The 288,358-nt window shown below is 35.2% G+C and overlaps 3 protein-coding genes and 2 non-coding genes across 8 annotated transcripts; 2 read left to right on the top strand and 3 right to left on the bottom strand.

The window, feature by feature from the left end:
- Positions 1–10,393: 10,393 nt before the first annotated feature.
- On the bottom strand, positions 10,394–14,467 carry LOC128198643 (circadian clock-controlled protein daywake-like). Its single transcript, XM_052884978.1, has 5 exons — positions 14,308–14,467; positions 13,557–13,779; positions 12,593–12,726; positions 11,537–11,692; positions 10,394–10,767 (listed from the first exon to the last, which is right to left on the bottom strand). Exons 1-5 carry the CDS (start codon positions 14,456–14,458, stop codon positions 10,616–10,618), a joined length of 816 nt encoding a protein of 271 aa, XP_052740938.1. The 5' UTR covers positions 14,459–14,467; the 3' UTR covers positions 10,394–10,615.
- A 2,886-nt stretch (positions 14,468–17,353) lies between these two features.
- LOC112053091 (uncharacterized) lies at positions 17,354–20,411 on the bottom strand. Its single transcript, XM_024092378.2, has 5 exons — positions 20,306–20,411; positions 19,059–19,278; positions 18,847–18,977; positions 17,961–18,116; positions 17,354–17,586 (listed from the first exon to the last, which is right to left on the bottom strand). The coding sequence occupies exons 1-5, from the start codon at positions 20,373–20,375 to the stop codon at positions 17,435–17,437; spliced, it is 729 nt and encodes a 242-aa protein (XP_023948146.2). The 5' UTR covers positions 20,376–20,411; the 3' UTR covers positions 17,354–17,434.
- Positions 20,412–51,843: 31,432 nt separating this feature from the next.
- Positions 51,844–51,916, top strand: Trnam-cau (transfer RNA methionine (anticodon CAU)). Its single transcript has one exon. It is a non-coding gene; the product is annotated as a tRNA-Met (tRNA).
- A 6,496-nt stretch (positions 51,917–58,412) lies between these two features.
- On the top strand, positions 58,413–58,485 carry Trnaf-gaa (transfer RNA phenylalanine (anticodon GAA)). The gene has a single exon. It is a non-coding gene; the product is annotated as a tRNA-Phe (tRNA).
- A 27,494-nt stretch (positions 58,486–85,979) lies between these two features.
- LOC112055598 (uncharacterized) lies at positions 85,980–240,063 on the bottom strand. Of its 4 annotated transcripts, none has more exons than XM_052884970.1 (6): positions 239,816–240,063; positions 224,459–224,941; positions 128,264–128,309; positions 115,212–115,338; positions 88,485–88,594; positions 85,980–87,922 (listed from the first exon to the last, which is right to left on the bottom strand). In XM_052884970.1, exons 2-6 carry the CDS (start codon positions 224,560–224,562, stop codon positions 87,566–87,568), a joined length of 744 nt encoding a protein of 247 aa, XP_052740930.1. In that variant the 5' UTR covers positions 224,563–224,941; positions 239,816–240,063; the 3' UTR covers positions 85,980–87,565. The 4 variants fall into 4 exon arrangements, with proteins under 4 accessions (XP_052740930.1, XP_052740931.1, XP_052740929.1 ...); XM_052884971.1 differs by having other exon boundaries at positions 239,811–240,063; XM_052884969.1 differs by having other exon boundaries at positions 239,646–240,063.
- Between the last annotated feature and the right edge of the window lie 48,295 nt (positions 240,064–288,358).

A 288,358-nucleotide genomic window follows, 5' to 3' on the forward strand; every position in this document is an offset into this window, starting at 1 on the left:
GTTAGCGATCGTAGAAAGAGAATCGTCGTGCCACTTGGCTACAGGAGAAGGCTACATATCTCAAAGGCGATACAATTTCTCGTAGAGGCGACCCGACGCATCTGCGGGTAGAATAAAACCTCTAACGTATGCGTATTTGCGATTCGGCCCACGGCGTGCACTCTTCGTGATTCCATTTGGGAATTACTGTCGCCACACACTCACAAATCACTACTTTCATTATAACGCTATCTGCCACACTACGCGCTGTGCCTCACTGATACGCTACGAGTACTTTGAGTTTCACCATTTGAAGATTTGTTATAGCCATCCTGATTACAAGCACAAAAAGTAACGCATCTTATATCCACCGGAATGAAATCAAAACCAAACGTGTAAAATTACAAGATGCAAAAGATTGAAGAGAGCATGATGACCGATGAAGGTGATTTTATTTTTTTAATTTCAATTTTTCTCTCTGACACACAGATACATATAAAATATGTAGGTAAATCTTATCGTCTAAAGTTGAATATTTTTAGACGGCCTTTGTAAAGCAGCTATCCTTTTTTCGAATTGGAGATTTTTTTAAGTAATAAGTTTAAATCATTGATGTAGTGGACTCGTCCAGCCAGTATATTATAAATAACACTCTGAACGTACTAATGTAAACCCAACGAATTTGATTAAGCGAACGACTAAATTTTATTGGTCATTGTATAATTTTGCAACAAGTTGCTAGCAAGCTACTACTTCAAGGGAATAAAAAGTAGATAGTTAAAGAAATACTATTAGATAATAATAGATCTTGTTGGAGAAACGTCAACTATTTTTATTTGGCTACCTAAATGGTAGGTAAGTTTTTTTTTAAAGATCTAATAGATCTTTCCAAAAGTCACGTCATCCTAATAAAAGTTGAAACTCCCATGACGAAATAAAAATTCTTAACATGCGGCGTCGAAATAAATAACATTGACAGCGTCCGTAATAGCTTTTTCACATTTCCACCGGTCAAGTGGGGGCACGGAGTTTTATCCTATTATTGTTTCTGAGAAATTGTTACAGTTTTGAGGAGTGACCAGGCCGTTTTTCTTCCGCAGCTAGTCGTACGGAATGAAAATTTTTCAAGTTTCCCTCCCCAAAGTCCCCTGGGTGCCGTAAAATTCTGCCGGACAGTTCGCGGTTGGACCGCCGCCGGACAATTTGTCATATTCATATGTTAACGGGCCCGTCTTTTCTTGCAAAAAGTGGATAACTTAATTCCAGGCGGCCCGTGTTATTCGATTTGTGGACATTCAAATTTTACGTCTTGTTATGGTAATGCAGGTGTTTGTTTAGCCTCGGGCGTGGTTTGGTTTGATTTTATAGAAAGTATTATGATTCTTTGTTTGTGATTAAATTGTCATAGCGCTTCATCATTATCATCCATATTAGGCTCAGTGCTGAGCTCGAGTCTCCTCTCAGAATGAGAGGGGTTAGACCAATAGTCCACCACGCTGGCCCATTGCGGATTGGCAGACTCACACACGCAGAGAATTGAGAAAATTCTCTGGTATGCAAGTTTCCTCACGACGTTTTTGTTCCTTCACCGTTAGTGCATTGATATAAGATTAGAATAAAAAGACTTTGCTCGTATCTAAAGGCCTAATTTAATCTTTACTAATATTAGTATTGTAGGGGGTAGTCTCTGTATCTACTATAGGTATAGATTTTGAAAATTGTTTTACCACTATCTCCATTAGAAAGCTTCTTCACCAAGTAATATAATTATGTCTTAATTTTATGCCGGCATTCTTTCGGAAATGGTAACTACGAGTATATGGCTATACGCAGACAATTTTTGATTTTGATGCATTTCTTATTTTAATTACCTATTGTTTAATTAAAACAATCGATCAGTCTCCTTGTTTCCTTTTAAACACAAACCCGTGGGAAGTATACTCACGACACAACGTCGTGATCTTTGGGATGATAATGTTTCTAAGTAAACACATTCAACACACAAAAACCCATACTTATCTATTTTTTTTATAACTAGATGCTTAAATTTTAGAGTTAATATTTAAATCATATAGCAATTTATTTTAATTCTTATTTATTCGGAAATATTAATAAGAATTAAAAAAAGATTTTGACGGCCTCCGTGGCGCAGTGGTATGCGCGGTGGATTTACAAAACGGAGGTCCTGGGTTCGATCCCCGGCTGGGCAGATTGAGTTTTTCTTAATTAGTCCAGGTCTGGCTGGTGGGAAGCATCGGCCGCGGTTAGTTACCACCCTACCGACAAAGACGTACTGCCAAGCGATTTAGCGTTGCAGTGTAGAAACCGAAAGGGGTGTGGATTTTCATCCTCATCCTAACAAGTTAGCCCGCTTTTACTTAGACTGCCTAACTTGTAAAGAATAAAAAAAAATATAAAAAAAATAAAGGTACTGACCCCTGACAAGCAAAAGTATTATCTCAATAAGTACAGTAGGGTGACCACACGGTTCGCTCGGCGCACGCCAATATCAATAACGGAGCAATTGATGACTTGTCCGATTTGTGCGGTCCACTCGTTTGTCACGCACTTTACGACGGACGGCTTTATTCTCGGGATATTTTATACGGAATATTTCATACTCACTGTTTATTTACAGATACCTGAATTCTAAAGCTCTTAGATATTTCGTTTGTAACGTTATTTATGTTGGATAGATCGAAATTTGTAATAAAAGTATTTTAAAATCTATACTAATATTATAAAGCTGAAAAGTTAGTTTGTTTGTTTGACTGAACGCGCTAATCTCAGGAACTTCTGGACCGATTTAAAAAATTCTTTTAGTGTTAGATAGCCCATTTATCGAGGAAGGCTATAGGATATATATTATCCCCGTATTCGTAGGAGAACGGGAACAACGCGGGTGAAACCGCGCGGCGTCAGCTAGTATCTGTATAAAGATTCAAGAAAGACCTGACAATCCGAGTTGAAAATATATTAATTATCTTCCGACGGCCCGCGGTTTTACTCATTCACTTATATAAATGTATTAGTTTAAAGTTGTTATGTAGTTATGTGTTGTGCTAACAAATAAATTATTTCTATTATATTCCATTCTATTTGTTTACTTAAATCTAAATTATATGCGCCGTGTCAGAAACTCTTCCGTTAGAAGTTAATTATAAAGACAAACATCGATCAATCAATCAATCAATCAATCAATTTATTTATTTGCAGATACATGCATTATATATTCAGGTGGTCGGTAGATGTAGATGGTAAATGTATCTTGCCAATTAGGCATGCAAATTATTTATTAAGTATTTAATGATTCAAATGACAATTTCACCATTTAAAATTTACATCTTTACAATAATTTTATAAGTAAACATTTTATAATTATACATTACATTACATACATTCGACCAGCGGGGCCGCTCTAAAACGCATGATGTACAAATTACTCAATTAATTTTCTCTCATTACCATACTTATCACCACCGTGGTTCAAATTAGATCCCACTGAGTTAGTTTAACGCCCCGGTAAAGTAAACAGAATTTTTGTCACTATATCCAATGAAATTAACTGAAGTAGATGACTGTAACTTATGATGGGACGACACGCGACCGTGTCACGGTAATGACAGAATAATAAATTATGTTGTAATAAGTTATTATAATGTAAACTTCGGCTAATATACCCGCGTGTACGGCTAATGGGTGTGGAGTAAGTGGGCTTAATATAGCAAATTTAGTAAATTAAATGCGAACGACGTTTCGTTATTAAAGGGTTTAATGATTAACTACTTTTAAGATTGTATCATTACTGTGGATTGACACGACATCCGTGAGTGAATGGATTGAAGAACAAGGTGTTTTTCCAAACAAAAACACTGGGCATGGCAGGGCAACTTTATGGTTTAGGGGATTGTTCAAATGCGACTATCGAATTCATAATCACCACACAGTAGGTAAGAACACACATTAAAACCCGTTATTCTAAAGCAAAAGTTCCGTTCCACCATGTATGTACACTGCGAATTAGGTATAACCTGCAAATCGGTACTAAGATTGCTTAAAAATTACGAAGTTCAAAAAAGTACGATAGGTAACGATATTTATCACGTAAGTATAAGGTACCTGCATCTTATCCACCCAATAACACTTTACCTACGAGTACTACTGAGCAAGAATCTGCTCTCAAAATGAGAAGGTAAACGTCGTAGTCAAATCTATTTGAAGCCGTGGTATTTCCACAGTTAAGTGGCCGTACTCGAGAACTTGAGGAGCTAAAGACTAAAGGAAGAAAAACTAAGGGGGGCTACGTACCTAAAAAGGAGAAGCAAGGAACTGTGCATGGAATCGAAACCGCGATTTTCGTCAAACAACTAATACCGTATCTTTGTTAGGTACAGCGGCCGATGGAGCGAGCTATGCTTGGGGTTTCTCTGCGTGATCGAATCAGAAATGAGGAGATCCGCAGAAGAACCAAAGTCACTGACATAGCTCAGCGAGTCGCGAAGCTGAAGTGGCAATGGGCAGGCCACATAGTTCGAAGAGCCGATGGACGTTTTAGTCCCAAGGTGCTGGAATGGCGACCGTGCACCGGAAAGCGCAGTGTTGGTCGACCCTCCACTAGGTGGACCGAAGACATCAAGCGGGTTGCAGGCAGCCGCTGGATGCTCGCGGCTCAAGACCGTTTTGCTTGGAAATCCATGCAAGAGGCCTATGTCCAGCAGTGGACGTCCATCAGCTGTTAATGATGATGATGATGATGATGATTAGGTACTAGGTACTTACATTACGTTCCTGTAATAAGGTAAGAGAAAATAAATGTTTAAAAAACTGCATTAGCATTTTTGAAGGGCTACTCAACACAACCAGCCCCTGTCTTATGGCGTTATAAATTCAAATAGTTTATTTTAGTTCAGTAAACAAATGTGCTTTGTATCTCTCTGCTTAGTATGCACCCTCGGAAGCGAGCACTTTCATAATATAGTTAATTTTTAATTACACTTTTATTAGTCGTTCAACCCATCGAATTATAAAAATGAAGCATGATTAATAATATCTATTTTATAAAATAACACATGTTTTTATCGTAAAGCAGAAAATGATGTAAAAACATAGTGTGCACCTGTTACAATTATATATAGTTATTATTATATAGTTCTGCAACAAAACATAAAAATAAATAAGTAGGTATATATTTACAAAATGGCAGGATGTGTTTAAATATAATATAAAGGACCTATGTAAATGTACCATATTCTGGCAAAATAAAAATTGATTGATTGATTGAAAATAATTATATCGAAAAATCTGCAAGATTTTCGTACCTAGATTATTTCCACTTAATTCCAGAGTTTTTGTTTTTATTTATTACAAGTTAGCAAGTTCTTGACTACAATCACACCCTAAGGTAAGTGATGATGTAATCTAAGATGAAAGCGGGCTTAGGAGTAGGGTGAAAATCCACACCCCTTCCGGTTTCTACACTAATTAAGAAAACCTCAATCGGCCCAGTCGGAGATCGGACCCAGGACCTCAGTCTTGTAAATCCACTGCGCCACGGAAGCCGTCAAAATAACAAATATCTTTAAGGCTAGTATGACCAATATTACCAGACTCATTTTTTCGTATCTTCCTTTGCACATAAGAGAGTAGTAGGTACCTATTCAACAAGTAAGTAAAACCTTCTTACATAAACCCCGAAAACATATAAAAATTAAAAGTAACACGTACCAAAACCACGATCCGTACGCAAAAACCCTTTGAAATTCGAAACGCGGTGTTGCCATCGCATGGAAATCTGAATTCCCCACGCTTTCTCGATACGCATACGATACGAGTTATCTACTAAGGCCACTTGGGATACCGTGAGTGGTGCTTTGTGTACAAAGGCACCTGTTTTTTGTATAAACAGAATCTATTTTCGCTGGTTACGTTGATATATTGATATGGAGCTTTCAACTAGTTGCGCGGGGGAAATTGAAACGAATAACACGAAAGCTACAAAGAATTTACAGTTCGCAGTGAAATGCACATTCTATATGTTCTATCTTTTCTATTTTATTTGATACCCGCGACTTTGTCCGCGTAGAATCCAGTTTTCACAAGTCCCGCGGATACAAATTACAATGGATTTTTTCGGGATGAAAGTAGCCATGTGTGACCAAAAATAAGCGTATAGCCTGTGTTATGGCTACTAACAATGATAATTTTATACTATAGATAGGTTACGTCCCTACAAAATCACCGCAAAAAGTGATCCGAATTTAGCTACACCACTGAGCGCACACATGCACAATTATGTCTTTAACTCTATTTGTATATATCTATGTAATAGATTTTACACTTTCTGAACACACAACTCGACATTGTAGACGATATTTATGTATTATTTGTTTTCCTAACGTTACTTGTTTAATAACCGACTAAATGAAATTAAGTCAATTTTCCACATTTTTCCACAATCTTTAGTATAAGATATCATTGAGTACTAAGTTATCGGACTTCACATAATATATTTAGATAATTAATAATAACATTAACAATAACATCTGATAGTGGGCGTTAATAAATTTAACATTTCATCACCCTAAGCCCGCCTACCCCCATTGGAGCAGTGTAGTGGGCCTAAGCTCCATATCACCACTTCTTTATGGCTGACCCTGTAATGGACCTTTAAAATAGGATGATAATGATTTGAATAAATTGTAAATGGGTGTGTAAAAATCTAAATTCATATTTCTCGCTTTCCGGGCAATGGTAAAAATAAAACAATAATCCATACCGGTCGGTCCCAGAGGACGCGTTTTCGCCCCAATAATACTTTTTATCATATTTATTTACTGATAAATGGTAGCGAATTTTCGAGTGCATTTATATGTTGTTCCTAACCCTGTTATTGTTTTTCGGTTATATTTCACGGTTGGTTGTCAAAAATAATACAATTTATAGGTTTATGTTTTCAGTAATACTTCCAAAATTTTTTCTAATTTATATTTTAACTGGGTGCTTTTGGTGTCAAAATGTTTGCATGTAAGTAAGTACCTACATATTTAGAAAAATATATATTTAGTTATATTTCACGTTCGTTTAAAAATAATGAATATTTTTAGAGTGTAGCCACAAAACCGAACCAAAGATATCTTGTAGGTACAAAACTTTACAACAGCTTTTTTTATTTTAAATATAATAATATCATAGTAGGAAAACTAGAGAGCCGTGATAGCCCAGTGGATATGAGCTCTGCCTTCGATTCGGAAGGCGTAGGTTCGAATCCGGTCCAGGGCTTGCACCTGTAACTTTTCAGTTATGTGCATTTTAAGAAATTAAATATCACGTGTTTCAAACAGTGAAGAAAAACATCGTGAGGAAACCTGCACACCTGAGTTTTTTTTTAATTCTCTACGTATGTGAAACCGCATTGGGCCCAAGTGGTGGATTACTTGGCTAAACTATCTCATTCTGAGTGCTCAACAGTGAGCCCATTATGAGTTGTATGAAAAAAAACTAGATGAAGAAGAAAAAGTATTTAATGGATCAGTTTTTATTTTACTTAGTACAAAAAAGTATAATGCTACACAGCAAACTCTTGCTCTGGTTTCTAGGGGGAAAATTACAAATAGTTAATAACCCAATGAACTTCGCATTACTTAATTTTAAAATTGTCAAATTCCCATATGACATTACCCACCGTTACACCACCTATACTGAAGAAAACAAAAATTAATAAGTACCTCAAAATGATTCAGTCATACGACTTTTAACGAGACTAACGAACAGCAATTCATTTTTATACATATAAAAATTTAACACATTTAAATTATGTTGTTTATATAAAAACTTATTTATGTACAAAGTTAATAAAATCTTTACACGTGTGTCCCCATCTCAAACAAGACTAAATATGAAAGTAATATAGTTATTTAGGATCAATCATAGGCCATTTCATAATCCCCTCGACAGCGAAGACCTTCACTAGTTAATTAACTTGACAAGGGTCCGTCGCTTAATAATAATCATCTATTTTATACATAACTGTAGCGAATTGTTGACTACCTGGTACCTGGTAACTTTTCTGCTTTCCCTGGAAACTTAGTTTAATTACTAAATAATACTTATATCTACTTTAAAATACCATTGCTTTTGACTACGACAAATGAAAAGAATTTTTTTATTAGTTGCAATCACTTGAGAACTAGGTACACTGTGTTTACTGGGTTTTAAAATAATAAAGAGAATTGATAGCCCAGTGGATATTACCACTACTTCCAATTCTGGAGGGTGAAGGTTCGAATCCGGCCCGGGGCATGCACCTCCAACTTTTCAGTTGTGTGCAGTTTTAAGAAATTATCGCGAAGAAATCTGCACACCTCTACATCTCCTCTCACGCACCCGTCGGGGTGTGGGGTTAACGGTTTCGAGTTAAACTCCCTGCCGTGGTATCTGCCGCCAGCCGTTAAAACAGCGATGGGTCGTTGGGTTGGCTTTTAGCCGAAGAGTGTGGGCCTATAGGCTGGTAGGCCGGGAAAAGGTTGCTAATTGCCACCGCCAGGTTGAACCCGCTTGTGGGAGGCCCGGCGGTGACAGAAGTGGCACTATGTCACTGGGTGGGAGGCGGAGCGGGTCGTTGCCCGGGCTGCGTGCGTAGAGCGGGAGTCTATTGGGCGCTGGAGCGCGGCGATCCGGGCGATGCCCTGTACGATGTCCGCGGTAGGGTCGCGGCCTTCCCGGACGGCATTGAGGATCAGTTGCAGCACTTCGAGTGCTGCGACTATCGCGTCGTCGGCGGCTGTCGTTGGCCGCTGGGCTGTCTTGGCGCTGGTTCTGGTGGCGGCGCTGCTGGCCGCGACGTAGTCCGTCGTGGGCGCTGCGCTTGCCGCCTCAGGCTCAGGCGTAGGCTGCTTCTTCTTCCTCCTTGGCTTCTTTTTCTTTTTAGAAGCATCGGGGCCTCCGGGCGCGACCCGCGGTTTGGGGTCGTTCGCTGGAGTCCTGATTGTGGCGCTGGTTTCCTGTGGCGCTTTTGCTCGACGCTTCACCGTAGCCGCCACCGTGCCCGCCTTTTTGTTCCGCGCCTCCCTGCGGAAGACCGGGCAGGCGACGTGGTTGGCTGGGTGGGCGCCGCGGCAGTTAGCGCACGTGGCCGGCTCCTCCAAGGGTCGGGGGCAGCTTTTCGCGCTGTGTCCGCCTCCACAGCGGACGCAGGCTTGCTGGCGATGACAGGCGTATGAGCTATGTCTCCAACCCTGGCAAAAATGACATTGCGCAGGGCCTTTCCTGCCTCTCCAGGTCTCAATTGTGATGCCGGGCATATTGAGCAGTTCTTTGAGCTCATAGATCTGCGGCAGTAGGTTGGGCGTGCGGCGCAGTTCGGCGAAGAAGATGCAGCCCGGTCTGCCGCTCCTTGCTCTGATGGGCCTCACATACTCCGCTTCATACCCCTTCAGTTGCAGGTCTGCGGTGATCTCTTCGGGGGTGGTGTTCACCGGGAGTCCTCGTATGGCGAATTTAACTCGGCGCTCGGCAGGTAGGGAGTAAGAGAACCATTGCAGGTTCTCCTCCTTCTCTATCTTGCCGAGGTATCGCTGTATCACTCTGTACTCGGTGTCGTCACGGGGAATGAATTTAATTCCAGCGCCGAACGGACGGGCGTTGGGATTTGCATTCAAGAGTCTCTTGATCTCCTTGAAATGCCGAGCCCAATTGGGGAATTTCTCCACAATTAATGGCGGGTAACGGCGCGGAGTTTTACCTGGCGGCTTCTGCACACCTGAGAATTTTCTTAATTCTCTGCGTGTGTGAAGTCTGCCAATCCGCATTGGGCCAGCGTGGTGGACTATAATTGGCCTAACCCCTCTCATTCTGAGAGGAGACTCTAGCTCAGCAGTGAGCCGAATATGAAAATTGATAATGGCAAATATGGCTTTAAAATAATCTATACTAATATTTAAAGAGGTAAAGTTTGTGAAGTTGTTGGGGGTAATCACTGAATACACAAAAGAATACAATTTGTAGGTTTTTTATTATTTAAAACGATTATTTTTTTACTAATAGAAAGCCACGCTATTTGTGAGTGTCATAGGCTATATTTTATCCCTTACGAGAACGGAAACTACGCGGGTGAATCTGCGGGGCTTCTGCTAGTTAGCAATAAAAATAGGAACAGCCGAAAATAAGTACAATACCAAAGAAATAAAAATAAAGTTAATTGTAGTATACAAGTATTGAAACTGTAGAATGCAGTAATAGATGAGAGATTAGATTAGTGCAATAGATTAAAAAGTAAACAAAGAGTCTATGAATGCAATCCGTTTCAAAGAGATAATAGAATTCAATATGGCCGCCGGATTGTCAAACACTGTTTAAGTCAGCGTATAACACCGAGCGGGGCCAGAGTTAGTCCTAGTGAACCAGAAATGAAATGAAATGAACTTTATTTGCCTTTATTATTCGCCTTATTAGTATATTATACACTTAAATATAAAAGATGGTCATACAAATATAAAGTCATAGTGTATTGCCATATAAATGGCGCGCAATTTTTACAATATGTTTTACAAAAATGTTTGAATATATATTATTCTACCCACAATCATACAATTGTTTTAATTAAGAAATACAATTTAAATTTTAAACACAAAACATTACATCAATAGTTCACCATGTCCTTTAAATTTTGCGAAGCTAGGAAAATTTTAAGTCCACTGAATATTTTGGCAATGATTTTCGAAAAGTACAGGTCTCCATAAGTATAAAATATTATGCTCCAATTGTCATTTATCATAGCATGAAGCTGGTCACCTGAAACAGAATAACACAAAGGCGATTAAAGATTGTCCACAATCTTGACTGACTGACGATAACAAGCGAGTCGCAGAGTGACGGCTCAGGATCGTGAAGTTTGGAAGTCTCTACAAAAGGCCTATGTTCTGCAGTGTATGTCCATCGGCTGATAATGATGACGATATTGATCATCGATATAAATCGTTAGATGGGCCCCTCCGTATTAAAGAACGCACAATTTTATGTTATTACCCAAAGATGTGCATCTTATCTTAGTGCGTAACAAGCGCATGCTGTGAGTGGACGTGGACTTAAAAAAATATTTACTGTTTTTTTTTTATTTTAATCCCTTAATTATGCCTGCGTCTTCATTTTGGAAGTGTAAAAACACAAGCCACAACATGAATAAAGAGAAATGTGTTACGAGTGATGACGTACTCAATGTGTGAAACCAATGACAATTCCGCGACGCTTTAAGGCCCACCGAAAAACGAAGTTTTTAAGTAAAAATTATTTTTTTTTTCATTCTAAAGCATTCAAATAAAAGCTTGTTTTTATTAATATAGTTTTTAATTTTTATTATGTTTTACTATGGACTGACTGGTTGCAGTCAAGCGCTAGCTTCTCATTATCATCAAATCAGCGGATGGACGTCCGGATCATTATCAGGATCCTGAGCAGCCTGCATTCAGCGCTTCTCTGCGACTCGCTTGATGACGTCAGTGTGAACACTGCACGCTCACTTTAATTTTCTTACACTAGCTTATATCATGATCAGATAACTTACTTTTTTCTTTGTCATTGTTGAAAGCATTTTCATAACATTGATAAACCCCACCGATTAGACTGACACTATAAACGTGGCTTTTTAAGTTAACGACGTCATTTCCATCTTTGTTTTTTTCAATGTCATATAAAAACACTATGTCCATCTTTACGCCATCTGCAATAAACTCATAAATATTATAAAGCTGAAGAGTTTGTTTGATTGATTGAACGCGCTAATCTCGGGAACTACTGGTCCGATTTGAAAAATTCTTTCAGTGATAGATAGCCCATTTATCGAGGAAGGTTATAGGCTATATTTTATCCCCGTATTCCAACGGGAACGGGAACCACGCGGGTGAAACCGCGCGGCGTCTACTAGTAAACTCAATCAACGAATGCATTTAAAACTACCTACTAAAACTATAAGTGCAAAAAACTGTTACTAATGGAAGGAAAATTATTCCACATCTTTCTCGTAAATTCTGAGAATTCTGTGGTTTTCCTTTCTTTTACAAACTAAAATTGCAATTTTTACAACCAAAAAGCTGAGGCCTGACTCAGCTTTTTGATAGTGATAAAACTGATCCGATCCTTAATCGTGACTTATATAATTTTTTTAACAAAAAAAATGAACTGTTTTCAAAGATAGATTTAAATGCGTTGCTTTGCCAAATAGGCTATTACAGTTTATTTTGTCTTTTTTGGTAACGCTGTCAAACCGATTACCGAGAACCGATAGAAAGGAGAGAGTTAAGATGTTATTTTTCGCTTTTTAGAGTAACGCATCTTTGAAGTGGGTTTTTTATTTATCCTCGGATTCCCGTTACAGGAAGTGCACGGGTGCAGGAAGTCTCGGCGAGGAAATTTACACTACCTACACTATAAAGAGGAGAGATTTGTAATTTTGTATGTAACGAATAAACTCAAAAAGTGATTTGAAAATTATTTTACCAATAGAAAGCTACATTATCAGGGATTAACATAACATAGATTCTACACTTATATATGTATTCCAACGGGAATTGAACTACGCGGGTAAAACCGCGAGGTTCTGTTAGTATTTTATGGCACTTACTAAATTTTTTCAGTGATTTGCCATCTCCAAAGACAGGTGATCCAAATAATGAGCCGCTTGCAGTGTAATCTCCAGTTATTACTACTGATTTTACCAATGACGATATTACAATAGCTTTAAAGTTCAAATTGACACTGAAAAGAACAAAACTTTAAGTTAATCTTCGAGTAAACAAAAAAATGGATAAACTTTGCTAGATCGGTAACGTCTTGTACTTACTTTTGATGTATAATTTAGTATTATACATCAAAAGTAAGTTTCAAAAATACCTAAACTTATTAAATAATTCTATCTACGTCTATCCTATGTCATAGTATAAACCTTCGTGTTCTGCGAGATGCTGTCTTGGTGAGTATGTAAAAACCGCATTTTTAGGCTTTACTAATACTCATTGTAAACTGATTTTAAACCAATTTTAGCAAATAGATTAATCTAAGCTTGATCTTTCACTTTTACGGGTTGACTCGTATTTTTTGTTTCGTTGTTTGGTTGATTTTATTAATTTAGTTTCCCTTTTAAGTTAGTTTTGTTGTTTATTACTCTGTTCCTTTTTGTTTCTTTATTCTTATTTATTTTAGTATAAATCATATATGTATATAGTCAGTTAGTTTATAGTTACAACTATAGTGAATAAATATTGTTTTAAGTTATCCATAGTCGTAGACACGTCCACGAACACACAAGGTTTCACCTGAAAACCAGCGTCACAGCTCGCTGTGGCATCGTGCTGAGGGATACCTTTTATGTCCACGACCAGATAGATCTATGTATATTCTGTTTGTTTCTTTTGTTACTTGTGTGTGGACAAATAAAAATATATTCTATTAATCTATTCTTCTATTCTATCTTTCCTCTTTATCTTCGGTAGGAAAGATCAAGGTAGAAGTTGTATAGATATATATAGTTGTTGTAAGATATAGTGTAGACTGACGCGAAAATCTAATTGAACTGAATTTTCACAGACCTGACGTTACTAATAACAGAATTTTGCAATCCTTCCACTTCAAGGTTTTTATCTTCGAATATCAGACCATTTTTGTTTATTTCCACGGGTTCTATCGACATTTTATCCATTTTCTCTATCCCAAGTTCTGCGTCACCTTCCATAAACGTCTTTAATATTGATCTAGCTTGTTCTGTCAAACAAGCAGAGTCTTGAAGGCAACATTTTTTCTGAAATACTATTGCTGAAAAATAAAAATCCAACTTAAGTTATAATCGCGAAATGTATGGATGAATATATGGATGTTTGTTACTCTGTCATGCAAAAACTACTGAATGTATTTAAGTTTTAAATGGAGATAGATACCATGGATTATCAAATAAGGATTAAAAAATCCATGGTTCTCGCGGAATTCGTTATAGGTATAGATTATTATACGCGTACGAAGTCGTCGTATTACTAGCTGATACCGCGCGGTTTCACCCGCGTGATTCCCGTTTCCGTAGAAATACGGGGATAACATCCTGCCTGATATAGCCTGTAGCCTTTCTCGATAAATGGGCTATCTAAAACTAAAAGAATTTTTCAAATCGGACCAGTAGTTCCTGAGATTAGCGCGTTCAATCAAACAAACAAACTCTTCAGCTTTATAATATTAGTATAGATACGCTGTTCCAATTCGGGTTGGGGGTTTTTTTTTATTTACTTCCGTAATGATCGCTTTTAACCTTATAATGTAAATGACAATGAAATTATTTAAGTAGGTACTTACATGAAGAATTACTAAATGAAAAAAATAATAAAAATAATGTACCAACGCCCAAAACTGTTACTTCAGACATTTTTTGGAACGTTGGACGTCTTAACACGTAATGATGTATTGAATAAATTATTTTAGCTTCACCCGCCTTATATAAACACATTCTATTTGAAAAACTTATCTGAACGATAAGAAAATAAAAACTAATTAAGCAACTTAAACAAATTAAGCAGCAGAATAAATTATCCTACTAATATTATAAACGCGAAAGTTTGTATGGGTGTTTGGATGTCTGTTACTCTTTAACGCCGCTACTACTGAAACGATTTGGCTGAAATATGGAATGGAAATAGATTTTACATTTCTTACAGGTACTTATTATATTGAAAAATGTCACATTGCATGTAAGAAAGTTAAAAATGTATGATTTTTTTATCTGATTACGATAAAAGATTTTTAATTGATTTTGATTATAATCTTGTTTATTTTACAAACATTCCAACAATCTTGGTTTTTTATGTATAAATTACTCATTAATTAATGACCTTATTTACCCGAATGTCGGACCAATATATAATTCAAACCTAGTCATCATCCCCATTCAAACCACGTTATCATGTTACCCACTGGCGATCAAGAAATCTCACATGCCTGCAGCTCTAACGGCTTGATGTCCGATGATCGTGTGTTGGACGCGATTGGCATGATGGGCTAATCTTTGCACACACCAGACGTTAGCGCTGCAGGCATGTGAGATAACTTGATCGTCAGTGGCTGACATTAAATAGTCTTGAAAATAAATAAAATAAACTTGGAAAAATACAATCATTGTTTCTGATGAAAAAACAAAAATTAATTACGAGAAACACAGTTTGCAGTCACAGACTGAAACTTCAATTTTATTTATATGTATTGAATTACGAATATAAGATTTATTAAAGAATTAATTGTTAAAATGCTAACAAAACATAATTTATCTGCGATTTTTTGCGACTATCCTCTTTTTTATACTGTCTGATAACTTTTTCTTTATATAGTAAATGAAAATAATTAATTAATTAAATAAAGACATTGTAGTTTTAGCTTTATTCAGTAATTTCGAGAAATATAGAATATGCCTGATGAAATATAAGTAGATAGATATGAACAGCTGTCTCATTAAAAAATCCTTATTATGCCATGCCAATGCGATTCTTTTTTTATATTCTTTAGAAGTTAGCCCTTGACTACAATCTCTTTTTACTTCCTGTGTGAAGGTGGAAGCTGATCCAATGGCCCCCAAGCGCCTTTATCTATAAGGAACTCATCAATGGTGTAGTAACCTGGACTAAGTAAATTTTTTTTACACATTGCTTAAAGCTATGCATTGGCCATCACACTCTTGGGGATCTTGTAATAGAATATTTTTTCTTCATCATCATTAAATGCCTTTTAAAAAAAAGAACTTACTCATCCGATGACGTTAAAGCTATAGGTAAATATGCTGCTTCAAATTCGTGACGTCATATCCATCTTTGTTTTTTACAATATCATAAAAACACAGTACGTCTACCTTGACGTTATCTGTAATAATATACAGTAATTATATTAAAATGTAATAAATACACGAAAATAATTGCAATACCTATACCATATCATGAAAATTATAATTTTGAGGAGGCCTGTACCAGTCAACCTCCTCTATTGCCAATTTTTTCTTCAGATCGGCTGAGGCTCTTTCGAACGATACAAAGTCATGTAAACAACTAAATTAGGTACTTACACGCAGCGTCGGCCCTAAGTAAATTTTAGAATGGAGCGAGATGGAGAAATTAAGGCGCCTCTCCTGTTTGCACCAGGCTCCTAATAATAATTATATGTAACAAGTAAGTATGGAACGCAAAGATCTCGACCATACTCTGCAGTGACCAATTGAAAATCAGGCGCAATACCGTTTACGGTCGACTGGGATTTTAGTAGTAGGTACTATTACCTACCACTAAAATCCCAGTATATATATCCCTGGTAATAGAATATCGATAACTTCTAAAATCATACTCCTGGACACCGGATTGCGATGTAATAGCGCCCGCGCACTCAAAATAAATACAATTGAAATAAAAAAAATCTTTAATTTACCATTTAGGCGCCCTCTAAGATTCGGCGCCTGGAGCCCCTGCTCCGTTCGCCGTATGGACGGGCTGGTCCTGCTTACACGAGGCATCACTCAATGACCAAAATAAGAAAATAATTAGGTACTTTAGACATTTTCAAAATTGTCCTTACCTGAAATCAAAACTTGCAATAGTTTACTTTGTCTGTACCTATATCCTTATATCGGTAAAGTCGGTTTATTGACGATAGTTGAACGTGAACACGTCATAAAAATACTGCATTTTTCAAAAGATAATGATCGTTTTTTTTAAAATACGGTTTAATAATCTTCAATAAAAAAAAACTGGCAACGCTACAACGAGGGAACGACGCATGACGTCACCTTTTTTTTTCGGATCGGCCGGCTCCATCGAATTCTAAGACGTTGTTACATCAAAAATATGTAAAAACTACATTTTTATGTACTTACACAAAGCATTACCCAATGACCAAAACAATAAATTGTTGTATTAAGACTAAAAACAAAAACTTTAGTCATTTTCAAAAATAACTGTCTTTAAGTTGTAATCAAATCTTGCACTAAAATATTTTGTCTGTGCAACCTTTATATAAATAAATTACACCGACAAAATCTATATTTATAATAATAAAGTAAAAACCTAAAAATTAAACAAAATCTCAAATTTAAAGAATCATCCGAATATGTACTTGTATAGTACTGGTAGGTAGTAATATTATGTTGATTCTTTTATTATATTACTTACCTAATTCTAATAGATTTAATATTAAAAATTATAACCTCTTTATGTTTGCATAACTTATTAATAATAATTTTGGTTTTCATAAAAGGCATGTAGCTTATTATGATTATTAAAATGATAATGATAAAAAATAAAAAAGTATCTAAATTGTTTCTATATTTATATCTAAAAGGTGTTTAGAAATCAAAAGACTAAGCTAGTTATTTTCTATTTTCTTTTATTACACTTGCAGCCCAAATTCGAGTTATTTCTGTTACTTATAGGTAGAAGAAACAAACATAAAGTTAGTATATGGCTATGTTCTTTAAATTTTGAGAAGCCAAGTAATTTTTGATCCCAGTGAATATTTTCGCAACAATTTTCGAAATGAAGTGGTCTCCGTATTTATAAATTTTTATCCTCCAATGGCTATTGATTATTGAATGAATCTGATTACCTGAAATAGAATAGGTAGGAAATAAGAAAAATAAATGCAAATCATCTTTATCATCCTATCAGCCTTTAATATGTAATCCCCACTACAGGGCTGATAACAAGATCTAACTATGTTATAATCATCAATTCAGATATTTGTAAATATACATAATATAGTCGTATAGTGAGCAGTTTTCTTTTTCATTCATAATACGTACGTATTACAAAAATCAGGAGTTCCTTCCTGCCTTCGATTTTCCCTACAACTTTTAATCTTTCAAGAGATAGATTGTCAAAAGAGAATAAGGAATAGGCGAATTTTACGTAAAGCACATACCAGCATAGACTGCCTCATCGCTATTCCAAGTCTTTATCAAAAACAATAAAAATACTTACTTTTTTCCTCATCGTCGTTAAAAGCATTTTCAAAGAAATAACTTGCTCCTCCGATGACGTTAAAATCATAATCATAATGCTTTAAATTCATGACGTCATATCCGTCTTTGTTTTTAACAATTTCATAAAAACACAGTAAGTCTATAATCACGTTATCTGTAATAGGGCAAAATAATTAAAAAAACAATCGCATTGACTATAGATACACAAAAAAGAAAATATGATAAAAAACGATGAAGTTACTCATTATTGGAATGGTATACTGAGATACATAATAACCCTACTAACTACGAGTTCAATCCAGTTGCAGTGTAGAGTGCGACAGGGAAGTGTATTATCTCCCAAACATCTTGAAAATTATATCGTAACCTTTATTGATAACGCTTGAACGAATTTTTCTTATATAAAATTGTCATACCGAGTATTATATTATAAAAATAATTTCTTAGGAAGTAAACTCCAAAAACATAATCCCTGTAACTGACGTAGGCAGCTGTGTGTGCCCCGTTACAGTCATCATGTCCGACTGATTAGTTGTAGTAGTTTTTTGAGTATTCGCCATCAAAGTCTTTTCCTATCATTTAACAGGGTGGCCAGGACATTTTCTTCTACAAATCCTTCAACACCTGGCGGTGCATTGGGATAAAACAAACTTTTTCCAGCATAGGGTTAAAACAAACCATTTTCAGACATCTCTACCGAGGACTGATGGACATAAGAATCCTACTAATCTTATAAACGCGAAAGTTTGTATGGATGCTTGTTTGTTTATATGTTTGTTACTCTTTAACGCGGCAACTACTGAAACTATTTGGCTGAAACTTTTCAACTCGGAAACATCCATGGTTCCCGAGTGATTTGTGAAAAAATTAATTTCTTAACTTACTCATTTTTGCTATTGTTCTGCCATTTCCGGAAACAGGTAATCCATATAGCATTCCACTTGACGTGTAATCACCGGTAATTATTAAAGATGTATTGAAAGATATTCCCAAAGCTTTGTAAATCAAATCAACACTGAAAATTAAAAAAAAAATCTTAAATTAACCTATTAAAATATTTTAAATTTAAGCTCGATTAGCAACTACAAAAACAAACCTGACACTGTTAATACTAGAATTTGTTCCTTCCACCACAATGTTATTTTCATTGAATATTAAACCATTATCATTTATTTCCACGGAACCTATCGACATTTTGTCTAATTTTTCTATTCCAAGTTCTGCATCGCCTTCCACGAACGATTTTAATATTAATCGAGATTGTTCTCTCAGACAAGCGGAGTCACGGAGGAAACATTGTTTCTGGAAACGTATTGCTGAAATAAAGTGAATAAGTGAATAAAATCTGCTTAATTTTCATTTATTTTTAACCGACTTCAAAAAAAAGAGGAGGTTCTCAATTCGACGGGTATGTTTAATTGTTTATTTTTTTTTAATATTTGTTACCGCATAACTTCTGAAGAATTTTAAATTTTAATTTTTTGTTAGAAAGAGTATACTTCCAGATTGGTCCCATTTAATTTTCATGAAAATCGGTTGAGTAATTTTGTGTTAAATGAAAATTAACACAAAATTACTGAACTGAACTGATTTTTATGAAAATTACATGCTAGGACACAATAAAAACATAAAAACAAAATCTTTTTGACCAAAAAATTGGTAACTAAAATAACTAAAGAGCGAAAAATAACATCGGATGTGCTACTTTCCGATTACTTTGGAGGCGGTGCCAACACAGTGATGCATTAACTAAAGCCGATTAAATAATTAACTTTTAGGACTTAAACACAGTTCTATCCCGTGATTGTCCCGTGCTTATCCCGTGGTGGTTATTTCAGAAACTTTTCTACAGGACTGTCATCGAGTAAATAAAGAAATGGAACTAACCGTTGATGACGGTTTTTTTTTATTCAAAATAGACTTGTGCGTGACTACAATCATGCCTGGTGGAAGGCAATGATGAGGTCTAGGTTAGAGTGCGCTTGCCTAGAAAATGCCTATTCACTCTTGTCTTGACGGTGCACAAATCATAAGTGCTAGGAAACACAAGCCGGAAGGGCATTCCACATCTTCGCTGTTCTTATTAGAAACGTGGATGCGAAACGTTTTGTGCGAGTCGACTGGACATCGACAACAAAAAGTTGCCAATTTGCGCGGTGTCTCGCTATTCTGTGGTAGAATGGGGATGGAGGGACTAGATTGAAAAGATTCTGTGATCACTCTCAAAAATATATACGGTGATAATTAATCAAAAACATAAAATTAAAGTTATACGAGTACACACACATAATACAATAACTGCACTTCTATATAATGATGTAAAAAACCTATGTAGGTACTTACGCGAAGCATTACCCAGTGACGAAAGAATCAAAATAGTGGTACTAAGACTAAAAACAATTGCATTAGACATTATTATTAACAATTATTAACAATGTTTGTCGCTGAAACCAAACCCTGCACTAAATTATGTTATGTATATACAACCTTTTTATACAAACATACCATTGGCAACAGAACCCATTTAAAAGATAAGAAATCAAAAAATTATATAAAAATCGTGTAGGCATATTTTAATATTTACCTAATTTTTTTTTATAAATCTTAACTGATTACTTGTATTCGTATATGATTTATTAGGTAATTATTATGTTTCGTTACATTACCTACTTATACCTGTAACATGGTTTGCCTTCTTTTATAACATTTAAAATGAAAAAATCGTCAAATGCACCTATCGTTAATGAATAGTAATTCACGTTTTAAAAGGTCTTATAAATGAAAAAAAATCTTGTATTCCTACTCAAAAAGGGTGTATAGTATAGTAGTGTTAGTTAACATTAAACTTAACTAGGGTGTTAGTGAGATACATAAGCCTACTTAAATTTAAATCTATGACAGAATAGACTTGTCAGTACATGCATCATAGAACAGCGATTCAAATACTGACAGTCCAGCCTGTCAGCAAACGCAACAGGGATGTGCACCTCTTGCTCATGGTTGCATAGAAGAAATCCACACGCGCAGTGCGAACATACCTGAAGCACTGCAGAATCGGATAATAAATTAATAATAATATATAGGATAATGCTTAATAATTCAATGATAAATCATTCATAAATCCCGCGGGAACCGTAATTTTTAGGGATAAAAAGTAGCGGATATGTTGCTCAAGAACTTCCTCTATCTTCCAGAGAAAGTCCCATTAAAATCAGCCTAGCCGTTCCAAAGATTAGTCCGGAGTCCAGACAGACAGACAAGCAGACAAAAACTTAAATAAGGGTTCCGTTTTTGTACTACGTTCGGAACCCTAAAAAGATTTCAAATCACAGACAGACAATTCAATTTAATTTATATGTATGGAGTTATGTTATTCAAAGTTTTTCGTAGATAAAATATTTTATAAATAATAATGTATAAAATTCCAAAGAAAGATCATCACAGGAAATATCAACAAAAAAGTTTCATTCTTTTTATAAATTATAATTTAGATTTAGAAGATTAGAACCGTAATAGTACATTATGATACAAGTGCGGTAACTTGAATTACAATCGAGGCGATTTTGCAGCTCGAGCCGAAGGCGAGAGCTATAGTAAGGTAGCAGAGGCTGCAATAATCAAAGTGCACGTATGTCATATGACGTTTTATAACACATTCACTTCGAACACACTTTCTGAAAATGAATGATCTTTGCCTGTTTTCCATAATATTTCATTTTGATACGCTTGTCTTTTAATCACAGATAGCGAAGTGCGTGCGTGCGTTTTTTTTTTAGACAAATGCACTAAAAACAGCCAGTATTACTAATAATGTAAAATTAATCCGTTTTTGTTTCTGATACAGATAAAAGGTTGAGATTTATTGTCAAAATTATTAAAATGAAAAAATTAAATGCTTTTTTTTTATGATATTTTATCTCACAAAGTTAATTTTATTCATAAATTGCAAAGCAATACTTTGCGAGCAAACGTGTTATAAAAGAATACTCGAATTAAAGTGTATTGTCTAAGCTTACATCTATTTTGTAATAACAATAGGTATAATATATTTTTATTACAGCATAAGCTGTGGCTCAAAGTTCATTAAAATAGGCTGATCAAGTATGTAATAATTACGACCAAAAACTTTCATATTGATTCGTCATTTTGTACACTTTTACAAACAAAGATATACAAAGACTACTTATATAGTCTAACCTACGCAACTCAGTCAATGTTAATTGAAAAACACCCTGTCGAATCAGACCGTGACTAAATATTTGACCAACACCGTGTCTCATACAATTTCCCAATAACGACCCGCCCGCCCATGGCTTTGCTAATTTTTCCCGCAAACAAAGCGCCCCAATTGTCGCCAATAGTGGCAATAACGCGTCCATATTTACGTATTGTAAACTGACATGACAGGTGCCCTAATGGGCGGAATAACATGGCGGGCGCGGCATTGCTACCGCGCGCAAAGAATAAAACAACTTTAATCAACACTGCTAAAATGTTACCTAAGTTGGATTCACTAATCATAAATGGAACAACTATCACTGCGATAAAACAAAACATAACTAAATACAGTATGGAATAAAATGGTGTTTTCGATACGCAGTGTGAAAATATAAAATACCGTAGTTATCATCATAGGATCATTGCATTTTACATCCTTATTTACCATGAGGCTGCCAATCTCCATTGGCTCAGCGTGGTGGACTATTGGCCTAACCCCTCTCATTCTGAGAGTACACTCGTGCTCAACAGTGAGACGAATATAGGTTGAAGCGTCTAAGTACGAATATACAAACATTTATAACAGAAAAAGTAACAAAAGAAATCTCAAAGTAAAATTTTGACTCAAGAAAAGTCTAGATAAACTAAACCCTAAACTTAGATGCAAATAATGAGTAACAAAGTAGATACAGTCGGGGTCGTAAGTTCTAACAATAGTGACTGTTCTGTCTGAGCTCAGCAGTGAGCCGAATATGAGTTAAAAACGAAGCGCTTACAAATTTCGATGATCCATTTTTCCATGAATAACCATTCATCTAATATATATTACGTATCTATTATATATAGGTGGTTAGTCGTAGCCCACCACACATGCTAAAACCTTCAAAACATATAAAGATTTTACGGCTTAACTCGTTGAAATGGAATCTCTTGTAAAAAGCTCTTAAAACTGGAATTTAATGGAATTCATTGCAGTTAAGTATTAGAAAATACTTTGTTTATATTAGTTTTAATTAGTACCTAATAGTTTAAACAGTAAATGGGTCGTCTGCGAGTATACTCATCTATGACACAACGTTCAATGGGGACCTCTGGGGAAATCCACTGTTGCGCTAGTTACGTGTAGGTGCCACGGCCAGCCCGGGCGCGGCTACCTATAGCTGTAATTAATTAATTATCAACTTACACAGTTATTTCATTATTATTTTGGTAATAATATCTATAAATACCTAACTGCATCTATAAGACATTTATAATTATGTACACTACAGTAAGAAACCGAACGTCTATACTTTCAATTAAATTATTCGTCAAAAAATTTAATCGGGTGATAAAGCAGCACAATACAAAAATACTATGTTTAAATTCTTGTCTTACTGACTGTTTGCGCAAATCTCTTGAATTTCTCAACAGTTTTTCATGTACTCGTAGATTAGATGCCCGGAGCAATCTAGGATTTTTACATCAGAAAGTACCTATAGAAAAAGGTATCTGGAAAAAAATATTTTCACTCGGACGGAGTCACGGGCGCCTGCATGTAATAATTTTAACGATATACGAATACACTTAACTGACTCATCACAAAAGCATAGTTTTAAGCCTTTATAACCCAGTGGATATGACCTCTGCCTTCGATTCGGATGGTGTAGTTTCAAATCTGGTCCGGTGCATGCACCTTTAACTTTTCAGTTATGAGTATTTTAAGAAATTAAATATTACGTGACTCAATTGTGAAGGAAAAACATCGTAAGGAAACATTCATACCTAAGTATATATATTTTTTTAATTCTCTGAATGTGTGAAATCTGCCAATCCGCATTGGGCAGCGTGGTGGACTATTAGCCTAACCTCTCATTCTGAGAGTACACTCGTGGTCAACAGTAAGACGAATACAGGTTGAAGCGTATAAGTACGTATATACAAATACTCATAACAGAAAAAATAACAAAACAAATCTCAAACACAGAGTAACCAGAGAGAGTCTTTACAAACTGCGCGCTAAAGCCAGTGCAACCCACAAAAAAAAATCAAAAGTCATGCGTCTCTTTGACATCTGCATATAAAAACTTTTTTCATAAGTTGTATTTCAAAATTTAACACTAACAACAATTACGTAAATTAATATTATTATCAATAATAACCAATAAAATAATACCTACTCTATCGTATTTCTGTAGTTTTTTTGAGAACGGTTTTTAAAATATTTAAGAACATAAGACGCCACTTTTCGTGATTATTATTAAAAATTACTGATGCGACGGTTTGTATCGTACTGACAAGATAACGTATTTGTTTTTGAATTTCGTATCCGTGACGGTTACACACCGTCATGTTCCGAACGCTACATCTGTATATTATTGACTAATCTGTGACTCAAAGTAAAATTTCGACCCAAGAAAAGTCTAGGTAAACTAAACCCTAAACTTAGATGCAAATAATGTGTAACAAAGTAGATGTGGGGGTCGTAAGTGCCAACAATAGTGACTGTTCTGTCCCGACGAGCCGATAATGCAGCGTGAACTCTCCAGGCGCCGCGTCTGACTGTCGTCTGAGTACTCTAATGCGAGTTTAGCTGTATTCAATACACAATGTTTGTATTATGAGGAGATGCATATTCATAAATAACGTTTTAGCTAACATACCCACTGTTTATATAGCACATTTTATATAAGATTAGCAACATTCAGGGGAAGATGGTTTCTTTGTGGTAAAAATTATAATGTTCGGCCACCGATCTCCTATAAAAGAGGTCAATGTGTTCGACTCAGTAATGTTTTTACTACTCTCCGCGGCACGTGTTACTTCACTGGCTTCCCAACTTCAGATTTTTTTCCGTAATTTATGGAAAAAATCTCATACTTAACCCAAAATTTTAAACTAGGACCTAATGATATTTATCCAGACATTTTAACCAGTAGACCAACGAGGCAGTAGTTACTTCTAAACATGTTAAATACATAAAGGTATTTCTAAACCTTACTTCAGCATGGCCCGCAAATTCAAATTAAAGATACAGTATCTTTAATACACATGCTCTAAAATAGCATGCTAAAGACGTGCTATTAAGTATGCTCCATACGAGCATGCTTATCATCAGTTTACATTTGCTAGCAATGAGCATGCTATTTTTAAGTATGCTCCTGAATAAGCATGTTCAAAGCAAACATTCCAATTACACATGCTAATTTGTATCTATCGCTCTCTGTCTACATTATAGTGTTAGACAGGGAGAGATGAAGGTGAAAAGAATATAGAATAGCAACGCTGATCGACGAGCATACCCTTCCACTCGCGCAGCAAGCAGCATCCTCATTAATCGCACTGTTGATTCTTGAGCAGGCTCGAAATAAGCATGCTCATTATTAGCAATGTGCGATACACATGCTATTAAGTAGCAACTGCTCAATAGTAGCATATTTTCGTGCTTGAAATGAGCATGTGTAACAGTAGCTTTAGAACACTAACCGCAAGATATCCGTGCGGCAATGCAATAAAAAGGTAACCGAGCAAGCAATATAAACACTAGCAACATAACGATGGGCCGAATGTGCCCTGACGGACATAAGGGGGTTGCGGCCAAATTGTAAATAGTGTTGGCTCCCGTTTAGTTTGCAATATTTGTGCGGTTCGGTGTAAATGGAAAAAGGAGAGAATTACAGATCCGAATTGCTACAGAGCTTGCTAAATGTTTGATATTTTTCTTCTACAAGAATCTCCTCTTCGGAGGCCGTTCTGGGGCCTTAGCCATATAGCCCAAGAGCCCGCGACAGCCAGACCTTCGTTATTTTATAAAAGTTGAAAGTTTCTCTGTAGATGTCTCCTATACAGGTAAGAACGACCAGCGACTATAAAGTTTGGGTTGTGGTTACCTGGGCAGGTGACAGGTAGTAAAGGTGTATAAAATAGTACTTGAAATTCGTTAAAGTATAAAGCTCAATTTTTTAATATTTTCTTCGGGATAACTTTAAAAATTTCGTCATCCATTGCCGGACACTTATGACAGTTGCTACCCCCTGCCAGACACCCCTAAACTTTAATAAATTATAATTATACTTTCGTTATAGTATAAAAGCTAAATTTTATATATGTTACTTGGGGACTTATAAAAAGATGTTACCTCAATAGCCGGACAGTTTTCGTGGTTTTTACATCTTGCCAGACACATCGAAAGTCCACTATAGGTGCGAGCGCGAATGCTTAGTCGATTACTATTTTTTAAGATATCTAATAAAAAATATTTTATTACGTTCATAGCCATGTTGTCTAAAGTAAAAAATGTTTGTTTAATATCATAAAAATATAAAAAAAAGTATAATTACAAGTAAAAAAAAAGATAATTAAACTTATTTATTAGTTTAAACATTGTCGTCGATGTTTTCATTTTCTTCATCACTACTACTCCAGTCGATGGCAGAATCGTCTTCAACATCACCTTCTTCTTCAGTGTATGAAAAAAAAATTTAAGCAAGTTCAAAAATTAAGCAAGTTTATACAATTATAAATAATTCAAAAATTATGTATCATAATTTGTCATAATAATTATATACCTGATTGAGTTTTGAGTGAATCACTAACATAACTCGGCAGTTGATCCCCTTCAAACCATTTGAACTGGTATTTGTCATCTTTTAATACCCAGCCATTATTTTCTGGTTGATATGTGGTTGGATTTTTTAAATGAGCATTATTCCAAATTGTACATATATAATTTGCTCGCAGAAATTGCTGCAGTAGTTCGCTTTTGCAAGGTGGTAGGTTGCTAGCGTCAAAATTTCGCAACTTCTTTCGGTCAAAAGCTTCGTTTACATCGGAGACTGTGTACGAGTCGATGAATATTTGAAATCTAGCGGCATCAACATCAATTACAGGACATTATAGACATTGCATATAAATCTCTGAATAATATAAAAGATATTTTGTTGATGATTTAAATTTTTAATTAATTCGTTGTTGCCGAAGTTCTTGAAAGCTTCCTGGTACTCTGGATCTTTTTTTAATATCTTATATGGTTTTAATTTTCCTTTTCTGAAGAGCGCAGGATTAAAATCACAACTTGTGATGGCATGAAATCCAGGTACGCTCTGACAAGTTAACAGTCCCAACTCTGCATATATTTTGGTTAGGTCCACATACCTTAAATTATTTCCAGTGCCTGTAAGCATCCAAACAACCGAATCATTTTTAAGGTGATGCATGTTACCAAGCATTATAGCCGCAATATCGGTATCAGCACTTCTTATTACTATTTCTGCTGGATAGTTGATGTTACATGCAACTCTTCATCAATCCTTGAGACAACTTTGTTGCAATTATCAACAGTAAAAGAATGAAGAACGCACTCGACTAAGCGCTCTATCTCACACGCACCTACTTGAACAGTTGTTACCCCACACTCGCACCTATAGTGGACTTTCGATGTGTCTGGCAAGATGTAAAAACCACGAAAACTGTCCGGCTATTGAGGTAACATCTTTTTATAAGTCCCCAAGTAACATATATAAAATTTAGCTTTTATACTATAACGAAAGTATAATTATAATTTATTAAAGTTTAGGGGTGTCTGGCAGGGGGTAGCAACTGTCATAAGTGTCCGGCAATGGATGACGAGATTTTTAAAGTTATCCCGAAGAAAATATTAAAAAATTGAGCTTCATACTTTAACGAATTTCAAGTACTATTTTATACACTTTTACTACCTGTCACCTGCCCAGGTAACCACAACCCAAACTTTATAGTCGCTGGTCGTTCTTACCTGTATAGGAGACATCTACAGAGAAACTTTCAACTTTTATAAAATAACGAAGGTCTGGCTGTCGTGGGCTCTTGCTCTAATATGGCAAGTCGATTTTATTTCTAAAAACGCTTCGATAACTAACAAAATGTATAAGAATGACCGATCCGATCGACAACTTGATCACGTGACCTGTCGATAGTAAATGTTTTAATTTTCGAAGCGTTAGCATTTATAGAAAGAGATTCGACGTGCCATATGGACCCTGGCTTTTTAACAACTTTTAAGGATCAGGCATCAACATCAACTTCCTAATCGACAGATGTTTACAGCAGGTCATAGAAGCCTTGCAAAGATTATCAACCACCACAATTTTGAATAGCCTGAATCCATAGCAACAAAGTAGGGATTGAAAAGGGCACTGTTAGTTGACCCCCCATTAGGTGAACCAATAATATCAATCAAGCGGGTATCGGGGATCCGCTAGACGCTGGCGGTTCGAGATCGTGGTGTTTGGATCCCTACAAGAGGCCCGTGTCCAATAGTTGATACGTACTATTGGACACACTATTTACAAATCCCGCGGGAACCATGAATTTTTCTGGGTTCGACTCCAAAATCCAATTTATCTCTATACCAAATTTCACATCGTGAAAAGGTAACAGACAGACTTACTTTCGCATTTATACTAGCGGACGCCCAAAACTTCGTCCGCCTTTAGACTTCCTTACTCCGGCCCTGTCGCAAAATCCGTTCTTAGTATATACCTACTATCTATAAACTACCTCCCTGTCAAATTTCATCTTTGTACGTCAAACAGTTTTCGAGATTTCGTGATGAATGACCTTTTGCATTTATATATTAAGATTAGCGGTCGCCCGCGACTTCGTCCACGTGAAATTTAGTTTTTCACAAATCCCTCGGGAAACATGGATTTTTCCAGGATGAAAGTAACCTATGTGTTAAAATCTATTTCCATTCCAAATTTCAGTAAAATCGATTTAGTAGCTGCAACGTTAAAGAGTAACAAACATCCAAACATCCATACAAACTTTCGCGTTTATAATATTAGTAGGATAATAAATGTTGGGGATACGTAATCTCTGTTTCAAAGTGCACTGTGCATTAAGGGGTACAAGACGATATCGAAAACGCTGATGTGTGTAAGTCGACGGAAATTAGACGTTACGACGGCTGGGAATTGTTCCAGGACTTGCGGCGGGCGTGGATGTACTGAATATGGTATTATGGCCGCTAGCTCCTGTACTTTGTAGATAATATACGAATTAATGAAATGTATATTCAATTTTACATACATGGAATGTGTACTAAACTTTATGCTGTATATATCGAACTAGCGGACGCCCGCGACTTCGTCCGCGTAAATTTCGATGTCAACGTTACTACTACCCCTACCCTACCCTACCCCTACCCTACCACTAACCCAACCCTACCCTACCGAACCCCTTCATCTACCCTACCCGTACCTTACCCTACCCCTACCCCCACCCTACCCCTACCCTACCCCAAACCTACCCCTACCTTACCTACACCCTACCCCCATCCTACCCCTACCCCCATCCTACCTCTACCCTCCCCGTACCTATCCCTTTCCTACCCCTATCCTACCCGTACCCCTTTCTCACGCCTATCCTACCCCTACCCTACCACTTCCCTATCCTACCCGTACCTCTACCCTACCACTACCCTACCTCTACCCCTACCCTACCACTAACCTAAACCCGACCCTACCCCTACGCTTCCCTACCCGTACCCTACCCTACCCTGTAACTTCTCTTAAAGAGGTAAAGTTCGTGTGGTTGTAGGAGGTAATCCCTGGATCTACTGGACCGATTTGGAAAATTCTTTTACCAATAGAAAGCTTCGTTAATTGCAAGTGTCATAGGCTATGTTTGATCCCCATATTCACACGGGAACGGGAACTACGTAAATGAAAGCGCCGGGCGTCATATAGCGGAATTTCTGCGTCTTTTAAAAATTTTGTATTATCTCCGAAACTATTTAAGTAATTAACATACTCTAAAGGGCAAATCTTATCTCCGTAATATCCTTGTGATTATTAAATAATTTATTTTGATAAGGATTTAAGTTAAGAAGCATAAATAATGACGCAAACCTAAGTATATAAAATTTATAATTTTTAAAACACAAAAGGCTATATATACTATATATACTATATCTGCTAATATATAGAAGATAGATATATGGTGTCGCGGACTTTTTTGTAGAACTTTTAAAGATACATAAAGTCTTGGTACATTAATTTCAATTTTACACAATAGTTAATGCAGCACATGCGAATAAGTCTGTTTAAGAGGATTTTCAGTCCGACCTGTATGACAAAAACTGTGATAACTCGGCTAATATATATGATACCAATATAAAATATAGCCTATAGCACTCCCCGATAATGTAGCATTCTACTGGTGAAAGAATTTTCAAAATCGGACCAGTAGTTCCGAAGATTACCCCATTTAAAAAATGTGACAAACTTAGAAACTTACAAACTTTACCTCTTTATAATATTAGTATAAAAGTATAGATATAGATTAATGCATGAATTAATTCATTATCAACCCATATTCGGCTCACTGCTGAGCTCGAGTCTCCTCTCAGAATGAAAAGGGTTAGGCCCAATAGTCCACCACGCTGGCAAAATGAGATCTATACGGATCCACCGCGCATACCACTGCGCCACAGAGGTCGTCAAAATGCTATTTATTATTTTCAGTTAAAAATTTTTGTAGGATTTCTAATTTGTTTTCCATTCTTTTTACCCGACTGCAAGAAGAGTTAGATTTGTTTTAATAACCCAAGTGTTCTTAGATAGGTGAAATTAGACTGTGAGACGCTATACTACCTATAAACTACTACGTATAACTACAGTTAGGAAAACGTTATTTATTAATTTTCTACCAGATAGTCGAGAACTCAAAATATACTTAAACTAGCAGACGTCCCACAGTTTCACGCGCGTAGTTTTTGTTCCCATGGGAATCCGACGATAAAATATGGCCGACGATAAATAACACTCAGAGATAACGTGGCTTTCTATTGGAAAAATGGTTTTCATAATAGGTTTTATAGGTCCCTACAATCTCACGAATCCGCAAACTTTACCTTTATTGATAGTTTATATTAGTAAACGAGCATTTTTGTTGAAATATGTAAGATATTATAACAATAATTAATATAACTGTCTCGCCGTTAACACACGACGGGCCTTTGTCACGTCCTGACTAATCGCGTCACGCGCTGCCGGCGTGTTTGACACGTTTAATTGGACATATGCTGGCGCTTCATTTGCGCTAACTTGATCAGCGAACTGGCTTACAGCTTCACAGATTATATACCTGTATAACTTCACTAATTCCTGTTAATAAATCAACATAAATATGTATGTAACGGTGGCTCATAGAGTTTTTCATTCATCATCATCATCATCATATCAGCCGATGGACGTCCACTGCAGGACATAGGCCTTTTGTAGGGACTTCCAAACATCACGATACTGAGCCAACTGCATCCAGCGAATCCCTGCGACTCGCTTGATGTCGTCAGTCCACCTGGTGGGGGGTCGGCCAACACTGCGCTTACTAGTGCGGGGTCGCCATTCCAGCACTTTGGGACCCCAACGTCCATCGGCTCTTCGCACTATGTGCCCCGCCCATTGCCACTTCAGCTTCGCAACTCGTTGAGCTATGTCGGTGACTTTGGTTCTTCTGCGGATCTCCTCATTTCTGATTCGATCACGCAGAGATACTCCTAACATAGCTCGTTCCATCGCCCGCTGTGTGACTCTGAGCCTTCTTATGAGGCCCATAGTTAGCGACCAAGTCTCGGAACCATAGGTCATCACTGGCAACACGCACTGTTCGAAGACTTTTGTCTTCAGGCACTGAGGAATTTCGGACGAAAAGATGTCGCGAAATTTCCCGAATGCAGCCCAGCCGAGTTGGATTCTTTGTTTTTCATTAATGTATCAAAAATCAATGAACAAACATGTGGACCATGTGGATATGACCATAACTATTTAAATCTAAATACAATGTTTTACCTTTTTTAAGCGCGCAAATTTTAATTTAACTAAATATTACAATAACAAATCTTAATTCTTCTTATAATAAAATCTTATTAATGTAATAGTTATTTTGGATATATATTTCTTGTACAGAATTGACATCTCTACAGATTTATTTTAAATAGGTACAGATGTTTATAATTTACACATAATTATATAGATTATAGATACCTACATGTGATTAGACAGTTTGAACGTCACATAAATTCTACATCGGTCGCCGTCAATCTGTCTATCTGTCTGTGAGTCTCGGCTCAGTGTGCACTAAACACTAAAACGGCATTAGGCACTATAATTTATTGACTAGAACTAACTCGCACTATACCAATTATTTTAAAATTGGGCTTTTACATTTTTGAATGCATTAAAAGTGGCATGTCCTAAATTATTGTTCCACTGTTTCCTCGCCAAAGAAGCGGGTAAATTGTGTGTGTTAAGTTACTCGTACGCATTATTCAATAGTCCAGCGGGCTGGCATTGAAAGGACTTCATTTTGAACCTCCCGAATTACTATTGTCTATCTCCTCATGTTGCAAGATTTTTGCTGAATTTTTATTACAATTCGTAGGGCGATACAAGGCGATTTTCAGGAGAAATTGTAATCAATTCCTGTCTCAAAAAACACCATTCTAACAAAGACTTCACCAATATTTAAATTTTATTTGATAGTTTTATTTATTGACTAGCAGATACCCGAGACAACGTCCTCATTTGCATTCCCTTTCCTTTAGGTTTTATCTACTATTGGTCCGTTACTATGTTACGATTATTAATATAGAAACTAATAGAAGAAAAATACTTTTCGAGTATAATAAAACTCTTCTTATTCGAGTCTCTCTCCGACTAGCGAAGGCTGGCAGTCAGCTTTGCGAATTATTCTTTATTTTGATTCAAATTAAAGCAGATTAAATTGAATATTTCCAAAGATTTCCAAATTACAACCTGTGTAGATACAACCAGCGAGCAATTATCAGAACAAGGAATAATTGAGGGCCGACAAAACGAGGATTAATACGCAAATGAAATAATTTCTCAGATTGATGACGCGGCTCGCGGCTCCCGTTTTTTCGCGTTCGAGTTTTTTAATTATGTTTTATGGACTCGCGAATCGCAATTTTCTAGATTAACTTCGTTTAGATGAAATCGAGCATTTTAATTACTTTATCCCGCGTGTTTCTGTTTGCCTTTTTGCACGGTTGAGGATTTATTCTGTTTTTTGGGAAAATAGGTATTTCAAAAAAGAAAGTGAGACATCTTAATTTCAAGGTATCAGACACATTAGAGAGGGTCGAGCACAGAATCTTTTTTTTTCAAAATTCGGCTGATCATTGAGAAAAAAAATAACCTGTGATAGTTCTACACAAGATATCTCTTATAATTTTTTTTTCGACATATATTATATTCAGCCAACAACAAATAGATACATATTAATAATTAAATTAATTAATAACAATAAGCTCTTTTAAATCATAATAACAATTTTACTTATTTACAATTTTATTATCCTCAGCTCTATTTTTACTAGTTTTTGATTCCATTGGTAAACCAATTTCAATTTAATTACTTATCATCTTAAAATGGGAAATTTACAAAGTACTTGGATTAGATAATAACGCAACGGAAGTTTTTTCGAAAAATAATCGAAAGTAGTCAAGTTTAATTAATTATAATTTATATAGGTACTAGGTAGGTAACAAAGAGAAAGTTTTAGTCTATGGTAGGTACTCTGAGTAAGGGTCGCGCAGCATATTTTAAAATGATGTGCGTTCCATTTATAAACAGAGATGAGGACGAGGCAAACAACCTCCCTCAGGAGCCAAACTTTCCGTCCACCTAGCGACAATATTTGAAAGTTATTTCAGCATTCATAACCCTCATAGGCGCCGTTAAAATTTTCCCTGCCACCTTATTCATAATGTACACAACACCCATCTCTTTTCAACTTACACAAAACACTGCGGGTGTGAATGAAATGGAAATATTTGCAAACTGACATCTCTGAATTAACGGTGGTCGGCTCATGATAATTTACATATTTAGGTGAAATTAACCTCGTTGCGTTAAATTGTATTATGAATATTAATAGCCGTGCGTGTGCGTGTAATGTATTATATTATATTATGGTATGGAAGCTTGGCTTTATGACTCAGATTTTGGTTTCACGGCTCGTGAAGATTGTCTCTGTGTCAATTTCATAAAAGATTAAATGCAGATAGGCAATAATCGTGTTAGTTACTAGGCATTCTTTTCAGTGCGTGTTTTATTTGTGGAAAATGATGGAAAACTGCTATAAAGCCACCTTTGGATACGTAACCGATTGCTTGTAAGTTGTACCTCCATTCATAAGCACGGGAAGACCGCAACGATTTAAATAAATCATTTTTTTTTTCGAATATTACGCGGTATTTCGCGGAGCCCGTTTATGGACCTTTTCTACACACGGAACTGCAATGCGGTGGATTTAGAAAACGGAGGTCCTGGGGTCGATCCCCGGATGGGACGATTGAGTTTTTCTTAATTGGTACATGTGTGGTTGATGGGACGCTTCGGCCGTGGGTAGTTATCACCCTGTATGTAATGGTAGCGGCAAAACATACCACCAAGCGATTTAGCGTTCCGGTACGATGTCGTGTAGAAACCGAAATGGGCTTGGATTTACATCCGATGCGTTACAAGTTAGCCCGCTTTTATCTTAGATTGCATCATCACTTACCATCAGCCATCAGGTGAGATTGTAGTGGAGGGCTAACTTGTAAAAAATAAAAAAAAAGTTGTCCCTGTTACCATCAGGCAGGCCTTCCATCAATAACTTATAACTGTGAAAAAATGTCCGACAAATCTATACTAATATTATAAAGCTGAAGAGTTTGTTTTAACGTGCTAATCTCAGGAACTACTGGTCCGACTTGAAAATTCTTCCAGTGTTAGATAGCCCATTATTTATCAAGGAAGGCGGCTATATATTATCTCCATATTCCTACGGGAACGGGAACCACGCGGGTAAAACCGCGCGGCGTCATCTAGTAAAATATAAAAAGTTCGTAGATCTATGTCAATTGCGGGCGGTAGATTTTGTCAGTATTAAAAAAAATACTTCTATCATTCTTGCCCCTTGCATAATAGAAAAAGATGTCCGTAACGTCCCGGGGCAAATTTTGAAACGGGCGAGGTTTATTTGGTTATCTAATAAAATATTACGAGCTTTGACAAGTGCCTCGCAGCTGCCCCCTGGTGGCCCCTCCTTACCTTATACAGTTATGGCCCCGTAAGCAACTTCCAAAATAAAACGCGCTTTAAAAGAAAATTGGGAGAATTTTGTGCTCAAAGCTTTTACACCTTCGACTTATAAAAAAAATAACAACTACATATATGTATACTGTTTATAGTTTGATTGATTGAACGCGCTAATCTCAGGAACTACTGGTCGGATTTGAAAAATTCTTTCAGCTATATTTTATCTCTGAAATCCAACTGGAACGGGAACCAAGCGGGTGAAACCGCGCGGCGTCTACTAGTACTCAAAAAATCTTTTTAACATAAAAATGGAACCGACTTGAAAACCGTATTTCAGTTAATTGGTTTTCAAACAAAATTACTAATTTTCAAAATTGGTTAATAAATGACGAAGGTAGGTAACAAATATTAAAAAAATATGCGTCAAATTGATAAAAACCAAAAGCGTCAATAGGTCCATGGTCAAGGGACACACCGAGGTCGTAGGTTCGGTCCCTGCCCGTTGGAATAAACAGCAGATGCTATATTCATGTGCTGAGTACCTACTCAAGCACAAAATAGAGGTATGTCTTTCAAGAGTCGAAAGCTTTTTATTAATTATGTCGCTTATGTCATCATTGCTCATCTATTTTGTCATACGTCTGATATTTAATAATAATAATCATTTATTTCAGATTTTAAATCCATAGATTAGTATATTATTGTAAGAGGCGTCCATAACTTAGAGGTGTCGAATTAAAGTCCAACTTCTCATGTATACATTTTAATTCCATCTTCACCATAGGTACAGTAAATCTCGACATTGACAATATCATGAAATCTCGTAAACATTAACTGTCGTACATTTTCATTGACATTTCATTTACACTCAATGATTAGTAATTTAGTAATTAAATCGATAATCAATTTTCGTCGTCCACCATTTTATAACTCCCGCCGCCGCCAGGCGTCATCCTTTCTCTTTTCTTTTTTTGTATGCCAAAAGGCAAAGGCATCACCGTACAGCCATAGAATACTTTATTTATTTAAATTAAATACTCGGCCATACTGCCGGACGTGTTAATATTGTTTTTATGAATTCCATTTTAAATAAAAATGTAATATTCCATATAAATTTATCTAGAAAAACCACATTTTAGACAATAATATTTACGAAACCTTACATTATTATTATTATTATTATTAAATTAGTATAGTTAGTAACATTGGAAATTTATTATATTTTAAACAATTAATCATAATCATAAACGCCCTATTCAGGCCTAGCAGCCTTTCATATTTATATTCAACAATTTCTCTAAATAGATTAGATCCACAAATCACCAATAAGTATAGATAGGGAAGAAAATTGCCTAAAATTTCTGTATCACTTTAAATAAGCTTCATTAAGTTTGTGTGTAGACAACGGGACACGGAATTTGAAATATAGATATAAGAATTATGTCGGTACATATTATCATACAAAAGTCCCTAATATTCTACGCGTTTTAACAAGCAAGGCCTCAAGGAATCTGACCTAAGGAAATTAAATAATACACCGACAAAAAAGTTATAACTTATTGCGTCAAATAATTTGAAGGGCGGTAAAAATGTGAGGGGATTTAAATTTAATTTTCGAACTGGAACGACGTGAAATATCCCTCGTGGCGTTGTTCCAAGTTCAAATGTCGAAGAAAAAAAAATTAAAATTGGAACGTTAAATGCGTTTTTGGAGTTCATACCGTTGTGGGAATTTGATATATATCTGTAGGTACCTTTATTATTTAAGTAAACTTTTGTACTTTACTCGAAACGAATTAAGTACGAGTAAATTGCAGATCATGACGACAATATTTTATTTAATTTAACGATATTTTTTGTTTTATTTGCTTATAAGACAATAATTAACGTTATCTATGTATAAATGCTATTGTCTCTTACTTTTATAACTAACTTTATTATAACTAAATTTATAACTAACTTTATACTAACTTTATTCCAATATAATGACAAATAAAAAAATATTATTCAAAGCAGGAATCTATGGAGAGCACACGCTCACTCATCTATCATCTTCAGCCTTTCTTGATGAATACTGTTTACCAACAAATTAATTAGAAAAAAACTGTTATTTACGTAGGTAGGTAATTACGTTGAAATATTAATGTTAGATGATGGTTAAAACAAAAAATAACTGACATTTGTTGAAAAATGGCGTAGTCAAGTTCATTTCGTAGAATTAGGTAAATTAGATGATAACAAAAACGAAAAAAATATGAAAAACGATGTAGTGACTCATTGTTTGAATGGTACCCTGAGTACTTGTACATATGTTTTCTGTGCCCTGAGATACATAATAAGGCCGCTATTGGTAAGTGATGATGCAATCTAAGATGGAAGCGGGCTAACTTGTTAGGGGAAGGATGAAAATCCACAATCCTTTAGGTTTCTACACGACATCGTACCGGAACGCTAAATCGCTTGGTGGTACGTCTTTGTTGGTAGATAGATAGATAGATAGATATACTTTATTTGCACACCACAAAGACAAATACAAGTGAAATAAAAACATATTAAGAAGAGATCAGCATACAAAAGGCGGCCTTATCGCTAAGTAGCGATTTCTTCCCGGCAATCTGGTAGGGTGGCAACTAGCCACCAGCCTAACTAAAATAAACGTTCTTTCTAAGATATATTATCGACTTGATAATAGGCAACTTTAAGTTATGCCTATTTTTTAAATTATATATTTTTGTATAATTTCAAATATCAGTGTGTAAGATAAACAAAACATTAAAAGGTTTCCCTCAACGGACGCGGCGACTTGTACTTTGTAATTAACAGGGTCTCCCCGAGGAGCTCCGGGTCCAGCCAGCGATATATTATATTCCAGATGACATTCCGAGGGCGCAGGGTTGAAGGATCGTAATCACTACCCCGAATGTTCAGACATTGTTGGAAATTTTTGGGTCAAAACAACCATGTATTACTAAAGATACGTTACATGAACTGGATTCGGTAATTATACATATATAAGCAATTATACATAAAATAAAATATATTCGGTAATTATACATAAAATAAAATATACTCCTGATGTTTGAAAGTTCCTACAAAAGGTCTGTCTTGCATTGGATGTCCGTCGAATGATATGATAATGATGATGATGATGATGATGATGACGATGGTGATGATGATGACATAGAAGCAGCTTACGGCACTCAGAGACAAAGCGAATAGATATTTATGAGCTAATGCTACATGTATCATTGGTCTCCGCGATACAGATCAATCTAGTGTGGATACCACTGGCAATCAAATACTTGGTTTTTGTATCTATTGGTTTGGTTTGGTTAATAAAGATTATATTTACTTATTTATTTTTTATTTATTTATTACTACTTGCTAAGTTACAATGTGTCAATGATCGCCTTTATGTAAAGTTCCCGCTCTTCACTAGTCCTATTCATGTTTTATAGCGCTTTAAATACCGGAAATATAATACAAAAGTATTAGAACTTAGAATATTCCAAAACCTATGTTAGGTACCTAGACACTAGAAGAGAGTCTTGAGACTATAAACAGCTTAAGTACTGAAATACCTAAACGAAATTGAATTAAATGAAACTGAATTTTTGAACTGAGTTTTTCTTTTTAGCAGCTCTAAGGTAAATACGTTAAATCATCTACCTAAAAATATTGCCATGCAATATCGCTAAAGGTAAGGGGAAGGCGTGTTGCAAACACTTGATTACAAGAGAAATGTATATTGCCGCTACAATCTGTAGGTAATTTAATTTTCATAGTTTACGGCGCACAAAGTTTTTACGATGAGCGATATTCTTTAAGTCCGTCGACGAAAGTACAGGCGGCCACGGATTTCTGTTTATTATATTCATATATGACTGACAAGAGTATTTTAAGTAAGTCCTTGGAAGCTTGACTACAAAGTTGGATTCCGTATCTATCTGAAAACCCCATTTAAAATAGAAACGTCATTGCCTTTTCTGGTAACTATTTAACTAACAAAAAGATTTTAGTTACAATATATAAATGGCGACAAACCTAAAACTCCCAATGGTCAATTCAAATTTAAATTCATTTATTTGTTGAGAATACACAGATTAATTAATAATATAATTATGCATTCAACCATTTCTGTCATCTGTAAATCCACGAGTTATTAAAAAGCCAATGAGAATAATAGAGCAAGAACGCGCAGAACAAGCTGACCACGTGGAACTATGAATCCGTTTGAGGCGTTGGTGAAAAGCCATGCACATGAGCTTTTAATTACAGCGATATTTCGATAGTGATTCATATGATTGAGCGCAGAAATGAGCGGTTTTCCCTCCTCAGACGAGCTCTACCACAAAGACCTGTAGTTACTAGGTACTACTACAAAAGCGCACACAGTTGAAATAGCATAATTTCAGCTACAGATATTTTTTTTTTAAACGTTGTCACGAAAGTTTTGAAGCGAACTGTACTGTAGAGGGCGATTAATTCTTTAATGTTGAATGAGGCGTAAAGTCTTTTGTAACGTCTTTGTAGGAGGACGAAGAGGAGGGAGAGACGTAGTCGCCTCCGGTGATACTTTACCAAATTATGAACTTAGGCTCCATACATACCTAGCAACTCGTATTAAGGTATTTATTGATGCAAACTTGAAAACTATATTTTAAAATTATGATATTGTTGGTCATTGGTTATTAAATTTTTTATTGAGACAGAATTACAAAAAGAAACTTAACCTAACTTATTCCAATGACTATACAAATCATACCCACGTGGAACGATGGCAAGAATACTGGCTACATTTCCGCGCTGGACAGCCAGGCTGATAGTCCTTTAGTCACCAGTCGAAGTCACTAGCCGCGGTAAAATGGTTCGGAGAAATTTTTTGGTACTGCGACTCCATGGCCTATGGGTTTCCACGGCAAAAGGAATAAATATGTAACTCTTACTTCATTGACATAATATGCAACACACCAGTTGTTCGTAAATAAGCCTATCCCAATTATTTCTTTTCGAGTTCATTAATCTAGGTAGGTAGATTAAACACCAATTTGAGGGTAGTTATGAAAAATCCATTTTACTGATTTAATTTGATTTAATCTCGGTGCGGAAAAGACAATAACTTGTATTACTACTACTAAAACGCCGCGGCCGCGGCTACTAAAATGGCTTTAGTACTACTAAAAGACAATTATTTAAAAAATAATATATTTGTTGTATATGAAATCTCTATATTTTATTAGCAAGTATATTTGTAACATTGAGGATAAGTTCTAAGTAAATCTTCACCGGACATTTTTATAAGCGCTACTTCACCCCTATTGCTTAGTCTGAATTACGAATGTCATGATAACGACAGCAAAATAAAACACTAGTCTTTTAATTTTGTTTAAGTCTTTTAACTTCTATCTCGGCAAAATACCTACGTCTAGTCCAATTATCGTATTTCTTTTCAGTTTTTTGACATACAAAAATTTTGAAAAACAAAATAAATAATAAAATACAATTAAGTATTCTCTAATTCAAAGTTCTAAGAAATTGTTCATTTTTGTGATAAAATTAAATAAAAATTGTGAAGATGGATGGTGGATATTCATTTTAATCATATTCATTCTTTGATCACTCGGTATTCAATACGCTTTCTTACCTTCTTGCTAAAATCAATTTTGCTACCTTGCATACCTACTTAACAAATAACTATTTTGTTTACTTCAATACTGAAACTGAAAAGTAAAATAATGAACACCTGCATCCTACCTACTTTAACTTATGGCTGCCAGACTTGGAAATTTACCAAGAAGGCTAAAACAATGATTAGGACTTGCCAAAGAGCTATAGAACGAAGCATAACTAATATCAAAAAATTCACAAAATCCGTCACTCCATCATCAGGCAGAAAACAAAAATAATCGACGCCCTAACCTTCGCACTTAAAGCCAAATGGAAATGGGCCGGACATGTCGCTCGACTCACAGATGACCGTTGGACTGTCAGGATAACGAAATGGTCGGGACCTAAAGGATCACGAGGCAGAGGCAGACCACGTTATCGGTGGGTCGACGACATCATGAATGTTACCGGCAAAAACTGGCTACTGAAGGCAAAAGACCGATCAAAATGGCAGCACCTGTCCTGTCAAGCGAGTCGCAGGCATTCGCTGGATGCAGACGCCTCAGTATCGTGATGTTTTGAGGTCCCTACAAAAGGATTATGTCCTGCAGTGGACTTGCATCGGCTGGTATGATGATGTTGAAATAATTAAATATATTGACGACCTCAGTGGCGCAGTGGCGCGGTGGATTTACAAAATGGAGGTCCTGGGTTGGATCTGGGCTGATTGAGGTTTTCTTAATTGGTCCTGGATGGTGGGAGGCTTCGGCCGTGGTGATTTAGCCCTCTGATACGATCTCGTGTAGAAACCGAAAGAGGGTGTGGATTTTCAGCTTATTTGTCATAAGTTAGCCAGCATCCATCTTATAGATCATCATGCATCATCGCTTACCATCAGGTGAGATTGTAGTCAAGCGTTATAAAGAAAAAAAGTGTGTGTCAGCTCAGTGTGAATGAAGTTTACTATTTCACATCGACTGTCTAAATAGGTGTATGTTGCCCTGCAACACACACTATGTACGTCTCAATAATAAGCTTGAAAAGTGAAAGGTGCGCACAAAAAACGTAACGCTGTCATTCGTTCATCAAACTGCCCATATTTTTTTCATACCGGGGGCCCTATAGGAAAAATAGATTCATAAGGAGTAAACTCCAAAAAATTTAAACGGTACCGCATTATTTGGCAGTTGCGAATTACCTTTTCTGCTGTCTCTACGCTCGCTCATCCGGGATGTAACTAGTGTTTTTCACACAAGTTTTATGTGCTATTATTTGTTACGAGATATAAAAGTAATCCGGTCCGGTTTATGACGCCGGCCCGGCTCATCCGGAGGATATAAACCGGTGCAACCGGCAACCCCTTTATGTTGTGTCCAGTAGTAAAATCTCCGCTTATGTATTGTTTATTTACACGAGCACTTCGTGATTTATTTTATGCGAGTCATACAAGGGGGCAATAAGACGTTATATTATGTTGGCGGAAGGTGTTTCTTACTGACTCTCAAAATAAGCATGTTCATGTTTCTCTCGTAGTTATTTTACGAATGGGTGATGCAGGACTACCTATCGTGAATGTTTTTTTTTTTTTTTTTTTCTCCTTTCTCTTATACTGTTACTCGGCAATCTGTCATTCGACATTGAGCCGTTCGTCTGTTGGTTAGAGGTTATGGGTCATCAGAAGGAGTAAGTCCATTAACAAATCTCCTATTATGCTGTATTCTAGCTATTTTTCTTGGCTAGATTTTGAACACTGTTGCGTTTCAGTCTGCAAAAAAAGCAGGCTGCCGTCTCCTTCTAGATTGTTTGCCAAGTCATTGACATGCATTGCTAGTCGCTCCTGATATTTGATACTGTAGCACTGTATTTCCTGTCTGACTGTCTTAACATTAAGATCACTTTGGATATTCTTGTTACTTATGTATGGCGGGATGTTAAAAAGACATCTTAAAGCCTTGTTTTGAAATCTTTCCAGTATCTCAATGTTACTTGTACTGGCTGTTCCCCAAAGTTGTATACCATAAGTCCAGATCGGCTTCAATATAGCTTTGTATACTGCTAACTTGCTGGTACTATTCAGCTGAGACTTTTTGCCGGTCAGCCAGTACAGGTTTCTTAATTTTGTGTCAAGCTGTTTGCGCTTAGTCCAAATATGCTTACGCCATGTAAGCCGTCTGTCAAGATGCATGCCAAGATACTTAGCGTCATCTGCCTGAGGAAGCTCTTCATTAAAGAGTTTTACGGGTGGACATGTTTTTCTGCGAAGTGTAAATGTAACATGTGTGGATTTACTTTGGTTTGCTTTTATACGCCATTTTGTTAGCCAATCTTCAATCTCATTTAGATGGATTTGCAGGTTCAGTGAAGCTGCTTCCGGATTTTCGTGTACTGACAGAACAGCGGTATCATCGGCGTATGTTGCAGTTGTAGTGTTTTCTTTTATAGGCAAGTCAGCAGTAAACAGAAGATATAGTACGGGGCCCAAAATGCTTCCCTGTGGGACACCAGATTCAATATTGTATAGCGGCGATACTTCATCTTGGCATTTAACTTGGTAGCATCTATTATGCAAATAAGAATCTAGAAGGCAGTGGAATGAGTGTGGTAGGAGCTTTTTTGTTTTATATAGGAGCCCTTTATGCCAAACTTTATCAAAAGCCTGACCTATATCTATAAAGACAGCAGAACAATACTGTTTGTTTTCTAGGGTTCTGCTAATGATGTCTACTAGACGGTGAATCTGTTCTACAGTGCCGTGGTGAGAACGAAAACCAAATTGATGGGTTGGAATTATGTCCTGTAAGTAAGGTAGAAGTCGGTTGAGTAGGACTCTCTCAAATAATTTTCCTAGTATTGGAAGAAGACTTATTGGTCTGTATGATGACGTCTCCTGGGGTGGTTTACCAGGCTTTGGGACCATGACCACTTGTGCGATTTTCCACTGGCTAGGGAAATGACCTAGTCGAATACAGGCATTAAAAATAATAACTAGGAGCATGATTCCTTTGTGTGGCAGTTTTTTTAACAACATATCATCTATTTGGTCATATCCTGGAGCTTTTTTGCCTTTGAGATATGTAATGGCTCGAGTAACTTCTTTTGGAGAACAGCTATTCAGCGGCAGGCACATTTGGAATGGAGTTTGAAGATATGTATGTACTTCGCTTTCATGAATTTGATCTAAGCTCTGATGGGGTGTAAATACACCATTTAAATATTCTGCATATTCTGTAGCTTTTTCTATATTAGATCTAGCCCAAGTTCCATTTCGCTTTTTAATTGGTGGTACATGAGTGTTAGGTCGCTTCATCTTCCTGGTGGCTTTCCATAGAGAGTAGTCTGTACTTGGTGTAGGTGTTAGTCTCATCAAGTAATTTTGTAGGTTATCATTGTTGTATGTTTTAATAAGATTTTTTAGTTCCTCCGAGGCTTCATTAAACGCCTTTTTGTTACTTGGGTATCTTCTATGGTGCCAAGATTTTCTAAGGTTTCGTCGTACCCTAACTTGATCTTTTATGGCTTTTGGGTAAATTTGAGCCATGATTTCAGATTCTTTGAGAAATGGGGTAGACTCTTGAGCTGCTGTGTGTAAAAGGATGTTTAATTCTTCAATATTTTGTTCAACGTCTTGTTCTGTTTTCAATGGTACTTTTAGATTTATCTTAGAGGAGATTACTTGTTGGTATAGTTTCCAATTTGTTTTTCGATTGTACAATCTTGGGACAGGTCTACTATATAATATTTTGCTGCTATAATTTAGAATTACAGGAGTATGGTCTGAAGATAAATCTATGCAGGATTCTACTTTTAGGTAATTGCAGCTAATCCCCTTCAAAACATAAAAATCTAGAAGGTCTGGAATTTTATTAGGGTCACTCGGCCAGTATGTTGGAGTGCGCGTTGATGCATATTCTAAACAAGAGCTTTTCAATGTTTTATACAACTGACGTCCTCTAGTTGTTGTTAGTCTCGATCCCCAGTACGTATGTTTGGAATTCCAATCCCCTCCACATATGAATCTAGGGCCAAGAGTAGAGAAATATGTGTTAAAATCGTCAGAAGTTACAGTATGCCTGGGAGGGCAATATACAGCTGAGATAATGATGTCTGTCTTATTGTTTTGTATTTTAACTGAGGTGGCTTGAATTTTTTCTTTACAGAAAGCTTCCATTTCAAAATGCTTTATGTTTTTTCTTATAATTATTGCTGTTCCTCCATGAGTGTTTCCTGATGGGTGGTTTGTCATGTATGTTACATAATTTTTTATTGCTATGTAAGTTTTAGCTGTTGTTCTTGTTTCACTTATTAGTGCTATATCAATGCCTTCAGTATTTAAAAATACCTCAAGTTCAAGCTGACGTTCTCTCATCCCATTGGCGTTCCATGTAACTATTCGCAGATTACCTATTTTACTTGGTTGGTTACAAGAGCCTTGAAAAGTTGGACCATTCGATCCATCATGTTGTCCATCATTTTAGTCATGACTTGCTGAAATTTGTTAAACATAGTGTCTAACATTTTTCCTAGGCTGTCTGTTTCATATGAAACAGTATTGGTTGGTCTTGCATTTGGTTTTCTTGTGAATTCGTGATCCCGTTTTACAGCTTCAGCATAGCTGTCGGGGTTAGTAGAGGTATTGTAATAGTTTGGAGAAGCTGGTCTTTCTTTTCGATTTTCTTGTTGTAGTGGTTTTATTTTGGCTTTTACATTAAATATTTTATCCCTATACTGTTTATATTGGATACAGCCTCTGTAACTTGCAGGATGCTTTTCTTGACAGTTTGCACATGTGGCTTCTATTTCTGGGCTTTCGTGCTTCGGCTATCGTGAATGTGATTCGACATTTATGTCTATACTGGGGTACGCTCGCTACTTTGTTCACGTGGAAATCGGTGTATGTATGTAATTTCGGGTTCATTCCCTTCTATTTATATTTTCGCATGTTTCATATATTAACGTTAGCTTTTTGCACTTTCTGGTTTGAGATGTTAACCCCTCCACTAATTATTTGACATAAATTTATCCGTATATACCGTATTACGGTCTCAAATCGTATAAAGTTTAATTTGAATTCATTAAGTAGTTTCGGCGTGATGCCAGGTCAACAAAAATAAACAACCAACATTGCGCTTACTAGCATAAATAGGTAGGCATAAGATGCATTTTCAAATTATAAACTTTAGATAGATAGATAGATATACTTTATTTGCACACCACAAAGACAAAATGGAATAAAAACATAATATTACGAAGAGATCAGCATACAAAAGTCGGCCTTATCGCTAAGTAGCGATTTCTTCCAGGCAACCTTCGGTTTAGGAAAACTTTGACACTTTCTTGCAAAATTTTGACTTTAGTCAAGAAATCCTTGTAACGTATCTACGATATCACCCTCAATGTAGAATCATACTCACGCCATACTCCTTTCGCATACTCGTATAGTCACGGCAATCTAAAACCCATTTTCCATCATAAATAAAACAGGTCTCGAGCGCCCCATACCTTTCAATTTCTACATAGTACAAACAATATTCCCGGGCCAATACTAAACAACTGTCATTTTATTTTATCACCAGGCTTTCGCGTAAACTCACCCGCCAGTGATAAATTTTAATGTTACACACGAAATATTGTCGCGTGGTAAAGGTGCAATGGAAGATGCTACGACCTTAAGTCTTAACCTAAAATGTACGGCTGTAAATTGAAAGTCAGTATTTTTTTAAAGTAAATTTTATATTTAAAAATGTTTCTTTGTAAATTGAAAGCCAGTATTTCTTAGTTGTGTGCATTTTAAGAAATTAAATATCACGTGTCTCAAACGGTGAAGGAAAAACATCGTGAGGAAATCTGCATACCAGAGAATTTTCTTAATTCTCTGCGTGTGTGAAGTCTGCCAATCCGCATTGGGCCAGCGTGGTGGACTATAATTGGCCTAACCCCTCTCTGAGAGGAGACTCGAGCTCAGCAGTGAGCCGAATATGGATTGATAATGATGATTTCTTTGAAAGACTGAACATTAGTAAGTTTAAATAAAGCTGTCTTTTTATATAACATCTAACTGTTTTGATTTACTAGATTATTTATTTCATATGCTGTTGGATGTTGTGAAACCAATCTAGGTAGTACTGCGGTGTTTTTTCTGAATCCTACTAATATTATGAACGCGAAGTTTTGTATGGATGTTTGGATGTTTGTTACTCTTTATCACCGCTACTACTGAAGCGGTTTGGCTGACATTTGGAATGGAAATAGATTTTACTCTGGATTAACACATAGGCTTATAACACATCTGGATAAACACTTTTTATCCCGAAAAAAATCCCCGGTTTCCCGATTTTTGCGAAAACCGATGATTTTGATGATATGAATGTTTGTTACTCTTTCACGCCTCGACTACTGAACCGAATTGGCTGAAGTTTGGTATATTACAGCCTGGGTTAACACATACGCTACTTTTTATTCCGGAAAAATCCAAGGTTCCCGAGGGATTTGTGAAAAACAAATTCCACGCGGTAAATTCCACATGGACGAAGCGTCCGCTAGTAGTTTAAATATGCGGTTTTAAGAGGGCCGGATAAACAGATCCTTCAAAGGGTGACAATTTATTATTATCAATTTGGTGTTACAAATGTCTTTACTCGGCCAGATGAAATATTTTTGTGGGTGTATGGAATCTTCGCTTGATAACAATAGATGGAATGAGTTATAACAAAATACATAATTTATATAGATATTAATATTTAATTTAAGCCTCAATAGCTCAATAGTAAGAGTGATCGGACTCATCACCGAGGGGTGGTGGTTCGATCCCCGCCCCGTTGGTCTATTGTCGTACCCACTCCTAATACAGTCTTTCTCGACTAGTTGGAGGGGAATGGAAATATTGGTCATATTTAAAAGATATGGGAAATATTCTTTATAAAAAAATATATATATAAAATCAGTAGATAAGTAAATTTTTCTTTTTGATATAAAATTCAACAAAGCCTCAGGGAAGTCATAAAATTATGCATGCCGCGATTCCGGCGTTGTGCAAGCTTAACCCATTGTAAAAGTGTCCTTTAACAAACTCTTACAACTTTTAAACTCCGCCTGTTTCAAATCTCGAATCGGTCTCGGGGGATTCCCGTAAAAAATTAACGTACAAAAAGTCGAAAAATAAAGTTAGCAATGTCCCCTTCGCGAGTAAACATTTTAGCCGCTTGGAACTACGGGATTTAAATTAAAAATGTTATAAAAACATGCCTCTCTGTTTTATTCTCTTCTAGAATGAAACTTCTTCTCCTTGGGTTATTGAGATAAATCTAACGATATCCTAATTACGTAAATCGGTTCAGTGGTTTGGAAGATATGAGGTAATAAAGAATATTACATACATACATACATACATACTTAGATACAAGATACGCGCGAAAAACATAACCCTTCTTGCAGTCGGGTAATAAATGGGTCCTAATTATTATTAAACACTTTAAAGTTTCTTTGGTTTTCTATAAACTTTGCATAAAATTAACAGATTTCAGTCATCCATTCCTATAATGTATAACAATAAAAAAAATATGTAGATACATAATAGAAATTAGCCGACGACTTCGTCCGTGTAGTATTCAGTTATTCAAAAATCCCGCGGGAACCATGGATTTTTCTGGGATGAAAGTAACGTATGTGTTAATTTATCTCCGTTTTAAATTTCATCCAAATCAGATCAGTAGTTGCGGTGTTAAAGAATAACAAACATCCAAACAAACTTTCACGTTTATATTATTAGTAAGATAGAATGACTTCAGGTCTGAAATATTTCAAACTTGTAAAATCTACGTATTTTTTATCAGCTGGTGTATTCTGAACGGTCTCCGCAATTTAGCAAGCAACAGCCGCGGTTAATTCATGTTGAATTCATTAACTTTGAAAAGGTGCCGTAAAATAGGTGTCTTGATAATTTAATCCTTGCAGGATTGCCCAATTAGAATGTTCCCAACGACTTTTTAAATATTCACAACGGGGAAGGGTTAAAACAAGCCTAAAAACGAGGAAAATTTATAGCTCCTGAGAGAATTTATGGCGATATAATGACATTTTAGGTGTCGATTAGTGAAAGTTTGCTCGAAAACTTTTGGCAGGCGCTTTAACAGATTTAACCTGTTTTCGTTAGATTCTGACATAAATCTATAATAATGATTTATATCGTATCTTGTAGATTGTATATTAATAACTAAGGAATGAGAAAATTATTAATTTTGAATAATTTACTTATTAATTCAGCATATTTATTAAATAACAGCATTAGTAGTATAATAACACAACGTATGCTCTGCTATTTTATTAGAGTAGGTATTTGTAAAAACTAGAGGACGAGTTATGAGATCTGGCTATCGACGACCCTGAGTAGCCTGCTAAGTTTCGGGAGCCACCTCTACCGGATGGAGAAATCCAGAAGGGTCCTATCCCGAAGGATCCACGTAAAACCTGGCCATGTGCCTTTTCCACATGGCAAGGTTCAGGCCACATAGCCACACTATTCAACCCGGAGAAATCTATGGTTCCCACGAGATTTGTGAAAAACTGAGTTCCACGCGGACAAAGTCGCGGGCGTACGCTTGTTTGCAATAAAACTCATGGACATGCTTGGATCTCTTTTGATTTTTGATTTAGCTCTTTCGATTTAGCTTCGCAAAGCTGTTGTCGCCTATGATGTCGTTTGGTCTAAAGCCACATTGCAACGAAGGGTTTTCTTATTAGGTAAGTACTTACAGTTTTATCTTGCATAAAGCCAATGATAATTTTATACTATAGATCGGTTACGACCCAAAATATCCGCAAAAAGTGAATGGGCTACAACACTGGGCGCACACATGCACAATTATTACTTTAATTCCATTATTATATTTATCTATAAGTCCTTGTAGTCTATATTCCTGAAGTCACAACTCGACATTGTAGACGATATTTAGGTACTATTTGTTTAAATAACGTTCGTTGTTGACCATAACTAACATTGAGTTGTGTATAAATTTCCTCTTTTGAGCGCCTAATTTTTCATGCGCTAGTAACACATCTTACATTATTTAATATCATTGGATACAGCTAATTTAGCTGTGATTATTTGTTACAGTAAAATTCTGTGATAGTTTACACTTAATACAAACACTTACTATTTATGCTATCACTAGCGGACGCCCGCGACTTCGTCCGCGTAAATTTCGATGTCAACTTTACTACTACCCCTACTCTACCCTACCCCTACCCTACCACTACCCCAACCCTACCCTACCCCTACCCTACCCTACCCCTACCCTACCACTACCCCAACCCTACCCTACCTAACCCCTACATCTACCCTACCCCTACTCTACCCTACCCCCACCCTACCCCTACCCTACCCCTACCTTACCTACACCCTACCCCTACCCTCCCCGTACCCTATCCCTTTCCTACCCCTATCCCACCCGTACCCTATCTCACGCCTATCCTACCCCTACCCTACCACTTCCCTATCCTACCCGTACCTCTACCCTACCACTACCCTACCTCTACCCCTACCCTACCACTACCCTAAACCCGGCCCTAAACCTACCCTACCCTGTAACTTCTCTATCTTACTCCTACCCTTAGGACCAAAATAAATCGGTCCAGTCCTTCGAAAGTGGTGGTATGACCAAGAGAAATAGAGACTTCTATGCTAATAATATAAAGAGGTAAAGCTCGTGTGGTTGTAGGAGGTAATCTCTGGATCTACTGGACCGATTTGAAAGATTATTTTACTAATAGAAAGCTACGTTATTTGCGAGTGTCATAGGCTATGTTTGATCCCCATATTCACACGGGAACGGGAACTACGTAAATGTAAGCGTCGGGTGTCATATAGCGGAATTTCTGCGTCTTTTAGAAATTTTGTATTATCTCCGAAACTATTTAAGTAATTAACATACTGTAAAGCACAAATCTTATCTCCATAATATCCTTGTAATTATTAAATAATTTATTTTAATAAGGATTAAAGTTTAGTTGTATAAATAATGACGTAAACCTAAGTATATAAAATTAATATTTTTTAAAACACAAAAGGTAATATATTTGCTAATATATAGAAGATAGATATATGGTGTCGCGGACTTTTTTGTAGAACTTTTAAAGATACATAAAGTCTCCATACATTAATTTCAATTTTACACAATAATTAAGGCAGCGCATGCGAATAAGTCTGTTTAAGAGGATTTTCAGTCCGACCTGTATGACAAAAACTGTGATAACTCGGCTAATATATATGATACCAATATAACATATAGCCTATAGCACTCCCCGATATTGTAGCATTCTACTGGTGAAAGCATTTTTAAAATCGGACCAGTAGTTCCGAAGATTACCCCATTTAAAAAATGTGACAAACTTACAAACTTACAAACTTTACCTCTTTATAATATTAGTATAGATATAGATATAGATTAAGACCGATTGACTACCTACTCGTAAAGTAAGGTAGGTACCTCTACCTACTATCGGACGAACTGCGGTGTCAAATGCGTAGTTCCCGCTCCCGTGCGATAAATTATAGCCTATATTATTCGCAGACAATGTGGATTTTCATTGGTGAAAGAATTTTTAAAATCGGTTTTGTGGTTTTGGTATTAAATTGTAACAAATAAAGTATTTCTTTAGATTTGTTTTTGATAAGTAAATTAGGCATTAGGATGTTACAGTAATAACTTTGACATAAACTTGAAAAATTTGTCTGCAAAAACTTATTTCTCGATAATTCAGCGATTATTACCTATTGTATTTTATTTCATAGGAAGCCTCAAAAATTATTGACGCTGTATTATATCTGTATTACAAAATTACAATGAATTACTGTGGTCATTCAAGTTTTATCGCGTGGACTAATATTGCAGGAATATTATCTGTAATCTGTTTTTGTATGGAGATAAAAAATACAATGTTGATAAAAAAAAAATATAAATGTAACTTATTAAAAATTTTAACCTTCTTACGCAAGCCTCGGTGGCGCAGTAGGCAGCGCGTAAGTCTCATAATCTTAAGGTCGTGAGTTCGATCCTCACCCGGGGCATATCGTTTTTGTCTATTTCTGTTTTTTTTTACTGTGTATAGGTACAAAGAATAGAATAAGGACATTTACATAACAGTGCGACGTAAACTACCATCCCGAATTTAGATAAATTATTGTTCTCCCTTATTAGTAGTTTTAACCGACTTCCAAGTAGGAGGATATTCTACGTTCGACTGTATTTTTGTTTTTATTTTGAGATGTATGCACATCTAATTGTAATTAATTTGATATAACAAAAGTAAAAAAAAATAAGAGTTAGGTATTATAAAAATATTAACTTCTTGTTACAAAATCATTAAGTCTAGAATAAATATATATATACATATTTTTATTATTTAAGTATAATATTTTCTAGAAATATTTTTAGCGAATGCTTTCAAATAGTCATTGTGGTGCCATCTTGTTTATTTTTTTTATATTAAGCATAGTTAAGTAAAGCGCCATCTAGCGTAGTGTTGTTAAAATACGCCGTAAATTCACCAGCGCCATCACCGTGCCACGTACTCGAACTAATAAAAGTTTCTGGTAACGTAGTTCATACATGACAAGCTAGATGGCGCTGTATAGCTCTGCATAAACCTTTTTTCACCCGACTGCGCTAGCAAGAGCTAATATTTGTCTTTTTAAAATAAAATTAAATAAGTATTGTGTAAATAATAAATAAAAACAATCCCTCAAGGACCTTGTGGGTGGAGGGCCCATACAAACAAAGAGGTCGTTAAGACTACGAAAACTCTTCACAACTTACAATACGCGTATTGCCTTTTATATCCGACTTTTTCCTGTGGGTAAGTCTCTCTCTATACTTACATGACATCTCCTCTAAATCTTCTTAATTCTGTTTATCTTCTCTTATGAGCTAGGTCTCAGCAACGGAGTAGATACCTACAGAGAATCTATTCAGACTCCCCAAGCAACTAGGGGCGTCTGAATAGGTAGGTAACTACTCTGTAACTATATTATCTACCTACCTATATTGATAAATTACTGGTAAACATCGAAGTGTCATTATTTTATTACCTAATCTATTGTATAATGGAATATAGAAACTAGATTTTGAATAAGACTATAAAAAAATATTTTACTAAGTTTTCCAACATAACGGTAATGCCACATCTGCACCAAAAGCAGTCGACGGCAGTCAACGACAGTCGACGGCAAACAACGACAGTCGACTGTCGTTGACTGCAGTCGCCACCGTGAAGGCTGTAGTCGACGGCGATCGCCGATTGCAGTCGACTGCCGTTGACTGCAGTCGTCGGTAGCAGTCGCTGGTCGTGTAAACGAACCTGCGTAGTACCGCTCATCATTTATCTGTTTCATCAGACGATGCTTCTGCGCTTGCTCAAACAAAACACCCGGTGAAGCCGCTCGGCAACAAACGTACCTAAACAGAAGAAAAATATTTTTAGTCAAATGTGGAGGTTGCCTTATAGGTAGTCGGCAAAACGCGTAGGTACTTACGCCGTGGAGGTTGATGGGGTATTGTTTCGAATTCCATCACGCGTTGCCCTGGACAGGGTTAAGGCCACCGCACGCGAGCCGGGAGCGGCCGGGAGTCGCCGGGAGCCGCCGGGTGCGCTCGGGATACGGGTGATTGGATTTATTGGATTGCGAATTCCACTAGACGGTGACTTACGCAGGAGTGTCAGATGGAACCTAGTTATTGTGCTAACTCGAAAATATTAAACATAAAATATGGCTTATGACATTTATACAATTACAACTTACAATTTACAAATAACTAGGTTTTCTAGTGGTAAAACAACTTACAAAATGGATTTAGTATATCCAGAGATTACCCCCAAACTTTACCTCTTTAATGTATTAATATTGATAATGATTTTATAGGATAGTTGTGAATAGGCGTGCAATGTTTAAATTTGTAAATATCTACAATCTATACTAATATTATAAAGCTGAAAAGATTTTTGTTTGTTTGACTGAACGCGCTAATCTCAGGAAATACTGGTCCGATTTGAAAAATTCTTTCAGAGTTAGAGCCATTTATCGAGAAAGGCAATTGGCCATATTTTATCTCTGTATTCCTACGAAAACGAGAACCACGCGAGTGAAACCGCTTAAGTATAGGCATAGGATCCACGAGGCAATCGAGCCAAAGGCAGCCAAAGCCAAATCTTTTGCAGCAAAAATGTTAAAATAAAAAGATAACTAGTAAAATTTATATTTATTTTCTTTGAAAGACTTGTTGTCTGTTGCCACTTCGGTAGGAGCCGCATTCCCAACTAAACGCCACTTTATTTAACAATAGTAAAAGGGCTACCTTTATTATCTGTATCTTTAGTTCGAAATAATAATCATTTCACCCTTTGAAGGACAAAGGGTGTGTTCTAAATAAATCAAAAACTAAATCGGTTTTTGACAACCATAGACATTGAGGCGCTTTTGTTAAAGAGAGGATCTTTGGATTTAAACCGATGAAAGTCCAATTCGTGACATATGAGTAGGCCTGTTACATGGTCTTTCAAATACCTTGAGCATCAGCGTGTATCCAGCGGCTCACTGTCTACCCGTTTGATATCATTGGACCACCTATAGTGGGAGATTGACCAACGCAACACTTTTAGGTGCGGGGTCATTGTTCCAGGACTTTTGAACCCGATTATCTATAACGGCTCTTCGAACTATGTGCATCTTGCACTGTGCACATTGCTACTTTAGCTTCACGACTCGTTGAGCTATACCTACTGGTAACTTGTTTCTTCTGCAAATCTCCCAATTTCTGGTTCGACCATCCAGATACACTCCAGTGACTCTGAGCCTTCTTATGTGGTACATAGTTAGGGATCAAATCGCGAAACCAAATATTAATTATTATCATTGGCAACGCGACCTTTTTCAACCTTTCGCATTCAGGCACTGACGAATTTTGGACGTACCTACCTAAAGATGTCGTGGAGTTTCTCGAACGTTGCGCAGCCGAGTTGAATTCCGCGATACATCTCTTACTCGAAATTGGACAATTGGCCTATTAACTTTCTGCCTTAGTATCTGCTAACTTGGTCGGAAAAACATGCCAGCCATTAATAAACCAATTAGAAAACAGGGTAAATAAAATGTTTACTTATTTTAACAACATGCTACACTTAACTTTCTGCCTTAGTATTCGCTCACTTGGTCGTAAGACTATGCCACGAATAAACCTAACTATGTATAAGATAAAGCAAATAAAATGTTTACTACTTATTCAAATGTACTATTTTAGACATAAAAAGAGAACGCAATCAAGTGTATTGACTTGTCAATTAATAAAAATAAAAAAATACAATTAATTATGCAGGTTTAGAACTGCCCCTTAACAGTGCATGGTGACGCTGCACCCTTAAAATGGGCCAATTATACCCCTTTTAAAGGGCGCCGCCCTAAAACGCTATTAGTGGTAGATTTATACCAAGTCATTAGACGCATTGATTAGTTACGGATGCCTTTCTGAGATATTTAACGCTGAGCGATTAATGATGTTGGAGAAGTAGTTAAATTAAGTGTGAGGTTCGGGGTTCGATTGGTGTTGATTTCAAATGAATATAGTTTTGACAATTGACAGAATATTATTGATTCTTGGAAGTCAAATTACTTATTATTAAACAGTGAACATGTAACTACCATGTTAAAATGATTTGTCAATAACTTTACTCTTCCACAGCTTTTGGCTCAGTAGCCTGACTGTACCGTTTCGATCACGCTGGACTAATTCGTGCACTTGCATATCTTTTCGTTTATGGGACAATGGATTATTGGTCGTATATAAAAAGACTTAGATGTCTGATATTCCATAAGAAATATAATTATTCATTATCAACCCTTAATTTCCTTACTGCTGAGCTCGAGTCTCATCTCAGAGAGAATTAAGAAAATTCTCTAGTATGCAGGTTACCTCACGATGTTTTTCCTTCACGGTTTGAGACACGTGATATTTAATTTTTTTAAATGCACACGACTGAAAAGGTGCATGCCCCGGACCGTATTCGAACCCACACCCGGAATCTGAGGCAGAGGTCATATCCACTGGGCCATCACTACGCAATTATTAGTAGTATATTAATTATATGAATTGTATTTTGATTTAATCGGTCAAGGTAGACTAATAACTTTCAAGTAGATAGGTCCTTTGCTGGAATGGCTGCTAAGTGCTGGAATGGCGACCCCGCACTAGTAAGCGCAGTGTTGGCCGACCCCCCACCAGGTGGACTGACGACATCAAGCGAGTCGCAGGGATTCGCTGGATGCAGGTGGCTCAGTATCGTGATGTTTGGAAGTCCCTACAAAAGGCCTATGTCCTGCAGTGGACGTCCATCGGCTGATATGATGATGATGATGATGAGATAGGTCCTAGAACCTATGAAGAATATCTTTCTACGGACATAGGGACTCGTACCTAGTTCTATTATAATTGTATGGTAAGACTGTAGTGATCTATCAAACTCTTGTTCACATGTTTATATGTGAACTAGCTGACCGATTTTACCCACGTGGTTCCCATTCCCGTAGGAGTACGGGGATAATATAAGCCTATAGCCTTCCTCGATAAATGGGCTATCTAACACTGAAAGAATTTTTTAAATCGGACCAGTAGTTCCAGAGGTTAGCGCGTTCAGGCAAACAAACAAATAAACTCTTCAGCTTTATAATATTAGTAAACATAAAGTAGTAGGGTAGGTAAGTACTTTATTTACAGTTGTACAGAGAAGAAATTAAAAAAATTAAATAAATCAGTTTACCACCGATTCCGGGAGAATATTAATATCAATCAATTTATGTCAAAAAGTATAATAATTTACAAGTAAGTAATTTTTGTTTTACAGTTTTTGCACATAAATCTCTTATCTGGTACGGGATCGTTGTAGGTAGAGTGATCCGTAACATTTTAACGTGAAATCGCAGTTATTATTCCGATTTTTTCTCTCAAACGACGCCGCCAAAGATTAACGTTTTTTTGACAGAGAATGCAGTGCAGTAGCACGTCATGACTTAAAACAGTCAGAATAGAAGTAAATAAGAGAGTTAAGCCAACTTATTCGCTATTACAAATTATACCCATTTGGAATGGTGGCAAGAATGCCCATCTTTTGACTTCATTTCCGCGTTGGAGAGCCAATTCTCTTCCCAAATCCCAATTATGTTTAAGAAAATTATCCAGTCTTTTGGTCACTAATCGAGCCGCAGCGTAATAATTCATAAAAAACAAAATTGCATTGGAACCATTGCTTAAGGGTCTCCGCGAATAGCTTTGTGTAATGTATAGAAAGAACCGTGATAGTTCAGTGGATATTACCTCTGCCTCCGATTCCGGAGAGTGTAACTTCGAATCCGGTCCAGGGTATGCACCTCTAACTTTTCAGTTATGTGCATTTAAAAAAAATAATTATCACGTGTCTCAAACGGTGAAGAAAACATCGTGAGGAAACCTGTGAAGTCTGCCAATCCGCATTGGGCCAGCGTGGTGGACTATTTGGCCGCACCGCTTTTATTTTGAGAGAAGACTCGAGCTCAGCAGTGAGACAAATATGGGTTGAAAATGATGATGATGAGAAAAATTATGAAAGTATTAAATCTATTGTGCATTTTGTAACGATATTTAGTTAAGTGAAAATAATTATATTGTAATATGATGTAAAAAAAAACATATTAATCTATCCTAATATTATAAAGCTAAAGAGTTTGTTTGCTTGCTTGTTTGCTTGCTTGAACGCGCCAATCTGGTAGCCGCGCCAAGCGCGCGAACTACTGGTCCGATTTGTAAAATTCTTTCAGTGTTAGATAGCCCTTTAGTCGAGGAAGGCTATAGGCTATTAATATTTATCCTTGTATTCCTACGGGAACGGGAACAACGCGGGTGAAATCGGGCGGCGTCAGCTAGTGGAAGAATTACGGGTGCTAGAAATGTTTACTAAATCTGTGTTCCGTCTCTACGCCAGTCTCTGTTCCGAGAAAGCCCTTCCAAATTAAGTTATCAAGGTAGGTGAAATTCATTGTCTTTATGCTTTTGACTTTTTGTGCCGATACATGTTTAATACTCAATTAATGAAGCTACCTGAGCCGGCGGGCGGGACCCAAATTGAAGAGTCGCCAGTCACGGTGGGCTATAGCCGAATTAAACTTTAACGCACATAAGATAAAATTATAAAAAACAGGTAGGTAGTTACATACCCTATTTTTCTTTCTATTTTCGATAATTGAACTCAATTGAATTGAAAAAGAACTGATGTAGTCTGAAATTTAGCGATAAAACAAAAAATGCGTAACTTGTCTCTCGATTATTTCTTACTAAAATCATCACCTGTAAAAAACATAAAAAGAAAAAAAAAGTGATGTCTCTCGATTTTTCCTTACTAAAATCATCACCTATAAAAAAACGTAAAACGAAAAAAAAAATGTGAAAATAATTAATATTGAGTCTATAAAGTATACTTATAACATTTTGTAAATATTTATATACTTAAAGAGTTTTATGTATAATTTCAACATCGTAGTCATCGCCGAAATAGCTCAGTTGGGAGAGCGTTAGACTGAAGATCTAAAGGTCCCCGGTTCAATCCCGGGTTTCGGCAATCACTTATTTTGGTTTTTTATATTTTGTTGTTTTGATTCCTTAAAATTTTTGTTTATAAAATACTTTTTAAGCATCGATAAGTTAACATTTAAGACTTTGAATTCACATGAGAATGAGTGACGATGCAGTAGTAGCGAAGTACAAACCACGCTTGCAGGATTATAATTAATTGTACCACGAACTAATGTCTAAAGAACCTATAAGTGTCATCGTGCCGGAACTCTAAATGACTCGGTGTCTATATATAAAGTTGATGTGTCAGTCTGTGATTTCAAAATACTCGTGAGTGTTAAAAAAACTTGAGAGGTGTCAAGGGACGCCCGGATGGAACGAAATTATCGCTATCGCTGTCGATATCGCTATTGTTATCGTTATCGCTATTGCTATCGCTATCGCTATTGCTATCGCTATCACAATGGCTATCGCGATCGCTATCGCTATCGATATCGCTATGTCTAGCTATCACTATAACTATCGCTATAGCTATAGCTATCGATATCGTTATCGTTATCGCTATTGCTATCACTATCGCTATCTGTATCGCTATCGCAATCGCTATCAATATCATCCCATCCCATTCCAAAATTAATCTTCGCGACACCACACTGTTAAATGCGAAATAGCAATTCGAAACCAAACTAACTGACTTGCTTTCCATGAGAGAGAGAGACAGAAAAACACGCGCACGCCGCACAGCTTACAACTATAGCAAAAAGTGTCGTTACAACTTTTGGTCTTAATTTTTCCGTCTAGCCCCCTATCGCAACGCGCGATAAGGAACTTCGTTCCAATAAAGCTTGACTGTTTTCAGGAGTTCTTATAGTTATTAGGTTAATGCTTATAGTTCACTATACTAAAAACACTATATACTAAAAAAAAACTTTAAAAAAAAATCTGACTGTCTATTTGTCCTACACTAGACTGTCTCTGGAACGGCTGATCAGATTTTAACGGGACATTCACGGCAACATAGAAAAGGCTAATAAGCAACATTATTCCGGAAAAGCCATGGTTAGTACGGAATATTTTGTGAAAAATAGAATTTCATAAAGTACAGAGAACGCGGACGTAGTAGCGGACGTCCGCTAGTCTTACCTACGTGCTAAGTTGAAAGAAAAAAGAAATTCAATAATTTTTCGTACACCATTCTTTAATCACTACCAATAAGAATTGATAAGACAGGCCTTACAGGCTTCCCCTACGAATTACAGCGAGCAATGAATCAAGGCGCTAAATAGGCGCATTCTGTAATTATAGCCTCTTCGCGGGTAGTTATCGTAATTGATTGTAAACGATATCAATTTGAGAACTTCGCGCGCTCTACCATTACGTGTTTTACTGATGCGTAATTTATTTCATTTGATATCTGTACAGATAAACACTCGCCATGTTTAGTATGTAGTAAAAATATATCTGCGTGATCAAAACAGAAATGAGGAAATCCTCAGACGAACCAAAGTCACTGACATAGCTAAGCGAGTCGCGAAACTGAAGTGGCAATGGGCAGGCCACATAGTTCGAAGATGTTGGGGTCCCAAAGTGCTGGAATGGCGACCCCGCACCGGAAAGCGCAATGTTGGTCGACCTCCCTCTAGGTGGACCGAAGACATCAAGCGGGTTGCAGGGAGCCGCTGAATTCTGGCAGCACGAGGCCGTTTGGAAGTCCATGCAAGAGGCCTTTGTCCAGCAGTAGACGTCCGTCGGCTGATAATCATGATGATGATGATGATGATGATGATGAAAAATATATACCTACCTACTTACCTACCCATCCATATCTGACTTAGTAATAACTTGTCGCATGTCGTTCTCCCATTATACGCAATTTTTCCTAATCTCTCACAGAGACTTTGTGCATTGATTTGTCTATAATTGAAAACTGAAACTGCCCACTGAAAACGTTGGAAATCAAGCGAACAATCCGATATGTTGGACATAGACGTTGGATTTTATAAATCTGCACAACAACGGATGCCTGTATATCTTTAACATTGTTGAAATAAATTAAATAACTGTCAGCCATTTTATTTTAATTAACTTTAATTATTTCTCGCTGTAGGTGCACGTGAAAAATACGATTGAATTATTTACAAGGCCCGATCAGGTAATTTATATAAAGCGTAATGATTTAATTATTATAATATAGATGCATTAAACATGTCACTAACAAATGATAACATGCAATCTTCTAAACATTTACTTGCTAGCGACCAGTTCTTAATGCTATTAATTATAATCGAATCTTTTTCATTAGCAGTCCAAGCCAGTTGGAACTATGTCATAGTGGTTGGAAATTAATGACATGGTTACTCAATATGAGTATCAGTGGTAGATTTGGTGTGACAAGGTGTTTGAATTTCCTAATGGTTGAGTGTAGGCGTTTCGGCGCCACCGCATGCAGAGGTTATATTGTATGCTAATTTCCCATGATTTCGTATAATTAATACAGAAAATAATTTGGAAGCGGCTCCTATGAGATAACTGGTTCGCTTATAAAGCAACTGTTCCACTGGGGTTGATCAGCGGCGTCAGCCTTTTTTTACAAAATTAGTAAGTTCAAAATTCAAGCTGTAAAACCACAGAATATAGAACGCTAAAGCTGACGCTTTAGCAAAAACGATGTCACCATTTTTCAATAACGTTAAATACAGCGAAAAAATTACGAAAATTCTACTATCTGTTAACGAGAATTACCACCCGACACTCGTAAATGTTGGAAATACTTATAAAATAAAAAAAAGCAATTTACATTTAGTAGAATACATTATATTGTGTGCTTCAGCAAAAATATTACAAACAATGATATTCAAATTCAAAATTCATTTATTTCAATTAGGCTTATAGCAAACAACAGCAGGGCTGAAGTTACACGTTTTTAAAGTCATAAATGACCATTTTGACCGATGCTTGGTATAAATTCTATAGTTTTTATACGTAGCACAATAAACGCACAGATCATAGCCCTGCTGGCCTATTAAGTAACTTTTGTCTGTTAACCACCTAATATAATTAACATCACATCAATAACAAACGCATTTATCGTATTCCGTAAATCCCATTTTTAACGAAAATCACAATGTCAAACATGCTTAGTATTTGGATCAGTTAGCAATAGACTAATATTGAAACGAAGTCAAGTGACTTAAGAGTCACTATCAAAAACTAGTTGGTGAAATTCGTGTATATCCACTACATTTACTCAAAGTTAGAGAATAGCCTGCTGGTCTAAGCTGGCCTAGTGGACGGCGTTCCTAATGATTCTGCCGAATGTAAGGGCAGTTAATACCTATTATTTTATACCGGTTACCATTTGTCACGGTTGTAAGCGATGCATAAGAGTACCGTTGTTATGTTCTACAGTAACATAATCGTTGAATGCTACAACTGTTAATGTTATGACGCTTTCAACAAACAATACGTTAGACGATGCAAATGAGGACTTTGACATTGCACCAATTTGTGTACTAATTGAGAATTCGTCTGTAGAAAAAGCTGAAACCGATAAGTGGCTCAAGTGTCTCTGACAGAGAGTTACATATTTGTACTTTTTGCCGTGGAGACCCTTGGGTCATGGAGTCGCAGTGCCAAAAAATTTTTCCGTATCATTTCACCGCGGCTAGTTGCCTCGACTGGTGTCAGAAGGGCTGGCTCATTTTTTGCGCAAAGGATCAGTCTGGCTGTCCAGCGCGGAAATGCAGCCAGTATTCTTGCCACCATTCCACGTGGGCATGATTTGTATAGTTAGCTTAAGTTCCTTATTGTATTCTGTCTGTACAATAATTCTTATTTGTTTATTATTTATCTATAAAAAAATCCGAAATGAGAGCCGTGATAGCACGGTGGATATAACCTCTGCCTTCGATTGGGAGGCTATAGGTTCAAATCCGGTCCGGAGCATGCACCTCCAACTTCTCAGTTATGAACGTTTTAAGAAATTAAATATCACGTGTCTCAAACGGTTAAGGAAAAACATTGTGAGGAAACCTGCATACTAAAGAATTTTCTCTACGTGTTTGAAATCTGCCAATCCGCATGGGGCGGGCGTGTTGGATTAGCCCAACCTGTTCCATTCTTAGAGGAAACTCGTGCTCAAAGGTGAGTCGAATATGGGTTGTTGATTTTGTTGTAGTTGACTTTGAAACGAGCTGAAATGTATTGAAATATTGGTTTTTGGTTTGTTTACAATAAAAGTGTAAAGTAATAATTTAGGTAAAAGTGCCTAAATACTAGAAAAATCTAAATAGCAGTTTGAAAACTCAGCAGCAACTTTTCACCATTTTAATCCATATTAGTGGATAGTAGAGGTAACTGAAGGCCGCCTATATTATTTCTAGATTTAACAATTAGATTCAATTGTTTGTTAATACGTCATTGCATTCTTCAATTTATCATTATATAAGTAATGTTTAATCAATAAAGAATCGTAGGTACTTAACATTTTATTAAAATTACGTATAATATTGGCGTCCATTCATAATTTAACTGATATTGCTATATTATCATTATCAGCTGATGATAAAAGTACATATTAATATGCTCCCAACCGATTTTTTTTTTCGGCCACAGCGGCCAATCTCATGGTGAGATTAACCATGTACGTAGGATTAGTAGATAACTTAGAGAAACTTGTTACCACTGGCAAAGTGGAAGGGAAGAGAGAGAGAGGTTGGTCAGATCAAATCCGCACCACTCTCGATACAAAAGTACACGAAGCTCTACAAGCCGAGCCGCATGGCGCGACATCGTGCAGGAAATGTCGTGAATGTGTGACAACCCTCAGTAATGAGGAACACGACGCGGAGAGAGACAGGATTAGTGCATACGTGCGCAAGCACAGGTGTTCCTTTTCCCTCACTCTCATAGTCCGATGGGACAGCAGACCGACACGACCGATGAAGGATCAGACGCAGGATCGATGGCTTTACGTGCTCCCCGAGGCACGGAGGTGTACCAACACCGCTAACTTCCCAACTCCAGGCTGGTATTAAGATTCTTCTAGTAAGAAAAGTCCCAATAACGTATTTTTTTGTTGGCCTGACCCGGGATTTAAACCCATTGAGCTGAAGCAGCTAATTACAGGACTAATGGGGCAGATACAAGGATATAAGGCGGTAGCAAACGTAGCTAAAAATTATTTATAAACTGTTATCGAATACCGGCGACTTTTCTCAAAATTCTGTTTTACACAAATTCCTCGGAAATTATGTATTCTTTGTTAAATGAATTAAATAGCTAAGAAGAAGAAGAAGAAGCTAGCTCATAGAACTCATAAACTATGACTAAAACTCATAGTTTATGAGTTTTAGTCGGTTATATTTTACGAAATAAATATAAAAAAATACAATATCACGATGGCTCCATCAGTCAGGTGAAGTCAAAACAAATATATTATTTTACAACAAAAATAATAAAAGTTATTATTATCACAACAATTTATCTTGAGATCTGTGTTATTTTGGCGATACGATAAAATCACGAACATCGATAAAGAATGACATTCAGTATGAATGAATAATTCATAAATTGTATGGAGAACAAAAAATATTTAAAATTTCGGTGGAACACGAATGATTAATTTCCCTACGACTGTATCAACATTACCTATTTAATTGTATTTTTTTATACCTAACCTACTGGGAGAGAAGACGGGAATGCCAGGCAGGAGGCCTGGCATTCTCATAGGCGATTCTCACAGACTGAAAATATTTACAGAACATTTCTTAGAAGAATAACTCAGTATTTCATAGCCCGAGCTAGGACTCGTACCCAGGTACTTTATGGTCCATAGCCACATAATGACTGGACCAACGGTAAATTTACTTCTTCATGGAATCACAGGCGAAGTTTGTTTTTGTTACCCAGGTGGCGCCGGCGTCGTAAGACTATCGTTCTGTTGTCATATTAATAAAATTATCAGTTTTCATTGATCTGCTGCTGAGCCGGATACGCGCCACTTTATCTTGTCATAAGGTAAATTGATATAGCTCAATGAGGCGCAAAGCTGAAGTGGCAACGCTGGAATGGCGACCCCACACCGGAAAGGGAAAGCGCATGTTGGTCGACCCCTCACTAGGCGAACCGCGGATTTGCGTGTTGCAGGGACGTGCTGGATACCGGTGGCTCAAAGCCGTGTTGTTTGGAAGTCGTATGTTTAGGTGTGGACGTCCATCGGCTGATAATGATGATGATGAAGGTTTTTTGACTAATATGACTTGAAGCCTAGGAAACTTCGATTCATTTTGGTTTACTGATAAAATACCTAGTGTTTGAACTATGAATCACAAAACTTAAATGATTGACTGTGGACTTTGTCATTGACTTTCTTAAGCCTTGGGGTTAGCCGTCACTTAAGTAAATCGACTTTAGTTTTACGGAAGTAATTATTTACGGAGGCAAACGGAAGTCTGACCACCAAAAGAGAGTGCACCTGGATCAGTTCACACTATTCAGCACGGGCGGACATTATTCTCCGCCCTTCTTCTGCTGCGAGTACGACTTACGATATGACAAATAGTCCAAGGGGCGTCGATAGAACCACGACTTCTAAGTAACGAGTCTAGCTCATTTACCGTTGAGCTATTCAGACTTTTTTGAAATCTAGCGTTTATATAATAGGGAAAATACAGAATAACGGGTGGTTGTAAATTTTAACTTTTTTATGTATAAATTATAGAAACTATTCACTGTTTATTATTTAACACCTGTAATATAATTAAATAGTAGTGGTGTATAAATTCTTAAACGACGTAACACCTCATAACTCATGCTATGTCGATGATTTACGATATACGTAGCATAGTTCGCAGAATTATTAACATTGGCGCCGGTATATGACACTCGTAATTCTAATATGTCATATCAAAGTGCCTACTTAGATATTAATCAAGTATGTTTTTGTGTCATATTTCTTTCAGGAAATAAACCTTTAGGTATTTTATCGGAAAAGCGCATTGGTTTGAGATAAAACTGTCTGCAACTAGGTTATTGTCTGATAGTATAACGAGAGCGTGCATGATCAGACCTTCATTCATTTTATGTAAACTTTCTGTTTGTCTGTTTGTCCGTAGAAACTGTCACCCCATCCTTTTTCTTCTTCTTAGGGGGCCTCTCCGACTAGCGAAGGTTTGCAGTCAGTTTCTTGAACTCGTCTCTGTCCTTCGCGAGGCGAAATAATTGTGCGGCGCACGCGATCCCGGTCCACTCTCTGATGTTTCACAGCCAAGACTTCTTCCTGCGACCAACGTCTCTTCTACAACCTCTCCCATCAAGATGAGCTGTAGAAGCTGGTATTTGTCGTGTCGTAGCACGTGCCCTAGATACGCGACATTTCTCGTCTTGACGGTCTACCATGCATTCTACACATTAATCAGAAATGAGGAGATCCGCAGAAGAACCAAAGTCACCGAGATAGCTCAACGAGTTGCGAAGCTGAAGTGGCAATGTGCGGGGCACATAGTTCGAAGAGACGTGGACGTTAGGGCCCTAAAGTGTTAGAATGGCTACCCCGCACTAGTAAGCGCAGTGCTGGCCGACCCCCCACCAGGTGGACTGACGATATCAACCGAGTCGCAGGGATTCCCTGGATGCAGGGGGCTCAGAATCGTGATGTTTGGAAGTCCCTACAAAAGGTCTATGTCCTGCAGTGGACGTCCATCGGCTGATGTGATGATGATGATGATGAGTCCAGGCCTTCTTTTTTAACACATGTGGTATGATAAAATATAGGTATAATTTTAGTTTTGTTTTTGCAAAAAGAGATCAATGTAAGTAGTTCCAAGAATAAGCTGCGGTGTTACTTGTTATAACACGTGTCTAATATAAAATCTTGAAAAAATAATCTGCAATTTTATTTAAGAATTCAGTATGATCGATGTTTATTGCCAATTTAAAGTGGTACACGTCAAAAAACCGCAATCTCTGTACATTGACAATCTCATAAACAACATGAATGCATTGTCATACCTTAGGATGTGTCCATGATCCAATAATATGTGGGAAAAATCCTCACCCAAAACGTTTTTGGAAAATACTTTTCTATAAACAATTTTTAACAAAATATTTTTTTATAAATAATTCTATATTTTAAAATTAAAATAAAATATATACAGATATAAAATATTAACTAATAAGTGTTATTTATTTTACTGCTACCTTTTAGTTTATTTATTGTATTTTTTTTTTATATACAAAAATATCAAGTTTAACTATATTTAATAAAAAAATTCACGTATTCATTAATTTTCGTACATAACTTTTAGTTTGTTTAAATGTTAGTGTAATTGTACCTATATGCATAGTTTTTTTAATAATAAAATCGTTTGTGATTGAACATTACCATTGAATAAACGAATTCTGACCTTTAAATGCACCTAACAATAAAATAGAATGCTATACGAGTATGTATATAATGTACATAATATAGTATCTAAAACATAAAAGGTACGTGTTAATATGTACATAAAATATTCTATAATAAATAGTATATAAATATATACGTATCACAGATACGTAGTAGGTCATAGTGAACAGGGCTTAAGATCCACTTCATATAAATCAATTATGTATAAATAATGTGAGGATATTAAAATAACACTCTCATTAGCAATTTTATGTACAGTTACACGTGGGAAGTAGGACGTGTGGAAAATTGTCAGGATGCCATATATCTTTTATATGAAAAATGTACATTAAACATTGTTTTTATTTACATTTTCAACTGCCTATCTATCTGTAGGATTTTTTTTTGTGTTTATAGTATGTGTTTAACTCCCAAATTCCCTTTCGGCATTTTTGTCACCCATAGTATGAAAACTTTTAAAGCAAGAACATTTTCTGTTGGTTAAAAATTAAAAATGCTTACTGTTCCGTTATTTAAAAAAAAAATAGTAAAACTTTGTCTCAGTCTTGAACAAATAAAGCTCTCTTATAAAACAAAATCATACTACTTAAAATTAAAAAATAAAAGGTTATTATATTTTCAATTATTAATAAAAATTAAAACAAAAACGGTTTTAATAAATAAATAATACGATGTCCATACATGTAGGGTGAGTAATTTAAAAAATATGTGTAATACAATACATTAATGAATCATAATGATCAGACATTAAAATTTATATTGTACCTATTACGCCGCAAAGTACATGTAATCCGTCCAACCTGTGTTTATCGGCGATCAGCAGAAATAATTACACAAAAGAAAAACCCGTATAACGTACATGCTACAACTTATTCTCTACACTAAACCTTATCTATGCTAATAGTCCGGGATCGTGTACAAAGTATTCAGGAAAAAATCGTATCTTACAACCATTAGCGCCTCATATCGTATGCAAATTGCCGACAAGTTGAAACCTACAATTACATTATTCCAGGGTGACCAAAGTTTAATTCTACAAGTCACGATAAAAAACACCATACCTGTACATTTATAACAAAGTACTTTAAAGAAGGGCGTGACAATCGGCATTGGACATGTACATTATGCTCTCTATCGCGTACCCTCCTCTCATTGTTATTAAAATTCTATATTTTCTATGAGTTCAAATTAAAAAGTAAACTTATGCTAGTTAATTTTAAATAGGTAAATAAATGGAAAGGCAGAATAATAACATTTCCAAATTGAAAAATAATAAAAAAAAATATTTATAATCAGATTATATGGAAATGCGTTTATAACATTATTTATTCTATGTCGTAAAATCCGGAGGTTATAGAGATATTTAAACAAACAAATATTAAAAAAAAATTGTCCTAGAAAGTCCTGGAAAAAATCTTTAGTGGGTTATCCTACTTTTTCTGGCGGTGATTTCTCTTAATTTCTCGATTCACATTTCCCTCCCGTTTCTTTATCTGGCTAGTTTATGACCGGAGTACAATGTACGTACAATGAAGGTGATGATTTTGGGTGGTCCATCTTGAATGTAATGATGTTATTATTTATGTGGAGTTATTAATGGTGTTCGCTCCAACTGTCTCATCAAGATAAGTTTGTTTCGAACACTCATTAGTACGTTATCGTATATAAACGATTGACTTTTAGCGGTTATCTACCTTTCGAGATTTTGATTTGATTTTCGAGAGCTGCCGGTGAAATTCCAGGCTTAGGTGCGTCCTCGTAACAGTTTCACTTTATCTCGCATTTGGCTGAGTCATGCGATGGTATTAAGATACTGGGTATATTAAGATGTTTGCCTTCTAACTGCTTCATTGGTCAGATGGCTAGCTTATATCACTATTATTTAATGTTTGTATTTTTTTTGCTACAGAGATTTTACATTTGATGCGCCAAATACTTGATAGGATATTAACGAAAGATTTTCTTCTTTTAGACATTTTACGTACCTTCAAAATCACCGCAAATTGTAGACAATATATAGGTATTATTTGTTTAAATAACTTTCGTTCTTTACAATGCGACTAAATTAAATTAAGACAGTTAGTCACTTTTGGCCGCCTATTTCTCCGTCGTCTAGGTGTCATATCAATATAATAATATACGATTATGGGGCAGGCCTAAACTCCGAGAGGTTGTGGGTTTGATACTCGACCTTTGTAATATTATTGTCGTAGCCACTCCTAACACAACAAAACCTTGCCTTGTAAAAAATGTCAACCTCAGCAATTTAATAATTTACATAAACACCACCATTATATTTTCAGTATATATTTTTTACTGAAAATATAATTGTGAAGTGAAGATGATTAAGCGGGCGATGGAGCGAGCTATGCTTGGAGTTTCTCTGCGTGATCGAATCAGCAATGAGGAGTCTATTGCATAACTCAGCAAGTCGCGAAGCTGAAATGGCAATAGGCAGGCCACATAGTTCGAAAAGCTGATGGACGTTGGGGTCCCATGTTGCTGGAATGGCGACCCCGCACCGGAAAGGGCAGTGATGGTTGACCCCCCACTAGGTGGACCGAGGATATCAAGCGGATTACACGGAGCCGCTGGATAATGGCGGCTCGAGACCGTTGTGCTTGGAGGTCCATGCAAGTGACCTATGTCCAGCAGTGGACGTCCGTCGGCTGATAATGATGATGATGAATTATTTTTATCCTACCATTTATCATAAACAAGTACTTATTTATTATTATTTAGTTATCTATCCCAAGAGTTTTAATATTACAATAATTACTTGACATTCATAGCGCTGACGGCGACCTAATAGAAATTCCTAAAACAATTTGTTGATAAAGTCCTTTTATTAACCTGATACCATTAAATATTCACTTAAGACAGCATAATGTCATCTATCCCATTCTTTCGTCAGGTTGATTAATAGTTACATCTCATTCTTTCAATGTAAGCTATGTGGTAAACATTGGTAGAACAGTACGGATGTGGTAGACTTCTTAGGAATGCCGTATGATTATTCATTCGACTAATTAGAATGATCTTGTGGGGGCATACACTGTAGATTAAGTTAATCGTTACTCTAGGATGAGTTTTATTTAATTTAATTATTATTGTTATCAGTTAGTCACTTTATTTTTTTACTTATACAGAAAACTTTTTCAAATTCCTTGTTTAAGACAACAAGGATGAGTGTGTGTGTCGAAATTTATGAATAATATTATTATGATCCTAATTTCAGATCAGGAACAAAAGTAAAATGGGTTTTCTTCCAATAACTTAACAACTTGATGTTGAAGAGTCTTGTTAGCACTTAGGGTCAAAAATTTTACACTCGGTCGGAGAATTTGGAGCTGAAAACCTCCTCTTTGTAATTTGCACCACGCCGTTCCAATGTTAGTTGGTGAGCTTTGGGTGACAATTTTAGAGCTTGTAAAATTGCTACTGAAAATGTATTTAAAGAAAGCTCAACTTATAATAGGAATAGTATAAAAACTTTTAGCTAACTGCCTCGACTGGTGACAGAAGAGTTGGCTCATTTTTTGCGTAAAGGATGGCACATCTAATCCAGCGCTGAAATGCAGCTAGTATTCTTGTCACCATTCCAAGTAGGCATGATTTCTATAGTTATTAGAATAAGTAAGCTTAAGTTCCTGATTGTACTATTTCTCCATAAAATAATAAATACTTATAATATAATCTCTCTTTCAGTATGTCAGTTTGAACCAAAAACCTCACTATCCAAAGCTACATAGACTAACTGAACCAAAGAGGCATTTCATAGCACTTGAACTTCGCAAATGACTTTATTAAGCTCATATTTTTCATTTAAAGGTTCATAACAGAAGGGTCAAGTCAGAAACGGGTTGCGGCGTGGGAAACCCGTGTATTTGCTCCGCTGCGACTAAACACTCTACGCCTTTTGTCCGAAAAAGTAATGGGGATAGACAAATAAAAACACGAGTGCCATGGCGCTATAAAGATATGTGATTGACGTGGGCTAATATTTAAATAGATCATTCCTTTTTTGCGGTTAATTTTTATAATTACTTATTTTTACAATTAATTATTTTTCAACAATACTTTTCTTCTTCTTCTTTTTCTATTAGGTCTTGGGATACTCTTTAGTTCGCAATGCGAAATAATAACGATTTATTGAAATATCATATTTTACGAATTAATTATAGACCTCAGCCTTTCTGCCAAGTCATTTTCTTTTCTGCGCTTGTCCATTTATTGTCTTATTATTATTTAAATCCTAGTCACCATTCTAGGATTCCTTCAATTTTATTATATAATATGATATGATATACGACTGCAATGAAATGAAAATATGCTTTATTGCACACCACACAGAAAACCAAAACAAGATACAAAATGTTTACAAAAATGCACAATAGGCGGCCTTATCGCTAGCCCTCCTGCCAAGCAATCTAAACAATAATTAAACATAAATAAGGTTAGATGCATTGCTATTATTAAAAAAAAAGTGTATATCAGCACCGACGCACGAATGAAGTTTACTCTTTGAGATCTGTCTAAATAGGTGTATGTTGCCCCGCAGCATTCACCTATTTACGCCTGAAAAGTGAAAGGTGCGCAGGATAGGTTGCGCACAAAAAAGTATCGCTGTCATTCGTTCATCGAATTTTACTGCCCATATTTTTTCATACCGGAGGCTATGTATAAAAAATCGATTAAGGATTAAACTCAAAAAAATAGACAGATCTTAGATAGTTTATTCTGTGTGTCCATGTTTTACAATGTAAAAATAGCACCGCGAGTCTCAGTAATGTGGTAGGTTTTTAAAACGGTCACCTCTGTTCCATTCGAAAGTCTCAGCGCTGGCTTATAACATATCCGCAAGCGAACCTAATGGACTTGTAATACCCGTCGACTTCAAACATACTAGTGGCGTTTAAAGGACGAAGGGCCAACCAACATAATACATTATGCTGAGTGGTACAAGTTGGAAGAAATTAGAGTCATATTATGTTTAATGTTAAAAAATAACTTTGTATTTTGATCTAAGTTTTGTATTTGTGTTATTAGAAAGATGACAATAAGGAACTTAAGCTAACTTACCCTAATAACTATACAAATCGTGCCCACGTGGAATGGTGGCAAGAATACTGGCTGCATTTCCGCGCTGGACAGCTAGGCTGATCCTTTACGCAAAAAATGAGCCAGTCCTTCTGTCACCAGTCGAGGCAACTAGCCGTGGTGAAATGATTCGGTAAAATTTTCTGGCACTGCGGCTCCATGGCCCAAGGGTCTCCACCGCAAAAGGTAGAAATATGTAACTCTCTGTCAGAGAGGCATACTTCAGCCACTTATCGATTTCAGCTTTTTCTGCTGCGGCTCCCGGTCTTGATTCAATTAAGTTAACTTAGAATATTACTTTTTAGTGCTAAGATCTTCAGTATGTTTTTATTTTTAGCTGCTAAGTTTAACTTAAGCATTCTCAAAAATATAATACTTGATCGTATTATAATTCAATATTTGTCTATCAGCACTACCATTTCAGAGTATACCAAAGCGATGAATCAACAGTTCGATTAAAAACGGGACTTAAACAAATGATTAAGAACTATCTGGAGTTCTTAACCATATGTTTATGTCCCGTTAAATGAACAAAAACACAGTTCATACTTATTCTAAAATTCCAATAAATGTTTGAATTTTAAATCCAAGTCTTGATTTTACAAATTCGTATGAGTTGTGTTGTTTACTTCGGAATGTCGTACCTGTTACCTAATGAATTTAATCGTCAAATATTTTTTTTTTATTTTTAAAATGACAAAACGCCACTGCTTCTACTTTGCACCACAGTCTACAGTGGACGCTCAATATTTACCGAGAGTGGAGTATTTTTTGTCAAGCTCGAGTGGTAGGGTTGAATGGCTGAGGGTGTTTGCCGAGACGCGGCAACCTTCACTGAGGAATTTGGAAATTGTACCGCAATATTTGATGTATTGAAAAACAATAGCTGTATTTGAAAATTATTTCTAAATCTCTTATTAGTTTTAAGTATGCTTTCGGTGTAAGAGACCGTAGTAGCTTCACTGCAGGGCTTAGGCAAGTGCAGCACGGCTAAATTCTAACGATGTTTTGTATAATTCGCAAGTGCGAGTTTCGCTATCTTTCTCATTCTATAGTACCGTGTTAAACAGAGAGAGATAGAGGTGAATTAGAAACTCGCACTTGCGAGTTATAAAAATATCGTTACAGAATAGCAGAAGCTCTGTCAATGATAAACTCGAGGACTAGAAGGGATTTTCACATGATGTGAAAACCAAAATCAAATTTATAACATTAAATTAAACATTTTAAAATTAATATTCTGTTAAATTTTTAGTTATAATTTATTTTGAAAAAAGTAGTAGTTAGCGCTTGACTACAATTAAGCCTAATGGTAATTAATACGGTCTAAGCTGGAGCGCGCTTACCTAGAAGATGCCTATTCACTCTTCCTTTGAAGGTGTTCAAATACATCCACAATATATTATGGATGCCACCGTTCGCGACGTCTTGCTGTTTTGTGGTAGAAAAGGAAAGGAGGAATTAGATGACGAAGTTCCTGAGCACCAAAGTATATCCAGTAAAAAACCGACAGACAAGCTACATTGCGACGATGTTGCAAAGTCTGCAATTTTGCCTGTGTCATCGGTTCATTACCAATTATCCTTCTGGCGCGGCGATCTATTTTTTTTTATTATTTAAAGTTTATTTCAAATAGGCTTACTTTACAAGTACTTTTGAAACGCCAAGTTGGACTATTTGTAGGGACTATCACCAGTTCGGAAGGCGGAAGGGTTCTACGGAGAAGAAACGACAAGAAACTTAACAGTTGTTCTTTCAACCTAGGTTGAGGTTATTAGTGTGGTCTTCGCCTAACATAATTATGCAGGTTCGTTCGTTATTAACCCATATTCGGCTCACTGCTGAGCTCGAGTCTCCTCTAAGAATGAGAGGGGCCAGGCCTTAGTCCACCACGCTGGCCCAATGCGAATTGGCAGACTTCATACACGCATGGCATTAAGAAAATTCTTTGGTACACAGGTTTCCTCACGATGTTTTCCTTCACCGTTTGAGACATGTGATATTTAATTTCTTAAAATGTACACAACTGAAAAGTTGGAAGTGCATGCCCGGATTCGAACCCCCACCCTCCGGAATCGGAGACAGAAGTCATATCCACTGGGCTATCACTGCTCAAGGCTCAATTATGCAGGTAGATCATGTAAACGGTTTTCCGTTACAGCTACAAAAGCAGAATTAAATTTGTACGCCAGTTATACGCATCTAATAAGTACTGAAGGACGTTCCGGGGTTACTGATAACATTGGTATTTGTAATTTTGTTGGCTCTTTATGTACATAAGTTTTAAATAGACATTTAATTATTAAACTATTTTCATTTGTATACCATAATAACTTAAACTTGCAAGATTGAAAAATAAAGTTATCAACCCATAGTCGGCTCACTGCTGAGCTCGAGTCTCCTCTCACAATTAGAGGAGTTAGGCCAATAGTCCACCACGCTGGCCCAATGCGGGTTGGCAGACACACATACACGCAGAGAATTGAGAAAATTCTCTGGTATGCAGGTTTCCTCACGATGTTTTTCCTTCACCGTTTGAGGTAAGATAATTTCTTAAAATGCACACAACTGTAAAGTTGGAGGTGCATGCCCCGGATCGGACCCACACCCTCCGGAATCAGAGGCAGAGGTCATATCCATTGGACTATCACAGCTCAAAAAAAAAAACTTATTATAGACTAAGATATACATAAGGTGGACATATTACCGTCTACTAGCAGCTATCAAATAAAAAAAAACAGATGGACATCCGAATGTTCGCTAGTGATATTACAAGGGTTCCGTTTTATACTACGTACGTTTGGAACCCTGAAATTAAATCATCCGCAGTTCAGATAATAAGAGTGCAAGCCATCCTCCTCGAGTGATTATTTCAGGGGGCAAAAAAAATCACAATAGGTTACGAAAAGGTCACATATTATTATAATATCTTTACGTCTTGTAAAACAGCAACCAAATAGACGAAATCTCCACGTAATAACCCGCCCCTCGTTGGCCGCCTATTACAATCGGAATGAAGAGTTTGGCAAACATTATATTCGCCAAAGCCCCTCGAACCTCGCGACAAGTATTTGCGAATATTACTTTCGATTTAGTGTTCAGTCTACGAATTCTTTAGATTCTGGGGAAACGTTACAAAAGATCACGTTTTACGTACCACTGTAGCAGATGCCCCGCCGTTTTATCCGTGTACCTACGTACCGTTCCCGTGAGAATGGGGATGATGACTAGGTTTGAATATATTGATTTTTATGATACATTCGGGTAAATAAGGTCAATGTTAACTTATTTATACATAAAAAGCAAAGATTGCCTGGATATTTGCAAAATAAATAAGATTATAAAATTTCAAAATCTATTATTTTTTTTATCGTAATTAGATGAAAATTCATACAGTTTTAGCTTCCTTACATTAAATGTCACATTTTTCAATAAATGAACTATAAACATAAACGCACAAATAACAAAGATATAAGTAATTTTGTTTGAACGCTCATACAAACCTAACGATCAGCGAGCCAACGACGTCACTAAATCGTGCCATTTTGTATGGGGCGTTTTTCAGGGATCCGCGGCAGCGCCGCAAATCTGTCCCGAAAGTAATGATCGCAGATACCCTGTTACTTTTACAAAATTGCTTTGCTATTAGTATACTCTTAATTTATATACAATTTAAAAAACTGTCATCATCCCTATTATAGTCATAGTCATAGTCATATTTTATTCACAAATGATCATATTAATCGTCTCAAAATCATTATTACTAAACTTAATTATTATTATAAATTATCTTTCTCAATAAATTATAAAAATATTTTTAAAATAATTATACATTATAGTACTAACACTATACTTATTTAACAAACTAAATGTCACAAAATTTTATTTTCTAGAAATTTGTTGTAGCTATAAAAAGCCTTCTCGACAAACCAAGCTTTCTTTTTTTTTTAAAGGATTAATATTGGTTATATTTTTTATACTTTGTCGAATCCCATTAAAAACTTCCGGACCCATCCCTGTTACTGTCTTCGACGCTTTTTTTAGTCTGTGATATTTGCTTAGAAGTCTATTGGGGTATCGCATTCGCAAGTTACAGTCATCATCATCATACATCATTATCAGCTGATAGACGTCCACAGCTAGACATAGGCCTATTGCATGGGCCTCCAAGAACATCAGTCTCGAGCCGCCAGCATCCAGCGGCTCCCTGCAACCCGCTTGATATCCTCGGTCCACCTAGTGGGGGTCGACCAACACTGCGCTTTCCGGTGCCCATTGCCATTTCAGTTTCGCGACTTGCTGAGCTATATTTGCAGATCATTTCAGATTCGATCACGCAGAGAAACTCCAAGCATATAGCTATCGCCCGCTGAGTGACTTTGAGCCTTTTATTAGTTCCCATAGTTAGGCCTTCTTATTTTTCCTTCTGGGCCGTTTCCGCACTTGGCCATGTGATTAGCCATTGTGCGTGATAGTAAGGCATTTTTTAGCTCCGTGGAAATACGGGGATATAATATAGCCAAATAACGTAATAGTCTAATAACGTAGCTTTCTACTGGTAATTAAAAAAAACAAAATTAAAATCCGTCCAGTAAATCCAGAGATATCTCCTAAAACTTCACAAACTTTACCTATTTATAATCTACACTAATATTATGAAGCTGAAGAGTTTGTTTGTTTGATTGAACGCGCTAATCTCAGGCACTACTGGTCCGATTTGAAAATTCTTTCAGTATTAGATAGCCCATTTATCGAGGAAGGCTATATATTATCCCCGTATTCCTACGGGAACGGGAACCACGCGAGTGAAGCCGTGCGGCGTTAGCTAGTTTATAATATTAGTATAAAATAAGCTGTAGGCTTCTTTTGTAAAATACCTTTAAACAGATCGCTTAAAATGCCATCTCGATTCATCACTACCAGGTAGAGGAAGACCGGCTTGTGTTTAAACTAACAGTTAGCGGGAACCTTTACTAGTTAGTTCCAGAATCATGAGTTTCGATTAACAGTTGGTTATGGTGAGTTCTTTAAAGAAAACCAGCTTTAACGTGCGTTACGTATTAAAGAAAAATATTGATTTTCTTCAACGAAACAAGGCAAAAAAAAAATACTTATTATTATATGCCTATTAACGTATGAAAAAAATACGGGCTAAAGTCGTGAAATACAAAAATATTACCACTTACCTATCCTGTAAGAGTAAATAATTGAAATGTATATGTAATTATGTTTAAGAGAGCAAAAAAAAAAAAATAATTTTGGTAAAAAAATTTAGGTTTGTTATTTAATCTTCAAAATAATTGATTTTACGGAATATTCAGTTTTGCGTTGTACTATGTTTATTCCGTGGTTTTGTCTAGATCCTTAGACCATAGATCCCGTATTTATATAGCTATTAGTTCCATCAATATTTGCTAATGTTATGAAGAGGTAAAGTTTGTGGTATTGTAGGGGGTAATCTCTGGTTCTTCTAAACCGATTTTGAAATAAAAATTCTTTTACCATTAAAAAGCCACGTTATTTGTATGAATTGCCCCGTATTTAGGAACTTTTTTTTTTATTCTTTACAAGTTAGCCCTTGACTACAATCTCACCTGATGGTAAGTGATGATGCAGTCTTAGATGGAAGCGGGCTAACTTGTTAGGAGGAGGATGAAAATTCATACTCCTCTTAGTTTCTACACAATCGCACCGGAACGCTAAATCGCTTGACGGTACGTCTTTGGTAACTAGCCACGACCTAGACCAATTAAGAAAACCTCAATCGGTCCAGCCGGGGATCGAACCCAGGACCTCCGTCTTGTAAATCCACCGCGCATACCATTGCGCCACGGAGGCTGTCAACTGTAACTATACTCGGGTAAAACCGCAGGGCGTCGGCTAGTCTATCATAATGATATTACATACATTTTTACACCCCACAAGTGAACAAACACACCTGTACCCACGCTGCCCTATGAGCTTGTTAGCGCACACAGCGCGCGCCAGCGTCGACAAACATAATCACTTCTACCCGCTTCTAACTCTGTGTAGAGTAGAGCTATTAGAACAGAGATATTTTGTTGAGCTTTTTAGCGGACCTAAGAATCTCTTGTAATCTAAGAACTGTAAGTGATGACCAGATAGCGCTGTGGACATGACCTCTGCCTATACCTTGAAAATATATGGGAATGACATTCATTGCCGACAGGTCACGTGATCGAGTTGCCGATGGCATCTGTCATTCCTATACATTTTGTTAGTTTTCGGAGCGTTAGCGTTTGTAGAAAGAGAATCGATGGGCTAAGGCCTTTTAGTATTAATGAAAGCTAAAAGTTTGTCAGCTCTTACTCCTATCATACATTACTACTAGATATTATAAAGAGGTAAAGTTTGTAGTGTTGCAGGGATAATCTCTAGATCTACTGAACCGATTTTAAAAATTCTTTTACCACTCGAAAGCCAAGTTATTTGTTAGTATCATAGGCTATATTTTATCACCATATTCTCTTGGGGACGGAAACTAGGCGGTTGAAATCACGAGTCGACTGTTAGTTTTATAACAATTCTGTAAAGTAAATAATTACCCATGTATTTATTTGGTTACCTATTTATTTTTCATAAATACACTGCGATGTCGTTGTATGAGTTAATTAGCGCATAGCTAACACAATGTATCTACTTAGAGAAATAAATAGATGCTGCATCTATCGCTGCATAGAGTAGACATACCATAGAGACTTATGAGATGACTAGCGGACGCCCGTGACTTCATCCGCGTGGAATTCTGTTTTTCACAAATCCCGCGTTAACCATGGATTAGCCTGCATGGATATAGCATTGATATATATCATGGAAAAGTAGCCTATGTGTTAAACCAGAGTAAATCTATTTTCATTCCAATTTTCAGCCAAATCACCGCAAAATTTACAAAGTTTTTCATCCCCTATTTTATCCCCTTGGGGGGTAGAATTGATAAAAATCCTTTCGTAGCGGATAGCATCATAGCATCTACCCGCATGCTAAATTTCAGCCCGATCTGTCCAGTGGTTTGGGCTGTGCGTTGATAGATCACTATGTCAGTCAGTCACCTTTGAGTTTTATATATTTAAGTAAGTTTTATTCTTCTCATGATAAGACCCGCCACGCTGCTTCAATGGGGGTTGTCGGGCGAGTTTTAATGTTTGATTATTTTCAACTATTAACGAGGTAATGAACGAGGTTGACCGCGTCTATGGCAGACCTCGGAGAGCACGTTGAGCCTTCACCACCTACTTCCCAATTTCGGGCTGAGAATTTTAATGAAAATTTCAAAATTTCGAGATTTTTATTATGCTTTACAAGTATATGATGGTAAGTGATGATACTATCTATCTAAGATGGATGCGGGTTAACTTGATAGGAGTAGGGCGAAAAATCCACACTCTTTCGGTTTCTACACGACATCGTACCGGAACGCTAAATCGCTTGGCGATACGTCTTTGTCGTCAGGGTGGTAATTAGCCACGGCCGAAGCCTACAACCAGCTAGACCTGGATCAATTAAGAAAACCTCCAACCAGCTGGGAATCGAACCCAGGACCTCCGTCTTGTAAATCCACCGCGCATACCACTGCACCACGGAGGTCGTCAAAGTAGTAGTAAAGTAGAATGAAAGCTCTGTACCTTATTGTCTGACCCAGACTCGAACCCAGAGCCGAGATACGAAGCTACATACGTTAACCACTGGAGCAGAAACAAACAATGACATTGTGACAAGGAAAGATATTTAAGCGTATTCTACTTCCTACTAATAATAAAAAAGCGAAAGTTTGTATGGATGTTTGAATGTATGTTTGGATGTTTGTTTGGATGTTTGTTACTCTTAACGCCGCTACTACTGAACCGATTTGGCTGAAATTTGGAATGGAAATAGATTTTGTTCTGGATTAACATATAGGCTACTTTCATGCCGAAAAATCCATGGGTCCCGAGGGATTTGTGAAAAACTAAATTTCACGGACGAAGTCGCGGGCGTCCGCTTGTTCTACATAAATTTTCAGTGCTCTGCATGTTCAGACTAACTTTTAAATACTTGTTAGGTCTAATTTTCAAATGCTTTAGGTACAGAGGAAGAGATTGAAATAGAGAGAGAGAGTAAAGAGAGTAGGGGCTTGTGCCCGCTATATATCGGCTTTTATTCATAAAAGCGAATATATTATTTTCTTGGTTTCTTAGTAAGTTACAGAAAAATAATGTATTGATTACCGTATAATTACAACTTGTTATGCATAGACTTTGTTAGTGTTGTTTGAACAAATAGCTACACTTTGTTTTCTGCTTAATTAAAAATATACCGACAAATAAGCGTAGTAAAACGGCAATGTTAGAACAAGGGCATAATATATACTTATTTATACAAAAAAATATTTATAATCAAGTAACCAAGATAATCCAACAGCTAGCTCTTCAGTAGGCCTTATCGATTTTGAGATGCCTTATAGGTACGACCCAGCGTCAGTTCTGGAAAATAGCAGTGCATTGTTCTACTGGGACCGAACGATTATCACTGACAGGTATATTGTAGCCAATAGACCTGATATAGTGCTAGTCGATCGGTCAGTGCGTCGTGCAATAATTGTTGATATTACTGTTCCACATGACGATAATCTGGTTAAAGCCGAACAGGAAGAAGTATCAAAATATTTGGACCTTGCTCACGAGATTACCGCCATGTGGAATGATGTGTCAACTATTATTGTTCCGATCACAGAACAGACATCGCTAAAAGCTTCGACCAACACCTTAAGAAGCTTTCGCTTAACTGTTGGATCAAGAGTCGGATACAGAAGGCAGTGATTCTTGAGACGGCGCGTATTGTGAGGAGGTTCCTCACTCTGGAGCCCTGACCACCGGTTGCTTGGGCACTCAAATGTCCCGCAGCGGGAGGGTTGATTTGTTTTTTATAAATTTTTAATGAAAATTTCAAAATTTTGTAGTGTTGCATTTCCAATTTTGGGCGTTGGAAATAGACCCTCACTTAACTTATATTTAAGTATATTTGATCGTTTTTTTAACGTGCGTTAAAAATCTCTCATGCGAATGAGGGCTTACTACTACTTACCAAAAAATAACGCGTTTTAGTTAGCGTCTTGATAAACATAATGAACCGGATTTAATACTGAAGGTATCCGTGATAACAATGTCGGTCGGTACACAACAAAACAGATGCGTAACATTAGTAAACTAAGCGTTGAAAAAATGATAAATATGTGCTTACGTCACCGCTATACGGACAAAGAATTTATGCAAATATTAACACAATTTTCTTTTGTACGTTACCTTATTATGTACTTAAATATATTGTAAATATTATCTGGAAGAATACTAACATTTTATTACATAACATTAAATATATAGTGTACCTGGCGATGGAGCGAGCTATGCTTGGAGTTTCTCTGCGTGATCGAATCAGGAATGAGGAGATCCGCAGACGAACCAAAGTCACTGACATAGCTCAGCGAGTCGCGAAGCTGAAGTGGCAATGGGCGGGCCACATAGTTCGAAGAGCCGATGGACGTTGGGGCCCCAAGGTGCTGGAATGGCGACCCCGCACCGGAAAGCGCAGTGTTGGGCGACCCCCCACTAGGTGGACCGAGGATATCAAGCGGGTTGCAGGGAGCCGCTGGATGCTGGCGGCTCGAGATCGTTGTGCTTGGAGGTCCATGCAAGAGGCCTATGTCCAGCAGTGGACGTCTATCGGCTGATAAGGTAGGTAGGTACCTGGCGCTACCATGCGACCAACGTCCACCAATCTCGTGAAGAGAAATTGACAAAATTCTACCAACTGTGACGTGACACGGCCGAAACCTTCCATCAGCCACACCTGGACCAATTAAGAAAACCTCAATCGGCCCACCGACGTATCGACTAAACTAAAAAGCAAAAAATAACATCGTATTACGATTCTACCTAAGAGCCGTGATAGCCCAGTGAATATGACCAATGCTTCCGATTTCGCAGAGCGTAGGATAGAATCCGGTCCGGAGCATGCACCTCCAACTTTACAGTTGTGTGAATTTTAAGAAATTAAATATCACGTGTCTCAAACGGTGAAGGAATTTTATTAATTCTCTGCGTGAGTGAGGTCTGCCGATTCGCATGGGCCAGCGTGGGGGACTATTGGCCTAACCCCTCTCATTCTGAGAGAAGACTCGAGCTCAGCAGTAAGCCAAATATGGGTTGATAATGATGGTTGATACTATTGATCAGTTTAAAGGCGGTGCTAACCCGGTGATGTATTAATTCAATCCATGTCAGGATATCATAATGATTAAGGTTTTTGAGACAGTGTTCTTTCATGTAGCTCTTGAAACGGCTTAAATTAATACGACACCGGTCAGTCATCCCAGCATAAAGAATAATAATTATTAATAATAGGTACACCAACCACGCTGCTACATTGCGGGCTGACGGGCATACCTAATTTATAGATCCAAATGATCTTGAAGATCATTGAATTCAGTATAAATTGTTTGATTCTATTATAACGCTTAGATTTCTCCTTTGGGGACCCTCACAGCTCGTTGGTTACACTCCTCGCTCGTTTAAAATATTCTTGTTTCAAATTTTCGGTATCACTTCCATTTTTATAATTATTGTGAAGTTTTGTTGATTTTAATTTTATAAAAATTGCAATGGTTTTTCAATTCAAATCAATTTCCCTTTCACCTTAAAGTTCTTGCTAAAGTGGATAATATGTTTATCGAATTGAAACTTAAATCATTTGTTACGACACAATATTACGTCGTCAAGGTCCTTGATAAACTTAATGGTATCATCACAAAGACGAAAGACGTTTTACGAGCGGCCGCCTTGGAACGCGAGCCTGTCATAGCTAGACATACTTCGTTTCATGAAGACTGAAAATACCATAACTACAGTAGATAATTATAAAGTTTGAATTGTGGTGAAAGAAGGTAGCAAGTTTCAAGGGTCCTCGATCGAAGTATAAAATATATTTTTTTTATTTACTTTCTACGGTATATTATGAGGAATCATGTCACCGGTTGCCAGACTCTTAGCATTTTAAATAAAAAATTCTTTAAAAAAGAATTCTAAAATGTTTTTCGAAGAGTTGCCGAGAAGCTAGTGACTGGCGACAAAGGAGAATGAATATTATGCAGAGGAAAATATGGAAAAAAACATACATACAGCCGAACATACAACCTGCTCCTTTTTGGAAGTCGGTTAAAAGTACTAAGTTTACTAAGTTTACTATATATTTTAAAAATAAAAAAAAGCGGCGGTTAAAAGTACGCTATACTAGACGGAACCCTTGAAACCTTTACCTTTCAAAGCCAGCACAGTCAAAACTCCATAATTTGTTACTGAACTTACCTGTGGTAGAAGCAAACAGTGATTTTAGCCTTCATAAAATGACGACATCCGTGGCGCATGGTATGCGCGGTGAATTTACAAGACGGAGGTCCTGGGTTCGATCCCCGGCTGGACCGATTTATATTTTTTTAATTGGTCCAGATCTGGCTGGTGGGAGGCTTCGGCCGTGGCTAGTTACCACCCTACCAACACAGACGTACCGCCAAGTGATTTAGCTTTCCGGTACGAAATCGTGTAGAAACCGAAAGGGGTGTTTACTTTCATCCTCCTCCTAACAAGTTAGTCCGCTAACATCTCAAATTGCATCATCACTTACCATCAGGTGAGATTGTAGTCAAGAGCCAACTTGTAAAGAAAAAAGAAGTATGTCTGGCTACCACAGGCCATCAGTCCACCTGGTTTACGATACACATATATATATATAACGTAGGTACAATTTATTTACATGCACCTATTGCACAATGTCAACTGTGGAACAGGAAAATTAACGATTGCGTAACTTTATTAGGATACTAGTCGGCTACCACGACTTCCTCGTGGAAAATACTTACTCTTCGAATTTTAAACAGACTTTCATATAATTTTTCAATCCCCTCCCCTTTTAAAGTAAGCTTAGGTCTCTTAAAAAGTCTACAGTCCGACGAGCATTTTCAAGTAAGGTAGGCAATAAACATACATAAACCAACTGAAAAACTTATTCCATAATCCGGATTACTCTTAATCTATAATTATATAATAAATATGTAGGTCAATTCTGTAAGTACATATTTCCAAAATAACTATCAGTATCGACCACTATGATTAGTGATCGATACTGATGCCAAAAATGCAATCAGTAAAATTTTTGTCTGTCTGCCTGTATGTTCGTTATAGAAACAAAAACTACTCGACGGATTCTAACGAAACTTAGTACAAATTATTCTTCATTCTACGGGGCAGGTTATGGTATACTTTTTATTACGCTACGATCAATAGGAGCAGAGCAGTGAAGGAAAATGTTGGGAAAACGGGAGAAGTTACTCCATTTTAACAGCAATACTACTGTAAGGGCGTCCGCTAGTAACATTATAATTGTCTTCAGAATATGGTTACTAGACCTGTCAGATTTTAGTGACATCTTCGATCATCTTCAATGCGATGCGTCCGATACTACGATGCTTAGATTAATAAACACGATGCGGATCAGTGGACGCCTACCATTAACTGTATAATTCAATTTTGGCATCATTACATAAAGTTCAAATTCGATTAAGACTTCTTATAGGCGAAAAGTTCGTCGACGAGTGTAAAATACAATACACCCCTGCTTCTTACGCGTGGAGTTATTGAGGTATAACTATAAAAAGTTCAGCCCTAAATAAAACTTGAAAAAAAATACTGTGTATCTCTGGAACCAATCTACTCTATGCGTGTAGGTGCTAATCTCAGAAGGCACGCACCGTGGCCTCATGCCTGTTAGTTAACTCAACCCTATTTGTTTTTCGAGTTAAATTTCACCCGTAAACGGCTTCTTCCGGTCAGATTATTGGAATTGCCCATCGGTTAACGGCGGCTACCTACGTCGATGATATAGGATGATTTTCGGCTCCTAATATAGTGACAAAAAATACGGTTCATTTTTCATTTGATTGTAAAAATACCAACATTGGAGGCAAGGCCGTAGATCCTTCTTGTTTTGTATGTAGCGGCTATGCAGGTCTGCAAGTACCTGTATTATCTTTGACTGATTTCGATCTATTGTGATCACAACTTACTAAATTTCCCCTCCTTTGCTGGTTGCCGCCAGGGACGGCATTAGTTTCTTAGCTGGGAATTACATCCTCCGTGCTTACGATGATCAGCCATAGAAAGCCATAGATGATGAAGATGCTGGTATGATAGGGGAGAAAGTTTTAACTTTTAATTTTCTTTATTTTAAATATTTATTTTCTTCTTGTCTTCTGTGTATCGTGTGTGTGTCGAATAAACTTATTCTCTTCCTTTCTTTCATAACTTAGATGTCAAGCCATATGGTAATGAAGCGACTGTTACTGCAAATTTATATTGATAGATACAAAGTACTTTAAACTACTCTACCTACTCCTTCATTAAACATGTCACCATATATTATGTATAGGTAAATTAAGTTTTAATCTGTTGTCCAAATAAATACTTGAAAATGTAAATAGGTACGCCGAGTTTTAAACCAACTAAGTTATTAAGCAAATTTCAACATCAAATTAACTGTAATTTGCTGATGAATCATTTCGAATATAAAAATACGTTACCGGTTCGAGCAGTCATCAAAGAACTTGACTCTATACGAAAAGGCGTCGATTTCAAAGTTATAGGCGTAATCCGACAATAAAATCCAAGCATTTGCCTAATCTTTACAAACATCTTTGGCATAAAATGCGATACATACTGACCCTGTCAAATACATCGACGAGTAAAGTGTGAGGAATTTTGGGGCAACGTACCATTATTGTGGATAAGTTTCTAAAGGTCACTTGTTTGAGTACCTAAAACCTTCATAATTCCATGAATTCAATGGACCAATCAGTAGCCTGTAGGTACTGTTTAAATTCAGAATATGTTAAGTCGCTGCAACAATTTCACTATAAAATTGTCATAATAAAGAATGATAGTCGATGGTATGCAAGTATTATGTTGGTTATAGGAAAAATAATAAAAGGATTATGCGAGTTAAATATGATTTAATTTCGTAATTTTTCTTAGCAATTATATGATTTCGTTTTCAGCATCTGAATAATTATAAATATAGACACGGCGTTACATAAACAGTGTCATATTATAACAAATTTATTGTGTATTTAAGCGTATATATCGTAAACTATTTTTACATTACATTGTTTGGAATGTATTCTATGTCTTTTATACGCATCGTCGACGCGAACATCGTTGACGTGCAATCGAAAGCGAACCTCACTAGTGGTTACAGCAACATCGAAATTTTACAAAATACTGGACTTTAAATAGACACTGGGCTAGATATATTATGTTTTATATTCTGTTATTTGTCTTATGTTTAAACAATTTTATCTACTCATAGTTTACAGACATAAACTTAACACACTAACACAATGCGAACACAAGGTCATACACTGCCACCACACTATGGCACAGATCTTATTTAAATATTAAATATTACATTGTCCTTTATCATTTCAACAATTTCGTCGGTGCAAAACAATACAATGTCTCTACGTTCAGTTTCATATTTGTTTACAAACAGTCTATAATGTCTAGATTTATTTACCAAATAAATAATAAAGACACCGTTTCACATCGAGAAGTTAGAATAAGGACGAGAAGAGATTCGAAACCTATCACTCTCAGGCAAACACTTAAAAATAATATGTACAGAACCGCTCAAAATCATACATTAATCCAATTTAAAGTTTAATCCGTAACAGAAAACAATAATAAGAAAAAGATTTGGTAGAGGCCGAAATGAATCTAGGTCACAAGAACATTGTCGACTGTGGCTAATCACAAGAGAGCAGTTGGTCGGATTAAATACCCATTATTAAATACAAAACACTTTAATACAACTTTACACTAACATCTACGCTTACAAATTTCGATTAACGTTTTTTTTATTTTCGATAAATAAGTAGACACGTTTATTATATTTACAAGCAGATAACAGGATCCGTACTAAATTAACAGTAAAGCATTAAATAATAATACACTGAGAATTGGCGTAAAGGCGTTGTAACTACTCTATGGCGAGCCAGCCGGAGCAATCGAGGATGAACTGAAACGTTCACATGGCACGGCGCGAGGATCGGACGAGTCGCTCGGCACACGCAATACGCGCCAAGGTCCCCCCGTCGCGCACAGGCATCAAAGTTCAGCGGTGGTCTGTCGGAAGACTCGTGACTAGCGAGACTACTATTTGCTCTTTGTACAAAACACTTTTTTCCTTTTAGAGCATTGAGTCCGAGCGCAGGCAGAAGAGCAAACGCCACAATGTTACATGACCGTACGGAATTTCACAACTCCAAACGTCGTCCCGGCACTTTTTCTCCCCATTCAAATGTTTGCTCTCTCTCTCGCTTCAGCTACCATTCATGCGGCGTTTGAAACGCCGCAGCCATCGCGGCCGAGCTAACCTAACGCTATCCAGTCCTCGTCACTGTAATAATACTGCGGTAGTTGACTAATACTCTGCCCACTCACAAGGTCCATCGACAGCTGGCAACGGAACGCGTGAAGCGTTGAAGCGTAAATGAGCTGCAAACGAGGCGCCGAGCCGCCTACGTGCCCTCGCACAGCCGCCGCCTCTGGTGTCGGCCGTGGTGGTGCCTCACGCGGCACGGAGGCTTGATGGAGTTCTGCGACGGCGGCCGGGTTCTGCGCTGCGGGCGCCGGGGCATGTTCCCGGCGAGGATATCATTGTGGTTCTCTATATTGAATTCGTGAGCTATTTTCAAGAATGAAAAGCACTTGTGCTGCCGCTGGGGGATCTGGCTCTTCCCACGTCTCATCTGGCCACCTCTCCTGTTGAATCCTATGTATCGGTCTTCGTTCCTCACCAGGTGGTAACGGTTGTAGCCGTTTACAAACTCTTCTTTGAACAAACAGTTCGGTTGTCTTTCCGCTTGAAATCGTGACTGTTGACAATAGAAATCAATTGTTAATACACATTTTTTCACATAAAGTAAATGCAAATAATTTTAGTAAAACTGTTAAATGGTTATGATGACATCTATCGAATAAACGATTTATTTATCTAATCGAATATCAATAATCAAGTAAAAAATAAATTTATTTGACCGATATACGACCGCCAAGACAAGAATTACATTATAAAATTTACATGTCTCAGAAGGTAGACACTATACTACCTTTCTTAATGAAACTTACCAACAAAGAAATTAGAAATGGAGGTAGAAAACATAACTTATTTATTTTAAATTATGTATGGTTTGTTTATAAAATGTTACATAAAATATTTTAACCATATATAATTGTTATAACTTATTGATCAAATTTATTTTCATTAATTTAAGAACAAGTTAATTATTCAAGAACAAGGTATTTGACGTACAAAGATGAAATTTGGTAGGAAAGTAGTTGATAGATGTCCGCTTAGAACGGATTTTGCAAGACGGCCGGATTAGGGAGGTCTAAGGGCGGATGGAGCTGGTATTAATATAGATAAGAGATTCTTACCAATCGCCTGCCGATCAAGCGCGAACGGTTGAAGCACAGGTACATGTCGTGTATGGGTGAGTGGATGAGCAGGTCCAGACTTAAGCCGCGCGTGCTTAGAGTGAGATTCGCTGTAACAATAACAAATTCTTGGTTCATTCTCCAAAGGAAACAAAATAATCATCATTATCAACCCATATTCGGCTCACTGCCGAGCTCGAGTCTCCTCTCAGAATGAGAGGGGTTAGGCCAATAGTCAAACACGATGGCGAAATACGGATTGGTAGACTTCACACACGCAGATATTTAAGCAAATTCTCTGGTACGCAGGTTTCCTCACGATGTTTTTCCTTCACCGTTTGAGACACGTGATATTTATTTTCATAAAATGCACACAACTGAAAAGTTGGAGGTGCATGCGTCGGACCAGATTCAAACCCACACCCTCCGGAATTGGAGGCAGAGGTCTTATCCACTGGGCTATCGCGGCTCTTCAAACATAATAATAATAAATCTTAATTATAATTAATACTAGATGACGCCCCGCGGTTTTACCCACGTAATTCCCGTTGCCGGTTGTATGATACTCACAAATATTGTGGCTTTCTAGTGGTGGAAGGTTTTTAAATTGGTTGAGTAGTTCCAGAGATTACCCCCTATGCAATACCATAAACTTTACCTCTTTATAATATTAGTAAATAAATGCGACAGTTTGGAAGTTTGTTACTCAATCATGGTTAATAGTTGAACCGGATGTGGATTAAATTTATTGCAGATATAGTTTAATTAAAGAATTGAAGCGTATTAGCAACTTCTATACCAATATTCACAATTTTTCAGTAGCATTATATTCATCTTTATATTTGACACAGACACCAACAAACTAATTAAACATGGTAATGTTAAAATTAAACAGATTAATAAAGTGCATTTGATTCCCAATTTCATAATACTTATTCCAGTAATTTAAAATATGATATGAGAAAAAAATGCCTTAGAATTTATCTCCGATCGCGTGTATTACTCGATTATTAATTCCTAAAATTAATTACAGTGGTTAAAAATCCAAGGAATTTTTAATCACTACTAACAACATAGATAGTTACACTCAGTCTGTGTAAAGCCTCGGGCACACAGATGCTTAAAACTTGCTTCCTTTCTCATACCAAAGACGAAAGTGCATTATCGATACGGTACCTACTGTGATGAGTAAGTAAAATGTAATAAATATAGAAATAATTGTCATCATCATCATCATCATTGTCACAGCAGAAAACAGAGAAAGTTTTTAAAAGTTTCAGTTTAATGGAGAGCCATTAAACCGAAACTTATAAAGGGGAACAATTCTGTCATACATGATTTTTGTGAAACTTTAACCGTTTACGCAACGCACATAGCGTAAGCTTTCAACACAAAAATCCCCCGATTTTGAAACATTCTTCATTGGTGCTCTGCTGCTCTAATCTTAGCGGGATAATATAGCCTTACTCGATAAATGGGCTATCTAACACTGAAAGAATTTTTCAAATCAGACATGACAGATAGTTCCTGAGATTAGAAAGTTAAAAAAACAAACAAACAAAGAAGTTCTCCAGCCTTGTGTGTTCAGCTTTCTTATAATATTAGTGTATTAGATATACTAAAAGGGGTCTTAGGATATTCATGCTTTACCGTTGTTTGACTATGTAAGGTTTACAATAAGATATTAACATAACGCTCGAAAAACACCAAGCACGGGAATCGAATTTTCTAACTTTGGACTCTTAAGAGTAATTTCTAGACAAAAACAGATACACAGACATTTACAGTCATACGAAGACGCAGACCCTCATGATCTGAGGCCACTGGTTAAACCTAGTAGCAATAATAAAGAAGAAGAAGAAATAATGAAAGACCGTACTCATAAACGAGTCAGTGTATACGAGGCTTAACCAATAAGTAACAGTTTGAACCCCGCTGCCTGTGGTCACATAATAAATTCAATTACTAATATGCTCATACAATATCGAGAAAGTCATAGGTGCAACAAACTAATCGTTAATGATATTTGAACACTTACAAAGTACAAAAATATACCGCCTATAAATATTAATCTAATGTTGGACAATGAATACAAGGTAGATAAAGATCGGATTACATAGTTTTTAAAAACAAAATATAACATGAAAAATAAAAATTACTCGGAAATTATCTTTAATGTTGTTTGCTGAATTAAGTAATCATAGTTCAACGTTCATCAAATCTATTGTTTGCATAAATATTATAATAATGACGCAAGTACAAATTCTTAAGATTTTAAAATTAATTTTTGGCATTTTTTAAATTTTTGTGAAACTAAACAACTATTTTCTAGATTGCGGTCCGTGAGAGTTAAAATAACAACAAAAATCAATGTTCTCCACCGTTATGCAATCTATACGACGTATGACTTCTTTGCTCATCAACAAAAATCGTATTAATATCATCACTTCATTCCTGATAAGATTTCGATACAAGAAAGGCCATAAAAGGGAGTTCCCATGTCATCAAAATCAGTGACATGTAAGCCTACCCCGCCATCGATTAGATAACATGGAAGAGGAAAGCTCGAGTATGGAATTCGATGACCAAACGCGATGGGACACTAAAAAAAGAATTAATAAAAATAAAAAGTACAGACGACCGCCTGTGACACCGACCATGTCATTTCAATTAACATTAAAAGAAATAAAACGCTCGGGGCCGGTGCTTCAAGAACATAAATTTGATATAATTTCGATAGTTCCTGTGAGTGCGTGAAAGTGATAACGCGTTTTAACGGTTTAATGGAATGACGTTTCTGATACCTTTTGCCAGATTCTTTGACCTATTTCGCTTTGAGTTTTAATCTGTTTGGTAGCGTTATTTTAGAGCCTGCCAATACGTTTAGCTCTCCAGACGAAGAGTCCTCATAAAGTTGTAGGATCGTCGGCGACTGCGACAGTCTAGCGTATCATATTTATTATTTAACACTTTTCTTTAACGATTAAAACTGTTCTCCACTGTATTATTACTACACTTTGTATTACTTTTATAAAAACCATCGTTCAAAAAAAAATATTTTCGATTTTCGTATTAATACTTTTTCCACATAATTTGTAGACAGTAACTTAGGTAGGTAATTCTAATTACATACATTTTTTAAAACTTTTTTATGTTTATTGTATGAAATATATTATACAATTAAACAATAATTAAGGAAGGTAAGCATAATATAAATATTCCATAGCTACAAGTAACTACGTCTAATCAAAAGCAAGTCACATGAAGCGAGCTAGGTCTCTTGTAAGGAGAGGAAGCACTCAAGTCAAGTGTTGGCATTTTTTCACACTCAGACTGCGTGATACTGCAAACTCTACAATAAACGTATATGATACAGAAATAGTAAACATTTTAACCCAGCGACGTAATGACCGATAGATCTACTTGTAGTGCAGGAATCGTGAACCTTTTAATATAATCTTAGCAGGTTTTGTTTTGTTTATGCATATTTCAAACGCCAAATTTTTGGTCTGAAGGGTGTTGTAGTCTATTTACAAGCTCGATAGGCCTATTACCCATGCCTAAGGCAGAAGGCCATAAGGTAATGCGTTATATGTTACATACATTGTACGGTGTCTTGCTTTTCCTGAAAAGTAGATGTTGGTCTTTTGTAGATGGTAGTCTCCACCTAACATCAGAGGTCATTTGGTTGTACCACTTTTTTAGTTTTGTGGCTGTAAATATTTAGATATTAAATAAAAAGAAAGAATATACAATATGTAGTGTGGATGTTGATAAATCAGCTTTTCCATAATTTTCCTTTGAAATTATTTCAAACTACACCGAGACACGATGTCTGCAACTACTTTAATCAACAACTGTACAATGTACATACAGATGTTTTCATATATTTTTTTGTTTAACTCATTAAAGATGTTTGTTTCATGATAACATAGGTAACACTCCGCGATAACTCCTTGGTTTATTATTTGATCTCTGAAAAAATTTTTAGTTTGTTTATACGTAATGACTGATAAATTAAAAAGACACGCCGACGTTATTCTACTTAGGTATTATTAATTTAAATCTACCGTCAATATATATTTTATTAGGCTTACACATTTTAATTAGTATGTGTACTTATTACTTATGACACAAGAGCCTGTGATTGACATACCTACCTTATTTTAGGAAAGTTTTTTTTAATTCCTTACAAGTTGACTGCAATCTCACCTGATGGTAAGTGATGATGCAATCTACTCGTAAGATGAAAGCGGTCTTAGGCGTAGGATTAAAATCCACACCCATTTAGCGATTTAGCGTTTAACTACGAGAAGAAACCGATTTCTACTCGTACCTAAACGCTAAAAAAACGCGTTGGCGGTACGTCTTTGTGGGTAGGGTGGTTACTAGCCAAGGCCGAAGCCTCCCACCAGCCAGACCTGGACCAATTAAGAAAATCTCAATCGGCCCAGCCGGGGATCGATTCCATGACCTCCGTCTTGTAAATCCACCGAGCATACCACTGCGCCACGGAGGCCGTTAAATTAACCTTATCAACTGGAATCCGTAATTTTAAAACAGACTTCAAAAGAAGGAGGAGGTTTCGCAATCCGACCGTATATATTTTTATATACCTAATGCCTCACTCGACTCGACTGCACTCGACTGTACAATTAGGCATCAAATAATAGGAATAAAAATAGGAAGTACAGTCTCAAACACTGGTCCAGCAGACCAAACACCGTCAGACAAGTGCGACAGATCTTTCGTAACATGAACAACATCAACATATGCTCACTCCCACCTCTGTACTCACGCAGGCCGTATTGTACCGCGTAGGCTAATTTTTAAAAACACGACGTAATCTCAACACGACAAAGTAAACATTTCACTTTGATCGCGCCGCCTCTATAAATTTTCATCTCTACTTTATATTGTGTATTTTGTGCTTCTACCTAGAAGCGTATTGTACCTACTTACTCGTAATACTGTAGTACATACTTCGTTGGTGCAGTGGTTTCCCTTTGCATGAGGCTTAGAAGAAAAACGGGTGTCTGGAAATCATTATTAACTCATTTTCGACTCACTGTTGATCACAAGTCTCCTCTCAGAATGAAGGGGATTAGGCCTTAGTCCCAGACTACACACGTAGAGAATAAAGAAAATTTTCAGGTATGCAGGTTTCCTCACGATATTTTTCCTTCACCATTTGAGATACGTGAAATTTAATTTCTTAAAATGCACATAATTAAAAAGTTGGAGATGCATGCTCCGGAGCGTATTCGAGCCTACACCCTCCGCAATCGGAGGCAGAGGTCTTTACCCACTGGGCTAGCTGGGCTCTTAGATAGGACCCTACGTTGTGATGTTTATCTATAGTATATAAAAAATCACAGATATTTTTGTCTTCTATTGACCATTTTTTTACACAATTATATCCTATTTAAGTAATATAAATCGACAGTTAGCATGAAATCCTTAAGTACAAGATTAAACATTTTAAAAGCTTTGACGTCAATGAGTAAATTTATATGAAGATTTTGAAGAATGAAGATTGATGTATTATTATCCACAAATTTATTTTTGTAGAAACTTGCAAATGTACGCGACTTTGCTCATGTGGGAGCCTCACGTGGGATGGTCACAGTTTTTTTAATGTATATAAATTAGGAGTATGCTAATAGTAAAGCATTTTTTTAAAAGTAACAGGATATCTGCGATCATTACTTTCGGAGCTACAGGGATCTAAAGGGTCAGATTTGCGGCACTGCCACGGATTCCTGAAAAACGCCCCATACAAAATGGCATGATTTAATGACGTCGTTGATTTGCCGATCGTTAAATTTGTATGGGCGTTCAAAAAAAATTACAAATATCTTTTTGTTTTGTGCGTTTATGTTTATGTTTATGTTCATAGTTTATGTATTGAAAAATATTACGTTTCATGTAAGGAAGCTAAAAATGTACAATTTTTTTTCTAATTGAAGGATATTTCTCTTCTTCTCATGTGGGCCTTCTTTTATTCTCTAACTATATTTCTCATGAATCACTCTTTCTATTGGTAAAAATTGCATGAAAATCCGTTGACTAGTTTTTGAGTTAATGGCGAAGAGACGGACGGGCTTTGTTTTGTAATATGTATTTAGACAATGTCAATCTTTGTCGACAACATGCGTTAGTATTTATCTAATTGTTCTACCTTTTGTATAGGGCGTAAACAGTAAGTTCTCTCTTCCTCATGTACATTCATAAGGCGCTACGGTTTCTCCTTATTTCGTAGTACCGCATTCTAGATTCGATACGCGGTTAAAACGTGATTTGTCGCGTTCCAATTCTGTTTTATCAGTCAAACACTCATCAAACGCTACTTGTAAATCACAAACATATACTCTTTGGAATTTATACAAGTATTGACAACAAAGACAAATGCATTTTAACAGTAGAGTCCCGTGGCTAAAACCTGAACTAAAATTGATAACGCCTTACACAAATGACAGAACGCCATTACCAAATGACAATTAGCGACATTAAAACATTAGCGCCGTGTCTGGGGGAGCTTTCATGAAAAAGACTTTACTAGCTAACCCCCCGCGGTCTTAGCCGTGTAGTTCCCGTTCCCGTGAGAATATTGGAATAAAATATAACCTATGACACTCGCATATAACGTGGCTTTCTAGAGGTAAAAGAATTTTCAAAATAGGCTTAGTAAACCTAGAGATTACCCCATACAACACCCACTTTACCCCTATAAAATATTAATATAGATTGTTCTAATTACCTATACACTTTTATGGCAGTTTTGTATAATTTATATAAATTTCTAAGTTTTAGAAATTAGCTAAATCTAAAGTAAAAAAGACTTTAAAAATTATAATTATGGCTCTTATACACTTAAGGATTTATTTTATACAACAAGATTTGAGAATTCACTCTACAATGTTAATGGTACGAGTATATGTCTTACGACTTTTTAAAATCTATTTTATCTAATCTCTGTAATACCCAATTACACGAAATAATGGATTAATTAATTATTATTTGCTGGTGATTATAAAAATATTTTTTAAAATTGTATTCGCTTTTCCATCATATATTACTTTAACTAGCATTTCTGCAATAGATAGGTACGATAAAAATTGCATTATACATAATAGCTATTTATTATTAGTTTAGTGGAAAAAAATAATAAAATATATTTTTTATTGTTTATAGGTTAGCCTTTGGCTACAATCTCACCTGATGGTAAGTGATGATGCAATCTAAGATGGTAGCGGGTTAATTTGTTAGAAGGAGGATGAAAATCCACACTCGTTTTCGTTTCTACACGACATCGTACTGAAACGCTAAATCACTTGCTTGGTACGTCTTTGCCGGTAGGATGGTAACTATCCACAGCCGAAGCCTCCCACCACAAAAATATATAAATAACAACATTAATGTAGATACAACTTCTTTTTTTAATTTAAAGTACTATTTAAATATTAACTTTCTTTCATTATCCCAAAGAATTTAACATTAACAATAATCTACCTTTTAAAAAAAATTAAAGATATGATGTAGATGCTAATAAAACCTAAAAAAATGTTAAATTCTTTGTTTAACATTGACAATAATTTACCTTTTAAAAAAATTTAAAGATATGATGTAGAAACTAATAAAACTTAAAAAATGTTAAATTCTTTGGGACTTAAGTTAATTTCCAATTAATGATTTCCCTGTACAGTCAAGATTTAACCGCAGCTGTTTGTAATGGCCGACGAATCGGCCAACGACCGACTATCGCCCTGATAGTGCTGTATCGATGTAATCTTATTTGTAACCTGCATTTTCTGACAACCAGGCTGTAGTACGACTGGTATTCCATGTTTACTTAAAAGCCTACGGTCTATTGGCATGATTTATATCAGGGGTCCTCAAACATAATAACCATTTGTTTAATAGCTCTTACGACTGCCACTGTCCAAATTACCACATTCGATGAGTCTAATTACAGTATTCAGTAGCCTCAATAGTTCAACGGTAAGGTCGGACTCATCACCGAGGGGTGGTGGTTCGATCCCCGCCCCGTTGGTCTATTGTCGTAGCCACTCCTAACCCAGTCTTTACCGAGTAACTAAAGGGTTATGGGAATATTGGTCATATTTAAAAAGATATGGCAAATATGCTTTAAAATAAATTACAACCTTGTACTTTTCTAAAGGTAGTGGAGATTGCATGTGCCATAATACTGTTATGTGATTTATTAATATAGTACGATTATTAATTCCAGTCAGTAAAATGACAAGTACAACTGTCAATGAGATGTCATTTTACTGACTGGAATTAATAATCGTACATACGATTAATCTTACTTAGGATTATTAGTTCCAGTCAGTAAAATGACATTTCAGTGACAGTTGCACATGTCATTTTACTGACTGGAATTAATAATCGTACTATATATGGTACACGTATTAGTAAGCGAGTTCATGAGCGGTGTGGGTTAATAAGTGACAGTTTCTGCATGTATTTGTCCACTGCTGGACATAGATCTTTCCAAGAACGCACCACCACACACGATCTTCCACTTTCCTCATCCATCCACTTTCGACCACCTTCTCAAGTTGGACCATCCACTTGGCGTCGTTCAGAACAACAACAGAACACGACTGCCTAGCCATCTGTACTGTGGCAGACTTAGCTCACCCACTGCCACTTCAGTTTGTTAATCCTTTGGGCTACGTCGATTAATTTCGTTCTCCCGGATTTAGTATTTCATTGACTCCTAACATAGCCTTCTCGATAGTTCGCTGAGCGAATTTAAAGCGGATAGGGCCTATCGAGTCCACGTCAGTCCAATTAATTATCCTTAAACTAATTAACATCAAAATTAATTATGATCTCATACAAATGAAGATGTTTAATTAAATTATTTTTTATTATCGAAATTGATTAAAACCTCGTAAAAAATGTTATCATTCGACGAGACCTTGGGTGGTATCAAACATATCGAATATTATGTAGTTTACTTTTGCGTAATTCTCGTCATCTCGTGATAACTTTTGATAATGGGGTCAAGACAATGTCGTAGACAATAGTTTCAAAGAAAAATATAAGTAATAAAAAATTATCAATTACTTATATACCATAGTTAAAACATTCCATTATAAAATAGTGAGAACTACTCGTAGCTACTAGGTTGTTGCAAGGGTTCCCAATGTCCTTCGGATCTTCGAACTTAAAGTGGAATTCATAGACGTTGTAGGGGAACCGCCAGGGGATCATTCAGCCGCTGAGTGTCGAATTTAACCTCTATTTGTTTGAGAATTTGACACTCAGCGGGTGATTGATCTTCTGGGGGTGCCCCTACAACGTCTATGAATTCCACTGTTAGAGTCCCGCCCAGCTTAGCGTCTTGTTGTCTCGTATCGGTGACTTTAATTCTTCTACAATTGTTCTATATTTTATACATACTTCTAATTAATTTTATAGCTGGCTCCCGGAATATGCTATTCTGTATGGTAGCCGAAATATTTTTAAAAAAAGAAATATCAAGCGTACAAGTAATTTTTCAACAATATGGCACGACTAAAAACGTATTTTGTAAAAAAATCAATGTAACTTAAAAATCGTAAAATTTTGTCTAATTTATATTTCGTTATTTTTGTAAACCTTGATATTGACAATCTAGTATGTCGTGCTATTTACGGGACTCCCTGTATATATGAGCACGATGATTTACTGACTTGTGGTGAGCCTTCTATTTGTTCTACAACTATTACCTACTAGTAGATATAAAACGCTTATTCCAACAAAGTCTCCGCCAGTGATAAGTCCAAAGCAGTACAAGTCCAATGAAATCTGGTCTAAAAAGTAGTTGCAATACTTTTGAGTGAAACATTATAATATCATTGTCTTAAACACAACGAATAAAAGCTTGAAAGACTTAATTCCATATCATACGCCGTTAAAGATAAACGTACAGTTAAGATAGCATGTACCGTATTCAAACACGGCAAAGTTTAGACTACTCTCAGATTAAAGGGGTTACTCTCAGATTAAAGGGGTTAGCGGCTAATCCTGAGGTTCCACTGCGGTAGGTAGGCATTTGAGAGGAATCTCGACTCAAATTCCTACGCTTCCTTAGTAGCGTTGGGTTTGTTGCCATTGTCACAAGATATTTGTTAATGACGTGCAAGTAGAAATTGGTCCAATAATTATGCAACGTAACATTAGGGTATGGCGTGGTGCTTGTGGAACATTGCCGGCATTATAAATTATTTTTTCCATGGCAGGATAATATAATCTCAATTCAATGTAATAAAGCCATCACATTGTCTATCATTATTATTGCTTACGTATGATAAAGTAAATAATAAATGAATAATTATTTTTTTATTCTTCAACAAAACCATACCCACCTTTCTTTGAGAAATATATAAGAATAAATCACGAATAAACTCATACATACGAGTCAAATAAAGAACCTCTAATGTGTAGAGTCGGTTTGAAATAAGATAGGTACGAAAATTTAAGAAAATAGCCGTAGGCATATTTTACAATCACTGACTTACTATTCAAAGGCGACATTATATTCTAGCATTTGAAAATTACAAACCACTAAACTTTATAATAACAAGGATCTTTTATGCAATTAAGTTACAGTGTTTTCTTACAGGATATCGTGTGTCAATGGAAACAAACCATCAAAAGCGCCTTTGCGACAGGAAACAAAAAGACGTAGTCGTTAACACGGATAACATCTCCTATTGAAGCATTATGTTAAACCGCAGTAAGCTTGATCTCTTGCTTTTATCATTTTGTTTGTAACCTCTCATAAACATTTCATAAGTACAACCTCTTATGTCCTTTATTTTTCTTTTACTTAATGTTGATTGTATTTATATATTTAAACTATGTTAAGTTTGAACATTGTACCTAATTAGTTGATGGTTTGTCGCGAAAAGAAAGCAGGATTTAAAAATATTCTAAATAGGCTTTTCAAATACATACAGTTCTCTTTTTTCTAAGTTTCAACCACGTGGTTCTGAACTGTTATGACCAATATTCTCATTCCCCTCCAACTAGTCGGGAAAGACTGTGCTAGGAGTGGTTACGACAATAGACCAATGGGGCGTGTATCGCACCACCACCCCTCGGTGATGATACCAACCGCTCTTACCGTTGAGCTATTGAGACTTATAACAAATAAATGAAAAATAAAAGTATTTTATAATTTACAGACTATAGTGGTGCTTTTGATAAATTATATAAACCCAAATAATAAAAAATTTTTGTTGTTTTTCGCTACGAGTAGGTACATGTTAGGAACTGACAAAATTTCTATCGCTGAAACTTTGTGCTTTCATGAAAACACGGTTTTGCAATTTTCCCCGCTCGCCACATTTGACGCGTAGGTAGAATACATTCATAGTTGGGCAGTTTTAAAGGTTTTTCCATGTTTTCCAAATTTATCTTTGAAATCGTCTACTGTTATATACCCTTTTGTATTGTTTTAATGAACCATGGAACTTTAACGGCCTCCATGGCGCAGTGGTATATGGACTTACAAGACGGAGGTCCTGGGTTCGATTCCCGGCTGGGTCGATTGAGGTTTTCTTAATTGGTCCATGTCTGGCTGGTGGGAGGCTTTGGCCGTGGCTAGTTACCACCCTACCGACACAGACGTACCGCTAAGCGATTTAGCGTTCCGGTATGACGTCGTGTAGAAACCGAAAGGATTTCATCCTCCTCCTAACAAGTTAACCCGATTCCATGTCAGATTGCATCATCACTTACCATCAGGTTAGATTGTAGTGTAACTTGTAAAGAATAAAAAAAAACCTAAAATCGAAAATCTTATGTATTTATATTATATTTATTTGTAAATTTTCTTAAACAACAAAGCTATATCCGTTTTTCTGTTCTAACACAATAAATGTTTTCTATATTTTCCAGAGTTAAGTGCAGTTAAGCTTAGCAAATTTAGCGACAATTAGCTAATGGAGATGAAAATAAAAAGATAAAGGATGTTTGTTTATTCGTCACAATACAAGCGCGAATTGTTTTTACCGCTTGACTTACTGTTTGAAACGTTTAATGACTGGATGACTTCATTTTTCTGAGATAATCGGCATTTTATGTTCGCGGATAAGAGTGCAGTGGCATAGAAGAAATATTGAAATAAAGTAATTTGTTTTACTAAAGACTTTGTATTGAAAATTAAGGTAAACATTCATCTCATTTTAATCCCATTACATATTACATTTTTTAACTAGACAATGTACCTACCAATTATCTACTTAATACTAGTGAATATAATTTGATAAAAGGACTTCTATAAAAACTAATAATTAAAAAATAAATGATTTGTATTTTTGTAAATATAACGAATAAACTCAAAATTACTGGGCCGATTAGATCTTTTTTTCACCAGTAGAAAGCTACATTATCAGGGAGTATCAGGCTATATTTTTATCCCCGTATTCCAACGGGAATGAGAACTACGCGAGTGAAACAGCGAGGTCTCGCTAGTATATTAAATTCGCTTCCCGCACTTCTTCATATAATTTTCGCTACAAAAGTAGCCTATATTTTTGCCCAAACGTATATATAAACTTATACTAAAATTTATTCAAATTCACGTTCACACATTTGTGGAATATTTATTTTTAAATGTGACAACCCTAACAGGGTCATCCTATACTCGTAGTTACGACGCCATCTTTCAAATATGTAACTTTCGATTTAAGTAAAATATTCGTTACAAATAATTAATTGCGTACACGCAACCTGTACAACGGCAACCATTTTATATGTGGTGTTACACCCATTGATTTATAAGTATTAACCATTACATGGTGTGTTGATCGCATTTCTTAATACACTTTCCCATAATATTTAAACAGTTCTAAATAAGTATCTATGTTATTGTTCTTTTTTTTTATTGTATTTATTTTGAATATGGAAGCGCTTAGCTGCAATCATGCCTGATGGTAAGCTATGATGCAGCCTATGGTGGAACGTGCTTGCCTAGAAGATGCCTATTCAATCTTGACTTGAAAATACCCATATTGAAGGTGGTGGGGAATACTGAAGCTGGGAGAGCATTCCACATCTTTGCAGTGCGTATAAGGAAAGATTATATTGTAATTTGAATTAAAATGATATTGTAATTTAAGCAATTGCTTTCGGTCGGAAAGGGTAACTATTGGATGTCATAATAATTAAAATACGGAATGTCACTGCATAGCCTTTTTCGTAAGTCAGGTTTATGAAAATTATTTTAGTATAAGAAATCGAAAAATATGATTGACAACTTGCATATTTGAATATAATTTTTTAATAAATTCTCCTTAAAAGTAATAAAAAATCTAAGGCATTTATTTCTACTTTTTCTATTGAAATCACCATAAGTTGTGTTTTTATATTGTAAATAATCACAACTTTGAATAAACATATTTATTTAATAAAATCTATACTAATATTATAAAGATGAAGAGTTTGTTTATTTGATTAAACGCACTAATCTCAGGAACTACTGGTCCGATCTGAAAAAATCTTTCAGTGTTAGATAGCCCATTTATCGAGGAAAGCTATAGGCTATAAATTATCCCCGTATTTCTACGGGAAGGGTAACCACGCGGGAGAAACTGCGCGGCATCAAATAGTATTCAATAAATAGAGCTGACATATCTCAGTAATTAAAATTAATTAAATACTCAATTATCGCTACCAAGTACTTAGTTATTTTTAACTCAACCGATGCAGTTTTAAATCCAGTATAATGCGCATTGCGCGTTGATTCGCATTAACTGGGATGACTTTGACAGTCAAAGTCGGCGTACTGTGATAAGGTTTATCAGGTACAAACTACTTTCGAGACTCCGAGAGAGCTGGTCTTACAACGATTACAAACTGTTTTTGTTTTGTATTTATACTTTTAATAATAAGTACCAATAAATACTAGATACGTAATAGCCTAGTGGATATGCCCTCCGCCTCCGATTCCGGAGGGTGTGGGTTCGAATCCGGTCCGGGGCATGCACCTCCAACTTTTCAATTGTGTGCATTTAAAAAAAAAAAAAATATCACGTCTCTCAAACGGTGAAGGAAAACATTGTGAGGAAACCTGCATACCACAGAATTTTCTTAGATCTCTGCGTGTGTGAAGTCTGCCAATCCGCATTAGGTCAGCGTGGTGGACTATTGGCCTAACCCCTCTCATTCTGAGAAGAGACTCGAGCTCAGCATTGGGCTGAATATGGGTTGATAACGATGACGACAACCAATAAATTTTTAAATTTTTTTATCTCGTTACCTTGTACTGTAACTTAACTGTATCGCTAATTTTTTTGACTATACTCCACGCTACGAAACAAGTCCCGTAGACGCGGCGCCTGGTTTATCTTTATGACTGGTATCTGCAAAAAACCTCAAACCGAAAAGGCAATATTGTCCAGTTAACCCGTTTCTAATATTTGACTGAATATCTTTACGTTAACGGGCTGACATGGAAATAAGGTTAAATTAACCAATGAACAATTAATTTATTTAACAGTTCTCCGCAAAACACAAAAACCTTCGCGTCAATACCATCCAGCACAAAATATCTATCCTTTTAGTATGCTACCTAAAAATTAATTATTAAATACGAGAAGTCAAATGTATTTTGTTTAATATTGTGGGTACTATTTTCATTGTAACGATTTATGAGTCGACGTTTAGTTCAACAAAAATCTCCCTAGTAAATTATGCCAAATATTACTAGATATAAAAGCAAAGTCACATAGAATGGCTAGTTTATATCCGTTTTCACAAGTCATTCACAATTAAAGGTCACATTATTCGTCAACAAATATACATTATGAGCTTGAAAATGTTTTATGTAAACATTCGTGTTATAATAGCATGATATTGATGGTCTCAATCTTTTAGTCCTTGGATGACAACTTTACTACGAGTTTCTAAATAAAGGCATTCCTCCACTGCTACGCTGCACTTATCTGCTATATTTTTGCGTCTGATTTTAGTGCCAGTAAGATCTCACAACTCGCAAATAAGAAATAATTAGCAGTTTTTTAGGACTTTGATCATGTTCGAATGCTTCGAAGAAATACGAGTATCCCACCGTTAATCGTAATATTTGAGGTAAAGATTATAATTACGGTTATATGGGATTCTTGTATATTTGCATAATGGCCATTATCAGCACACATTTTGGGAGACCCCAAAATTAGATTTTGGGGACCTCATTAATGCCTCTCATCTTGTACTCTTGCATTGAATGACCGTGGACGCAGCAGTAGACCATCGGCTAAAGATGATGAGTAACAGTGGAACAGGGCCTTTAAACAGATAAGTCTAAGAGACAATGTCGAGGATAGAATTAAGGAGAAACTCACGATTTGTTGATAATATGTATATACTTTACTAAAAATAGTATCGCTACTTTAGTCTATTCATGAAGATCAAGCTCGTATTATAACCAGAAACCACTAGTTTACCTATACAAAGTAATACATTTGTGACATTACCTTTTTCCATTAATCCTGCATACTTATAGCGACTTTATTTCTGTTTAAACTAGAATTACAAAGCAGTATCCCAAAATTTGTAAAAGTCATTTGATTACAGAGCATTTTTTTTTAAATTCTCTACAAGTTAGCCTTTGACTACAATCTCATCTGATGGTAAGTGATGATGCAACCTATGATGAAAGCGGGCTACTTTTTTTAGGAGTAGGATGAAAATCCACACCCCTTTCAGTTTTTACACGACATCGTAATGCTAAATCGCTTTGCGGTACGTCTTTGTCGGTAGGATGGTAACTAGCCACGTCCGAAGCCTCCCACCAACTAGACCTGGACCAATTAAGAAAACCTCATTCGGCCCAGCCGGGGATCGAATCCAACACCTCCGTCATGTAAATCAAGAGGCCAAAGTACAGGGACCGTCAGAACAGAGTACAAACCGAATGTAACATAACGTCTCGTCGGTCAGAACCCATCTAAATGTTTGCAAAAATAAATATGTCATCTATAGTTATTAATCGATTTCGAAATTAACATAATTTGATTAATTAACGTCAACAATCAAGACCCTTTTACTTATTTTATCTATCGAGATTTAATTGCGACTCGATGAAACTTAATTTATACAACAAACACATCGGCTGTCTACCTTTGAAAGTACTGAGGGGATTTTATATGACAGATACGGAGCCTTCCGTCGCTACTGTATCTAATCTTGACTTCGATATCAATAAACACATTATTGAACGTCTAGCCTGTTAAACGTGGCCACACATATTGTAACACTAGCTGACGCAGCGCGGTTTCTCCCGCGTGGCTCCCGTTCCCGAAAGAATACAGAGATATTATATAACCTATAGCCTTCCTCGGTAAATTGGCTATCTAACACTAAAAAAATTTTTCAAATCGGACTAGTAGTTTCTGAGATTAGCGTGTTCAAACAAACAAACTCTTCAGCTTTATAATATTAGCATAGATTGGCATCAATCTACTGGGTACTAAGTCACCGCTTTGAGTTTGGTGCACTTAAAACTCTTTGTTTTCTATGTAACATGATGTTGAAACGCTTCAGTAATTAGTAACTAACTAACTAAGAAAAACTTAATCTAATTCGGGACCGCTAAATAAAAGGCGATGGATGAGAACTTCGCCAGACCGTATCAACTTTGAGTATACCAAGAAATTTAAAGTTTGCAAGACATAAAGCAGCAAGGATAGATAGATCAACTTGTGAACCAAATTTTAAATTTTTGATTTTTCCTAGAAGGTAATCTTTAGGTTCTATGGATTTTGGCTGGTGGCAGGCTTTGGCCATGGCTAGTTACTACCCTACCGAGAAAGAACTACCGCCAAGCGATTTAGCGTCCCAGTACCATGTCGTGTACAAACCGAATGGGTGTGAATTTTCATCCTACTCCTTACAGGAGCTAGCTAACAATCTAAGATAGAAGAAGGAGTTAGCCTGCTTCTATCTTAGATTGCATCATCACTTAGCATTAGGTGAGATTGTAGTCAAGGCCTAACTTTTAAAGAATAAAGAAAAAAATATTCAGAACAAACTTTACTTACGACTGAAAATATAGAAACCGCTACAATCGTATGAATTTCACAAAAGTAATAGACTAGTTTCCTGTGATGATCTAAGAATATCTTACAAGGTATTTATTTTAGGAAATATACAACAACACAACAATCTTATCAACTCTACCACATCGCAACAATATACAAACTTCCCAACTTGTCGTTGATAAAGTTGTAACAAATCCTTTGCCAGAACAAGAGAACGTCAAGTTATCTTTTATTTGCTATCAATGAAGGCTTCAGCCACCCAATATCGGGTTGCCGTCTAGCCGGCTAGACACATGACCACAAACAATGCGGCATTGACACCAATACACCGTATTCTGCTATCCGAACTTATTACTGAATGCAAATGTATTCTATGTTATTAGAAATTAAAGTAAAGGTCAAATATGAGGATTCATTCCTTGTAAATATGCATGGAATGTTGTACACGTCAAACTGCATGCTGCCGATTTAAAGTAGTTAATTTACACTCATCAAGCCTTGCCAGTCTTGTCTTGGAGTGAATATCAGATGAGTATTATTTTAACACTAGTTTTTGCTCCGACAATATTACCTATACTTTAACTACCTCGATCTAACGGAAACTTCGTTTCTCTCGCGTGTTTATTGCGTGGTTTAAATCACAACATATTGGATTAACAGAATTTAATGAAGCCAAAATTAGCAATTGTTGAATTCCAAGATATTTAATCAAACTTGTTTGGATGCATAATTTTTTTTTTATTGAATGATTACAATAAGGAACTTAAGCTAACTTATCCTAATAACTATACAAATCAATGTTTGGATTAATTTTACAAGCTTCAAAGAAAGCTGGAGTTTTTGCTGACGCTCAAATTAACATTTAATTTTTTTTAATTAGTCCAGTTCTAGTCTTACCATCTTATTAAAACATATCACTAAGAGACTACACAAGTAAAAATAGTAGGTCATAATGCCTTTTTTTATTCTCTACAAGTTAGCCCTTGACTACAATCTCACCTGATGGTAAGTGATGAAGCAATCTAAGACGGAAACGGGCTAACGTGTTAGGAGTAGGATGAAATCCACACTCCTTTTGGTTTCTACACGACATCGTACTGGAATGCTAAATCGCTTGGAGGTACGTCTTTGTCGGTAGGGTGGTAACTAGCCACGGCAGAAGCCTCCCACCAGCCAAACCTTTCCCAAGTTAGCGCGAAACGTTACCATTTATTACCATTAACAATCGCCACTTACCATTAGATGAGATAACAGTTAAACAATAACTAGCCAATAAATAAAAGGATAGAGGAGGATGTTCGGAAATAGAAACTTGAAAGCAATATCGGACGTAGGTATTTATGTATATTCGTGTGTAACGAAAATAAAATCGCCTTTATTATGACAACAAACAAGGTTAGTCAGCGCATTTTTGTTATCGTTCGATATGATTAAGTGAGGAATTATCACGTTGCTTGAAACTGGGTCAAATATTATATTATATTTTTGATAAGTTACACGTTCGTTCATACTTATAATCGATAACATTTATTTGTCGCCGTTTTATTAGAGTTATAGGTATTTAACGAACCAATTGCCAACCTGTAGGTTAATTGGAAAACCATCATTTGCTAAGTTTCGCAGGGCATTCACATTCAAACGTCGTGTCCTACAATGCACTGGTCATACTGAGGCATAGGCATTAAAGGTCTCATACTTACTTGTATTTTCAGCGACTTCTACATTATGTATAACTTGTTACATAACTTTTACATAACTACTTAAATAACTTTTACAGTTTTACATATTGTATAGTCGTTGCTATCAAACACTCGCGAATTCGTCTACTTGAAATTAAGTTTTTCACCAAGCCTGCGGGAACCGTGGAATTTTTTCGGGATAAAAAGTATCCCATTTGTTGCTCTATAACCTCCTCTTCAGTCCAGTGCCATTCAGTCCAGACAAACAAATAAAAAATGAAAAAAAACTTGTTTGTGTTTTAGCATCTATAAATTTCTATAATAACTGAGAATACGCTGTTAGTTTTTTTGTTGAGTTGTCTTTTTAAGAGCCGTTATAGCCCAGTGGATATGACCACATTCTTCGATTTGGAGGGCGTAGGTTTGAATCCGGTCCGGGGCATGCACATCCGACTTTTCAGTTATGTGCATTTTATTTCTTAAAATGCAGTAAAGAAGAAACATCGTGAGAAAACCTTTTTTTAATTCTCTACAGGAGAATTTTCTAAATTCTCTACAGCATGGCCAGCGTCACCAGTGTGGTGGACTATTGGCCTAACCCGTCTCATTCTGAGAGAAGATTTATGCTTAACAGTAAACCGACAATGTGTTTCAAATGATGAACTTATTTTGATATCACAGACAAACATTTCAATTTTATTTTTATGTATTGATATTTAAACAATATGAGAGAAAGTATCATGGTAGTACTTCCCAAGATTACCCGTCACAAACTTACTACTACGTAGTGCCATAAATCTCGATTATTGAGACACATTAATAGCAACCGGTTCTAGTATAATAGTTATAAAATGAAGGAATTTGCGTGAGTAATTAAATTATAATACAATGAATTTTAATTTGTCACCAATAAAAATGAGAGGAAAATCCCGTTGTCTAAATATTGGACCATAAACATATAACCGTCGTCACTACATAAATATTTTGTACTTCAGTCAGAAACTTCTTATTCGTATTGTGCATTTTATAAAAGAAAATTTCATTATACCATTTCATCTGGCTGGTGGGAGGCTACGGCCATGGCTAGTTACCACTCTACCGGCAAAGACGTACTGCTAAGCGATTTAGTGTTCCGGTACGATGTCGCGTAGAAACCGAAAGGGGTGTGGATTTTCATCCTATAACTAACAAGTTGGCTCACTTCTATCTTAGATTGCATCATCATTTACCATCAGGTGAGATTGTAGTAAGAAAAAAAAATTAACCGTGATATGTTTTAATTTATTTTAGTAAATGATATATTTTTATTTAGTGCTTTTCAAAAGTTTATTTTGGTCTTCTATATAGTTTAGAATTATAATGTTACACACGCTAATATTTAGATTTCTGCAGAAGTGAAAATAAACAATTATGTTTCACCTATCTACCTAAATAATATTCTGATTAATATTCCTACAATTAACGCTATCCACATCATAGATACCAACTTTTAGGAAAGTGCGTCCTCCTATAAAATATACCTGTTACCTGCCTCGTTAATAGCACCTTGTAGTGTTAAGTGCTACATGGAAGATCACGTGAACAGAGAGACCTAAAGACGTAATAGTCAGTGAAAGACTAAGATTAAGCTATTGGACATTAACTTAGTATAATAATAATATATTATAAGTTTAGGTTAAAGATAAATTACTAATTAATTTCATATGTAGATCGTAATTTTATGAAGTACTTTACAACAGAGAAAAAAATAGCACCTTGAACTTAAAAAAGACGTGTCAATTCAGGAAAACCTTATAAATATCGCGCCGAGCTCATGTTAAAACAGCCTGAAATTGGAGTTTAATACAAAGCGAATGTGTTTACTAAACATTGTTATGTTATTTTTTATACGCGACACAACCCTGCGTTAACCGGTGACCACCCAAAGCGTAATTGTTGCCACCAGATGTTACAATAAAACCTATAACGTCGATAAGAGGCCAGTACCAAAGCGATTCGAATATAAATTACGTTTTTATTTCAATGTTAAATTGATAACTTCTGTCACAAGTGTAATCAACGAACAAAACATGTTATAGGAAATATTTTAATAAGTATTAATCTTATTTTGTTATTGTTTACAACTCTATTTGCTATCTAAAGATGGTCTATTCCATAGACACTTTGTGTGGTGTAAAGTACAGTAAATAATTATTACATTGACTTTTGGATTAAAATACACTTTTAAACGTCAGTAAGACTAGACATTTTACGCCTATTATTCTATTGTGCACCTATTTAGGGGTACTAAAATTACAAGCATTTCGTTTAGTTGAAGGGAGAATTGGAGTTACAAGTATGTCATGTTTTAAACATGACATACTTGTAACTTGTAGGTATGAAAAGAAAAAAACTGTATTTTACGTAAATATCAATTTTTAAACTATCATTTTGGCAATAAGAACAAATCAACATTTACAACACAAACTTGCAATTAATTTTTAATATGTCGTAAAACAATTGAAAATTAATCTATGGCCTTAAATACCGACCGACATTTCAATAAAACAAACTGAAGTAAAGATTTTTTGTGATAGACGTATGTAATAATTTTACAACTATAAGTATTTGTATTATATCACATAATTAGTACCATTATTGTAAGAACTATATTTTAAAATATCAAAACATATATATCGCAGCCCAAGTAACTGAAAACGTGACCGCAAAAACTTACTTAACGAAACACAAACACAAACGAGATCATAATTATTGTAAACATCCAAATTTTTTATCATCAAAATGTATTGGAGTCATCAAAACAAACATCTTGATGTCTATATTTTGTTTTTACAAAAGCACTCTTCTACAACAATCAACCCGGTACGTGGAATTTGAAAATAGAATCAGAATAACCCAATTATTTTGGTTGCGCGCACAAAATCGTCGTTTCCTATTAGATTGGGCGCTTGCGTGTGGTATGGTTTTTTGCGGGTAGTCAAGCGATTTATTATTAAATATTTTTTAACCGCAACTCAATTTGGGAAGGCGCCGCACCTCCTCCTTCGATTGATTTCATATAATTTGCGGGCCGCAAAAAATAATGTAGAAGCGCTAAAGACTTAAAATGGTTATGTTGTTGCTTTTTTCTGTTGCCTCTTTGGGTGGGATTTGATTAAGTTGTTTCAGAAAATTGTTTAAACATTCAAAATAAAATAACTCTCGACTCTTTGGCGGCAAACGGAATTTGAAGAATAGAGCTTTTCGTTATAAATTACAGAATTCCTAGTTTTTTAAACTGATAAATTAAAAAGGAAACTAATGAAATTAAAATTTTGATGAAGCTATATACAATTATATATAGCTTCATCAAAATTCTAATTAAAATATAAGCATTGACAATTTACCATAAAGCGATGTGTGTAAAACCACTTTTAGAAAACGTTTAGTAATTGCGAATATATAAATTGCAATTGCTTAACTGATGAAATTATCAAAAACGAATCAGACATTTCTAAAAACTCCTAAGGGCATAGCCCATCGGCACATCAAACACTTGCACCATTCGATTCTTTCTAGCTCTATATAAATTATTGAAATCCCTTATCAGCACATTCGAATCTAATTTTAATTAAAAAGCGTCACATATTTTATGCGATATTCGGTGGGAGGCGTCGGTCGGTGATCACTGGCTGAATTAACAAGACCTCCAACGCGTTAGTAAGGTTAATAAAAAACATGTGTAGCGCGGAGCTCATCTGATAATGGCGAATCAATATTAAATCGTTAAATTTAATATTGGCTGTGGTTTCTTTTATTGCCTCTACGTAACACGTACGTTTCAGTGCAAGTGATTATTTTTATGGCGATTGTGTTTGTTCTCACGCGATTGTTGGATTAGGATCACAGTTTTTTCGGTTGACCTAATTAATAAACTAAATAACTAATTTCTCGCCTGCTCTTCTATATTTTATTAATTCTATTTATTTTTAGACTGATAGGTACTCGATTGTATAACGATGCTTCCTATATTGGTAAAGATAGAGTGACGCAGTGAGTAGTGGCCCCCTGCTTTCTGCGTGGTCAAGGTTCGAGGTCGTAAATTCGATTCCCAGAACTAGTAAATGTCTGTGATGAGCATGTTTTCTTAAGCATATGTAATTATGTATTGTATATTTTTATTCATCAGCCTACTTATTATTTATAGTTTCTTTTCTTCTTGATGACTTAGTGGATAGTAGTCCAGCTGCCGATTAAAAGTTCCCGGTTCAAATTCCGATTGGGGCTAGAAATTAAGTTATTAGAATTTTCTTTTTAAAATTTTCAGTATCCACCGGAGTTCCGAAATTGGTGGTTTTTATTAGTGAATTATATTTTTGAATTGAAACAATTAATATTCACATCAAAGTAGAAGTAGAGGCCTCTATTGCAAGAAACGCAGCACATAACTCAAATATTTTTCAAACGCGCGGTATCTAGCAAAATACCATGCCATGATCGCACTATTGACACCATGATCAAATGCCTACAACTAATTATTATGACACAAGGTACCTACGCAACACAAAAATAAATGTATCTGACGACAGAGAGTCGTGAAGAAACGATACATCATCCGATCAATTTTAACCTACATTCAAAAATAATTAATTACCATTTCTCATAGATTATTGTCGCCGTATATTTGATACCAAGCGGCGGAGTCCATTAATATTTCAATCAGTTATTTGCTGCGCGGGCAATTTGAACTTGTTGTGCAGGGTTCAGATACGGTTGATGCAAGCGTACCGATACAAATAAATCATATTACCGCTTACACTTAATTACGCGTCTAATGTCTCGTAGAATGCAGTGTCAGTTATTGGGTCAGCCCTCCATCATCGTAATACGAGTGAATCAATTAGGTATCGTTCGATACTTCAATGTTTACTTACTGATTTACATTTGATATACTATTATACTCGTATCTTATCATTCTCAACCCATATTCGGCTCCCTGCTGAGCTCGAGTCTCCTCTCAGAATGAGAGGGGTTAGGCCAATAGTCCACCACGCTGGCCCTATGCGGATTGGCAGACGTTACACACGCAGAGAATTAAGAAAATTCTCTGGTATGCAGGTTTCCTCACGATGTTTTCCTTCACCGTTTTTGAGACACGTGATATTTAATTATTTAATTTCTTAAAATGCACACAACTGAAAAGTTGGAGGTGCATGCCCCGGACCAGATTCGAACCCACGCCCTCCGGAATCGGAGGCAGAGGTCATATCCACTGGGCTATCACGGCTAGATACTCGTATCTAGGTAGGTATTACTTGGTCCTTAATGAACCTATGTGTCCTCCAAAGAATTTTTCAATAGCAGAGTAGGAAATTTACTATTACACCCCCTTATCGCAGAGGCGATAGTCGTTAGAGTGGATCACAAGTGCCGCAAAATAAAAAAGTAGTATAAGTAGTGACTAGTAGTCAACTAGTCACTCTCTCAACTAGTCAACTAGTCTCTGATAAATAAAGGTATTAGTAGTCTACTAAGAAGTAAGTTACTCGAAGAAGAAGGAAATCCAAATTAATTTAAGAAGATATGACACAGTTCATTTTTTAATTCAGTAAGTTGAAACGTAAAAGCAACTAAAACTCGACTTAATCTTATGAAAGTCACCGAGTAAACGAATACCCCTGATATCGAGCTGAATGTAGAACGTCAAGCTGAACAACAGTTAAAAATAAACAATTTAATTTGTAGGCACTTTAAATTCCTCAAAGAATCAAGTCTTTACAATTACATGACCCTAACGCAAACATTCCATGTCTTGCTTTTAGGATTACAACGAAAAGGACAAAGGCGAATTCCTTTATTTATTTTCAAATAAAAAGGTCCTTCACGTCCACCGGCAAGTGTGCGGTGCCTCGAGAAAGAACCTGCGATAATTCTTGTGCAAACCACAAAGCCTTCACGATATAATACGAGGTGAAAGTGCTTTTTATTTAGAGAGTAGACTATGCTAAAAAGTTGCGTGTATTTACAACAAACGTTGAGTAATGACAGCAATATATTATTACATATTTGCGAATGCCTGGAATGCTTTCGCCGCGCGAGACAATGTCCAGTTACGACGTTCTTCCCTTGTGCCCACGACGCCTATGCTCGTTAGAAAAGTAGTAAAAGTCGAGACGCCAATCATTTTTTTAACAGTAAGTACTAAAACAAGTACGCAGCAACTATGAATAATAAATAAGCTGTGTGGTGGTTCCTAATTATTTTTTTTATATTTTTAATGTTTGTGTGAAGGGTTTTATTAGGTAGGTACCTACTTAGCAATTTCTTTATAATGAAAAAAACAACGCAATTTGTCTAAAAAAATTTGTGTAAAAGACTATGGTTCACTAATTGACTGAAAGATTTTTCCGACCCCATCCTAGTATTAGTATTTTAAACGCGAAAGTTTGTATGGATGTTTGTTACTTTTTAACGCCGCAACTACTAAGCCGATTTGGCTGAAATTTGGAATGGCTACTTTTCATCTCGGAAAAATCCGTAGTTCCTGAGGGATTTGTGAAAAACAATATTTCACGCGTACGAAGTTGCGGGCGTCCGCTAGTAGGTAACTAAGCTTAAAATATTTAAAGGCAGGTGTTAGTAACCCATTTAAACCGCATCATAAAAATAGATTGAACTTAATATTTAATCATAATATTATGTAAAGTTCATCTTTTCACACCAGGACCTACTATTACAACCGTAGTCTTATTAGTAGGTAGGTAAGATCATTTGTAATATCACTTACAGTAAATGGACATTTTTAGAACTCAAAGGTTGACAAAAAACGCGTGATATACAATTACGTGCTTTACGAACTATATTTTATTAGACAGTCTAGTCACTACTTTTCCATTTAGAGATTTCAAAAGTTCGACGTAAAGATTTCTAATCTCACAACCCCTGGCCACATTTTCTCATATAACGACAATACCCGTTACTATATTGCACCGCGCTATACCTGTAGCAGCTGGCCAATGACCCTTCAAGTATTGACATATTCCTATAGTTTCTCACGTCTAGCTCCCGCCACGATGATTGCAGCGCGCAAGCCCTGCCTTTACATACGATTGCGTTCGGAATTCCATTGCTTGTTTTCTTTTAACATATTGAATTAAGTACTTATCGAATAACTGTTATATTAAATTATTGATAAACAGACATAGGATCCGTGTAACGATTACAAAAAAACCTCTGTAAATGTCACATAAACATATAAGCTGCCTTGAACATTTTGATAAAAATGCCCACAATTTAGGTTTGTTGCTTAGATTAACGATTGTTCTCACTCCTCTATGAACTACTTTTAATCTAAGATTTGTTGTTTTAATAATTGTTGCCATACCAACGTACCACAATTTACTAAAAAGTAGAATTAAAAGTCTTTATGAGGGAATGAAGATAACATAAGCTAATGTATATATACGTGTTTATTTACAGTTTCAAATTGTATGAAATATCGCTTATAACATTACATTCCGTAATTCCTACATGAATAAAAAAATTACTACTTGGTATAACATAAGCAATTACGAACACTTTAAGTTCACTACAGTAAAAAACTTAAATCCTTTAAAAATTATCACATGGCAACTTTTCGTGGACATCAACCACGCTAAAACATGTATACCTCGATGCAATGTGAGCATAAGCCTATGTCACTTACATTGGTCTTTTCCATCGCAACTGGCAAGGTTCGAGGTCTGGTACAAAGTTCACTTGATTATATACAATTGTAATTTTTTAAATTGTCTAGTTTGGTTACAGACAGCGACTACCGCTATATCAACAAAAATACCACCAAGCATTTTATTAAGCCCATACTAATCCGCGTGGAAACCAGTCTAGATCATTGGTTGTAAACGGTTATAAATTTTTTTTAACCGTTTAATAAATTGCAAAACTTAAAGGGCTGAATTATCTCTCCAGCAATTAATTTAAGTTAAATTTGAAAGTATGTAACTCACGTTGGTCGTTTCCATCGTAACGGGCCATGACAGTGCCGTTTGGGAACACGTTGACGAACGTGTGAGAGCACTGGTTGAAGAGGCGAACCGACCGCACCATCGACGGCACCGCACCGCAGATCACCACCTGGAATAGTAACATCACTGACGTAAGACAACGATATACATAATAATCTGTTTCATTTTTACAATAAAAAATGTTGCAATCCCCTGAAATACCAGCTCCAGTGTTACGGTGTGTTTACATTAAGTATAGGTATCTTTTTATTACAGTATAAATTGTTGCAGACCCCTGAGCTTCAGACTTATGTCGTGTTTATGATACTTTAGGTACCTCTTACTATTTTGGAAAATTCAAGATAATTTAGCTCTAAAGTTATGTAAATGTTTACGATACTATTACTTGGCGTCAATGTACCGACACCAAATAAAAATGTGTGTTGTAGGTACTGTCATCTTTCTTACATCGTATTTTAATAAAATCCTGGCCTAAGACAATATTGCTTTGTGAGTGTGGTCAACCATACTTACGCAAAAACTTTTTAATGAAATCTGGGAAAAGTGTAAAGTTTCCGCAGGATAATATTAATATCCTAAATTCATACGCGAGTGAAGTCACGGGCAGCAGTTTATTTTCTTGAACTTTATACGTATAAAAATCATGGAACATTATGGAACATACTATTTTAATAAAAATATCAATTGTACTCAGTTCACAACCGTTTATCACATAATTTATTTAACCTCTTAATATTAAATTTAATTACCGTCAACGAATGTTTTTATGACTCCAAGATAACTTTTGCTTACTACCGGTTCATTATACGAAAATTTTTCATAAGATATAAACTATAATGATTTATAACATTATTATAATGAAATAAATTGAGACAAAAAGAGGGGAAAGCTAATGCAAATTGCTTTTTGTTTTGTATTTTCCTTATTATTTCGGCTCTTTGTCGTTCGGGTAATTTATATTAGTTTTCTTTCTCAACGTAACTTTAATGTAATTTTAATTTCACTGTTATACAAATCACTTTCTATAATGCCATAAAAGTATCGCTATCGATTTTATTTTTAGCTAAAAGATGTTCGCGTAAGAGATCAAAAAAAAACAATTATATCGACTAATTTAATAAAATAGACCTTATTACTGCCAGACTTTCAATCAATCAAAGTTTTCTTGCAATAACTGGTTTGAACAGGACCTACTGAAAAGAGACAGCAAAAACAAAAAAACTTCCTCCTAGTCACTGTTTTTTTTTAAATTCATGTCATTATTGCAAACGCTTTCCATTTACAATATCTTGTCAAGTAGATAATACCAATGTGTTTAATTTTTTGACATATATCAACTTAAACCTGGATTTCAAAAAATAGCATTAAGCAGGTTTTGGGGGTTTTGTTATAAATTATATTAAAGTTATCTTTAATTCCAAGCAACTTTGCTTTGGTTTAAAGGTACGAGTAAGGTTGCCGACAACATTACAGATCAATCGAAAGCTTAAACATCTTTGGCTAAGGTAGGATACTTAGTGCAAGGCAGTGCCTTTCAGTCTTCAGGTGAATATTGTTAGTAATTCATACGAGCCAGATGATGTTTTACACAATGGTTGTATCACTGAAAATCAGGTTAAATATTTGCTTTTTAAAAATACCAATAATATCAAGCGAGTCGCAGGGAATCGCTGGATGCAGGCGGCTCAGCCCCTGTAGCAAAATGGCACGGCGATTCTCTTTCTATGATCGCAAATGCTTCGAAAACTTGAAAAATGTATGGGAATAACAGATCTTGATCACGTGACCTGCTATAATAGCAAATGTCAAATCCATACATTTTTCTAGTTTTCGAAGCGTTAGCGATCGTAGAAAGAATCGACGTGCCACTTGGCTACAGGGGCGATTGTGATGATTAAAAGTCCCTAAAAAGGCCTATGTTTTGCAGTGGACATCCATCGGCTGATATGATGATGAACAGTTAATTGGACTTTATTACCAAATCTTCCAAATAAGTATGTTTTTGATGTCATAGTTATTTTTATAGTTATCAGAAACTATTGTTGTCAGATCCTGCAGGTGATAATCTTATCATCAAAATATTTTGATAAAAAAACTATTTATATTGTTATTGATACAGCGACATATAATATGAAAGAAAACGTTGCGTTGATATCTAGATAGTAGTCATCGATATGAAGCTATGATATTAGACTATTCGTAAAGATATTGTGTTGCTATAGGCTACTGAGGAATGTGCAAACAGTAGAAATTACCGTTTAATCTAAATAAATGAAAAACAGTAAAGGTGAATCCACCATAATATTATAAAATTATTTCCCGAGGTTTCCGTTGTGTAGTGCCCGTTCCGGTGAAAATGCGGGGATAAAATATTGCACTCAAAAATAGAGTGACTTTTTGTGGTAAAAGAATTTTCAACATCGAGTTGATCCAGAGATTACCTACCTCCTACAACAAAAACTTTTAACTCTTTATAATATTAGTTTAAATAAGTCAATTACGTAGTTGGGTTTATAGGTGCAAGATTCGATAGTCGATTGAAAACTCCTAGGCTTAATCTAACTTGGTGTCGACTGTAGCCACATAACACCACAAAATACCTATTTTTAGAAACAATTTTGGGTCATAATAAACCGTACCAACTTACCTTATTTGCCTGGGCAGGGAGAACAACACGAATAGAGAAGGGGAATGACATCACATCATAGCATCTTATAGGATCTATTTAACTTTACACCCAGGTCACAAGTCCCAGAGGTTTTCTCTCTACTACACAATGGACCCGGCACCCGCACAGTGAATCCATGGAAAGCTAAGATATTCGTCTCTTGGTAAATAATTGATTGAATTGAAGTCAATTAAAGATTTTTGGCTAAGGTACACTTTTCCAGGCAGACCTGGTTTGTCGCAAAACGTTGTTTGGTTTACGAGCTTGAAGTTGAAAACTTAAATAGGCAAGTGTTTTAAGTGTAGTAAAAGTTTTTGAACACTTTTTACTTATTACAGCAGCCTACACTTCTGGACGTTACAATGAGGAAACAATCGATCGTTTTAATAGGTCGACCGTGCTCAGCTAATCCGTCCAACCGAGGGTTCAAATCAAATGTGTTTAGGCAAATTTAAGTTCTATTTAGATTATGTTTAAGTTCATTTCCAGTTTTTGTCGACGACTGTTATAGGACTGTTGGAAAGTGTGAAAGCGGTGTCATATTCAGGTGGGAAAGCATAGGCTACCGCGACGCGGTCACTATACCTACAGCCATATTGCATTTCACGGGGACTTTTGTAAGTTATACTTCCCAAAGCTTTTGTTTGTGTACAAATCGAATAGATCGAGTTAGCTACAATCAGAATTAAATTCTAAGGTCGATAATTTCCTATAATTGCATAATTTTATTACGTAAAATAGATATTATATTACATACAATACATAGGTACATCTATCACTGTAAACATATTCTGGCCATACATTTATAGGTATAGTATATAGGCATCATAGTTTACCATCAGAGATGTTTGCAACCTAGCGCTTTACGCTTCGCTTAAAAATCCCCACTCCTATAGCTGTATAAAACCTTTTGTTTATACATATAAAATATTTAAAAAAATACCTATGTCCTTTCTATTGGTCGGTTTAAAGGCGGTGCTATCCCAAATAAGCTCTTAAAGTTCATTTTGTTTTTTGGAACCGCCTTTTGACCGATCAATAGAAGGTAAAGACGATGTTATTTTTCGCTTTTTATGCATCTTTGAAGTCGGTTTTTTTTTTTAATATTTTATATAAACAAAAGGTTTCATACAGGTATAGGAGTGGGGATGTTTTTTTTTCCAAACTGCGAAGCGGCGGCGCGACGCGCAGCTTCTTGCATCGCGCGCTGGGAGTGGGGTTGAGTTGGATCGTGCCGCGTTGCAAGAACCAGCTCATGACTAAGGGCCCTGTATGGGTTCGAAACTAGTCGGGCATACTCCGACCTAATATCACGTGAGTTTTAGCCGTGTTTCATAATCAATTAATGTTAAAAAGATTTTATATAAACAAACTATTTAATCAGCAGGTTTTAAAAAGTTCCAATTAACCAAAGAAAGAGCTTCTTAACTAGATAGTATCGATGTTTCCGCACAGTTTCATTAGTGACATATCGGTTAACTAAACCCGAACTATAATCGTTAACACGTCAAAACATGTCATATTTAAAACCAACGCCCGTATTCTCGCATGAAAATAAAATTAATAATTATGGTAATTCTGTATTTTTTATCATCTTTGTTTAATAAATGGCGTTTCATCTCACTGAGTTAATAAAACACGGTCTTTATACGTGTACCAGTAAAGGCGAGATGATTAAAATTATAATTATTAATAATATTTACAAGCGTGTAAATATTATTTAATTAATATTTACTGCAATTTGTGTTATTAATTATAAATAAGCAAGGTTAATTAATAATTGATTCGATTTTGATAATAATATGAGTAAGCGACGCACTTATTTGTAGAAGTACCTACCTATATGAATGATCCATGATAAAATACTTATCCTGCATTTTCTAAACATCTTCTAACTAAACAACATAACATAATATTTTGCCATACTTTATAGGTACATATTACTTTTAGTTTAGGTAATTCTAATGACGAGGAGGTTCTAAAAGCTGGCATATATATTTTATGATGGATGATGGATGAACGGATAGATCGGTAGGATGCAATGCATCCGATACGTAAGATGCGGATCAGTGGACGCATACCATTAGCGGACGTACAAATTAATGTTCCCTGCAGCCTCATTTTAAGTTAGTCAACTATTCACTTAAAATTACTTGGGCCATTAGGTTGTTCCACCAATTACTTATTTAAAAAATATTCTAAATCATCTCATATCAAATGACGATGCAGGCTAAGTACTAGCGCACTCATTTTAATTTTAATAAACCCTTTCCTGCTACTGATTTATTTTTGTCATGTCTTCAGTTTACTTAAAGTCTTCAGTCTAGCAAGTCGCTATTATAGTTGATAATAGGTTATAGATATGCAGGCTTAAGAGCATCCTACTAATATTATAAACGCGAAAGTTTGTACGGATGTTTGTTACTCTTTAACGCCGCTACTACTGAAGCGATTTGGCTGAAATTTGAAATGGAAATAGATTTTACTCTGGATTAACACATAGGCTACTCTTCATCCCAGAAAAATCCATGGTTTGAAACCACACGGACGAAGTCGTAGGCATCCGCTAGTTCTAAATATCTAAACAATATTGTTCATTGACTTGAGTTTCACTAATTTAGTGAAACTCAAGTTGCCTTTTGTAATAGTGTATTCAGCTCAATTATCGCGTCTTAGAATTCGGAGGTCATCTGATGAGATTAGCTCGCTCGAACTGACCGCACGCATTATGTTCGGGTGAGCACATATCTCAACTGAATTATCTATCGCAAGTGTATCGGAAATTTTCACGGCACTTGAGCATTGATAATGTGCTATCTATATTTGCGAAAGTGTTTCTGGGTCACTTGTTAACATTTTCACTTTCAAGTGATAGGTTTACATTAAATGAAACAAATTGATGCGTTTACATAATATTTCTTTTTCAACAATAACACTTGAAAAACGCAGTATTATGTTTTAACATCTTGGTGGTATAAAATTTGTTTTTATAATTTAGTTTCAATATAAACATATATAGTGGATATTTTTTATTTAATTGAATATATTAGATATTAGAAATTACTGTAGTAATTTCCATTTTGTGTACATGGTTATTTCAAAAGAAAAAACGGAAAATTCATACAGAAAACATGTGGGCAAAGAAAATTCTGTTCATTCCTTCTGTAACTTGCTTAGGTGCTTTTTCTACTTTACAAGATTACGAACATATACAACCCTCATAATGAAGTAGGAGAAGGAAGAACTACGCAACTAACTGACAGATTTTAGGTAATTTAAAACGGCTACTTTTAAATTTAATTAAACTTACAACAAGTTTGTTTCCTCATCGTTTTTCTTTATCTTTAATTGGCTAAGGACAAACCTATTTCAGTTTACGTTCTTTATTTGGCTTATGATAGTCTGAATATAGAGACCTCAACGTTCGTGACGTCCAGTATAACAGTACGTTTTACAGTTTTATCTGGAGACTACCTTATTTGTAGGATTATGCTGGCCACACACACGCCTGATAAGAGATAACGAGCTTGTTACAATTGTTTTGAAAAGATAGCGACGTCTCATTAGTAGAAATTCCTTTGTAATTAAAAATGCGGAAGACTGAAAACGTTCGTTTGTTATTAAAAACCGATGACTCTTTTACACATATGTTTTCAACCGCCTTCAAAAAAAGAGGAGGTTCTTTCGACGCAAATATATATTTTTTTATTGTTTGTTACCTCATAACGTTGTCATTTATTAAACAATTTTGAAAGTTCTTTTTTTGTTTGAAATAATATACTTTTAGTTTTGTCTCATTTCTTTTAATGTAAATCAGTTCACTAATTTTGTGTTAAAAACAAATATAACTGAAAGACGTCTTTGAATTTGGTTCTATTTTTATCTAAATAAGATTATATTGGTAATATGTTTTATTTTTTTTAACATTTATTATGGAAAAATTTCAATGGCGATTACTTCCAAGCATACACTATAAGAACTAACAAAGAACTACTAAGCTTTTGAAATGAAGAATGGCTAGAGTTTGACTTACTAACAACGGCCTACAGGCTAACCATGTACGAAAATGAAAAGTAGAAAATCTCCAGTTTAGTAGATTCTGGTGTACGTCAGAGAGTTTGTAAACATCGGCGAAGAGTATAAGAATAAATAATTAAAGAATAATATATGATTATATTCAAAGTATATAATTGCATTACATCCAGAACCATTAACAATGGACCTGGACGTAAATTCATTATCCAGAATAGTATATTTCCGTTGTCGATATCATATAGTATTATCTCGTTGTACATATAGTATATCATCTCATAAGATTTACGTAGTACGCATTATATGCAACTTTGTACATCGATATCTATGTCATAAAATTACTTAACTTTTGTTTGCGTATTCGACCTTTGCACTTAGCTCATTATAAAGATGCACTTGCGCTAGCAAATTAGTTTATTATGGTTCTAAAAATAAAGGTCAGAATACACTATTCTTTGTTATATTACTTTCGCGATTTCTTGTACGTAATTCGCGTGCTCTTAGCGTACAGGTTCGCAGGTTTGTTCCAATAGTTCTGTTGTAAACAGATCACTAAGTGCTAAGTGATCGATCACGCAATAGGTGACAAGCAAGAATGTATTTGACAAGACGTACTGGAATTTGGACTCTAACCTTTATTCGCACGAGCGTTTTTTTGACGGACGTTAAAAAACGTTCAAGTGCAAGAAATTCTTTCCCAAGTATATGTCCATATGACAGATTTTTTAAAACACGACGCTTTTTTATTGAGCAGTGTTGCATTTTCCATTTTGGGCGTTGCATATAGACCTAAATTAAAAAAGGATCGTTACTAAAAGCGCCAACGCTGGGTTTTAACGTATCGATTTTTTAACTGTCGTGCGAATGATGACCTCTGGTGAGGGTAACGTCTTTTCGGTGCATGGATGTATGATTTTGGAAATCCCGGAACATAATTCGATACTTTTGTAAAGTGTGATGTGGTTAAACTTGACTTGAGGTTATAGAGAACTGTTCTCGAATGCCTATATAAAAATGTCGTAGACGGCAATGGCATTTGCTAAAACGTTAGGTAGGTAACTAAAGGTATAACTTAAAATTGAAAATTTTGAAAAACCCCGAAGGTTATGAAATTATTAATAATTACAAACTAGTTTCATACAAAAATTCAAAATTTAATAGATATTACAATCATGTGTGTAATGCTGAAGCAAAATAATATAAAAACAATTTCATAATGAAGTGTTGCTACTTTTAATCTGAATAATTCAAAACTTTCATAATTACTGAACTGTAAACTCAAACTAAGAAAACATGACTTCGATCTTAGTAGGTGCATGTTTCATTATATACAAATAAGTACATATTAACATACATGAATGAGACATGAACGATGTTTTCACTAATCTATTGCTAATTGATATTCAATAACAAGTCTTAACCTTAATTAAGATTATGTAGCACAATTATTATTATAATATAATGTATACCTACCTAACGGATAGATAAAATGTTAACTATTCAAAATCGATCTACCTCGAAAATGTACACGGCTGGTTTTACCAATATGTAATTATCACAAGGCTAATGACATAGTATATTAATAAGTATGTACTCGTAGGTACTTCGTAGAGGTTTTCGACTGCTTTTCCTTACATTATTAATGAAATAAAGCCTCAAAGTATGCTCAGCCTTAGATTAGCAATCACAGCAAAGTTTATTCGACATGTTTATTAAAAATGTTATATCAAATACTAGCTGACGCCGCGCGGTTTCACCCGCGTAGTTCCCGTTCCTGTAGGAATATGGGGATAATATATAGCCTATAGCCTTCCTCGATAAATAGGTTATCTAACACTGAAAGAATTTTTCAAATCGGACTAGTAGTTCCTGAGATTAGCGCCTTCAATTAAAAAAACAAACTCTTCAGCTTTATAATATTTGTTTAGATACTACAATCTATTTCACAAGCTATTTAACTGCAGCTTTTTATTATTTCTTGTTTGTATGTATCAAGGAGCCTACCGCAGTAGGCCTTCTTCTCTTTTGTCTCATCACAGCGAAATAGCAATATTTTTGATTCTTCCACTATTGGTCGACACGTGTCGTCCTCTCTTCCCGACCGTGGGCATACAGATTTCTTATTGGGACCACAGCAGTGTTACCGAGAAGGTTGAATTAGCGCTCAAAGGCTAGAAGAACGGAGAAGATTAGCATGAATAGGCATGTTAACCTTACATTAAGATGATAAGTAAGTAATAGACGTCTTATCCGAAATCACCTGAAATATCATATAGACGAAGTCATAGAAGTTAACTAGTTAGGTGCAAATAAATTGTAACGCCACCTATAATTAGAAAGCAAATAATTTGTATATCCAATACAGTTACCCATTTGCCCCTCACACTACTGACCTACATGTAACTGTTTGGCTAACAAATAGGCAAAAACGCCTTGTCCCAGTCTAAAGGAACACAATGTAAAGGTTATGTTTACCACAAATGTATGTGCCATCAAATCACTAAACACTGAGAATTTGTTTTTTCAATAAAACGTTTTGCACAGTTTCCTAAAGAACAGTCAGTTAATTGGGACAGTCAATCCCCAATTACAAACATCATCACAATCATCATCACAAGAAAACGGATTTCAAAAGATTTACGGGAGCATTAGGACTGGTCCCATGTTTGTACTCAGTCCACAAACCCTATCTCAAAGCAAGTTACGTGTGTCCCAAAGATGACGCCCTGAGGCAGTCATGCCGATCTCCACGACTCTGGAAAAGCATCCTTCCTTTTCCTATGTCCCCAGTAACGTTGATGCTATTAAAGTCGTAGCACATATATCAACTCGGAAAGAGATGTCACCGTTTTGCGTCAGTTTGTGAACTTGTCCTGAGGCAAGTCGATTACTGATGCTGACACTCGCCTGGACGAATCGAGTTGAAACGCTGAGGATCCCTAGAGGAGGAGATATAACCCTTAGAAAATACAAATTCACAAACTTTATCAACGAAAAAAAAATTATGACGTTTGTTTGTCGTAACATTTCGTCATTCCCATACAATTTATCAGCAATTGGACACAGTGTTATGATCACGTGTATCGTATTCAGCACGTACAATACAATAAAACCTCATTACTATTTTACACTACCTACCTATTTTATATTAAAGAACCAAAGGAATTTTATGTCACTAAGCATTTATTGCTTTACGTACGATAAAGTCTACTATCATAAAGTAATGAATCAAAAAATATTTTAACGACGTATCGGTAATTTGTAACGTGCAAAATTTTAATAACAAATATTATTTTGTATTCAGAATATTTCAGAATATTCTTTATTCTGTTCTTCATACATTACAATCTTAAATATATTTATAGAAAGACAGGCCAAAATTATAACAATTGTATTTTTTTTTTCAAGATCTGCTACTGTTCTTTAATCGCTTTAATTCATTTTTTATAAGTATCTAATATACAGCCACTCGATTTTAACCCTCTTATTTAATTTAGATAGATAGTCAAAGTCAGTTGGTCACGACTGATATATTCAGGTCAGAACATCCTATTCGATAGGAGACATAGCGAGTCATTCCACCCTCTCATCTTCTGCATTCGGGCCCCACCAGCCACATGCCACCCCTATCCACCCATAACCCCCGGGAATTCCGTTAAGTCCCATCACCAACTCAACCAGAAAGAATACCCCATTGAACTTCAAACTTAAAATAATTACGATCGAATTCTTGGCATGGTTACTCCAGTATACAAAATTATAAAGATAAGATCACACATAACGCACAGAATATATTTTGTTTTCTACTTGCTCAAACTGGATGGTCGAATGTAGGCCGCAAACTTCGCAAATACATTGATGTGGCCTCGGTTTAAGAACGGGCTTTTATAGGAAATTTCTTCATCAAGCGTGGCGTAGAGCTAATCACGGCTAATGATAGGTGATCGCTAAAATACACACATTATGTGTACTGGCCATGCATTACCATAATATTATTTGCGCTTCGTGTTAACTGGTGCATTCGCGAAATAAATGTGCTGCTGTGAAATATTCTTGTATTTTTTAAACACCTGAGAAACATTTACTTTTATTTATTATTTAAATTATTAATATTTAAAAAAAAATATAGACATTTACAAGGCAAAATTCATGGCAAGGGAAAACTGTTGAGAAACAGCACCAGTAGTTATTAATTTGAAATTGAATATGTTATTATCTAAATTTAATTCATTTTTTGGAAGTAAAGTACCAGTTTGCTACTTCATAAGATTACTATCGAGCGTACTTATGTGATTAATTTATTATTAGTAATTTTCCTTCCATCAAAAGTTATAATTTATTATTATTTTACTAAGATAACGTTCAATAACTTAATTTCACTAACTTAAATAAATAGTTATTACTGTAAGTCACTTTGTTCACGGAATGGAATTTCAAATAGATTGTAATATCTATTTGATAACAAATATTAAAATTGCATAAATGTGAATGTTATAATTTTTTTTTTTTAATTTTTAAGATAACATTAATAATTTGATGTAAATATAATTTTCAAGGTGCCAATATTTTTATTACATCAAGACATTGATATATATACAACAGAAACATACATTTTAAAAGCTGTAAACTCGAATTAATTGGATTTTAATCTCACGGAAATTACTGTAGGATTTTTTACTTCTAATAAAGTTATTTACAAAATGTATATATTATTATTTCTATGAAATTGGAGATCACAATGTTTCCTTGTTCAGTATGTCAAGGTGTTTCCGTCAGATACATCTTAAAGTTTATCATCGTTAGTATTGAAGTGATAATTAAGTATTATATTATTATCAATCAATTCAATGAGTTGTTCGTATTATACAAGGCAATATCTATTGTATTTAAATGTAACCAAGTAAAGCACTTATTTTATTCATGGATTTATTGTAAACTAGCGGATGCCCGCGACTTCGTTTGTCTCTAGACCTCCTTAGTCTGGCCCTGTCGCAAAATCCGTTCTTAGTGGATGTCTACGAACTATAAACTATCACCCTTCCAAATTTCATCTTTATACGTCAAGGGGTTTTAACAAGATTTTTAGCCTAATCAACCTATCTTCTAAAATACAGGAACTGTAAAGAATATTCCATAAAAAGGACAAAATATCCTTCTACCTTCTACCTTCGGCAGACGTTCTCAATAGGAATTTATTCGAGAAAGTCTGATTAGCTTTTTATGTAGTGGTAAGATTACAGACCTACCGCTTTAGTGTATACTAAGGGTTAGGTCTTTATAGAACGTTCAATCAATTGTACATTTTTTCTTATTTACTATTTTGTCTTTTTCTGTACCCTTTTTTCGCTAACCCAAACGGACTTCCAAAAGAAGACAAACTACCAAACCAAATAAGCGTAAATGCTGCACTATATTCATTCGTATGATGTGTAAAAGCGGATGGCCAGGCGTCAGACGTTTTCCTATTAAACTTGGCTAATGCGAATAAAATGATAGCTGCAATTGAAATTACTAATCCTTTTATACACCGGCTAAGTGAAGTTTTTTACTTGTTACGTAAATTGTTTCATTAAGATCTTGCGATAGACATTCATGCTTCAATGATACTGTCTGGATCTGTTTTTAACCGACTTTAAAATACGAGGTTCTGTATTTGTCTCCTAATATGTATGTTTGTACGTACAGACATATTTACATTCTAAATTCAAAAGATACTACATCTATTCATATTATTTTCATAGCACTTTGTTATACCTAAAACTATAGCTTTCTCAAATGGCGCAGATAAAGATCATATACGTTATTTTGAAAATTGTTATAGTATTTTTTAAAAAAGACTAATAAAAGGTGCCTAAATATATTTAAATATTAACAAAATGAAGTTTTTTATGTCCTACAATCCTACCACTCAAGTACACATAACAACTGGTATCAAATATTTACACAAGTTGTTTACACGAAATTCTAATCAGCTGATTTTCGATGTCCTAAATAGCAGACCTACATACCTACAAGGCCTACAAGTGCTATCAGCTATCGGACATAGCAACGCGATAGCTTAGCTTAAGCATAGTCATATATAGTATATAAGTAGTCAAAACAATTATTCTATAAGGTTTTTTTTCTAACGGTGATTTATCTTTTTTTTTTATTCAAGGACTGCGTTCTCATCTCATGTTATGTGACGATGCAGTCTAAGATGTGAAGCTTACTAAAGCCGGATTTATATTTGTCTGACGTGTCGTGTTGTGACGCATTAGAACAGAATCGATTTCATACATTTTGTATGCGGCACAACACAAGTGTAAATGTTGCCATATAAATGAGGACTTACCATCAGGAGGCACAATATCTTCGCAGAGACGGCAAGCTGTGGTAACCTGTAACGAAAGACAAAGTGTTTATTGAGTCATAATAGCATTTTGTTAGGGAAAATGGAAATAAAAAAAAATATCTTAGACACATTGGCTAAAGGCAATAAGTTTTCTTTTTTCATTGTTTCCCTGAATCACTCCAGGATTTTTTCATTTCTTATTAAGATTCTACGTATTGCAACGTTTTAATTCAGATATACCTTACAGTTATCTTATAAAGTAAAGTTTTCATTTAAAGTAAAAGTGGATAAAAAAGTCTGGTGTATTAAAATACAGCCCTGCGAGACTACCGCGTTGAATTAATTTATGAAATAGGAAAATGCGGTATTTTCCAAAGGTCACATGGCCTTCACTTAAATCATGAAACTTTCAACAGAAACGGAACGGTACATACGTTTATTACGAATGGTATTTCACGAGTAGGTACTTTTAAGCCGCGGCACTAAAACATCTGATAATAATCAAGAAATGCCGCAAGCCAATTTTATATTAATTTGTTTTATTCCCGTACATTTTAAGGCTTAATATCGCTCACACATATTTAATTTTTAGAAAAATGCTCGCTGGGGGTAGGTTTAACCTTTAAATTCACCCTCGTTAGGTTTGTGATTACGTCTAGGCAATTTTATTACAGGCTTTGCGCAAGGGTAAATGCTGTAATGCGTATTTAATTTAGAAAGTTGGGGAGTAAGATTATTGGTGTGTTGTAAGTGAATCTACTCGTTCTTTATATATTTGAGTGGATGTTTAAAGCTCTATCAAATTGTAATTTTATCTCCTTATCTAAGTATGTCTGAAAATCGGATTTACCCCAAATTGTAGGTTATTTAATGATATAATCTTTTGACGTGACAACGTCTTAGAATTCGACAAAGTCAGCTGCACGCTCGAAAAAAGAAGACGTCATGTGTCGTTCCCTCGCTCTAGGGTTGCCAACTTTTTTTACAAGAAATAAAGTATGTTCTGGTCTATGAAGATTATTAAACAGTATTTTCTTATGACGTTGTCACGTTCAACTGTCGTCAGTAAACTGACTTTACAGACAACCGCTTTTTTACACAAAAACGAAGTTATATCACAAACATTAAAAAAACATACGCATCGAGTTGAGAACCTCCTTTTTTTGAAGTCGGTTGAAAATCTTTGGGACTGTGTATTGCTAAAGGATACAAAAATGTCAATAAAGGGTTTAATTATGAAAAAAATATCGATAAATATGTTGTGCAATAAAAATAATATTTATATTTAAATTATTACGACCGCAATAAATCTTTTTAAGGTGATTAGAATTTATTAACCAATAAAAAGGATTTCATTTACATTAAACATGATAATGAGAAATCATTGGTTGCTGTCAAATAAATTAGAGATGATTTGCTTTGTTAGAATAGATTTAATTCTTTAAATTTAAAAAGTTATTTATGCAGATATGTTTAAAGATAATTTAAATAAACTATATATAATATATAATAAATAAAGTAGTAAAAATATACAAACTGCTGAACAGATCCTATTATTTTTATCGATTATTTGTCAAAATCTTTAACAAATTTCAACTTTTTCAAGAAGTATGTTGATTAACCTGAATAATATGTGTTAAATTTGATAAGTCAGTTGTGTTTTAACCATTATTTTGGATTTCGCGTATTTTAGATTATTTTTAGCTAGTACAGTACTTCTCCTACCTTCCTTCTTGTCCTTGCAACTTTTATTTAATACTTTACTTAATGAATAAACGTTTTTTAATTAAATTTTTGGTTTCATTTAAAAATACTTCATTATATTACCAATGGGCTATGATAATCCTGTGGATATGACCTCTGCCTTATGATTACGGAGGGTGTGGGTTCAAATCCAGTCCGGGGCATGCACCTCCAACTTTTCAGTTGTGTGCATTTTAAGAAATTAAATATCACGTGTCTCAAACGGTGAAGGAAAATATCGTGAGAAAACCAGAGAATTTTCTTAATTCTCTGCGTGTGTGAAGTCTGCCAATCCGCATTGGGCCAGGGTGGTTGACTATTGGCCTAACCCCTCTCATTCTGAGAAGATATGGGTTGATAATGATGACATTACCAATGCGAGTATGAACTACATCTGCTTAAATACATGTGTTTGAACAATAACATTGTGTATCAATCCTGTTATATAATGAGGCATAAATTGATATATTTATGAGGTACATAGTTATGCGATTTAGTGAGATAAAGAGGCGGATGATGTGTCAATTTGCATATGCAAGCATGAACTGTACGGAATGTTTTAAAAATATTATACTCTTTTTTTAATACCTTCTATGTGCTGCACAGTTTAACTGCATACTAATAAGGCAATAAAAATTGCTTCGTATCGAATTCCTAATTACTGTATTCAAAAGTTACGTAACACATAATATACGTATTAGTACGCAGAATTTTATTCTTACCTAAAGAAAACTACAAGTAAGTATACATATGAGATAACTCATTCTGAATTGTCAAATTTTTGGATGGACTGTGATAATCTTAAAAAGATTAAAAAAATATTTTCTACCATTTTTTATTTATAACACGAAATAAACTAATGATGATTTTCTACACGAGATTAAATATATCTTGTATAGAAAATCATCAACATAATATCCATAACTTATTTTTGAACACACATAATCGGAATGAGTTTTAAAATATCGTCTAATAGCGAAAAAACCTATAGGAAATGAGATATATGCAAAATTATTTTTTTTTTTGTGACATTTGCCCTCAGCACACTTAGGTTTTGAGACAACTTTTAAAATGCCAAAATACAAGTTTACACAAATATTCAGCTGAATAGTTTCTAATTCCAAGATCTAATTTTAAATAAGTTCACTTGATCAATTATAACGTACCTATTAAGCTTTGTGTGATAAGACCAATTGTATATATTACGTGGACTAGAAGACATACATAATCATCTAGAACAGCGTTTCCCAACCTTTTTCAGTCACGGACCCCTAAGAAATCAAGCACAGTTTTCACGGACTCCCTAAATAATATAAACAGCAAAAAAAAATCTGATTAGGTATTTATTTTAGTTATTACAGATCAAAATAGGTACTTATTTTGAAAGATACGAAAAAAAATTAATGTAAACGTTGGTGTTGCTTTTTTGCAACTAAATTAATGCTAATAAGTTGTAATCTCCAACCAGTGCAGTAAGCGTTGCGATTACGAGACATTAGCATTTATGTGTGGTCCAGAGATGACATCGCGGATCCCCATACACATACTCGCGGATCCCTGGGGATCCGCGGACTACAGGTTGGGAAACGATGATGTATAAAACTAGACATCAAGTGTATACGTTTATCATTACGCAGTATTGATTGGTATACTTCAATAGAAGAGTGTGAACAGCGAACTTGGTCGTTTCGCAGCCGTGCGCCCAACAACAGATATAAGCACTTCATTTAATACGTAACGGGTGTATAAATATTTAAATTGACTGCAAGGAGCCACTTCATTGTGTTTGTGAAGTCAAGAACCCTTTATTTGCGAGAGAAAATAGAGCTGGGTAATTGCGAAGAGCATTCAATGTTTTATGTTAATCCGTGCCAACAATAATTATACTGTAATGATAGCCGTAGAACGTTCTATGTATGTTCAATTTTATATCATTAATATAGAATACAAGCTACAAATTAAAGTATTATGCATACATGCCTAAATGCCTTTATAAAAGTGACACAAGATTTTAATGACTTTTAAATAGATTAACTAGATTCGACTTATTATAAGGAGGATTTGAGAGAAACCCCAAAGTTGCCCTTATTTTTAATACTACATTTTTATTATGTTCACAGTTTCGCTACGTTGTAGGTAGCTTGAATTTGTTATTTATTTATATATTGTTAAAAACTAGTCATGCTTCAATGTACTTCGTCTGTGTAGCTCGCCTACCATTTTCACAGTCACAAATGCTACGATGTGAAAGTCGTGAAAATTATTGGTAACATTTAGCTGTTATACAAAATATTGAGTCTGGGTAACAGCAAAATATTTCACTAAAAACAGTAAATGCTGAGACTTACCTAATAGACTAAGAGCACGTGAACCCCAGACCTTCGTCATTTTATAAGAGTTGAAAGTTTGTCAGCTCATGCTCCTAACATAAGTAGGTAAGCACGGTAGCCAATTGAAAATTGTTTGGACCGTGGTAGCTTTGGGAGGTAGCAGGTTTTAAGAATCCAGACCCTCAAAATGTCTAAATATAAAGTGTAATTTTTTCATGTTTTCCTCGGCAAATTGTATCGCCAGTCAGCAACTTAGTTTCGCGGCAACTCTTCGCAAAACACTATTTTATTTGAAACTTAAAGGGTGTTTAGCAAAGGATTGCCATAAAGCCAAGTTTCTGGCGAATGGGGATATCATTTCTTATATTATGCCGGTAAAAATATTAAAAAAAAACTTTGTACTTGGGTGGCTTAGGGTCTGGATCCATGAAACTTTCTCTTCTAATGCCACCACGGTCCAAACTCCATAGATGGTTACGGTACATATATATAGTAGGAGCGTGCGCTGACAAACTTTCAGCATTTATAAAATGACGAAGGTCTGGCTGTCGCTAGCTCTCCGTCTATCAAGAAAGAATGAGAAATAAATAAAGAAAGAGATGGTAACACATGGTTACTGTTATCAATTGTTCCGCATCAGAAAGGTCATAAATAGAAAAATGTATTATCATTCCTTAACAAAAATTAAATACCTGTTGCAGACGGTAATATCAGATAAACACACATATTTATCTACAACCATGCTTATTTAAAAATAAAATATGTGATATCTAAAAATAGTAATCTTTATCACTAAAATTTTATATGAAATGACCACTGCTCTTTCAGAGATTAAATTCTCCACTAATCTCTGTAGATACCTCGGTATCGCGTGGTTTCAGGCGGCCCTGCGACTTCGCGGGTGTCGAATATTGACTTAGCTCCTGGCGACAAACCGTAATGCGTGGCGACGTAATGCCACTCATATTCTATAATCGTAGGCCATCAAGGTTTATGAAAATCATGGAAATCTATTAAACATAACAAACATCCTACGTAAAATAAAAAAAAATATATAATGTTCAATAGCTGAAAATTTCAAACAATAAACCATTGTACTACTTTTTCCAACTGGTTGGAGAGGATACCCAAGCAAGCACTTTAATTAGTCGAAGGATGCACTATAATTATTCTTCCGGTTAATTTTCCATTTCGCTCCAATACACTTTTGGGCGTTATCAAAATTCAGATTAGGTTCTTACAGCTATTTATTATGTGACCAAACTGTGACGAAAGGAAAGACGGACACGCCTTATCCTTTATGCATTCTGTTTTTTTATTCGAACGGAACCCTAAAAAACAATAACCACCAAATGAAAAGCTTTGTTTGACTTAAGTAGGTAAATCGGTGCTAAAGAAAGGCTTCCAATATAAAATAACATTTAGGTATCAATTTCTAATTCTATACAATACTGTATTTCCTCGCGACGACCGCACAGTATCAGTTAGTGTAATGCGATAGTGGGGTTTCACATCCTGTATGTTTCCGAAGAAAACACTCATTTATACCCTAACCGTTAACAATTATCATGGTGAAACATTTTTTTTGCTTTTTTTGCGTTATTTTATTTAATTTTATGTAAATTATGTTAACCTTACACTACGCTTGTACTGAAACACAGTATGTAAGAAAAAAGAAAATTGATCAGGTAAAATGATACGTAGTACGGACGTGAATTATGTGCGTAAGGATGTGACGTCACATTGAAAAGGATAACTTGTCGCTTCAGCGAAAGCGACATATTTAAGAAAAACGTATTTAAAAACATATTTAAAATTTAAAATATATTATAAGTGGAAATAAGGGGAACGTGCAGCGTCCGTTGTATATTAAAAAAAAAGATAAAAGTAAATAAAAAATAATGTATGTGAATTGTCTTTAATCTAAGATTTGTATGCGAAAAAACATCATATCCCATGGCCTTTGACTCTGCAGTTTTTTTTTATTAAAACTTTCCTTCTATTTTTTTAGCATTCCAGTTATAAATTCTAAGAAACATTTTTTTATCAGGTCTTAAGGTATAATCCATACAACACTACTATTATCTTGCAGATAGGTAAGCATAGTAGTCAGAAACAATTCTATACGTTTTTCAATACTACTACAAGAAAATTAATGAAGTCAATATACAATCTGAAACAAACCTGAAAGCATTCCCTATCAATGTATTAGAAAATCTTGTGAAAAGTTAAAGTTATCAATGATGACCCACCATGCTGCTCCATTGTGGGTTGATGGGCTTAAGGTGATAATGTTAAATTCATTAATGACCATTATCAGATGTTAATGATAATGATCAGGACCGACGGACGCTTTAACGTGCTCTCCATGCAGGAACTCCAGACACAGGGTGTAACACCAACTTTCCAACTCTTGACCTGATAATTTCTCAGAAAAGAGACTTTTTTCATTCTCTCCCATTTTTTCCTTTAAGTTCGAATTTCCAAATAACTTTTTATAATGATTTTCGTCATAAGGTTCTCTCTCCCGTTTTTCCCTTAAAGTTCAAATTTCCAAATCGCCGTTCTTAGTATGTCACAAAATTTAACTATCTACTATCAAAATTTCATTGGAATCAGCCTAGATATTGACTATTATTACAGTCAGTTAGTTATGTACCTACCACACATTTGTGTATATTTGTTTAGTATAAAATATTCCATTCATAATATCTAGCAGACATACTTTAAACGAGTGGCAGTACTCTAGAGATAATACGACTTTGTTCAAGTATAATACAATTTCTTAATTTAGATATTACATAACTATTGCATACTAGCGGACCACTTCTTCCCTACCCTACTCATACCCTACCCCTACCCTAAGTACCTAACCTACGTCTGTCTCCTTTTTCAAAGCTCCCCACCAATTTTCAGCCAAATTGGTTAAGCCATTGTTGAGGTATATATAAGTGTAACATTAACACTTTTTAATAAATTATTGTACTTAATGCCGTTACATACTTATAACATATATAAAGAAACTAAATAAACAAAAACCTCAATAGCCTTAATCAATGCTTCTAAAGATGAACAAATTTTGAATGTAGGACCATTAAGATTAAAAAATTGTTCAGATACTCATATACGTATATATTAGTAGTACTGGTATAATATAGGCGTTTTGATTGGAAGGAGCGAAAAGGTTAAGATTTGTTTTAAAACATTCTTAAAATTATCTTCTTTGTAAATTTCTAAAAAAGATAATTAAACCAACTACTTAACTAAAATAAGTGCTACTACAGGCTAAAGAGTTAAATTAGGTAGATATAAAATACATATAAGGACGGTAAACCAAAAAATCTAAACTGACCTCTTTTTTTAGAACTAAGTGTGTCAATTTGAAGTTATTAAGATATTAAATTACCTTGAATGCAATTATAAATTCACATTTCATTCATGACCAGAAAGTTAGTAACCGGAAAGATTAACGACCGATAACACGCGCCGGAAACGAGGAAAATTTTCATGACGATATAAAAAAAGTATTATATAAAAAATCAACATCCACTTACATAGCCGAACTTTGCCGTCATGTTTTGTCCCGTTGTATATTATGTTGAACATACATCTAACTGAGTTACACAGCCGCTGTTCCTTTAGTAAAACTGAACAATCCACTTTTATGTAATATTCAAACACACGACGCATTCAATGGCAAAACACTCGAAATACCATATTTACACGCTTCAACAAGCGTTATTTCGAACAATGGGCTTTGTAGTCACTTGAAAAAAAAATAAGAAAAACTAAGAAAACGTAACGTAACTGAAGGGAAACACAGCGTTCCATAGCACTTTCATATTTTCCCGAATAAACGCACGCGAACACCACTTCACGCTCGCACGGCGCCTTTGACGCTCGACGCCTCTTTGACTAATACACCCCTATTAGTGTATTTTTTTTTTTACTTTTCATACACGCTTGGGTATTTTCACGCGCGCATTTATGAGGCTTCAGCGCTGTTGACGACATGTGTGCACTGCGCGGCGGTCGGACAACGACTACGAGATAAAAACCTCGCTTGATTATAAACTTATAAGCTAAACTTTTTTTTATGTGTGCGTGCGTTTGAGATGTGTGCACGCGAGACTTTTGTCGGTGACCTTACTAAGTTTTCACTTATTTAAAAACAAATTAACCAAAAACAAAATAGTGTCCCTACAAAAAAAACTTATAAAATAAAAATAATCAGAGTTATCCGGGTCAATCGAGTGCGTTATTTAGTATCTTAAGGTATTCAAAGGAAGAAAAACAAACAAAGGCATAGTTCTCAACATCGGTCACAAAATAAGTCCGTGCACCTTTTGAGTGCACCGGTTGAGTGGACGTAATCTATGGTCGGCTTTATCAAAATGGGCCAATGCGTACCTACGAGTACTTCAATCCTTTTTATTTCGCTCAAGAAATCCTTCACCCAGCCGATAACGCAGTTTTGTTTTAAATAAATTACTTTTTGTGTGTCGATACCGAGGCGGTGGAGCTAAAAGTAAAGAGCAATGTATTATTGTTTATTCTTAGGTCCGAGTTCAAATACTTTCTTGAAAGTTGGTTCGAAAACACGCTAAGTATACTTTGCTTCAAATAAAAAGAACATTGACGACATTGCTACGGCTACGAACGTATTTCAACTAATAATTCAACAATATTTTAACATAACATTTTTTAAGTTAAAAAGTACCTATAGTTTTTTAATTTCACATCCTCCACATCATTCCTGTACGCTTCTTTCTTATAGCATTGGATTTAATTGGCGAGCGGGTAATTTAATTCAATAGTAATTTTCAGATACTAAAAACTAAAATTTTAAGAAATTAAATATCACGTGTCTCAAACGGTGAAGGAAATACCATACCTGAGAATTTTCTTGATTCTCTGCGCGTGTGAAGTCTGCCAATCCGCATTGAGCCAGCCTATTGGGCCTATATTCTCATTCTGAGAAGAGACTCGAGCTCAGCAGTGATCCGAATATGGGTTGATAGTGATGAAAGTTTCTTTTCTGTTTACAAGGCACGGGATAAATAAAACTTCCCAACGCCGAGCATGGCAACAAAATTCAATAATTGACGATGACCCAAAACACAGGTATGGGTAACACACATAACCTAGCTTTAGCGGTATTTTGCTGTTCTGTTATAGTTGTAGCAATGTTAATTTCATCTCTAAAATAAAATTAAATAAAGATTGAATACGATGTCAAATTACGCTAAAGTGTTGCACACCTATTTGTAAGAAAAAATGTTGTTTCTAGATTATTTTTCGATAGATGTGAGAGTGAAATTCTGCAAATTCTATGTAATTTACTATAAGTCGATCGCTAATGCTCTTTTTACGTGACGGAATATAAGAATATGCTTGCCTGCTTAATATTCATTAAACACTATACCTAATCTAATCGTAAATATTAGTAATTAAAATAATTAAACTTTATCGTCGGCTACGTTATTAGGTCTTTTTGATTACTATTTAATTTATAAATCAATAGATACTCACTACACCGATTTTTAATGTCATAATAATTTATTTTCATAATACTTGTACGTGTCATTTATAAACTAAGGTTAAATTAATAACTAATTGAAAACAGTCCTAATAGTCCAACGGTTTTAACTGGACTCAAATCTAGGTTCGATTATTATTTGTCGGACTCACTCTCAGCACAAGCTTTTCCTCTCAGTTTTTTTTTAAAGAAAAGGAAGGTTTAAAGTATGAAAACAAAATGGCTAATATTCTTTTTTTTTAATAAAAACTGTACACAATTTGCATTCTAGATGACGTCTTAATTATTCATAGAAGATTTAGCGTTCCGTTACGATGCTGATAGAAGTTGACCGTTTACAGGAATAAATTGCGCTCTGAGAGGATCTAAACCTTAAACAATAATATTTCATATTATGAAAATGACAAAAGGACCATAATATAAAGACATAAACCAAAACCACAAAGTCATAAATAAATAGTATCAAAAAAAGTAAACACTCGTAGAAAATAAATAGAACACACCAATAACACTGTGGTAAAAACAGAAAAGAACATAGAGCCAATGGTCATGGGTCTCCTCTCTCAGTAGCATTGTACCTAGCGGATCAATTAGGGCAGACATTAATGAAAAATATCTATAAAACCAAAGATACATTAAAACCAAATATCATTGCCAAAGCGTGTATTATGTATCAATAGATTCAATACTCACCACAGTCACCGAAGGCGCCAGAAGGCGTCTCTTTATGATTATTGTCCATTAACTATTGATACACGAACACATAGTCAATTATTCACGGAGCAAATAACGTCTCGATGTAAAGTTTGTACAGCCGTGTTGCCGCGTAAAGTTATTAAGTATGTGAATATTAATCACGCTGAGTTTTATATCAATATCGGACACTTGGCTTACTTTGTTGTGGTAAGTATTCTTCTTAGTACTTACTAGACCATCCTAGATCAACTTTCGACGATATTTAAATATCACAACACTTCTTTACTTTAATATATAAAATAACTAGCTGACGCCAAAGGTTTCACCCGCGTGGTTCTCGTTCCCGTAGGAATACGGAGATAAAATAGCCTTCCTCGATAAATGGGCTATCTAACACTGAAAGAATTTTTCAAATCTGACCAGTAGTTCCTGAGACTAGCGCGTTCAATCAAACAAACAAACAAACCAAACTCTTCAGCTTTATAATATTAGTATAGATTTACAGTTCTTCAAATTAAATTTTGTTAAGTATCCACACATTTAAGTCTCATATTAAAATATTTTCGCTGGCTTTATTATTATAGTTACGCGTTGGTATGTATCTATATCTATAATTCTATATATTGTTATTTTATTTGAAACACTTTTTTTCTCTCGAGGGGTTAATCTATTTGTGAGATAGACTTATTCGGGGATAAGACGAGTCATGTGGGACTTAACACTAAAACCCTTCTCGGTGGTAGTGCTCGTCTTACAGTAAGATTTTAAGCGATTGCCTAGCTTTTATCGCGGACTTTGAGCGCGGCGAGCGAATCAAGAAATTCCTAACGAAAATAAACCTAACACCCAAGCCGTGCATCAAGTTAACACATTTCGAGGTTAACATACCAACTCAACTGGACAAGTGATGTGAAACTAAGGGCCAAAACTTCAGAGATCGATTCCAGCTGAACGTGAAGACATTTTTATGTTTTTTATTCTTTTCTAAAGAAAAAAAAATACTGCATAAATAAAATAAATAAATAATTATAATTGCATAAGTTGACAAAAAATGCTATGCAACTTAACCGCGACAGTCCCCCGAGAGTCACATGTTTTTTTTTATACCACGTATAGCACCTTGTGTCACTCTAAGCTACTGTTTTCGAAGAGCTAATATACAGGACATGTTATAAATAAAAAGCACACAATGATCGTGGACGATGTATCCAGCCACTTACAGGTAAATAGAGATATAATATAGATACTAAATATAAAATAACAGAAAGACCGACGAATGTTGTATTAGAACGAGCAATAGCATCTGTGGAATCCAACGATACACTGGACATTCAGACAGAAAGTCAAAAATCATATCCAATGCTAATATTGAAAATTTCTACCCGCTTTAATAGTCCTTCACCTAATACTTCGAATATAGTAAAAGTTTAGGCTCATGTTACTGTCATCAAAAACTTTCTTTAGCGGAGGCGTAAACTAACAAGTGTTCAAACAGATATATCACGCATACACTTGCCGGTTATACAACCAGCCCAGCAGCATCGACAAATACCAATTAGCTGTATAATTGCTTTTAAAACAGTTAACCCATTATGCCGTATACATGTTTTTATTTGCGCAAATGATTAGCGTCCATGTTATTTTAAGTTTCATACTTGTCATCTACGTTCCGGATTTGACGAATTTAAGGTGTATGCAGATATAACTGCCTCGTTGTAGCAGTGCCTATGAGGTCTCATAACACTTGTTCGGACTATATTGAGCTAAATATTCTTCTAAGTTTCAGTAAGCATTCTCAGCCCAGAGATTGACAGCCCAGTGAATATGACTTCTGCCTTCGAAGGGCGTAGGTTTAAATCCGATCCGGGGCATGCACCTCCAATATTTCAGTTATGTTAGAAAATTAAATATCACGTGATATTTAATGTCTTATTATATTCTTCAAACGGTGAAGGAAAATATCGTGAGAAAACAATGCATACCTGAGAAATTACTCAAATCTCTTCCTATGTGAAGTCTGCGAATCCGCACTGGGCCGGCGTCCTCAGAGGAGATTCGTTTTCAACAGTGAGCCATTAGTGAGCAATTGTTATCAATTGTTAATGATGATAATTATGATTCAAGTTGGTGGTGTTACACTCTCGTGTCTTAGAGAGGACGTTAAACCTTAGGTCCTGATAATTATCAATGATCGTTAAAATCTAAAATTATCACCCTTAGCCCGCCAACTCGCATTGGATCAGCGAGGTGGGTCATAGCTCCATATCCCCTTTTATTTAAGAAGGAAGATAAGGCATAGGCTGATAATAATGACACATATATCGGAACCAGAGATATAAATGACTTTGAGCCATTGGTGCTGGATTTACGGGCGATCTAAAATGATATGATGATATGATATATAAATTTGATATGTATAGATGTACCTTTATGTAGTCACTTATTTTTGAACGGTCGTCATCGGTTTCAAAAAAGTAATGTTCGTAAAAAAGTCACTTCATAATTGGAATTATTAATTGGTATTCAAAATAGCATGGAATTTTACACAGTGATGGCATCACTGCAGCATTGTCTTATTAATAGATACGTCGCGAATTTGCAAATAACCAAAAAAATTATAATGTTCTAACGACTTGGTCAAAGATTGACTGATTACTTTAAGTATCAAAAAGTCAATCCCACCAACTGACATTGGAGCAACAAGTGACTCTAAGCTCCTAAAGACAAAGCACTAAAGAACTTTTGTTAATTTGACTTGACTTGACTTGACTTTGAGTTGACTGTTAATATAGACTAAGGATTGTGATGTTGAGGATATTCAAAGTATCTACTGTTATCGCCACGTTGCAACGACTTGCGGTACGGACGGCTTCAGTGTGCTCGTAGCGTTCGACCCGTCCACATCTCTTTTTGTGGTTACTTGGGATAGGCGGGGAGAGTGACTTGAGTGGAAAAGGGGAGTGCTTGTTAACAGTCAAAGGATCCTTTAACCCTACACACAACATTCACAAGTGCGTGATTTCACTCAAGGTTTATTCTCTGCCATTCTAAGGTCTTATTTTGGTGACAGTTTGATTTGTTGATTAAGTTGTCCTGACTAATGTTGTGAATCATAACCTTTGTTCGACATTAGTTTTCTTATTTTAGTAATCTTTTTTGAGTCCGCTAAAACTACAGACACTTTGTCTACTGTATTATTTATATACTGATTTAGGAAAACCTACAAAAATGACATTTAGTATTCCATCTGAATTTGAAACGGCGTGTTAATCACGGTAACCTACATAGTGGGAACATTAAATCGATAGTATATTAAGCGACTCAATTGCTACTTCCTCTTTCCGGAGTCGATGACACGCTCATTCAGGTCCTTCCTTGTTTAGTGCCGCAGTGTGGGGTAAACATTATAACTTATACTTTTGTTATATTAAGTTTAGCTATAGATGTAAAAGTAAAGAAAAGTTAATAGTAATAAATGTAGAAGGCAGAAGGCAACGGATTAGACTTCCATTCCGATTATCAAATTAATCGAATGAGTTATTGTAATTACTCCGTACATCAACAGCCTGTATACGTCAACTGCTAGACATAGACCTTTCCGTGAGCGCGCCACCACACACGATCCTCCGCCTTCCTCATCCAGCCACTTCCAACTACCTTCTTGATGTCGTCGGAACATCTAGCTGGAGGACGTCCTACACTGCGCTTGCTAGTACGTGGTCTCCACTCCAGAACACGACTGCTCCAGCGTCCACTGCCACTTTAGTTTGCTACATAAATTATTTTCGTTCTCTTACGGATTTCCTCGTTCTGAATTTTGTCCTTTAGAGAGACTCCTACCATAGTCCTCTCCATAGCTCGCTGAGTGACTTTAAATTGACGGATAAGGTCAATCGTCAGTGTCCACGTTTCTCAATACGTATCAAGCTTTGGGATACTGGACACCTACACGAAGCAGAAATATTGTTATGGGGAGATGATTTGTTATTGGGGTCACGACCCTCGTTCATGGGATGGGCTAAAAAAAGACTAAAAACCGAAAATTAACAAATATTTTTGCTACGAGAAATAAATTAAAGTAATATAAAGACTTTTAAAACTGCCGACGATATTAAAAAAGGACAATCAGTAATGTTGACTAAGCTCACAGTCTTTAAGTATACTTAATTATATTAATGTATCTTCTGCAAGAAAATAATATTTGTATGTATAGAAATATTTATTAATAAAATGTATTAACATTTATCTAGGGTTTAGGTATACTTTCTAGGGTTTCATCTATTTCTATTCCAAAAATAAAAAATCGTCATAATAGATGATGATGATGAGATTAACTCATACTGTGATTTAGTTGAGTCTTAATATTTCCTTTATTAATAGATTAGATAGACTTACAAGATCCATTTATCTGTAGGTCTTACTACAATGGTCAAATTTCAACCACAAAACACGGCCAGTATTCTTGCCACCATTCCACGTTGGCATGATTTGTATAGTTATTAGGATAACTTAGCTTAAGTTCCTTATTGTATTCTTTCTCAATAAAAAAACACGACTTCGGTAAAGAAATATGTTTTAACAGTGTCACCTTGACCACCTCAAATGACCCGACAGTCAACGAGGTCTTTTATTTTCAATATATTTCCTTTATTTACTGTAAACGACTGTAACGATTATGTACTGAGTGGTTTAAGTGCCGTTACAAAAATATCGTAAATAAAATTACTTGATTTTATTGTTAAACAGTTATGGGTTGTTTTCTTTAAGTCAAAGGTGACACAGGTAATAAATCGATAGAATCAAACCAAATTGGGATAGTGTTATGACGTTGTTTATGTTTATCTAGACATTTATTTTTTTTATTTTTATTAATGACTAGCAGACTCCCGCGACTTCGTCCGCCCTTAGACATCTTTAATCCAGCCTTTACAGTAGTATCGCTATGAATAAAATGTTCTAGGGATCCCTGGCTGTTGTGGACAAGACAAGGCAGGAATTCTGGATAAAACTTAATAAACTATACAAGATATATTTAGTTTGAAGATAGCTACCCACTTTTGTACTGTATAGCAAATACTTAATCAGAAGAAAAAATATTTGTCTAATATTATAACAGACTTCAAAAAAAGGAGGAGGTTCTATATTCGTAGCGTATGTTTTTTTTATTTAATGTTTGTTAATTCATAACTTCGTCATTTATCAACCAATTTTGAAAATTCTTTTTTTGTTTAAAAGAGTACAACTACTTCATTTTATCTAAATCGGTTTAGTAATTTCGCGTTAAAATCAAAATAACTGAAATCCATCCTTGAAATCGGTTTCGTTTGTATGTTAAAAACATTATCAAATATACCCATTGAGTGGAAAAGAGAGAAGATAAACTATCTTTGACTAGCTAAGTATCCACGGGTTATAACCAGTAGGAGCTAACTAGGCACTTTAGGACAAGTACAACTCAACCTGTAAATCTTTGCTACAACATTAATAAAAGCTGTCCTCAGCAAGGCCTAATGTCTTGTTCACTGTTTAGTGTCCACAACAATGTCTGAACAACGGTGACACGGAAAATTTATGCTCGCAAAGACAAGTTTGTGAATAAAATACTATAGAAAACATACTTACAAACATTCTCTCTATAGTATTGTCGAGCGGGATGTAACGGAGGTAATTTATCGGAACCGAAGGCGGAATCGGAGTTTTTAAATTTGATTTATCGGAGTCGGAACCGAAGTCGGAGGCACAAAGTGGTGCCAGGAAAGAGATTTTTTATTTACGCACAAATAAGTCAATTTTTTTTCATTTAATTTATTGATTTTTAATAATAAAATAAAACATAAACCATCAAAAAAGACCTAGATTTTGACCTAGTTCTGTTATTTGGTAGATTAGTTAAATATTTGTCCGTTTACAATCAGTAAGCTTTACCAAATATGTACTGGAGTACAGAAACCAAGTGACTGTGCCGGTTATATCAAAAATTGATCTACGACATAACCACCATGAACGAAAGTTATCCAAATCGTTCAATAATTTTTCTTTGTGAGAAAATTGTGGAGATACCTACACATATATCACATACATACTAGTCGAATACTGAACCCCATTTTTTTAAATTGATTAAACACTTCAATCAAAGTTCGTAATATATTTTTGATTAGATTTGAAAAGAAGAAGATTGAGAGGTATATATGTACCAAAAGACACAATGATGATGATGATTGAATTTCCAGTAATTAATATTTTTGATGTCATTATATATCACTGTCAATACGTCATCTAACTAGGAAAACGTAATCAAGTGAAATAATTGATCACATGGCCTACAAAAAAATATTATACGTAAACGTGACTAATAGAGGAAAATCAACTCATTGTATTTTCTTATAGCTGATATTCTGATTAAACGTTAGTAAGCAGTATGGAAATTCAAATGTCATTTTAATGTAAATTCTACGGGTTTCTACGGATTTTGTGTGTGGAGATTAATTTGATTACCTTCTTTCGATATTCTCGGTAAATACAACGTAAGGTCATCAGGTACATTGTACATAGGTACCTACATATAATTATCTATCTCATGGAATTAAGTTTGTGTCATACATCCTGATATTTACGAGTCATTTGTGATATTGAGTACTAGGAATTGTAAATAAATAACGAACAACAAAAAAACTAAAAGTGACTTCTCTAAATTTAAAGCTGTATAATCATTAAAATATTAACTATTATTTTTTTAATTTTATTAAAAAGCATTTTTATAATTTTCATTGAAAGGCAGTTTTGACCAAATTTTCCAAATTTGTGTTTTAGGGATTAGCGCCATACCTACTAGAAAGTTAAATATCAAGTTTTTGTAACTACATCATAGGGAATTCCCCCGGTGGCTAAGAGGAAAATTCAAGTAAGACTCTATCCGCACTAGTTGGACTATTGTCGTATCCTACCCTCCCCTAGCACATTTTTTTAGTCAGTAAGCGGAATATCCGTTCATCATCATTATTAACAATCCATATGCGGCTCACTGTGGGGCACGAGAGGGGTTAGGCTAATAGTTCACCACGCTGGCCCAATGCGGATTGGCAGACTTCACAAACGTAGAGAATAAAGAAAATTCTCAGGTACGCAGGCTTCCTTACGATGTATTTCCATCACATGCACATGACTGAAAAGTCAGAGGTGCATGCCCTGGACCGGATTCGTACCTACACCCTCCGAATCAAAAGCAGAGGTCTTATCTACTGGTCTATCACGGCTTACGGTAACTGTTTAAAAAAACTGTGTATAGGCCATATGTGTGCGCGTATATCTATGTGTTAATGTCCTCATATGAGCTAAAAGTTTTATTATAACGGGACTTTTATCGAAACCATTAGGCAATAAGTGTGACATTGGATTGTAGATTCTTGAGACCTAAGTGGCTTGCGTTTTGATAACGGCTCGTCAAGGCCAAGCGAATGTGGACCAGATGGTGTGAGTAACGTCGCTAAAAGTATGTTAAGCCTCAAATCTGATACAAGCGATTACATAGAAAAGATGACGTCATAACTATTTTAGATATTTGACTATCACTATCATCAACAACCCATGTTCGGCTCACTGTTGAGCATGAGCCTCCTCTTAGAATGAGAGAAGTTAGGCTAAAAATCCACCACGCTGGTAAAATGCGGATTGGCAGACTTCGCACAACTAGAGATTAAAAAAAAATCTCAGGTATGCAGGTTTCCTCACGATGTTTTATCCTTTACCGTATGAGACACGTGATATTTAATTTCTTAAAATGCACTTAACTGAACCGAATTCGAACCTACACCATCCAGAATCGAGGGCAGAGGTCAATCAAACATGAATTTTAATTTTATAGGGCTTTGTTTAATCACTACAAATTATAAAACAAAGTCTCTTTCTCTGTCTGTATGTATGCTTAAATCTTTAAAACTACGCTACTGATTTTGATGCGGTTTTTTAATAGATAGAGTGATTGAAGAGAAAGGTTTATATGTATGTAAAAAAATACATACCTGTAATTTTTAGATTTTGCCGCGCATGGCCATTTGATGTTTTAAAGAGTTCTGTGGTCATGCACGGTTTTATTCTTTCAATGTCAAATGTCAGCTGTCAAATTGAAAAAGTGTGGTTGACGACTGAATTGTTTAGAGGTTAAAAGTTAAAACTAATTTGAAACGTTTTGTAATTTAAATAGCTTTATATTGTTTATTTAAAGATTGTGCTTGTGAAGGATTATAACATAAAATGTCGTTTCTTTGATAACTTTCAGGTATGTGTTTTGATATGTAACTTTCAATTACTTGTACAGTAGACATTATTTAAAAAAATAAATAAAATCTTTGATAACTTTCAGAGCAACATATTTGATTTAAAAACTTCACAAACATCCAAGAATAGAACATTATAAAACGACATTTTTGTTCATAAAGAGCATCACAAGAAAAAATGGAAAAACTTTGTTTCGTGTTTACAATACTCCCGGCCAATGATGGAAAATCAAACATGTTTGGTATAACATCTATATGTACAAGTGAAGACAAAGTGTACGCTATACCACAAGATCGTCAGGGTATTTCACATCACAAAGAAATTATGAAAACGGCTGCTTTTGCTAGGGTAAAAAACAGCATAAAGAAAAGATATCAGACACGAAGAATTTGGATAACAATGACAGAAGAACTTAAGAAAATCTACATAGACGAGGATGATAATCTACATTTTGAAGACCAATATCTTGAGGAAATAAACCAGGAACAAACTGCGACTGCACAAGGTAGCGAGACAAGTGTATTGGAAAAAATATTTGAAAAATTAATGCTACAAGAATCTAAACAGCAAAACGTAAAACACATTGCAGAGAGGTTTATCATTGAAAAATTCACCAGCAAAAATTCAAATGCAATCCAATGGATTGAAACTTTCGAAAAAGAATGCCAACGTTTTGATGTAATAGATGACTGTAAAAAAATTGAAATACTCAGACTATTTATGGACAAAAGTTGTACAGATTGGTACAGTTCTATGATTATAAAATTGACCATGGAGTCGGAATGGAAAATATGGAAAACCAAATTCTGCGAATCATTCTCTAACAAAGGGTGGAGCCAAATTACCTATGCTTTATCATTCAAATATAAAGAAGGATTACTAGTGGATTACGCCATAAGGAAAGAAAAAGTACTATTGGATATGAGAAAATCAATTGATACAGGTACCCTAATAGACCTCATTGCAGCCGGTTTGCCAGAAAATGTTCTTAACAAAATTGATAGAGATATATTGAAAGATACAGTGGATCTTTTTAATGAACTGGGAAAGTTTGAACATTTGGTAAATAAAAAGAATTATTCAAACTATAGAAAATATGGAAATTTAAGAGGCAATATCAAAAATGAAGATAAAAGCCCATGTAAAACTTGTGAAAAGTTAAATAAAGGGATTCGTTACCACCCGGAGTATTCTTGCTGGTTTAAAACAAGAGAAGAGGATAAAACAAAAGAGAAAAACATAAAACATGTGAACAACTCTGTGATAGAAGCTGAGTTACATGAAACCGAACAAAAAAACTAATAGTGACACCATTAATAAAAGTCAAACTGCTAATAAATGATAAATTAGAAATTTATGGAGTATATGATTCTGGGTCAAATGTCTCCCTAATTAATTCAAAGCTATTAAAAATAAAAGGCAAAGGAAACATTTTGAATGAAGCAAGTTTGGTAACAATTAATGGTGTTAAAAAGACAAGTGGTTTGACAAATTTGAAAATTAAAATATTTGAAATAGAAGAAAATGTTGAAGTATACATTATAGATAAACAAAATTTTAAATATGATTTTTTAATTGGATTGGACATGATAACGAAGTTCAAGCTAATACAAAATGAAGACTTAAACATTACCCAAAAAATAAAAAATCTGAATAAAGAGAAAATAGAAGATAGTCCAAAAACTATTGCTCAAGAGGAAATACCAGACAACAAAGATATGCTGAACAAATACACAGTTAATTTTAATGAACATGTAAAAGAAGAAGAATTCAAAATAAATGTTAGTCATTTAAATAAATATCAGAAAACAGAAATAAATAAATTGATCAACAAATTTAACAGTGTTTTTGCAAAAAATAAATTTGATGTTGGAACAGTTAATGAATATGAAGCCAGAATAGATTTATTAGTAGACAAATACTGCAGCAAAAGGCCCTACAGGTGCACAATGGAAGATAAAAAAGAAATAGAAGAACAAATAGGGAAATTATTAGACAGTAAACTTATAGAAGAATCCTATAGTCCATTTGCTGCACCTGTCACATTAGCATTTAAAAAAGAGGAAAATAAAAAATCCAGATTATGTATAGACTTCAGAGATTTAAACAAGATTGTAGTTCCAGAAGCTCAACCATTTCCTTTAATAGAAGACTTGATGACTAAAACCAGGAATTGCAATTTTTATTCAACACTTGATATAAACTCTGCCTTTTGGTCTATCCCTTTACGGGTAGAAGACAGGAAAAAGACAGGGTTTGTAACACAAGAGGGCCACTTCCAATGGACGTGTCTTCCTTTTGGTCTGAAAACTGCGCCAGCTATTTTCCAGAGGATTCTGAGTAATATACTAAGAAAACACAAACTCACAAATTTTGCTGTGAATTACATAGACGACATATTGGTATTTTCAAAATCCTTTAATGAACATATCCATCACCTAACACAACTGATGGAAGCCATAAAAACAGAAGGATTCAGACTAAAATTTAAAAAGTGCACATTTGCATCAGACTCTGTGAAATATCTGGGCCATATAATTCAAAACAATTCTGTTAAACCAGTAAAAGATAATCTCATATCAATAAGAAATTTTCCTACTCCAAAATCACAAAAGAATGTAAGACAGTTTCTAGGTAAAATTAATTTTTATAATGAATACATACCAAGAAGTGCGATAATATTAGATCCACTTCATAATTTACTTAGGAAAAATCAATCATTTTTTTGGTCTGACCTATGTCAGGAATCCTTTGAAAAAATAAAAAATCTTCTATGCTCTCAACCAGTTCTACAAATTTTTGATAAAGATTTACCAATTAATATTTACACAGATGCTTCGATAGAGGGTGTTGGGGCAATTTTAAAACAGGTGCAGCCAGATGGAAACGAGAAACCAGTAGCTTACTTTTCTAAGAAACTAAATGGAGCTCAAAAGAAGAAAAAGGCGATATACCTGGAGTGCTTGGCCATTAGAGAAGCGGTACGATATTGGCAATATTGGCTGATTGGAAAGTCGTTTACAGTTTACTCTGACCATAAACCACTAGAAAATATGAATTTGAAATCGAGAACGGATGAAGAATTGGGTGACTTGACATATTATCTATCCCAATATGATTTTAATATTAAATATGCTCCAGGAAAAGAAAATTTGGAAGCTGATTGTCTTAGTAGAAACCCTGTGTTGGAATCAAATGAAAACACAGATGAACAATTAAAGATTGTCAACTTGGTTACCTTAGAGGATATTTTAAAAGATCAGACACAAAATGAAGAAATACAAAAAAATAAAGAAAAAGTTTTGCATAAACAAAACATATGCTATAAAAAAGTCAGAAACAGAGAAAAAATAATATTATCTGAAGAATTCAGTATCAAATTTTTAAAAAATATACATGCAAATTTGTGTCACATTGGAATAAGGCAAATGCAGGACACAATCAGTTCAGTGTACATAGCAAGAAATCTCACGAAAAATATTAGAAAAATATGTAGAGAATGTGAGGTTTGTATAAGAAATAAATCAAGAGGTCAGTACAAATTTGGATTTATGTCTCATTTAGGTCCAGCCAGAAAGCCATTCGATATCGTCTCTATAGACACAATAGGTGGTTTTGGAGGGTCGAGATCTACAAAAAAATATCTACACTTATTGGTGGATCATTTCTCAAGATACGCATTTATTTTAACTTCAAAAACTCAAAGTGCAAACGATTTTATCAAGCTAGTGAAAAATATCTCAGAAACAGAGGACATTGGTATGCTGCTTACCGATCAATATCCAGGTATCAATTCGAAAGAATTTAAGGAATTCTTGAACGAGAAAGAGATAACTTTGGTATTTACTGCAGTGAACGCACCGTTCTCAAATGGTCTAAATGAGAGACTTAATCAAACTCTAGTGAACAAAATCAGATGCAAAATTAATGAAGACAAAGCTAAGAGAGCATGGACAACAATAGCTCATGAATGTGTGACGAAATATAATGAAACTATTCACTCAGTTACTGGCTTTTCACCAAGTTATCTTTTATATGGGTCAGATGTCTCAATTTTACCCAAGGAGTTGAAACAAGAAAAAACACAGTATGATTGGGTCAGAGACAGGACTAAAGCACTACAGAATACAATGAAATCACATAACTACAATAAAACACTATTTGACAAAAATAGAAAATTCCATGAATTTCAGGTCGGTGATATGGTTTATGTGGAAAATGGGAACAGGCTAAATAGGAAAAAACTTGATGAACTGAAAATTGGACCATTACGGATTGTTGAAAAAGTTTCAAAATCAATATATAGAGTTGATACAGGCCACAAGAAAACAGAGTCAAATCTTTTTCATGTCACAAAACTAATTCCAATTCCTACCATTCAAGAAGGAGGAAAGAAAGAAGTTAAAGAATTATAGCTGTAATAAAAGAAAATTTACCCCAGTAAATTTTCCTCCTTAGGGGGGGAGATGTAAAAAAATACATACCTGTAATTTTTAGATTTTGCCGCGCATGGCCATTTGATGTTTTAAAGAGTTCTGTGGTCATGCACGGTTTTATTCTTTCAATGTCAAATGTCAGCTGTCAAATTGAAAAAGTGTGGTTGACGACTGAATTGTTTAGAGGTTAAAAGTTAAAACTAATTTGAAACGTTTTGTAATTTAAATAGCTTTATATTGTTTATTTAAAGATTGTGCTTGTGAAGGATTATAACATAAAATGTCGTTTCTTTGATAACTTTCAGGTATGTGTTTTGATATGTAACTTTCAATTACTTGTACAGTAGACATTATTTAAAAAAATAAATAAAATCTTTGATAACTTTCAGAGCAACATATTTGATTTAAAAACTTCACAAACATCCAAGAATAGAACATTATATGTATAATAACATACATGGTTCCCGCGGGATTTGTGAAAAGCTGAAATCCACGCGGACGAAGTCGCGGGCGTCCGCTAGTTGATATATAAATCACAAATTAGTTTAACACTAAGAAAAATTCTGAATTCCTCGAAAATACTCGAAGAACTACAGCTATGTGACCCGACAATTTGTACAAAATATATAGTTCCCAATACAACAGTGGAATGCAAAGTAAACTCAGCATCTGACGCGTCCGTCAATACGGCCTACTAACTGCTCTGGAGTGGAGAGCGCAGCGCACACCGTTAGCTCTTCAATGGATGATTTCGACTTCAAATATCTATATTCGAGATACAACCACTAGAAATATATACTGATGACTTCTCTAATAAACAATAGTAGATGACGATATCGGTATTTTATGTTTAAATATTTATGTGAGGAAAAACATTTGAATTATGCTTAGTCAAGTATTATTTCGATAAATTTTACTCTCACGCCCGGTACAAAATAAATATATATAAGGCCAAAAGGAAAATACATAAATTTACTTAGATACGCAAAATAATATACATAGATATACGCTACATAAATATAGATATGCACCGGGCGGAGGATTCATCCCGGCAGGGAGACCAAACGGCCGGGGGTCAGGGCGGCAGGTGAAGAAACCGGCGGACTATCCTAGCCGAGTCCAGCAAAACCGCTTTTTGCATCTTGCCTGCGAGTGAACTGCCACGGAATCCCAGCCGCCTCAGATAATGAGCGAGGCGGACTGGTATCAAACCATTGGCAGATATGACGATTGGGAAGATTTCAGTGGACTCCACATGCCACATGACGGTAACCTCGTGAGCCAGATCAAGATACTTGCGTTTTTTCTTCGTCTCAGATCTCACCTCTCTCAATAGTCCACCACGCTGCCCAAAGCGGATTGGCAGACATCACACACGCAGAGAATTAAGAAAATTCTCTGGTATGCATGTTTCCTCACGATTTTTTCCTTCACCGTCTGAGACACGTGATATTTAATTTCTTAAAATGCACACAACTGAAAAGTTGGAGGTGCATACCCTGGACCAGATTCGAACCCACACCCTCCGGAATCGGAGGCAGAGGCATATAAACGGTAAAGAATATAATCCCAGAGTTATGGGAAATACGCCCCAGCAACCTGTATTGTGCAATACCAGAACATCCTGCTTGTCCATCAATTAGATTTACTTGATGGACAAGTGGATGGCTTGTTAAGCCTCCTAAGCCTGTAAATCCGAATATACCAATAAATTGCTATACACCAAAAACTTATTAATACTGCTTGCTACTTCCTGGATTCCAAGATTAAATTCTTAAATCAATGTTCCTTCATATTTTAAACTTAATTTTCTAGTAATTCAAACAGAAATTTGCTAGAACACTTACTCGTATCGATTGATGATAAGCGACACTTAGTCATCAATAATAAGATTCAGAGAGATCGTCATTGGCTTAGTAACTGATAGCATGAAGTATGAGTTGGTATATTATTTAATCCCCCCAAATTTTATTGAGGAAATTCGTAAATATTCGTTACTACCTACGATTTTCTTCCGTAATAAGTTTTCAGTAAAGTTTCGTTTCTGGTTGTTACTTGTTAATTAAGATCTGTATATCAGTACCTAGAGGATAATATCTGCCGTAGCGTTTTTTAAAGGTACTTACAACTAATGTTGCATAGAACAAATACTATTGAATAGTTTTCATTTCGTTAAACTTATAATAATTATTTTATAATAAGTATTAATTAAATTTTAATTTCATAGTAGTTAGTATGAAATTAAAATGAAATCCCTACTTCAATTTGAAGTAGGCTTGTACAAGGGGCGTATTTACCAGTAGGCTGAGTAGGCTGAAGACTAGGGCCGCAGATATTATGGGCCGGCAAATTTGGCCCAAAACATTTTGTCATACAGAAATAAAGAAAAAAATCTTTAAATATACATGGAAAAACTGGGTATTGAAAATTTTACTAATATTCTAGTACTGTACGTATAGTAAAATACTAAAATTTGCTTCACACTTTTTCACCTGTCTTTAATAAATTGTTCTAAATTGAATTTTCTCGTCTGTCTATATATGAAAAACTAGCGGACACCCGCGACTTCATCTGCCCTTAGACCTCCTTAATCCGGTGCTATGGCAAAATTCGTTCTTAGCAGATATCTACTAACTATAAACTACCTCCCTGCCAAATTGTCTTTGTATATCAAGCGGTTTTAGAGATTTCGTGATGAATGATCTTTCGCATTTATATATTAAGATGGGAGTAGGGTGGCGAATTTTTAAACGTCAGGCAAATTTGTAAATCCGCCACTGATACCTACTCTACAAGGTCTTTTTAAACATCCAGTGGACCTATTTATTAGTAATTCACAATCAGGTTTATTTTTTAATCCCTTATGATTGATATGATAATGATTGAATGATTGATTTAATCACTAATGACATCGCTCAATATTCTGTAGCACGGGTCTACGAGTGCTACAGTAAACCGCTCTAGATATTGTGTAGATACAAGAAATTGATCCAGTTTCTTAGAGCCAGTTTCTTCGTGTAAAGCTAGAGTAACAGTAAAAGTAGTAAGTAGTAAAGAAGACTTTATTTTTCAGTAAATAAGACCGTCACTTTTGATTTATGACGTTACTTTGACTGTTACTTGCGATGGAGAAACTGGCCGTTAGTATATACTCGCAATTCAATAACAAAGGTGAGTAAGACTTAACTATATTGGATTGTTTAATGATTTTATATTTTCAAAATTAAAAAGAATTTGTATCAATAATTTTTCAAGGATTTAATTTAACGGTCATAGGCAAACTTACTTAAGCTGTCTATAGGTTACAGGCAATCCAATTACTAATTAAATAGTGTTTTGTGTTTTCCAATACCATCTATAAGAGCTAAATATGGCGTCTTTAAAACATCATAATTAATTATTGTTGTTTTAACTTGGTGTAAAATAATATTTTAAAGTTTTAAGTTATCGAATTGATGTGTAAATCAGTTCGATAACTTAAAACTATAAAAAAAAAAACAAAATTCATTTAATTCAATTAGGCTTAGTTTACAAGCACTTTTGATGTCAAAATTTAATTTAATCTAATGGTATAGCTACAAGTCTTCCAAAAGATTTAAAAGGAATTTTGCAGGAGAGCTCTTAAGTGTGGCTTATGTAAAAATCTACCGAGTTAAAATTGTTTTTATATCTACATGCATAAATAACACACAGACTCACATTTCGCAATTAGACCTTGTTCGAGACCCTCAAATGTGGCGATAACAGTAAACAATACGCGACAAATAGGCATGTTTGTATGTTTTCGTGGATTATCTTCGGATTGTGTAAGTGCTAAAACTAGATACATTAGTAAATCAGGCGTCGAGACGTTGTGTGTCTGTTTGTACGAACAATTACATATACGAGGCGCCAGTCGACAAATATAACTACGGTAAACTTTATATATATATTGATAAAGCACCTTGTTCCTTACCAATGTCTACACTTTGCACTGGTCTGGCTTAATCGTAAGGACGACTGCATACTTGACGACTTTTTGTTGTTACGGCAACTTTATTTTTTATACAAATACTTTTTATCAATATTAATACAAGTTCTTTCTTAGTTTAGATACCTGTTACTCATACATTAATTATAATGTTAAGCTATTTTTACCTATTATGTTACGGTTTTATAGAGAATAAACGATTATTATTATTATTGTTATTATCTATAACTTTAGTTGCAGCTCAGAAATAAAGCTCCTGATAAAAATTATAAGAACTTCATGCAAAGCTTTTAATAAAATATCTACTGAGATAAAAGATAGCGCTGATTTTTGACAATATTCTAAATCTACACTGTTCTTTGCAGGCCTTTTGATACAAGATTTGCAGACCATTAACAATAGTAAGAGGCTTCATTGAGATATGAAATTTGTAAATATGTTGTTAAAGCCCAAATAGAGGAATACGCAAGCTCAATAATAGTAAGTAATCCTTACACATGCAGCCACATTGCATGAATTGTCCATATCGTCTTCAATAACGCAATGCATCAGCGCAGCGGTTAGACTTAATCCTAGGCAATACTTAAACTCAGAGGAATAACTATAAAATGGACATGAATAAAAAAGGCACAAAACAAAAAATGGTCATGCAGAGAAAAATGCCATTACAGAGCTTATAAAAAAGAATATTTATCGTATATTATTATTTTTCTCTCCAATTAGTAAACGTGACAGTTTTCCTCGTATTCATATAATATTCAATGGGTGCACGTCTTATCACGTCTGGAAGTTATTAATGAAAGGCACTTGAAATGGCAACATGTTTGAAATAACTATTGATTGTGTGCATACTCAAGCAAATAACAGCAATTACGTGTAATGTTTATTAATACATCGCAAGAACATTATTACTGTTGGGTAGTTTAAGAGAGATTCGTGTTTTAAAATCGTAAAATAGTTTACTAAACCCTAATCAATCTAAGAGCCGTATAATTCGATCTCTATCTGAGTTTTTTCTTGCCCAAAAATAAAGCTATAGGTAGAATTCAAGTTAAACAATTCGTTACTACAGTTATAATGGTACCTATCTCATTAGAGCCACCCGGCACCAACCGACCTACACCGTCTCACCTCGCGAGACTTTGCGAGAACGCTACGGTATAAACAAAGTGAGTGAAGTCGTATGTCCATTAGAAATCCATATATTTAAGATACACACAGGGCGATGAACGCTGGGTGCCAGGTGTCTCTAAAGAGCCTAAGGATTCTATTTATCTATACTAATATTATAGAAAGGTGAAGTTTGTAATCTGCGGATCTACTAAACCGAATTTTAAAAATTTTTTACCACTAGAAAGTCACTTTATTTGTAAGTGTCGTATCTATATTTTATTCTCGTATTTACTGGAACGGGAACTAAGCGCTTGAAACCGTGGTACGTCTAGTGTTAGATAGCTGAAATTCGAAATTATAAGTTGTACTTCTTCCCTTCCCCTAAAATATTGCGTTATCCAGAGACCTCAACAGCATTCCATTTCAAAATCATACATGCCATTTTATTATCATCAACATACAATTTTCTTTATCAACATAACATCTTAACACCTTAAATGCAAAAAACCGCAAGGCACTTTAGTATTATCCTTTTAACGACCAATATGAAAATTTAAATTTTTCAATTTACCAACACAACACCTGTATTTTAAGTACGCGAACATAAAATAAATAACATACAAGCCACATATCAAGCGGCGATGATTAATCGCGACATGTGTGTTTACCCTTACCAGTCAGAACCCGATAATAGCCTTACAAGATCGTATATTATAACGTTTTAAGGAACGCTCGCTACGGACGGACAAAGTTGACCTGAATGTTTGTATGTTACTTTGATTATAAAGTTACTTACACACAGGCCACATGAGGATTTGTTTTATTTATTTGGGTGACATGAGTATATCTCTCTCTCCCTGAGAAATAATTTTGAAAAAAAATTTCTCTCTGAAAAAAATTTCTCTTTAACTACCTTGAATTAATTAGTTTTTAACCTACTTCAAAAACTGGAGGAGATCAATTCGACGCGTATTTTCATGAAAATCGGTTCATTAATTTTATGTTAAAATGAAAATAACGAAATTGCCTATACTGTGGCGCTTTCGTTCACTATGCTACGGCACTCAAAAAACAGAAAAATATAATATTTTTAAATTAAAATACATAAAACCAATTCCAAAATCACAACTATAAAGCGAAAATAACATCTTATGGTGGTACCTTCTGATCATTTATGTGATTAAACATTACACATACAACACTATGTGATTAAATATACTCCTATAAAATAACCAAACTACTAATTAAAGCTTGTCGTAAAGAATGTATTAAAGCAATCTCATCGGAAAACCTAATACTTTCGCCTCAACCAGTTGTCGAGTATTTCACATGACTTGTTTAAAACAACTTCATTTTTGTGACGGTTATCAATTTCTTCTTACTTAGTTAGCATAATTGTAGTAATATACGCACATTGTAGATAATATTGTCTACATAAATACTGTAATATAAGTGAAGACTTCTTCAAGCTAAGAACTGTTTACGTAACTACAGTTTGCATTTCGCATTTTGTCTTTAAGTGCTTTACAATTTTCCTGTCTGATTTTATTTGTATAATAATATCAGATTTTTTATTGGCATTTATAATGTGAAAATGTTATGACCAAACTACGAGTACTTCCTTTATTCACATTGCACTTTAAACTAAAAATTTTAAAAAAAAAATTAAGAATAGGTTATACTCTAGTGCTTTCTCTCGGTTTTCTGTAGGATTTGTAAAAACCTAGTACGTACGAAATTTCGGTCGCTAGTTATGTATCTAAATGAAAAAAACTGAAATTAATTAAAGTAAATCTAGTAAACTCCGATGTCATTAGTTCAGAAATTCAGAGCATCGTCTATATTGGCTGGTGGGAAGGCTTCGGCCGTGGCTAGTTACCACCGTACCAACAAAGACGTACCGCCAAGCGATTTAGCGTTCCGGTACGATGTCGTGTAGAAACCAAATCTGGTGTGGATTTTCATCCTCCTCCTAACAAGTTAGCCCGCTTCCATCTTAGATTGCATCATCAATAAAGACTTAAATTAATTATAAATAAAACTTAAAGAATAAATATATATATATATATTGTGCGATAGTAAAAAAATATACTTCATTAGACCTTTTTGAGGGTTCTTGTTAAAAAATGATGTCATTTTATACATTATACATTTTATTAAAATATGTGAAAATTGTTTTTTTGTTTTTATTTTTCATTTTGTCAAAAACAGTCATTACAAAAATATATTATACTAATTAGCATAACAGACAATACATTGCTGGAACAGTACATAGAAGTATAATAAGAAGTTTTATGATATTATGAGGGTATATAGATAAAAAAAGTTAATGCCATAATCGCGACATGTAACACGCTGTAACAGGGGGTTGTTGAACTAGTACACAGGACATCTCTATTTATAAGTATATGTAAATACTTTAATAAATAATCTAGTATTATCAGTTTTCACGCATTGATACTTATAGCAATCTAAACGGTGTGCTATCATGTTATCTGTCGACATACATATATTGATATATTTAATAACGATACATTCATTTTACATGGCGCCAATATGCAATATCGACATGTGATAACAGCGTTCCAATATTGCAGCTTCAATGATGGCGTATCAGTATTTTTTTTTTGTAAATATATTATAAAACTAATATTACCTACGACGTATAATATAAAAAAAAATTGTCGTCGCTTCCAAATAAGTCAAAAGTCTATATTTATGATTAGATACGACATAAGCCTTACGGCCTGAAATCGAAATCAAAATCTTTATGATTTGAAACCGGCACCTTAATCGTGAAGGTATTAAGGATTAAAAAAAATTCTAATATTATTTCAATTTACAATTATATAATGAAACGAATTGTTCTTCAATTTCACAAATAATAATTATTAGTTGTAAACGTATCCATTATCTAAATACCGAATTATTTATTATTATAACGCCTATCCTATACCTATCTGATAATTTTAACGATAACTTCCGGATTTTTTCGTAAAGCCTGATCAAAGATATTCTCTGTCAGATTAAAAAACTAAATGACGTGTTTAATTGTTTTGAAATTTAAGGAGGTTTTATTTATTACCATTGACATGTTGATTACAGTATTACCTATACCAAAACAGGTGTGGTACAACAAACAAGTGTTTATCAGCCACATAATGCCTTCTCTAAAGTCAGGTGGTAGGTTTCAATCGTGAGAACCAAAAATACTATGAAGGCTTTATGTATTTCAGCCCATGTTTCTACCACAGTATTTTGTGATCAGCAAAATGTTCAAACAATAGGGTGTGTGCTCATCGACATCAAGTCCTCGGGTACCCTCCTGAACATGTTAGAGGTTCAAAGAAAGTGCAAATTTACGTGCCTCTCGACCAGCATGATCAGTGTTCAGGTATGAAAACAACCATTCTTCATGATGGGCGTTAAAATCCCCCAGAAATACTCGAGCAGATGGATATTGACATTGAACTGAGTCGACAGTTTCACCAAGAACTATCTTGGTCGTCTTCGCACAACGGTGACAAGACGACGAGAGACAAAAGAGGTCAATTTAACAAATGGGTCGTTTTCTGGTCACCGTTGTGCGAACGGTAAACACAAGCATAGACATCAGGTGGTATCTACCAATGACCATAGAACGTAGAAGTGTGACATGTTCCTGCCACAGTACAGATTGTGGTCAGCAGAATGTCTAAATAATAGGGTGTGTACCTGTCGACATCCTGTACTCGGGTACCCTCTGGAATATGTGTTAGGTTCAAAGAAACCATACCTCATGATAGGCGTTAAAGCCCCCCAGAAATACTCGAGCAGATGAATATCGACGTTGAACAACTGGGTCGTTTTCTGGTCACCGTTGGGCGAACGATAGACATAGGGCGAGCATAGACAACAGGTATAAGGCCATAGAATATAGAAGTGTGATACCTCCAAATTACGAAGATGCTGGCAGCAAATATTGTCCCGAGCGTAGAAACATATTTCAGCATGAGGTATATAAGGCAGATATATTAATAGGACGGTTTCGGATAACACTGGATTTTTGGTATTAAGATTAAAATCAGAAATTTCTCAGTATTTATTTCAAGTTTTCTTCGTAATAATACGCATATTAATCAGATACGTTGGTATCGCTGAATGAAAGCCGATTGGTAGATTTCTGAAACGATTAATACGTCAGGTATTCTTCAAATTAGTAAGTTTTTGAAATGAAAACTTTGATGGAACTACAAATCTTTCTTGAATTTTGAAGCTTATAAAAAGTTAAATTGGGCACAAAATCATATTCTTTACTTACGAAATGAAGTAAAGACTTAATATGAATAAAAAAAGGTAAACAGCACAACTCACCTAATCGTGGGATCAAAACTAATAATTATCAAGCATATTCTGTCAGCTGTGATAGCCCAGTGAATATGACTTCTGGCTCTGTTTCTGGAGGACGTAGGTTCGAATCCAGTTTAGGGCATGCTTCTCCAACTTTTTAGTTATGTGCATTTTAACAAATAATAATATCATGTGTCTCAAACGGTGTAGGAAAAACGTCGTTAAGAAACCTTCACACCTGAGAATTTTTTTAATTCTCTACGTGTGTGAAGTCTGCCGCATTGGGCCAGCGTGGTGGACTATTGGCCTAACCCAAAAGATGCAGATATTTATTAACTCTTCCATCCTCTCTCCTTCATCGAGAGAGCCCTGTAGTGGGTGTGGGTCGTTGAAATAGACAGCTAATAAGGGATAATCATAAGACCATAAATTTTTAACTTACTACCTTATTCATATAACAGTAACATACCTACCAATATAGCGATATTATGCTGACTAAGATTGTGAGTCAATAAAACTTCAGAAACAGTCGTAAAAATTTTATTGAAAAAATTACGTGCATTACCTAATTCTGAAGTCATTGGATATTTTCAATCGTGACATTGGCGAGCCTAATCGCACCGACCTAACTATCGCCAATCGAGATTAACATTGTGATTCCGCGAAATATGTTATATGCCTACGAAATATGTATTAGGTAATTAGCGATACTTATTAAATATAACAGGAGGCTAATGCTTGATTTTTTTAGCTGGTTACCCTACCAGCAAAGACGTACCGCCAAGCGATTTAGCTTTCCGGTACGATGTCGTGTAGAAACCAAAAGGGGTGTGTGTTTCATCGTACTCCTAACAGGTTAGCCCGCTTCCATCTTAAATTGCATTATCACTTACCATCAGGTGAGATAGTGGTCAAAATCTTGTAGAAAAAAAAAGTTCTAAGCTTCAGGTAACCTGTGCAGACAATAACTTTATATTGTTTTAATACTCTCTAATTACTATGTCAAGGAACATCAAATCAGTAACTGGTCATCTCTATGCTTAAGCTTATTGCACTACTTAAGCAAGTACATAATCAGAACAAAAGAGTATTGTACCTATTTCGAGGTTGATTGCTTACAGTCTATTAAAGTGCTCACTATAGAATTGTAAAAATATTGTCAGATACAAACCGAAAAGAAAAAACAAACAAATAAATACGAGCGTGGCTAAATGCAAGCATGCTAATAAAAAAACGCTTAAGAAAGCAAGTTCCAGTCTTAGTCATAATCGCGCACGGCTATTTGAAAAACTGTTAATCTTATTAGCATACGATCCTGATTATTACCCAAGTGTTTTGAACGCTCGGGGTCAAGTGTTACTAACCAGCATTTCTCAAGCGGCTAATAAATTTCATAAGGATTTTTTTTAATCTTCACAACTTAATATTTTTGCATAGTAGCGAAATATTATTAAGTTTAACAATAAGGAGATCCGCAGATGAATCATAGTCACTGACATAGCTCAGCGAGTCGCGAAGCTGAAGTGGCAATGGGCAGGCCACATAGTTCGAAGAACCGATAAACGTTGTGGTCCCAAGGTGCTTCAATGGCGACTCCGTACCTGAAAACGCAGTGTTGGTCGACCCTCCACTATGTGGACCGAGGATATTAAGCGGGTTGCAAGGAGCCGCTGGATGCTGGCGGCTCGAGACCGTTGTTTGGAGGTGCAAGAGACCTATGTCCAGCAGTGGACCTCTATCGGCTGATAAGGTATGATGATAACGAGATTAAAAAAGCTAAAGTTGTAGATCACAATAACACTGCAGTTGAAGATGAAGTCAAAGATGGCGTCAAGAATGTCTTTTTTAAAAAAATGTACTTAAAATAATTTGTAATTACTTTCTTAAGAAAAAAATTTTCAAGTGTTTCTATTACGAGTATGTGACGTTTTAAGCAGTGAAATTAGTGGTTGATGTCAATATTTAAAATATATAAAATTTAAGGAACAAGTGTTGCAGTTTTTTATACTTCTATGTCTAAAAATAATGTTTTCAGATTATTATCATAAATTAAGATTCATGAATTTAGAATTAACTTTCATCTTTCAGCTGTCACTTAATTTCAATTAACTGATTAAAACTTTTATAATAAAGATTAAATATATAACTAAGATAAGAAACTTACGACGAACCAATCGTAAAAAAAAATAATTAGTAGCTCTTCCAACTTTGACAATGCTTCTGAGCTATTAAAAAAAAAACAAAATATTTTATCACTGAATTAGCAGCGTGTACTGCTAAAACAACCACCGCACGCCAAAATCCAGGTAATCGTTAGTAATGCCTCGGCCGACAAATATTTGAAGTGTGCGTGCCTTAGCAACGCTGCAAAACCACTCTGCAAATATGCGTTTGAACTACGCAAGTGCATCCGACCGAACGACTTCAAAAAACGAAGTACAAGTGTTTAGTGAAATGCAGAAGAAACACAGACCAAACATGTTGAATATAAGTAGGCCGAGCAGGCGTTACTTAGCGAAAGCACAATATTTGAAACAAAACTATGAATAATTGGTTTATATGCTATTCTCCACAAAAAGCCGGCGAAAAACAATTCCTTCCAATTCCACCTCCAACTTTTCAGTTGTGTGCATTTTAAAAAATTAAATATCACGTGTCTCAATCGGTGAAGGAAAACATTGTGAGGAAACCTGCCTACCAGAGAATTATCTTAATTCTCTGCGTGTGTGAAGTCTGCCAATCCGCATTGGGCCAGCGTGGTGGACTATTGGCCTAACCCTCATTCTGAGAGGAGACTCGAGCTCAGCAGTGAGCCGAATATGGGTTGATGACGACGAACAGGCTTAACTTAGCGAAAACTTAATATTTGAAACAAAACTACGAATAATTGGTTTATATGCTATTCTCCACAAAAAACCGACGAAAGACAATTGAAATCTATATAAAACGCGACTATGTAATACATTCCTGCGGCAACACCACAGAGTATTCGCAGCATACATTTCAATCCAAAAAAAAAACTTACAATCACATATTATTACAAACTGAGGGATGACTACTTAGGCGTCACTTTGGGTCCACCTAGATCTGATAAAATACCTACTCTAAACAAATATACTACTCTAACACCTAGTATCCTAACAAGACGTTGAGATGATATAGATTATTATTTATAGATAATGTTTCTTGGTTTTTCTTGTTCCTTGTATCACTGCTTGGTATAACAAAAAAAAAACTAAATTTATATGCTTAATTTACAAACATTTTTGAAACATTGTTTGAATATTTGTAGAGACTCTACCACCAGTTCCGAATGTAGGTTCTGCTGAGAAGAGCCGGAATAAACTCAACCGTCACTCTTATAATAATCTACATCAAAATACCTTGAAAGTATTTACCAGATCTGGGTAGCAATTTGTATTAAGACTGTTGCACTGGTTCGCTTTTGTTTTTTTTAAAGAATATTTACCATATATGACCAATATTCCCATTCCCCTCCAACTAGTCGGGAAAGACTGTATTAGGAATGGGTACGACAATAGATCAACGGGGCGGGGATCGAACCGTCACCCCTCGGTGATGATTCCGACTGCTCTTACAGTTGAGCTATTGAGGCTTTTATGTGGAAAATAACAAAAAAATGTTTTTCGTTTAGTTACAATAGTAAACAGAGACTTGGAATTTCACTATTTGTCGTATGAAGTGTATCTAGCAATGTTTATGTATTCATGTTATACTGCGCACTACTAGCTAGCAATACGTAACAACAGGAAATATTATTTAAATGAAGAACTGAATATATACCCACTTGTAAAAAGCACTTGTTTTAAGTTTAACAGATATGAAATCCAAGTAGTTTAGTTTACGCAAATTGAAACACTCTCGAATGTATGATGTGAACAATCTGATGTTAAAAGCAATTTCAAGAATTTCATTGCAATCTATTCTTACTAATAAGTAAGACTGTCTGTCTGTCTGTCTGTTAACTTTTTACGGCTGAACTGATCAAGATGAATTTTGGTATAATGGTAAATGAGACTTTGCAAAACATAGTAATACATAAAGCCCTGAAATAAAAATAGAAGGGGGTGAAATAGAAGTCCTTCATTTTTAGAGTTACAGTTTTAAAAATTTGTTCATAAATCATAAAAAAATACCATATATTATAATGTGATTCAAGAATTTTTAAAATTCAACCCCTAAAGTGGTGAAATAGGGGTGGAAAGTTTACATTAATTTCCACGCGGAAGAAGTCGCGGGCGTCCGCTAGTTTAACTATATTCGTATGTATTGTAGAGTCCACATTTGACGATTTGTTGGAGTGAAATTGGATGACTATTCTTTCTCATTGTATTTGAGGATATTTTGACTGATCTAGTTATTATTTTCTCTACGTATGTAAAGTCTGCCATTACGCATTAGGCCAGCGTGGTGGACTAAGGCCCCTCTCAATCTGAGATGAGACTCGTGCTCAACAGTCAGCGGAATAGTTATTAATGTTGATGATGATAATGAGTTATTATTTTTACTGTGCAGATCTTTTAGATATTAGATTACAACATACAGTTTTAGAGACTTTGATGTTTTACCTTTAACATTATTCAACTAAATAGCACTAAGGAAATGTTGTAGACAAGGTGGCGCTTATTGCTGAAAGATTTAAGCCTACATTGGGTTACAGGAACTGGAATTTTTTTTTTTTTTTTAATCATTTATTTCAAGTAGGCTCACTTTACAAGCACTTTTGACACGTCAGTTGACTATTTGTAAAGATTCTACCACCGGTTCGGAAGGCAGGTTCTGCTGAGAAGATACCGGCAAGAAACTCAACAGTTGCTCTTTTGAAAAAGTCATACAGTATTATAATTTACAATTGATAAAATAACTAGATAAATGAATAAAACTAATAACTAATTGCAAGATAAATGAATAAAACTAATAACAGCAAACTCTCATGAACCTGTCTCCAAGATTTTGTTCGATTGTCAAATTGTTGTACATTAACAAATTCTAGGTATAATATACGCATAAGTATGGATAATGCCAGACCATAGCTATAAAAGAATCACCAACGGCAAAATCAAGTGGACGGACAGTACAGTCAAGTGCACATAAGTATTACTAGCCTAAGTAAAATCGTCGTTCTATATAATAGCCATTTATGAATTTACTTGTGAAACATTGGGTATTAAAGCTAAAAGTCATAATGACGTGGTTCTGAATATTTTTTAATGAGAGACGTCAATATTTTATTAAAATAATCACTAGTGTTAGCAAAATTTTAGTAAGTATATACTTGCTTAAAACTAATCAGTCTCTTTTTGGATTTAAGTATAAGTCCTCGTATTGAAAATCACATAATAATATAAGACATTTCCGAAAATGCACGTTTCTGAAATTATACATTAAGCAACCAAGCATTAAATTAACACCGTGGTACTATTTCCATGAGCTTTTCTCATTTTAAAAATTACGTCACAAGTAACACGGGATAATACTTTCTGATTCGCAAGACGAATAACTCAACTTAAAATTAAAACATTAACGCGTCTTCGCATTTGTATAAAGTGTTCTGTGCGCGACTGTACTTTACAGTTACATGTTCGATGTAGTCTTTAACGCATATTTCAAACGAACACATGGCTTTGTGTGAAGTGTTGAGGCTATTTCAAAACTGTGATCTGGAATTTTCGCCGCTGTTTATAAGTATTTGTTGTCACAAACCTTAGCCAACTAATTAATGCGTACACACGCCTGCAACGTTAAAATGCTCGTAATATAAGATTTTCGTACGCGCCACCTATGTTGAATTTGTTTTTATAATTGCTTTGCAAATATTGCGATAAGCGAAATGTACATTATGTAATCAAATAGAATCCTACATAGGTATCATGAACACGCGTCCCAAATTATGTTTAACATGTTTGAACTTGGCGTTTGTGTGCTTTTTGAATTCTTTAACCGTTTAATTTTCTTTTATTTTTATACATTACTTCGTTCGCGGACTCCCCCGACTTCGTCCACGTGAAATTTGTATTTTTTCGGGATAAAAGTAACTTTTCTATCTTTCACCGAAAGTCCCACTAAAAACCGTCTAAGCTATTCCAAAGATTAGCCCGGACAGACAGATGAAATAAAAAAAAAAACTTGTTTAGTTTTCATCTCGTGTAAAGAACTATAAGCACTTGTGAAAACACAATTTTCTTGAAATCACTGACAGACACTTCAATTTTATTCATATGTAATGATGTACAGGTTTCGCACGAAAATGAACTTTGAGGATTTTTGTCGTATCGGGCATTGCCTAAGAGTTGAACTTTTAGAATATACAGATGTTGGAGTAGTTATTATATTAGGTTAAGTAAAAAATAACTATTAATGTAACATAATAATATGTTTCATAAGTAGAATACCTTAGACCTATTAAGGTAAAACAATAAATAAGGTAAAACAATAATAATAATTGTTAAAGCTACTTGTTCTATAGGTACTCAAATCAACTTAATTGTTCGTTGTAATTAGGACACGAACTTGACCAACTATCCAGCTCTGTTCACATATTGTTGTTGGATCATCAAAGAAAAATTTACAGTTTATAAACGCGAAATTCCACTTAAAATCCTCATTTGATTAAGAAAGAATTTAGTGTTGTAAATGCAAACACGCTAATCTGGTATAATACCTACTCGTACCTAATGTTGTTGCGTAATAAAACGTGCTATTCGGTCGACACAATCAAGGCTCAGTTATCAAGAAGAATATATGGTTATTTGGATGACACCGTGCGACCGCACGCCAGAACAATTACCTGGGAGGACTTTAGAGTAACCGCAACATACTCGTAGGTGCATGAGGATTATACACGTGCTATGAGGTAATACGTACAAGAACATGATACTGCGATTATGGTCTGTCCAGATACGATGGAGTCAGTGAAGCCATTAAGTCTCAGGATAAAAATCTGATATGTACGATTTCTCGGATTTATAAATACGAATACAATTTAAAAATGACCAGATCACGAGTAAACCAGCAACAATTCAATCACCAAGAATTTTGTTACAGAGCGAAAATCCTAAAAGTGCAGATTTGATTTGATTGTAATGTTTACTAAGATTAACCTTTTTTTTATTCTTTACAAGTTAGCCCTTGACTACAATCTCACCTGATGGTAAGTGATGATGCAATCTAAGATGGAAGCGGGCTAACTTGTTGGAAGAGAACACAGAGAGTTGAACCGCTTGGCGGTACGTCTTTGCCGGTAGGGTGGTAACTAGCCACGGCCGAAGCCTCCCACCAGCCAAAATTATTTTAACGAATAAATAGAAAATCTTTATATACAATCACATGTATTCTATATTTTTAGAGTTCCGAACTTCTGAGTACAAGAACAGAGGTTTTTTATTTGTGTTGAAACTCAAACGAAAAATTAAAATCACGTATGACGATATTTATTATGTATAGATCTAAATTTATGGACCCTTAATGTGATCTAAATTTAATTTATAACGTTATACGAGTACGTAGAGTAACAACCTTGTTCACATCACTGTGATTGTTTGGCGAAAGTTTTTTTTTATATGAACATCAAATCTTTACACAGTTTTCCTATTAATTACTTATTTAAACTATTATAATATAATATTGTACTTGGTAACATTATAGATACTTACAGTTAATTTTTAGTTACTGTCTAATATAATAAATTATATTTACACAGACTGTACCAAACCACCCTCTCAAGTCCTTCATTTATCGAGAATATTTTTTTAATATAATATTCTCCAACTGAGGTCACAATAACGTGATTAACCTTCAACAAAGGACCACCCACGCATTAAATAAACAAACAGACGTAATGACGGAAAATTACATTCAAGTATTATTTTAATAGTCTGATGAGATGCAGACAGAAGTATAAAATGTATTGCCGTTTTGAGAATTTTCTGAAAGGTCGTAATCCACTGGACAATGTGACTTTAAAGTGTCATCGTATTAATGTTACTGTTTATTTTCTCGACTAAGGAATTTATTTATTTATTACATATTTTATATATCAACATTACAGGGTAAATCTAATGCATTTATATAGAATAAGTATATCTATAAGTCCTGCATTGCTTGGACGTAACTGCTAAAAGTTCTGTGAAATTCAGCAGGCGAGGAGAAAAACAAATCTAAACCTGGAACCCACTCCAACCAACCTACATGATGGATTTACATCTTGAACGAATTTGAACAGTTTTCCAAAAATCCCCAGGGTGACCAAGTTATATTATTTTTTCGGGTTTTTCAAATGTTTCTATCTTGAGTCAGTTATTCAATGCTGTAACTGCTGTGAATAAGATTATAAGGATCAAATTTTTGTTAATAATAATAATAATACTTTATTTCAAGCTTCAATAGTTAAACATTAGTACGAATTAAATTACCAATGTACATAATATTATTTTTATAAATAATAAGTTTATTTACTTTGTAGAAAAAGCTGTGAGTGCAATAATTATTTTTCTTTCATTAAGATAATGTCCTGTTAAAAAATGTATGGATCTGAAGTGTACTTTTTAAAACTTGTACATTTATCTAGATTTGTAAATTGGTATAAAACTTGTTGACCCCGCACTAGTAAGCGCAGTGTTGGCCGACCCCCCACCAGGTGGACTGACGACATCAAGCGAGTCGCAAGGATTCGCTCTATGCAGGCGGCTCAGTATCGTGATGTTTGGAAGTCCCTACAAAAGGCCTATGTCCTGCAGTGGACGTCCATCGGCTGATGATGATGATGATAAAACTTGTGTTTACTCATTGTAGTAACAAAGTTAGTAAAGTAAAAATGTTTGGGAGTTGTTGAAGTGTGCACATTCCAATTTTTTTGGTCTGACGCGGAAAACAGCGGGTGGAGTTTGTAAATTTTGTTCGCTATATTCAGTTGGTGTAAAGTTGAAAGCTTACAATCCTATTCTTTAAGATAAGTTCTGAAGATGCTTCGGTGTCAGAGTGAAACGAGGAAACAATTTTTCCGAACCCCTGAGAATGGAGGACACTTTTGTAAGGTTTTTGCGTAAATAACAAGACTTTTTTAAACCATTTCCTATGCCAAACTAAACTTATAAAAACAATATATATTATAGAATGATGTTTTACATTTTGATTATAAATGAGCTTTTCTGTAACATTAATAAGCTAGTAACTGTTGGTGTAATTTTACCTTCATGTCTAAAACGTAACATACTAATTGCTTTATGGAAAGCAAAGGCAAGTGAATTCTGCGCGCTTCCGCCACTCTGCCCTCTACAGGTTAGTAGGTTACTTTGTGTTAGGATAGTTAAGTTACACGGTAGGTATCTGAACAGCGTATACCTATGCTACGTACATATACTAGATCGATCTAACAATAGGTATATTGTTACAGTAACTGTCAATCATACCACCGTTTCAAAACAGGACACAGACGTGTGCATCAGTTGATAGCTATTTGTCTGTGATCGTCGTATCTCGTATCGTATCTCTCAAACGAATAGAAAAATGTAAGTGATAAACGAGTTTTTGTGTAAACGACGTATTTTTTTGAAAAATTGCACTGTCTTAAAAAACGAAATCTTTGATCCTTTTCGTCTGATCCATTTAAGAGATACGCATGAAAATATATAATTACATTGCTATCTAAGTATCGTAATTGTAATTCCTCCTCCTTGTGTCGTATTCTGGCTCATTACTGAGGGTCGTGACCCCTAACACAAGCTTGCTTCTTGAGGATGTCGCGCCATGTGGCTCGCCTTTTCGCGACTTGCAGAGCCTCGTGTACTTTAGTGTCGAGAGTGGCGCGGATTTGGTCTGACCAACGCATCGGGCTACGTCCTCGAGATCTCTTTTCTTCAACTTTGCCAGTGATCACTAGTTTCTTTGAGTTTTTTCCTGGCAATGTGGCCGAAGTACTCGAGGATCCTCTGAAGACAGGTGGTGGTGGTGGTGGAATTCAAACACAAGGAAGCCAACGTTGTATACAAAAAAAAAACTTATCATTATACCTATATAGATAGGCATAATGTCCTATCTACTAGCTACCAGTAAATTACTGTAACTGACAAGTAAATTACTGAATATTTCCCTACTTGCTTTTCTCTGCAACCTTGAGATGAAACAACGTGACAAAGACGACCTACTTCTGAATAATATTAAAAATAATGTGATTTATAAATGACTGAGTGAAGTGTTGTACAAATTTGATGTGTACTGACCGATAAGCTGCTTCGTGGAATAATATTTACGGTCAGTTTTTCAGAAAACGATTACAACATAGTCACTTTCCGATATACAAGTCATTGTTCAAATGTCGAACGGCTGGCACAAATTAAACAGAAATAAAAGTATATGAAACTAATTTCTAAACATTGTGGAACCTGTTTGTTTCTATCGATTACCAGTCTGCGATAACCAGATGTTACTCATTTTAAAAAGGCAGAATCAGAAAGAAAGTCTGTCAATCCATTCTCCTGCCAAAGGTATGAGTTTAGAAGCCAAATATGGACTTTGGACCGAATTGGCATTGGAATTTAGCAAGATCCTCGAACGTTCATGAAGATGCGTTTTTTAGTTTTCTCTCCGGCATAATATTAGACATCAAAGTCGCCAATAACTTAGTATACAGGCTCTGGTTCTATCAACATCGTCATCATCACATGGCTGATGAACGTCCACTGCAGGACATAGGTCTTTGATAGGGACTTCCAAGTCCGCCTGCATCCAGCGAATCCCTGCGACTCGCTTGATGCCGTCAGTCTACCTGGTGGAGGGTTGACCAACACTGCGCTAACTAGTGCGAGGTCGTTAATGCAGCACGTCTATCGGCTCTTTGAACTATGTAATCCATTGTCACTTCAGCTTCGCTTCACTGCTGTGCTCGAGTCTCCCCTCAGAATGAGAGAGGTTAGGCCAATAGCCCACCACGCTGGCCGACTTCACACACAACGCGGAAAAGTTGGAGGTGCATGCCCCGGACCAGATTCGAACCCACACCCTCTGAAATCGGAGGCAGAGGTCACATCCACTGGGCTGTTACGGCATGGAGCTGAGTGGTGTGTCTTAACTCCATATTATCTATTGTATTCCTATGAGAAAGGAGACCTGGCCTTGTAATGGGACGAACAGATGAAATAGACTGATATTGATGAATTATAATAGAGATGGATATAAAATAGTAAATCAAGTTCCCGTGGAATTCAAAAAACCTAATTTACCGCCTGTGTTATCTTGCTGAGTGCCTCGAGTTATGGTTATTTTGAAGTATGCGGTCATCCGATATCAAAACAAATACAAAGACTAATAAATAAGTAGCTAAGCTAATGCTTTTCGTAGATACGTCTTAATACTCAGATAATTTCGAGAGGAGACATTAATTAGTGTCAGCGCTCTCTGTAGAGCTGATAGAGATTGTGATTCAACACGTTGATTCACTTCACACTTAACCTACTGCCCCGAAGAGCCTAATCAATACGTAACAATGGTGGTAGATATAGCTTTTTAATCATTACGTCATCAACAAAAATTGTCTCCTATGATAAAGAGTCCTCTTCACAAATTATTTAAAAGTTGAATAACAACTATTTGGCAGTACTTTACCATTACATTGGCCATTTAAGATAAAACGTAAAATTTTCGAAAATCATTAACGTCAACAATTATCTAGAACTAGCTGACACCGCGCGGTTTCACCCGCGTGGTTCCCACTCCCGTAAGAATACCTACTATATATATAATATTAGCCCATAGCCTTCCTCGATAAATGGGCTATCTAACACTGAAAAAATTTTTCAAATCGGACTAGTAGTTTCTTAAATTAGAGCGTTCAATCATTCAAACAAACAAACCCTTCAGCTTTATAATATTAGTATAGATAACGGATTTTATGTCAGAAATTTTCACATAATTCATTGTACATAGCTTAAAACCATCTCGCCAGCGTTAGTTTTCAAGCAAAAAAATCGCATTAAATCGGTTAATTTGTTTAGAAGACAGTCACAGATTTCAATTTATATACCTACTCGTATACTATAGAACATTTAAAAATTACAAAGTTTTCAATAAGGTTTTATAAATATCTTGAAATTGGCCTCTCTAGAAGTGCAGCTAGTTCTATATTAGAGCGAGTATCCAAAGCTGCTCTAAATAGGATCTCAGAGAATGGGAAGTGTTGATCGATCGTCAAGGAATTCCTTAACCCTACATCCTGTAGTCACAAGTTGAGGACTCTGCTCGGAGTTTTTCTCTCTACCATGCGATGGACCCGACACCCGCACGGTGAATCCATGGAATGCTAAGATATTCGTCTCTGTTTTGGTACATAGATGTGTCAAAAGCAAAGCAAAAAAAGTGTCCCCAGACTACCTACAAGCTAACACAAACAAAATTACTACTAAATTAATTCAAACCGCAAGCCAACGCTACTTTTCACATATTGGCGACGATATTTTAATTCGTCTGACTCCACAATTTATTTAGTGTGGCTTTGGCAAATTGGCAAAATTCCGAGCCTATATTTCAGAGTTCGTTACGTAAGTTATTAATTCGCTCCTAACCGAGAGAGTTCATTTTGACTAATTAATTAAACGGAAATAATGGAGGTTTATACAAAATACAGACAACTTTTAAAGTCGCTTATAGCGTTTTTTTATGAAAATAATTTGAAATAATAAATAGTTAAACATCTTAGTAATAAAGATTTTAAACTTATTTCGTGGTTGTTCATTACGAATATTATTATTAATTTTAAATTTGGTTTATCAGTTTCATGTTATAGAAAAATGACAACCCTTTACTGGATACTCCTAATCTTAATAACAAAAAATTACCTTAACGATATTACATCCAGAAAAATAAACAAGTGCTTATTACTAATAAAAAGTAAGTGCAGATATTACTAAGATATTATTTAAATGGGCACATACCACGATATAACGACGAGATTTTGTTTTAAATAGATAAATTTGCCTAAACAGCCAAAAACGTGAGGTTGTTAAAAAAAGAGAAAAAAGAACAAGAAAGAGGGTAGATCGATTCTACCCCTAACAGCTGTCAACTTCCATCTCGCCAACTTCAGTCCCATCGTGATCACGATCTATGCAACTGGGTCGAAATAGCGACATTAAAAAAAATCTCGTCGTTTTTATCAATCAAATCAATAAAATTATCAATAAATATCTATTGTACTAAGAATATTTCTAAAAAAGTAGTTTTTTTTTAAAGTTTTGTAAGATTATTTCCCAGCATCTTTTTAGACTGCTTCGATTTTTACATACCGTCCCAGTTAAATAAATCTCTGTAACCGAATGAAAAACAATGAAGTTAATTTAAGTATGCACAAAGAGGCTTCCAGTATCAATTGGATTAATTCAATAACCCCTTCTATTGATTCACAGTCACCTAGTAACAATCGAACTATATGCAAGGGCGATAAGGAGATGTACGTATCATTTTCATTATTTCAACGGCCTACCCCTATAGGCACAGTAGATATATTACAAGCAGTAGTTGGACTTCATACTAAAGGTCGAAACGCGAGCTATACCTACGCAGCTCGTACGTGGGGTGATCGTGGGGTGAAGACCGTTGCGACTGTGCCGCGGTGACGAACGCAGTGTATTGGATTTTTTAATTATGACGACTAGGAAAAAAGTTATTATTTTTATAAAGTTTGATTAATATTTTGTATTCTAAAGGCATAATTTAATAAATATATATATAAATAAATGCTTAAATGATAAAATTGTGTAAATAGGTAAATGACGTAAACGGTAATATAATATTATTAAATAATTATTTATTAACTTCTTCATTTAGGTTGTTTTCTTTGATTATTATGTAATACATAGATTTAAATCTTATGACATGTATGTTTTGTATACCTGTATTTTAAGGTAATAAAGAAGTTACGTAAAGAAGTTGTTTGAATTTAACAACATTATTGTGTTGCTCATACTTTAATGTATTTGAAATAAAAAAGTAAAGAGCCAGCTGATATCAATATACCTATCCAGATTTTTTTATTAAACTACTAGCGAACCCGGTCAATCTCAATTTGTTTTTTGTAGTTCCTTCCCTACATGCCAAGTCAGGGTCAATTTTTTATCGTCTATTCTATAGTGTGGGGGTATCGTTATCGGTATTTTTGTACATTACATAAGGGGTTAAAGTGCTAACATAATCTACGGAACCCTACACTGCGCGTGGCCCGACACGCACTTGACCGATTTTTTATTATTTGGTCACCTAGTGTGGTGGTAATAGATAGATGGCATCACCAAAATAAATATATGAAGGTCCTTCAAGATCATTGATTAGTATCAGCCCTATTTAAATCTACCAATCAAAAAACAACACGCATTTTATTGATCACTTCCTATTTTACTACAATTTACAAAGTATTTTATTTGTTTATTTAAAAAAATGTATATTTACAATCACATAACTAAATGGAAACACAAAGTTGGCAAATGTAATTAAAATGCTGGAGACAGGCAGCCCTATCACATGTTTACGGAGCGCGCGGCTGTAGGTATTTATTTCAAAAATATGGCCGAGTTATTATACTGCTTGTAATATATCTACTGTGCTATAGGGAAGAATTCCTGGCCCCGACACTCTCCTTATAGGAGAGGGATATGGAACTAAGACCCACTACACTGCTCCAATACGGGTTGGCGGGCTTATGCTAAATTCTTCGACGATCACTATCAGATGATAATTTATGTATTCTCTAAGGCACACTGGTAAAACACCACCAATTTCCAAATTCCGGTCTGATTTTTTTTACTAAAAACTTCCTAAAAGAAAGAGAAGCTCAGTATTTCAGAGGCAAAGGATTTGAATCCAGGACTTCGTGATAAGATAAAACTAATAAGATCTCGTTAACTTTCGACCTCCATCCAAAGATATTGATCAAATTCATATATTTGAAACCATCCTTGAGATATTTAACGATTAACGTATCTACATACACAATAATCGACAATGGTACTATAATATCCAGCACTTACATATTAAATAGGTCCGTTACGTGTTATATATGTCTCACTTGTTATATATAAAAATTTTCTTATACACACACTTTCTTATATAAAAATTCTCTTTAGAGGTGAAAGTTAAAAATACTTTTAATTCGAGAGTAAAACAGCATTCGTGTTGCAGTAAGAACGTCCCCCACTGAGAATATTGCCTCTCATTACATGCTCATGTTATATTACATCTAAGACATAATATTACGAACATATCGCTGCACATTAGCATTTTGACGGCCTCCGTGGCGCAGTGGTATGCGCGGTGGATTTACAAGACGGATGTCCTGGGTTCGATCCCCGGTTGGGCAGATTGAGATTTTCTTAATTGGTCCAGGTCTGGCTGGTGGGAGGCTTCGGCCGTGGCTAGTTACCACCCTACCGGGAAAGACGTACCGCCAAGCGATTTAGCGTTCCGGTACGATGCCGTGTAGAAACCGAAAGGGGTGTGGATTTTCATCCTCCTCCTAAATAGTTAGCCCGCTTCCATCTTAGACTGCATCATCACTTACCATCAGGTGAGATTGTAGTCAAGGGCTAACTTGTAAAGAAAAAAAAAAAAATTCTCAACATAAATGTATAAGCTATCCTATAATGAGAGAGGACTTAAATATTTACTTAGTGAATCAGTTCAATAAGTATTAGGTAACTGTATTAAAAATAATAAAAACAGAGACGTAAATTGTATATGACAACATTTATTGCTGTCCTATATTTTTTCATCTTTATTGAAATAAAGATAATACTTTTCGCTGAGCGCGATTTCTCCCGCGTAGTTCCCGTTCCCGTAGGAATACTGTGATAAAATGTATACAAATAACGTGGCTCAGTAAGTGGTAGTGGTAAAAGAATTCTCAAAATCGGTTCAGTAGATCCAGAAATAACCTCCTACAATACCATAAATTTTTTATTTAAACTCAAACAAACATTATTTAAACCTGTTCTATAATATTACCTAGTGTAGAATAGATAGTGTAAAATACAGAAACTGAACTAATTAACTGTTAGAAAATTAACTTAAATTATTAAAAATTAAAAATTAGGTGTAATAAACTTAATACACGTATAATATGCATAATTCACGTATATTATACATAATACACGTATAATATACAAAAAACACTTACATTATAACCAACCAGACGCTGGAAAACACACATCACACACACACTATCCAGTTGTGGGGATCGAACTAGGGCCTTAGATGCAGAGGAGAGGATCACAACCCACTGAGCCACTTGGAGGTCAAAAAATAGATTAATTAATGATTTATTAATGAACATAATATATTTTGATGATTTTGTATAAATATTTATTTTATATTTAATATTTCCACGTCAAATATCTAATTCGATTCTAATTCAGTCAGAATGTGCCGTTTTATGCATAGCATAAAATTTAAAACCATACAAGGTTAACTCGGGAAGTAAGTATTAATGTAGATGATAAATAAAAGTGATAATAGCTGTATATATTGCCTTTAGGTAAACAAATATAGCAATAAATTCGAACTGCTGTCTATTTGGTAATCTAAAACAACAAATTAATTTCATAAGACATCCGGTGTCGCTTTCTTTGACGCAACTTTACGTTCCAGTTTTGAAGAAAATCCTACATTTTTTCTATATTTTTAAACTAGCGGACGCCAATGACTTCGTCTGCGAGAAAATTCAAATAAACTTTCATTGTTCGAGTACGCAACTATTTTGTAGCAAATAAAAGTGAGTATATTAAGTTACTATTACTACTTCGGGCTATTTTGTCAATATAAAAAAATGTTTGATCAACAAAAGAGGAATATTTCACCAATACATGGTTTTTGTTATATATCTCACTAGCTGACTCGCTGTTCCCGCATGGATATAATACGAATATACTCTAGCCTTCCTCAATAAATGGGTTATCTAACACTGAAATAATTTTTCAAATTCAACAGCAAACAAACAAACAAACTCTTCAGCTTTATAATATTAGTATAGAATAAGCAATATTTTCTATGAAAGCTCCTGGCGGCTCAACGTTTTCTGTCACTTTAAACAATTATCGTCAAAACCATCACAAAAACTTTTACTTATTTAGATTGTGTGTAAAACCCAATAAATCAACATGTTTTTTTTTTTTAATTTAACGCAAGTTTTATAATAAATAATACGATATTTTATGATAATAATGGGATTAAAAAGTAAAATTGAAGAATTTGGCAAATAAATTGCCGGGGCTTAAATTTGCATTCTAGAACTTGCGTGTTGTTATAAAATTAAAAGTACCTATATAAAATTATTTATCGTAAAAAGAGTATAAAACATAATCCTGTACAGAGACTCTTAAAAGGTAATAAAAAACTAGATTTTTTTTTATACAAAGATCTCAATCTATGGATAGTTGATACTACATTAATTTTATATCCGAAATTAGTTCGTGATCCGCATTTTATATTTCTTGAAAATTGTGTACGAAATGAACATTCTCGTCATCAAACTATGCCCACTGCAGTTCGAAGACCATCTTTCTTATTAGAGGTCAAAGTCAAAGTCAAAAGCCAAAATTTATTGGACTTTTGAAACGTCAGGTAATATTATTAGATAATGGTGGTTAAAGTCGAAAGCTTGAAATTTAAGTTATGAGGATATCAAATTGGCCCAATTGGAAGAGCCATACATAACCAGGGATTGTTTATCATTATTAGATACTTAGCATATTATCTGAGGCATGTACAATATACATAATATAAAGCCACTAAACTGTTAATGAAAATTTCTTGGAAAAGCACCGAAAATCAAATTTTCATACTGTCAAATCTACTACTCCTACCTGTAGGAGTTTATAATACGTAGTCAAAAAAACTCACACTGTCGTGGTTTAAAAATATTATTAGAAAATGGCGCTAGAGGATTTACCTTAAAGACATTTTTTTTACTCTGTCTGTTCTGGCTCCAACCAATAAAACAAAGATGTATAATAAATAATTAATTACATTTGACATATTACTGCAAATTCCAAAGATTTTAATCTCGGATTGTTACTCAATAACTATTTGTCGAAATGATAATTTATTGATCATTTATGTTAATATGAAGACGAGTAGGCGACTTGAGCTGGTTCTATGGAATTTTCATTAGTATTTTTATTGTTTTAATTCTGTATCTCATTCGCATTTCAAGTTAAAAATTAATAATAATTAGTTACCGATCGCGTGTTTCTAATGTTTATATAACATCTTGTGTGTGACAAGTAGGTTCCTATAACCTACATAAAATTACTTGGTGTCATACATGCTGGCAAGAATCGAGGGATAGACTAAGAATGCATAAATGTTGTCTACGAGTATAATTATAAGAAGACGTTTACAGGGTGAATGGGAGTGACCAAAAGTTATCGACTCCTGGTATGACAGTCAATAATTAGTTACCGATCACATGTTTCTAATGTTTAACCTACATAAAATTGCTTGGTGTCAAACATGGTGACCGAAGAAACGAGGGATGGACTATGATTGCAGAAATGTTGCAGTCTATTATGGAAAAATGTGCAAAACGAATGGGAGCGACCAAAAGTTACCGACACCTGATAAAACAGTCCCGCTCAACCGTGAAAGCCGGTGAGTGTAGGTTTTAGTCCAAGCACTGAATACCTCGGTGGAGTCAGACATCGTCAATCAACAAGTCGTCTGTCATCCATGCGGATTCCTCCTACAATGGTAACTTAGTTTCCTATAAAATAATACACAATTAAGGTTGCTAACTAAACAGACTTTCATTTATGAGCATTATTTTTATTCTTTAAAATTTTACATTGTCGTCTGAATCACCAAGTCGGCCGCTATCAATGAATGTCTGAATATACTATCTTATCCAATATATTTATATCTCCGATATGAACTACTATAAATACAACTCAGTGTGGTAGTTATTTTAACATGTACATTTGGATATAATCATTGATGACGCCAACGTATGCTTCGAAAGTGGACTGTATTTGGGATTTAAGATGTGGTATGGCAGGACTCGGACAGGAACCAGACGGGAATAATAAGGCACATACCTTTGATATCCACTCGCGTTTCCCGCCGACTTCGAGAAGATGACCGGCCAACCACTGGTTTATGAGACGTCACCATATATATGATTGCTCGAGGAATACAGCAATTAAGAAACCCCGAGACAAATGGAAAGTACAGTTTAGGCACACATTTACACTTAATAATGTTCACACTGAACGGATGGCTTATATTATCACCATCCCGAGATGCACTTCGCGTTCACACGTGGCATACTCGATTGTACTTAACGGCTTATATCATCACCGCGGTAGGTTTCGTACTGACCGCGCGGGCATAGTGTCCACGCAATGTTGCTAGCCACAATATGGTGTGGCCAGTATATATTGTGCCTTATTTTTAAGGTAAGGTTAGGGACTTCAGGTTTAATGGTTTAGGAACAGGTAAGGTATAATATGAGGATTTAAACGCTGGCGTAACCATACGCCCCCCCTTAATGGGTACCCATTAAAAAAGCTCCAAACTAAACCGTAGAGTGCTCGATACGTAATGTATATTAAGCGTCCCTATAATACAGTGTTAATTTATTTTAAGTTTTCTTATATTATGTTACGTTATGTTATATTATGTTATGTTATGTTGTGTTATGTTATGTTATGTTATGTTATGTTATGTTATGTTATGTTATGTTATGTTATGTTATGTTATGTTATGTTATATTATGAGTGTCTACTTATTAACTACCTACTCCTAGCCACTACTCCAGCTCAATAAACTAATTATGATTTCATTGAGTCGGTAGAGGGCACGAACGGATCACCGGACGAGTGTAAGTACGCCCAGACGTTTTCACGTTCGCCACACGAGTGACGCCGTCCTTCAAAGAGAACACTTTCCCTACTATCTGTCTGTCAGTCAAACTAACGCGTGTATCGACTACAGGTGCAGGAAGTGAATTTAATGGAGCGGTATATAAAAAGTTACGACTTGGCGTAAGTGCCAAAGGCTCGGACGATCCTGAGCTGAGCACGATCAGCGGGCGCGAACTAATCAGATATTTTAGATCCCGAAGGTAGAAAGCAGCGCCGCGCTTAGTTATTAGGAAACTATGCGTGCTAAATGAGATAGAAACCTCAATATGAATAGATCTCGTAGTGAGACATGTGTACAGCAAAAGATAAATTTCTTTGCTGTGTACGCCCCGTTGACGTATAGGGACGTATGAAACAGGACCTGCACAATTACAGCCTGTGAAGTTGGAGGACTTCAACCGTGGACGCGCACGTACATCCGACCACCAACCATCAACGCGAATCAGGCCATTCTCAATAAATGGTCTTAAGCGATTAAGCGCCGGTGAAAAGTTTTTATTATTAACGTATTCATCAGCGTAATGCTGGATTAGCAGCGCACGAAGCATTATATTTTCTGCTAAACTTAAATATTCCGCAGATACTATTGGAGTACTACAATAAAACAATAATTTTAAAAACCTACAGACGTATGCATTTATACGTAGAAGTTTACTCCACGAAGGAGTGTGAAGAGCAAGCTCGTGCTTAATAGTTATACACAGAGCAAGCGCTATAACCTTTTTATCGAGTACGTCATTGATAGACAGCCACTCTAAGGTCTTCAACGGCCACTGAGACGGGTGTAAAGAGGGCCACGGGGGACCGTGGTCACTCAGAGAGATGAGCTTCTCCGGAGTCACACCTCTGGACAAAATGACAACTGAGTTCTCAGTGCCGGTGTAATGAAAGTTGTCAGACGAGATGTTCTCGGTAAACTGAACAACACGATTAAATGCATATGTAGCCTTGATTGGGATGCGTTCGGCGTAATTATAACGTACAGTGTTACCAGCAGGCGAACCCGTGTGTAAATAAACTATGGCACCGTAGGCTGTAAGATTAGAATCTGATAGGCCTAAGAATATGACCTTACAGTTTTCATCTTCGCCCGCATGACTCGGTATGCGAAGTTCATTCAGGGCTGGCAACTCAGCGCAAAACTGTCTCCACATCTTAATGATGTATATCGGAGTTACAGTATCCCAATCTAGGTTTAACTGCCACATTAATTTAATTATCAATTTTGTATATACGACTGTGGGAGCAATGAAGCTCATTATGTCCCACTGACGCACACTAGTCGATAAGATGGAGCGCATAGTGCATGTCGCATCTTTCGGTACACTTATTTTAAAATAAAGGTCACCATCCTGTGTGAAACAACGCGAACCAACTATCTTATGATGCACGATTTTTGTCACAGGAGGGTGATCTAAGACCCTGCTGGGTATAAGGATTGAAGGCAATTCTTCATATTCCCGAAAACGCCACCCTAAGGCATGGGCGTTTATTGAAGGCAGCGTGGGCGCATTGCCCATGAACACGCAACCTAAAACTCTCCGCAACACTATAGGCGCCGACGGGTCGCGACTTAATGCATGGACACCCTCGGAAACTAGTAGATGCGGAGACGCATAGACACCTAATGAGGCGTCCATTTGGTCAGGGACACCGAAACTTTCAACAGAAAGCGGGATACCTGCCAGGTGTGGTAGACCAGGCGTATGTACCACAACCGTGGGTAATATATTTGTCACTTCATTAATAACAAGCGACGAGATAATATGAATATTATTTTTAATGTTCCCGACAACCTGAGAACAATGTTTTATTTTTAATCTATCGAGCGGCGTAGCGCCGATATTATAACCTACGCTCGAAATGCTAAGTGCTACGTCGTTTCGCTCGCCCGCTACGATTGGGGGCGGGGCTTGCCGCGAGTTCGTAGCAGCGCACGGCGTGTGCGCGCGTGACGTCACCGCAGTCGAGCTCGAGAGCTCACGAGTGTTGTCCCCTGTTCGATTCCCCGTTGTTACAAAATGTAGTTTTTTATTATGTTTTAGACCACAAAAGCAATGGGGAGGAGCCTGGCACTGACTGACCTTATGCTTAATAGAAAAGCAGTTCACGCAAGCATTCTTTCTTTTAACGCACTTAAGTCGTTCGTGAGGAGTTATTAATTTATTAAATGCAACACATTCATTTATATGTATATGTGTAATATTTTTACATAAACATTTATTTACAGGCTTATCAACTGTGTTTACATAAGCTTGATATGTCTGCACACTATCAGGAGAAGAATTGTAGGTATCTGAACATATTGTATTTGTTATTTTAATTTTATTATATAAAGTTTTGAAAGTATATAAACACTTATTATCCTGAAGTGCATTTGAGTCTAAACTAATTAAGCAGGTGTTATATTCGTCAACTAATGACTTAAATTTATCTCGCAATGAGTCTATTTGAAACGATTGGTCTAGAAAGTGTTCCCTTTTCTCGACGTTCGTAAAAACCTCAGGGTCTCGCGACAAATCATAAATATTTTGCACGAAATTAAATAATGCCTCACGCTTAGCAAGCAAGAGAGATAATTTGATATGCATCGTGATAATTACATGCGTATCACAAGTACAAAAAAACAACTTAATTATGTTATAATTCGAGTTAAAAGTAAAACCCGAACAAATATTTATGTAGGTATATACGTCGTATGTTATAGTATTCTGTCGTATAATATCGCATAGAATATTATAACCGACCGCAAATAATTAATAATTATGTTTTATTTTTCAAACGCGGGTAGTTGGTAAATTTTACTTCGCGTATTGTAAATGCACGCGCAGCTGGCTGCTTCGTTAATAATTAGGTCAAGTAAAACCCAAACGATTTCAATAGGTATACACGTCGCGTACTTAATGGCGCGCGGTATATCTAGTAAAGGTGGCTACAGTATTTTGTCGTATATTACCGCATAAAATACTCAACCGATCGTAATCTAATATCATGATTCGAACTAACAAGTTAAACCCGAATAGGTCGAAATAGATTGCGCGTCGCGTATCGTCAATGGTTGTATAAACGGCTACAGTAATCTGCCTTGTATATCGTATAGAATGCTGTAACGTTTTACTTCCACTTTTAGATAAAAGCGACGTATGCGGCGATTTGTTTTAAATTATGTTAGTTTTATATAAATACACAATATTTATTGAAAATATATACAAATAAGCGTAGGTATCTATTCTGCTAGCCGGGGAGATCAGATAACTCAGTTATATGTGATTCTATGCCGATCTAAACAAGAAAATGATGACAAATAACTTATTTGTTTTTATATAAATAAATACAGAATATGTATTGAAAATATGTATAAATAAGCGTAGGTATCCTATTCTAGCCAACCGGGGAGTTCAGATAACCAAGTTATATGTGAATCTATACCAGTATAGGACAAGAAAAGAATGACGCAATAACTTATTTGTTTTATTAAATTTATGTGTTGTTACGAACAATTAACGTTAATTCCACGTATTAGAGCCTTTAATCTCGTATTCTAATAAGGGATTAGTTGTTAATATAGTTAATAACTTATGCGTGTGAGTGTGACCAAACCGGTAGGTTATACATAACCTATAATTTTTATTTTACGGTAAGGAACCAATAAATATCCGACTTGTATGGAACATTTATGTGGTGAATCCGATTCGAAAGGAACCACTTATGTGGTATATCCGGTTCGTAAGGACCACTTATGTGGTAAATCCGGCTCGTAAGGACCACTTATGATGACGCCAACGTATGCTTCGAAAGTGGACTGTATTTGGGATTTAAGATGTGGTATGGCAGGACTCGGACAGGAACCAGACGGGAATAATAAGGCACATACCTTTGATATCCACTCGCGTTTCCCGCCGACTTCGAGAAGATGACCGGCCAACCACTGGTTTATGAGACGTCACCATATATATGATTGCTCGAGGAATACAGCAATTAAGAAACCCCGAGACAAATGGAAAGTACAGTTTAGGCACACATTTACACTTAATAATGTTCACACTGAACGGATGGCTTATATTATCACCATCCCGAGATGCACTTCGCGTTCACACGTGGCATACTCGATTGTACTTAACGGCTTATATCATCACCGCGGTAGGTTTCGTACTGACCGCGCGGGCATAGTGTCCACGCAATGTTGCTAGCCACAATATGGTGTGGCCAGTATATATTGTGCCTTATTTTTAAGGTAAGGTTAGGGACTTCAGGTTTAATGGTTTAGGAACAGGTAAGGTATAATATGAGGATTTAAACGCTGGCGTAACCAATCATCATTAATATTCGGCTCACTGTTGAGCACGAATCTTCTCTCAGAATGAGAGGAGTTAGACCAATAGTCCACCACTGGTCCAATGCAGATTGGCAAACTTAACACACCTAGATAGTTAAGAAAATTCGCAGGTATACAGGCTTCCTCACGATGTTTTCCTTCACCGTTTGTGTCACGTAATATTTAATTTCTTAAAATGACTGAAACATATACTGAAAAGTTGGAGGTGCATGCCCCGGACCTGATTGGAATCCACACTCTCCGAATCGAAGGCAAAGGTAATATCCACTGGGCTATCAATGGCTTGGATATAATACACATCCAAGCCATTCCTTGGATATAATTATAAATTATTAAACTTAATTAAAAAAAAAACTTCTAAATTTACCTTTGAACCACTTTTCTTGTTATCCGTGTGCATAATGTCCTCGATACTGGCAGTAAATAGGTAAAAAAAATTAACAACTTTACGGCATTTTAAAATTTAGAAAAATATAACAAATTACAAAAAGCAACTAATTTTCGAAATTTGATAAAACATCATGCATCATCAAAAACAAACTTCCTTTGCAAAATAATTCGCAAAAACTTGGAAAGTTCTGATTCATCAGATCGACCTGATCAGTATGGGAAGTCCCCAAACGGTGTGTGGTTCATACCCAAGTTATTTAAAAACAAATGTCTCGAATTCACATGCAAATTGCCAAATTTACAATCAATAAAGTCGTTTCGGACAATTATCGCCATTTTATTACCGCCCAGGTTATTCGTACGCGACACAAATATATTCATGTATATTTTAATATTATTTATTCAAAATAACGATAAATAATGCTCCATTAACTCCTATTAACTGACTAACTGACGCTTTTTTTTCAGCAGTGTTGCTTTTTCAATTTTCAATTTTTGTTGGAAATAGACCTTAATTTAACTTCATACTATACTTGAACGCTTTTTTAACATCCGTCAAAAAAACTCTCGTGCGAATGGGGGCTGACTTATTCTCTTACTGAACGGCATTTTGAGCTTAGACTAATCGAGTCGAGTCATCACGTTGTTTCAATGTAAGTCCACAGATCCACATCGTACGTATCGGACGCATCGCATTTAAAGGGATTGTAGTATTCTAAATTCCGGTTCATGAACTTGTTTTTAAGCTAGATGTACAACTTTGCCTAGTACATATTTTTTTCCGATATGACCGTTAAAAGTGTTTAAACATAAAAAAAATCCCGTTTTTTTGGAAATCTTACTTTGCAGTCGAAAAAATTAAACTTTCATTACTTAAAACAACTATTAAAAATAATTACCAAGTATATAGTCAACGTTTTTGTAATATTTTAGCACGTGGTATGACTAAACAGCACTGAAGGTACGGATGATTTATTTTATTAGGCCTTTATGTCGGCTATCACTTTTTAAAGTATGTCGTAATATTTACGGGACACCCTGTATAACTAAGATAATTAGTCATTGTTACTTTAGACACACTAAAATAATGACCAACCTCACATAGCCATGTTATATAGCCAGACTCATCCCGACTACCTTTTCCTAACAAGACACTCATCGTCTATTATTATTTTTTTATATGTATGGATAAAAATAAATATTAGTTAAGGCACATAATAAAATTAGAATAATATCCATTACAGTCTTAACATCATATACCTAATACATACAAACCGTCCCTAATAAAGACAAACGTCATTGAAACAAACACAGAATGCGAAATCCAACACCTTTGGGACACAATTATGTCCGACCACCCAGCTAGTTAGTAATGTAGTCTACATTACTCGGAATACGATTAGCACGTAGTTGTCTAACTCGACTACTGAATTCTCAACTACTTTGAGAAGAAACTCGAAAACTGGTAAGCATGATCTTTTTTATGCTAGTTGCCTAAAACGAAATATTAAAGTAAATGAAATATTAAGGTAAAATTCACGTATGTATCTATACGCGTGTTTATAAATTCGCGACATTTTCAAAAAGTATTGCTTAGACTTAGACCACTTATTCCATTAAGTCCATTTACAAGGTTTGATGGTCCTTACAAGGTGGGATGACTACTGAGAAAAAACTAACAGACTAATACGCAATTTTCGCCTTATTTTAAAAGTTAACTATTTCGCTAAGCAAACCCTTTTTCACGTTTGACCTTGCAAATTTTTTATTCCACACAATATGAGATCATTGGGTACTTTTTACAATTTAATTGCGTCCCCAATTTTCATGTTAATTTTCAGGTTCTTGGGAAATTCTCATTTTTTCATCATTAACAACCCATATTCGGCTCACTGTTGAGCATGACTCTCCTGTCAGTATGAGAGGGGTTAGGCCTTAGTCCTCCAAGCTGGCATAATGCGGATTGGCATGGGGAATTTATACATGTTATACCAGCGTAAAAAATATTTCGCTGATGATATAGGGTACCGAAATCACTGTTTCTCATAACGCGGACTAAAAATTATCCTCTACTTTTTTAACATGTAAAATTAAAAGACAACTCTTATAATATTATAATGTCTCTTATTATATATAGTCACTAGTTACATGTTTTATTTTATTAGAATATTTATCATATGACATAAAGATATATTATATATATTAGTTTATTTTATGATATTTATAATTATTGTATAATTTGTGTATTATGGTTTATGTATTAGTGTGTAGTTATTTGTATGTATGTATATGTACATTATTATTACGTACACACCACTTACAGTTGTCCTAATAAGTTCCTAAGCCTAAGGTTGCCTGGAAGAGATCGCTACTAAGCGATAAGGCCGCCTTTTGTATTCTACTTTTTCTTATGCTTCTGTTTTGCTTGTTTTCTTTTATTTTTTGTGGTGTACAAAAAAGAGTATTAAAGAGTATTAAATATTACACGAAATTACAACTTAACATATAAAATGGTACCAATTATAGTCGTAGCATTTACACAAATCGGAGTTTAACCTCGTTTTCTAATATCTAATCAAATAATACGTAGAGATTAAAGCTAACATTCTTTCATATATGTATAATATACATTTCCCTAACATAGATATAAAACATATTGATTAAAATTGTGTTATCAAAGTTATTTCAGTCAGTAAGTCGAATGCTTGACTGAATACAAGTCTATGGTAATGAAATAGTGACGATTTACACCTGAAAAGTGATTATTGTTTGGTAGTGAAATAAACTGGTTTATTTTTATTTTAAAATTACAAAAAAAGTGGATAGCACGATGTAGTTTGCACATATTTTTTAAATATTCCATTTGGCCCCCAATAAACTCTAACAATTAACTCAAGAACCAAATAAAAATGATTTTTTTTTTCAAAGTTTATGGTTCAATAGTTTTGGAGATAAGGGGAATAGTCAATTTTAGTCTATTTTCTTGAATAACGTAGAAACTAATTGGTTCGAACCAATGATGAATTCTGTCTTAAGATAATATTAATAATTAAATTACGAGATCTTAAAGCTATGCTTTAGATTGACCATCGATGAAAAAGTTTTTTGTGGAAAAAACACTTCTTAGAAGATTTTTCCCTCATTATCATATGAGAAATAGTGAATAGCAGGCTTTACTTTACAGAAGTTCCGAAATTGATCATAGTAAAAGCAACATATCCTAAATATGCTCAAGTGTTAACGGAGTGACATGTATGATGAAGAACAGCCAGATGCTGCAACGGTGGCATCCATAAGTATCTAAGGCTTAGTTTCCACGATATTTGAAAAGCTAAAGTATGGGGTCCTACGGTATAAAATGTATTTCCTGGCAACTGTTATAAAATTGAAACACCTTAATGGCAAGCGTAATGGTAGGTATACTTAGACAATCGCAACTCTCAGAGTTAATCTATGCTTTTCATCATGTATCATGGTTGCAAACAAGCCCAAGCCATAAAAAATCTCAACATGTTAGGCGTCGTTTTCGCGAAAACTAGCAAAATGAAATTTTATTAAAAGAAATATACCTCTACTCTCGAGTAAGAAGTATTCCTATAAAAGACTTAACTACAGAAAATATATTCATGAAACCGCGTGTATTAATATTCCTAGCAGGACGTAACTACGATTTGATATCGGCACTAAATCGATAAAGTGTTAAAGGCATACAAATACGAACACACCAGGTGGCGTTTGTTCATGAATACCAATGAGCTGGTATTTTGGAAATTGTTTATTGTTATGGCGAAGTGGTGTAATTAAGTTACGTCAATTGTATTAAATAATGCACATAATCTATTATTACGGCTTTATTAAAATATAAAAGCGTCTAGAAGTATATTTATGTGTCTTGGAACTTTAAATATTACGGAGCTTTCTTAAACCCGATTTCTATCCCAAGTCCCAATACAATGTATTGGTATATTATATTATATTAGGTAGGTTTGAATCGGTAGTATAATTGCAGTGATTTGGTATCTACCCGTAAGAGATTTTATTTGAAAAGTTGTGGTCCTTTTTATTTTTTTATTTATTTATTTATTTATATAAAGCACGCCAACAATACACATATTAAACGTTAAAACATAAGATAACACATATTAAAGAGTTCTGATATGCATATAAACAATAGGCGCACATAACATTTATATAATTATATGTCAACACTTAACTAATTATAATATGTCAAATTTATAGGAAGGATTAAATGTCAAAATTAATTATTACCTAATTTAAAATTAACAAAATAGTATACAATTTTAAAACAATAGCATAAAGAAGAAAACTTAACTTAATTAAATACAATTTTTGAATTAATTTACTAGGTAGGTAGATTATACAAAACAAAAAGAATAAATATTAAGAAAAAACATTAACATTAAACTAAATCTTACTAATAATAGAGACAATTTAATTATTATGGAGTTTAAAATGGTCATGCAACTTGTTTTTAAAGACATAGAAGGAATTGTGGAAGATGTCGATCTCCGGTAAAGTTTTAGAAACTTCGTTATACTTGGCACATATTCGTCTAATGGGGGCCTGCATACCAAGGTTAGTTTTTACAAAAGGAATATGAAACAATTTCATAGTACGGTAGCGTGGATATCTACGCGGGACTGTTAGGGATACCCTTTCAAGTATGTTACCACACTTGATTTTGTTATTTAAAATCTTGTGGAGAAAGCATAAGTCCATCATATCGCGTCTTCTTCGTAGCGGTAACATTTCAAACTCCGCTAGTCGCTGGTGGTAGGGCATCCTATGCGAAATACCGGTCGATATAAAGGCAAGATGCCTAGTAAATGATCGTTGTATATTTTCAACGCGTTGGGAATGTGTACTGTAGATTGGATTCCAAATAACACTAGCAAACTCAAGACAACATCTCACCAAGGCATTATATAAAATAATTTTGGTCTTACAAGAGAACCCCTTTGTGTTGCGTTTTAAAAATCCCAAAAGCTGAGCACCTTTTTGAACAATATTATTTATGTGAGGTTTAAACGTTAATTTACTATCCATAGTGACTCCTAAGTCTTTTATTTCCAATAACTCTTGCAATATCGTGTTCTTAATGGAGTAACTAGAAACAAGTGGTTTTTTTTTTCGAGTAAATTTAATGTGGAAACATTTGTTAGCATTAAGAGTCATGTGGTTGTTATCACACCATCTGATAATTCTGTTTAAGTCATCTTGTAGTAATTTAGCATCGTTGGATGATTTAATCGTTTTATAAATTTTCAAATCATCCGCAAACAACGAGCTAGTACAATGTTGCGTCACTGAAGAAATATCATTAATGAAGGCCAAGAACAATAGGGGCCCCAGGTGGGAACCCTGTGGCACTCCAGATAATGCCACGAACGTTTTAGACTCATAGCCATTGACTGCAACAGTTTGGGATCTCAGTTGGAGGTATGAATTGAACCATTTGACAAGGGGACCACTGATTCCATAATGCATAAGTTTGTTAACGAGTAGTATATGGTTAACCTTATCAAACGCGGTACTAAAGTCAGTGTAAATGACGTCAACCTGTTGCCCCTTATCCACAATATAGCAGAGATCCGAAGTATAGTCAGACAAATTTGATTGCACGGATAGACCAGTCCTGAAGCCGTGTTGAGAGCTCGTGAGAAAATTGTCCAAATGCCGAGATAGAATAGGGTGAACTAGACTTTCAAAAAGTTTTGAAAAGCATGAAAGTATTGAAATCGGACGGTAATTTTTAACATCCACTCTGTCTCCCTTCTTAAATACTGGTACTATTCGTGCTTTCTTCCATTCACTGGGGAAAATACCCTCATCAAGGGAACGATTGAAAATCAGTGTCAGAGGAAAAGCAATCGCCGGACCACAACGTTTAATAAATACAGGTGGGATATTATCTGGACCAGCACCTTTCCTTTTTTCACAATAATTGTAATCCTCAGCTGAATGAAAAATTCATAACATTTGAGGGGCTACATAACTCTGCGAATCGTTATTTTTTTTTATTTTTACAATATTCACATGTTTTCATTTGAAGAAAGAAGAAATAAAGAAGATTAAAAGTTTTTAACACTGTACGTTAGTTTTTAACAACAGTAATATTCAAATTTTAAATTCATTTATTTCAATTAGACTAATTTTAAACTTCAAGTTATGTCATGATTTAATTTTAATGGTGGTAAGTAAAGTTGAAAACTAATAATTAAAGTTAAGTTAGTTATTCGCTTTTTCAGCTGATAGAAAAACGTTTATTAGGAGTCTGTAGCAAAATAAAAGTCACACGTTAAGTGAAACTAGCTGGTATTATTCCACACCCTTACCGTAGCCTAATCTACTGGAAGCTTGTATCTGTTATAAATTATCAATAATATCTTTATTGGGATTGATAAAGATTTGGACAGACAATTTTTTAAGAGTATATCAGTAAAAAAATAGATAAATATAAATATAGGTAAATATTTTTTTCCACGAAGTCAGTTACAGGCATTTGTTAGCACTTCAATATAAATTACAGTAACAGCAAAGAGTAAAGTTACTGGAATGCATTCTGCAGTGTTCGACGCCGCCTCGTAATACGAGAGCTTTTACTACCGCCGCGGATTCGAAATAAGGCGTGGGCACACTAAGCCCTAAACATTTGCACCTTGATCTTTAAATATAGCTATGTAATAACGCGAATTCAAAGGCGTTTTGGAGTATTAGAAATTGCTAGAATATTTTTTTCACTCTCAAAAGAATCACATCACCAAAAGAAATGCTTAAATTTTATGATATCTCACACTTCATTTTAGCGTCAATAAAAAATTGTAACATTTTGAATAGATGTAGGTACTTCAATAAATAATTACGATTTATGTGACCTAAATTTAACAAAATTACTCAAATGTACATTGTATACCTGCGCGTAACGCGTAACACTTATAACAAGTATCAGGTCCATAAACCAGCTCGGACACTATCTTATCTTTGTGGCGCTTGATTACATTGGGTTCGACAGGCGCCGTGGATTAGCGATTGTTGATTACTAATAAACCTGAGGTTTGCCTTTCGTACCGCTGATTAATATTTTATTTATCAACTTTAATTACTAGCACGGGTAGATACATATTATCGTTATCTTCTCAAACAATATAAGTTGATATTTTGAATTGTAACGCATTTATTATTTAATTTTATATTAATTTAATTTTATACTCTTAGTATACCTACGTCACCTATGAGTGAGTAGCAAACCAACCAACCAAAGCACCTTGTGTAAGATCGCCTGATAAACATATGAATACGAAAGCAAAGTTAATTAAGATAGATAATTTCCCAAATTGAGTGCCAAATCCGCATATTATGTCACAACACATAGGTATCGAAATTGACTTATAAAAACAAATATATTATCTTTTATTTTAAAGCTTCGCGCACAAAAGTTTTTAAGCCAGTCCAAAAAAATAATTCGTATTAACTGGTGTGTACCCAGCTTTAGGGAGGCCATTTCTCAATTCGCCATATCTCGATTGTTTTGCATATCATGCACTCACTTTAGCGCAGATGGGAGGCAAATTAATGATCAAATGGAATCTCGCTACTGAAACTCCCTTTCTAAACTGCCGGCTAAATTCACTCGTCAGACTCTTGCCCACCCAATTTTAAGCTCTATGCCTCCGCGAGACATGACAATGGGTAATGTGGAAACTGTTTTTGTCCTATAATTCAATTACCACACGTTGGCAACTGCGCAGGTTCATCAATCACACTTTAACTGTATCAAGTTTTTTCTTGCCGCTTGCGCCATCGCTTTTTACAAGACCGCCAGTTCAGGCTTTAATTTGTCAATCTTTTTATTCCGTTAATCGATCGTTGCAGGCAATCTGATGTGAAGAGAGCATTGAGGAAATATTAACATACTCACCGATTACTTAGCGTTGTGTACCCAAGAACTGAATGTCATTAAAGTTTCCTGCATAAGAGTTTCGAGTGTCCATCTTTTCAAGTCGATGTGCTATTGAATAAATATTGTTTAACAAGTTGCCAAGTGACATTTAGTTGCGCGGGCGCATGCCGCATCCCACGTCATCTCACCACGTCCATTCTCATCGGACAATATAATTTATTTTCAGTTTATGCAAAAGGTGACAATTAAAATTGTTTTATGAATTCCTAGATCGGATCGATTAAGATCTCATTCAGATAAGGGATGCAACTTTTGTAGGCTATATCGTTACGGTTTACGAGGATGTTATACTAGTTGCTCAATTTATGGTCGCAATTACGAGTACTACCATGTGCGCGTAATCCCTTTTATAGAGCCGATCAATAAAATCGCAAGCTAAATACTCGATATTTTATTGACAATAAGTAAAACAATATAAAAATTAAAACTAATGAATCGAGTAGACAAGAATATGTGAACTATGCTAAGAAGATTTTTAAAAGCAATAAAGCTTTCGCAAACTTTAAAAATGAGTTTGTTAAAAATTTAACGAGATAACTGAGTGGCGCCATGACACTTAGCAATCTGTGGATTTACGACTTCAAAGTTAAAATGGCGAAAACGCCCACGAAACTACTTCTAAATAATACTGTTTAACTTAACAAAAGTATTTACGATCCTACTGTTATAAATCAATGTGAATAGAGTTAACAAACATACTGCAATTCTATTTTACATGTAGGCATCTATTTAGATAAACAGCTGGCTGGCATCTTCTAGGCAAACAAGCTTCAACCTAGACCTCATCATTGATCATGATCAAGCGTGATTGACGTCAAGATCAAGTCTTATAAGTAAACGAAAACATTAAAGTCGTTCTGGCGTATTTGTGAATTATACATATCATATATCAATCCTAATATCATAATGAATAATTTTCTTTATTAATTTTTAACATGTATCTGAGTCGCATAGTAAAATTTTGATGAACTTCTATAAAAAAATATAAGAACTTTCAAAAGTAAAATTGGAAAAATAAGTTATTCTGGCAAACAACTTTTTTTAAGTAATGGATATAAATTTAAGAAAGAAACCCGAATATATAAATACGATAAATATAATAAAATAGCAACCAAATGATAACAGAACACAAAGAATAATTTAAATAGCAAAAACGAAATGAGCAATATACAAGACCATAATTAATGTGTATAAAATCAACAAAAATATCAGAGTTCAAGTACAATTGGCTACAGTAGAATTATCTTGTTACAAAAATGAAGTTATAAATAACTTTGCCAATAAACCTTACTGAACTAAAGGAACATTAAAAATTTAAGGTTGTAAAACGAAAAAGGATAATGGGCAGAGGCTTGTAACGAATGCTTATACTCTTTTACCATTAACACTAACATGAGCTTTATATTATGTATCGACACAAGTGTCCATTGTCGTGGTATTTGTGTCATGAGCATGGTTCTCGTGTTGGAGAATAAAGTTTGTATTGTACCTATACGCATAAACATCAAAGAAAATGCTGGTAGTTACGGCTGACCATCTCTACCAGTCTACCGTTGGCACTTGGTCTTTAAACTCGGTTTGTTATTTGCAAACCTGTCGACGCTCAGTGTTTGTATATTCCGTTTGCCGACATTTTTCTTATTTATCATGGTGTATGAGATTTTTTTAGATCACTCATTGCTTGACTGTTTTACTGTTGTTTTTATTTTGTTTTAGGTCAGCTTTGTAGGTAAATCACGGTAAAGTTGTGTTCAAGTAAAATATATAAATCTTTAACGTTTCTTTATTTTTTTATATTTTTGTGTCGTGTTTATAGTTTTTTAAACAGCAATAGCTCGTTTCTAAAGTTTATTCATATGTTCAAATATGATATATAATATGCTGTTTATTCTAAATGCAAGAAGGTAGAAGGCCGATGAAATTCATAACGCAAGACGTAATACATGGTTATACATCAGGTTACATGTAGAAATGCTGCACTACTTGCTGTGACTCTATTCTTCTTGAATTTTCAAATTTAAGTTTTCCATTTTTAGTATCCATTACACTTTAGAATGCTACCAAAACAAATACCATTGTTAAATGTTTAATATTCTCTTTGTGTTAATCATTTTTATGTTTATACTCATCAACTTGTCTGTACATAATAAATATTTTATACTCGGTAAAATATCTAATTCCGCTTTCTGTCATAGTTCACAAAACAATAGATAATTACAACGGCTAACCCTAAACAAACACACTATCAATTGTTAACATTCATACATTCGACATTAGAAGAAATGCTTCTGGTGATGAAATACCAACAAGTCAAAGTGAACAATGCTAATGAGTTTGTCTATCAAGTCGTGACTTTTCATTGTTGCTTCGGTTATATGTTCAACCATCTCTTAGATTGTCTATTGGCCAATGAAACTCAATCTTAAAATCTCTATGTACATACGGGATCATTTATTGGTAGTGATATATATGGTATTAGAAGCCTATATCTATTCCCACGGGATCGGGAATTACGCGTGTGGAACCAGGGGTATCTGCTAGTATTTTATATATCATTAAATAAAATATATCGCAGTAGTATTTTATAAGGCATTACAAATACAGTATGTTCACTGACCATTATGTATAAGTTTCATAATAATTTATATTGAAGGGCGATCTTTACGACCACAAATTGATTCTGATATTGATTGCTCACTTCCGCATTTTTTGTTTTATGTTTATTATTTAACATTGATTTTGTACCGTTATCTTTTTTTTTGTTATACATCATTGAAATCGATCGACGATCTTAAGCTTATGCTTACCGAGCAAGCCTGTATTATTTTTTTAATTTTTTTAAATATTTGTAACTACAATGATTTTTTTAAAGAATATTTGCAACATCTTTTAAATATGGCCAATATTGACCCTATTATTTTAGCTACATAGCTAAAATACTAGGGTTATGCCTTCAAACTGATCAAACTGATCAAAAGGTAGCACATATGATGTTATTTTTAGTTTATTAGGTAGGTTATTTTTTGTGTTGGAAGTCGATTGAATTTTTTTTATTAAATTTTTTATTATTTACCTACCTATTTTTTTAGCTATATGTATAAGTTCCTTACTAAGTTATTTATCCTGTATTTTTATTATCAGTTCCCCAGGAGTTATAATAAATCATCCTAAATATTTAAATAGATCTATTTTTATTGATTTTTTTAAATAACTTCTAGATCTAGCCCTTTGATTAATAGAGGTTATAAAATATAATCAATTAACACTATAATAAAGCAAAGAATTCCTACACTATCATCATTAACGCCATTAAAAATTACAATGTTTCAATACTGTAATAGCTATTGTAATAAATAAATGCTATTCAAGTCACGCTTCAAGGCAAGAAGCAAGGATAAACAATCCAGCAAAGTAGCGAGCAATTTGCTTTAAATCGATATTGATTTATTATAAGTCGATATTAAATTCAACACAAACTAATAGCTTGCTGACACTCAGCAGATAATAGCGCGAGTCGATATAATCAATTATGTTGTATGGAGACTATTGTTTGCTATTATTACGACATCATGTAAGCTTTTGTAAAACTCAAGACTAACAAAAGAGCATTCGATGGTTTTATGATAGAGTGCATTTGAGTTTTGAGACATTCCTGTTAACAGATTTTGATTAAACACAGCTTATTTTCATTTAATTTTTAGGTAGGTACTTATTTTTAATGAAGAATTTCTTCATTTCCAATAATCATTGGAACTACCATTTCTTGAAATTGCTACTAAGGGCCACAAATTTGTTCTCGCGATTTTTTTTCTCAAAACAAAACCGCTGTAAGTGCGTGGAAAGATAACATATTATGTTATTAACTTGCGCAATGATGTTATTAGTATGTATTAAAAAAAAAACATACTTTTCTTTAACTTTCAATCTAAATTAAAGTAAAACATGGTTAATAACGAAAATAGATTGATTGATTATGAGAATAAAAATAAGGTATTTAATTTTGAAAAAATGCGCGTCTGCTAGTGAAACATAAAAACTCAATACTTAAAACCTAAAATTCTACAAGTAGAGAAGATTTTTATAATTCATATAAATTTTCCTATAAATCCCAATTTCAAAATCATACATAATATACTATAAAAGAGTATAATTATTAATGAAATTTTGACTAAAATTTAGCAATAGAGCTGAAAGTTCCTCTCCAACATCGCTGATTTTCCGTAAGGGGCAAACATGAATCGGGTGTAATGAAATGCATTCTCGAATGACAAATACAAAGTTTCCCCATGTAAATGTCAAAAGCACCTATTGCAATGTAAATCTGCATTAACATTACAAGTGTTAAATCAGAAAGCGACTCGGCTGGGAAATGGGCGTGTTAACAATCTGCCGCCAAGTCTTTAGCATTAATTTGTTTCGTATTACTTGCTTGCTAGTCTGCCGCTGCCTTAATTGAACGTTACAGAAGTTCTTAACTTGCTCATATAGCTGTAGATAGATCTGGAGCAAGGGGTTCCCGAATTGATTTGAATCTTATAGTCAGGGATCCGTAGAACATTTTGTCAACTGATTACTATCAAGTTAAATTTTTGTGAGTAGCATCTTTATGAGACGATCAACTTTTTTATTTACGAAAATTCTCGATTCTGGTAGCTAACTGAGTTACCAGGAAATTCTAGTTTTAATTTTTTAATATGTATTTGTAGTTGGCTGAACAAAGAGTGGTATATTTTAGATACATCTAGTCAATTTAATACGATAAAAAGATCATCTTTAAAAAAATATGAATCAAGATCAGGATCAGATAAAGAATTGATAAAGTCATGTCAATAAATAAAAGCTCATTCGCTCAGTAAACGGTTTTATAAGCCCGTCATTACCATATTTAATTGTAACTTGCGAGCAAATAAAAACATCGTTTTATTATCATTGTGGTCGACACTTGCACTACATTCGTTCACAAATTGGTTGAACAGTCATTCTTTTTTAAAATTAATCGATTGATTATGACAGAGTTTAACTTAAGTTGGTTCGGCGGTATATCTACATTAACTTAACATACGATACTATAACACAATTTGCTGGTAGATATAGTATCTATAAAACGCAAGACATGATAAATAAAGCTTAAATATTATATTGCTAGCTAACGCCACCCGCGTGGTTCCTATTCCCGTAGGAATACAGGAATAATATATTAATAAATGGATCGATAAATGGGCTATCTAACACTGAAAGAATTTTTCAAATCAGACCAGTAGTTCCTGAGATTAGCGCGTTTAATTAAACAAACAAACAAACTCTTCAGCTTTATAATATTAGTACAGATTGCCATGGCAATATTACGCTTTTCACGTATTGACCGCCAAACTTGTTTATTTTTTATTATTTACAAGTTAGCCCTTGATTACAATCTCATCTGATAGTAAGTGATAATGCAATCTAAGATGGAAGCGGCTAACTTGTTAAGAGTAGGATAAAAATCCACACCCCTTTCGGTTTCTACACGACATCATACGACGCGCTAAATCGCTTGGCAGTACGTGTTTGCCGGCAGGGTGGTAACTTGCCTCAGATAAAGCTTCCCATCAGCCAGACCTGGACCAATTAAGAAAACCTCAATCGGCCCAGCTGGGGATAAAACCTAGGACCTCCGTCTTGTAAATCCACCGAGCATACCACTGCGCCAAGGAGGCTGTAAACTTCGCTTGGAGCACAGACAGTACACGACGATTGCGAGGCTGAGATTTTTTATACATCGCTAAGTTACCTTTATACTGCGATATGTTTGATTATAAATGTCAATACAATTAAAAAATTACACAAAAGTGGAATCGATTTTTTTTTTAAATGTCGCAAAAAGGATAAATCAACAAACTATAGGTACCTCATAAATAAAACTGAAAAGACATATCCAGCGAGCTTTAAAAAAAGGGGTTTTCCAATACTGCAAAATATTTGCGCCATGACAAACATAACAAACGTCCTGGTAGCTTGTTTTGAATTGAAAACGAGAGTTAAGTTCATTTATAAGCAAGAGAAAACGTTGAACTAAAAAAACAAAATGAAATACTTCGTTAAAGACATAAATATCACAAAAAAAGTTCGTCCGCGATATCAACATCGTCCGCAAGATATAAAACGACTAAAAGCATATCTTATAGCCGAGTCGTAATACTAGTAACCAATTAGCAATCTGAATTTTGTTTCGATAAAGTTGTACAGAAGCTTTGTGGGCATATGTTATCCGTTTAAGATAAGTATACGGAGTTGTAATTGGCATTAAATAGCCATGAGATACGATACGACGTGAATTCTTCTGACGTTCATTTGCATTATTAGTCGTTGGAAATATTATTTTGGGCGCGTTTTATTAGCCTTATCTGTAACGTTACGCAATATAGAGTGGTGCATTACCATATATTAAGATGACTGAACTTTTATCAAATAATCCAATTCCTTGGAAATGCTCGCGCCATTTCCAAAAGTTTACGCTTAGAAGTTCTCTTTTCAACATATTTTTTCAATATTAATTTTAAAACATAATTCTTCTATGCAGCTACGTTTATGTACTACGGTTTTACCGTCGTAATTTTCCTAATCAATTAATTAATAATGTAGTAGGAAATACAGCTAAACTCACGTGATACAACGTCGGAGTATACCCGACTAGTTTCGAACCCATACGGGGCTCTAGGTATTCATGCTGGTATCCAATCTGCGACGCGGCGGCGCGTGCTGCCGCTCGAAGCGCGCGTTGAGAGAAGGTTTGAGGGTGTTTCATTATAAATTAATATGAATAACACTCACGATAGTTTAAATTCTTAAATTAATTAATAATTTCTTTATTTTGGGTTATTCAAATCATTTTTGTAAATTTAAATCGCACTGCATATGTTTGATAAGTAATCTCACAAGGAGAATTAACCTAATAATTGCATCAAAACCAAAAAAAGACTGGTCTCGAACAAAAAGAGAACGGTGCTATTCCAGCAAGCTAATTCTCTATCTTTGACAACAGTATGTAGATGACATTTTGTCAATTGATTTGATGTTTTAATAAGTTGATATTAAAGACCAAAATAGTAGATAGGCCAGAGCAGTACGAGTTGGAAGCTGGATTATTAAATCATATATATTATTTGTATGGATATTTGTTACCTTTTAACGCCGCAACTTGGCTGAAATTTGAAACGAAGATAGATACTTAATACCCTGGATTAACACATAGGCCTCTTTTCATCTCGAAAAAATCAATGATTTCCACGGGATTTGTGAAAATTTGAACTCCACGTAGAAAAAAAAACGCGGGCGTCTGCTAGTAATTAATATTCTGTAGTCAGTTAAACACTCAGTATCATTTTAGAAGAGTTCTTTTTGCCTCATGCATATTTCATCAAGGCCATGACCCGATTGAAGAGCTCAAGCCACTCTATCTAGGCGGGTAGGCTATCTGCGCTAGATTTTATCTTCACTCGCTGGTACTTTCAGTAACTACTTCAAGTTCAGATAGATCTTTATCGGTTTCTATATCTGTTCGTGGCAGCTCGATTACTTTTTTGTAAAGCTTTTCGATGTTTCAATGAGAAAATGGTTTGGTACACAACATTTTATGTATGTACTTCTTACAAATACCTATATATGTGTACTACCTACATCTATATTTTTATTTATTTGTCGATTTTACACTAATTAACTTAAATATACTCGTAAGACAAGAAACAAAAATAAAAATGCACGTTTTTTTATTCTTTACAAATTAGCCCTTGACTATAATCTCACCTAATATTATGTGCTGATGCAATCTAAGATGGAAGAGGGCTAATTTGTTAGGAAGGTTTCTACCAGACGTCGTACGTCTTTAAGGGTACCTACTATCGTCATCGTCATCAACCCATATTCGGCTCACTGCTGAGCTGGAGTCTCCTCTCAGAATGGGAGGGGTTAGGCCAATGGTCCACCACGCTCGCCCAATGCGGATTGGCATCTTACCTACTATACTGGCCACGGCCGAAGCCCACCAGCCAGACCTCAGTCTCACGTCAGTGTTAATTAATGATTTATATATCTACCCAGTTACGAATAAAGCACAGTATCTACCTTTATATAGCACATCATCATTATCAGCCGATAAACGTCCACTGTTGGACAAAGGCCTCCTGCATGGACCTCCAAGCATAACGGTCTCGAGCCGCCAGCATCCAGCGGTTTCCTGCAATCCGCTTGATATCCTCGATCCAACTAGTGGGGGGTCGACCAACACTGCGGTTTCTCGCTGCACTGACATAGCTCGCTGAGCTATATCAGTGCGGTTATGTAGCAAGTTACAATTAAAAAAAAAAGAAATCTATAAATCCATAAGATGACTTTATGAATTTTAACTTATTTCGTTCAACGTTCTTACATAGTTTTTCAAAGCTCGTGTCGTAATACAAAGCTTTCCTCTACTTGTTCCGAATACGCTACGTCTCATCATTATCAACCCATATTCGGCTCACTGATGAGCTCGAGTCTCCTCTCAGAATGCGAGGCCAATAGTCCACTACGCTGCCCAATGGGGATTGGCAGACTTCACACACGCAGATAATTGTGAAATTTCTCAGGTATGCAGGTTTCCTCACGATGTTTTTCCTTCACCGTTTGAGACGTGACATTTAATTTCTTAAAATGCACATAACTGAAAAGTTGGAGGTGCATGCCCCGGACCGGATTCGAACCCACACCCTCCGGAATTGGAGGCAGAGGTTATATCTACTGGGCTATCACGTTATATAGCACGTTGCAATTTAAAAAAAAAGAAATCTATAAATTCTGATGACTTTATGAGTTTTAACTTATTTCGCGCAGCGTTCTTACATAGTTTTTCAAAGCTCGTGTCGAAACAAAGCTTTCCTACAAAGCTTTCCTCTACTTGTTCCGAATACGCCACGTCTACTACATTATAATTTTGAAAGTTACATGTTAAGCGAAAATTACATGTTACAGTGTTAATTAACAGTCATTGAGGGTAATTGATAGGCATATTAGACGCGTATGATTTATACACCGCTGGCAGCCATTTAGTTACTGAAAGATATCTACGCGCGATAATTATAATATTCGTGATCAGTTTAAATTAATTGGGGTAATAATTTTAATTATGGTAATACATTATAATTTAGGCAGTAGTGATGTACCTGGTGGAATGTGGGGAAATGAGGACACGGTGGTTTGTGATATGACAATTAATGGCTTTTTAATTATAACAAATTTGCACTTCACTATAAGTCATCATTATCATCATTATCAACCCATGTTCGGCTCATTGATCACTGATCTCCTATCATATACAATGAGAGGGTTTAGTTAGGTCAATAGTTCACCACGCTGCTACGGATAGCTAGACTTCACACACGTAGAGAATTTAGAAAATTTCTCCATTAAGGTTTCCTCACGATGTTTTTTTCTTCACCGTTTATAACACGTGATATTTAATTTCTTAAAATGCATATAACAGAAAAGTTGGAGGTGCATGCCGAATGGCCCTCTAAGCCGAGGTCCGAGTCTCATAGGAGACGCCATTAGAGAGTCGTTTCGTCCTCTATCTTTATTTCAGCCTTAGGGTCTCATCAGGCGATACTTCTGCGCTCGCCCAAACCCCCGGTGATGCCGTAGTGGTCCCACATGGAGCCATCGGCACTTACTTAACACGAAAAAAGCCCTCATTCGCACGAGCGCTTTTTTAACGACGTTAAAAAAGCATTCAAATAGAACAAATGCATTTGTGCAACAAGTATACTTCGTATGTTCAAACGCTGTCGTGTAAAAATATACTTAGGAATGCATTTGTTGTATTTGATCGTTTATTTAACGTCCGTTAAAAATGCGCTCGTGCGAATGAGGACTGAACGTCCACTTATCCGCATCGTACGTAAACCGCCACGCATCAAACGGATTTTTAATTTTACGGTAGATAAAATCCGTTTGATGCGATGCGTCCGATCGGTGCGGATCTGTGGACGCTTACCACAATCCACAATATTACATAGTACGAATAAGTATCTACTTGTTTTAGCATACCGCCACACGTTTTCTATCGAATAAATTTTAATTAAATCGAACATTCTCCAGATGACCGCGTCTCCCAGAATAATAATTGACAACTTCTTGATGAATCGACGTACACTGCACCTGTACAGTGCACACACTAAACCCCGTATTACGTAAGTAATAAAGACTATTTTAGAATAAATTAGCGTTTAGTCGACTACTGTACAGCTTGTTATAATACAACTAGGCCCCATCTATCTTTTGGTGGCATATAGAACAGTTGAAAGCTTTAATTTGATATAAAGTATATGAGTGATATATTGGTTTGGGTTTACTTTCTTTTTCTTGGTTATGGTGTTTGTCTGTTTACTCGTTATTCACAGAATTTGAATAATCAATATGGTAATCTGCATGGGATTCAAGCCTATGAAATTAATAAGAGTCTACGTGTTATTAGAAGTTGTCACTTAACACAACGACATTTTATACTATAGACATGTTACGTGCCTACAAAAGTGATTCCGAATTTAGCGCACACATGCACAATTATGACTGTTTACTTACTGTGAGCCGTGATAGCCCAGTGGATATAACCTCTGCCTCCGATTCTGGAGCGTGTGGGTACGAATCCGATCCGGGGCATGCACCTCCAACTTTTCAATTGTGTGCATTTTAAGAAAATAAATAACACGTATCTCAAACGGTGAAGGAAAAACATCGTGAGGAAACCTGCATACTAGAGAATTTTCTTAATTCTCTACGTGTGTGAAGTCTGCCAATCCGCATTGGACCAGCGTGGCGGACTATTGGCCTAACCCCTCTCATTCTGTGAGTAGACTCGAGCTCAGCAGTGAGACGAATATGGGTTGGTAATGATGATTACTTACTATATATATTTATGTATATACAATTTTTACAGTTCCTGAACACACAACTCGACATTGTATTATTAGATATTATTTGTTAATGTAAGTTTCGTTGTTTTACATACGACTCAATCGACTTAACAAGATTATTTTATTATTCGATATAACTTGAATGAATTTGACTTGAATGTTTTTAATGTTCTCGTTCAGTGAACGAACGAAAGCGCCACAGTACGGGCATTTTCGTTATTTTCATTTTAACACAAAATCACTCAACCGATTTTCATGAAAATTAAATGGGACTAAATCTGGAAGTATACTCTTTCAAACAAAAAAATATTTTTAAAATTGGTTGAAAGAAATGACGAAGATATGCGGTAACAAATATAAAAAAACATACGCCTCGAATTGAGAACTTCTTCCTTTTTTTGAAGTAGGTTAAAAATAGACTGATAACGATAATGATGATAATGATGATGGTAAAGAATCCTTTTCCAATATTGCAAGGAATAATGTCGCATTCAAAAATCAACACAATAACGAATATCTCTTTTAATTAAAAGTGTTTTTCGTAAATTGGATGATGTAAAAATTAATTCTTAAACTAATAGTTTTTATGACAGTATTCAAAAAACGAGATGTTTTAACTTTATAATAAAATATATAGATAAAACCACTTAACGGTACTTACTACCCATACATTTTTAGGGATTAAAAAAGAAAAAGACAATTCATTTATTTCCAGTTTAGTATCCTGTATCAGTAACACTCGTCGCTCGGAGTTATGCTTGCCTTGTCACAGCCTTTCACGACATTTAACACAGAGTTATGAGATTATAGAAGTGAACTGATTTCTTAAAAATCGTGTTATCTCTGGATATACTAAACTGATTTTGAAAATTATTATTCTATATTATATTGAAAACTGTGCTAAAGTAGACATGCAATCTAATAAAAATTGTTGATATATTGATCATCATTATTTAATAATTTTTGGTGTGAATATTTCCAATACTCAAGCGGAGACAAATCAAATACTTACCTATCATAAAAATCTGTCCAGCCGTTCTTTTATTAAAAACTAGCGAACGCCCGCGGCTTCGTCCGCGTGATATTCAGTTTCACAAATCCCGCAGGAACCATGGAATTTTCCGGGATGAAAATTGGCCTATGTGTTAATCCAAAGTAAAATCGATTTCAAATTGCTTCTGTAGCCGAAGCGTAAAAGAGAAACAAACATACTTACACACATACACACAAACTTTCGCCTTTGTAATACTAGTGTGATGGTGTAATATTTATAATTAATGTATGTGTATAGATGTATAAATAATGTCATATATTTTATACTCGTATACAAATTATACAGACTGTTTTTTCGGTTGCCCTGTCTGAATAATATGTAGGCTACCATTATAAGTTTCTCTCCTGTCGCTACAGTAAATAATTTGTCGCTTTACATCAAAGTCCTTTTCGAGTTATTCAAAATTAATCTCCCAGCGCGCGTCAAATCGACGAGATAAACCTACACACGGATTATGAAATAAATATCATAAGATTAAAAATAAGAAATGTCCATTCATACACTCGGTAAAGTCAAGTCTTCTAAGAGGGGAAGCTTAAAAGCATTTTTATTAATTATTTAAATATTAATTATTTTTTAATGTAATCAGTACATTCTATTAAATAACTTTGGTATGGAGTTTAAACAAGCCGAACATAAGATAACTTTTATAAAGTATTTAAAAAGAAAAATCGAAAGTCCTGAATTATTAGTTCTTTACTTATCAGTTGTGTGCATTTTAAGAAATAAAATGTCACGTGTTACAGAATTTTCTTAATTCTCTGCGTTTTTGAAGTCTGCCAATCCTCATTTTGTCAGCGTGGTGGACTATTGGCCAAACCCCTCTCACTTTGAGAGGAGACTTGAGCTCAGCAGTGAGCCGAATATAGGTTGATAACGAGGCGTTCCTCAACGACCTTGGTGACCGTTATTGAATCAAATGATAACTATCATCAAAGACACAAAGCATATTTTTTTAAGCTAAACGCCCTATGGTAAGCGATATGCCCTGATGGTAAGCGATGATGCAGTTTGTGGTGAAATACGCTTGCCCCGAATGTGACGTACCTTTGAGGCAATATAATAATATGATCTTCCGTATTATCGACAAGAACACACGTTATGAGTTATTGTAAGGATCATGTATTGTGTAAATCATATATTAAAAAGCTTTATTGCGCTTTCTAGTGCGGGGTCGCCATTCCAGCACCTTGGGACCCCAACGTCCATCGGCACGTCGAACTTTGTGCTCCACCCATTCAACTATATCAGCTATTAATCGGCAATTCAAATAAACATCAAGAAATATAAAAATTAAAAAAAAAATAGAAAAGGTCCAACAACCATAACGAACGATAGAAATGAAAAACGCCGTTACTTTAAAATTATTAGGCGACAGGATACAGCTGCGTAAGACATTAAAAAATTTGGGATTCCATAATCAAATTAGCGTCCACGAATTAAAAAGATTGAAAAAATGGCGGCGTCCTACCGACCGCGGTGGGGCGCCAGCGTCGACACATACCATAGAGTTTATAACCATCGAACAGCCCGATAATTGAAATGAGTTCCTTGTAAAAAGCAGAAAAACGATTATCCCTATACCTTTTAAGACGTCCGAGATACACAAATGGACTTTGTATTAGAATTTATGTCACTTAAAAGAGATGACATAAAAAAGCGCCGACGGGCTTTACACGCTATAAAAATATGGAAACGACAAGAATGCTTTCCCGGTTGTCAATCGAGGGGTTTAATAATCGTAAAATGTTTTTTGATCCAATCGAAATCTGTTACACACAGACAGTGTGGGGATGCCAAAGATTCTAACACATATTAAATTAAAATGCAATCAGATGTAACGGCAATTAACGTTAAAAAGTAATGATTTAAAACGAATTTCATCACGATTTTAGTTTGTTACTGATCAAGCTCTTTTAGGTGAAATTCATTTTAGAGACACATGAACAAGAAGATCACCATCTTTCACAGGTAGGTACGTCGTTCGCAGACTTAGATTTACGTAACACCTAAACTTTTTCTCCACTTTTCTTGTAAAAAGAATCCGTATGGTCAATTATCTGAGCCGTGATAGCATCGTGAGTAAACCTGCATACCAGAGAATTTTCTTAATTCTCTGCGTGTGTGAAGTCTGCCAATCCGCATTGGGGTAGCGTCGTGGACTATTGGCCTAACCCCTCTCATTCTGAGAGAAGACTCGAGCTCAGCAGCGAACCGAATATGGGTTGATAATGATGAATTATCGATACTTAATATTATAAAGAAGTAAAGTTTGAGGTATTGTAGACGGTAATCCAGAGATTACCCCATAAAAAAAAGGTAAAAGAATTTTCCGTAGATCTCTGGGTCTACTGAAAATTCTTCTATCTGTAGAAAGCCACGTTATTTGTGAGTGTCATAGGCTATATTTTATATCCGTATTCTAACAGGAACGGGAACTACGCGAGTGATACCACGTGTTGGCTAGTCTAAATAAATATTAAACTAAAATTTGAATTTGTACAAACAATTTTGTAGAGACTAAGTTCAACATAATTACAATCACTTTTCCATAGAAATTAATAACCCAAGCATCAGTTTCAATTCGAACTACATTTTACGATGTTTCATATACTATTAACCAAAATACGATTTTAAAATTGTAAGACCTCACTTCAATGCCTTTACGACATATCGAGATACTGCGTATCGAGTTAAACGTGGGGACGATAAAAACTCCATTTAACGATTGTGAATGCGACATAAAATATGTCTAATTACTGTACAATTTATGAAGTTCTATGGAATCGATCGTTTTACATTTTTACATTGAGTAGGATTTCTTCCCAAATTTACATACCTACATTTACGGGCCTCATAAAAAGGCTCAGAATCATTGTTGGCATTGGGTTTCCAAGTTTGACCGACAACATCGAGCGAGTTACAAAGATCCGGGCAGATGCAGGGCGGAATTTGGTATTTGAAAGTCTTTAAAAGAGGCCTATGTTCAGCTGTGGTACGCCTTGGATGATTACAATAATCTTTCTTGTATTTATTTTTACGATATGGTATCCTTTACTAAGCGACAAGCATGTACTGTGCTGTTAAGTCTTTATTATGGACTAAATATTAGGCAATTCCGATTTGAGTCTGACGTAGCTACCTAGGGGCTAGGCGGTGTAGTGCCCCGGGGCCTTCAAGCCCAAGGGGCCCTCGACTTCTTACCAGAAAACCTCGTCAAGTCAATATAACTTTCGAGTAATAGCTTTAAAAAATAATGCTATTTCAGGAGCAAGTAAGCTTAGCTTAACTTTTTAGCACCTAGGTCTATAAAATGGTTCAATTTTATTAAATTTTATTACCACTCATACTGATGTCCTTTATGTCAGTAAATCATGTCAAATCTATAGATATCGGCTAGTCATTGTTTAACGTAAATTTATTTTAGTTTACTGTTTAGATGGTAGTGGGGCCCAATTTTTTATTCGCACCAGGGCCCTTGGTAAGTTAGCTATGTCACTGTCTGTAGCCTTAACCGTTGAGGCTTCGAGGTATATTAAAAGAGAACGTTATAAAAGCAACCGTTATTTTAACATAATTAATAACTCGTTGCCATCGATAAGCATTTAATCGATAGTTAATTTATATACCGAATTCTCAACGCCCAATACGATTAAAAACCGATGGTCTCTTAATATTCATAATACGCGTTCTTTTCGGTTCAAAGAAGATTAAAAAACACGGATGCACCGCGGTCAATCAATCACCAGTTTTTATTGGTCCGACCGTACGCTATTGTGTGAAAGTTATTCAACACAACATAAACATTGACAAAAAATCATGTCGGGATCATTGTTCACTCGGTTATATTTATTAATATAAATATCACAATAAACCTGATGCAAAGTAATCTGTTTCCTTGTTATTTACGTGTAAATTGTCTTGAACCTATCTTTTTATTTAATAAAAAAAATATATATATAAAAGTTATAAATTTCAAATACCTCAAATACCAAGTTAAAAGTTTGCTTAAGACAACTTTTGTTTTTTTTTTTAAATAAAAGGAAAAATGCTATTTTCTGGTTAACTCTTTCTTCATCTACTAGTACCTACTTGAATAAATGTATATTGTACTAATGTATATGTCTCTATGATAATAGTTTTTATAAGTGTTCGCAATCAATAACGGGTTGTCCTTCCATGCCTGTTAGTTACAATACCACAAACGTACACACATGCCACAAATGGCAGAAATTCAAAACCCTAATTTTGCGAGGATTAAAAATTATTTCAATTCTATATCTTCCGACCTTTCAAGATTTGAATTTATAGTGAATGCATAGCAACGAACAAAAACAAAAATATGTAATTACTCTACATAGCACTAAGATTATTCTTGAACATAATAAAGTTTCAAATTGACAAGACCCAGAAGACAGATAATAAATTACAACGTTTATTGTAAAAAAGGGGTAAAGCTCTCATGCCTTTTTACGTAATTAAAAGCTTAACGCTGAATATATTTTATGAATAATCGAGTTCCTACATTGATGGCTGACGTTAATAAGACATCAAAGGGCTATCGTAAAAATCCAGCCTCCATCGATTTAAAATACCTATTTCATAAAAACACTTACGCCGGAAAAATGTATGGTGACAATGGGGCACAAGTCAAAAGAGTTCAAATATTTGCGTCAAGTTATTGATAACGCCCTATTTTTGATAGTTTGTTGAAAAAATGATAATCTCCCAATCTCAACCATCTCCGAACATTCAATAATTTTTAATAACTCATGTATTCATAAAGATTTTTCATGAAAAAAATGAGAAATATCCTGATATATTCTGATGGACTTGCGCGATTTTCATCATACAAGTACCCTACAAAATTACTTAATAAAATCAGCTTTTTATTAAAAATCACATCTAGATCGGTATTGTCTGAGCGATCGGTGTATCTGAGAGCTACGATACACGTAGTAAACTTAAAATCAAACGTTCTTGTCTGTTGAAATCAAGTCTCAAAAATGTATAACTTTAAGACGTAAGAAATTTATTTACATCGAAATTTAATGAAAAAATATTTCTCGGTAAATTTCCCAAAAAAGAAAAAAGTCATCAACCATAAAATTGGTTTCATACAGCCATTAGCTGATACCATTTAAATAAAACAGTTTGGTCAGTAGACAATTTCAGTAGAAAATTAATTTTACAAGTAGGAACTACTTGTCTAACTGATTAAAAAAACAAAATGCACCAAAAAGAGTATTTTCTATTAACTCAAAACTGAACATGTTAACAACGTGCATCTGCATATTCACATATAATAATTTCTCGTTCGGCAAAGATTCCAATTTAAACAAGACAACAATTAGTGTCAACATTTTTGCTTACAAGTGCACAAACAAACTTGTTTTAAAACGTTGACGGCCGCACCTGGGGTATTAAGGTCAGTCTAGTGGGCGGACGTATTCACCGTTCATACACCGCGATCACCTATCACTTGCGCCTGCGTATGAAGACTAAACCCACAATTACGCATATTGGAGGAGAACATCAAACGCACCGCAGCTATTATCACGAAATCAATATAAATAGACAAAGAGCCCACAGCAGTTGAACGTCTTTTATTTTATAACAATGAATGTCCGCTAAAACTCGAAAACGGCTTGGATTAGAGCAATCAAAAAACGACTTCTAATTATCATGAATTTAAATAAATTTTTCGTTTTATTTTCCCTTATACGAGGGTTGCTTTAAAATAATAATTTTGCTTTAAAAAAATATTGTTGGTTAGTAAGTTGCAAATGTGACCAAAGTCAAGTTTTATTATTAAACATTTATTCTAAATAAGTCGACATTTTATACCTATGAGTACGTAGTAAAAGGAAACATAGATTCGAAAAGAATCATTCTGACGAGTCTTGGCAGCGGTAACACATGAATACGATTCGTTATTCGCACGAATGAGAAATATTACCGGATATAGTTTTAGTAACATTTATACAGTCGTTCGTCAAATAATTTTATGCAAGAATTGAACTACTAGACAAGATCTAAATTAACAAAGCCATGGGTAAAACCACAAGATACAGCAAAGTAACGCTTGTGTGACTTTACAGCCCTTAAAATATTAAAGGAAGATGTCTCTCTAATTGAAGAAGTAGTCATTTGTATTTTTGGTAATATCATTTTACTAGCGGACGCTTGCTACTTCATCCGCACTTAGAACTCCTTAATCCGGCCTTGTCGTAAAATTCATTTTTAAAAGACGTCTAACTATAACCTGCCTTTCATCTTTCTACATCAAGCGGTTTTCGAGATTTCGCGACCTTTCGCTTTTATATATAGATTTTAAAATAGTTGTTACGTCTATATAAATTAATAAAAGTTACCTATTTTTTCATATAAATTGTTATAGCCCTAACCTGAGCATCGTGGGCTCTCGGTATAAAAGTTAATCTTGCACGGATCCAAACTTTATTAAGTGTCAGAGTCAAGGACTCATGATTAAAATAATTTTGAATTTCAAACTCTATTCTTATCTAAATTACTGTCTTAAGATCATTAATATTAATATGGTATTCACAATTATTTAATCCAAGATCTCAATTACCGGCACTCATTCTATTAACACGTATCCTGATTCCTTATATCGTTTCCAAAGATTTAATCCTTAAATTTATATGCATACTAGCAAACGCCTTCGACTTTACACATTATTAAAATTTAATCTGTCTGTTAAAATAGCATGAAACTCAATTTAGTATTTTCGAAGATCAAGAGAAAACTGACAGTATAAAGATAATAAAAAGTTTTAGGTACCTTTTCAAGGTAGGTATAAACATGAGCCAAATCAATTTAATGTCATTTGCAATCACGTAGCTGATTTTAAATGATCTTCATCTTCAGCCTATTTTAGCGACCCATCACAAGAACAGGCCTCTCTTTTTAGGGATATTAGAGGGGATTTGCAGCTTTAGTCCACCACACTACATCCATGCAAATTTACGGGCATAAACTGATGAAATAAACTAATTAAAAAGACGTGGATTGACAAATGAACGTGATCTCTATCTTCCGAGGCATAGGTGTGTTAATGCTCATGCAATTCCGGCCCTTTCTAAGAATTTCTTTAAATAAATTTAATTTCTTGCCATACCCATGAATTGAACTTACAAGGAGGTTCTTATTATCGGCAGATGACAGCTGATTAATTAACAATATTAACCACTGCATTAAACAGACAGTTTGCACATTTGTATATTTTTGTATTCAATGTTATTCTTTAAAAATGTATGAGTATAAAGAGAAAAACATTTTTTAAATCCATCAACGTTAACAAATAGCTATGAGTTCCTATCAACCACATTTTTTAAACTCTGATAAATATTAAAATTACACACAAAAGCCTGCCATATCGCTTTCATATTAATATTTCCTTTGCATTACTGATAACATCGCATCCTTTCATCCCTTACACATCCCTCTTATCTCGAGAGGGCCACCTGACCCCAGGTTTCGAACCAGCTGTGTTTCTTGGTATGCTAATTAATTTATTTCCAAATACTCGTAAAGTTATCTATATTAAAAAAGGTTTATTCTACAACTGTGCTTCAAACTTTGATGTTTTTAATACCAACAAAAACTGTTTACTATTCAAAAATGTTCCATGTCATTCTTTTATATTAGCTACAAATATTTGTAAAGAGGACTATTTTATACTTTAAATACTTTGTTTGTATGCGATAAATTTCCAACCTAATAAGCCAATTTCAACGAAATTTCGCACATTGACCCAATTTAGAAAATGGTTTTTTTTTTAAATCGCAATTTATAGTCACAATATTATATCACAAAGTCGATTAGGACAACTGTTTTTTTTATTCTTTACAAGTTAGCCCTTGACTACAATCTCACCTGATGGTAAGTGATGCAGTCTAAGATGGAAGCGGGCTAACTTGTTAGGAGGAGGATGAAAATACACACCCCTTTCGGTTTCTACACGACTTCGTACCGGAACGCTAAATCGCTTGGCGGTACATCCTTGTCGGTAGGGTGGTAACCAGCCAGACCTAGACCAATTAAGAAAACCTCAAGCGGTCCAGCCGGGGATCGAACCCAGGACCTCCGCCTTGTAAATCCACCGCGCATACCACTGCGCCACGGAGGCCGTCAAAAACTGATAGCTTTTGACATCAAAGTTATATAAACTTGTTATCTCTAAACTTATATATTATATAGCATCAAAACGAATCAAAAAACCAAACATCTTAAAGCGATACAGCCGTATTATCAAACTAATAATTCTTATAAAAAAAATGTACAAAACATTAAAATCAGTGTACAGCAATAGATCACAGAAAATTATCTTCGTTATAAAAAATCTGTCCTGCTCGTTCCAAATATACGCGCCCACGCGTAGACGGAGTAAAAGTCGCTTTCCAAATGCAATTGTACAATGTCAACAAAGAACCTTACTTCTTTACACGCACATAAGTTATGCAACACAAAAGAAACAGTTCGTAAAGAGTGTTCGGCTATTCTATTTATTTAATGATCTATGGATATAAAAGAGAAAGAGGTATGCCGACCGAGTGTGTTAATAGTCATTGATGGTCATGGTGCGAGTATAACAATGTTGACATGCTTATGCAAATGCAAAAAGACGTAAATGGAAATTATTAGGCACCCTTAAGTTAACCTTACATTCTGATAATGAAAATTCCAATGGTCCTGGACGCAAACAAAATGTAAGATTAACTTATCAGAGACTTCTAGATTTTAAGATATTTTGTTTTTTCAATGACAAGTTGGTTTTTTAATTGCGATCTGACCTGATGTAAGGTGTTACTTGCATACCCAGTGAAATGTTGCTCTGTTTATAGGCGATTTTCCACTTACCATCAGTTGAACCATCTGCTGGCCTAATCACTAATTTGGTCTTTATTAACAACATATAAAAATAAACATCAAATCAACTGAGAAATGTCATCTACCTACTGTATGATATCCACGAAGGGTGTACGGTAGGCACCGTATGACATTTGTTCTCAATCTCGTATATGTCCGTCAATTACTAACTAAAAAAACACTTTAAGAGATTATTAAAAATGGGCTAAAAGAAAACCACATCTCTGTTGGGTCACAGAATAAGTGTTGGGTACTTTACGTATGCCTACGAGTCAAATGACCATAAGCCCGAGCATACATATTTTAAAGACATTCCCATAACCGAATGTTAATTATATGACTCCTACCGTTTTATGTTACGTTTTCATTACACACGTTCGAGGAACTTCTCCCTGCGGTTTTCTCTGTGTAGTTTTATATGATCTTTTAATTAGCTATATTTTTGCATGAGTCGTTGTATCAATGAAACTATTTATAAATCTTTAATTTTATTAATCTGTGTAGGTTGTATTATTATCTCATATCTATTTAACTTTATTTCAATGTATAATTCTAAATATTGTCATTAATTATTGTACCTTTGTAATTAATAGATTCAAATAACTATTATAATAAACGTATAAAATATGTTAGTAAAAATCCAGTTGTAATTGTAATTTCCTATTTATGTTAATGCTATTTGTTTGTCCTATTTAATGAAAATCTTACAGAAAATTAACACTAAAACCTTTATCACTGACATTTGAAAACAACGCGCATCTTACTTCTGGTAATTTTATGGTTGTCAGCTAGTATTGTTTAACATTAGTTACTATATCTTATCAAACAATGTTTAAGAAACTATTTCATTTATTATATCTAAAATTAAATTTTGGCTTACTTTAAATCACTGTAGAAACCTAAATGTCGACCTACGAGCTGCTACGAGTAAGGTATGTCGAATGTACGAATTAATAGAAAATAAAGTGAACGCAGAGTTACTATTAACTGATTGCTCAGACTCTAATATCTCATTGAATTTGTTCTCTACATATTTCTGTTCGGATTTGATTGTATAAAAAAGTAGAATTTTTGCAAACACTAACATTTTTCCTTTCTTCATGCCCAGTATCTATAACGGTTTGTGTTCAGCTGCAATATAATTAGGTAGATGCATCACAAGCCTAAATTAAATAAATGATAAACAGCGCAACAACTAATATCTGTCAATTGACAACGCCACATTACGCAAGGGCATCCATCACAATCAGTGTGAACACACAAACGGTCACTTGACCGTATTTTTCGGGAACTTGAACCCAGTGCCGCAACTCGATACAGCCATTCTGACCACAATCAGTTAAGAAAACTAATCCGTCAATTAATATTAGAGGGCCGGCGTGAAAGATTCAATGTAAATTGTTAAGGCCAAGCTTGCCCTCGAATTTTTTTATTATTTTGAATATAAATCATATTAAAAACTATATTATTGAATTATTTTAGTGAGTGTCAAACTCACATGCCCGTGATGCACCGACTGACCGACCGACAAATGACGATATAGCAGCCATTATTACTGACAAAGCACTGGCGACCGACAAAAGGCGGTACAACCGCCATAATATATATATTTATATGTACTTTATTATATAACATAATGAATTAAACTTTTATAAATCAAAGTATTGTAAAATTAAATATAAAATAACCTAAGCTAAGACTAGTATAAAGTAAATACATGTGACTTTGTTTAATCTTTAACTTGTAATCAAAATATAATAGCACTATCATCAAATCATATGTTGGATTTAATAGCAAGTGTTATAGTAATTCTTGTCCCAAAATGATAATTTTTCAAAAACGGTTCTGTATCACCGATCAAAACATTAAGAAATTATTATCCCATTTTCAGTTGACAGGCAACGGTACTTCAAAAAAGTAAGGTTACTCAACTTCCGTGAAATACAGAAAAGATCTCACTAATTAAAAATAATAAACAGGTTTAGTACATTAAGTTATTCGCTAGGCGTTTTAATCACAAGTTATGACTGCCGATTAAATTAATTTATTCGCTGTTAACTTTATTATACATTAAGCTATGTTTAAGTAGCTCTTTCTGATAATATAAGTCTTTCTGACTTTTTACCGTTGGATCTTTGTTTTTAAGATAATAACGAAAGACAAACTTGGAAGTCATTAAAAGTAAAAAAAACACATTTTATCTTAGTTTAATTTCGAAATCCACATTATTACCTAAGAAAAAAAAATACTCTGCAAGTCGCTAGAAAAAATTTAAAAACTCTAAAAATTACCTAATTTATAGGAGCGGCTCAATTTTTTCTCAAGACTTTGTAATAATAATTATGTAATCAGGGGCAATGAAAACAAAACTTTAGTCTTGTATATCTTTACTGTGCTTTAGTCTTGCAACTAATTCATAGAACTTCTCTGTTGGGAACCTCCGCTTAAATCAATTCAATAATGATTCATTAGGCCGTATTTAGGCAGCACGTGCTGATATGAGTGACATATGAATTACATTGTTTGGGTGTCGTTGCTTCACAGCTTCAACCAATTAGTCGATCATGAGCTATAATCATAATGGATATGGTATGTTGCTTTGCTACCAAAATTAAATTAAATATTAATTTAATTAATTGATCAATCGTGGACTTGATTATAATAATAGAGATGTATAGGAGTACACAAATCTATTTATTCCTTTTAATATTATAAATGTGATAGTTAGTATGTCTGTCTGTTTATCACCTTTTTACAATTGCTGAACCGATATAGATGAATTTTAATACGCTAATAAATTGGGCCTTGGATCAGAATAGGCTATTTTTTATTCAGAAAAAAATATTACGTGAACATGGTTTAATTAATTTTTCAGAGAGCGGAGAAACCTAACCTACATCAATGTGTATCACTGATTTTGTTGAAAATTTAATAATATGACTAGAAATTCGGAATCAATGAACTATTCAGTGTGTCTAGTGGGAGTTCTCAATATTTTCATACTGTTACTGTCGCGTTGACGTAAACGCGAATTTATATGGAATTGAAACAGTTGTGCAGTAGTGCCACTAGATGGCGCTGTTGGTGTCAATTCCTTAGAAATTCGCGTTTACGTTAACGCGATAGTAACAGTATCAAACTGCCACTAGGCCCTCTGATGAGCTCGGGTTATAACGTTTAATGTAACAATTGCAACAAATTAATGCTAACGTGCTCACTGAGGCACGAAGATAACACCACTAACTATTCGCATATACCTTCCCCTATGACTAATAGATCCACGGTATAGGGGCAGGGCTAAACACCGAGAGCTCTGAATGAGGATGGTTTGGTAGATTGATCCTTACGATACTTCGATTAAATAGAGGGCAATGGCTGGGAATATTGGTCATATCTAAAAAATATGAAGAAAACACTGTTAAATTAGTAAGTATATACAAAACTTTGACGAGTGAGTTTAAATTTTCTCCAACGGTTGTTCGAACTACTTCTAACTATCCTAAGTGCAGTTTTAACACTTGACCCATCCGTTATTTGCACATTAGGAAATGTCGTCACACCGAGACAGTAATATTACGTGTGGGCATTATTGTTTGAACTTACACAAGGTTTCATATTACATTACAACATACCAGCCAGACGGTTTTTTCTTCTACTACCGTTTGGTGTGGGCGTGCATTAAAAGTGAATTAATCACATCAAGATTCTTTACGTTAAGCAATTGGATTTAATTTCAATATTAGTTTTGGTGGTGACATTATAAACGAACTAGCGGACGCCCGCGACTTCGTCCGCGTGGAATTTAGTTTTTCACGAATCCCTCGGAAACCATGGATTTTTCCGGGATAAAAAGTAGTCTATGTGTTAACCCAGGCTATAATATATCTTAATACCAAATTTTAGCTAATTCGGTTCAGTAGTTGAGGCGTGAAAGAGTAACAAACATTCATATCATCAAAATCATCAGTTTTCGCAAATTTCGGGAAACCATAGATTTTTCGGGATAAAAAGTAGCCTATGTGTTAATCCAGAGTAAAATCTATTTCCATTCCAAATTTCAGCGAAATCGCTTCATCAGTAGCGGCGTTATAGAGTAACAAACATCCAAACATCCAAACATACACTTATCATTCAAGAGGAAAAATTCTGCTACGTACCGCGCATAGTAAAGTAGTCAAGACTACATAAAGTTCGAAGTTCTTGTAGTCGCAAAATTGCACATTTAGTTGAATATAGTAAAAAATAAAGGAAATTATCTTTTCGATATCGTATCATATACTCTTAAAACAGTGCTTTATTGAAATTAAATTATTTATTTGCCTTAATATAATATAAAATGATTACTTCGTCTTTAAGTAGCCAATCTACTCAATATGTCAATTTTAGCATAAACGCGTTATGGTGCGATAAGACAAGTGCTATTAATTAATATACTGTTTATATTTTGGACCAGCAAAGACTATAATGTTATTAGTCTTTTATTTAAATGTTTGTAGATTGATGTTTCGGAAAGATTCATTTACAAAAATATTACATTTGTGGCAGTTATAGTCACAGACCTTACTCTAACAGCTAACTTTAAAATTAATTCATAAGTTTAAATTTTAAAAGAATATTTAAGGTTAAACTCTTGGTCTACTAAGATTTTCTTTTCTTTCTTTTTTTTTAAAAAAGAATATTTGCCATTTTTTTGTTTTTTTTTAAATATGACATATTCCCATTCCCCTCCAATTTAGTCGGGAAAGACTGTGTTAGGAGTGGGTACGACAATAGACCAACTGGGCGGGGATCGAACCATCACCCCTCGGTGATGAGTCCGACTGCTCTTACCGTTGAGCTATTGAGGCTAATTAAGATATACCTACCACTATATACACCATACACCTTTCCGTCATAGTCATCCGAAAATCAACATTATCAACAAGTAGCAGACCCACGCGGTTTCACCCGTGTGATGAAATCGCGTTAGTTTAAAATATATATATTAAATAAATAATTTTATGATACGCAAATAAACAAACAGGTCTCTTTTCTTTTAGCCATTCGGTATTTAAGCGGATAGGAATTTCGCGTAACACAGTAGATATCTTAATATAATCTATATAACATTAATAATATTTGCATATTATATATTATAATATACGTCTTTGGCAGATAATAATCGTTTCTTTTTTTGTTAGGAGTGAATATTTGAAGATAATTTGATTGGAATATTCTACGCTTTTCCGTCTGAGGTTTTAATAAAATGCTTGTTATTCAGGTATACACTTGTCTTGGATACTTGGATAATTGAAATAACACATTTTATAATTTTGGTACTGGGTAGAGGGGTGGTAATTCGATTCCCGCCCAGTTGGTCTATTGTCGTACCCACTCCTAACACAGTCTTTCCCGACTAATGTGTTAGTAAGAGAATTTTGAAAATCGGTGTAGTAGTTTTGGAATTTATTTGTAACAAACAAACAACAATCAAGTCTTAGATCGATGCTTACAATCATTTTTATTTATCTAATCTAATATTATATTAGTATAGTTAAATATAATATCATAGACTAACTACCTATGATCATCATCATCATTGTCAACCCATATTCAGCTCACTGCTGAATTAGAGTCTCGGGTTAGACCAATAGTCCACTGCGCTGGCCAAAACCTGCCTACGCTGGCTACCCATGATAGGAGACTATAAATTAAAATTATTTCAAAAACACAGACGGCAACCTCAGACCAGTTATAGAAGGACCTGTATCGCACTCATATTCACGAACAAAATTGTCTGTAATTTTCTGAGAAAAACGAGCTTAGATTTGGTATTTATCTTATACTAAACTAGAAGTTTTTTCCCGTTTTTAACACAATTCAATTACACAAAAAGGTATTTTTACGGAGCTCTTTAACCGACGAACAGGATTACAACTATTTAAGATCGATTCTATAGAGACAGTTTTTATAATCGCTTTAGATCGTTGATCATATACTTTGACAGAAAAGTAACGTCTAGCGAGGCAGGTCCTATACAATAATTGGTCTGAGACGGCAACAAACGTTTTACAATAAAATTTATATTTTATTGTTCAAATAGAACTAGGGAAATGTTATATATCAAATATCATTGTCGTTTTACCATATAGAGAATCAATAAACAGACGTCTGTCTACTCTATAACGCCGTTTTGAGACGATCGAAAAGGTCAAAATGTAACTTTTTGGAAATTTTTCATGGATATAATATATTGTAACCTTAATTAATAAGATCGACCCACACAACTTATTCTATTTGTTCCAAAACAGGTCACAATGGCTGATTTAATTATAATCATGTCTGCGAATATACCAACTATATTTTCTACTAGCCAGTAGGTAGTTTATAGATAGTAAATTTAGAACGGATTTTGCGAAAGGGTCGGATTAAGGAGGTCTTAGGGCGGATGAAGTAGAGGGCGGCCACTAGTCGTGTAATTAATTTCATACAACAATAAGCTTCAACAATAAGGCTGCCAGTCCACCAAAGCGGAGCGAGGCAGCGGAGCCGAGAAACGGAAAAATATTTAACCAATAGGATTGCACAAAATTTCCGCTACTCTTAAGTGGACAGAGACTTGCGGGCTACTTAAAAAATCATATAAAACCGGTAAGCGGAGCGGGGAAACGGAGTGTGGTTAAATAAATTAAATTTGATATTTATTTATTTAACATAGTCTGCAACTCCGCTCCGCATTAGTCCGTTTCTCCACTACGCTCCCTCGCTCCGCTTTGGTGGAAAGGCAGCCTAAAGCATCACGTCATGGGCCTTAGGGATAGTTTAGCATGTTTTGTATTTCGTATATCTATAATCAATGATAATTTTATACCATAGATCGGTTACGTCCCTACAAAATCAACACAAAACTGTGCGCACACATACACAATTTTGTCTTTAATGCCATTATTTATTTATGTGTGTATAGTTTTTACATCATGAACATACAAGTCGACATTGTAGACAATATTTAGGTATTATTTGTTTAAATAACGTTCGTTGTTGACCACCACTAACACTGAGATGTGGAAATTTCCTGTTTTGAGCGCCACATTTTTCATTACCTAGTAACATATCTAACAATACCTATGTAACATCATTGTCTATAATTTCATCGTGGAAAACAACATTTCTAGGCAGCAGATGTAAGAATGGCGTTAGTTAGTACTTCTCCATAGTCTACAAATAGTCAAACTAGACGTTTCAAAAGTGCTTGCAATCCTCTATTTGAAACAAACGAATTTAGAATTTTGGCTGTGAGCTATATCACAAAAAGCTCTGTACTTACTACTAAGAAAAGAAAGATATTTTGACTTAAATTAAACGATGTGAAGATATAGGGAAATAATAACAGAAAGTGATTACTATAGTCCGTATGGTAACTTGTTACATAAGTCAAACAAGACAAATCATGTGTTTGCTTTCAAATAAAATTAAATTCCAGACGATTTAACACATCGTCTTTTCAAACAAACTAAGTGCGCAAACAATTTTAAACGTTGTTGCCAAATTTTCTATAGCCACTTTATTTAGAGTTAGGCATAGCAAAAATTTGACTCCTGACTTTGACTTTGCTTTAAATATTTGAAAACAAATGAACCCGTACAATTTATTGAAAAAAATCTCCATTAACAAGAACGAAGCCACGGGTATATCCAGTAAGGATATAAATTCCAAAACCCAAATAATACAACGTTTATGCTAAAAGGATCCCTCTTTCCTCGTTCACAATGTTAAATCTATGTAAAACAAGTAATGAAATTGTCGTAAATCGTGGCGACCATTTAGAATAGACGTCAAAACATTTGCCGGAACTCGACGACAAGGTTTATGTCCCTTACATTGATGAGCGTTGAGACGCAAAGGTCGCAGGGCTCGTGTTAAGTGCCTATACATAATGCCTATGATTGCCCACCTACGGTCAAATAATAAGGAAAAAATGAAACGGCTTTAAACATGGAAATGCATTCTAAAGACGGTTTTAAGTAATGGCTACAAACTCAAGAGATAAATACGTCAGAAAGAGATTAATACGGGTAATATCTACCACTACATTTCAGAGAGATATAATTTATTTTCTTTAAAATGTCCGAATTTCGGCCATTGCGGCCAATGAGATGAGATGATTGGGACTACCTATCTACGCGTATATTATAGTGCACAAGAGTGCGCACAAACACAGGTGCACTCTCAATGCCCAACTCCAACTCCAAGTCCCTCGCTCACAAGGAATGGCAGACTGACACGACCAACTATCCGGCACAGGACCGATGCGCTCTCCGAGGCACAAAAGTGTACGAAGTTGGTACTACCATCACCACCAGCATCCCAATTCCAAATCTTGATAGTAAATCAAGATTAAATTATGTTTTAAATAAAATATAACACCGCTAGCTGACGCTGCGGGGTTTCACCCGCGTTGTTCCCGTTCCCGTATAAACACGGAGATATTATATAGCCTAGGGCCTTTCTCGATAAATGGGCTATCTAACACTGAATTTTTCAAATCGGACTAGTAGTTCCTGAGATTAGCGCGTTCAAGCAAATAAACAAACAAACTCTTCAGCTTTATATATTAGTATAGATAACTTATTTGGAACGAGTTGGAAACCCTGGAACATATTATACGTATCCGAACTTAGAAAAGACCTTTTTAAAAGTGTTGAAAACAACGGACGGGTTATGCAATATATATTTTTTTTTTATTCTTTACAAGTTAGCCCTTGATTACAATGTCACCTGATGGTAAGTGATGATGCAATCTAAGATGGAAGCGGGCTAACTTGTTAGGAGGAGGATGAAAATCCACACTCCTTTCGGTTTCTACACGACATCGTACCGGAACGCTAAATCGCTTGGCGGTACGTCTTTGTCGGTAGGGTGGTAACAAGCCACGGACAAAGCCTCCCACCAGCCAGACCTGGACCAATTAAGAAAACCTCAATCGGCCCCAGGACCTCCGTCTTGTAAATACACCGCGCTCACCACTGCGCCACGGAGGCCGTCAAAATATATAAAACAATGTATTAGTATTATTTTAGAGTTAGTCAAAGCTGACTTAATGTCTAAGACGGTCGATAAGTACATATTTAACAAAATAAAAAGTACATTTAATTTCAGTGTACAGAATTATAATCATAATTATCATCATCAGCCGTCAAAAACTAGTAGACCAATGAATTATTACTACTGTGCCGTTTTGATGTATGATTGACGTTTCAATCAAATAAAAAGCTCATACCGCTCATAGAACCAGCAAGGTACATTTAGTTATGAAATCGATTCAAATCTTCGTTTGAATGGCAAGTGAGTGATTGGACTACTGTATGCCGACTGAAAGTAACAAGTGTTTACTTAACATATTACGTCTAAAATAAATACTTTGTATTAAATATTCCTTACGTCATGTTTGTACAGTTGGCACTTATTGTGAATTGTACTGAACAATTTACTTTTTTTTATTTTTTTAACAATATATATTATAAGGTTGTAGAAAACTTACCCACCAAGTACTGTGTGGTTGGATTTAAAAACAATTTTTGATGTACATCCTGATACAGTGGCATATAGCATTATTTACTGTAAACCAATGATGTTAGAAGAAAAGAGGTAGATAGGTTATACGCGGACCGCAAGTGGCACGTTAAAACTATGCTAATTAGCAAACCTGAGCTCAGGCGTCGCACTGTCATCGCGACGTAGACAACGCCGCTGAAATTAGTTTTGTTTCCGCATCGTGCCAGTTGTAAACATCGAATTTGGATTACGAGTAGGTAACCTATCTATAGCTTTTTTCTTCTAACATCATTGCTGTAACCACAGGTTTTACGCTTTGTTTAATATAAATATGAAGAAATTAATCCAAAAAAAACTAATCTCTCTAACGATTCTCTTCGAAAGTTAGAAATGTATGGGAATTACATATCCGATTTATACTTGGATCACATTACCTTTCGATACAACGTCATTCCCATACATTAGTATTAGTTTTCGAAACGTTAGCGATTGTAGAAAGAAAATTAAATTGCAACATGGGCTTGTAGACATATGGCACACCGATTCTTTATCTAAGTATCTGTATGGGAATGACATTTGCTATGCATTGCCATACATTTTGTAAGTTTTCAAAGCGTTAACGTTTATAGAAAGAGAATCGAGGTGCCACATATGGCACACCTATATTTTGATGAGAGTAAGAATACAACCATTTTTTCTCAAGAATATGTAATAAAAAAAAAATAGGTACTCACGTGTATACAGTTAGTATCATCCAGCACTGCAGTCGCGCGCCGGGCAGCCACGTGACGTAGCGACCAGTCAGCGCGCAGTCGATACAAGGTGCAATATAAAGCATACCACCGCGGTGGCCCAAGAGAACACGCTAACCTAGCTATCTTCCTATTGGTAACTAACTAACTACACTCTCGTAACTGACTAGCTTAATTTACTCGCGTTGGAATTTAATTTAATTATTTTTTTTTCAGTTAAGGCCAAATATTGTCGAAAGTTTCTTAGTTGTCTACTTCATTTACTTGTCTAAGCACCGGCTATCGTCAGCCGAGCTCAAGTTGATTTGCTTCGCGCAGTTAAATATCGAGGTCACTCCGCTAAGAGCACACCCCAGCATCTTCGTTTTATGGCGGCGTTAAAACGAAAATTTGCCTAAAAAGTCAGACGATTACTATTGCCCTCTCGGCGTGCTAACGATCGACTGCGTCATTTCAGAATCGCACCTGAAACAATAAAAAATAAATTTATTTAATCACCTTTTCTAGAATTTAAAGGAACTTGAGTTTTCATTGCCACATATTCATTGACGCTTGTCTGCACGTATGGTAACAGAGGATATAGACTTCTAAACTGGAAGAGTTAACTATACTTATGATAAAACTGTAGCAAGTCCAATTCTGTACATTGAAGATATTTTGAAATTTTTTCGGAGGGCATTATATAATCGATACTGAAGCTAAAAATATTCTTTTTCGATTTTTTGTCTGTCTGTCTGTTTGTCCGTGTTTTTTTGTTATTCGGGCATCACGCTGAAACTACTAATTAAATTCAAATGCAAGTTTCATTTTACACGGTTTAAGACCATAATACGGAAAAGGTTACAGAATACTAGAAAATAAAATAAGAAGGGATGAAATAGGGGTTGAAAGTCTGTATGGAAAGTCCTTCATTTTTAGAGTTACAATTTTAAAAATTTGTTCATAAATCATAAAAAAAATACAAAATATAACGTGATTCGAAAACTTTTAAAATACAACCCCTAAAGAGGTGAAATAGGGCTTGAAAGTTTACATTGATTTCCACGCACGACGTCGCAGGCGTCCGCTAGTAGCCTAAAAACTATTTCACTTGTAATTTTCTTAGAATCGAGTCAAGACCAAACTATTATTTCTATTAACATTAGGGTTTTCCAAAAGTGACCTCTATATACAGTTCAGATGCAATTTTGCCCCAAAAAGATCGTGTTTATTGTCTTTAATAACTAAAATTAAAATAAATAAAACTATAACAACATCTCTTGGTTAACCTTTTTAAGATAATCGCTAGGTCGAATCGTCATGATAATAACTATCTAGACATTTACTTTTATCAACATTAGAAATCCGTTTATGTCATATTATACTCGAACGTATTAAATAACGTCGGAGGCGGTCAAGCGATACCTTTTAAGCCAAAATCATAAATAAATCACACCATCACACAAACCCCAGTCCCCTTTGTTTAAACGCTACCAGGACATTATAAAAACCTTTATTTTTCTCTCGAGTCGAACAACGAAAAAAATATCCAGCGTTCGAAGATTGTGCAAGATCACAACAGAAAATCATTAAACAATGCCTCTGCCAGGAATTGAGGTGTTTATTATATCGGGCCACGTTCATTCCGAGTCATTCTGCAAAAAACCCCCATGCTCAGGTAAAATCGGAAGGTTTTTTGCAATCCCGGGAACTTATTATGCGGGATTTATGTCACTTTTTGTAGCGTCCGAGCTAATTATTGTTATCTACAATTCGCTTGACCAAAGCATTTTCTATGGAGCAATAATGGGCCACTAATTCTCATGACACCTTCGAAGTCAAGGCGTCAATGGGTCGACTCTGAATACCATTGTGTACGAACACAAAGCCACCCGCAATTCCTACTGTTAAACGTTTTTATTGTCAGCTTTGTAGATGTCTCATTCACTCGCACATAGCTTCCACCTTTATGACTTTAGCATAATTTCTCGCCACTAATTAACTTCTTTTTCATTTTAGCGCTTGATTACCATATCGCTGACTCATTCGATCGGTGTCCTAATGGTCTAACAAATGGATTGCAAATTAAATCTCGTAGCGCGTATCGGCATGCGGCAAAGGAAAAAAGTAACAATAAAATTTCGAATTTAGAACAGCAATCCGGGCACGGGGTCTTATTATTTTAGCCAACAAAGTAGAAAACCATTTACAATAAATCATTTTGAATGCTTTCTCGGTTCCCATGCGTCGAGCGGGCGACGCAAAGGGTGATTTCTGTCTGAGTGTACATAAATAAAGGTGAAGGTTTTGTACGGATCTCAGGTACGCTCAGCTCGGAATTGAGCATATAGAAATTGCGGTACGGGAAACGACAGTTAATAATCAACTAACTTGGCAACCTTGATAATGACAATAAGTATTTATGTAAAATCGTTTTTATAAAATATATTTACTATAATTATCAAATCTAAAAACATGATAGGCACATAGAGTAATCCTCTTTTGCATTGCAGTTTTTTAACTAGGTACTTTGTGATTACAGCCGGATGAGCTGGTACCCTTTAAATTGCAACAATTACATTTTAAAACATAAATATTACATTTTTTTACAGCAAATTCATTCCACCTGTAGTTCTCAAACTTTAACTTTCTTATGGATTTGACATTTATTTGTACGTATATTTCATTCAATGGAGCTGTTAAACGGATCCAATCAAGTTAAAGTATTACCGGGCCTAGTGGCAGTTTGATACTGTTACTGTCACGTAACGTAAACGCGAATTTCTAAGAAATTGAAACAGCGCCATCTAGTGGCACTACTGCACAACTGTTTCAATTCCATATAAATTTGCGTTTACGTCAACGTGATAGTAACAGTATGAAAATATTGAAAAAAAGAATTATCCAAATTGGTCTATAAATGACGAAGTTATGCGCGAACACATATAAAAAATATATATATATATACGGTCGAATTGAGAAACCTCCTCCTTTTTTTGAAGTCGGTTAAAAACTCCCACTAGGCACACAGGTTAAAATAATGAAAATACACGCATTCTCGTCCGATACTTTAGACGGTGTGTTCATGTCGCTTCCATAGAGTTGTATATCAAAAATTTATATTTGCGGTATTCCAGACCACACGTAAAACGGGCGTACTGTTTGCCGAACGATTAGACGCGAGGCGGTGGCCTCATCGCCCTCGGTGAAAAACCTAGCTCATTTCTGTTTTACTGCCTGCAGTTCTGCGTGACGCATGTGCTATTGTACCCATGCTACATCGGTGTTGGTTTCTTCGGAATGGAAACCGAAGTTACGGGACTTACTTAACTAGTTACTTTTAGTAGGTACTGTACAAACACGGATGACATCTCCCCTGGCGGTAGTAATGCAGTGATGTGCAATAGAGAGGTTCTGGGTCACTCAATACTACGACGTTCTTTGGAACCCAGGTTTACCTCTGTATAAAAATATATGGAGATGATAATATGATGTATAAAAACGGATCTGGTTAAAAGGTTTAAAGTTTCTTCAAGAAAAAAATGTTTTTTTAACACTCAATATACTCAAAAAGTTCGGCTGTGTAGGTACCAAAGCGCTGAAGTAACTGTATAGAAAAATTTGTTTTATTTTTCTTTTTCTGTTACCAATAAACAAGCAAACAATTAAATAAACCAACCGTTCCTTCAAAAAAATCTCGTTAAACTGTGGCTGTATGGCCAACAATCTTTGCCTGTCCCCGGGACAAATTAAAATTGAAATAAAAATATTGTAAAAATGTACAGCAAACTTTTTATTTGATAAAGTAAGATTTTTTTTAATAGATTTAAGTAAATTGCGTGGTGGTTAGGGTAGGCCATGATCGGAGATGGGCATTCCCTTACTTGCTATGTGGTGGTAGGCATCGGTCCTAGCTGATTTACATTAAAATACCATGATAGTCAAATATAAAATAAATCGTCTACGTACCAGGTATGAAAGTTCTTCGTAATAGGTACGTATTACCTACAGCTATATTACTAATAGTATTCTTTACAAATATTCTACCTCAATAATAATTGTATTCAACGATTTTGATTGCATTTGAAAACCTTGCACTTTTAAACATGTGATCCCACTGCAGTCGTCATTGTAGGTATAAATAAACACGTTCTGTTATTCAATATGTGAAAAATACCTTTAAAACTACATTTATTGGAAATAGAACCATAGCTATCATACGTTTAAGGTATAATTTTAAATGTGTTTTTATTAATTCTCTTGACCTATTAATTACTATAATGCGAATAAAACGACTGTTTGAAATGAAAGCAAAACAGTTCAAAATAAACATACGAGTTTCTTTCATTGATTTTTAATTTGTTTTTATAGATAATCATAAATGCTATTCTATGCAAATGGTTTACTATTCATATTTACTATCTTTATAGAGTTGACATAAAATAATAAAGGGGGTATTTCCCATAACTTCAAGGTGTTGACAAGTCCACTTACAGGAGGCAAACTGATTAACTAATTAACTAATTTTTTTTAACTAAAAAAAGTCTTTTTATGTATTCATACAAAGTAATTCAAATAATTTCGACTATCCCTGTAACACCTTTATCTATCCTTGCATTTTTAAATATGTAATCATATTGGTAAGACTGTCGATATCGTCGAGATATTGCAACCAACCGATAGTCCGGGATCCGTAGAACATTTTTTACAACTGATTACTATCAAGTTGATTTTTCGTGAGAGAGAGATTTTTCATCTCGATGAGACAGTCAACAAAATATTTACGAACATTCTTGATTCTAGTAGCTAGTTGAGTTACCAGGAAATGAAAATTTCTAAGCGTCGGATTGAGATAACGTACCACGCAATTTGTAGGACAATGTGGCTGTTAAGTTGTAAAAAAACAACTGGTTAGTAACACCTTTTGATAATCTCATTATTGATACAAATTGGGAGGAGGCTAGATAATCAAAAGTTGTTACTAACAAGATGTTTTTTTTTTACTATTGATTAGTTAATAGTTATACAACTTAACAGCCACAATGTCCTTAAAATTGTGTGGTACATTATCTCAATCGACGCTTAGAAATTTTCATTTCCTGGTAACTCGGTTAGCTACCATAATCAAGAATTTTCGTAAATAAAAAAGTTGATTGTTTCATCGAGATGAATCTACTCACGAAACATAAGCTTGATAGTAAGCCGCGTTGCAAAAACCAGTTCATGACTAAGGGCCCCATATGGTTCCTAAACTAGGCACTCCGACGTTGTATCACGTGAGTTTTAGCGGTGTTTCGTTGCAATTAATTACACTTCATACAACATACTTTAATCAACGGGTAGTTTTTTTTTTATTGATTAGTGTAATTCTGTTCCAAACATAAAATCCAGGTGCTTTGTGGATACGAGTTAACCAATATGCGGATATCTTCATACATTTACAACAAATAATGGAACGAAAGTGTCAACAATAGTTTGTTGAACCCATAACAATTTTTCATCACTTAAGTCGACTACCAAAAGCGACCTTTTCCAACGATACACAAAATCAATCAACGACATCCCAGCACAAAGAAGCCAGTCATCTTCAAACGAAAACAACTTTTATTTCCGTAAAAATATCCCAATCATAAATCACGAGTTAGCAAACTGACATTTTATTTTGAAACTGCGAAAAGTTAGTGCGTACGTACCTACGGATTGTGTCTGCAAAGAAACATATATATCGACGTCGGAAAGTTTGTCTGTAAATGCATATTATGGTGCAACGATCGCGGTGTGCTGTGCGGACAATTTAACCTGAAATATTTATGATTTTTAGTCTTTTCTACTACTTTTATAGACCATTAGGAGTTTACTATGTGAGAAAAATGTTAAGAGCTCAAGACTCGAAGCGATGATTTAGAATTCATTGGTTAAAGAGAAATGCTTTATGCTTGTACGTTTACATTGTTTATTTGATTTGAAAATCAAATTGATGATCACAGGGACAGGTTTTTTAAATAACAGCTGTTAACACTAATTGGAATAGATTATAGTTTTAATTAACCATTTGAATTAGAGATTGGGTAATGGTTTACAGTAAGTGCAAGATCATAATTTTCTATCTATTTGACGATGATTTTTAAGATACAACGCTTACATTTCATCGTGAAATAATAAAAAAGACTTACAGAATATTATTATAATATAGATTATTAAAAAATTCACTAATCATTAGTTAGATTTTTTAAAAATCTTTACTAATAAATATTATAAAGAGGTAAAGCTTATGGTTGCTATGGGGGGGTAATCTATGGATCTATAGAACCGATTTTTTTAATTATTTTACCACTAAAAGCCCACGTTACTTGTGAGTGCCATAAGCTATAGCCTACAACAATGGGGGTAAAATTTACGGGAACGGTAACTACGAGTACGCGTATGAAACTGGGGTGCGTCGGCTTGTTAATTTTAATTTAAATATTATTTTAGTTGCCAAGACGAATAGCTTTTGCGGTCTAAAAATAGATCCCCAATCATTGCTCAAAGTGAAACAACATAATTTTATTTTCAGTGCTTGAGTACGAGTAAATATTGTTTAGAAAATGAAAGCACGTATACCGACAATACAATTACTAAGCTACAGTGTAACAAAAAGCATCCACTATCGTATACAGATACTCATAGCAGTTAGGAATTTAATAGAGTGCTGAGTGAAGTATAAAATTATTAATGTTAGTACGGCATTTTGCGGAGTAACGTCTCGCAGAGTGCCGCGAACTGACTGTGGAATTATGTGCGAAAATTTGTGAATAGATGGAAGCTTTTAATGGAAACTATTGTGTTGCTACCACTTGGAAATGTCTTTTTCTTGACGCAAACGCGTGAGTTTAAAAAACTTTACATGTACAATTTAATTATAAAGGAATTAATTAGGAAGGAAGGAGTCCAAAATTGTATGGCGCCCGGGATCAGTCATTGCACCCTGGCGGAAATGAAAGAAAATATATTTTTTAACAAATTTACGAATTTACTTTTTTCTTTCGAAATAATATTCATTATCTCCCAAGAAATGCAACATTATTAGGGGTAATAATGGCGGATTGATGACGTTTTCAATGCAGTAATCGATTTGACGTTTGCTGTCATTTGTCATGTCATAGTTGCTTTAAGGACGCCATGTTGTTATAACTCAAAAACTTGGGTTTTAATTTTATTTATTTCTTTTTATTTAGTTACATTAATTCACTTATTTAAATTTTAATGATACGAGGTACAAGAGTGGATCTGAAATGGACCATCTCCTTTATAATTGTATGTTTGAAACCCTAAAAATAATCTACTTCAGTTAATATGTCACACGTACGTACACAGCTATACATTTATATTGTAAATCAGTTTTTTTATTTACCTCAAAATAATGAAAAAATCTAATTTGAAAATTCATTTATATCAGTTAGGCTTAGTTTACAAGCAATTTTAAAACGTCAAATTATACGGATATAATGGTGGCTATATAAGTCAAAAACTTAAAATTAAAGTTACGAGGGTTCCAAAGCGCCTTGCTCCGGGAAGAGCTCACAACAAACTCGGAAAAAAATCATTTTTTTTATTGCGTAAACGGGAAATAAAAAATCTAGTAGAATTAAAATAAATTTCCCGCTGAGTTTCACCTTACAGCATTCAATTAGAATGCCTGAACTTTTGTTCAAGCCGTGTCAGTTGCCATATTCCTCTGAAACGGCGTGACCTATTATGATGAAGTTTTATATATATATTCGGTAGCTCTGAGAATGTTATGAATTTTATTTTTCATAACCTCACCATAAAAAAGTGAAAGGTGTGATCAACGCCACCTTCATTTCATTTATTTAAAAAATATTTTTTTCATGATGTGGCAAAAATACACACGACCATAAATTTTGTTCTCTTATCTATTATTTAAAAGCGATAGTAATAATATAATAGGCAAAACAACGTCAGCTTGTTATAATAAAAATGTTTATTTATAAAAATATGAATAACTTAAATTCAAAATGACCCTTAACTATAGAAATAAGAAAATAATTCCAAACATAAATTTTCCGAATTATACCATCAATACCATAAAATATGTCGCCAAGTGCAATATCCCAGTCCATCATTATTATTGAAACTTAAAAGCTCTCCATAAATTTTCCATTTACTCATCTATGTGAAAAGCTTTTCGTCTTCTCTTTATTATGAAGTAAAAGCCTTTTCGGCTGATTTATGTTCAAAGACATTGACAATTATCGAGTGCCTCAAAATTGCGAAATGAAATTGCAAATAAAATTTAACCGTTAAGCTAATAACAGCATACTAAAAGTGATTTATTACTAATAAAATTCTTTCAAAACGCAGAATAAAGAAATTATTATACTAGATAATGTACAATAGAATTATATTCGTAATAAAAAACCTTAAGACGTTTAAGGGGCCTTAACTTTAAGGTGCCAGATTCATATTAATTAATTAATTTATTATTATTCTACAAAATACGAGTACCTATTGAAATTAAGCCTAACCCTAGTGCAACATAAACCACAGTTGGTTACTGTGTATATCTGAAAGGTCTTTGGTTTGGACCCCGTTCTTTGAAATATGGTCGTATCCATTCTTAACATTAACTTGACGATTCTAGCTTAGTATATACAAAATGTATGCCCATCAACCTAAGGTAATATAGGTTAAGCCTCTTTGTCCCTGATGGAAAAATACACTTAAAACAGAAATACAGTTATGATGTTAAATTAAACATGGTACTGTAGAACACAAGAAAGCCTTACTACTTCTTATGGCTGCTACTAATGTCAACGACCTTAAACAATAATTGCCATATATTTTTGACAGGTGATCATGGTTGATCGCGAGTTTCTCTAATTTTACAGGTTTTCAACAAACGGTAACTTTGTTGTAACAATTATAACCATTTCTTAGTGTAAGTTTCACGTTAAAAAGCTTGGAATGTGTTTTAAAGTTAACATATTTTCGCGATTATAGCTTTTGCTAACCCTTGAATGCAAACATGAGCGCATAAGTGTGCGTTAACCTTTACCCGCAAACTGTTGCTATTTATATACTACTATATAAATTTAAAATTAAAACGGAAATGCGACATTCTTAATAGATGATTATATTAGAGATGTGTCATGTAATGTTATTGTTTATTCAATCTCAGAAAATTCTAATTTTCCAGTAATTTATTATTTTAAAGCCAAAAGGTTAACAATTATAAGATTACTTTAGGTATAAATTTTAGGTTAGTAGTATTAGTTTATTAGTTAATCTCTTTTTTAACCTGATGGCGATAACTAATGATATCTGACTCTTTAGTAAAGGACTATTATTATCAGATGTAAAGCCTCGCGCACATTTATGTATTCACGTCCATTGTACTTAGATTGCATAATAGAGACGAATGGAAAAGATTGACATATTTTTCCGACCCACTTAAGTGGGATAAGGGTAAGGAGATGATGATGTATTTAGATTGCATCTTTAATCATAGGACTTCTTACTAAACACAAAATGTTAAATTAAACAAGCATACACTGTAATTCAAAGGCTTTCGAAACTTTATATTAAGGTAAAAGGCTCAAAATTGACAATCTTTAGCACGGAACCCTTCGGAGTTTCTGCCTACACATCAATGTTTTACAAAAAGTTTCTAAATCCTATCAACGATCCTCTGCTTAGTATTTCCAACACTTTTAGACCTCAACAACCATCGATTCTTTAAAGTATTTGCTTCACCCATTGCTACTTCAGTTTTTCGACTCGTTGAGCTGAGTCTTCTCACCTTTCTAATTTGATCAAGTAAAAATACTGTGAAAATAGCTCTCAATCGTCTTCTACATTACTCTAAGCTTTGTTGTGTTCTTAGCCCTCTTTAACGTCCGTTAAAAAAACTCTCGTGCGAATGAGGGCTTAGCAAGTCTCAGATCCTATCAGTTAATATCACAGAACATAGATAAAGCGCTTTACTTCTTATATCCGTGGTAAATATATGTAACTTATAAAAGTTGGACAAAAGAAAACATTTTGTGCCACCCAACAATGTTTACAGTCAGGTACAAGTTGGGAAGTATCTCGCCGCCTGCTCGGAACCGTGGCGACAGTCGCGGAGTTTCCGCGAGTCAATAGCACCATTCCGCGGGATATATGGGGGTGACATTTTAAATTCCATTTTAAGCAGCGAACCTTAATTTATAGACGTGTAATTTACGTGCTTTTCGGATATTGAACTCGGTATATAGTATGTGTTAACTATCTTTCTATTCTATACTTGTATATAGTCTCAGTAGTAATATGGGGACGGACTCAAATCAATCCGTAGGGCTATTGTCTTACCCTTCACCCATTACGAAAATCCAGTGTAATATGCTAAATAGTAGCAATAACATACATGTTTTTCGCTAAGGAAAACCAGCGTATTGGCCTAAGATCCCAAGTAAGGTCGACCGAATGAAAATTATTTTTTATTATGAAAATATCAAATAGAGATGCTGAGTCTGAAATATATCTAACCAACAAGACGTTATTTAAATTGTACGTAGTCACATATCTTTAGCATTAGATCACTAAGTGATGTAGATACTCGTATAGCCATGAGCTACATCAAATTAGTGTAAAATGTAGTTTGTACGGACTTAAGTAAAAGTAGAGCTAATCAGCGACTGATTTCAAGGCCTTTGCCGGGGTGGTATTGTGGGGATTCAAATAGCCCCCGAAAAATATGCAATTGTGACATAAATATAAATATTATGGTAGATATAAATATTATATTAAAGTAAGGAGAAACGACGAGTTCTCAAATATCGCACATCTACGAATGTCACCGCACCGCTTTCGTGTCGTGATACCTTTCTACTCATCTGCAACTTTTATTTACTGATTTGCCCTGTTTTCGTGTGGGTCAAATATTGGAAGCTAAATTATAACCACTAGGCTTCTGATTGGATATATATTTGTCAGAGACTGCAATAATATGGTTCCATTGGGGTGACTGATGTTAGACTCGGAAGGTGACCATAGAAACTCCCTAAAGTCATGGAATTTAGGCTCATTTGTCTTAACAAACACTCTGCACATTTATTATGTACAAGTTTGTATTGTATTGTCATGAAAATCCCCCCAACACTAAAACCTGACTACGCCCCTGACGCTTAATTCTAGAAAATTCGACTGTTTCATTTGTTGTAGGACCCGAAATTCGTGTTGCAAATATGCTGTTTCAGTAAACATGAGGCCTAGTTCGGGAACATCGTTTTATGTACAAAATTGAATTCTTACGTAAGCCGGCCGGCGGGGCAATATTGCCCCGGGTAAAAGAAAATGTACTGTTCCACAGTTTAGCAACTCATACAGTTAGTTACCGAAATTATTCTTATATGATATAGAGGTAAAGTTTAATGTGTTAGTGTGTGTAAAGTGTGAATATTCTTTTACTCATTAGAAAGCCACGTTAGTTTCATATTTCCATATTTTCAGGAAAATGGGAGCGAAATCGCGGGGCATCTGCTAGTAGCATATAAAAAAATTCTTGAATTTAAGAGTAGTAAATTCTTTTTTCTGCACATGAATAATAACTATGGTATAATTTTAACTAGTGGTTGACGCATCACCATTATTTATTTTAGTAGAGTAAAAAATTATACCTAAATATTTTTTATAATTAAATTAGAATCAGACCAATGTTATACTTAAAGTTTTTCTAACGTGTTCTATACAATTGAATTAATAACACCTATTACTCAATAGTACAGCACTTCTCAACGGTATCACTACTAAACCGTGGCATTACTATCAATTTCCAAGTCGCTTTATCAGCTGATCTTTAATAACTTCTGAGTATCTAGAACGTTCTAGCCAAAAAACATGCGAAGAAATGAATAAAATATTTAAGTTGTTGGCAATGTTCTTCGTCATCGAAAGACTATCAATTTATTTTCTACAATTATATTTTTATCATTTTACTTTTCCAATACAATTTTGTTCTCTCTGGAGTACCTTATATGGTATAGTGGTTAGTTTATGTATCTTCGGATATCGAGGTCCTGGGTTCCCCTGGAGTCATGGATGCGGCAGAGAAATACTGAGTTTTTTTTATTCTTTACAAGTTTTAACATAGAAGCGGGTTTATCTACTTGTTAGGAGGAAGATGAAAATCAACACCCCTTTCGGTTTTTACACGACATTGAACCGGGACGCTAAATCGCTTGGCGGTACGATTTTGCCGGTATAGTGGTAACTAGTCACGGCCGAAGCCTACCACCAGCCAATTAGGAAGCCTCAATCGTCCCAGCAGCGGGTTTAACCCAGGACCTCCGTCTTGTAAATCCACCGCACATACCACTGCGCCACGGAGGTCATCAAAAAGTTTTGCTATCTTCTCAAAAATATTCAGTAAAAATACTCAGGCTGGAGTTAGGTTGATGTGTTACAACCCCGTGCCTCCTCCCCCCCACCCGTCATTATGGTCGTTCACAGAATCAAAAATTACCTATCACCCTACGCCTGTCAATTCGCATTGGCCGCTATAGCTTGGCCGCTATAGCTAAAGAACTGCGCGGGTGTGCAGTCGTGCGCGTGGGGTAGAGGGAAGGGCTGCGCGGGTATGAAGTCGAGCGCGCGGGGCATCGCTACCCCTCTCCCGGCCCGTGCGGACCATCAGGAGTGTTACGAACGAATTTGCCAAGTTATAGTATAAGGATAGGATAAATACATAATAGTAGGTACAAATATAAATAAATAGGCTGATAATGATGATGGTTATTATTTTCAACCAAGGAAAAACGAAGAGAAAAATAACAATTCGACGTGTAAATTTTTTTTATGTATGAATGTATATTAATATATTCATGAAAACGGGATCACGACGCTAGGTTTAACCGTGTTTTCAAACCATCCAGGGACAAATAGGTGTACAAACAAAATTTCACCCAAATCAATCCAGCCGTTTAGAAGTCAAGTGACAAAATGTAAAGAAAAATTGTTAAATACATTTTATTATTCAATTAAAAAAAATATTGACTGCCATATTAGGTAACAGACGAATTATGTAGTGTGAAATATGAAAGTAACTCTCTTTTTATATAAAGCCTGTCTTTTAAATCGCTACAATATCGCAAAGCTTAAAGTAGGTGAAGTAGGGAAATAAATTTTGAATACATCAAAAAGCAAATTAATAATAAGTTTTATTTTTTACTTTGCTAAAGAAAATAACGAAAAAAAATGGTGGGGGTAAAATAGAAGATGATTTGTGGCGGAATTACTCAAAATTTATAAATAGAAATTGTGATTCGAAAAAATAATTCTTACCTTGATAACATCGAAACCTAATAAAATTGTTATAAAGCTAAGAAAGCTTTGTGAGGTTTACAAAACTACCCTCAAGAAGTCTGGTAATAAAGATTGAAAAATTCCCATTGAAAATTTTTCGTATTTCCACTTATTAAGTTAAAATACTCAATCGCAGCCTCTTTGGCTTCGATTCAAAGCTAACTTTCCTGCCGTTTCGTAATTGTACGTCGCAGTTATTGCTCAAGTTTTCAGTGTTAACTTGTTTGTGTTCATTCCGTAATTAAAATATGAAATTGCTATGATTATAATTACTGTACTAAAAATAACAAAATATGTGCAGTAATAATAGACCAGGGCCTATAGCCATGTGGCACGTTAATTCTCTTTCTACAAACGCTAACGCTTCGAAAACTAAAAAATGTGTGGGAATGAAATTTGCAATCGACAGGCCACGTGATCAAGTTGTTGATAGTTTTCGAAGCGTCAACGTTTGTAGAATGAGAATCGACGTGCCACATAGCTACACAATGTGAACAGAATGACTATTATTTTCATGCTACGATATGATTTAATTATGAAAAACTAGTCGACGCCCCACGGTTTCACCAGCGTAATTCCTATTCCCGTTAGAATAAAGGGGTGAAATATAGCCTATAATACTCACAAATATTGTGGCTTTCTAGTGGTAAAAGAATTTTCAAAATCGATCCAGAGATGACTATCCTCTACAACATCATAACTTTACTTCATTATTATATTAGTAAGTATAGGTTATTTAATTTTCTGCATTCCAAAAGTTTCAAAATTATTACCGAATTTTGAGTTTGCGACTTTTCTGGAACTTATTTGTTTTTTTTTTATATATATTAGAGCCTTATGCCTACAGTATCGTTTGACTGGTTTCCACGCGGCATTACATTAGACTTTATAACGCATGGCGGACTTTGTCGCTAAAGGTATTATCTAAAAACTGCAGATCAAACAGATCCGATCTAAATCGATTTAAAAATATAAATTTCAAATAATATACGTTTGGAATAAAACCTGCTGAAAACACATGCTTGAGTAAGTTTTTATAGTGTTTAAAATATTTATTTTCCCATATAATTATCATTTTTTTTTCATTAACAAGGTATTTTAACATTAATTACCTAACATAAGTACTTTTGTTTAAAGAATTAGTCCTTAAACCTAGTCCTTAATTTTAATTACACCGAAAAGAATTTTCAAGAATACTAAATGAAAATGACAATCCTCATAGGTATCAAAATCTAATAATAAAAAATCGAATTTGGTATAAAATAAATACACCTACACATAAAAGTTATTTTAGTTATAAAAACCACAGCAATAACTAGTTTCAACTAAAATAACACAACTTGAAAAACATTAAGTGCGGATACTTGGTTTTTAGATAAATAAACTTTAGTTTTTACACAAAGTTGGTGGCTATATCGTAAATTAATCGCAGTATCACCGCACCTTCCCCGCAATTATATTCTCCGAGTCGTCAGAAACCCGTTAATATGGAATGATAGCATTTGTCGAAGGAAATTAATGAACCCCTGATTGATTACGCGGAATTATTCACCACTTAAGCGACGTGATAAGTTGTGATTAAGTAAATTGATTTAACTTATTTACATAACTTTACCTACATAATTGTAGGATATTATAAATCTGATTATATTATAAATAAATCATGATTGTCAGTAATAGTAAATACGTCTAATACCTATAGGTAATTTATTTTTACGATGATCTTAAATATTCATTACCCGAAAGAAACTTGTCCTAATTTGAAACGATCAAAAAAACGAAAAAATATATATCTAAAAACAGATAAAGAATTAGCATAAAATATAATTTGAAAATAAAAACCAACCAAAAATTCCGGAGCGAAAAAAATCCAAAATAAAATTGTGCACAAATGAAAAAAAAATCACACTTCACACAAACATAACGTTTCGGTACACCGCACACGAACTAAACGAAAAAAATGAATCTCTAAAAGTCAAGCAAAACACTTTACTAAACACAAACACTCAACTTTACCCGTTTGCCGCCAACTGCAACTAGGAAAATGTTCGCGTGAAAGTTCGTTTTTTTTGTGAGCGGAGAAAAATTCGCGATCCCCTTGCAGAGAGTTCGCGCCGCGTCGCGAGTCCGGAATGCGAATGAGGAATTTTCGGCTATGATGGGGAGGATGTGCGCATAGCTGTGGCTTAGATGAGACTGTGGCGAGGTACTATGTACCGCGTTCGCACTGTGTGGCCGGAGCCGACTTTCGCCCCGACCGGTCGCCCTACAGCTCCGCCGACCGCTGACGCATCCAGGAACATTGTTAATTCACCACTCTTAGCACTATGACACTTTTAACATGTTAAAAAAATATTCACTTAAAAAAAAACTTTACTTGAGTCCGCTTTTAACGCCAATTTGGAATTCAGTACTAAAATTTGCAGAAAAAATTAAAAAAGTTTTTTTTTTTTTATTGAACATGAAAAAAATCGGAACTCAATTAAAATGTTAATAAAGACCGCAGTGGCGTATAAAACGTGTTTGTTCCATTCCACATCCGATTCAGTACTACGCAAGGGTTGGCTACGTAGCAATAAATGCATACAGCTTATTGTTGAGGTAGGCATTTTTGCACGAACGCGCGCCCATTGTTCTGGTGTGAAATAAAATAAGCATATTGTTATGTAGATCATTAATTTCTTTTGGTAGGAAGTGCATTGTCACTGTTCAGAATAAACTGAAAGGTTGAATAGTTTGGATATTTTTTTTCGTGGAGTGAGTCTATGATAATAAAAAAAATAATATTGGTTGGATATCCCAATGTTTGTGTATTTTATAGGTATGTTTGTATATTCTATAGACAGTTACTTTATGATACTTATTAGCCATTAATATATTATAGAATCTATACTTTTATAAAACTGAAAAGTTTGTTTGTTTGAACTCGCTAATCTCACAAACTACTAGTCCTGTTTGAAAATTTCTTTCAGTATTAGATAGCCCTTTTATTAAGGAAGTCTACAGGCTATATATTATTAACGTATTCCTACGGGAACGGGAACCACGCGTGTGAAACCACGCGGCGTCAGCTAGTAAAAAAATAATTTAACAACGTAAAAAATTTCTTAAAGAAATGTAAAAGTTATTTATATTTAATTTATTGTTATTACGTTACCTACTCGTAACGTAATTTTCAATTAAACTATGCTTCTGCTATGCTACAAACAGTAAGACCCAGGGGTCCAATACCAGAACAGGTCAACAAATAAATGTGTTTTTGGAATTTTTCCTACAAGAAAAATCTTAATAGCGGCCTTAAGCTGGGAATTTCGCGGTTTTTGTACACCCCCATTCCTCGAAATTCAGGAAAACCGGATCCTGTGCCTGATGTTTCACCAAGAATAGAGATAGTGCACCTGTGTTTTAGCTCACACTTGTGCACTAATATCTCCTGGTAAATCTCAACATGAGATTAGCCACCGAGGCCGAGACATACGGTTGGGAGTATATTATTACAGTACCAATAAATATTTTAAAAGCTATTGTATAACAAATATTATATTTACTTGTAAAATTTTTCAATGCTAAATCAACGTCATTAAATTGCTGACGAGTTTCCTCGTCATTGTTTCAGAATTAGACGCGATAGTGAATACGTATGTTTCAATGAATTATTGAATTATATTGACCTACCTACATAAAATTAATCATAAAATTATTATAATTAACTTTAAATTAAAGACAAAATTAGAATAAGTGACTCAAAAATTGGAAACTAGAGCAAGGAGATCCAATGAAATAAAATGAGTAATGTACTATAATAATAACTTGGGAATCAATCTTAGTCATAAGTTATTATTATAATTATTAATTACATATATTTCTCATCCCATCTTCACCTTGCTTAATGTATTTACTAATACACAAAACTATATACAAGGTAGAGTTAAGGATAATCTACAGGTTCTACGAATATTTGTTTCATTTGGTCTTTATCAAAGCCAAAATGTAATTAAACACAAATGTATCTATTAAAGGACACCAAGGCTATATCCGAGGTGAAAGAAAGAATATAATTATGTAAGATCATCACCATTTACAATCGATGGACGACGTTGGACAATAGACCTCCAGTAAGGACGTCCAAACACCACATTTCAATGAGTCTGGATGCATTCAGCGATTATATGTTACCTGCTTGATGTCATCAGCTCACCTAGTGGGGGGTCGACCAACACTGTCTTTTCCGATGACGGCTCGTCATTCCAACGCCAACGTCCATCGGCTTTTCAAACTATGTGCCGCCCATTGCCAATTCAGCTTCGCGACTCTTCGATTAGTTCTGTAATTTTGTAAACCTATGTTGAACTGTGATTTTGTAGGGGATAATCTCTGGATTTACTGCAACGATTTTGAAAATTCTTTTATCATTATAAAACCACGTTATTTGTGAGTGTCATAAGCTATATTTTATCCCCGTGTTTTTACGGAAACGGGAACTACGAGGGTAAAACCACGGGGCGTCAGCTAATTCCAAATAAAAGCTTCATCGAACAATTTCCAAAGCAACGTTGGTTATGCCACAGACTGTAAACAGAAGATAATTCAAAATGTGCAACTATGAAAGCTATCTCCCCGTGTTGCTAACCTAGTTCGCAACAAACAAGGATCTGTAGTAAGCTACAGGATGTGACTGCGCCCGCAACTCGCAGGAACTGCTAACAATGTTTGTCGCAATGTTGTTTGTCGGACAGTTATCGGCATCCCTGTATATATTGAGGTGTGCGTATACGAATACGAGCAAAGTACGACAAAGTTACGTTTTGAATATTTCTTTAAAAAAAGTTTACTTAGATTTGGAAGACTCATATAAATAAATAGAGACTAAGAAAAATAAGTTACTTAAATGAGCTACTTACATAAGGAGTTTGCAATTAAGGCACTACTTACTTTGGGTGCGTCATACGTAAAATAGATGCCACATACTTAGTAATGGTGCAGCTAACTGTGCCGTTTAGGAACAACACCATGTTGCATAAAGAGCTCTTATACAATATAGTCCTGTCTTCAAGCATAATAGTGTCTGGTTTGCTACTTATTTTAAGTATGGCTCTCCAGGATTTTTTCTCCGTGTTTAAAGGTAAAATGACGAAAATCTGTTAATTTTTGATGGATTGTTTTCAAATTAAATTTCTCTGCCTCGTAAAAATTTTAATAAACCTAATTTTATTTTGGAACATAGCCTTAGTCATCATCGTCAACTTTTTTATGTTAACATTAATCTCCCATTGCAGCACACTGGCGCGTTAAGTTTAAACTTCTTAAGCCCACCAGCTCAAATAGTGGTTGACGGTTTTAGAGTGATAATGTTACATTGACTTATCAAATTTTAGTCATAATTAACGAAATTATGCTTTAATTACTCCCTGAGGCACTCTTACTCAACTCGGAACTGCTGCTAAATATTTTCTAGAGCTTTTTAGGGCCTGATATCTGAGACTGAGGACTGAGGACTGGGTCCACAGAGTTGACAACTGGCTTCTATATCACCGAGTAAGTTACTTAAAAACACACAACGACAAACAGTAAAATAATAACAATATATTTTCAAAGAGATTACATATGAAAATTAACTTCGTATGAAATCAAAATATGAAAAATATCAGACATAAATATATTATTTTTTCATCATATATAAAATGTAAATCAAACAAACACGCATGTCCAAACGCCCGCTGAAATTTCGTAAATGCGGACATGTTAATAAACGGTCAATATAGATACATTATATCAAAGGTTTACGATTATTAACTTCACATCGGACGTCGACTATGCTCTCTCTGATATGTGACTAGACCGGCACATATATCGGTTTTGATGATAATTATGATAAATAAAAGTAATTCAGATGCGAGTCTCACATATTTGGTTACGTGGTATTATAATAATTTTGATTATAATTTATATTATCTAGTATACTTTCCGTGATATTTTTCTCCGGAATTTCCCTAACTAGAACATTGTTAGAGGTTCGAAGGTATTGAGGTGACCTACCCGATCTTTTATTCATGATTGCATAACAATTTCAAGGCCTAAAGGTTGTAGAAGTCGTTAGAATAGAGAAATTATAATAATTCCATACTGATATTATTAATGCGAGACTTAAAATGTATGTTGGTTAAGTTTTAATAAAAGATAACCGAACAAGCAGTTTGTCTTTCCATCTTAAGTGGAAAACCATTTTCTATAAATGACCACCACTTCGTAGAATACATGCACACTGCTATGGATATTGGCCAATATACGCGTATGCTGAAATCAAAGTAAAAATCCTCAACAAAATGCGTATTATTTTCGTTCATTCAAAGTGCCTCGGTTAGAAATAAAGTAAAAGACTCCTAGCTCAGTCCTCAACAAACCGTGTATTACTTTCGTTCACTCATTCAAAGTCCCTCGGTAAAAAAAATAAAGTACAAGACTCCTAGAAGTCCTCAACAAACCACGTATTATTTTCGTTCACTCATTCAAAGTCCCTCGGTAAGAAATAAAATACAAGACTCCTAAACGTCCTCAACAAACTGCGTATTATTTTTGGTTCACACTGTCTCTCAGTAGGAAACATGTAGGTATAACTGTATTTTTATGCCACCCTAGACTCAAGTGCATTAGCGCTTCTGCGGCGCGAAATCCTCTCGTACGTCCGCAAACACGTTACGTATGCAGACACGCGTGTGTTCAATGGATAAATGATTATCTTGCTATCGGAGATCTTGCGAACATCTCACTCGTTGGGCAGCTTAGCTACCGTCTAAAGTAATAAACAGAAATCCGATACCGGCCCGCGACAGCCATTTAAACTCAGATCCACGATAAGGGGATCGTTCGCTGTATTATTTACAGCCTTACCGGCTTGCGCCAAAATCAAATACATTTTTGGGGTTCCCTATACAAATAGTTATTGAAACCATAGTACTACACCTGTAATTTTTTTTTACAGTGACAAGTTTTGGAAAATTGTTAAGATTAACAGCTCTGAGCCTCTTGGTATTTTTTTGTCTGTTATTATAATTTTCCCTGAGTAAGTCATAACTTACACACATACTCATATGTACTCAACTTAGTGTGTAGTAATCTAAGAAGTCACTAAACAGAAACTAAGTAATAGATTGAGCACCTGCAATTACTTTCGTTAAAATTGAAAGTCTGTCAGCCCATTCTCCTACAATACATAACTACAGAAATAAAAGACAGAATTTAGACCATTTATAGTCTACTCCTCTTCTAAACTCCTAATCAAAAAATTAAAAATATTGCTCTATACACACATAGAAAGCTAAAATCTTCACGCATTTAAATAAATAATAGAAAGGTCTACGGAACCCTTGGTGAAACAATCTCACTTTAACCATTTTTATTTATTAATAGTTTCTGATTGCGGGTTCGCTTTTGATGTCAACATAAATTCCTGATAAATACGAGTAGTAACGCTTTGTTTTTGACTTGAGATTAAATCGAACTTTTTTTAAAAGACCCTTTTGACTTTTTCTGTTACTTATATACCATTTATGTTAAGTAGGCTGCCATTTATTCTTTTACATATTGTCTTGAATAAAGTGAAGTACATTTTACTCATATTTAACTTACTAGTAAGTATATATTACTTATTACTAGGAAGTATGGTATGGATTTCACCTTTATTATTTTATACATATCTATAATTATTTTTTTCAGGTTTTTCATTAGTTACGTATTACATCAAAAGGTCATCAAGTATGATGACCCAGTTCTAGTAATCAACGCCCAATTATGCCCATATAATGATAAAGCTGGCGATGACGGATGTTTGTGGAAAAGCTAGTCCAATAAATATAATAAATACATACTTATACAGCCTAGCACCATTGCTGTGTTCAAAAGAAAGCGTCTCATTGACGAAGCCTCACGTTGACCGTAGCAGGGCAGAACATTGCGATCTGCTTATTTTCTGGTTGTGTAAGAAAAATCGCCTGAAAGCAGAAGAACATATGGGTTTAATTTTCTACGGGCATCTCGTCTGAGACTCGGGCTTCAGCTTAGAGGGCTTTTCGGAAATTTTGTTTGGCTTGAGTGAGCCAGACGTGTCTTAGAGTCACCTTTGGGTGGGCAATCACTACACTAAAGTAAGTATTGGACAGAGCAACCTGCATTTAGGTATTAGGCTTCCGCTCATGTCGTTGTTTTAGACAGTGATAAATCCTGCAATTAGAAAAATAAGCTACTTAAATGCACTACTTACGGAGATTGCACATTGCTAATTACTAGGGGTGCAGCATACGTAAAGTAGATGCCGTATTCTTAGTAATAGTGCAGCTTACTGAGCTAGTATACAACATGGTGCTGGCTACAAACGTAATGGAATCTGATTGTTACTTATTTTAAGTATGGCGGTCCAGGAATATTCGCTCAATGTGAACCAATATTGGCACAAATATTCCCGGATCACCAATACGTATCGCCAATTCGAAATTGCATTACAGATGCAAGCACACAGCTGCAGATTTTCGGGACCTTTATTAATTTATTCATTTACCCTTCACGCCCCAAATCCTCCGCTAGTGAAGGGTAGCGCGCGCTCGATCCATCATCCGCTGACGCAAAACTAATTGATTTGCGAACAAGCGTGATTTGTAGCTCGTGTGTAATAAAAATGCCTTATAACGCTGTTATAATAAATAATTACAGTTTATAAATCAAAAAAACACAAATTAAATTTAATTAAATTACCTATTTTATTCACATGGATTTTTATGTGTTTCGTTTATCAGTCTACGGAGTATAATGCCATGATACTCATGTGTTGTACATTTTATTCCATTAAATATTACGTCAACTTTAATTTGAGTGACAGGCTTCGGCCGTGGCTAGTGCTGGGACGTACCACCCTAACGGCGAAGACTTCTAGCACAGGGGTTTAACGTTTCAGTACGAAAGCATAGAAACCGTCAAAGGTAACGGCAGAATAAACTTCTACTTTTTCCTAGCTAAGTCACTTACCATCTAAGACTGAATCATCACACAATACTTATCAGGTAAGAGCGAAGTCAACGGCGACTATAAGTAAGTATAAAGATAATTTTCACTATGACATACAGACACAATTAGTCGTGAAATACATTCAATATACAGACTCGACAGATGTGTAATTGTATTTTGTAAAATGTTAAACTGATAATAGAATAGATGTAGATGCGTAACATCATTTCAATGCTGCTATTCAACGGTTTCACAAATTGGCACCACACAGAGAGTCAGGGTTGCCGACACCCCTTGCAGTTTTTATATATTTTTTTTAGGTTAAAGATTTTATATAAAATAAAATTCCTCTATATAGTTTAATATCTAAAGAATGTTATAAAATGGTAATAATAATAAACTTGGCTGAGTTTGCTGTGAGCTCTTCTTCTTCTACTTACCACTATTATTTTTTCTTAGAGTTTACTTACCACTATTATTTTTTATCAGCGTACTGGGTCCAAGCTTCTTAAACCCTCTTTCAAAGAGGGGTATTAGTATTATTAGTATTAGTAGTATTTAGACCTGACCCTGTGTCGTGGCTTTAGTTCGTTAAAATGGAATGATATTGATGGTAATGATTGTTTTATAATAAAATTAAAAAAACAACAGCAAATACAATGACAATTCAATGATAACGTATTACAAGACTGACTTTCTGAAGTGCTTTAAATTAAAGAACAAATTTATAGAAACACGATGACTAAATAATAATTCTGTAATTTATCTGACAGTAATTAAAGACGGAACACGGTGTAATAAGTAGGTATAACAATAATGCTTTGACGGGCCAGCAAGCTAATTCACTATCTTTGACGTATGTTAGTTGACATATTCGAAATTGAGATGCTATGTAACAAATGTCATCCCGTGCTTACTGGGATGAATATCATAAAGTAGGTATTTAGACGATATTTTGTCAATTGATGTTTATTTATGTATAAATAAGAATCTATAGTTAATCCAATTAATAATAAATTGAAATCAAAATATTTGTAATAATATTTTTAAATTTTGTGAACAACACAAGTTGCCAGCCCTGTTCGAGGCATCCCAACATTTTTCATAGCATTTAATTTGGCATTATCAAGCTTCATTCAGAGACGGGGGTAGCATCGGAAGCGATACCGGGTTTGATTTCCTCCCCACATTGTTGTATCGATTCCCACCAACCGCGTCACCACAAAAGGGTGCGTTTACTGATGTTTGATTGATGTTCTTTATCGTTCGTGCAAATGTTTTAAATCGGTAGACACGGCTTCACTATGCTCGTAACTTTATGTTTGTGTGTGAAATTTATGCGTTGTAAGATTTTTTTTTTTTGTTTTATAATATGACCAATATTCCTATTCCCCTCCAACTAGTCGGGAAAGACTGTGCTAGGAGTGGGTACGACAATAGACCAACGGGGCGGGGCTCGAACCACTAACCCTCGGTGGCATATTAGTTATGTTTAGTTATGTAGGAGTTAGATGACATATGTTTATTTTGCTTTATTTCCATACAAGCGAACGCTTGCAACTTTGTTGGCATGAAATTCACTTTTTTCATAAATCCCACGAGAACCATGGATTTTTCCAGGATATTAAGTATAAGACTATATGTTGCTCAATAATCTCCTCTATCTACCAGTGAAAGTCCCGTGTAAATCGGTTCAGCTGTTCCAGAGATTAGGCCGGATAAACAGACTGACAGACAAAAAAAATCGCTTAATTGTGTTATACTTGAGAAAACAATTATCTCGAATTACAGAAGCACTTTTTTATTTTTATGTATTGATGATTTGTTGAAATATAAATAATAACAAATAGTGAATTAGGTACATGGGTCAATACGTACATGTAATCTCGTTATTGTGAGAATATCGAGTTTCGAAATATTAATCTAAATACATAAAAGCGAAAGGTTACGATGATAAAATACTACGTAGGAAGATAAAATTTGGGGAGGTAGTTTATAGACTTCCGCTACGAACCGATTTTGAGACAGCGCCGGATTAAGGAGGTCTAAGGCCGAATGAAGTCGCGGGCATCCGCTAGTTTATTTATATAGAACTTACTTAACGTAGAAGCAAAGGCTGTGAAACTTTCATTTATACTCTATACTGACACATAAAGCTGAAGAGTTTGTTTGTTTGTTTGAACGCACTAACCTCAGGAACTACTGGTCCGATTTGAAAAATTCATTCAGTGTTAGATAGCCCATTTATCGAGGAAGGCTATAGGCTATATATTATCCCTGTACTTCTACAGGAACGGGAACGACGCGGGTGAAACAACGCGGCGACAGCTAGTCCTGAATAAAATTAGGCATGTCTAATCAATTAACAATATTAGCTGGGCATAGCTTGCATTGAAATGGCATGGACAGAAAAAAAACTCGTGATGAAATCGTAAAGCTCCAAAAAAAAAACTGATTGTGTCCCCAAAAATATAAACCCAACTGCCGTTTGGTATTGATATATTTTATGGACCTGACTCTATCTGGCTTCAGTCATAATACATTTATTGTTACTATAAAAATTTAAGACCATTTGATTGTACACATATTATGAAATCTATTAATGTGATTTCTACTAAATATTAATGTGCCTTTTGACAAATAACACATTGTGTAACTCGTTAGTTCATACTACTGATTTTCAAAGTAATTCTTTTAGGTGGCTTTCAGTAACGTTTTCAGTTTTTGACGGCCTCCGTGGCACAGTAGTATGCGCGGTGAATTTACAAGACGGAGGCCCTGCGTTCGATCCTTAACTGGGCCGATTGAGATTTTCTTAATTAGTCCAGGTCGTGGCTAGTTACCTCCCTTCCAGCAAAGACGTCAAACGGTACGATATCGTGTAGAAAACGATAGGTGTGTGGATTTTCATCCAACTCTTAAGCCCGCTTCTATCTTAGATTGCATCATCACTTTCCATCAGGTGAGATTGTAGTCAAGGGCTATCTTGTAAAGAATAAAAAATGGCAACGCAAAAGCCACTGGTTATATCATCATCATGACTAACTTAAGGATCAAGCCTCTTATAAAGTAGAGGGGATTTCTAGGTTACCCCATGATTAAGGCAATAATAATCACATGGGTCGACAGCTTAAAGATCTCTCCGGAGCACAGACGTGAACTTTCCAACTTCCCAACTGCTAACTTCCCAACTCTGGGCATAAAGTTTGTTGATTACACTTTTACACTTTAACTCTTCAACCAAACGTCATGACGTAACTACACGAGATCAGAAGTACAGATAGTGACATAAATAGACCAGAAAAATGAATTTCCTTGAAAGAAATGGAAACTTTTTAAGACTGTCTTTTGTAAGTTTAATGTATAAGATTTGTTTGAAAAATTTACATTAGCGCAAGTGAATCCATGTTCTACAGCTAGTCTATAAAATAGGTATACAATAGCTTTTAATCTAATAGATGAAGAGATCCCATTTCTTGATCAAATTTCCCTACATAATTATTTCATTGTACAATAGAATCACAGATCTGAAACTGTTTGTTTAGATCTAATGCATATTAAAATCTTTATTGTATCGTACCCCCAGTAGCAAAACTGTTTATTGCTAAACATGTTTATACAATTTTAGACCTTATTTTGTTGCAACAAAGGTTGCAAATGTTGAGCACAATTGAGATGTTTCAGGGCATCGAAGCACCCCATACGATTTGATAAAGACGTAAATGCAATGAGCTTGTGCCAAACCGGTCCGCTTCAATGTACCCGCGGCTTTACTACGCCATTGTTAACAATTTAATTGGCATCAGTAAAATTAACATAAGGCAGGGGTCATGGCGATTTGAATAAACAGCTCCCTGTGTTAAAAACTTTGATCACAACTAAGATAGCGCGGTATAACTATTTAAAATAGCACGAATTGCATGTGAACTGAGATGTTCTAGATTCTAGTGGAGAAACTATTCGGAATTATTTCTAAGAGATCGTCAATGGGACGACATGGGACAACGACTGATTTATTTATCCATTTTGAAAATTACGAGTAACCAAAAAAAAAATGTTTTTAGGGGAACCCAGCCGCGTGTCTTTTTATTTCTTGAAACAATAAAATCTGCAAATCAAGATATTTTAACTTGGCTTTTACCAGACAGAGTAATTGATGAAAAAGGTAAAGGCTATTTCTTTTAATCTGACGACTATCGAAATCTGAAGAAATTGAAAAAAGACATACAGACTGAAAGCTAGACAGGCGTACGCAGCAAAAGCCAATACCCATACGTGCGTTGATTCTGGGACATATATCTGCTGGAAGGAACGTGGCAGGAAAAAAAATTAAACCTGCTAGCATCGATAGAACAGTATTTTTGTAAATAAAATAGTTTATTTTTCTTCAGCTACGTATGAAAAGCACTAAAGCGCAAAGCACGAGCGAAGTATCTTTAAGGCAAAAGGCTTTTAAACTCTGAATTGATGCGAGGATTTTTTATGAAACGGAAAAGGAAAACTAATTTTATTATCATTAAGACCCCGTAATCCCCAGCTGATTCAACCAGATGACAAACTAAATCAGTTGCATAAACTTGACCAAATAGGACAAAATAACGATTGTGAATTGTTTTGTTCTAAGAATATATTGGTCAGTCCCACCGCATTTCAGTATCAGATCGTAGATAGAAGTGTCAGAAAATCGTGCCAAAGAAAAGAAAAAGCCCAGTTTGTTTCGCTCTACAAAACACTTAAGTAGCAGCTTGACACTCAATTGACCGGAATTCCAAAGCTTCTGGTTCTGAGATCTTTCGTGTATCCACGTGTATCGCACAGTATACAACACTAATAAACAAAATCGGCTGTAAATTACGAAGACGGTATTCACACGTTCCATCCAATTTTCCTCATTACCCGTCCATACTTTATGCTAAACACAATAAAAATGTAATCATTCTTTAATTTCATATTCTACCAAATCAAATTACGGATGGCCCAAAGAAATAAATTTCGTCTTCAGAATCATAAAATGAATGAAATGGTGTATTAGTGAGCAAGCAATAAATTAAACATTTATAGTAATATTAAAGATCAGTAAAAACTCAATAAACGGGTGAGACTGTCGTGCTATAAAACCTTCAAAATGTCCGGAGTATAAAACGCATTGTAAAATCGCTCAAGAGTTCAAATTTGACAATGCTTACAATAGATAACAAAGCCTTTATTTGTTTAAAACAACTCTTGCCTATAATAAACAATTATTGTTTATTTCCGTCACATATCTGTAAGTACTCCTCAAAGTGGTAATAAATACATAGACAGATTGTAGTTTGCGTAATTGAATTTATATGTTCTTGACACTTAGGAGTATTTCATTATTTTATGCATTAAAACTAAAAAAAAACAAATTAACTATGTCGGTGTCGCAAAATTTAATCTTGGTCCAGAGTTATTGGATTGGACCTTGAAAAAGAATCTTAGTAAGCTCTATTTCTATCAGGTTGTTCATGCTAGTACTTATTCTAAGTAGGTACTTTACAGATTTTCATGCACTTTTAAAGATGGTTAAATATAATTTTGAAACAACTATACAAAAAGTTAAGCTTTGATTACTTGATTTAGAAAAATACAATAGAAAAAACATGGATTCCAAGCAAAAAAATGCAAAAAGTATGGACATTAATATCGGTCTCAAACTGTTACAAAAAATCGTAGAAGGCTTCCAAACCGGTGATACTTGACTCTATAACTCTTTTTTGTTTTTTGCATAAATATTCCTAGGAGATATTATCTCAATAGACAATGTACGATCAACTTTAACCAGAAAAACATAATCAGATGACCTCGTGACTACTTAAAATTTGTAGACTTGCCACCCACTAAACGCCATTTTAATTTTATCGAATTAAAAATTTTACTACAGTTTTCAAATTTATGAATGTATCATATAACAAGCATGTCCAAAAACCATCTAAAATATTTACTGCAGATTGTAAAATATAGATACTAGTTGTTTCATGACATAATATATTAATATTAAATATCAATAAATGTTACGGTATCAAATGTCTATGATACATTAATGTCATTAAAATATCAACATATAAGATATAGCTCATACAAATACACTTAATAATATTAACGACAAGAAAGCTAAGATATTTTAGTTAAAATGGCATGGATGCTTGAAATAGAATATACATATAGGTACATGAAACAAGAGGTAGTAGGTAGATTTAAAACTAAAAGACAAAGACATAAGATAGGAAGTAGGTAAATGGAAGTTTGAATTCGCGTAAGTCAATTTAAATATATAGGTTTAAAATAGTAATGCATCAATAAAAAGTTTTACAAAGAGTAATCATAAATCTAAACTTTAGTTTAAAAGAACGAGGATCAAACCCAGAAGGGGGCGATACTAGATTCGATTCGATAGAGTAAAAGTAAGTTAGGAATTTATATTTTCAAAAAATTTAGATATGGTTTGGTATTTATTTGCGTTAATTTGTTGAAAAAGAAACTTAACCCTGCCACATCCGACCGACATAAATATCCTTGCATTACATATAATAGTCCTGTTACTAATTCAATACGTTTCTATATGAATTTCCCTAAAAACTGAAGAGTACTTGCAGGTACTTGTTTTAAAACATAAAACCACACGTTGCACCATAACTGATTCTCCCATATAATGGTAATATCGAAGCCTCTCGAACTTTCATACTAATAAAACAATATAAAAACGTATTGACAATAATTTATTCAGTACAACCTCGGGCCCCGTGTAACGCGGAGTCGGGATCGTACGAACAAGGAGTTAACGCATTTATAAGATCATATTATAATAATGTTAACCCGATCAACTGGTATGTTTGTTTGTATATAACTATACTTACTTTTTCCACAGTTTTGCTTGCGTTAATATTGAATTCGTATATTTTTTCCTAACTTTTTTCCTTCTGTAAAACCTATATTTGAAAGTCAAAAGTAGATATGTAACTGTTATTTTTATTTTGAATTGGTAGCCAATTTTAGTACGAAAATTTATTGACACTGGGTGTAAAACTGTGACTCAAAACAGAAAAAAAGAAGGGTTAACGATTTGTAAAATATGTACCTCAATAATCAAATCAAATCCAAATAAACCATAAAAGCAAAAGAAATGCAGAAAAAATAGATAGTCTTATTTTCATTTACAACGAGTCGTCGTTATCAACCCATATACGGCTCACTGCTGAGCTCGAGTCTCCTCTCAGAATGAGAGGGGTTAGGCCAATAGTCCACCACGCTGGCAAAATGCGGATTGTTAGACTTCACACACGCAGAGAATTAAGAAATTCTCTGGTATGCAGGTTTCCTCACGATGTTTTCCTTCACCGATGAGACACGTGATATTTAATTTCTTAAAATGCACACAACTGAAAAGTTGGAGGTGCATGCCCCGGACCGGATTCGAACCCACACCCTCCGAAATCGGAGGCAGAGGTCATATCCACTGGGCTATCACGGCTCATAAAACAACGAGTACCGCTATAAAATTGTTGACAAATGTTTGACCATCTCCTGTTGCAAAGTAAATAATGACACAAATTATAAGCAAAGTCAGCGCGAAAGTCTAGCAAGTTAAATATATTTAAAATTAATATATTCTTAAGTAAGGGATCAATCAATGATCTCGCACCTTTTAATTTTGGTCGCTATCTAACCGTTATCAAATGTAATCGAAGCATTAGAAAGCATTCCACTTTCTAATCAGACGCATTCCTTTATCATAATTTGGTGCTTTCCAAATAATAAAAAAATTTTAATGTAACATTTATTGTTGAATAAATGATATTTAGTTTTGTTCCATCCATTAGTGTTGCCAGCAGGTGTTAGTAAACAGGACAGAATATGCATGACAATTTATTTCAAGAATCGTATAAATTGTTGTGGATATTATTATGAAAGTGTCTCTTATTAGACCGTTTCCATTTTAAATCAGTATAAATCGTGTGCATCTGTAACGTACTAAATTAGGTAAAAACTTTAAGTTAAAGTGTTTTTCAGATAGCATGTACGGTGACAGTTGCCTTATGACGTTCATAAAACGTACTATTATCGTGAATCGCGGCAAATATTCAAGAGCGAAACCAACTGTCACCTTCCCTATGCTATCTGAAAAACAGATTGAGCACTCAGTGTAAAATTCTGTAGAAAACAGTGTTTTTTTTCTTCCTTTTTTTTTAAATAGGTACCTATGTTTTAAAAAATGGAATTTTAACCATGTTTTTCTTCGACAACTGATCAAAAAACCTGTTTTATAAATGGGAGGATGTGACAAGAGTCAGTCGGACACCGAAACCTAGGCTTCTCGGATTTATGTGAACCTTTAGCTCTTGAACAATTAACTTAAGCTTATGACGACTTGAATTATTTAGCTTTATGTGGCTCAAATTACTAGTGTACGTACTCCTGAGGATAAGTTTTCAACGTAACAAACAAATTGAATATTATCTTAATCTTTACAATATTACAAATAAACAAACTTAGACTGACTCTGACCTGATATGCCTACTCTAACTCAAAAAACGCTAGCACGGTGACAGGACGGCCTCCGTGGCGCAGAGGTTAGTTACCACCCTACCGGCAAAGACGTACCACCAAGCGATTTAGCGTTCCAGTACGATGCCGTGTAGAAACCGAAAGGGGGTGGATTTTCATCCTCCTCCTAACAAGTTAGCCCGCTTCCATCTTAGACTGCATCATCACTTACCATCAGGTGAGATTGTAGTCAAGGGCTAACTTGTAAAGAATAAAAAAAGGACAATCCCACAAAGTCATAATATTTGGTTACACGAACGCACAAATCCAAAGCAATGGGATGTCGTGCTGGCGGAGATAATCTAGCGATTACAAGAGATTATCTCAGCCACCAAAAGACGCGGGCATAATTTTTTATATAAATACCTAATTTACTCGAAACTTTATTCATACATTTGTTTGTTCAACGCTTATCGTGTGAAATATTTGTATGTATCCAGAGAGTAATCTCGCTTTATGCGCGGTTTTGTGAAGTGTCCGATCTTCGGACTTATCTACAGATATCAATTACTTACATGCGTGTCGATGTCAACATTCATAAGACTTATTTTATGTGTAAGATGGTTTTTTTATTATTTAGTGCATAAATATCGTAAATAATATACGCATTATTACGCATACGGTTTGAAAATTTCCATGACATTGGAGACAGTTTTAGTCAGTATGGAAGTAGACTATTTACGAGTCTATTAAAACTGTTTCATGGTTATATTAAACTAGCCGAAGCAGATGACTACCGAGAACAACTTGTAGACTTGACTCAGCAGCGAGATGGGTCTGTAATTCTTCAGGAAGGTGTTATCACTCTTTTTGAAGAAAATAACGTTGACGACCTCCGTGGCGCAGTGGTATGCGCGATGGATTTACAAAACGGAGGTCCTGGGTTCAATTCCCAGCTGGTCCGATTGAGATTTTCTTAATTGGTCCAGGTCTGGCTGGTGGGAGGCTTCGGCCGTGGCTAGTTACCACCCTACCGGCAAAGACGTACCGCCAAGCAATTTAGCGTTCGTCGTGTAGAAACCGAAAAGGGATGTGGATTTTCATCCTCCTCATAGCAAGTTAGCTCGCTTCCATCTTAGACTGCATCATCACTTACCATCAGCTGAGATTGTAGTGAAGTGCTAACTTCTAAAGAATAAAAAAAAACTACCGCGATCTTATATCTCGCCTGGGGATTTACAAGGTATTGGTGTTCCAATCGCTTTCAGGAGTTCTGCTGTGATTCGATCATCACCTGGTGCCTTGTTTTTCATAGGTTGATTGAGAGCCATACTAATCTCGTACAGGCTGACGTCCGGGATAGTATCGGATCAATTTGACTCTAAGATCTTTGGCCAACTTTTCAACAGGCTTTAGAATAGTAGCGTATAACTGTCCGTAGAACTTCTCAACTGCACTCAAGATCTCCGTCTTGGAAGAAATGAGATTACCCTGATCAGTATTTAAACGCGTCAACTGTCACAACACTTTTGAGCCTTGATTATTCTTTATTGTATTTTTGATAAGCTTGGTGTTGAAGCGTTGTAAGTCTGCGACTTAGAGATCTATCTATTTGTTCGACGATTAATTAACTTACTAAATTAAGTCACCATCGAATAAATATACAGATAGACAGAAAGACTTAAGTTATGGTAAGCACAGTTAAATTTTTAATAATTATTATTTTCTCTAAAATATATGACATAAAAAGAACTAATAGTTATATGAGAGACCATTTTTTTTTTAATATTCAACAACGTTAATAATACAAAATACAATACATAAAACTTTTGAAAATTTATAAAAAAAATCAACCCTCCCGCTGCGTGGTCAGGGCTCCAGAGTGAGGAACCTCCCCAGTCCCCACAATACGCGCCGTCTCAAGAATCACAGCCTTCTGTATCCGACCCTCGATCCAGCAGTTAAGCGAAAGCTTCTTAAGGTGTTAGTCGAAGCTTTTCGCTATAAGACCATTGACTGAAACAACAATAATTGACTCAACATTCCACATGGCAGTAATCTCCAAGGTCCAAGTATTTTTATACCTTTTCCTTTTCAGCTTTTACCAGATAATTATTATTATTAATTTTCAAACAGTGGGCGAACAATGAAAAGACTACAGCCAAAGGCAAGTCCACAAGTCATATTTAAAGTGACATACGAGTACAATTTAAAATGACAAATAAACAAAGCCATCATTTCCACGTTGTGTCCAAGGCGGTGGCGGCACCGAGTCATCGCTCCGTGGAGTGTTTACACTGGCCTGTGTGCTCGCCCGGCAAACTCGCACAACAGTTGCGCAGACTAATTACACACAAATATAGGTATCCTATTGACATATTGCCTGCAGGAGGCAAAATACCTACTTTCCAAAAAAAAGTTTACACGCCTCTGCCTTATTCAGTAGGTATACCTATATTTGTGAGTGTCATTTGGTTTGCTATGAAAGAGCAAAAACTTCTGACACAGGGGTTTTACATCTCATAAAATAAGACTTTGATGGCCTCCCTGGTGTGCGATGTGGAGTTAAGTTACAAGTTGAGTTACAAGATGGAGGTCCTGGGTTCGATCCCTGGTTGGGCTGATTGAGGTTTTGTTAATTGGTCCAGGTATGGCTGGTGGGAGGTTTCGGCCGTGGCTAGTTACCACCCTACCGACAAAGACGTACCGTCGAACACCACCAACTTCCCAATATTTTAACTGAAATTCCTGAGAAGAAAGAAGGTTTATTGGTTAGGTACAGCCTGACCTGATTCGAACCCAGGACCTCTTGATACGAAACCATGCAGACTAACCACTAAAGAGCAAGACAGTATTTAGTCTATTTAGACTAAATACTGCCTTGCTCTCCTTGCTCATAAACACGCACGAACTATTTGACCACCTTCATCTTTGAACCATCGCACTTCAAAACACCCAACGGCGTGCATAGGATTTTAACTAGGGTGGGCAATAAGCGTACGCGTACGATGCGTAAACCGAATGGTTATTAAATAAATTTTGGTGATACAATAAAGTGCTGTCTTCAAATATTTTCAGCTCTGTGTGTTGTGCCCCTAATTGCTAACGCAAACTTCCTTATTCTGCAATCGCTGTTGTTTGATCATTAAAGGAGAGGACACACGGGATTTACGTCACTTATCCATTGCTAGCTGACGCCGCGCGGTTTCACTCGCGTGGTTCCCGTTCCCGTAGAAATGCGGAGATAATATATAGCCTATAGCCTTCCTCAATAAATGGGCTATCTAACACTGAAAGAATTTTTCAAACCGGACCAGTAATTCCTGAGATTAGCGCGTTCAATCAAAAACAAACAAACAAACTCTCCAGCTTTATAATATTAGTATAGATTAAATTTGGTTTACCACATTATATTTGGTTTACCTTTTGCTACATATATTTTACGTGACAAATAACTATGCTAAAAACATCAGCGATATCTTTCTTTTTAATAGGCTTGTTAAGCCAGACTTCAATAATTATAGGAAAGGAGATTTATAGATATTTAAGCTAGACTTCCTAGGTTAGACTCACTAGACCAATAAAGCAGTTGTGTATTTGACGTACTTTATTTCATAGCCTGACTTTCATAAAATACTTATTTATAGAACATAAAATGCTTTTTTCTCTCGATGCTAGAAATCGAATTAGTTTTCAGTTTCAGGACGCATATATCGTAGATATATATTAGATTGATTTAATTAAGCAGATATTGATATAATTAAAATATAATTAAAACATATGAATTAGAGTTTTTATGAATATCCTACTAATATTATAAACGAAAGTTTGTATGGGTGTTTGGTTGTTTGTTACTCTATAACGCTGCTACTACTGAACCAATTTGGCTGAAATTTGAAATGGAAATAGATTTTACTCTGGATTAACACATAGGCTACTTTTTATCGCGAAAAATCTATGGTTTCCCGAGATTTGCGAAATCTGATGATTTTGTTGATATGAAAGTTTGTTTCTCTTTCACGCCTCGACTACTGAACCGAATTAGCTGAAATTTGGTATTGAGATATATTAAAGCATGTATTAACACATAGGCTACTTTTTATCCCGGAAAAATCCTATACTTAAACACAAACTTTTAATATTAGTGTGATATAAACACTAACTCCAAATAGCACATATAAAAACTTTTAAACAGTCAGTCAATTATACCAAAAACAGACCATTCAATAATTCAATGTCACAACTTACGTATGTAAAACAAAATTTTCAGAAACCGCACAGTTGAAACGTAAGCAAACACTATTGAAAATAATAATCAAATTAATAAATATTATTATTTCCTCTCAATCCATCAATGAAGCGAAAGCTTCTTAAGGTGTTGGTCGAAGCTTTTCGCTATAAGACCATAGACTGAAACAACTATCGAAACAACAACAATTGACTCAACATTCCACATGGCAGTAATCTCCAAGATCCAAGTATTTTTATACCTTTTCCTTTTCATTATTATTATTAATTTTCAAACAGTGAGCGAACAATGAAAAGTCTACAGCCAAAGGCAAGTCTACAAGTCATATTTAAAGTGACATACGAGTACAATTTAAAATGACAAATAAACAAAGCCATCATTTCCACGTTGTGTCCAAGGCGGTGGCGGCACCGAGTCATCGCTCCGTGGAGTGTTTACACTGGCCTGTGTGCTCGCCCGGCAAACTCGCACAACAGTTGCGCAGACTAATTACACACAAATATAGGTATCCTATTGACATATTGCCTGCAGGAGGCAAAATACCTACTTATCCAAAAAAAAGTTTACAGACGCCTCTGCCTTATTCAGTAGGTATACCTATATTTGTGAGTGTCATTAGGTTTGTTATGAAAAACTTCTGACACAGGGGTTTTACATCTCATAAAATAAGACTTTGATGGCCTCCCTGGTGTGCGATGTGGAGTTAAGTTACAAGTTGAGTTACAAGATGGAGGTCCTGGGTTCGATCCCTGGTTGGGCTGATTGAGGTTTTGTTAATTGGTCCAGGTATGGCTGGTGGGAGGTTTCGGCCGTGGCTAGTTACCACCCTACCGACAAAGACGTACCGTCGAACACCACCCAACTTCCCAGTATTTTAACTGAAATTCCTGAGAAGAAAGAAGGTTTATTGGTTAGGTACAGCCTGACCTGATTCGAACCCAGGACCTATTGATACCATGCAGATTAACCACTGATTAACACTAAAGAGCAAGACAGTATTTAGTCTAGACTAGACTAAATACTGCCTTGCTCTCCTTGATCATAAACACGCACGAACTATTTGACCACCTTCATCTTTGAACCATCGCACTTCAAAACACCCAACGGCGTCCATAAGGTTTTAACTATGGTAGGCCATAAGCGTACGCGTACGATGCGTAAACCGAATGGTTATTAAGTAAATTTTGGTGATACAATAAAGTGCTGTCTTCAAATATTTTCAGCTCTGTGTGTTGTGCCCCTAATTGCTAATGCAAACTTCCTTATTCTGCAATCGCTGTTGTTTGATCATTAAAGGAGAGGACACACGGGATTTACGCCACTTATCCATTGCTAGCTGACGCCGCGCGGTTTCACCCGCGTGGTTCCCGTTCCCGTAGGAATGCGGAGATAATATATAGCCTATAGCCTTCCTCGATAAATGGGCTATCTAACACTGAAAGAATTTTTTAAATCGGACCAGTAATTCCTGAGATTAGCGCGTTCAATCAAACACAAACAAACAAACTCTCCAGCTTTATAATATTAGTATAGATTAAATTCGGTTTACCACATTATATTTGGTTTACCTTTTGCTACTTATATTTTACGTGACAAATAACTATGCTAAAAACATCAGCGATATCTTTCTTTTTAATAGGCTTGTTAAGCCAGACTTCAATAATTATAGGAAAGGAGATTTATAGATATTTAAGCTAGACTTCCTAGGTTAGACTCACTAGACCAATAAAGCAGTTGTGTATTTGACGTACTTTATTTCATAGCCTGACTTTCATAAAATCCTTATTTATAGAACATAAAATGCTTTTTTCTCTCGATGCTAGAAATCGAATTAGTTTTCAGTTTCAGGACGCATATATCGTAGATATATATTAGATTGATTTAATTAAGCAGATATTGATATAATTAAAACATATGAATTAGAGTTTTTATGAATATCCTACTAAATTTATAAACGAAAGTTTGTATGGGTGTTTGGTTGTTTGTTACTCTTTAACGCTGCTACTACTGAACCAATTTGGCTGAAATTTGAAATGGAAATAGATTTTACTCTGGATTAACACATAGGCTACTTTTTATCGCGAAAAATCTATGGTTTCCCGAGATTTGCGAAAACTGATGATTTTGTTGATATGAAAGTTTGTTTCTCTTTCACGCCTCGACTACTGAACCGAATTAGCTGAAAATTGGTATTGAGATATATTAAAGCATGTATTAACACATAGGCTACTTTTTATCCCGGAAAAATCCTATACTTAAACACAAACTTTTAATATTAGTGTGATATAAACACTAACTCCAAATAGCACATATAAAAACTTTTAAACAGTCAGTCAATTATACCAAAAACAGACCATTCAATAATTCAATGTCACAACTTACGTATGTAAAACAAAATTTTCAGAAACCGCACAGTTGAAACGTAAGCAAACACTATTGAAAATAATAATCAAATTAATAAATATTATTATTTCCTCTTCCCTAAACGATGACACATCCGAATCTGTTGGCAAACATAAATGAGCACTATTTGCAGATCCGTTACAATATTAAGATCTATGTAAATATTTGGAAGAGTTATCTAAATGAATCAATACGTATATAAATAAAATTGAAGTGACTGTCTGTGATTTAAAGATAAACCTTTTTTCTCCGTTGATTTTAGTTATTTGCGCGATACTAAAACACATTCCGAGCCGTGATAGCCCAATGGATATGACCTCTGCCTCCGATTCCGGAGGGTGTGGGTTCAAATCCTGTCCAGGGCATGCACCTCCAACTTTTTAGTTTTGTGCACTTTAGGAAATTAAATATCACGTGTCTCAAACGGTGAGGGAAAACATCGTGAGGAAACCTGCACTCCAGACAATTCTCTTAATTCTCTGCGTGTGTGAAGCCTGCCAATCCGCATTGGGCCAGCGTGGAGGACTATTGGCCCAACCCCTCTCATTCTGAGAGGAGACTGGAGCTTAACAGTGAGCCGAACGAATATGGATTGATAATGATGTAAACACTAAATGTGTTTACATCCGTATCAACCTTTTTTAAAAATTTCGTCTTGAAAAAAATTGTCTGTCTGTTTGTCTGTGTTTGTCTATCTGTATTGTCTGTCTGTCTGTCTGTATGTCCGGGCTAATCTTTGCAACAGCTCCCCCGATTTTAATGGGACTTTAACTAGAAGATTGAAGAGGTAATTTTACTCAACTACATACAGGCTACTTCTTATCCCGAAAAATCCATGTTTCCGGGATTAGTGTACTGAATTTCTCATGAACGAAGACGCAGGCGACCGCTAGTGTTACTATAAAACGTATACCCGAGTGTGTCTTACGCTCAACACAGAGGCCGCGGCCGACACGTAAAACAAGCAAACACGACATAAACATGCGCTTGCGCCTGCGCATGGGAAGGTAACGGAAACCTTGCCTTGTCCCGATAGCCCGACTTTACTTGCATTTTCGAATTCAAATTTGGCGATCAACGTTAAATAAGTTTTCATTCTTTATTTTTAATTCTTTATAAATAATTTATATATAGGTATGTAAAAGTAAGTCGTTTTAGTTTATAACTCAAGAACGGCTGGACCGATTTGATTGAAAATTGGTGGAGAGATAGCTTAGAACCAGGAGACGGACATAGGTTAGAGGTAGGATAAAGATACGGTAGGATTTCACGGGGAGTCGCGAAGTCGCGGGCGCTGGGGTTAGTAATACTTAAAATATATTTCTAATTATAGAACGATGAAAATTTAGGGTCGTATTTATTTTTCACTGCTAAATCATAACAATTTTTTTTTAATTACTTAAAAAAAATATTAAAAGGTAGGAAAATATATGTTGGCCTTAGATCTACCCGAATTTGCACACGAAAATTCGTAAAAAAATCGGTCCAGACGTTGCGGACGACTTTGGCACAGTAAAGATATACAAGCAGTATAGTAAATCGGCCGTATTTTTGAAATAAATACCTACAGCCGCGCGGTACGTAAACATGTCATAGGGCTGCCCGCCTGCAGCATTTTAATTACATTTGCTAACTTTGTATTTCCATTTAGTTTAGTGATTGTAAATAAACCTTTTTTTATATAAACAAATAAAATACTTTATAAATTGTAGTAAAATGGGAAGTGATCAATAAAAATGCATGTTTTTTTGATTGGTTGATTTAATTAAGGCTGATATTACGTCAATGACCTTGAAGGATTGGTCGTATTCTTAAACATAGTTATTTTAGTGATGCCATCTAGGTATTACCTCCACACTACGTGAAAAAATAAAAAAAGAGATAAAGCTAAAAAATATAGACTCCCAGAAGTTATTTTCATTATACAACATTTTTTCTGTACAACTATACTTATAATAAATAATGATTTAATATTATATTACCGTTTTCGTCATTTACCTATTTACAAAATTTTATTATTTAAGCATTCATTTATATTTCTTTTTAATTTTCAATTACGCTTTTAGAATACAAAATATTATACAAACTTTATAAAAATATCTAGCCCACCGGTTGCAAAGTTTTAATACCCAAGCAACAAGGTGGTTTCGATTCCAACCTATCTTTTGGTGTAAGTTTCAAGTCAAACAGATAAGCCGTAACCGAGCGAAAATGCAAAATATGGTAAAAACAGCAGTTTTTAAATTATTAATCTTTACTCTGCTAATACACCGTGCGTTCGTCACCGCGACACAGTCGCGACTGTCATCACCCCACGATCACCCCACGTTCGAGGTGCGTAGGTATAGCTCGCGTTTCGACCTCTAGTATGAAGTCCAAATACTGGTTATACTGTGACTTTGGTAACAAACACGGTGACACGAGGGTTGTATACATACGTACTGGTATAATGAAGATACCTTGGCTTTTAAGTTTTAGATCTGATCCGGTGAGTGACTAGTACAGTCACAGTAAAAATTGAAAAACGAATAGTACAGACATAAACCACTAGTCTTCCACAGGGAACAAATTTCCTCACGCTTATTATAATATTATCGGAAATGGCACACTGAAGTAGTTTCTGAGTGACTAGTACAGTCACAGTAAAAATTGAAAAACGAATAGTACAGACATAAACCAATAACTACTCTTCCACACGGAACAAATTTCCTTATGCTTATTTTAATATTATCGGAAATGGCACACTGAAGTAGTTTCTATGGAAAACCCTTATCTCGACAGAAGGAATGTCGAGTGTACAGTCGCCGACAGATGATTCTGCGAAACAACAAACTTGCATAGTATTTGTGCGACTGTTTCATTAAGTATTTTGTCAAGAGCTTGTAGATAAACGGTACTTTATTTGCTTTATTTTATGTAAGTACACGTACTAACTGACACCCCGCGGTTTCATCCGCGTAGTTCCCGTTCCCATGAGAATTCGGGCGTAAAATATAGCCTATGATGCTCACATATAAAGAACTTTGGTAAAAGAATTTTCGGAGTCGGTTTTGTTCATCCAGAAATTACCTTAATATTAGCTTTTATTTCGATTAGCTAGTCGAACTTAGTAAACTGTGGCAAGCAGTAACTTAGGATGCTGTTACGTGATTGACATTCATAGACGCGTACCTTTTTTTTATTTTTAAGTTAGCCTTTGACTACAATCGCACCTGATGGTAAGTAATGATACAGTCTAAGATGGAAGCGGGCTAACTTGTTAGGAGGAGAATGAAAATCCACACCCCTTTCGGTTTCACTCACACACGGCATCGTACCGGAACGCTAAATCGCTCGGCCGTACGTCTTTGCCGGTAGGGTGGTAACTAGCCACGGCCGAAGCCTCCCACCAGCCAGACCTGGACCAATTAAGAAAATCTCAATCTGCCCAGCCGGGGATTGAACCCAGGACCTCCGTTTTGTATATCCACCGCGCATACCACTGCGCCACGGAAGCTGTGAAACACTAAACAGTTTATCTGTTTGTTCCTGATAGAAATTTCGAGGATTACGAATTTTCCTTGCTAATTATTCTGATTGTCCTTCTACCTATCTCTGTGGGGCAGTACTTACAAATAGTTTGTCTGTTTGCTCCTAATACTAATTTCGAGAATTACTAATTTTCCTTGCTAATTATTCTGATTTTCTTTCTACCTATCATCAAATTCACCAAAACCATCCATATCCAAAAATAAATTTACATTTATAATACACAGCAGTAGCAATCTAACTGTCAGTTTTTTGTATTCTAAGCCTCATATTACCCAAAAACGGTTACCATGAAACAACTCCATAATGACGTTAAAAGCTAGTGTTCAAACTAAATAAAATATAACAAAAATACTTCACAACGAACACAAGTGCTAAAGTGTTCTCCGGATGCGTCCCAACGTCACGATATTGAATAGAACCACGACGTAGAACAATCGGCAGCTAAGGCAAATAGCGTTGTATCTAAAAACAAGTTACGTCCGTACAAGAGTGCTTGTGATTCGCAAGTCACGCCTCTCGATGCGCACAGGACACGCTAAAGAGGTGAACTTTAAATAGGTACCTACCTAATACCTATTCATGTTAATATTATGACTGTGACTGCCAGTCCTGGATAAGCCTTTATGCTATAAACAATTGCTTAGGGCATCCCGTCTAGAGAGGTCAAGGAAAAAAATTAACACACGAAAGTTAAAGCAATTTTGAAATCCGCGCGTTTTAAATTGACCTTAATTCATCATACATCATCATTATCAGCCGATGGACGTCCGCCAGCATCCAGCACCTCCCTGCAACCCGCTTGATATCCTCGGTCTACCTAGCAGGGGTTGACCAACACTACGCTTTTCGGTGCGAGGTCGCCATTCTTTGGTGTCTCAAACGGTGAAGGAAAACATCGTGATGAAACCTGCATACCTGAGATTTTTTTGAATACTCTATTTTCGCATTTGGATAAAGTGGTGAATTATGGCCTAAGCCCTAAGGAGACTCGTGCTCAACAGTAAGCAGACTATGGGCTGTTTATAGTGAAGTGGATAAACCCTGTGATTTCATTCGCGTAGTCCCCGTTCCTGTGGAGATATCAAAACGTAAGAAGCTACGTTCTATTCCAGCGTCTGTACCAAAATTCATTCATTCAGCCCTTCTTGAATGAATGAGCCACAAACATCCAACAAAACATTCGCATAATTACTTATAATATAAATTTCTTCGTAATTTTAAAAAGTATTTCATAACAATCCACATATAGCTTACAGATAGCTTACAGTATAACAATATAATATGAATTAGGTACCTTTAATTATTATTATTCGAGCACTTCATTGACCTGAATTTAATCTATCCAATAGAGGTATTTCCCAGCGAAATTATTAAGTAACCTTCATGTAATTATTATCATATCTTATTGTGATTATAATCAATAATATTATTTTATCAAACAAGAATTTATAACGAAATTCCCTGATTCACACGAGCGATATAAACGTAAAAGAGACGCATATTTTTCAATACGCGATTAATATCATCATCATCATATCAGGTGATGGACCTCCACTGCGGACATAGGCCTTTTGTAGGGACTTCCAAGCAACACGATTCTGAGCTGCCTGCATCCAGTGAATACCTGCGAATCGCTTGACGTCGTCAGTCCACCTGGTTGGGGACCTCATCGTCTATCGGCTCTTCGACCTACGTGCCCCGCCCATTGCCACTTCAGCTTCGTGACACGTTGAGCTATGTCGGTGACTTTGGTTGTTCTGCGGATCTCCTCATTTATGATTCGATCACGCAGTGTTAGTGATGAAATAATATAGTGATAGTAGTGATATAGGCCGATGCAATCTTCAAGACGTTTCGGAACATCGTGCCTAAAGTTGCGATTTTAGGTATCAACGGACACAAACACAAGAGCAGAAGAAGGCCATAAAAGAGATGATTGCAGTGTGTAAAAGGATATACGAGTATGTTAACTAACTTGATAAGTTGACGAATAATAAAAGCGAATGGAAGGGATTGACATATTTTTTCCGAGTAAAATAAACACAACTAGAACGACAATATGATATTATAAATAATAAAAATCATACATATAATCATATGATGATATGTACTAAGGTAGAGTAGTGCTTTGAGATGCCACTGGTTTTCATAGACGGAAAATTCTTAGACTGCAATAAGTAATGAGGCCTGTCCAGTGTGAAGAGACCTTTACATATTTGCGTTGCACAAACAATAAGATCGATATCTTTCAGCAATTCCCAACCGCGCAAATTATCCTTATTTATCTTAGAATCTCAAGTGTATGTAACTATTATCTAGGCTACGTTTATTACTTTTGCATATCTACTAATATAATTCTATAAATAGTAACTAAATTGTTCATACATTTTACGTTGTTCTTTATTTGTGTATGTGTATTATACAGTAATCTGTATAAGGTATCGATATACCAACATATACAAAAAAAGTCCAGACACCGTCTCCTAAAGCAAAAACTTCTGCAAGTTCACGTATATACACAGATGCATATAAGAAGTCATCCCGACCGCCATTATTGTCATATAACTGACTAATACACTCACACATAGTTTTTGACGGCCTCCGTGGCGCATTCGTATGCGCAGTTGATTTACACCACGGAGGTCCTGGGTTCGATCCCAGCTGGACTAATTGTGGTTTTCTTAATTGGTTTAGGTCTGACTGATGGGTGACTTCGGCCGTGGCTAGTTAACACCCTCCCGGCAAAGACGTACGGCCAAGCGATTTAGCGTTCCGGTGCGATGTCGTGTATAAACCGAAAGGGTTGTGGATTTTCATCAAACTCCAAACGAGTTAGCCCGCTTACATCTTAGATTGCATCATCACTTACCATCAGGTGAGATTGTAGTCAAGCTCGTAACTTGTAAATCATAAAAAAAATGTGTGTGTGTCAGCTCCGACGCACGAATGGAGTTTACTCTTTCAGATCGAGTGTCTAAATAGGTGTATGTATATTGCCCCGCAGCATACACTATGTAGGCACGTCTTAATAGTTGCGCCTGATAAGTGAAAGGTGCGCAACCGAGCAGCAGCAGCAACTGCGTGTAGCGCGCCCGCACTCATGTGCACGCTGTTGGCGGCAGCGCACGGAGAAAGGTGCGCAGAGTATGTTGCGCACAAAATCGTAACGCTGTCATTCGTTCGTCAAGTTTTACTGCCCATATATTTTTATACCGGGGGCTATATATGAAAAATCGATTCTTAAGGAGTAAACTGCAAAAAAAAAAGAAAAAGAAAAATAGATGCCATTATGGTGCTACAGTTGTTTGATAGCGTGATGCCGTCTGCCTATTTTAGAAGTCATTACCTAGTCTTTGTCACACAGAAATCTGAATAAAGGTCAAGTTTATGTATATTTGCAGTTTATTGGTTCGTAAAACTTCAATAGACAATTTAACGGTTTTCCTGTTTTCAATAAATTCAATGCAATATTTCAGTTTTCCCCCTGAAAGACGTCACGACAGATATAAGATAGGGAATTTTCGTGGGTTTTCTTAATAATTGTCACGTTACAGGTAGTTAAAAGTTGGAACACAATGGGATTTTAGTTGTTATGTTATTTATTATCTGCGTTATGTTATGACTTATGTCATACCTAATTCTAGTAATATTAAGACGCTCCCGGCTGAATTTTTCGACCATGGTGGCCAATCTCATGTTGAGATTAACCATGTGCGCAGGAGCACACACAAGTGTGTGCGCAAGCACAGGTGCACTTTCTATTCCCTTGCTCTCATAATACGATGGGACGGCAAACCAACATGACCGGTGAGAGATCAGGCGCAGGACCAACCGCTTTACGTGCTCTTCGAGGCACGGGGTGTACCAACACTGCCAGCTTCCCAACTCCAGGCTGCTATTCAGATTTTTCTTGTAAGAAAAATCCCAAAAACGAATTTTTTTGCTAGCCTGACCCGGGATTCGAACCCTGGATCTCATTATCTGTAGCCGAACCAGCTTACTACGAACAAATAAGATATTCCTAGTAAATGTTCAGTGTCGATAACGTCGACGACAGATATCGTTTGTGATAGGTTTTTGGTAAATTTTTAACTAACGACGGTAGATAATTATGATAATAATTGAGAAGATTTTTCCGAAATAAGGGGACGTAACCCCACCCGGATTTGGTGGTGTTACGTCCCCTTGTTTCGGACTGAGATTTTTTTACAGAAAATTACTTAGAAAAAAGAAAATCAGTATTTCACAACCTATTCTATGATTCGAATCCAGGATTCTTCTTGATCAAAAGTCACATAGTCTAACCACTAGACCAACGATTCTATCTAATCTAGACTGTTAATCAAATACCAACTATATAAATTACATGCTTTTATTTCTATGAACAATTTCATAAGACCGTATGTACACAATCAATAAATATCCACAGCTAAACAGAATTACAAATGCAACACAGAACTAGAAGCTTTGTTAGCATAGAACGAACTCGCCTGAATTGTGGAAATATAACACAAACCAACAGCCCAATAAAAACCATAAGCGGACACGGTGTTTATCTGTTATGGCAAATGTCATAGTCGAAGAGATAGTCACCAAAAGTTGTTTTATTATTGGACGAGACTATAGCGAGACAAGACGATAACTATGTTATTAGACAACATAAACTTACTAACTTAAATAATAAAGCCACTTAAAAATAATTCATGACCCAAATTGATTTCTTACCAAAATGTTTTATATGACTTTGTCGATAGATGTAACCTCTGCTGAAATCTGATTAGTCTACCACCGGTCACAAATTGATTACCTGTACATTCGATTAAAGTGCCTTTCTTCCTATTTGTTAGTTAATTTTCTACAGATCTTATTCGATTTTTAAACGGTAGTAATCAAGTAAACAAATATACAATCTTAACTTAATACAAATGTAATTATCAATTTAACTACGTAAATATATTGCTTAATTTCAAACAATAACAAACAGTTGTTAAGAATTTCTTAAATTATGTTCAGCAGTGGTCGAAAACAGTTGATAATGATGCCGATGATACTTAAAGAGTAAGAATCAATGTATTTGAAAGGAATTTGCTTAGAAGGGCAAATTTTTTGATCGCTAGCTCTTGGTGTCAGTAATAAAGTGGTTCACATTTATAGGCGCCGGCCGATACAAATAAGTTTAAACTATATTATGCACTTATGATGTCGTATGAATTTACTACGACCGTCTGGCCCAGTAAGTTTAGCACCCATATTGTATACTAGATATTTTGATTTGATTTCGATTAATGTTAATTTTCTGTTTCCAAACCAAGCACTGCTGCTAATTTATTTATACATAAACGGACTCCCCGCAGATTCACCCGCGTAGTTTCAGTTTCCGTTGGAATAAGGGCATAAAACACAGTCTATTTTATAATGTAGCTTTCCATCGGTGAGAGAATTTACTAAATTGGTCCAATAGTTTCAGATCCTATTTAAAACCAACAAATATTACCTCGTTATAATATTAGTATAGATTATAAAAAAATATACTAAAGTGAAAATGGACTTATTCCAGACCTACTTTGGAGAAGGAAGAGTAAATTAAAATATTGCATTTATTAGAGCTCCGTTATTTGAACTCAATGTAGACGCAGGAAAAGAAGCCTGCGTTAATCATCATAAATCAATAAGAAGGATAATTTTATTTCATATTCTTAATTTAAATAGAAAAAAATATACCTACTTTAATACTTAGGATTTGTAATTACAATAATTTAATCAAACACAAAGGATTCTGAACATAAATCAAATTAAAATAATATAAATTATTACTAAAATGAGATTTGTGTAAAACTGAATTGTTATATAGTGATTTTCTACATTATTATCAAAACCCATTATTCCAAACCACAAACCACCAACGACCATATCTAACCAACAGGGGTGTAAATTAATACGTCCATTCGCAAATCAATAGCAAATCGATTTACCTACACGGTCGCCATTCATCACCCCCCTACCCGTGCACGGCAAAGTGACCATTACACCCTGAACAAAACGGAAACGGATAAATTCACATCCAAATTGCTCGATTTCCGAAAATAAACGACTCAATTCGCCACGGAGTGAACGAATTGTCAGTCAATTGCACGTAAATAATTTCCAGAAATTGCATCGTACTACAATCCCTAAATTTACACTCATATTCAGTCAAAATATATTCCGATTCAAAAGCGCAAAAGGGAAAAAAAAGATCATCCAAGTAATCTGACAGTTACCGACCTCTATAACGGAGCTAAATACCAAAATATGAAGGGAGAGTGTGGTATTGTTACGGACAATCTCATTATAAATTCGGAAACATAATAGCGAGTAATTCGTAAACGCCGGCTTTCGCCATCTGCCAATTCTGTCCGTTCTGTCAAAAGGAATCTCCTGCCACGTGTCCGTCTTCACAAAGGCTATAAATTGTATCGACCGATTATTGATACAAAAGGTGTCAAAAAGACTATAATTCAAAGCTTATTGCGGTTGCTGCTTTATAATTTTTTTTACTAAAATGTGAAATTTTCCGATTATACCAAATATCGTGGTATTATGGACCACAAAACCGCAGTTACGTAACGATAATAGAATTACTATTGTCTGCTCTCGTATTGACGTAAACATTGTTTTTGTTGACGGACGCAAATATGTGGTCATTACCATATAAACTAAACAAACATTTCGACTCAAAGATTCGTTCGAAACATCTTACTATTTGTGGTATTTATTGAAGGAATCGACTCGACGCCTACGCTAATAAAACACAATTATAAAATTAGCTATGCCATTAATAACATCATTGCTCGAAGAGCAAGCACCTACCGCTGACCTTCTACATTGTCCAATTTGACTCCTAGGTGCAGAGAGTGTCGTAATATTTTCAATACCTAATATACATATTTATTAAAATTGATCGTTTAGTTATATTTGGTCAATAGTTTCCAAATCGCACCAAGCATCATCATCACATCAGGTGATGTCCACTACAGAACAGGACCTTTGGGGATTTTCAGATACCATGATCCAAAGTTCTTGTAACTGAACCCATATTATGTAGAGCAAAGTAGAGTATATATTCCTACTACTTATCCATTTCTGTAAGTAATTTTTGATTATAGTTAACGATTAATTTTATGAATAATTGATATTTTGTTTAGCTACTGTTTGTTGTTACCTATTAAAAATTAACTTAATGAATATCAGTTTTATTATTTTATAATAAGTGTTTCTAAGCTTAATATCTTGCTGTCTTATAAGCCAAATCAACAACGTCATACTATTGTAAAGTACAACTAAATCAATAAGAATATTGAATTACACAAATATAAGTAGGTACTACTAGATTATAGCGATTATTATCTAAACATCATCGCTTTTTTTTGCGTATCTTCAGACTTCAATGGAAATATGTAATATATTTACATATTTTTATAACACAGTCACCATTATAGATCACTAGCTGACGCCGCGCTGTTTTACCCACGTGGTTTCCGTTCTCGTAAGAAAACGAGGATAATATATAGCTTATAGCGTTCCCCAAAAAGTTGGCCATCTAACACTGAAAGAATTTTTCAAATCGGACCAGTAGTTTTTTTTTTTTAATGCAAATAGGCTCGCGTTTGACCATGATCTAACCTGAGGGTAAATGTAGAAACAGTCTTAGATAGGACACGCTTGCCTAGAAGATGCCTATTCACTCTTGTTTCAGTTCCTGAGATTAGCGCGTTGAATCAATCAAATAAACAAACAAACTCTTCAACTTTATATATTAGTATAGAAGTATAGATAGATAAGGTCATAACTAACAGCTACATATCTCGCACAAATCCATTCAAAGAATGAAACACCATCTCTCAGTGTATCATATTGACATTGCTAATCACACACTTGTGTCGTGACTACGTCTTTGATTTTTATTTTAAAAAGATTCTACACTCTGTTCCGACTGCTATGTTTCATTACATTTAATTACATCAATTCCACTTGCGATCTTCAAGCACATGATATAACAGATGTCTAACCACATCGTATAAAGAATCATATTTAATGTCAGGCAATAAGAACTATACATTATAGCATAAACATACAGTTGTTTGTATGACTGATTGCGTAATAAAAAATTGTAACTCATTGTGCCTCTTGCATCCTTAATAATAAACAATCTTCCAGACAGCGTGCCGCGACTATAACACGGTTACTTTGTACGTATGTAGCTAAATTTTGCAGTTACTATGTTGCAATGATAATACTAACTAGCAGACGCCCGCGACTTCGTCCACCCTTACACCTTCTTAAGAGTGTGCAATATGTAAATTTCTGGATCTCAGATTCTGGAAAAGTTAGGAACCTGATATTTGGGTAAATGAATTTCAAAGTGTTAGCTTCGTTATGACTATACAAAATACACAGTTTGTAAAACTTTTGTGGATAGTTTATTTTTCTTGAAGAATACATATTTTTCTTACATTTTGCTTTCAATCTTAAAAAAACTTATTTTCTTAAATTTTTGTTTTGTATAGAAAATTAGGTATATATCTTGAACATGGCCATTTTGTTTTTCGTTATGTTGTTTAATTTACTTGCAATTAGGTAAAAATGGTTTTGACGCTCACGTCATAAAATTTGCGTCACGCGTCAATCGTTCCGTGCTTTTCACTCACGTGAAAGTCATAATTCGGCGTCTCGTTTGCGCTTCGAATTTTATCCATATCGTACCGACGCGCTGCGCGCTCTTAATCTCGCCCTCTCGCAGAATCCGTTCTCAGCGGATGTCTATGAACTACCTCTCTGCCAAATTTCAACTTTGTACGTCAAGTGGATTTCGTGTTTCACACATACATTTCGATTTTATACATTAAGATTTTCTCCTACGTTTCTTTGCATCAATAAAATGGTACCTATCTCGAAAACTACCGGACTTACTTAACTTAACTTACCGGACGCTTTTAACAATCAAAAGATTTTCGTGTCAAAAATAATGTGTTAAATCTTTTTATTTGAAGAACACATAAATTTTTTTTTAAAAGTTGAAAAAATAGCCTCTTGTAAATATCAGCCACCATCTATCATCTACGAAGTTTTTGAGTTCCTGTATACAATTGTTTGAAATCTATTAGTATCTAGTCTGGTAGTATGTTTAAATCACTTTGACCTACAAACAAATTATCAATGTACCTACTTAGCTGTAATTGTAACTTCACGTTATGAACATCTGGACAAATCAAGGCCTGGGAATTGAGGAAGTGTGGTAGGTAATATGTACATAAAAACGCATAGACTACAATTTCGACATCATTAAAGATGATCGTGAACATAAAAAATCAATACGGATAACGCAATGCAAAAACAAACACGCAAAAAATAATTTTGACTGTTCATTTTAACCACAGCAAGAGCCGCGATAGCTCAACGGATATGACCTCTGCCTCCAAATCCGGAGGGTGTAGGTTCGAATCCGGTCCGGGGCATGCACCTCCGACTTTTCAGTTGTGTGCATTTTGAGAAATTAAACATCACGTGTCTCAAAACGTGAAAGAAAAACATCGTGAGGAAACCTGCATACCAGAGAAGTTTCTTGATTCTCTGCGTGTGTGAAGTCTGCCAATCCGCATTGGGCCAGCGTGGTGGACTATTAGCCTAACCTCTCTCATACTGAAAGGAGTCTCGAGCTCAGCAGTGAGCCGAATATGGGTTGATAACGATGATGATGATAAATGGTTTATACATCATTGGTTTGGCAGTTTACAGTTATTTGTTAATTGTTTTAGACAGTATGTACCTAAGATACGAATTGGAATAATTACAGCCTCAATAGCTCAACGGTAAGAGCGGTCGGACTTATCACCGAGGGGTGGTGGTTCGATACCCGCCCCGTTGGTCTAATTGTCATACCCACTCCTAATGCAGTCTTTCCCGACTAGTTGGAGGGGAATGGGAATTAGTAGAATTAGAAAATTAGTCATATTCAATAGGTCTGGCAAATATTATTTTTTAGAAAACGAAAAAAAAAGCTAATCACCTCTTATTACACTTATGCTCTATAATAACCAACAAACATTTTCGAAAGAAAACCTAAGATGGCCAAACCTTCTTCATTGCATCAGGCCCTGCTCCTACCATGCGTAGGAACTATGGCGCTTTAGGAGGTAGTAGATTTAAAGGATGCAGATTATCAATTGTTCAGATATACATTATCATGCTTTTTATGCACATATTTTCTATAGGATCTATCAGCTGGCAGACACTTAGCTAAGCCTAAGTGCAGCACAATGATCTGGTACCTATTCCAAGGATGTGTCAAAAAATTCAAAATTCAAAATTCATTTATTTCAAGTAGGCTCAGTTTACAAGCACAAGCAAGTGTCAAACATGACAAAGTGTCTTACTACTGATACTACTTAGGGTACTTTCAAGGCATCAAGCACCAGTCAAGACATCAGACACAAAAAAAAAACTAAGGTATTATGTATCGCAGATTTCTAAAATAATAACCATTTTCCTTTTTTTTTCAGATATTGAGAGAAAGAATATCTAAATTATATATTTTCAAGAGAAGAAAAATCAATGTAAGGACTTCACGTCGTTTATCCACCTATCCTCAAAGTTGCTTACTCAACATAAATGTAACTCAGTCACAAAACATTCACGACATAATTATTAATCATATCCGATTAAATTAGTGATTCATCAGTAATCGTAAATGTGGGAAGCCAATAAAATGGTGCGCGTCGATACGTCACAAACCGCAGCGACTGCATGCGCTTCCACTGGCGCCGGATCGTATTACCAGGAGGCACCTACTTCCTTTTTTGATCTGTGTCATATAATTTTTCACTCCCTTTTACTTTATTACCTTATCATTGACATCACACTTTTTTGTTACTACCGCCTCTACTGAACCGATTTGCTTGAAACTTGAGTTGAAGATATCTTGTACTTTTATCCCACAAAAAGTTTCTGGTGTCTGTTAATAGGAGAGAAATCTTTATGTGCGTGCGTGTGTGCATCACATTTAATACACGAACTTTCAAGCTTACTAATACAAACGTAAAATTGTTTGCTTTCATCATTATAGCCGATGGACGTCCACTGCTGAACATAGGCCTCTTGCATGGACCTCCAAGCACAACGGTCTCGAGCCGCCAGCATCCAGCGGCTGCCTGCAACCTGCACCAACCATTCCAGCACCTTGCGACCCTAACGTCCATTGGCTCTTCGAACTATGTCCCATGCCACTTCAGCTTTGAGTCTCGCTGAGCTATGTCAGTGACTTTGGTTCGTCTGCGGATCTCCTCATTTCTGATTCGATCACGCAGGGAAACTCCAAGCATAGCTCGCTTCATCGTCCGCTCAGTTAATTTGAGCCTTCTAATAAGACGATAGTTAGCGAACAAGTCTCGGATCCGTAAATTTTTCTGGTATGCAGGTTTTCTCACGATGTTATTCCTAACGTAGTGGCAGTGTTGTAACAATCTGAAACAAAACATTATGTTATATTAACGAAGTTTTTACTCTTAAAAAAGGCTCATATGGATTAAAACAATATATTTTAACGCTCCAACCAGGTAAAATGTTATGTATAGATCGCAAAAATAGTTTCTAATTCAGCTGTTGCAAGTTTTGTAACAGTGTCAGTATTTTATTCCCAAAGCAGATTCCTCAGATAAGAAGAGCGAAAGCTAATGCAAGCATTTCTTTAACATGTTAACTCGTACCAAACCCAAACTTGCCATCGCTCATAGAAATAAAATTGATTGATTGGTGACATCTACATTTTAACGCGGCGACTGGAGTGAACTGGTTCAACGAGTATTAAAAGCCGATCGTCTGATAATGCGACGGCACCTTTACTAGCGCCTCTTACTTACATACACGATGGCTAATTTTTATGTGAAAGCCGATAAGAGACATGACAGAATCTCTATTTCGTAAGTTGTTTTAGTAGTTTTCTCTGCAATTATACGCCACATTATAATTTATCTTTGGATAATGAAATATTTTACTGCTATGCTTCAGTGAGTCACTGTCATTTACAGTTTAGTTGGAAGGCTTATGAATTTAAGTCAACAATATTCTTATCGAAAATTCCTCAGTGACTGAAGACAAAAGTCATCGAGCAGAGCGTGTTGCCAGTGATGACTTACAGATCCGAGACTTTTCCGAGACTCTGAGAGATCCGTTGACGAACCAAATACACTGACTGACATAGCTCGGCGAGTTGCGAAGCTGAAGTGTCAATGGTTAAGCCACATAGTTCGAAAGCGCATTAATGACCAACCCCCCACTAGGTGGACCGAGGACATCAAGCGGGTTGCAGGGAGCCGCTGGATGCTGGCGGTTCGAGATTGCTGTATCCGGAAATTTATGCAAAGAGGCCTGTGTCCAGCTGTGGACGTCCATCGGCTGATAATGATGATGGTGACGAATAATCTAATAGTTTGTTTATTAAGCTAGTATTTATCTGGCTTATGTTGTATTTTAAAAAAGGATTAATCATCACTCTTTCCCTAAAAATGCATATTGTTACTGATAGGCAACGAAATTAATCGTTGCTGGTTGGTTAAAGAATTGTACGACTTCTTTTGACAACACAAATCGTTTTACATCCTTTCTTGTCGTTTTAGAACAGTAGCTAAATCTTAGTTCACGTCTAGTGACAATACCTAAGCCTGTTTGCACATCTAAAACACGCAACGCATAAGAAAAGCGTTTTATAAATATGTTTCTACCTTAGAACAGCATATCCACATTTTTATTATTTCTAGCTACAAAAATAACAATTTGTACCGAATAATATGCATAATGTAATGTGTCTTCTTATCTTAACTATAAATAAATCCTTCAGAAAAGTGAAATATTCCATAAAACGTCCAGATACCTTAATAAAACGATCATTAATCTAATAATGATTTAAATAACAATGAATAATAATGAGATTCGATAAAAATGTAATAGATAATGTATTAATATCTTAGCTGACGGGAAAACTTTTTCGATGAATATTTAAAAGGTATATTTACGCATTCCAGTTCATAGTTTGTCTTTGTTTATTCATAAATTTATGTACAAAACAAATAAATCCGTCCTTAGTGTTACGCTTAAACAAATACAGTAAAACCAAAAGTAATTCATATATAAATCTTATAAAAGTAGACACAAATAATTTTAATGTAGAATCAACATTAACGAACTTATAAAGCAATGAAATTAGGTATTTCTAACAAAATGGACTTTGAGTAGTGTTTTGACTACTTTAAATATATTTTTTTAATTCTTTGATATTTGACTTCTATTTTAGTTTTTTTTAAGTTACGCTATCTATAATTCAAAAACAGCTGGACAGATTTTTTGAGCTGTGAGTTAATGGATTATTCATCTATTATTAATAAATCAGAGAAATAAAAAAAAAAGAATTAGTAAAAAAAGTAATTTTCTCAAACATCTCAATATATAAATGCAAAAGGTCATTTCATCACGAAATCTCGATAACCGCTTGACATAGTTGAAATTTGGCAGGGAGGTAGTTCATAGGTAGTAGACATCCGCTAAGAACGGATTTTGCGATAGGGCAGAATTAAGCAGGTCTAAGGACAGACGAAGTCGCTAGCGTCCGATAGTTTTGTATAAAGCAACTTTTAATAAAATCCATGTCTTGAGAACTTTCATTGCATACAACTTGTCGGGCTAGTGAGTACTAAGTAAACATATTTATGATGAAAATATACATTTGAAAACAAATAAGTACCACGCAGTCGACGTCTACAACTTTCATTATAAACCAATTAATAACGCGTCCAATTCGAATTTCAAAATTTTTATCACTTTGTTTGTACCCGAACAACATTCTGTCTGAAATGTTTACTGCGTCCAGGAAGTAGAACGGGACGTAAACAGCCAAAGTGCGTCTACGCTACGCTACGGTATCAGTTTACGTAAATATATTTGCCGTCTCGCGTACAACTTTGGCCATATTTTTATTTAATCACAACTGAAAATAAGTTCAGACGTACTTACGTGGTGAGCTTGTGTCAGGATTCAGTTTTAAATTTGCTATTTCGGTTCGGAAACTTCCTTTAACGCATGACCAAAAACAGAATATATATCTTCCTTTGTTACTTCATATCTTACTCCTGAAACAGTTTTCAGATTCTACTTTGTATTTTGTTAAGTTATTTTCATGTTTTCAAATAAAACCTAAAAATAGCTCTGTATTGTAATCTACTTGTGTTTCTTAAAGTTTAAAAAGTACCCCAAATCTACGATAAATAAAAAATATCAAATAAACACAGCTCTAATATTTAAACTTTTTGCATTCACAACACAACACAATTTTTTTTTTAAATAATATTTGCCATATTTTTAATACTATGACCAATATTCCCATTCGCCTCCAACTAGTCGGTAAAGACTGTATTAGGAGTGGGTACGGCAATAGACCAACGGGGCGGGGATCGAACCACCAACCTTCGGTGATAAGCCCGACCGCTTTTACCGTTGAGCTATTGAGGCTTCAGAAATTGCGCAAAATATTTTTAGGTTCAAAACTAAATGATTTATCGTCGTATTTTTCGTCAATTTATTGAAAACAACTTAATTTCACTGAAACAAATTGAATTTTCCGTTATGCCTGCAGTGACCGTTTCATTTAGCAACTGGGTCTGCGCTACGCCTGTGTACTTTGTAAATCATTAAATTGCTATTCGATTTTTAAAAAAAAAATGTGACATCATTTCTTTCGTCGTAACAGATTAATCAATAATATACGGAACACGACAGTGTCGTAGCCCTTCCACATACGAAATTCTAAAAGCAATACATTCTCGAGTCACTACGACACGCATCAGTAATTTTCAATATTATTCAAGAAAAATGGCGTCATAAGTTTTAGAAAATTTTAAGATTAAAAAAAAAATACTCTGTGATCATAATAACTTAATTTTTTCAAAATACAAGATCGGAATATCAAGGAATAAATAATAGGGACAACAAATTAGTAACACTGCTAACTTATTTAGATTGATTTATTGAGCTATACGTACTATTATACCGAAAACGAATCTATGAATGGATGAATGAGAAACGTTCGGGTAGGTACGTTTGACGTTTGGCTGCTTGCCATATCCAAAAACGTGGGCAGAGCTGTATAAATGCCAAAGATTAAAGTAAAATCGATGATATAATAGACCGATCAACCCAGACCATGAAAAACACACGGAAAGTATTGCCAGTTGGTTTCCAGTTACCTATTACATTGTCTGTGACAAGAAAAACAAATGAAACAGTATCATGATACGTGTATCAAGATTGATGATTGACGTCACAGTAACAGAATCAACATATAGAACCGGTGCGATGGTAGATTCATTACTAACAGATAAACTTCTGACGATTCAAATGAACATGTAAGAACTGCTACGCCCACGCATAACATATTTTGATAAGATTCCAAATTCTTAACGAACAACCAAGATATATCTATCTACACACACCAAAGTTATAATATTTAATTACATCTAAATTAAAATAATATCTTCACCTATCACTATTCATACGGTCGCCATTTGGCATAGGCAACGATAGAAAATTAGAATGAAAGATATGGTCTCCACAATAATTGCAGACATATATAACCCTCCAACGAAACAAAAGAGTGTTATCTTGAGCAGTATCTATACTAATATTATAAAGCTGAAGAGTTTGTTTGTTTGTTTGATTGAACGCGCTAATCTCAGGAACTACTGGTCTGATTTGAAAAATTCTTTCAGTTTTAGATAGCCCATTTATCGACGAAGGCTATAGGCTATATATTTTCCCCGTACTTCTACGGGAACGGGAACCACGCGGGTGAAACCGCGCGGCGTCAGCTAGTCTATGTGTAACTACAAATGTAACTTTATTTGTAACGCTATTCTGCGTTAACTACACAAGCGATCTTGGGAAAATTAATACTTACATTTTCAGGGACGCAAACGATTACCATATAACTTCCGAGGAATGAAATAATATGTTTGGCGTAAAATTGATTCATTAAATTCACATTAGGACGAAGCTGTAAGCAAAAGTTTGTATATTATAAATATGTTAATCGACTCAATGGCTTAAGCAGCAGACGACAATACAAAGTGAATAATGCTGTAGTGGAAAGCATGAATGAAGATCTGGAAGCTGGCGTCCTTCCAAACGGCGGGACGGATCGTGGGCTTGTCTGACTCGCAAAGGTTAGGGGTGACGAAAATAATGTAACAAATCATACTATTGTGAAATACATGCACAATCATGATTACGCAATAAAACATCTTCTTCATATTTTTCGGAATTGTGAAAGATGTGCGTGGGTAGAACAATTGTGTGAGCCATATAGGTTATGATAATTATCGGAAAATATTAATATTAACTTATAAGAGGCAACATGTGTGCCAAAAAACATTTTCGATTGAATTAGAATCAATGACTTCATTAAGCAATCAATTCATCTTCGAGAACTTTAGATGATTCAAGAATAATACTAAAGTACAAACAAAAATTTTCCAAATGCACTATTTTTTTAATTAAAACCGTACGTCATCATGATCTTCATTTTGAGCAGATCATTTTGGACCTAGTAATCTCTTGTAAGGATTTCACCAGTGCCAGTGCAAGCATCTCGTGCCCAAAGACCATCTCTGAACGAGTCGTATGTGACCCGCTTCCACATGAACTTCATTTCTCATAGAGCTACAAGGACGTCTGGTGACTGCAAATCTCATATCTGATTCGCTCACGCAGAGTTACTCCGAGAGCAACTCACTAAGTCATTCCAAGTCTTCAAATGAGGCCCATAGTTATTAGTTAGTAATGATCTCTCTTATATTAGCAACGTTAATCGCTTTTTCCTCAACTACTACCTATGCTTAATACCTTGATTGTAATAAAACCTGACTGATGAGTTTTCAAACATTATTTCTGTGAAAATTTACACCTAATAAAAGATCCAAGAGCATTTGCCGACCAAAAGTACAGTATCCCCTATCAACCGCATTAAAATTTTAAAGTTATAATGATTGAAAATGCAAATACACTCTAATGACTTCATTAGCAGGCGATGGCCTCCAAACAGATGCAAATCTTCGGAAATCGGTTAGTTATCGTCGTCTGTGTGTGTATTTTATTATATTTAGTACTTTGACTTTTCAATTGTATGTGACATACGAGTAGAATAGTGTTTACACAATTATGTTTTCCATGGCTATATGTACAAACAGTCTGTATATGGCTAATATATACAATGTATATTGTAGTGAATACCTAATATTATTATGCTGCCTTAAAGATCACACAAACAAACGAAAAAACAATCAGCAGAGCCTATATGTCTAAGTTTTTTTGACTAGGTAATTCTCGTAGGTTGTTTCTGCCCTGCATCCATAGCCGTAGTGCTAATTTCACGAAGAATACATCTTTATTTTGTAAATATTTTCAATTAGGAACGTTTTTTACAAAGCAAATAATACCACAATATTAATTAATTTCTGCGTTTGTGCATTATCCAAAAACGTCTCAAACACACGGAATCATCCGTCAATACCAATTTAAAGACGACATTCGGATCGATTCGAATACTCTGAATCAGAACAGTCTCTTTAGATCTTAAACAGTGCGGAAAGTACCATTCCATGCATCTTTTTTTATATTTAACCTTCTATACTCTAAAAAGAATATGACCATACTCGTATATGAATAGGTAACATCGCATTTCAATTGTTCGTTTACACCTTTGACTTGAATGATACATGACGGTCAATTATCTGCATAATATTAATTACTAAAGACACAGACCGTGATTGAAAATTCATGTTTTAACGCAAACTGCTAAAATTATGGATCCAAAGAATTTGAGGCAAAACAATAAATACGTTTATGAAACAATAAAACATAAACGCGTACACATCACAAATAGCAATGACGGACTTTATGATTCACGACAATAAAAATTTAATAAGATATATTTATTTATATGATTTGTATCCTCTAAAATAACAGAAACTAAACTACAATATTGTGCTCCTTTTAATAGTACGAAATTAAAATATAATCCAGAACAAGACATAAATGTAATTGACAATATCAAAAGACCGATAAAGTTCATATTTTTACTACTACAAGATGACTTAACAAGTAAATAGGAACATATTCTACAGAGTGCGATAGTGTTTAACCGACTTCAAAAAAAGGAGGAGGTTTTCACGCGAATTTTTTTTCAATGTTTGTTACCTCTTATCTTCGTCATTTCTTAACCAATTTAGAAAAATATTTTTTTGTTTGAAAGAGTATACTTCCACATTGGTTCCATTTAACTATTATGATTAAATAGCAGATGAAAAAGCTTGGAAATCAAATGAATTACATGACTAGCTACTTATATATCTATTGTTAAATGGTGATAAACTAACAAAGAAATAAACCTGGCTGAGTTTGTCGTAGGCTCTTCTCGGACTAAGGTGAGTTAGGATACCTCGAAATTTAAGTTTTCGACTAATTATTATCAACATCATCTAATAATATTATTACCTGACGTTTCGAAAATGCTTGTAGCCTAATTGAAATAAATGAATTTTGACTTTGAGATTAATTCGTAGCGTATTTTCTCCGACTTGCAGACGTAGTAAGCTCTAGTCTATTATTTGGCAGTCCATTAAGCTAAAGACCTGTTTACAATACATAAGCAAGTCATTTCGCGACCAAATGCGATTAACTTCTGACATTCAAAACACGCTGAGCTATATTTTCCTTACATAAAACACCCACGCAACGTGCGTAGGCGTTCAGGGTATTTTTGCGTTATTATATTTAGTAGTAGTGATGTACATTCATTTACCAATCGCATTCATTCTGCGCTTGGGAAATATTATATTATAAAAATATACCGTGTCATAAAAGTGCTATACCGAAGGGTGCCATGCAGCCATGGCGTCGATTTCAAGTTACGAAATTAAACTGACTTTTTATAAAGATCTAGTAGCTTCTATAATACCCATGGAACAAAATCTTTATAGTCTCCTTGATTGGTGAATCATTGTAGGTAATGGTGTGAGAGTGAGAGAGAACCGTGACAGCCCAGTGGAAATGACCTCTGCCTCCGATTCCGGAGGGTGTGGGTCCGAATCCGGTCCAAGGCATGCATCGCCAACTTTTCAGTTGTGTGCATTCTAGGAAATTCAATATCACGTGTCTCAAACGGTGAAGGAAAAACATCATGAGGACACCTGCATACCGAAGAATTTTCTTAATTTTCTGCGTGTGTAAAGTCTGCCAATCCGCATTGGACCAGCGTGGTGGACTATTGGCTTAACCCCTCTCATTCCGAGAGAAGACTCGAGCTCAGCAGTAAGCCGAACATGGGTTGATAATGATGATGAATGATAAATGGTGTGAGAATAAATTATAAAATGCTAGATACTTTGTTAATATAAAATGTAGATAAATGGTATCCCCATACCGGATATAAAAAAATTAAATTGTTAAGTTTAGATGTATTGTTAAAATAATATAAACTTAACTAAACATCGTGCTAAGAACTATCACCGCTACAAGTTTCCCTTCACTACCGAATAGTTCTGTAGAGTTTCAGTGAGACAGTGCGAGGGCGGATAAGGCGTCAGACAATAACCTTGAAATCCATAGGTAGGTTTTATTTCAGAACGTTTTAGTAACTATCAAACTAACGTAGGTGTTGAGAGACTGTTCTGTATTCGGGTTATTTAACTACTAGTTAGTAGACTAGCGGACGCCCGCGACTTCGTCCGCGTGGAAATCAATGTAAACTTTCAAACTCTATTTCACCATTAAGGGTTGAATTTAAAAAATTTTTGAATTACACTATATTTCGTTTTTTTTATGATTTATGAACAAATTTTTAAGACTGTAACTCTAATAAAAATGAAGGACTTTCCATACAAACTTTCAACCCCTATATCACCCCCTTCTCATTTTATTTTCGCAATAATAATATTCTAGATGGCGCTGTCTTCCGTCATTCCACGCTAACGTTTGTTGTTACAAATGGTTTAAGTGAAATCTCAAATTGCGGATAAATGTATAGAATTCGACCAGTTTTACTACAAGTAGAAATATAGATAGATAAAGATAGATATAGAAATAGGTTTAGATATAGATAACATAACATTTAAAGTAAGGTAGGTAGGTACGCGGGAGAATCAATAGACCAGTTAGAGAGGAGTTTATATTTTAATATACTTACATGTATGAGTAGTCTATTATTTCGAAATAACGTGAAGGATAACTTATTCAGATACTACAATTAGGAGATCAATGACTACAATCAATCTGTTGGTCTTGTAATAAAGTATCCTACTAATATTATAAACGCGAAAGTGTGTATGGATGTTTGGATGTTTGTTTGGATGTTTGTTACTATTTAACGCCGCTACTACTGAAGCGATTTGGCTGAAATTTGGAATGGGAATAGATTTTACTCTAGATTAACACAAAGACTTATTATCCCCAAAAAATCTATGGTTTCCCGAGATTTGCAAAAACTGATGATTTTGATGATATGAACGTTTGTTACTCTTTCACGCCTCGACTACTGAACCGAATTAGCTGAAATTTGGTGTTGTGATATATTATAGCCTGGATTACACACAGGACCGAAACCGACCGATCGAAACCATTGCTACCTTCCAAAGCCACCACGGTCCAAACTCCATAATAGGGTAGTTGACTTATATGTTTAATATAAATAATATTAATAAGAAAAAGTGTTACGCCTATAAGTCTTTTAGCCTAAAAATAGAGTAAGTAGACTTTATGGATCGCCAATAAAGTTGTATTAGGCAATTCCGCCGCTCCCACGTGTATGAATGAATTGCGTACACTTGACGTATTTACGTAATCTATTTTTCGTATTTTTCCACAAACAACAGAATAATAACTGTGTGGTAATAAATAACATTATATGGTTAAGAATTAAATAATGAAGAAAATCTCCAATTATCTTTAATAAATCAATCATCCCATTATTCCCATTGGTTATTGTGCTTGGATAGTTCGGAGTTCGCCAAGGATAATGTGGTCCGAGATTCAAGTATAATTAAAGTTTTCCTACATCTCAGACTTTTTCCCGCGGTTGAAGTCTTGGGCGTATGTATGAATATAATTTAAAATATTATTAGTTTATATTATATTATTAGTTAGTATGGTAGAGAGTTCGTGCAGTATTTTATTACCATCATCATTATCAACCCATATTCTGGCCCAATGCTGGCAAAGATTAGTAGACTTTTTTTTTCTTTTTTTTTATTCTCGACAAGTTAGCCCTTGACTACAATCTCACCTGATGGTAAGTGATGATGCAGTCTAAGATGGAAGCGGGCTAACTTGTTAGGAGGAGGATGAAAATCCACACTCCTTTCGGTTTCTACACGACATCGTACCGGAACGCTAAATCGCTTGGCGGTACGTCTTTACCGGTGGTGACTAGCCACGGCCGAAGCCTCCCACCAGCCAAAAACTTCACATACTCAGAAAATTAAGAAAATTCTCAGGTATGCAGTATTCAATGTTTGAGACACGTGATATTTAATTTCTTAAAATACACATAACTGAAAAGGTGGAGAGGCAGAAGTCGTATCCACTGGGCTATAAGGGCGTATTTTATAATACTACAATTTGTAAAATAAAATTAAGACAAAAATTATCCACAACTTGTGTTATGGAAAAGAAAAAAAACAGAAGTGGTCAAGGCAATAATTTTATTTGTCCACGCCATGGTCTTCGTAAGATATAGAGTGGGCAATTTATTAAAAGGGAAAGAATTCATCAGATAAACAGGAGCCCTTATTTATGTACTTATTGTTGGTTCTCTTTTGCGAGATTTATTGCTTATATGATGATTGTATCTAGGTAATTTGAAAGAATTCTCTTGCTTTGGGTGGACTTTTGTATTCAATATTCTCTTGGGTATATACTTATTACTTATGTATCATTTATATTTTTTCTTCTAGGGTTTTCTTTATACTTAAAAACAGCTTTCTTTATTGGATGGTTTTATAAAAATAAAATTTTAATTTTCGTATTCCTGTTATCTTTTATTTAATCTCCCCTCTGATATGGATATTGTTTAATAGAATGTGATGAGGTTTTGAAAAGTCAGGTAATGTTGTTTGCTAATGAAGAGCGAGAAGAGCCACAACAAACTTAACCAGGGTTTATTTACAATAATATTATAAACTAAGTCATAAATAATGCATTTAATATCCCAGTTCAAAACAAAAAAGCTAAAATAAAAAAAAGATAAAAAAGCTTTTTTATCATTTGTATAATCATCAAAACGGTAATACTGCTTTTCTATAAGTTTGCGAAAACCATTTAATACAAGTATTTCATGAAATTAACGATGAACATAAACAATCTAAAACCTCGAAGAGAGACGCTTTGAGGTGTAAAATCACTCCTTATGATTGAATGTCTCTGAAAGAACCAACGAGAAAGTAATACTAGTTCAAAATACACGTAAATATTAGAAGTAGATAAAAAACTTCCTTCAAACCACTGTCTCTTCCTCATTCAACGTTGAAACATCGTTGTCAAACCATCACCGGAACTCTGTGCAAAAAATGAATAATAACTGTGGTATTGTCACATAACTGTCACCGTTAGTGCTTCGCAAACTGCCGCTTAGTGACGCTAAAGAGATTTGCACGTCGCGCCGCTCGCCGCGAGCTCCCTCGGCCCGCTTTGTTGTCAAGACATCCTCTCCAGGGGATTAGTGACGACGTCATTATAGCACGTTTACTTTGTATCGTCAAGATATCCCTTTCAAGTCACACGATAACAACGACGACCATAACGCC

This window comes from Bicyclus anynana, chromosome 13, assembly GCF_947172395.1.
Source record: "Bicyclus anynana chromosome 13, ilBicAnyn1.1, whole genome shotgun sequence".
NCBI classification, from domain to species: Eukaryota; Metazoa; Arthropoda; class Insecta; order Lepidoptera; family Nymphalidae; genus Bicyclus; species Bicyclus anynana.

Excerpts from the sequence above, each read along its gene's own strand:
- LOC128198643 (XM_052884978.1), bottom strand. The coding sequence starts at position 14,458 with ATGTGTTTATATAAGGCGGGTGAAGCTAAAATAATTTATTCAATACAT. Across the intron at positions 12,727-13,556 it reads TCTGTTATTAGTAACGTCAG|TGTCAATTTGAACTTTAAAG; the intron begins GTCTGTGAAAAT and ends TGTTCTTTTCAG. Across the intron at positions 10,768-11,536 it reads CAACAATGACAAAGAAAAAA|GTGACCAGCTTCATGCTATG; the intron begins GTAAGTTATCTG and ends ATTCTGTTTCAG.
- LOC112053091 (XM_024092378.2), bottom strand. The coding sequence starts at position 20,375 with ATGTCTAATGCAATTGTTTTTAGTCTTAGTACCACTATTTTGATTCTT. Across the intron at positions 19,279-20,305 it reads GTCACTGGGTAATGCTTCGC|CAATACGTTTCCAGAAACAA; the intron begins GTAAGTACCTAC and ends ACTTTATTTCAG. Across the intron at positions 18,117-18,846 it reads CAGAACAATAGCAAAAATGA|ATAACGTGATTATAGACTTA; the intron begins GTAAGTTAAGAA and ends GCCCTATTACAG.
- LOC112055598 (XM_052884970.1), bottom strand. The coding sequence starts at position 224,562 with ATGCTTTATATTGCACCTTGTATCGACTGCGCGCTGACTGGTCGCTAC. Across the intron at positions 128,310-224,458 it reads ATGATACTAACTGTATACAC|GTTACCACAGCTTGCCGTCT; the intron begins GTGAGTACCTAT and ends CTTTCGTTACAG. Across the intron at positions 87,923-88,484 it reads GCTTGATCGGCAGGCGATTG|TCACGATTTCAAGCGGAAAG; the intron begins GTAAGAATCTCT and ends TATTGTCAACAG.